Source organism: Pristiophorus japonicus, chromosome 18, assembly GCF_044704955.1.
Source record: "Pristiophorus japonicus isolate sPriJap1 chromosome 18, sPriJap1.hap1, whole genome shotgun sequence".
Taxonomy (NCBI): domain Eukaryota; kingdom Metazoa; phylum Chordata; class Chondrichthyes; family Pristiophoridae; genus Pristiophorus; species Pristiophorus japonicus.
In genome coordinates, this window is record NC_091994.1 from 88955083 (window position 1) to 89195441 (window position 240359).

The 240359-nt window shown below is 44.9% G+C and overlaps 3 protein-coding genes across 8 annotated transcripts; all 3 read right to left on the reverse strand.

Annotated features, from left to right (window-relative positions):
- Nucleotides 1-14060: 14060 nt before the first annotated feature.
- ano11 (anoctamin 11) lies at nt 14061-113997 on the reverse strand. The gene is made up of 28 exons (XM_070860288.1): nt 113839-113997; nt 106036-106195; nt 105282-105434; nt 104007-104131; nt 98921-99057; nt 97994-98144; nt 77675-77771; nt 73167-73345; nt 67378-67485; nt 64939-65075; nt 63563-63620; nt 61152-61262; nt 60742-60907; nt 59824-59914; nt 57662-57758; nt 51340-51483; nt 48124-48261; nt 46445-46543; nt 40201-40303; nt 34521-34632; nt 32949-33003; nt 31985-32082; nt 27642-27778; nt 26425-26630; nt 24877-25019; nt 18166-18256; nt 17124-17258; nt 14061-14191 (listed from the first exon to the last, which is right to left on the reverse strand). The coding sequence occupies exons 2-28, from the start codon at nt 106145-106147 to the stop codon at nt 14165-14167; spliced, it is 3210 nt and encodes a 1069-aa protein (XP_070716389.1). The 5' UTR covers nt 106148-106195; nt 113839-113997; the 3' UTR covers nt 14061-14164.
- Nucleotides 113998-128432: 14435 nt separating this feature from the next.
- ddi2 (DNA-damage inducible protein 2) lies at nt 128433-207791 on the reverse strand. Of its 6 annotated transcripts, XM_070860289.1 has the most exons (17): nt 207425-207791; nt 198801-198939; nt 197363-197626; nt 195343-195469; nt 192925-193052; nt 191971-192099; nt 191207-191310; nt 189739-189928; nt 162071-162328; nt 160667-160783; nt 157177-157311; nt 145357-145510; nt 143472-143582; nt 142266-142362; nt 140283-140339; nt 138155-138271; nt 128435-136286 (listed from the first exon to the last, which is right to left on the reverse strand). In XM_070860289.1, the coding sequence occupies exons 1-17, from the start codon at nt 207560-207562 to the stop codon at nt 135150-135152; spliced, it is 3402 nt and encodes a 1133-aa protein (XP_070716390.1). In that variant the 5' UTR covers nt 207563-207791; the 3' UTR covers nt 128435-135149. The 6 variants fall into 6 exon arrangements, with proteins under 6 accessions (XP_070716393.1, XP_070716390.1, XP_070716391.1 ...); XM_070860290.1 differs by lacking the exon at nt 157177-157311; XM_070860292.1 differs by lacking the exons at nt 189739-189928; nt 191207-191310; nt 191971-192099; ... (3 more) ...; nt 198801-198939; nt 207425-207791 and adding an exon at nt 167021-167185 and having other exon boundaries at nt 128433-136286.
- A 1322-nt stretch (nt 207792-209113) lies between these two features.
- Nucleotides 209114-235655, reverse strand: ddost (dolichyl-diphosphooligosaccharide--protein glycosyltransferase subunit (non-catalytic)). The gene is made up of 11 exons (XM_070860295.1): nt 235320-235655; nt 234322-234432; nt 232717-232803; nt 224736-224839; nt 224246-224340; nt 222688-222781; nt 221598-221746; nt 219154-219301; nt 216728-216848; nt 211314-211420; nt 209114-209977 (listed from the first exon to the last, which is right to left on the reverse strand). Exons 1-11 carry the CDS (start codon nt 235489-235491, stop codon nt 209828-209830), a joined length of 1338 nt encoding a protein of 445 aa, XP_070716396.1. The 5' UTR covers nt 235492-235655; the 3' UTR covers nt 209114-209827.
- Nucleotides 235656-240359: the final 4704 nt, after the last annotated feature.

Genomic DNA, 240359 nt, shown 5'->3' on the forward strand with positions numbered 1-240359 from the left:
GTTGCCACTGCTGTGTATGCTGGGGGATCAAAAAAGGTAGGATCCAAGGTGGGTTGCTCAGGATAGTCCGTGAATCTGAGTTTGATTTGGTCCAAGTGTTTCGGGTGAATGAGTCCATTTGAAAGTTTGACCCAAAACACCCTGCTTCCCTCTTTGGCCACAACAGTGCCGGGAAGCCACTTGGGACCTTGTCCATAATTTAATACAAATACAGGATCATTGATTTCAATCTCGCGTGACACATTAGCGCTATTATGGTATGCACTTTGTTGAAGCTGCCTGCTCTCTACCTGTTCATGTAGATCAGGGTGAACTAACGAGAGCCTTGTCTTAAGTGCTCTTTTCATGAGCAGTTCAGCAGGTGGGATCCCAGTGAGTGAGTGGGGTCTCGTGCGGTAGCTAAGCAGGACTCGGGATAGGTGAATCTGTAGTTACCCTCTTCAAGCCTTGCTTGATGGTTTGCACTGCTCTCTCTGCCTGACCATTGGATGCTGGTTTAAATGGGGCAGGTGTGACATGTTTGATCCCGTTACAGGTCATGAATTCTTTGAACTCAGCACTGGTAAAACATGGTCCGTTATCGCTCACCAGGACATCGGGTAAGCCTTGTGTGGCAAACATGGCCCGCAGGCTTTCAGTAGTGGCAGCGGACGTGCTAGCTGACATTATCTCACACTCAATCCACTTGGAGTACGCGTCTACAATCACAAGGAACATTTTAACCAAGAACGGGCATAGTCGATGTGTACCCTAGACCACGGTTTGGAGAGCCAAGACCATAAACTTAGCGGCGCCTCCCTGGGTACATTGCTTAACTGCGAGAATGTATTATATCTGTGAATGCAGGACTCTTAAATCCGCATCGATACCGGGCCACTACACGTGGGATCTGGCTATCGCTTTCATCATTACGATGCCTGGGTGGGTACTGTAGAGATCATTGATGAAGGTGTCTCTGCCCTTCTTGGGGACCACTACTCGATTGCCCCACAGAAGGCAGTCTGCTTGTATAGACATTTCATCTTTGTGCCGCTGGAACGGCTTTATCTCTTCCTGCATTTCCACTGGGACACTGGACCAGCTCCCGTGAAGCACACAGCTTTTGACTGGAGATAATAAGGGGTCCTGGCTTGTCCAGGTTTTGATCTGCCGAGCAGTGACAGGTGATTTCTCACTCTCAAATGCTTCCATAACCATGGCTAGATCTGCGGGCTGCGCCATTTCCTCCCCCGTGGTGAGCAATGGCAGCCTACTGAGAGCATCGGCGCAGTTTTCTGTGCCTGGCCTGTGGCGGATGGCATAGTTGTATCCGGACAACGTGAGCGCCCATCTCTGGATGCGGGCCGATGCATTGGTATTTATCCCTTTACTCTCGGAAAACAGGGATATAAGTGACTTATGGTCAGTTTCCAACTCGAATTTTAGCCCAAACAGGTATTGATGCATTTTCTTTACCCCATAGACACACACTAACGCCTCATTTTCAATCATGCTGTAAGCTCTCTCAACCTTAGACAGATTCCGAGATGCATAAGCAACCGGTTGCACAATCCCGAAATCATTAGCTTGTTGCAATACACACCCGACGCCATATGACGACGCATCACATGCTAGTACCAAACGTTTACATAAATCATACAACACAAGCAATTTGTTTGAGCATAAAAATGTTCTCACTTTTACAAAGGCATTTTCTTGGCTTTTGCCCCAAACCCATTCGCCCCCTTTTCATAGTAAGACAAGTAGTGGTTCTAGCAGGGTGCTGAGACTCGGTAAGAAGTTACCAAAGTAGTTCAAGAGTCCCAGAAACGACCGCAGCTCCGTCACGTTCTGTGGCCTCGGTGCATTCTCGATTGCCTCCGTCTTTGCATTGGTGGCTTGATGCCGTCCGCCGCAATCCTCCTTCCCAAGAACTCCACTTCAGGTGCCAGGAAAATGCACTTCGAGCGTTTTAACCTGAGCCCCATGTGGTTGAGTTGAAAGAGCCTCTTCCAGGTTCTGCAGATGCTCGACTGTGTTCTGACCTGTGACCAAGATGTCGTCCTGGAAGACCACGGTGTGCGGGACCGGCTTCAGTAAACTTTCCATGTTTCTCTGGAATATCGCCGCCGCTGATCGTATTCCAAATGGGCATCTGTTATAAACAAAAAGGCCTTTGTGCATGTTGATGCAGGTGAGGGCCTTCGATGATTCCTCCAGTTCCTGCGTCATGTAGGCTGGAGTCAGATCCAGCTTCGTTAACGTCTTTCCTCCCGCCAACGTTGCAAAGTGGTCGTCGGCTTTTGGCAGTGGGTATTGGTCCTGCAGGGAGAAATGATTGATAGTTACTTTGTAATCGCCACAGATTCTGTCGGTGCTGTCTCCCTTGAGGACTGGGACAATAGGACTGGCCCACTCGCTGAACTCGATCGGTGAAATGATGCCCTCTCTTTGCAGCCAGTCTAGCTCGATCTCTATCCTTTCTCTCATCATGTACAGTACTGCTCTCGCCTTGTGATGGATGGGTCGCGCCCCCGGAATTAGGTGGTTCTTTTACTCCTTGGAATTTCCCGATGCCTGGTTCGAACAGCGAAGGACATTTGTTTAAGACCGGGGCACACGAAGTGTCGTCAGTAGACGATAGCGCTCGGACGTCGTCCTAGTTCCAGCATATCTTTCCCAGGCAGCTCCTGCCAAGCAGCGTGGGACCATCGCCCGGTACCACCCAGAGTGGTAGCTTGTGCACTGATCTATCGTAGGAGACCTTTATGTTGGCACTGCCGATTACAGGAATCAGTTCTTTCATGTAAGTTCTTAGTTTTGTGCGAACTGGAGTTAAGACTGGCCTTGAGGCCTTGTTGCACCACAACCTTTCGAAAGTCTTTTTGCCCATGATGGACTGGCTCGCACCTGTGCCCCGCTCCATTGACACCGGGAGTCCATTTAGTTCACCATTCAGCATTATCGGGGGATAATTCGTGGTGAAAGTGTGCACCCCATGTATCTCTGCCTCCTCTATCTGAGGCTCTGGTTCATCGTGATCCTCCGAGGAACTGTCCTCCTCTGCAACATGGTGGTTTGCGGGTTTAATAGGCTTAGCAGCTCGCCTGCACACTCGTTGAAGGTGTCTCATTGTTCCACAGCCCTTGCAAACATACTCTTTGAATTGCATGAATGGAAACAATGATCACCCCCCGCAGCACCAACAAGGTGTTAATGGCCTTGCATTCATCACCCTTGATGGTGAACTCTGAGTCATCTGCGGACGTGCAGCTGCAGGTATGTGCACTTGTAGCAGCGCTCGTGTGCTGAGAGATTTGCTTCGTATTGTCACTGGTGGCAATGAACGCCTGGGCTATCGCTATGGCCTTACTCAAGGTTGGGGTCTCTACAGTCAAAAGTTTGCAAAGTATGGTTTCATGACTAATGCCAAGTACAAAAAAGTCTCTGAGCATGTGCTCCAAATGTCCTTCAAATTCACAATGTCCTGCAAGGCGTCTTAGCTCGGCGACATAACTCGCCACTTCCTGGCCTTCAGACCTTTTGTAAGCGTAGAACCGGTACCTCGCCATCAGAACGTTTTCCTTCGGGTTCAAATGCTCTCAGACCATTGTGCACAAATCGTCATATGACTTCTCCGTCAGTTTTGCTGGAGTGAGCAGATTCTTCATGAGACCATACGTTGGTGCCCCACAGACGGTGAGGAGGATCGCCCTTCGTTTGGCAGCGCTCTCTTCCCAGCTAGCTCGTTGGCCACGAAGTATTAGTCGAGTCGCTCCACAAAAGTTTCCCAATCATCTCCCTCCGAGAATTTCTCCAGGATGTTTCTGCATCTTTGGGTTCACTATCTGTATCTCATCGCCAGTTGTGTATGGAGAAAGAGTCAGACTGAACACCATGAGCTCAAAGTAAAATGCGACCGTAGTCTTTTATTGCAGGTCACCAGAGTGCCTCTCCAACCTGTGAAGCCTCCTTAAATACCTGTGCTCCCAAGGGATTATGGGATCCCTTGGGACTCCAGGGGATGAGCCCGTTGGTGGCTGTACAGAGTAAATACAAGTCCACATATATAACAGGACTGTTGCTTGCAACCCATTTCATCATCATAGGCAGTCCCTTGTATCGAGGATGACCTGCTTTCACGGCAAAAAGAGATGAGTTCACCCGATATTCCAGGTCCTGAACTCCATCCTGAAGGGTGGAAGATGCCTGTGCATGGATTTTTTTAATGTGTGATGGCCGTTGCACACCAGCCACGACACAGGCTTGCCAGAGCTAGGTCTTGGTCCAGTGGCAAGGATTAACCAAGACAACAGGAGACCAGCTCTGCTTCATGGGCCGAGTGCACACACATATCGCAGTGTGGGCTGACCCGTGCTGCCCCTGGGCCCTCGCCTCTTCTGGGCCCCGAACTCAAGCCTCTCCTGGGGCCCGATCACATCGCTCTGCAGTCTCTCGTCGCTCCTTCGCCCCGACCTCGCTGCTCTGGCTGTACCTGTGTTGCTCGTGGCACTTGCCTCCCAAAAACGTAGCCCATCGTTTGATTGTGCTGGGTCACATATCAACTAAGTGCCTGATCAGCATGGATCCAGAGAGGTTTATAGCATGGACCAAGGCGATTCGGCTGACTGTGTCCATACTGGATCTTTACTAAAGCAACTCAAACAGAATTCCACTGCGATGCCCTCTCCCCATAGGCCTAAATCTTTCTCTGCTTCAAATATTTATCTACTCATCGTTTAAATAAAGTAATGGCCTCTATCTCAATTACTTTCGCAGCAAGACATTTCCTGTACCAACTCACTATGCAAAACACTCTCTTCAACCCCTTATGACAATTTTAAATTGATAACCCCTCATCACTGACTCCCAGAGTAGGGAAATAGTCTTTCCTTCGACACCCTATCAAAACCCTGCATAATGTTAAAAAAAACCTCCACTAAATCTCCTCCTGGCATTCTCTGCTCCAGTGAAAATAGTTCCAGTCAATCAAGTCTCTCCTAATAACTATATCCCTGGGACCAACGAGTGAATGTGTGCTGCATGCACTCTCTGGCTCGAATGTTTTTTCTATAATGGGGATCCCCCGAGACCACACAAATTTATTATATCTCTTTGCTCTTGTACTCAAAGCTAAATATTTATAAAACTCAAAATGCTATGGGCCTTATTGAGGCTTCAGTTACCCACACTCGCTTTCAAGGAATTATGTTTTTGCTCCCCCATTTTTCTCTCTTCAACCACATCCTTCAGTGTAAGATCCCTTTCCCTGTGTTTCCTGCCAAAATGTGTCCCCTCACACTTTCCTGAATTAAATTACATCTTCCACCCATCTGCCCACTCTGGCACCTGGTCTATGTACTCCTGAAGTCTTCTACCGTCCTCCACCCTTTTTGCCCAAATCTTTACTTTTGCTGTGTCATCAGCAAGTTTCAGTATCTCGCTCCTTACGCTCAAGTCTAAATCATTGATATACATCAAGAACAAAAGTGGACCCAGGCCACATCCAGGGGGTACACCCCTCAAATCCATCTCCACTTTACAGAACATCCATTTATCCTAATTCTTCATTTTCTGTCCATCAACAAATTTTTGATCCATTCTGCTGCACCCCCTTGCATTATACACCTGAATTCATATAACGAGACATCCTATGAGACAACTTATTAGACACTTTCTGAAAATCCACATATATATCTATCGCGGTGCTTTTATCTGTACAATCAGTTGACTGTGTTAGCCTGTAATCTGTCACTTCCATCTGTTCAGATGTGTGCACTTTTGGCTTTCAAACTACTGAGTAAATGTTTTGGATTGGTTTGAGACACCACTGCTGCTTCAATGCTCGATGTAATCAAGTTGGGTCAGTGATACCATCTTCAAAGAAGAGGGAGAAAATGTCCGTATAACTTGACGTGCTCAGCAGTTCCTGTTCATTGCTACTGTTATAGATATGGACTGTGAGGTGGAGCATGGCGGCGAGAAAGATTGAGAAGAGGGTTGGGGCGATGACGCAGCCCTGTTTGACCCCGGTCCGGACGGACTTCCTCAACGACGATCTGTCCCACCTGCGACAGAGACTGTGGCTGTCGTATTGGACTGTTCAGCCACCAAAGAACTCACTTCAGGAGTGGAAGCAAGTCTTCCTCGATTCCGAGGGACTTCCTATGATGATGATGATATAGAAATGGAAGTTGGAAAGAGCCCTGTAAGCGGCACTTACATACTTACCAACAGAGACTATTGTCCACACTGATGGACAACAGGCTCGGTTGAAACATAGAAAATAGGTGCAGTAGGCCATTCGATCCTTCGAGCCTGCACCAACATTCAATAGATCATGGCTGATCATGCAACTTCAGTACCCCACTCCTGCTTTCTCTCCATACCCCATGATCCATTTAGAACAGCTAACACAACTGTACCTAGAGCAACTTACTGATTATGCTGCATTCTGTCCGCCCACAGTTTTGCTTCTGTGAATCATTTTATTTGTAAATACGAGATGCTGATGCCATTCTCCTCTCACCCCAGGAGACAGTTAGATCGTTGCATAACGTCTAAAACTACTTGTCCAGATAAAATAATATACAAAAGCAGAAAAATCTGCAAGTGCTACATAGTATAAAGCTTATTGAAGGAATTGGAGTCGATCTACAAGGGTTAATGTACCTTTTCAGAAAGTTGCTTCTTATAGTCACTTGGCAAGTAACAGCTCATTTGAATGAAAATGTCAGGTTTCTCTTTCCTTGCCTCTGGTATTTTGGGATGAACTGTTACACGTAGCACAGATGTGTCACGTGCACTCACAGAGCTGGGGTACCTACGGTAGTGCTAACAACCAACAGACACAAATGTGATACTTATCCCACCGAACTTCTTCCTTGAAAAACCAAATATAAACAGTTTTAATGGTAGTGGCTTGCAACTGCTGGCCTCTTTTGCATATTTTCTCCTCTGTCCCCTCCCCCCACTGATTCTCAACTCGATCAAAATGAGAAATTACAGCTTCATGTGTCAAACTGTAGACATTAATATTTCAAACATGCTCTACCAGCATCGAAGTCATTTTATCTCGATTGATTTCCGAATACATAGCTTGCCCCGTTACTTACTACCTGATACTCCCTGCCCTCTGAGCTGAATAAAGAGAAAGCAGCCTCTCTTTAAATACTAGTATGTTTAAGAAACATACAAAATAAAAGCAGAAATTCCCATGCTTATCACAATCATCTCATTGCACAGCTTGGTTTGCTATCTGTATTTCATCTTCTCTCTGTGAGTAAACCTAAATTATGCTTATTTAGTTCTTTGTATTGTGCTTGTCTTCATTCCAGTATTGAGCGTATTGCTGTATCTCACATATAAAACAGAAGATTTGGGACTGTCAATTATCAATGAATTTCTAATATCCATCAGGAGGGCTAGGAACCCCCTTCACTAATGAAGGTTTCACTGTAAAGATTAAGGAGTCGAAATTCGGTACTGCCATTTCTGAGACGGTGTCACCGTATGAGAGAAATCTTTGATGCCTCGCTTCAGGTGCGATGCCCAAACGCGAAATTCAGTGTTGACGCCTAAAGAATTGATTGCAGCATAAAATCATGGCATAGCACACTTACCTGGAGGCGCTACACTGTGCTAAGTGGGCCGTTAAGTGTGGGCTCAATATCCGGAGCTGTGGTACTGACATAGTGGCATTACCTGGATTGAATTGAGGCTTTGATTGGGAGCCTCAACGCCTCGTGGTTATATTCGCTTCCACGTACTCACTCAGACGGTGAGCATGACAGACCTAGCAGCAGCTCGTCAGCATGTCCATCGGTTCACGGACTCTGCACTGGATGCTCTCCTTGATGCCCTGGAGAGGCATGGGCAGGTGCTGAGGCCAGAGGCTGGGGGGAGGCCCCAACCCCAAACATATCAAATGCTGTGGAGGGAGATGTCTGTGAGTGACACGGTGCCAAGGACACAATGCCGTAAAAAGTGGAATGACCTGACGCGGGTAGTGAGGGTGAGCATCTTTAATTTCAAACGTCAACATGCTAAGCTCTGAGCTCAATGTGCATTCTCTGCTCAGAGTAGTGTTTCCGAATCCATGCTCCAAGTGGGCGAGGCCACAGTCAAGGTTCGCAGTGTGGGCTGGCCCATGCTGCTCCTGGGCCCTCGCCTCTTCTGGGCCCCATACCCTCATTTGCCGCACCTCCGCCACGATCTCTCGCCGCACTTCTGCACCAAACATTCACCGGACCTCTGCCACGAAGCATTATCAGACAAAACCACATAAGAAGATATTAGGACAGATGACCAAAAGCTTGGTCAAAGAGGTAGTCTTTAAAAAAAAAATCTGACGTGCCAACAGCAGTCCAGCGCCAACACCCTACCGTCTGTGCGAGCATCAAACACAGCACTGACCGAGACCTGAGCCCCGGCTGCAACTCCCTTTAAATAACGCCCCAGATTTGTTTCTCTGCCTTGTGCAGTCCAACTTTCTCAGGCGTCATCGACGCCAGCCATTAAGTGAAACGGCAAAAGTGAATGTAGTGAGAAGGGCGCCAAGGAGGCATTGCACACATGCTGACATCATGGTTTCCAAGGCATTAGTTGGCGGGATATAACGTTTTAACGCCCTTAAAAAATGACCACTGAATTTCGTGTCAAGCATGAACAGCACCCAGCGCCACTCCCAACCGCCTAATTCTCAGTTAACACCAGCGTTATCAGCAGGCATTAGCAACTGAATTTTGACCCCGAAGTGCTATAGCTCTGTCAACATGAATGTAATATTGCCTCAGTATTGCCTCAGTATTGCACATGACAAATATGCTGCAAAAAAAGGAAAAAAAATTAAGCATTTTTGTCTAAGATATAGGGCTCAATTTTCCCCAAAGCTGCTTTTTGGCGTGCTTGAAAAGTTACGCCTGTTTATTTTGGGCCCAACTACACCAAAAAAAAATCATCCAAGTTTCCCGGTTTGAAATGTTGATTTTGACGCCGCCTTTAGCTTTGGGGGTGGAGCCTAAGATCTGCACCAAAAAGATTGGTTTGTCACGGTAACCAGGGACACACTGCGGGCTGAGGGTGGAAAGTGACACATACAACAGCCATCTCACAGCAACCTGCACAAACACCTTACACATTGCAGCAACTTACCACCATTAAATTATTAAAGTGTAATGACAAAAGCCTATCTCCTATCCCAGGTTGAAGGGCCTCCCCCCTCCCAGTACCCGCTCCTAACTCTGGCCGAAAGGCCTCCCCTCCCCTCTCTCCCCCACTCTCCCTCCCTCTCTGCTGTTGCTGTCCGGGCCGTGGACCTCCATCTGCTGCGCTCATTTCCTTACCTGCGCCGATTTTCTTAACTGCCCAGAAGGTTTTTCCACAGAGGTCACACATACGCCGTCCTAAGAAAAATTGGAGCTGGCCAAACTCGCTTAAATGGCTAGAATTGGCACGGCTGGCAGGTTACGCCCCCAAAAAAACCAGTGCAAATAACTGGGAAACATTGAGCCCATAGCTTAGTATTGGATTTTTTAAAAGTTCTGTCATGGTGCATTAAGGTTAAAAACCAACTTTGCTCTCAGAAATCATTTACCAGCTTACCTCAATACAATATTGCAATTATTGTTCGGTTGGTTACCAAGCAGTTTGCTTCAAGGAGAAGCCGATTCACTCAATTCAAATACTTGTACAAACATGCCATGCTATTTGTTCCGATGAGTCTGACTGGCAGCATTTTGAATTGAACAGACACAAATTCTGCTTAGCTCTGAATACCGTTTCAGGGAGACTTATTAGCTGGCCTTTCTCAAATCACTGAGTTTTAACAGGAGACTACGAGGAAGCATTGTGGATAGGAATCACTGCTGAAAATAGGATAAGCCAGATAATTACCATAATTGGCGAGGATAGGAAATTAAAAATCTGCATAAATAAGTAAACAGTCATAGTTTTAGCACTAGGTGAACCATTTATTATTTTCAACTGTACAAGGAGTTTGAAAAAATGTAATAATTATTGTAAATATATATGTTGTCGCTATTATCCATTTATTCATATACCATTTAATAAACTTATTTGGCATTAAAAAATCCAAACAAGGTCTAGTGTAGTGTTATTCTGCAGCTTTTGAAGATGATGAGAATCCCATCGAGGTACGAGATAGATGCAGTAGCTGAAGGAATTTTTTTAAAGATTCATGCGAAGAATTCTACTGAGACATCAGGGCAAGTGAAATAGTCTCATGGATATAGGAAGTGCAGGTATCCTGACTCTGTGAGTGCATGTGTCCAATCTATACTACGTGTAACAGTTCAACCCAAAAGACCACAGGCAAGGAAAGAGAAAGCTGACTTTGTCATTCAAAAGAGCTGTTACTTATGAGAACAGAATGAAATACAGAAACCATAAATATCTCGAATAAAAAGGGCAAAACTAGTCAAAGATGTGAGAGTTATCTCAGAGCATCTGCACTGCTGCAGACTAGGCCAAGACGGGGAGAATTACAGAATAAAATGTGCTGTCCAATGATATATGAACATTGTTGGTCCTGTAATTCTTCTTGAAGATCCAAGGGACTTAGAGGTGCGAAATAAATAAGGCAACAAATCTCAAATAAATTAACTCAAGTGAACAAGACTTCAAACAAACTGTTGGTCTGAACCAGTTTATTCAACCAAAATAAATATACCCAGGTCAGTCTGCATCTGCAATGTAAACTCTTCTGGGAACCAAATATACGACAGAACCAAATATACGACAGATTCCGCTTAGCAGGAAGTGTTTTATGCAAAGTGTGATTTGTAGCAATTAGAACAAAAATTTAGAACAAAGTTTCAGAACAAAAGGCACCGACAACTGTGGCTACATTAAAGAGGCAAAAGAACCACATCTCAGCATTTTTGTGACTCTTTCTCAGGACTGTTGGAGGACAATTTACTCACACCTGGTTTAAGCAGGAGCTGTCCTTCGGCTTCTGTCCGAGTGGATCTGCAATAATAATTAGTTGCCTTTTTTCCTTAAAGGATCCATAAATCATGCAAAGCGGTCTGTTTTATCATGATCCTCAAGTTAGTGTTGGGCTTATATAATATATAAGTTAGTGTTGGGCTTATATAATATATAAGTTAGTGTTGGGCTTATATAATATATAAGTTAGTGTTGGGCTTATATAATATATAAGTTAGTGTTGGGCTTGGTGGAGCAGTGTTGAGGCCGAAGATGTGAAGGTCAGACCAGGAATGGGGAAGAAGGGGACTTGAAGTTAGGGGCTGCAAAGAGATCAAGATGATGCCTGTGGGCAGAACAGAGATGCTCGCAGCAGTGGTCACTCATTTTGTGTTTGCTTTCTCCAATGTAGTGCAGGCCCCACCACAAGCATTACACAGTATACTGGACTGGAGGAAGTATTTGTAAATCCCTGATTTACATCAAAGGTTAGGGGAATCTCAGCTCCCGACAGGGACATTTTTCAGTGGATACAACCATAATTTTCATTAGTTCAGTAACATCTCCTAAAATATGGGTGTACTATATTAATCTGTCTCTCTATTAGCAGTCGTAGGAACATAGGAACAGGAGCAGGCCACTGAGCCCCTCGAGCCTGCTCTGCCATTCAATGAGATCATGGCTGATCTGCGACCTAACTCCATATACCCACCCGTCTTTGTTTCATATTCCTTAATACCTTTTGTAATGTATGCACCTGTGAGTATGCTCACAGGTACAAACATTACACCTTTGGTTAACAAAAATCTATCAATCTCAGATTTAAAATTAACAATTGATCTCGCATCAGTCTCTCTTTCTCCCACTCATTGGACTGAGATTACAGAGAATGCGTCAGTTTAACTGTATTGGTAGCACTCTCAGCTCTGAGTCAGAAGATTGTGGTTCAAGCTCCATACCAGGACCTGCACACCTAAGCTAGCCCAACACTCCAGTGCAGTACCGATGGAGTGCTGCATTGCCAGAGGCTCCACCTTTTAGTTGAGGTATTAAACCAAAGTCCCAACTGCCAGTGGTTCGGGTGTAAAAGATCCCATAGCACTATTCAAAAAGTATAGGAAGTTCTCCGTATGTCCTAGTCAACATTCCTCCCTCAAGCAGCACCTAAACAGATTAGCTGGTCTTCATTTCATTTGCTATTTGTGGGACCCTGCTGTATGCAAATAAGCTGTTTCCTATATAACAATTAGTGACTGCACTTCAAAAATAATCAATTGGTTGTGAAGTGCACTGGGACATTGTGATGATGTGGTAAGACATACAAGCCTGCACACCATACAACAACAACTTATATAGTGCCTTTAAGGTGGCAAAACATCACAAGGCGCTTCACAGGAGCGTAATCAAACAAAATTTGACACCAAGCCACGAGATATTCGGACAGGTGACCAAAAGCTTGGTCAAAGAGGTAGGTTTTACGGAATGTCTTAAAGGAGGAGAGAGGTAGTGAGGCGGCGAGGTTTAGGGAGGGAATTCCAGGGCTTCGGGCCTAGGCAGCTGAAGACACAACCACCGATGGTGGAGCAATTGCGCAAAATATCAGCAAACTTATCATACGACAGACCTAAACGTAGAAATTCAATAATGCAGCATTGTGTGGATCCACATTCGTTATGGATCGATTCTTCAACGTTTGTGATTGATGTTCAGTAATGAGGCAAAGTAGCAGGGATACATATGTGCGAATGGTTTGATCTTCTTCCTGTTGTCATGTGTCCAACAGGGGCAGGGCTGTGCTGCTTTCTTGCCTGACTTGTAGATACCAGCCCAGCAAGGCTCAGACAAGGCTTACCGCTGAACAGAACGTCCCCAGCGCAGTTCAAGCAGTTGGCAGCACTTTCATTTACATCTGTGCACAGTCCAAGATTGTGATTAAGCCTGTTATGACTGCATCTGTCTATTCTGGGGTGGGGCATTTAGAAGAGGGAGTGGGAGTGAGAGTGTTTTGAACTGGAGTCTTTATTGTTGTTGGGATGGAGTCTGTGTCCTCATTGTGTCTGACCAGCTCGAAGACACAGCATGATTGCTCACCTTCCTGTTACTGTTTACATGGATCCCAAACTCAATAGACAAAAGACTTCAGTCAACAGCAAACAAGCCCTGCCCAATCCATTTCCTGTCAAATCAGGCCCTGGTCAAGGTTTCTATAAATGATGTTTGTTTATATCAGCAGCATCCTTGGCTATATTTTCTTTTCAGGTATTTTCACCTTATTTTTGTTAATGTGCTTTAAGTTCAGCGTGGACACAGGTAGATCCCTTGGAAAGAACTACGTAGTACAAGGTGGGGCTTTGAGGATCTCCCTCCTTCCTGGGATTCAATGACAAAGACTTGCTCAGGGCTCAGGGTTTAAAGATGTATTGGCAAAAAAATTGTATATATGAACATAAGAAATAGGAGCAGGAGTAGGCCATACGGCCTTTTGAGCCTGCTCCGGCATTCAATATCATGGCTGATCATCGACCTCAACTACACTTTCCCGCCCGACCTCCATATCCCTTGATTCCCCTAGACTCCAAAAATCTATCTCAGCCTTGAATATATTCAGAGACTCGGCATCCACAGCTCCCTGGGGTAGAGAATTCCAAAGATTCACAACCTTCTGAGTGAAGAAATTCCTCCTCACCTGTGTCTTAAATGGCCTACCTTTTCCATATATAAGAATATCTGATGGAACACTGTCCCTATGGAGGTAGCTAAGCCAGTTGGAGTTATCGCTGGTTGATAATTGTGGGTGGCGGCGTTGTTTACTCGTCAATGGATGACACAAAGGGAGAGCACCTCAGTCTGGTCTTGGGCACGTTCAGGACAGTAAAGAAAGAGAGCCACTGCGTCAGGGAAAGGGAAATCACACAACACAGCTTGCAGGTGAAAGAGAAGTATTTGCAATCTTTAGTGGGGCGAGGGGAGCGGGATCAAGCCTGCCCCTTTTATCCGTCGCTAATAGGGAGGCGCTGCACAGCCATGCACAGGCAGCTGGTTAGGGTACAACATGCTACATCTGCAGCAGACACCAAACCAAAAGCATTGACTGGTCGGCGCGAATCAACATCAGCGTCCTGCGACTTCATCTCCAGGCCTACCACAGTGGGAGCACTTCGGCGACTGGCTGTATAATCGGGGATTCAGCCGGTGAGCTCCTTCTTCCCGGGACAGGGCCAAGCTGCCACTTGCTGGCTTACGGTACTGCAGGATACATCACTTCCTGTGGAGATATAATCAGTGAAATTAGAGCAAGAACTAGAAAGAGTAAATCTGACAGGAGGTGTTATTCCTGTCTCTCTGTTTTAGCTATTAGCAATGTAGCCATTGTCCATCCAAATTTTCCTCTATTGTTCCTTAAGCTGTAATTATGCCCTCTTACACACTCTCCCTCTCCTCTCTGCATTCTCACCGTGTTGAAATTAAGACACATTACACCACCCCTTATGGTAACTCTGGACCTCCCTTAGCATTCCCCTCCTCCTACAACTACAGGCTTTTAAAACCCAAGATTGAGGTCAACCACTCACTATTTGCCGACTTTACCTCATCTCATCACCTACTGTTTTTAAGCTTGCTGGTGTCCAACACGATCGGCATTGGCCACTCATAAGAACATAATAGGAGCAGGAGTAGGCCCTAAGGCCCATCGAGCCTGCTCCGCCATTCAATAAGGTCATGGCTGATCTTATCTTGCTGAGGTTTCTCAACTGAGTCAATATGGAGGTTACACATGGAGATGGCAACAGCCTCCATCAGCAGTGACCAAAGCATTCAAGACGTCCACAATCAAACTATGCTAATCTCAGATTCAAAGGGCCCATTCCCTGTTCCAATCACTTCATTCCCATTAGTTATTGGAGTTGAATCCAGATTCAGTGCCGATTTCCATATATAAAAATGAAGTTTCATTATAGCTTTAATTTAACTGCAGCAACCAAACACTGTTACCCATTAGCTACATAATAGGACACGTACAGCTAGGGATGAGAACAGGAGCATCACCTTGCATTTAGAACTGAGAAATTTCTTCTCTCAGAGGGTTGTGAATCTGTGGAATTCACTGCCTCAGAGAGCTGTGGAGGCTGGGACATTAAATAAATTTAAGACAGAAATAGACAGTTTCTTAAACGATAAGGAGATAAGGGAGTATGGGGAGCGGGCAGGGAGGTGGAGCTGAATCCATGATCAGATCAGCCATAATCTTATTGAATGGTGGAGCAGGCTCGAGGGGCCGTATGGCCTATTCCTGCTCCTATTTCTTATGTTCTTATATAGCACCTTTAATGTAGAAAAATGTTCCACAGAGACTTAATCAAAACAATGAAGGAGGAGATATTAGGAGAGGTGACCAAATGCTCGGTGAAAGAGTTGGGTTATAAGGAGAGGTTTAGAGACACATGGGCAGCATGACACTGTCACTCTGTCACTCTCGCTTCAGAATTCATTAGAACAATTGTGGGACTCACTCTCCTCTGTGAGAGGCAGAACATTTAAAAATAAGACAGTAACTTGATCAGCATCTTAAACTTTCACTTTTATTGTTTATTTGCTTTCACCCATCTCGCGCTTTTCTTCCCGTTTTGTTGCTATTCTTCGGAAGGTGCCGACCCACACTGGAGAACTGTTCTGTGCACAGGCCAATTGGTCCCTCACTCTGAGCAGGATAGTAACACGGAAGAGGGGAGGGACTCGGGGACTGGCTTTGAGTCGGGAAACCCGGAAGAACGGGTTTCCCACAGGTCCTGTTGAATTTAACCGCAGCACCAGATTAGCATTTATTAATCTCCGCTTCCCGGCGCAGCCAGCCAGATTGAGGGGCGGGCTGGCTGTCGAGTGTGTAGGCCTTGGGATCAGAAGGGTCGGGGATTCCCCATCGTGGGGAAGGGGCGGGGAGAGGTGGTTGGTGATCCAGCCGACCTCGCCTCCCTTTAGCCGCGGGTTTCCCGAGTCCCGGAAAACCCGGTCAGCCAGGGTTAAATTTAAAATTGTGGTTAAATATCAGGCACGCAGCCTTAGTATAATATTCAAACTGCCTCCTGGGAATGTCCTGCCCTGTCGTTAAAACCGGAAGTGGGTGAGTTGGAACCAGGTTGGGATTCAGATTTCTTTTACATTTTAACATCCCACCCGACTCAAACCCGCCCAGTTTTGGGGGTTAAAATTGCCCCCATGTGTTAGACCGAGTCTGATCCTGTCCTCAACTGACATGCCACACGGGGGGGGTGATTTTTGTCTTTCTACCACCCGCTTTACACCATGAGCGGGGCAATAGCAAGACGAAAATAGTAAATATCAACTCTACTGGCCAGCTCCCTGCTCGAGGCCCACCAGGTGCCCCAATTTAGGTGGCCAGCGCTCCGAACTGGAAACACACAGGAGCCACAGTAGTCCATGTAAAGCGGGATTCTACGACATCGTTAGGACCCCAAAGCCATTTTCAACATCACCAGCAAGGCAGTAACCAGTGGTAATCCTGCTCATTATTCATGGGGGTTAAAGGGTAAGGAACGGCCAGGAAGCAGGGGTGGGGATATCATTGATTCAACAGTTTTGAGTCTTTGGGATTACCTGAATAGCCTCTATTTCCCTTTCTAAAAGCCCTCGGCCCCTTAAATTATGCCACCAGTCGCCCCTCCAGCCCCACCCATCCCATGGACCTATCCAGCTCTCCCCTGATCGAGACAGAAGATTGAAATCCTAGATCGACTCCAGGATCCACTGGTTGCAAACACACTTGTCGAGGGAGACACGGAATCCTTGCTTGCTTACTGTGGGAACCAGGATCACAACCTAATTATTAATATTTGTATATCGTGCACAATGTATATCATGCACACTACATACTGTGCACACTGTAATCGTGCACACTGTATATCGTGGACACTGTATACTGTGGATACTGTCTATCGTGGACCATGTATACCGTGCACACTGTCTACCATGCACACTGTCCACCGTGGACATGTGTCAATGAACACTCCTTCATGTGTGCATCATTTATAGGCTGTGTTGCTGTGCATCATATCAGATGGATTATTGACTTTTATTATGGCCTCTCACATAAGGTAAACACCCTTATTTGATTGTTTGCTGCCTCTAGCTGACACACAGCTACATCTACACTAACCTGGAGAAGCCGATTGCTGACTCACCGACAGATAAACATCCTGGTTATCTGCTAATGCCTGCTTTGCCAGATACCGCTCCCGCTTCATCTTCACCTCAAGGGATTCTGGGATATCCGGTACCATCCAGTCAATAGCACGGAGAATGAAAAACACCACATGCTGCAGAACCGAAACACAGCGATTCAGTCACATAAGCTACACCGATGCTGCAACAGAAACAATAGGATCCAGTAGGCTGAGGGGAGAGCTACCAGGAAGTGCTATCAATATACCATCCAGGACAAAGCAACCCGCTTGATTGGCACCCCATCCACCCCTTCAACATTCACTCCCTCCACCGGCGCACCGTGGCTGCAGTGTGTACCATCTACAAGATGCATTGCAGCAACTCGCCAAGGCTTCTTCGGCAGCACCTCCCAAACCCGCGACCTCTACCACCTAGAAGGACAAGGGCAGCAGGCGCTTGGGAACACCACCACTTGCAAGTTCCCCTCCAAGTCACACACCATCCTGACTTGGAAATATATCGCCGTTCCTTCATCATCGCTGGGTCAAAATCCTGGAACTCCCTCTCTAACAGCACTGTGGGAACACCTTCACCACATGGACTGCAGCGGTTCAAGAAGGCAGCTCAGCTTCTCAATGGCAATTAGGGATGGGCAATAAATGACACCCACATCGTGATGCCCACATCCCGGAATGATTTTAAAATAATACTGTGGAGGAATATGCGAGCAGAGCTGACAAGGGTAGGGCATCTGAGGAGTATCTACTGGGGAGGGGCATCAACAGAAAGGGATTAACAGAATATGATTCACACATACAACAATCAGAGGCATATTTCAGGTTTGCTAGGAACACTCTGAGTTCTAAGTAGAATTATCTTATGGAATATTTTCAAACCTTTGCATTTCAGAGCAGTGACTGAGGTGCACTGGTCTGACCGAGATCTACATAAAGGGACCCAACATTGGTCCATTGGGCAGCAAAAACAAGACGACTGCAGCTACTGAACACAACTAAATGTTTCTTTTACTGAAATGACTGCTTCTGGTTACTGTGTTACCTCAAAGATGATGATGAAGCCAAGTCGGACGGCCAGCAGTTTCCAGTAGAACAGTGTGAGATTCCCATCCAGATCACGGAATGCTTTGTACCTGTCATTACATAGCATCACATAGAAATTACAACATAGTAACAGGCCATTTGGCCCAAGCAGTCCATGGTGTTTATGCTCCACACGGGCAGTAGTCTTAATCTCATGTGCCCACTTGTTCCAACAACACCCCCCCCCCCTGTTGTGTATGTATAAGTATATACCCTGTACACTCAATGTACAGTTACATAAGACCACTGAATGTATCTTCACATTGTATATACTATGCCTGTACCACCAGAGGGTGCAACTGGTGGAGACGTAGGGGTCACCTGCACTCTGCAGGTAACCAAGTATAAAAGGGAGCTCACCATACTGTACCCTCATTCAGGAGCTGCAATAAATGGACTAAGGTCACAACAGTTCAAGTGTAATACCCTACCTCGTGGAGTCATTACTAGAGTGCTTATAGATACAATACCCCCTTTCCTTCAACCACCCATCTAACCTATTCTTGAATGTTAACATGGTCTGTGCTTCAATCACTAACTCTGATGCTGCATTCCACAGCTTCACAACCCTTCGTGTAAAAAGATTTCTCTTCCTCTTTGTCCTCCGAAATCTCTTACTTTTAATCTTATATTTCTGTCCCCATGTTCCAGACCCATCAATCATTGGAAGCAATCTATTTCTATCTACTCTGTCCTTTCACTTCAAAACTCTCCTCTGTTCTAATGAAAACAGTCTTTCTTCGTATTTATATTTCCAATCCTAGGCAACATGCTCAGAAATCTGTGCTGCATCCTCTCTATTTCTCCAGACTTCCTTCCCACATCATAGAGTCCACAAGTGTACACAGTAATCCAACTGTGGTCATACTAAAATTCACCATCACATTTGACTTGCATTCAATACCTCTTGCCATAAAACACAGTACACCATTAACTTTTTTTAATATGCTTTTTGACTTGAGTTGCTGCTTTTAATGTCTTGTAAACCTGAATCCCATAACATCAATCAATAACCTCTTAAATTGATTATTAGATCTTGGAATAATAATACTCAAAATGAAATCAGGGTGGGGAGAGAGGGAGCAACTTGCAATATGTTCCCCCTTTACCTACAGCCTTTGGGAGAATTGACCCTTATTGTGTGTCTAAGTCTCCAATCAGCTGTGGGATGTTGACCGAGCTGGATTCAGTGGTGTTTCCTGTCCTAATCTTGCTGCTTATTTACCAACTTCATGAGTCTTTAACTCTTAAACATAATCACACGAGGCACGTACTGCAGACACAGTCACTCTGTGACCTTCACCTTTATTACCTGGACCAAGGAGTGCTGGCCCTGCGAGGGACCTCCCCTTATATACCTGAATCTCCAGGTAAGGAGTGTCTCCCACAAGTACACCCCCTGTGGTCAAGGTGTGCATTTCTAGTAAGTATGTACAGTATGTAGTGGTTACCTGAGGGTTACAATTGTATAAGGGTTACAGTAGTATGCTGGTTACATACATGACATCACCTCCCCCCTCACGTCTTTTTGACTCAAAGGTTAAGTTTATCAGGTGGTCGATGCTCTCTCGTGGAGCGCCGCAGTTGAGGCTCTGGTGGCTGAGCCTTGGCATGCGTTTCTGTCACCTGAGGTGATTCCGGCCTGTCCGGGCTGGTCGCAGGGACTGTGCATGCTGATGATTGTCCTTGTTGCTCGTCCACTGGCAGTGATGTGGTTGACTTCTTATGCTCTTCTTCATGTTCATCGTTGTTTATGCTGAACCTTTTCTTTACTTGGTCCAAGTGTTTGCGGCATATCTGCCCATTATTGAGTCTGACCACTATGACCCTGTTTCTCTCTTTACCAATTACGGTGCTCTCCAGCCACTTGGGTCCCAATGCATGGTTAAGTACAAATACCGGATCATCCATTTCTATACACCCCTCCCTTGAGTTACGATCTTGGCACTCGGTTTGGGACTGGCGCTTGCCCTCAACAATGTCTGCCAGGATTGGGTGGATGAGGGACAGCCGCGTTTTGAGCGTACGTTTCATGAGGAGTTCCGCTTCGGAACTCCCACGAGCGAGTGCGACCGGGACCTATAGGCCAGCTGGAGGTGCGATAGGCGGTACTGTAGAGAGGGACCTTGGATGCGGAGTATGCCTTGCTTTATGACTTGGACCGCACATTCCACCTGGCCATTGGAAGCCGGCTGGAACGGCGCCATCCGGACTTGTTTGATGCAATTACCAGACATAAACTCCTGGAATTCATGGCTGGTGAAACACGAGCCATTGTCGCTGACCAGAGTGTCCGATAAGCCGTGGGTCGTGAAAACCGTGCGCAGGCTCTCCACGGTGATGGATGTCGTGCACGAGTTTAATATGATGCACTCGATCCATTTCGAGTATGCATCGACAATTATCAAGAAAATTTTTCCATGAACGGGCCCGCATAGTCCACGTGAATGTGTGACCAAGACTTGGTGGGCCAGGGCCACGAGCTGAGTGGGGCCTCCCTGGGGGCATTGCCCAGCTGGGCACACGTCGTGCACCTGCGAACCCAGTGTTCCAGGTCTGAGTCAATCCCCGGCCACCATACATGTGACCGGGCAATAGCCTTCGTTAACACGATGCCAGGGTGCTCGCTGTGAAGTTCCCTGATGAATGCTTCCCTCCCCTTCTGGGGCATGACTACCCAGCTGCCCCATAGCAGGCAGTCAGCTTGGATGGAGAGCTCATCCATCTGTCTCTGAAACGGTCAGACCTCCTCGGGCACACCCGTGCGTGGGCGCCCAATCCCCCGTCAGGACACGTTTATCATAGATAGGAGGGGGTCCCTGTTGGTCCAGTTTGATCTGGCGGGCTGTGATGGGGGAGCCTGCGGTGTCAAAAGCCTCAACGGCCATGACCATCTCAGCGCTTTGCTTCGCTGCCCCCTCGGTGGTGGCCAGTGGAAGCCTGCTGAGCGCGTCAGCGCAGTTTTCGGTGCCTGGCCGGTGCCGTATGGTATAGTCATACGCAGCCAGCATGGGAGCCCATCGCTGTATGCGAGCTGACGCATTTGCATTGACCACCTTGCTGTCAGATAACAGAGAAGTTAACGGCTTGTGGTCTGTTTCTAACTCGAACGGTCTGCCGAAAAGGTATTGGTGCATTTTTTTCACACCGTAAACGCGAGCGAGTGCTTCCTTTTCGACCATGCCGTACCCACGCTCTGCCTGGGAGAGCGACCTGGAGGCATAAGTCACCAGTTGGAGTTGTCCGTCTCCATTACCCTGCTGCAACACACACCCAACCCCGTATGATGATGCATCGCATGTTAAAACTAGTATTTTTTTTTTACAGGGGTCATACAACAGTTTGTTAGAACAAAACAGGTTCCGCGCCCTGTTGAAAGCCCGTTCTTGACAGTCCCCCCAAAACTATTCGCAACCCTTACGCAGGAGCACGTGTAACGACTCCAACAATGTGCTTAAATTCGGCAGGAAGTTCCAGAAATAGTTCAAAAGTCCCAGGAACAATCGCAACTCCGATGTGTTGCCGGGCCGGGGCGCTCGACGGATCGCCTCCGTTTTGGAATCGGTAGGCCGGATCCCGTCTGCGGCAGCCCTCCTGCCCAAAAACTCGACCTCTGGGGCCAAAAACACACACTTGGCCTTCTTCAGCTGCAGACCTACCCGGTCCAGTCGGCGTAGCACCTCCTCCAGGTTGTGGAGGTGTTCCTCGGTGTCTCGACCCGTTATTAGGATGGTGTCCTGGAATACGATTGTGCCGGGAATGGATTTCAGCAAGCTTTCCATGTTTCTCTGAAAGATGGTGGCCGCCGAACGGATGCCAAAAGGACACCTGTTGTAGATGAATAAACCCTTGTGCGTCGTGATGGTGGTCAGAAGCTTGGATTCTTCAGCCAGTTCCTGAGTCATGCAGGCCGAAGTGAGATCCAATTTACTGAACAGCTTGCCATCTGCCAACGTGACAAAAAGGTCCTCCGTCCTTGGGAGCGGGTATTGGTCCTGCAGGGACACCCGGTTGATGGTGGTTTTGTAGTCACCAGAGATCCTAACCGAGCCGTATGCTTGAAGGACAGGAACGATGGGACTTGCCCAGTTGCTGAATTCAACGGGCGAAATTATGCCCTCTCTGAGCAGCCTGTCCAGTTCACTTTCAATTTTCTCACGCATCACGTACGGCACCGCTCTGGCTTTGTGGTGCACTGGTCTGGCGTCCGGGGTGATGCGTATAACAACTTTTGTGCCCTTGAACGTTCCGACACCGGGTTGAAACAGTGACCCGAAATTTTGTAGTACCTGTGAGCATGAGTTTCCACAGATGAAATGGCGTGCACATCCCCCCCATTTCCAGTTCATCTCAGCTAGCCAGCTCCTTCCCAAAAGCGCAGAGCCATTTCCCAGAACAATCCAGAGTGGCAGCCGGTTCTGTGACCTATTGTGTGTTACCACCAAGTTTGCACTGCCTAGCACTGGAATGATCTCTTTCGTTCCAGTTTGGGCCTGCTAGCTCCGTGTGGCCATAGTTTCTCAAATTGTTGTGCACTCATGAGGGACTGGCTAGCTCCCGTGTCCAGCTCCATGTGCACCGGGATGCCATTCAATAAAACTTTCATCATCACGGGTGGCGTTTTGGTGTATGAGCTGTGGACGTCAGCCACATGAACCCGCTGAACTTCAGCATCCATGGCTTTACCCCAGACATTGTCCTGCACTGCAAGCCCCTCGCCTGATTCCTCTGTTTCATAGATTAGCCTCGCTACCGGCTGTTTGCAAACCCTAGCCAAATGTCCTCTGGCATTACAATTCCTACAGATGAACTGCTGAAATTTGCAGCTTTTCACATAATGTCTGCCCCCGCATCTCCAGCATTGGCTGAGATCGTTGTTCACAAAAGGACTGTTAGCAGGCATTCCTCTCTGATTGTTCCCTTGGTTGTTTCTAAACACACTGATGGTGGGTGTTAATGGTCCCCTTAATGGCGTGAATTGCCGCTCCCCTCTCCATTGTCCCTGTCGGGGGCCCACCTTAGAATCGGTTTCAGCTTGGGCAGTTACAAAATGCCTTTTGTCTGACTGCTGCAGTTTCAAAATGCCTTTGCCTGACTGCGAGATCTTGAGCCGCGTTTATCACATTAATTCCTTGGTCAGTTGCCACGTTGGACCCAGGACTACTCGCGTAAATTAGCTTGGTCTCTTCTTTGCCCGCTATGAAAGTTTGAGCTGTCAATGCTGCCCTTCTAGAGTTAAGTCCTTGGTCTCTATGAGCTTCCTGAAAATCCCAGCATGGCTAATGCCCTCAATGAAAAAATCCCTTAACATCTCCCCCCTGCAGGCGTCTGAGAACTTAGAGGCTGGCCAAGCGCCGCAAGTCTGCCACGAAGTCCGAGATGTTTTGCCCTTCCCGACGTCGGTGTGTGTAGAACCGGTGCCGGGCCATGTGTCTGCTGCTCGCCGGTTTTAAGTGTTCGCTGATCAGCTGGCTGAGCTCTTCAAAAGACTTGTCGGCCGGTTTGTGGGGTGCGAGCAGGTCCTTCATCAGCGCATACGTTTTTGTCCTGCAGCTTGTTAGTAGATGCACCCTCCTCTTGTCCGCCGCATCCTCTCCCAGCCAGTTCTTTGTGACAAAGGTCTGCTGGAGTCTCTCCACAAAATCGTCCCAGTCTTCACCCACACAGTAACGTTCCTCTGAGCTACCGGTGGCCATCCTCTGGGTTCGGTGATTCCCGTTTCCCGTCGCCAGGTGTTGAGTCCTTAACTCTTAAACATAATCACACGAGGCACGTACTGCAGACGCAGTCACTCTGTGACCTTCACCTTTATTACCTGGACCAAGGAGTGCTGGCCCTGCGAGGGAACTCCCCTTATATACCTGAATCTCCAGGTAAGGAGTGTCTCCCACAAGTACACTCCCTGTGGTCAAGGTGTGCATTTCTAGTAAGTATGTACAGTATGTAGTGGTTACCTGAGGGTTACAATTGTACAAGGGTTACAGTAGTATGCTGGTTACATACATGATACACCTCTCCCACAATTTCCTGGCCACTGCACTAAGACTATCAGGTCAAAGTCACCAGAGATATTCTCATCCGGGAGGGCGCTGAGCACCTCGAGTCTCATGGCCGAGAGCATGCAGAAATCAAGCGCAGGCAGTGGAAAGAGCGTGCGGCAAACCAGTCCCACCCACCCCTTCCCCCAACGACTATCTGTCCCACCTGTGACAGGGACTGTGGTTCTCGTATTGGACTGTTCAGCCACCTAAGGACTCATTTTAAGAGTGGCATCAAGTCTTCCTCGATTCCGAGGGACTGCCTATGATGATGATGACCTCCACGGTGCCGCCCGGACTTGGTTCCACTTCTACAGACCGAATGCAGCCAGCACATCTCCAGCCATGGCTTCTCCTCTTATGGATTGCGTTCAACTCCTCAATGCCCCAGGTTCCATCCTTGGCGCACCCCTGCTCCTCCTGGCATCACAGGAACTTGCCTCCAATCCAGGAAACGGACCTGTTGTGGCAATGGGCCGATGTCCTGGAGTGGCTTACATAGATAGATAGAGGCTGGAGGGAAATAAAGCCCCCAGTCTCCAACACTTCACCGTCCACTGGAAACTGCCCAAGCTCACACCCTGCTCACACTTACACATTCTGTCCTATCAGGTATCCCTGGTCAGTCTCACCTGCATATGGTGTAGTTGCTGCTCACATAGCTGTAGGGCGAGTACGCCAGCGTAAAGTTCACGTATCCATCCAGGTTACCGTTGTGCTCGTACTCATAGAGCAGGCGGGGCAGGAATTCAGATGTGAATGCAATCAGGAAAGCCTGGGGGAGAAAAGGAAACGAACACAGACAGAAATAAATAGTAGAAGGGCAGTATGCAGTAAAATGTCACACACTGAACTATACAGGGCGTATGTACAACCAAATACACAAACTGGGTATACAGAGTATGCACACAGCACGAGACAGATTCTTTCCAAAATATCTGAAATGATTTACTTTAAGTTGGCCGTCCCCAAGATCCTTTTACCTACAAGATAGACTCTAGCATTAATATTCGTACTCTCACTAATTCCACTAATCAGTCTCTAGCATTGGTACTTACAGTCTTACTAATGCTATCACTGAGCTCAGTCACATGAATGTTCCTCGCATCACTTGTGCTGCCAGTGCTTTTAGGAAGGTGATTTTCTCGGTTATCTTTAACACAATTGTAAATGTATTTGTTATAAACAAAATTAAGATCACACCACAAACTCTAGTGTTAAGGTTACTGGGTCTCATCAATGCGTCTAGCTTCACTTACAGTGCTCATGATGACCCACCTGCTAAGGCAGCGAGCCATACATGCTAGGAGGAACCCAGCATTGCTCCCTGGTCTGTGTGGAGTTACCTGATCTCATCCAGAGCAGCAGTGTTACAATTGGCCTCCGTGACCTAGTGTTGGGGAAGGGGCAAACACCAGCCACGGTTCCTGCTTCTGATTGCTATCAAGCCACAAGCTCAGTTTGTAGCCTCTGAGTCAGCAGGTTGTGGGTTCAGAAGTCCCACTTCAGAGACTTGAGCACAACATTTAAGCTAACACTCCAGTGCAATATTGAGGGAGTGCTGCATTGTCAGAGGTGCCACCTTTTGGATGAAATATTAAACTGAGGCCCCGTCTGCTCTCTCAGGTGGGCATAAAAGATCCTATGGCACCATTTCGAAGATGAGCAGAGGAGTTATCCCCGGTGTCCTGGCCAATATTTATCCCTCAACCAACATCACTAAAACAGATTATCTGATCATCATCACATTGCTGTTTGTGGGAGCTTGCTGTGCGCAAATTGTCTGGTGCCTTTCCTACATTACAACAGTGACCACATTTCAAAAGTACTTCATTGGCGGCAAAGCACTTTGTGATATCCGGAGGTCCTGAAAGGCGCTATAGAAATGTAAATTTTTCTTTTTAACTCTTGTTGAAAATACTTGTGTGTGCACACCATCGGAGGACAGGATTGGGCACATCCACAGTGAAATACCCTGCCAGCTCTCACTGTCTAAGGTGAATAGAATGGCCACTCAGATGAGATATCAGAGAGCAGTGAGTGCCCTTAGAACTGTACCCCAGCAACAGTCACACCTTCAGGAGCAAAGGGGAGAAAATGGGCAGATAAAGGGGAGGGGAAACACTGATACACACTGGGTTACCACTACAGACTGACTGATCCAGTTCTCTGTTACTCACATTAATAATGACCGAGAGCTGGGCCAGTGCTTCGAGGATGTTGAGCCAGACTCCAATGTTCTGAGCGCGTTCAGCCACTGGTCGTCGGTATTCACACACAAACTTCAGGGCATCCAGACGAATCTCCACCCAGTTGTTGAGCATAGCAAAGAGAGGGGCCAGTGGAAAGGCAGCCACGAAGATAGTGATGAACCCAAATTGTAGGACTGGCAAGAGGAAGAACGGTAGAGGATCAGGAACCTCAGATCTCTGAGTATTATTACGATCATCCCCTCTACCTTCCTGACATTCACTGTGCATCACTGAAGAGTTGTGCTTTATTTTTGCACGAGTTAGTAAAGTAAATTCTAGCGCCATTTTAATTTTAATCACATGGTATTCACCCATTGTTATCACCATGACAATCATAACATCACCTGTTTACAATGTGTCAGGCGCAGTAATATAACATACTTGGGGTTTGGATGATTATAACCTACGCAACATTCTCCCCAAAGTTGATGATGTCAGCCCAGCCCGTGTACGTGTGGCTTGCTTGTACTGCTCTCAGTGTTATTCTGCATGGTACAGCACATTATTGCATACCACTTGATATCAGGGAAACCCCACGAGACATCACTGGCTGTCATTGGTTATCACTGGTTATTATGGCAGTTGGTTTGATCCATTCAGAAAGTGACACTTTCATTCTCGCCAGGATCTTTTTATGCAATATTGTAATACTCAGTCGCACCTCATGGTGTAAGTGTAGAAATTTGCTGGATTGGTTACAGAATGTGATACTGCCCCAAATCCTACTGATAATCACTGGATATCCTATTATAAAGATCATTGGATATTAGCTATCACTGATTATCATTATTACTTAGTATTGTTGAATATCACTGGATGACTAGCTACCAGCAGATATCACTGGATATCACTATCTGTCACTATGACTGGATGTTACTGAATATCATTATCACTGGATATATCACTGGGAGAGACTGAATATCGCCATCATTGGACATCACGAGCTATCACTTTCACTATATATCACTCCTATGCTGTTTCAATGGTATTAACCAAATAATGTGCATCTGATTAAATTACATTTGCAGCTGCAATACTCTAGGTGAAAGAATGCGTGTAATTCTATTTATATTTACAGTTGTATTTATGAATTCCATGAAGATGTGGACACTCCAAGAGGTAAAAGGCTTGTTCCATTCACTCACCCATTTCCAGATACTCCTCAAACAGCCCCTCACAATCGATGAGTTCATAGTCGTCCTCCCATCGCTTGGGCTCCTGACAGATCTGGGAGCCCCTGATAATAGCCAGTTTCCGCTTCTGCCACCAGGACTTCAGCTTCCTGACAAATGTATGCAACAACAGAACTCAGAGTCACTTGCACTGCCCCTCCTAGCTGCATAAAGATGAGCTAAGATTGTGGGTTTCAGAATGTTGCATCACCAATCGGCTTGGATTGGCTGCAAAAGGCCCATGATCTCATCAGCAGACTGTCACAGCTCACTGCCTCCATGGGTAAGATGCGTCATTACCAGACCTCCACCAGCCCCTGTGACTAGGCTAGACAATGTTTCTTCCTGAAGACTAAGGGCCCGAATTTGGTCAAAGCCAAGGCCCGTCCAAGTGCCGCCCCAAAGGACCGGCGAGAGACTTGCCGGTACTTTGCCAGGGAGATTCCTCTAAATGAAAAGCCAGTACTGCCCAGCGGCAAAAAACCGAATTACGCCATGAATGTGGGCGCCGGCAGGCGGGAGCTCCCAACCTCGGCTGCAAATGCGATCCTCGCCAATGTGCCACCGAGGATTGAGTCGGGCACAGGGAGGGGGGGGGGGAACAGCTCAAAAGAAAAATGTTTTAAAAATTAACAATGGAAAAGCTTCAGGGGACCCCATCCACATAAATCATTGAAAAAAAATAAAATAAAAGAAGTTCACTAACCTTTTTTTGCAGGTCTTCTCACTTACCGTCGGGGTTAGGCCTGCCTTCAAACAACGGTCCTTCCCCCTGCTGCCACCGGCTCCCGCCCAGAGAAATATACCGGCTCGGCGGGCGGGAGGTCACTTACGCGACTTGCGCACTGGTGGCCGTCAGCGGGCGGTTCCTGGCAGTACTCTCTTCCCACCGGCGGCAGACCTGGAGCAATCTGTCACCGTAGGGAGACCGCTGAAAGAACTTGGCAGCAGTGGGCGGTAAGGCCAGCAAGTTCGGGCCCCAAGAAATATTTTAGAATACTTCCTGACCTGTCCCGACATTAGAAGTACAGTTTCAATGCACCCACTGTATGTTCTATAACCATAATTCCATGCTTAGAGTAGTCCCAAGGATTAAGCACCAGTCATGCTTTGAGGCCAATAACTATGCCAAGTACCAACCAATTTGGAACCTTAGCAATCCGTGCACAGCAAACATGAGTACTTAGAAATGCTCTGATCCTTCTAACTCTCTGTTTCATCTTAACTGAATTCTAAGCCTTCTCCTCATCCACCCCAACTACCCCATTCCACTGTGACTAGTTTTCCCTTTCTGTAATGGGTAACACTGCAGAGATCATTTGTCCATTTGTACGCAGGACACATAAAAAAATACATTGGGAAATTCTTAGTTCGTGGGATGTGGGCATCGCTGGCAAGGCCAGCATTTATTGCCCATCCCTAATTGCCCGTGAGAAGGTGGTGGTGAGCCGCCTTCTTGAACTGCTGCAGTCCCTGTGGTGAAGGTACTCCCATAGCGCTGCTAGGGAGGGAGTTCCAGGATTTTGAAGGAACAGAGATATATTTCCAAGTCAGGATGGTGTGTAACTTGGAGGGGAACTTGCAGGTGGTGGTGTTCCCATGTACCTACTGCCCTTGTACATGGTAGAGGTTGCGGGTTTTGGAAGTGCTGCCAAAGCCTTGGCAAAATTGCTATAGTGCATCTTGTAGACAGTGCACACTGCAGTCACAGTGCACTGGTGGTGAAGGGAGTGAATGTTTAATGTGGTGAACTTTTAAGGTGGTGGATGGGGTGCCGATCAAGTGGGCTGCTTTGTCCTGGATGGTGTCAAACTTCTTGAGTGTTGTTGGAGCTGCACTCATCCGACAAGTGGAGACTATTCCATCACACTCCTGACTTGTGCCTTGTAGATGGTGGAAAGGCTTTGGGGAGTCAGGAGGTGAGACACTCACCGCAGAATACCCAGCCTCTGACCCGCTCTTGTTGCCACAGTATTTATGTGGCTGGTCCTGTTAAGTTTCTGGTCAATGGTGACCCCCAGGATGTTGATGGTGAGGGATTTGGCGATGGTAATGCCATTGAATGTCAAAGGGAGGTGGTTCGACTCTCGATTGTTGGAGATAGTCATTGGCTGGCACTTGTGTGGCGTGAATGTTACTCGCCACGTACAAGTCCAAACCTGAATGTTGTCCAGGTCTTGCTGCATGCGGATATGGACTGCTTCATTATCAGAGGAGTTGTGAATGGAATGGAACACTGTGCAATCATCAGCGAACATCCCCACTTCTGAACCTATGATGGAGGAAAGGTCATTGATGAAGCAGCTGAAGATGGTTGGGCTTAGGACACTGCCCCGAGGAACCCCTGCAGTGATGTCCTGGGGCTGTGATGATTGACATCCAACAACCACAACCATATTCCTTTGTGCTAGGTATGACTCCAGCCAGTGGAGAGTTTTCCCCCTGATCCCCATTGACTTCAAATTTACTAGGGCTCCTTGATGCCACATTCAGTCAAATGCTGCCTTGATGTCAAGGGCAGTCACTCTCGTCACACCTCTTGAATTCAGCACTTTTGTCCATGTTTGGACCAAGGCTGTAATGAGGTCTAGAGCCAAGTGGTCCTGGTGGAACCCAAACTGGGCATCGGTGAGCAGGCTATTGGTGAATAAGTGCCGATTGATAGCACTGTCGACAACATCTTCCATCACTTTGCTGATGATTGAGAGTAGACTGATGGAGCGGTAATTGGCCAGATTTTAATTTGACTTGCTTTTTGCGAAAAGGACATACCTGGGCAATTTTCCACATTGCCGGATAGATGCCAGTGTTGTAGCTGTGCTAGAACAGCTTGGCTAGAGGCACGGCTAGTTCTGGAGCACAAGTCTTTAGCACGACAGCCAGGATGTTGTCGGGGCCCATAGCCTTTGCCATATCCAGTACACTCAGCTGTTTCTTGATAGCACGTGGAGTGAATCGAATTGGCTGAAAACTGGCTTCTGTGATGGTGGGGACCTCAGGAGGAGGCCGAGATGGATCATCCACTTGACACTTCTGGCTGAAGGAGTTGTAAACGCTTCAGCCTTATCTTTTGCACTCACATGCTGGGCTCCACCATCATTGAGGATGGGGATATTCATGGCGCTCCCTCCTCCCGTTAGTTGTTTAATTGTCCATTACCATTCATGACTGGATGTGGCAGAACTGCAGAGCTTTGATCTGATCCGTTGATTGTGGGATCGCTTAGTTCTGTGTGTAGCATGCATTTAGTCCTGTGTTGCAGCTTCCACAGGTTGGTACCTCAATTTTAGGTATACCTGGTGCTACTTCTGGCATGCTCTTCTACACTCCTCATTGAACCAGGGTTGGTCCCTTGGCTTGATGGTAATGGTAGAGTGAGGGATATGCCCGGCCAAGAGGTTCCAGATTGTGGTGGAATACAATTCTGCTCCGGCTGAAGGCCCATCTCACCTCATGGATGCCCAGTTTTGAGCGGCTAGATCTGTTCTGAATCTATCCCATTTAGCACGGTGGTAGTGCCACACAACATGATGGAAGGTGTCCTCAGTGTGAAGACAGAACCTTGTCTCCACAAGGACTGTGCGGTTGTCACTGATACCAATGCTGTCATGGACAGATGCATCTGCGACAGGTAGATTGGTGAAGACGAGGTCAAGTAGGTTTTTCCCTCGTGTTGGTTCTCTCACCACCTGCCACAGACCCAGTCTGGCAGCTATATCCTTCAGGACTCGGCCAGCTCGGTCAATAGTGGTACTACCGAGCCACTCTTGGTGATGGACATTGAAGTCCCCCACCCAGGGTACATTCTGTGCTACCCTCACTGCTTCTTCCAAGTACTGTTCAACATGGAGGAGTACGGAGTAATCAGCTGAGGATCAGCTGAGGGAAGGTGGAAAGTGGTAATCAGTAGGAGGTTTCCATGCCCACGCTTGACCTGAAGCCATGAGACTTCATGGGGTCCAGAATCAAAATTGAGGGCTCCCAGGGCCATCCCATCCCGACTGTATAACACTTTGCCATCACCTCTGGTGGGTCTGTCCTGCCGGTGGGACAGGACATACCCAGGGATGGTGATAGAGGAGTCTGGGACATTAGCTGAAAGGTATGATTCTGTGAGTATAACTGTGTCAGGCTATTACTTGATCAGTCTGTGGGAAAATTTAATTTATTTAATTAAATGAATTTAAATTCCCCAGCTGCCATTTGAACTCGGGTCTCTGGATCACTAGTCCATAAACACTATGCTACCATTCCTCTGCCTCTCAGGTTATTTCTGGCCAGGTATGTGTGACAAAGAATCAGAACTATCTACTCACGGGATGACAAACTCCTGAATGTTGCTGATGATCTGTTTTCCCACCATGATGATGAACAGTTGCTGAGCAAGTTCGATCAGACACCCTCCTGGGCCACACTGTCGGAATGAAACAGGGCAAGTCAATTCACACACACGACAGTCTCGGTCAGGATGAAATATTACAACAGGCAGCTGGGAGAGAGAGAGAGAAGTATGGAGCAAGCAGGACAGGTAAAATAATAATGAGCCAACTCCACAGTTATTTTCCCAATGAATAAATGGCAAAAACAAAAACAGCATAATCGTGAGGCTTCACTACATGTAGCCTAAAGACAGGGGACAGTGCTTGACCCTGGGGACACAATGTTCTGGGAAAAATAAGAATCTCCTCATACAGTGCTGCAATTCTACCCCCCACTCCCTCGCCCTCCCCCCCACCCCCGCTCCCCCTCACCCAACCCACAACCCACGCTCCCCCCACCCCCCCTCACCCAACCCACAACCCACAACCCTTTCTGCCTGCTTCAGAATTGGGTCAGTTTGAGATGCATTCATTGCTCAGCATTTCTCCCTGCTGTTCTCACCCTCACAGTACAGGAGATCCAGGGCGTGCTATTGGGAGACAGGGCTTTCCTCGCCTCCCTTACACATTCAAACTAGTCTTATCTACAAAAAGAAAAAGGGAGAAGAAATGCAAATGCTGCAATAAAAACAGAAAATGCTGGAAATATAGAAAAGGTCAGTCAGCCTTTGGTAAAGCAACGGCAACGTAATGTTTCAAGTGTGATTGCACATGAGTAAGATAAACAGTCTCTCATTTCAGTACATGGAGCACGGAGATGGTCACCCAAGATCTAGGAATGGGAGTGCGGTGGGGGGGGGGGGAGGGGAGGGTGTCGGGGGGTAATGGTCTGAATAGGGCAGTCCTGGAGGGGGAAATTTGGAGAAAAGAAATGGACCTTTCCAGACAGTCTGCTACTTACATCTTCGTTCCTCATCCCAAACAGCTTGCCATAATGTCCCGGGTAACCCACAAACCTTATGAAAAACAGACAAGAAATTTTTAGAAAGGAACTTTCCACTCTCAGTCTGGAGTAACAGCAACAACTTGCCTTTATAGAAAGCACCTTTAATATCGAAAAAGATCCCAAGGCGCTTCACAGAGACAGAGTTGTAGGGTTGGAAGCGGTGACAAAGAGCAGAGAGACCATGAAGGGATTTAAATACAAAGATGAGGATTTTAAATTGAAGGCTTAGGGGGACTGGGAGGCTGGCCAGGACAGAATTGGAATAGTTGAGCTTGGAGGAGACAAAGCACGAATGAGAGTTTCATCAGCAATTGGGCAGAGGCGGATAATGTGAAGGTAGGCGGTCTTTGTGATATGGGCTTGGTAGCTCTGCTTGGGTCGAATAGGATATTGCGGTTGTGAACAGTCTGTTTCAACCTAAGACAGCGGCTTGGAAGAGAAATGGAATCAGTGACAGGATTTAGAGTTTGTGGCAGGGGCCAAAGACGATTACTTTGGTCTTCCCAATGTTTGACGGGAGGAAATTGCATCTCACCCAAGACTGAATGTCAGACCAACAGTCTAACAGTGCAAAGACAATGAAGGAGTTGAGAGATAGAACTGAGTGTCGTCAGCATACCTGTGGAAGCTGACCTCATGTCTTCATTAAAGGGCATCATGTATATGAGGAAGAGGAAGGGAACAAGGAGAGGTTCTTAGGATCTCCAGAGGTATCAGTGTGGGGTGGGAAGAGAAGCCATTGCTGCAGATGCTCTGGCTACAATTTGATAGGTAAGAGAGGAACCAAATGAAGGTAATTCCATTGAGTTGGACAACGAAGGCGAGGGATGATTGTGGTTAACCATATCAAAGGCAGCAGAGAGCTCAAGGAGGAAAAATTCACCAGTCACACAGGATGTCATTTGTGACTTTGATTAGGGCTGTTTCAGTAGTTTAGCAGGAGTGGAAACCTGACTGGATAGATTCAAACACGGAGTTGCGGGAAAGATGTGATGTCATGTACACCAACACCCTTCTATAGGGTGGCTATAAAATTAGAACAGCAAATGTATTACTGAGTACTTTGGTGCTTTTTGTAATGAGAAACCAAGGTGAAGGGTGAGAGATATTTGGGTTTTAAACCATGTAGATTGTAGGAGGATGTGAAGACTGAGTGAGATAAGGATAACCATTTTCAGATACTGGGTTAGAGTGAATTATAGTCAGAAATAATGTGATGAGTCTTGATTTCAATACAGTGAGGATGGAGGAAAGACATATAGTAAATACCTTCATATTTGGAGCTTAGGATGAGCAGAATTATTGATCAATGCATCCCTACATTGCAATGGCGTTTTCACTCGGGGCTGGACCCTCAGATATTGATACACATAGCTAAACCTTTCTTTACTATCTATATCTTTCTGCTCTGCGAGTTCTTCCTTTTGTTTTTAATACGGAGCCGTGCTCAGGAAAAATCCCAGTGATTATCTCCAAGGATCAATAACCTTCTCGTTTGAACATGAAAACTACGTATTTTTGACTCACCTGCCTTTGACAAATGCCACGTAGAATGGGGAGGAGTAGAAGTTTACAAACTGGAACACAAACACTTTAAAGGTGAAAGCATCATCGAACTGCGTCTGTGTGCGGTGCATCTCTGCACAAGACAGAAAAGCAAGTATCAATGTGTAGGATCTGGGAGCAAGAATGAGCATGTGTGTAGGACTAGTGGATATAAATACACGCACAGACACACACAGCGTTATACACCCAGTGTGTACACAAACAGCCGACATACATTCTGACTCACGCTATCATACCCAGTTTATGCACCATATACATTCAGGCCTACAATCACAGAGTCTGACCACATTCTGGCATACCATGTAGCTACAATATAAATATGGTTTGCTACTATAATATAGCAGAGTGTGTGTAATTATACAGACTTCCTGTTTAATCGGCAGCAACGCTCAGTCATTTTCACGCCAGGGTCAGAGGGCATTTTGAGCAGCACGTAAGGTCATTGAGTTTGTTGTAGATTGGCTTCAACATGTTCATACTGGCCCTATGCAAACATGTTGGTGTTCTACTGTCATGTATTCAACTATCATTGTAACCCATGTATAAGCTGACCCAAGTTGTATACCTTGAGAACAATGACCACAAGGGGCGAACTTGTGGGAGACACTCCTAACCTGGACTTTCAGGTATAAAAGGGGAAGCTCCACCCACCTTCATCACTTGAGGTCTTGGTAATAAAGGTAATTGATCACAGACTGACCTTCTCTCAAGTATGGGCCTCGTGTGCATCTATACTGTATAGTAAGGACATATCATTGGCGACGAGAAACTGGGATTTAAATCACGCGAGCATGGCCACTAGCAGCACAGAAGAGAGGTACTGTGTTGGTGATGATTGGGACGACTTTATTGAGAGACTACAGCAAAGTTTTGTCACTAAGGAATGGTTGGGACAGGATTCGGCCGACAAACGCAGGACTCATCTCCTGACGGTTTGTGGATCCAGAACGTACTCCCTGATGAAGGACCTCCAAGCGCCAGAGAAGCCGGCGGACAAGACGTTCAAAGAGCTCAGTAAGTTGATCGGGGAACACCTTAAACCGGCGAGCAGCATGCACATGGTGAGACACCGGTTTTACATGCACCGGCGGCGAGAAGGGCAAAGCGTTCCAGACTTCGTGGCAGATCTCCGGCGACTGGCGAGCCTATGTAAGTTCCCAGATGCATGCAGAGCGGAGATGCTGTAAGACTTTTTTTATTGAGGGCATCGGGCACGCTGGGGTTTTCAGGAAACTGATTGAGACCAAAGACTTGACCTTGGAAGCGGTGGCTCTGGTAGCCCAGACATTTATCTCAGAGAGGAAGAGACTAGAATGATGTATGACAAAAATCTTGGCTCAAATGTGGCAAAAGACCAAGGAGTCAACATTGTTAACGCGGCACACAGTTCTCTAGGCAGCATGTAGTCGAACCCAAAGGGGGAATTCAACAGAGACAATGGCTAGCTGAACGGCGATTCACGCTATCGTAATGTACAATGCGGCCAGTAATGGGGCCATCAACACCCGTTAATGGCGCGCTTAAGGACAGTTACAGAGACAGTCAGAGACGATCGACTGGTAATGGACCTTTTGTTTCCAACAACGGGGCCTCCAGCTCATGCTGGAGGTGTGGAGGCAAACACCCAGACAGAGCTTGCAGGTATCAGCAATATACCTGCAGAAACTGCAACGTCAGCGGTCACTTGGCGCGTATGTGCAGGAAGCCTGCAGCCATGTTGATGTACGAGGAGGACGGGCCCGATGTAAGCCCTACGAGGCCAAATGAATACTGGGGGAAATCGCTGGAAGCTGAAGTTCAGCAAGTTCATGTGGAGCACATATACAGTTCATATACCAGGACGCCACCGATAATGATGAAAGTGCTCCTCAATGGCATCCCAGTATCAATGGAGCTAGACACGGGGGCCAGCCAGTCCCTGATGAGTATCAAACAGTTCAAAAGGTCCAAGACCAGGAGGCCAAAATTATTGCCGATTAACGCACAGTTACGGACATATACAAAGGAGATCATGGTAGCGCCATGGTAGTCGTGACCCACAAAGATTCGGAGAACAGGTTGCCACTCTGGATTGTCCCGGGGGATGGTCCCGCACTACTGGGGAGGAGTTGGCTTGCTGTCATGAACTGGAAATGGGGTGATGTCAATGCAATTTCTTCTGTGGAGCGAGCATCATGCTCACAGGTCCTGGACAAATTTGACTTATTATTTCAACCTGGCATCGGCACTTTCATGGGGACCAAGGTAGTGATTCACATAAAACCGGACGCCAGGCTAGTACACCACAAGGCCAGAACGGTGCCGTACGTGATGCGGGAAAAGATAGAATGCGAATTGGACCGCTTGTTGAGGGAAGGCATCATCTCGCCAGTCGAATTCACTGACTGGGCGAGCCCGATTGTGCCGGTGCTCAAGGCGGATGGGTCGGTTAGGATATGTGGCAATTACAAGGCCACCATCAATCGGGTGTCACTCCAAGACCAGTACTCGCTACCGAGAGCGGAGGATCTCTTTGCGGCGCTATCCGGTGGCAAACTTTTTTCAAAATTGGACCTGACCTCAGCTTACATGACCCAGGAGCTGGCGAGTGAGTCGAAGAAGCTGACCACCATCACGACACACAAGGGGTTGTTTGAGTACAACAGATGTCCGTTCGGGATTTGTCCGGCCGCAGCGATTTTTCACCGAAACATGGAAAGCCTCCTCAAGTCGATTCCAAGGACGGTGGTTTTTCAAGACGACATCCTCATCACGGGTTACGATACTGAAGAACACCTCCACAACCTGGAGGAGGTGCTACACAGACTGGACCGGGTAGGGCTGCGACTGAAAAAGGCGAAGTGCGTCTTCTTAGCTCCAGAGGTAGAATTCCTGGGGATGAGGGTAGCAGCAGACTGGATCAGCCCTACTGCGTCTAAAGCGGAAGTGATCCAGAGAGCACCCAGACCCTGTAACACGATGGAGCTGCGTTCGTTCCTGGGGCTCCTGAACTATTTTGGTAACTTTCTTCCCAAATTGAGCACGCTGTTAGAGCCGCTACACGTGCTCCTATGCAAAGGTCGCAATTGGGTCTGGGGGGACAGCCAGGAAAGGGCTTTTGATAGAGCACGCAATTTGTTATGCTCCAACAAACTGTTAACGTTATATGACCCGTGTAAGAAACTTGTTTTAACATGTGATGCGTCGTCCTATGGGGTCGGGTGTGTGTTGCAGCATGTGAATGCCAATGGTCAGTTACAGCCAGTAGCTTATGCCTCCAGAAGTCTGTCCCAGGCAGAAAGGAGCTACGGGATGGTAGAAAAGCAAGCGCTAGCATGTGTATATGCAGTAAAAAAAATGCACCAGTACCTGTTTGACAGGAAATTTGAGCTGGAGACAGATCACAAACTCCTAACGTCCCTTTTGGCCGACAACAAGGCCATAAATGCAAATGCGTCGGCCCGCATACAGAGGTGGGCACTCACGTTAGCCGCCTATGACTACACAATTTGGCACAGACCGGGCACTGAAAACTGCGCCGGTGCACTCAGCAGGCTCCCACTAGGCACAACTGAGGGGGCAACTGAGCATGATGCTGAGATGGTCATGGCTGTTGAAGCTTTCGAAAGCGAAGGCTCACCTGTGACAGCCCGTCAGATTAAAGTCTGGACAAATAAAGACCCGCCACTATCTTTAGTTAAGAAATGTGTCCTGAATGGGGACTGGGCAGCCACGTACGGGGCATGCCCCGAGAAATTTAAACCATTTCATAGGCGCAAGGATGAACTCTCGATTCAGGCTGATTGCGTACTGTGGGGAAACCGAGTAGTCATGCCCCAGATGGGCAGAGAGGTGTTTATCAGAGAACTTCACAATGAGCACCCTGGCATTGTCATGATGAAGGCAATTGCCAGGTCACACATTTGGTGACCAGGGATAGATGCAGACCTGGAACTTTGTGTTCGCAGGTGCAACACGTGTGCTCAGCTGGGCAACGCACCCAGGGAAGCCCCCCTTAGCCCCTGGTCCTAGCCCGCCAAGCCATGGTCATGCATCCATGTGGACTACGCAGGTCCTTTCATGGGAAAAATGTTTTTGGTTGTAGTAGACGCCTACTCCAAATGGATTGAGTGTGCCATTTTAAATTCAAGCACATCCTCTGCCACGGTAGAAAGTCTACGGGCAATGTTCGCCGCCCATGGTCTACCGGATGTCTTGGTCAGCGACAATGGCCCGTGCTTCACAAGCACTGAATTCCAGGACTTCATGGCAGGCAATGGAATCAACCATGTCAGAACGGCACCGTTCAAGCCGGCCTCAAACGGCCAGGCGGAACGAGCAGTGCAGATAATCAAACAGGGGATGCTCAGAATCCAAGGGGGTTCCCTACAAAGCCACTTATCACGCCTCCTGTTGGCCAATAGATCCCAACCACACTCGCTCACAGGGGTTCCACCCGCAGTGCTGCTAATGAAAAGGACGCTCAAAACCAGGTTATCCCTTATACACCCTACTATGAAAGAAATTGTTGAGAGCAGGCATCAGTCACAATGTGACTACCATGACAGGAATGCGAGGGCGCGATGTATTAATGTCAATGACCCTGTTTTTGTCCTTAATTACGCTGCAGAGCCCAAATGGCTTGCAGGCACTGTGATTGCCAAAGAGGGGAATAGGGTTTTGGTAGTTAAACTTATCAATGGACAAATCTGCCGCAAACACGTGGATCAAACTAAAAGGAGGTTCAGCAACCCCATAGAAGAAGCAGAGGAAGAACACGACGTAGAGTTTACGCCACCACAGGTGACCGAACACTGGAACCAAGTGAAGGAGAGCCCAGTCACTGTGGGCAGTCCGGACAGGCCTGAGGCACCGCAAACAGCAGACACTCAGGCCAGCGCCCAACAACCAGAGCCCCAACTCAAGCGCTCTACAAGGGAGCGTAAACCACCAGAGAGACTTAACCTGTGATCCCAATAAGACTTTGGGGGGGAGGTGATGTCATGTATTGAACTATTATTGTAACCCATGTAGAAGCTGACCTAAGTTGTACATCTTGAGAACATTGACCACAATGGTCGAACTTGTGGGAGACACTCCTAACCTGGACTTTCAGGTATAAAATGGGAAGCTCCACCCACCTTCATCACTTGAGGTCTTGGTAATAAAGGTAACTGGTCACAGAGTGACCTTCTCTCAAGTATGGGCCTCGTGTGCATCTATACTGTATAGTAAGGACATATCATCTACATTTGACACTTGTGCCATATCAATTACTCTTGTTGTGGTAAACTGACCTTTTCAGTCGCTTTTGACTTGTAAAAGCTCAATGTGTGCCAAATGATTCCACTTATGCAAATACACATGTTTCAAATCCATATGCTCCATCCTTGGGGCTTCCCAAAGATCAGGGCTGCGTTTACTGTTTTAGGGCACTTTAAACTATTAGTCTATTCCATTGGGAACTGCTTATAATCTAGATTAAAACTGGATAGAATGGGATCTATAATGGACATCAAAGGGGTCAAAAGCTTCTGTGTCTGGGTTGAATCTGACTTTGGTCTTCGAGCTGACAGTCAAGGGCAGAGGCATCACCTTATTTACACCAGGTGGGGACTGACTCCAGATTTAATGTGCTGGTGGCCTGTGATAGTTTCCTTACCCCATCTGGTGAGTTTTTCTGCCAGTGACGTGTAGATCTGACCCATCAGCAGGATGAGTACAAGGTTGACCATGGAGCTGCTGATGTTGGCGATGTTTCCAGCCTGCCGGGGATTAACGTAATGCACTGAGTACAGCCCCAACAATTGGAACATGTGTAACATAACAACTAGACAGGAGGAATGACCACTTGGATAAAGAACCAGAAGGCTGTCATCACTTGTGGAACAGTACCCCAACAACTGTTAGTGCCCACAGGAGAAGAGGAGAGAAAACTGGATCTTAATAATGTGTGCAAGGGTGGTCTAACCGGCACGTACTTGCTGCTGCAATATTTGAAGACCCTCCTTCCCCCCAACACCAAAGAATTAAGAAGATTCAGGATCTTCTGCATGGAAATGAAATCTGGATATCGTGAATCGAGAGCTGCCATCACTGGGGAAAGGTCAGAAGTGATATTTATCGTTAGCAATGCAACACAGATTGCAAACCAATTTACACAGATCAAAATATGCTACATACTTAAAACAAACTAAGTGAGTGACCACCTGACCTCAAGACTTTAATCTTCAACCAGTTCTTCACTACAGACCTGCACCTTTAATATTGAAGCCGTGTTTCACCCAAAGACAGGACATTTTCACTGACTAATCTACCACCTTGTGCTCATAGCTTTCTCACTCAAGTGGTACCTGCTCCCTGTTCCCCAACGCTTTCAATTCAGAATCCTTGTGTTCATTTATAAGATCCTTTCTTGGCCTGTCCCTTGCCTCATTTTATCACTGAAATCTCCTCCAGCCCTGTTACCTCCCTGAAGACTCTGTTCCTCTGACTCTGACTTTCTGTGCATCTTCCTTTCATTTGCTAAACCACCCGTAGTGGCATTCTTCAGCTGCCTCAGTCCTTCCTGTTAAGTATGGAAGAACTCCACAAGACTGAGTACTGTGAGCTTAAACTGATGTGACCTTAGTCTCTTTAATATAACTCCAGAATGTCGAGCCAGGATGGCAGACAACCTTTTATACTCCCTTTCACGAGGTGTGCAGGTGACCCTTGGGCCTCCAACAGTTGCGCCCTCTGGTGGCAAAACTTACACAGTTACAATGTTTACCTACATAACATTACTCCCCCCCCAAAGTCTTTGATACAAATTATTTACAAGTTGAGACAATCCGGGGCCCTATGCTCCCTGGTTGATCGTCTGAATTCAAACTCTGGCATGGATGAGTTGGTCGGACAATTGCTGCACTGCGGCGCGGCTGGTCTGACAGGACTGTTGGGAATGGTGGGTTCATCCTCTTGATTGACAGTGAGGTCGATTGCTGGTTGGGTGTGTGTTGGTGGATCGATGATGGTGATGTCCTCTTCAGGTTGTTCCTGGTTGTCGGTGAGCAGTTTGGTCTGATCCAAATGTTTTCTGCACGTTTGTCCATTCAATAGTTTGGATGGACAAACACTCTATTCCCCTCCTTGGCCAAGACAGTACCAGCAACCCATTTAGGACCATGACCATAATTCAGGGCCATCAAAGGGTCGTTAACATCAATGTCACGTGATACAGCCGCGCGATCGTAGTGCACATTTTGCTAGTGACGCCATGTTTCCTCATGATCATTTAGATCCGGGTGGACTAGGGAGAGCCTGGTTTTGAGTGCTCTCTTCATTAACAATTCTGCAGGGAGAGCCCTAGTGAGCGAGTGGGGTCGCGTCCAGTAGCTGAGCAGAACCCGAGATAAGCAGGTCTGCAAGGAGCCTTCCGTCACGCGTTTCAAGCTCTGCTTGATAGTTTGGACTGCCCGTTCCACTTGACCGTTGGATATATGCTTAAACGGGGCAGACCTGACATGCTTGATGCCATTGCGGGTCATAAACTCGTTGAATTCCGAGTTGGTGAAACACGATCCATTGTCACTGACAAAGATGTCAGGCAAGCCATGGGTGGCGAACATAGCCCGGAAGCTTTCAATGCTGCCAGTAGATGTGCTGGATGACATGATTACGCATTCAATCAATTTAGAGTAAGCGTCTACTACAACTAAAAACATCTTTCCGAGAAAGGGGCCAGCAAAATCTACGTGGATCCTGGAGCACGGTTTGGAGGGCCATGACCACAGACTCAATGGAGCCTCCCTTGGTGCATTGCTCAGTTGTGAGCACGCGTTGCACAGGTGTATGCATGACTCTAAGTCCGAGTCAATGCCGGGCCACCAAACATGCAACCTGGCTATAGCTTTCATCATGACTATGCCTGGGTGGGTGTTGTGTAGGTCGCGTATAAACGTTTTCCTGCCTTTTTTTGGCAAAACCATGCAATTACTCCATAAAATACAATTCGACTGGATGGACATTTCATCTTTGCGTCGGTGAAATGGCTTAATTTCATCTTGCATCTCCCCGGGAACATCTGACCACCTCTTTTTACAAGTGATAGCACAGGATCCTGGCTGGTCCAGGTCCTGATCTGGCGAGCAGTGACGGGTGACCCCTCGCTCTCAAAAGTATCCATGACCAGAAGCAAGTCTGCGGGCTGCGCCATTTCCACCCCGGCAGTGGGCAATGGTAGCCGACTGAGGGCATCAGCACAGTTCCCCGTGCCTGGTCTGTGGCGGATAACATAGTCATAGGCGGACAATGTTAGTGCCCATCTTTGGATGCGGGACGAAGCATTGGTGTTTATACCTTTGCTTTCTGAAAACAGCGAAATGAGCGGTTTGTGGTCGGTTTCAAGCACAAACCGAAGTCCAAGTAGGTATTGGTGCATTTTCTTAACCCCATATACACATGCTAACGCCTCTTTCTCGACCATACTGTAGATTCTTTCAGCCTTAGACAGACTTCTAGACGCGTATGCAACCGGTTGAAGTTTGCCCGATACATTGGTTTGCTGTAACACACAGACGACCCCGTACGAAGATGCAACACAAGCTAGCACTAATCATTTACACGGATCATACAGTACAAGTAACTTATTAGAACAAAGTAGGTTTCTGGCCTTCTCAAAGGCTGTCTCTTGAGATTTACCCCAAACCTAGTCGTCACCCTTACGTAGCAACATGTGCAATGGTTCCAGCAAAGTGCTTAACCCGGGTAGAAAGTTACCAAAATAGTTGAGGAGTCCCAGGAACGAACGCAGTTCCGTCACATTCTGTGGTCTGGGTGCATTCTTGATGGCTTCTGTCTTTGAGTCCGTGGGTCTGATGCCATCCGCCGCAATCTTTCTCCCCAAAAATTCGACCTCTGGCACCAGGAAAACACACTTGGAGCGTTTCAGCCTGAGTCCTACTCTGTCTAGTCGACTTAGAACCTCTTCCAGGTTGTGCAGGTGTTCGGTGGTGTCACGACCGGTGATCAGGATGTCGTGTTGAAACACCACGGTGCGCGGAACCGATTTCAGCAGACTCTCCATATTCCTCTGGAAGATGGCAGCAGCCAAGTGAATCCCAAAAGGGCACCTGTGGTATATAAACAGTCCTTTGCGCGTGTTGATGCACGTCAATCTTTTCGAAAATTCAGCCAACTCCTGTGTCATGTAGGCGGAGGTTAGGTCCAACTTGTTTAACGACTTCTCCCCTGCTAACGTTGCGAAAGTTATCCGCCTTGGGTAGCGGGTACTGGTCCTGTAACGAGACTCTGTTGATCGTTACCTTGTAGTCTCCGCAGATTCTGACCGTGCCATCGCTTTTCAACACCAGAACAATTGGACTGTCCCACCTCGTTGAACTCGACTGGCGATATAATTCCCTCTCGTTGAAGTTTGTCCAGTTCGATCTCGACTTTCTCCCTCATCATATATGGAACCGCTCGAGCCTTGTGATGAACGGACCTTGCAATGGGGACTAGGTGGATCTGCACCTTGGCGCCTGTTAAGTTGCTGATACCTGGTTCAAATAGCAACGGAAACTTGCTCAGCACTTGGGCGCATGAGGCATCATCCACTGAAGAAAGTGCTTTGATGTCGTCCCAGTTCCATCGAATCTTTCTCAGCCAGCTTCTGTCAAATAGCGTTGGGCCTTCGCCTGGTACAATCCACAGTGATAAATCATGCACAGCTCCATTGTACGATACCTTAACTGCCACACTGCCAATGACTGGTATGCAGCTTTGTCTGAATTGGGCTCAGTTTGGACCTTTGTGCCTTGTTGCCCCACAGTTTCTCAAAAGCCTTCTGGCTCATAATTGACTGACTCGCCCCCGTGTCCAACTCCATTGATACCGGAATGCCGTTCAATTTGACTTTCAGCATGATAGGAGGGCTCTTGGTGGTGAAGGTGTGTACCCCATACACTTCTTCCTCGGGTTGAGTTGCCTCTCTTGTTTGTTCTGCGTGATCCGCGCCGGATCGATCAATCATCCTCTGCCGACTCTGCCACGTGGTGAGTCGCAGCACTCTTGCACATTCGCTGGAGGTGCCCCATTGTTTCGCAGCCTTTGCACACGTAGTGCTTGAATCGACATTGATGGGTTCGATGATTACCCCCGCAGCACCAACATGGTGCTAATGGATTTGCATTCACGCCCGATGGCGGACTCTGAGTCATCTAGGTCTTGCAGCTGCAGGCGTGTAGAACCTGCCATATGCAGTTCTGCCTGCTAGCAACATTATTTTATGCATAATAGTTGCTGGTGAGCTTCGATGCTGCGAAGATATCTGTCTGGTATTATCGTTTGTGGATATGAATGCCTGGGCTGTCGTGATGGCCTTGCTTAGCTCTAGAGATTCAGCGGACAGCAGCTTGCGAAGAATGACCTCATGGCTGATGCCAAGCACAAAAAAGTCCCGCAGCATTTCCCCCCAAAATCCAGCAAATTCACAAGTTCCTGCAAGGCATCTCAGGTCAGCAACATAACTCGCCACGTTTTGGCCCTCGGAGCGGTGGTGCGTGTAGAAGCGATACCTGCCCATTAAGATGCTCTCCTTCGGCTTGAGGTGGTTCCGAACCAGCGTACACAACTCTGTATATGTCTTCTCCGCTGGTTTCTCCGGTGCTAGCAGATTCTTGATGAGGCTGTATATGTGGACCCACACACGATGAGGCGAATCGCCCTGCACTTGATCGCTTTATCGTCCCTATCCAGCTCGTTGGCCACGAAGTCATTGGTCGAGACGCTCAATGAAGACTTCCCAATCATCACCCTCTACAAATCCCTCTAAAATACCAATGGCAGCCATGACCGCGTGAAAGTTCGTTATCTGTTACCTGTCGCCAATTGTTAAGTATGGAAGAACTCCACAAGACTGAGTACTGTGAGCTAAAACTGATGTGACCTTAGTCTCTTTAATACAACTCCAGAGTGCCTAAGCAGCATGGCAGACAACCTTTTATACTCCCTTGCTCGAGGTGTGCAGGTGACCCTTGCGCCTCCAACAGTTGCGCCCTCTGGTGGCAAGTCTTACACAGTTACAGTGTTTACATACATAACACTTCCCTAATCTCTCGCTCCACATTTAAAAATCTCAAAATCCATCTCTTCAACCTAACCTTCAGTCATCCCTCCAAATTTCTTTCATCCTAATTCAGCAACTGTTTTCATATTATGCTTATTTGTGAGACATTGTTAACCTGAAAGGCACGCTATAAATGCAAGTTCTCACTGTTTTTAATGCTGGGGAATGTCGCATTTTCCATGACAAACACCCAGCGCCAACATCAGTCATTTTCAGATCAGATACAGAATGGATTAAATGCCCAACAGAGTTCCCTCTACACTGCCCCATCAAGCACATCATGGTCAGGTACAACATGTGATTGATACAAAGTAAAGCTCCTTCTATATTGCCCCATCAAACACTCCCAGTCAGGTTACAATGTAGATTAAAACTCCCTCTTGCTACATTACAACAGTGACTACACTCCAAAAGTACTTTAGTGGCTGTAAAGCACTTTGAGATGTCCGGTGGTCATAAAAGGCGCTATATAAATCCAAGTCTTTCTTTCTTTCTTCTTTCTCAACACTACCCCAACAATGTGCCTTTGCCTCAATGTTAGAAGAGCATTTACTATTACACTAGTGTGACGTTTTGCATTTCTCACATCCAATGTTCCCTGAGTGATATTGTAAATGAGTGCTGGTGGGAGCAGTGGCCACCAGGAACTTGATTTTAGGTTAAAGACAATACACTAAGGTAAGTTATTGTGCTTGGCTTCTGCAGCAGAGCTTCATGCACATGGGAACGCGAACATGCAAATTGTCCCTAATTATTTTAAACAGCAGTTTAACATTAGCAAGAGTTACCCTTGTCTCACCTGGGTCATTAGAATGGCGTTGCCTGTATGGTACATCATCATACTGATAATCCCACGGTACATGATCACTGTCACCAGAAAAATCATCACTACAAACAGCTGGGCAGGGCAGGGAATATGTGAAATGGAAAGAGTGATAGTCGAGGGCAGAATCAAGGGATAGGAAGAGAAAGAACGGGTTGCAGGAGAGAATGGTAACAAGAAGAGATATAAAATAAAGAGATTGAAAAATGGAAGAACAAGAAAGACAAAATGGAAGTTGCAAAAAAGAATGAGAGAGTGAATGAGAAGAGAGTGGAAAGGAGAAGCAAGAAGCCAAAAATGGAGGCGTAAAGGAGAGAATAGAAACTATTAGTATTTCATGGAAAGTATTAAAAACAATAAATTCCAGCTCAATTAAACCAGCAGAGCCCAACAAGCCTCCAACACTCCCCATTAAACCAATCTAGCTGAACACATCCACTATTCCCAATAATCCAGCACAACCCAATACCCCTCAGCATCCCCCATTTAACCAGCACAACCCAATACCCCTCAGCATCCCCCATTTAACCAGCACAACCCAGTACCCCTCAGCATCCCCCATTTAACCAGCACAGCCCAGTACCCCTCAGCATCCCCAATTTAACCAGCACAGCCCAGTACCCCTCAGCATCCCCCATTTAACCAGCACAGCCCAATACCCCTCAGCATCCCCCATTTAACCAGCACAACCCAATACCCCTCAGCATCCCCCATTAAACCAGCACAACCCAATACCCCTCAGCATCCCCCATTTAACCAGCACAGCCCAGTACTCGCCTTTAACCAGGAGTGTTCTTTCCCAACAGTGAAAACACAATGTGAAAACCTTCCTATGTCCAGCTCTGTCTTAACCTTACTGAGCAGCAAACAGGTCAGAGTACATATGTTTTGCATGGGACTCTGTGAGCTGGGCATTAGAATCTATCACAATTCAATTATCAAGAGCACGTGCAGCATAGAAGTGAATACGTAGCAAAAAAAGCAAGACAAGTAATTCAAACTCTTCCCTTACTGAAGCTCTACCTTCCAGTTTAACATTCCGAGCCTGGTATTATTAGTATTTTGGGCTGTCAGTTGAGGCATTTACTTGACGTACTGATGCTGTTGCAAGTCCCATCTTTGGTTGAGTGAGTTGGCTCTGCTGCCCACAGTTCAGGGATAATCCACCTCTGCTAGAACAACAATGGAAATATGTGTGGCAGACAGCATGGACCGCCACTGTTGTATCTCTGTGCAAGCGGGCTGCTTGCTTGGCCTGCCCTTGTTTTCACAAGGTTTCACAGTGCAGACTTTACCCAGCAATTGGAGAAGTACTGTAGTCAGAAATGAAAGTCACAATGTGTTATGTATTAATGCTTGGGGGTCACCAGACACCAGAGGGCGCCGCAGTCGGAGGTCATCGGGCTGTACGCATGTGGCATGAGTGCTTGTTCACCTGTATGTAAGCTGGGTATCTTTGTCAGGCTGGCACTCTTAGGCTGGAATAAAGATGGATCAGGTTGCACCTGAGTGAGTTTACAGTAACCAGACTCTTGAGTCATTACACAATTCTTGGCTTTGAAACAACTGCCCATGAATCTTTGTCTTGACCACAGGTGCTAACAGGCAGGAGCACCCAAAGGCCCAATTCTTTCTAATAAAATTTGTCCTCTCACCATAACTATAATAACCATGGACCCTGTGATGATCCGGGATAAGCGGTCTTTCTCGGGGAAATACGGCTCCTTGACCCCAGTGATTGGATTCTGTTCCATTGTTGGTGCCATTGCTGCAAACTCAGGTCTGGGACGTTCCTGCAGGAAAAGAGCTTCTGTTAGAGAGCAGATTTGAGTGCTGGTCTTAACTCTCTAACATCTGCTCATGTCGTCCTTCAATTCACCCTGCTGTTAACACCCAGCACCATTACTGTATACAAGCATTACAAGCATTGAAAGGAATGCTACAACAATTGGTTTACGGGATCACTTGAGAGGTGATCCAAAACTCGGCTGCCCGTGTCCTAACTCGGACCAAGTCCCGTTCACCCATCACCCCTGTGCTCGCTGACCTACATTGGCTTCCGGTTAAGCAAAGCCTGGATTTCAAAATTCTCATCCTTATTTTCAAATCACTTCATGGCCTCACCCCTCCCGATCTCTGTAATCTCCTCCAGCCCCACAACAGCCCCCGCCCCCAGATGTCTGCGTTCCTCTAATTCTGCCCTGTTGAGCATCCCTGATTATAATCGCTCAACCATTGGTGGCCGTGCCTTCTGTTGCTTGGGCCCCAAGCTCTGGAACTCCCTGCCTAAACCTGTCTACCTCTCTTTCCTCCCTCAAGACACTCCTTGTAACCTATCTCTTTGACCAAGCTTTTGGTCATCTGCGCTAATTTCTATTTATGTAGCTCAGTGCCAGATTGTTTTATCTCATAATACTCCTGTAAAGCGCCATTGGAACGTTTCGCTACGTTAAAGACGCTATATAAATACAAGTTGTTGTTGTTGTTGTTGAGTGTTAACAGTGGCCCAATCCGTGACATTTTTTTAAGCAGTAACTTTGCCGCCAAACAGAACAAAGCCAAACAGCATCTATTCAAAGTCAAGCATCTATCGGGACCACATGGGAACGATGCCTCGAACACCCAGCTCTTCTTTCTTACATTGAAAGCAGTAGTGGAGACAGTCACTCACACAAACATTCTTTCCTCATCCCTCAACATTTCAGTATCACAGCTTCTGGATCTGGTTGAATCCTTTTCTGTCCTTGCAAGTTTTATTGTAAATTAACAAAAATCAGAAATTATGCCATTTTGTCCCCATTGCCTTCTTGGTATCATTCAGCACCTTCCATTTAGATGGGCTAGAAATGCTCTGAGTATCTGGGGATCATGTTTATACTTGCAGAGGTTGGTTGGGTCAGTATCTCCAGGATGCAATGCTCAATGTAGATTTGTGACAGTGCACTGTCCCAGAGTACATCAGTTGACCATAACTGCTCAGAAAATCAACTATTTCATTAACACGATACTGTTGTCCTCCCCTTCTTCTTATTATGAGATTACTTAACATTTTTATTTTATTTCATAAATTCTATGAAATAACATAAAAACATTAAGTAATATCATAATAAGCAGACAGGGAGGCTAACGGTATAATTTAAAACATTAAGTATCATTATTTAGAGTGATTTTATTTAGAATGGGACTGTAACAGTACCAGAGACATAATGCCTACCCAACCCATTATCCACAAGCCACGGCCACCTACCTTCCACTGGGATTATGTTTGGGTCAGCTCCACATTATTCAAATCATTTCAGAAGATATGAAAAATTATCTGAGATTTGACTATCAATGGAAATGTTGAAATTTCATGTGATTTGCCTTTAACAGGACGGGAGAGTGGAGAGCACCAGTTCAAACTGTCACAGGACGGGAGAGTGGAGAGCACCAGTTCCAACTATCACAGGACGGGAGAGTGGAGAGCACCAGTTCAAACTGTCACAGGACGGGAGAGTGGAGAGCACCAGTTCCAACTATCACAGGACAGGAGAGTGGAGAGCACCAGTTCCAACTATCACAGGACGGGAGAGTGGAGAGCACCAGTTCCAACTATCACAGGACAGGAGAGTGGAGAGCACCAGTTCAAACTGTCACAGGACGGGAGAGTGGAGAGCACTAGTTCCAACTATCACAGGACGGGAGAGTGGAGAGCACCAGTTCAAACTGTCTCAGGACGGGAGAGTGGAGAGCACCAGTTCAAACTATCACAGGACGGGAGAGTGGAGAGCACCAGTTCAAACTGTCACAGGACGGGAGAGTGGAGAGCACCAGTTCAAACTGTCACAGGACGGGAGAGTGGAGAGCACCAGTTCAAACTGTCACAGGACGGGAGAGTGGAGAGCACCAGTTCAAACTGCCACAGGAGCATCCAGTTGTGCCCCGGTAACTGCCCCCAAAGGAAGTGGAGTGTGGGAAATTGCACTCCGCTTCCATTGAGGGGTGGTAAGGCCAATTCTGCGGCGGGAGCAGTGCTTCCACACTGGGGGCTAAAATTCCCGGCCCCAGAAGGTTACCGCCCCCAAGATGGGAGCCTGTGCGGGGAGGCAGAGGGAAGTGGAGGGGAGATGGGGGCGGGGGATGGAGGGGAGAGTGGTGGAGGTGGGGGGCGGAGAAACCCAGGGCGGGGGACAGGAGGGGCCACATTGCAGCGAAGGTCTGGGGGGGGGGGCGATGTGTGTTGGAGGGGCGGGCCTGGGGGCTCTGTGCCTCGGTGCGGGGAGTGTTCAGAGTGGGGTGGACGGGTTGACTGGTGGATGTGGTGTGGTTGGCATCGCGGGGGCATGGCTCCGGGGTGGTTGGGGCTGGGGGCTCGACATCCGTGGGTGTTCGGCATTTGGGAAGGATTCTGACGGGACGGGGCGGGTTGGGTGCGGGGGGAGTGTTCCCAGTGTTGGGTGGGTCCGGGGGCCGGGAGGGGGGGGCAGGGTCTTGGGATGGGGGGGTGGGCTGTTTGGGGCTGGGATGGGGGGAGACTTCTTCACTCGGGGAGTTGTTGGCCTGTGGGATTCCCTGCCGCGGAGAGTTGTTGATGCCAGTTCATTGGATGTGTTCGGGAGGGAGTTGGATGTGGTCCTTGAGGCTGGGGGGGGTCGGGGGTGTGGAGGGGGCGTGGGGGGGAGGTGCTGGGGTGGGTGATCAGCCATGATCTTGTTGAATGGCGGTGCAGGCTCGAAGGGCCGAATGGCCTACTCCTGCACCTATTTTCTATGTTTCTATGTTTCTAAAAGGAAGTATTAAGCTTTCAAGGATCTTAACATCAACAAGACAGGACTGGACTAGACTGACAGGATGACTCAGTTGGCATCTCATACCTAATTTTTTACTCTTACCTCCTCCTCCTCAAAGTTCATGCAGTCCCAGTGATGTGCCAGAGTGGCATTCTTACGCTTCCAGTACTCTAGGAAGGTCACCGCCCAGAATGACATGAAGATGCTGAAGAAGACTGTGCCAGGATGGTCAAAGAGGTAACCCAGCTACAGAGCACAGAGGCAATGATACAACAACAGACAAGTCAGAGCTGTGGTATGTCCCACCAGGGAATGTAAGTCTTTAAGAAATGGATCTTGCGGTCATCACTGAATTATGTTCTACTAATTAATAAACAGGTCAGAACAATTAGGAAAGACTGAACGGACTTCTCTAGAAAAGAGGCTGAGGGGTGACCTAATTGGGGTGTTTAAAATTAAAGGGGCAGGATAGGGTAAACATGTAGGGAAGCATAAAACTAGGGGTATTAAATATAAGATAGTTATTGCAAAAGTTTCTATAGATATGTAAAGAGAAAAAGGTTAGTAAAGACAAAGTAGGTCCCCTGCAGTCAGAATCAGGGGAAGTCATAACGGGGAACAAAGAAATGGCAGACCAATTGAACAAGTACTTTGGTTCGGTATTCACTAAGGAGGACACTAACAACATTCCGGATATAAGAAGGGTCAGAGGGTCTAGTAAGGAGGAGGAACTGAGGGAAATCCTTATTAGCCGGGAAATTGTGTTGGGGAAATTGATGGGATTGAAGGCCGATAAATCTCGAGGGCCTGATGGATTGCATCCCAGAGTACTTAAGGAGGTAGCCTTGGAAATAGCGGATGCATTGACAGTCATTTTCCAACATTCCATAGACTCTGGATCAGTTCCTATCAAGTGGAGGGTAGCCAATGTAAGCCCACTTTTTAAAAAAGGAGGGAGAGAGAAAACAGGGAATTATAGACCGGTCAGCCTGACATCGGTAGTGGGTAAGATGATGGAATCAATTATTAAGGATGTCATAGCAGCGCATTTGGAAAGAGGTGACATGATAGGTCCAAGTCAGCATGGATTTGTGAAAGGGAAATCATGCTTGACAAATCTTCTGGAATTTTTTGAGGATGTTTCCAGTAGAGTGGACAAGGGAGAACCATTTGATGTGGTATATTTGGACTTTCAGAAGGCTTTCAACAAGGTTCCACACAAGAGATTAATGTGCAAAGTTAAAGCACATGGGATTGGGGGTAGTGTGCTGACATGGATTGAGAAATGGTTGTCAGACAGGAAGCAAAGAGTAGGAGTAAATGGGTACTTTTCAGAATGGCAGGCAGTGACTAGTGGGGTACCGCAAGGTTCTGTGCTGGGGCCCCAGCTGTTTACACTGTATATTAATGATTTAGACGAGGGGATTAAATGTAGTATCTCCAAATTTGCAGATGACACTAAGTTAGGTGGCAGTGTGAGCTGCGAGGAGGATGCTATGAGGCTGCAGAGCGACTTGGATAGGTTAGGTGAGTGGGCAAATGCATGGCAGATGAAGTATAATGTGGATAAATGTGAGGTTGTCCACTTTGGTGGTAAAAACAGAGAGACAGACTATTATCTGAATGGTGACAGATTAGGAAAAGGGGAGGTGCAACGAGACCTGGGTGTCATGGTACATCAGTCATTGAAGGTTGGCATGCAGGTACAGCAGGCGGTTAAGAAAGCAAATGGCATGTTGGCCTTCATAGCGAGGGGATTTGAGTACAGGGGCAGGGAGGTGTTGCTACAGTTGTACAGGGCCTTGGTGAGGCCACACCTGGAGTATTGTGTACAGTTTTGGTCTCCTAACCTGAGGAAGGACATTCTTGTTATTGAGGGAGTGCAGCGAAGGTTCACCAGACTGATTCCCGGGATGGCGGGACTGACCTATCAAGAAAGACTAAATCAACTGGGCTTGTATTCACTGGAATTCAGAAGAATGAGAGGGGACCTTATAGAAACGTTTAAAATTCTGATGGGTTTAGACAGGTTAGATGCAGGAAGAATGTTCACAATGTTGGGGAAGTCCAGAACCAGGGGTCACAGTCTAAGGATAAGGGGTAAGCCATTTAGGACCGAGATGAGGAGAAACTTCTTCACCCAGAGAGTGGTGAACCTGTGGAATTCTCTACCACAGAAAGTTGTTGAGGCCAATTCACTAAATATATTCAAAAAGTAGTTAGATGTAGTCCTTACTACTAGGGGGATCAAGGGGTATGGCAAGAAAGCAGGAATGGGGTACTGAAGTTGCATGTTCAGCCATGAACTCATTGAATGGCGGTGCAGGCTAGAAGGGCCGAATGGCCTACTCCTGCACCTATTTTCTATGTTTCTATGTTTCTATTAATAAAGTCAATACGAAGTTCAGGAGAAACTTCTTTACCCAGAATCAGGTTAGAATGTTGGACTTGCTAACACAGGGAGTAATTGAGGCAAATAACATAGATGCCTTTAAGGGAAAGCTGGATAAGTACATGAGGGAGAAAGGAATAGAAGGTTATGTTGATAGGGTGAGATGAAGCAGGATGGGAGGAGGCTCGTGAGGAGCATAAACACTGGCATAGACCTGTTGGGCCAAATGACCTGTTCCTGTGCAGTAATTTTTATGTCATTATATGTAAGAATGGGTATGAAGACCTGCCAATTTCTAATGGGTTCACAATCTGCATTGGTGAAACAAAGGGGCTGTAATGAGCGAGTGAGAAACTTCCTTCACGTTTGCTTTTTTCTGTCCTTTCTCCTCCCGAGTATGGAGTGAGAGAGAACTCCAGGCAACAGCCAGCACTTCCACGAAGCAATGGGGAGTCCAGAAAATGGCTTCAGTTTTCCTAATATTTCATTGGAGGAAACTTCTGCTCACTGGGCTGAATTTTCACCACCATTCTGCGCCATTCTTTTGGCCTACGCTGTTTTTTTCGGAGCAGACTAAAACCTGCAAGTTTCGTCAAAGTTTCTGCACCATTCTAAAGTAGGTACACCCGATTCTTTTTAGTTCCTGATTTTGCTACTTCACTGGGGGTGGGACCTGCCAGGTGCGCCATGTCTGGCCATTTAAGTGAGTTTGGCCAAGTATAATTTTTTTCTAAAACAGCACACTGCACCCTTTTGAAAACCTTACCTACACTTAAGGAAATCGGCAGAGAGAAGACACCATTGTTTCAGCAGAGCTGAAGACACTGCACTGGCAGGGGGGGGGGCGGGGGCAGGGGGGCCTTTTGGCCCAGGATAGAAGCGGGCCGGTGCAAGGTGAAGGGGGCTTTCGGCCCGGGATTGCAGCAGCACCAGCTCTGTAGAAGTGGAAAAAAATCTATAAATGTTAAAAAGGAATAAAGGAATTTCATATGGTTTCATATATTGAGATTTCAGTCTGTTGTCCCAAGTATCATTGATCTATTTTACAAAGGGGAAATGCTTGATTTGTGCCTCAGCCCTTCAGTGTGTCCCTCGTTACCCTGGCAACCTCAGTTTTTGGGCGCAGACCTTAAGCTCCACCCACCGAGCTAAAGGACATCTGCACCGCTCCAAAATGAAAAGTTATGCCAGCAAAACTTGGAACTTTTTTTTTGGTGCAGTCGGCCCACTAAAACATCGGACATACCTCTACAACTGCGCTAAAAAAAGTCCACGTGGAATTTTGGGTCCAGAGTAGCAATATTGGATAGGATAAACATAGATAAACAGTAGTGTGTTAATTAAGGTAGTGCGGTTGATGTGTATATGGACTTTCAAAAGGCATTTGACAAAGCTCCACATTATAGACTTGTTTGCAAAATTAAAGCCCAAGGGATTAAAAGAGACAGCAGTGGCATTGGTACAAAATTGACAGAAAGCAAAGAGTAGTGGTGAATGGTTATTTTTCAGACTGGACAGAAGTATACAGTGGTGTTCCCCAGGGGTCAGTATTAGAAACATAGAAAATAGGTGCAGGAGTAGGCCATTTGGCCCTTCGAGCCTGCACTGCCATCCAGTAAGTTCATGGCTGATCATTCACCTCAATACCCCTTTCCTGTTTTCTCTCCATACCCCTTGATCCCTTTAACCATAAGGGCCATATCTAACTCCCTCTTAAATATATGCAATGAACTGGCATCAACAACTCTCTGCGGCAGGGAATTCCACAGGTTAACAACTCTCTGAGTGACGGAGTTTCTCCTCATCTCAGTCCTAAATGGCCTACCCCTTATCCTTAGACTGTGTTCCTGGTTCTGGACTTCCCCAACATCGGGAACATTCGTCCTGCATCTAAACTGTCCAGTCCCGTCAGAATTCTATATGTTTCTATGAGGTCCCCTCTCATCCTTCTAAACTCCAGTGAATAAAGGCCCAGTCTATCCAATGTCTCCTCATATGTCAATCCTGCCATCCCGGGAATCAGTCTGGTGAACCTTCGCTGCACTCCCTCAATAGCAAGAACGTCCTTCCTAAGATTAGGAGACCAAAACTGAACACAATATTCCAGGTGAGGTCTCACCAATGCCCTGTACAACTGCAGTAAGACCTCCCTGCTTCTATACTCAAATCCTCTCGCTATGAAGGCCAACATACCATTTGCCTTCTTCACCGCCTGCTGTACCTGCATCCCAACTTTCAATGACTGATGTACCATGACACCCAAGTCTCGTTGCACCTCTCATTTTCCTAATCTGCCGCCATTCAGATAATATTCTGCCTTCGTGTTTTTGCCCCAAAGTGGATAACCTCACATTTATTGACATTATACTGCATCTGCCATGCATTTGTCCACTCACCTAACCTGTCCAAGTCAACCTGCAGCCTCTTAGCGTCCTCCTCACAGCTCACACCGCCACCCAGTTTAGTGTCATCTGCAAACTTGGCGATATTACACTCAATTTCTTCATCTAAATCATTAATGTATATTGTAAAGAACTGGGGTCCCCAGCACTGAACCCTGCAGCACCCCACTAGTCACTGCCTGCCATTCTGAAAAGGACCCGTTTATCCCGACTCTCTGCTTCCTGTCTGCCAACCAGTTCTCTATCCACGCCAGTACATTACCCCCAATACCATGTGCTTTGATTTTGCACACCAATCTCTTGTGTGGGACCTTGTCAAAAGTCTTTTGAAAGTCCAAATACACCACATCCACTGATTCTTCCTTGTCCACTCTACTAGTTACATCCTCAAAAAATTTCAGAAGATTTGTCAAGCATGATTTCCCTTTCATAAATCCACGTTGACTTGGACCGATCCTGTCACTGCTTTCCAAATGCACTGTTATTTCATCTTTAATAATTGATTCCAACATTTTCCCTACTACTGATGTCAGGCTAACCGGTCTATAATTACCCGTTTTCTCTCTCCCTCTTTTTTTTTAAAGTGGTATTACATTAGCTACCCTCCAGTCCGTAGGAACTGATCCAGAGTCGATAGACTGTTGGAAAATGATCACCAATGCATCCACTATTTCTAGGGCCACTTCCTTAAGTACTCTGGGATGCAGACTATCGGCCTTCAATCCCATCAATTTTCCTAACACAATTTCCCGCCTAATAAGGATATCCTTCAGTTCCTCTTTCTCACTAATCCCTCGGTCCCCTAGTACTTCCGGAAGGTTATTTGTGTCTTCCTTCGTGAAGTATTTGTTCAACTGGTCTGCCATTTCTTTGTTCCCCATTATAAATTCACCTGAATCTGACTGAAAGGGACCTACATTTGTCTTCATTAATCTTTTTCTCTTCACATATCTATAGAAGCTGTTTGATATTTCTTGATTCAAAGGGTTGTGAATCTTTGGAATTCTCTATCCCAGATGGCTGTGGATGACCAGTCATTGAGTATATTCAAAACAGAAATCAACAGAGTTTTGATACTAAGTGAACCAAGGGATATGGGGATGGTACGGGAAGGTGGAGTTGAGGTAAATGATCAGCCACGATCTTACTGAATGATGGAGCAGACTCGAGGGGCCAAATGGCCTACTCCTGCTCCTGCTCCTATTTCTTATGTTCGTATTCCTGTTGTGAGAGGGCATCTGTACTGTTACACAGATAGGGTAGTCCTATTTGGAGTTAGGTCACAGATCAGTCAAGATCTCATTGAATGGCGGAACAGACTCGAGGGGCTATACGGCCAACTCCTGTTCCTGTGTGGATAAGTAAGTTGCTATTTATTCATCACCAGACTGTCCTCAGGCAGCAATTTGTAATATCTCCAAAATGCAGATACTCCATGGACACAGATGTGAAAAGCTGTGGGATCCACGTCATCAATAATATATTAAGGAATGTTGGAACCAAAGGACTATGTACAGTTGACCTAATGTAGATGCAAAAACAAGTAATTACACAACCACATTGGCACCAATTATATAAACATATACACGCAAATAGACACAAATAATAACCACAGTTTTCAAAGACTTACTTCAGCCATGGAACAGATCTCTGAAATATTCCAAGTGTCACAGGTGTCACAGAGAGGACACATGAGGTACTGGCTGCTGATATTACAAATCTCTTTTCTGCAAGAAGTAAAACACATGGTCAATGTACAGGTTTGTGTGCACAGTCTCTCTGTCACACTACACATATATTCTGCACCGGTCTCAATCAACAAGGTTGGTAATTGGTTACATGGGCTGAATGCCTTCTCTCTTCCCCCACATTAATTGCTCCCCCCAAGATTTATTCCAACCTTTCCTGAAGACAATGAATCATTCTGGGGTAGAGTTTCACAGCAGTCATCCTTGGGTACCTCACTCAAATGGCCAATCTCCATGCACAAGGTTAAATAGTGAGAGTGGGTTACTTGACCTCGGTTGACATTCAGTCACATCCAAAGCTAACCTCGCCCGTTATGTACACACACACGTGCACACACTTTCCACCTGGGGTTGCCAAATAGTGATCAGGAGCAAGAACCGGGCCTGATATTCATCTCTCTAGTCCAGGAGCATTGAGGCCAATTGTAACATCCTCTTTGCTGCCCTTAATGAGGTCAGCTAACTCAGTGCAACCTGGCGATCGGATCCTGGAGCCTTCCTGGTCTGTTTCGACTTTGTTCTATTCTAGATGGTGCACGTGTCCACTGAGTGGCCAGCATTGCTCTCTTAGATTCTTATTCAATTTGCCCAATGTTGTCCCAAAGTTTTCAGTGTCTGGTAATCTAGCACACCTGAACCTTGTCTCTGATACTCTATATCTAATTATATAACCTTGACGGCATTATTTCAATTTCAAAATTCTCATCCTTGTTTTCATTCCCTCCATGGCCTCGTCCCTCCCTATCTCTGTAATCTCCTCCAGCCCCACAACCCCCCCCCTCCCCCCGAGATGTCTGCGCTCCTCTAATACTGCCCTCTTGAGCATCCCTGATTATAATCGCTCAACCATCGGTGGCCTGTTGCCTAGGCCCCAAGCTCTGGAACTCCCTGCCTAAACCTCTCCGCCTCTCTTTCCTCCTTCAAGACTCTCCTTAAAACCTATCCCTAATTTCTACTTATGCGGCTCGATATCAAATTTTTTATTCATAATACTCCTATGAAGTGCCTTGGCACGTTTCACTATGTTAAAGGTGCTATATAAATACAAGTTGTTGTTGTTGTCATATTTGCTAATGTTACAAGCCAATATATGCTGGCTTCCATTGCTCAATAGTAAGTGCTGTTTGCATTCATCTGTTCAGTTAAGCTCTTTAATTACTAACAACATTTACAACATCTAATAACACAATTCACTACATCCTCCTCGATTCCATGAGATTGCATTTCAAGTCTTGAGGAATTTTATCAAAGCTTTCTAAAAACATTAATATCCAAATTCCGCCACACTACCATCATCCATCAACACAAATCACATATTTAAACTATTTAAATAAATTTCTTGCAGTGACCTGCCTTTATTCACACTAAATGTCTTTAAATGGCTCTTCCATCAGAATAACTCTATTATTGATCGAATTAAAGATGCTACGTTGCAAGTTATGGAGCTGTGCGTTTGACCTCCTTAGAGTTTGCGTCACACTGGCTATCGTCTGCTGCTTTTGTACTAAATCTGATAAAGCTTCACCACACTTACATCTCACCACCATCTCTACTTCACATTTCCGTTAGTATCGCGGATGCTTCTACGCCAGTGTTTTATCTACTGCTATTCACTAAACATCACTCTCATGATTTCACACAGACTCCAAAGACTCCGGGTATCAGAGTACAAAAAGTACTGAAATCTTATGCCACAGAAATAATTGCGACAAAAATCATTTAAAAATTCCCCCAGCCTGACAGCCTTCTAACTATCTCACCTCTCGTATACTTAAGGGATTCTACATGTCCCTTCACGCGACATGTACTATGAACACACCCAAATACCCAGGTGCTCTACCAGAATGGTGATACCTGGGATGTCTTGGTTTAATTCAAGGCTCCCGTAGTCCAAAGCCCTAGCATGTTACAAGTTACGTTATATCAGGGGTGATATAGAATCAGTGCTTGTGAGAGTTGTCCTTTGCAGTAAAGGTGTGGCTGTTTTGTCTGGTAACTACATGGAGTTTGGTAGTTGTGTAGCTCCTGCAGCTCATTGACTTACGCTGGCTTGTTCGTATTCATTGACATCAGTCCAGAGATGAAAACAAACGTCCCAACTAGAGCAGCAGGGAGAAGCCAAGCGGTGTAAAAACCTGCGGAGAAAGAGGTCAAAAGTTCCACGTGCATTCTAAAATGAGACAGACTTCCCGAGCGCTCCGCTCATCAGTTGGATCATTGTGTGTCATGCCATGGCTGGGCGCTGGTGGCCAATATAACCAGAGGAAATCTGCCCAGTTACCGACGGTGCACCGTCTTCCCCACAATTTCAACACATGAAGTCTGCCAATGCTTTCAGGAAAAGGGAAAGACTACCGAGGCTCCAGTGACTAAAATAATCCACGTGGTCTCTGGGATACAAGAATCACAAGGCAGGCGCATATGGTAGGCCTTATCCCTCATCTCACCAAATCTCCCAATCTCTTGTCACCATATCCGTCGATTTCTTCTCCCTCTATCCCTTCTCTCCTGTCTTCCATCCACTCCAATGGCCTTCCCCTTGGTTGAACAGGTTCCACCTGCCTTCCCGTCTTAATTTTACTTTCTTAATTTTCAACCTCTCTCTCTCTGCGGTTGATGCAAATATTAACTGAACTGAAGGGCAGATCTATGCAAATGTGCATTGATGACAGGTTCGGTAATACTTAGCTTCCATAACAAAGTAGCAATACCTGGCAGCAGTTTGCTGTGTATGGTTACAGAAGAATTACCTTGATTCAAATTGCCTTGCTTAACTCTATATAAAGTGAAGCCTGCTGAACCAGGCCCGATTACATTTATGGTTGCAATTGCACCCAGCACATTTCTGGCCCAGATGAGAACACAGAGGAAAAGCAGTATTAGACCCATTGTTATATATGTATAACTCTTGACTGTTTCTTAGTCATTCCTTACCACAAGAAACTATAAACAAGGAACTCACCCAGCCAAGCAAAGTAAATGGCAATCTTTTCTCCAAAGTACTCTCGGATATGATCAAGTGGTTGATATTTATACCATTTGGACCAACGAGCCCAATACTTATACAGACTTTGCCTTGGATTCAGATCTTCTGGAGGTATGTCATACTCTGGCAACTCATATGGGCCCTACAGACAGCACAAGATACACCAACAGGTGTCAGTACAAAAAGAGGTCATGAGTATTGAGAGAGATCATCAAAGCACAATCACACAGAGGCTATCAGTACAGCAGGTGACAAAGAGAGAGAGAGCAAGAACTGGCTGTGGAAGAAACAACCAGACTTAGATCCAGCTACAGTTGACATAGTCCATACTCTGTCACTCAAAATACATTTGAAATATATATTTCCATTATCCCAGTGCCTCGTACCTCATGGAGCGGGAAGGCAGAAGCAAAGATTCTTTCGTTTAGCAAGCGATCAATCCCAATTTCTGCTCTTTTCCTTTTACCGTACACTGTTTTGGCTAGAATTTCATACACCTGAAATACAGAAAGGTCCAGTGACTCACAAAACCTACATTCACATCACACCCCAGAACAAAACCCTTACCCCATGCGCATCCGACATCTCAATGCAACCCTCGCAAATAATCCCACCAAATGTCCACAGTCATATTACTTCCCTTCCTAACACTCCACCCAATGGCCCTAAACTCCATCCTATCCAATACCCCATTAAACATCTCCAAAAAACATCTTACCCAGGAGTACCACCCAATCACAATCAGCACACCCACCCAATACTCATACCACACCCACCCAATACTCATACCACACGCACCCAATAACCATACCACACCCACCCAATAACCTTATCACACCCACCCAATAACCATACCACACCCACCCAATAACCATACCACACCCACCCAATAACCATACCACATCTACCCAATACTCATACCACACCCAACACTTATACCACACCCACCCAATACTCATACCACACCCACCCAATAACCATACCACACCCACCCAATAACCATACCACACCCACCCAATAACCATACCACACCCACCTAATACTCATACCACACCCACCCAATAACCATACCACACCCGCCCAATAACCATACCACACCCACCCAATAACCATACCACACCACCCAATACTCATACCACACCCACCCAATAACCATACCACACCCGCCCAAGACCACCAAACACCTGCAGCCCATACTCACATTACCCAACTGCTCAGCACCTGACCATTCCCTTTCACATCCCCTCACTGTTTCATTCATATGCCACATGCCTCCTTACCTGCACACATCCAGCCCCTCAATTCCTCACTCTCCTTTATCACCTCCTCCAACCAACTCACTAATGCATTACCATATCCCATTCGTTGTCTGACCTCTGCTCTGTCAGACCTACTTACCCTCAGTTATTCTGTCTCAAGCTGAAACGAATTTCAGAGAGAAATACTGTAGAATCATGTGCTTGTGCACACACTGCGTACACAAAAATGACAACACAAGAGTTTCCAGGAACAGAAGGCCAGTGGGTTCATCCTTTTTAAAAGATCAACTCTAATTACCCACTTTCTCATCATCCCTCAGTTCTTTTCCTCTCCACAAGCATATCTCTTGAACCCATTCACGCTGTCCACTTCAATGTCCCTGGCAACTTACTACACAACTCAATTCCCCTTCTGCACAGTGCAGACTGTCAGACTCCACATACTATATAGGTTGTTATGGCCTTAAGAGGGTAAAGAAGAAAGTAACAAAGACAATTCTAGTTAACCGGAATTTATCGGAACATGTGAAGTAAGTTGGGAATAAAAACAGAAATGCTGGAAGTATGTAGAAGTTCAGTCAGTTATTATTTAAATGGAGAAAAATTGCAAAGTGCTGCAGTACAGCGGGACCTGGGGGTCCTGGTGCATGAAACACAAAAGGTTAATATGCAGGTACAGCAAGGCCATCAGGAAGGTCAATGGAATTGTGGCCTTTATTGCAAAAGCGATGGAGCAGGGAAGCAGGGAAGTCTTGCTACAGTTATACAGGGTATTGGTGAGGCCACACCTAGAATACTGCGTGCAGTTTTAGTTTCCATATTTACAAAAGGATATACTTGCTTTGGAGGCAGTTCAGAGAAGGTTCACTAGGTTGATTCCGGAGATGAGGGGGTTGACTTATGAGGAAAGGTTGAGGAGGTTGGGCCTCTACTCATTGGAATTCAGAAGAATGAGAGGTGATCTTATCGAAATGTATAAGATTATGAGGGGGCTTGACAAGGTGGATGCAGAGAGGATGTTTCGACTGATAGGGGAGACTAGAACTAGGGGGCATAATATTAGAATAAGGGGCCGCCCATTTAAAACTGAGATGAGGAGGAATTTCTTCTCTTAGAGGGTTGTAAATCTGTGGCAGCAGTCTGAAGGTATGGGGGGGGGGGGGGCACAGAGTGACAATGGAGGAGGAGGAGGTTGGGAGAACTGTAGAATTGGGGAACCATTCTTGCTCCTCCTTGCTCCACAACAACGATTTTTAAATTTATTTTTAACAAAAAAAACATAGCAGCCACTGAAGATGCCTGATTGGCTCGGCGCTATCCTATTTCGGCACGGGAGGAGACATTTTGAGGTGGCCTCAATAAAGACGACCGACAAACTTGCAGCAGGCAATGAAACAAAATAAATAAGTTCCCAGGGAAGATGAATACAGATGGGTACCTGAGACAACTGATGTATTTCTGGATAATCTAATAATCTGTTAGATTATTGGGGCTAAGATTTGCACATTTACATTCACGTATTTCAAAATGAGACTTACAATCCTGTGCCGCTGCGTGTTAGTAAAGTACTCCTCGTGATTATTGCTTCCCAAAAACCTAGAACAACAAAAAGAAAACGTAATGATGTCTTGAACAGGAGTGCTATCTATTATCAAAGTCCCAGCAAGAACATTGTGTACACAACACTGACATCACCACATCGGGAAACCACCAATTCAAATTGGTTTTCATGACACGCTCTACTTCACCGGCCCCAACTTGTGGCAACACTCGGGGAGCAGGGTTGAGGTGCAGCCCTTATGAACAAGCCAAGTCGTTGGCTGAGAGCAGCTGTCCGCTTGCGATCTTTAACCAGTACCCTTCCTAAAACACAGTGGAGAACAGTCGTAAACGGCCTCAAAGCTGGAGCATCCGAAGATCGTCCTCCTCAGACTGGGCTGTCTCCAAACATCCACCACCATCTCAGTGTCAGACCTGCTTCTCTCGATCTCAATCTCTTGCTTCAGGAGAAACGGGTTAATGCTCCACTTGGATTCGTTCCATGATTGCACAACTGAGATTGTCAACTCATTCCAAGCACAAGTTTCTTGTCCAAGTGTTAATTCTATGGCTCTTTACACTACCCCTTGGTGACCACATGCACAGTATGAAGAGGAACCCATCATTATACCAATTGTCAGCTGTGGTTCAGTGGGTAGTGCACTCGTCTCTGCGTCAAGAAGGTTGTGCGTTCAAATCCCACTCCAGGGTCCAGCACATAAATCCAGACTGACACTCCAGTGCAGAACTGAGGGAGTGCTGCACTGTTGGTGGTGCCGTCTTTCGGATGAGACAAACTGAAGCCCTGTCTGCTCTCTCAGGTGGATGTAAAAGATCCCATGGCACTATTTCGAATAAGACCAAGGGAGTTATTCCCAGTGTCCCAGCCAATATTTATCCCTCAATCAACATAACAAAAACAGATTATCTGGTCATTATCACATTGCTGTTTGTGGGAGCTTGCTGTGCCAATTGGCTGCTGTATTTCCTACCTTCCAACAGCGAGCAAAGTACAAAAGTACTTCATTGGCTGTAAAGCACTTCGAGACGTGCGGTAGTCATGAAAGGCGCTATATAAATGTAAGTCTTTTTTTCTTTTTCAAGGACCCACTCCCCCTAAAATGATATCACACACGCCCACTGGAAGTGGAGCTATACTGACAAATCCTTGACTGATGAGAAACCTCTTGGCAACCACCGATCCTGCTGCAAGTAAATAAATCGATTCCACTTCCTGGTGGTCATTGCCAACATCCCTCACGGTCGCCCCTCCTCCGGCTTCCCTAGTCAGCTCTGTTACAGGCTCCATAGTGCACAGAGAGAACAATGTGTCAGTGATTCCCTCGAGAGAAGGTGCATTCCCCCGATTACTTACTTGTCGAGCTTGGATTTGCGGAAGGCACAGGTGTAGTAATCCACTGGCCTGTTGGGGACATGCTCGGACAGAATGTTCGGGATACTGAGTTTCCTCAGGATTTCCGCAGACGAATTCATGCAGGGATTGGGCTGTGCCTGTGGATTAAATGGAAAATGCTGAGCTAGTGACTCGGCCAAGATGCACAGAAAACAAACATAAAAAAGCGGCTGGATAATCACGCGAGTCAGTGCCCAACAAATGGCGGAGGGATGGTGGGGTGATGTGGATGAAAGAGGCCGCAGAAGCTGCCGACTCGGAGAGTAACCAGATAGTTTGGGAACACCACCATTTATTTTATGGGGAGGAGGGGAGCAGGGGAAAAGAGATAAATGAAGCAACTAACGGATTTAAACACCCAATATGCTGTTTTTAAGCATACTTCCTATATTGGCCCCCAGTTAAGCAATGCCTCAGTTTCAAAATTCTCATCCTAGTTTTCAATTCCCTCTATGTCCTCGCCCCTCCCTATCTCTGTAATCTCCTCCAGAGCAGTAGTGATACCCACCCTCCTATATGCTTCAGAGACATGGACAATGTGCAGCAGGCATCTCAAAGCACTAGAGAAGTACCCCCAATACTGCAATCCATTGGCAGGATAGACGCACGAACATCCGTGTTCTCGCTCAGGCCAACATCCCCAGCATCGAAGCATTGACCACGCTCGATCAGCTCCGATGGACGGGCCACGTCGTCATCACGCCCGATACGCGACTCCCAAAACAAGCGCTCTACTCAGAGCTCCGACACGGCAAGCGAGCCCCAGGTGGGCAGAGGAAACGCTTCAAGGACACCCTCAAAGCCGCCTTGAAAAAGTGCAACATCCCCACCGACACCTGGGAATCCCAGGCCCAAGACTGCTCAAAGTGGAGGAGAAGCATCCGGGAAAGTTGCCGAACATCTCGCGTCTCTTCACTGGGAGCACGTGGAGGCCAAGCGCAAACAGAGAAAGGAGCGCACGACAACCCAAGCACCCCACACACCCGTCCCTCCAACCACCGTCTGCCCCACCTGTGACAGAGACTGTAGATACTGCATTGGTCTCATCAGTCACCTGAGAACTCATATTAGTGTGGAAGAAATCATCCTCGACTCCGAGGGTCTGCCTAAGAGAAGAATCCCCTCCAGCTCCACAACCCCCGAGATGTCTGCGCTCCTCTAATTCTGCCCTCTTGAGCATCCTTGATTATAAATCGCTCAACCATTGGTGGCCATGCCTTCTGTTGCCTCGGCCCCAAGCTCTAGAACTCCCTGCCTAAACCTCTCCGCCTCTACCTCTCTTTCCTCCTTTAAGACGCTCCTTAAAACCTACCCCTTTGAACAAGCTTTTGGTCACCTGCCCTAATTTCTCCTTATGTGGCTCGGTGTCAAATATTGCTGTGAAGCGCCTTGGGACATTTGACTACGTTAAATACGTTCTACAAGTACAAGTTGTTGTTTTTGCTTGTTAATGAGTTTGCATAAATTGCTCTCTATTGCAAGTTGAGAAAACTCAATTTCATCATCATCCTAGGCAGTCCCTCGAAATCAAGGAAGACGTGTTTCCACTCTAAAAATGAGCCATTAGGTGACTGAACAGTCCAATACAAGAACCACAGTCCCCGTCACAGGTGGGACAGATAGTCGTTGAGGGAAAGGGAGGGTGGGACAGGTTTGCCGCACGCTCTTTCCGCTGCCTGCGCTTGATTTCTGCATGCTCTCGGCGATGAGACTCGAGGTGCTCAGCGCCCTCCCGGATGAACTTCCTCCGCTTACGCCGGTCTTTGGCCCGGGACTCCCAGGTGTCAGTGGGGATGTTGCACTTTATCAGGGAGGCTTTGAGGGTGTCCTTGTAACGTTTCCTCTGCCCACCTTTGGCTCGTTTGCCATGAAGGAGTTCCGAGTAGAGCGCTTGCTTTGGGAGTCTCGTGTCTGGCCTGTGAACAATGTGGCCTGCCCAGCGGAGCTGATCAAGTGTGGTCAGTGCTTCAATGCTGGGGATGTTGGTCTGGTCGAGGACGCTAACGTTGGTGCGTCTGTCCTCCCAGGGGATTTGTAGGATCTTGTGGAGGCATCGTTGGTGGTATTTCTCCAGAGACTTGAGGCGTCTACTGTACATGGTCCATGTCTCTGAGCCATACAGGAGGGCGGGTATTACTACAGCCCTGTAGACCATGAGCTTAGTGGCTGATTTGAGGGCCTGGTCTTCAAACACACTTTTCCTCAGGCGCCGAAGGCTGCACTGGCGCACTGGAGGCGGTGTTGAATCTTGTCGTCAATGTTAGACTATAGGTGAAAGCTGCCACCTCCCAGATCTGTGTGGCTCATTTTGAGATCCCATTGAGTTTTTATAAACCGTGTCTGTGAAATGTTGGTGATTGAAAGTGTTTTTGTGATATGAATGTAAAGACCCATACTGACCTGCAGAGGAGCCCTCATACACAACTCTTCTGCATAATACACCAGCACATCCCAGGGGGCGCTCAGCTTCAAGTAATGGATGCTCTTCTTCTCACTGACGGTCTCATCCTAGGAGACAATTACATGAAATACCAATAGGTTATTGTAATGTATTTGCTTCATGGGTTCTTTGCTTAGCATTCATGGCAACACATTGCTATTAAGAACTAGTTGGTTTATTAACAAAGGTTTAACAATCACACTACACATTACCAGTTATGGACATGGACCATATACAGTGGACACCTCAAAGCACTGGAGAAGTACCACCAACACTGCCTCCGCAAGATCCTGCAAATCCATTGGCAGGATAGGCGCACCAACATCAGTGCTCTCGCTCAGGCCAACATCTCCAGCATCGAAGCATTGACCACGCTTGATCAGCTCCACTGGACGGGCCACATTGTCCGCATGCCCGATACTAGACTCCCAAAACAAGTGCTCTACTCAGAGCTCCGACACGGCAAGCAAATCCCAGGTGGGCAGAGGAAATGCTTCAAGGAAACCCTCAAAGCCTCGTTGAAAAAGTGCAACATCCCCACTGACACCTGGGAATCCCTGGCCCAAGACGCTCAAAGTGGAGGAGAAGCATCCGGGAAGGCACCGAACAACTTCGAGTCTCTTCGCCGGGAGCACGCAGAAGGCAACCGCAAACAGCGGAAGGAGCGCACGACAACCCAAGCACCCCACCCGGCATCGGCACTTTCATGGGGGCCAAGGTAGTGATTCACACAAACTTTTTTCAAAATTGGACCGGACCTCAGCTTACATGACCCAGGAGCTGGCGAGTGAGTCGAAGAAGCTGACCACCATCATGACACACAAGGGGTTGTTTGAGTACAACAGATGTCCGTTCGGGATTCGCTCGGCCGCCGCGATCTTCCAACGAAATATGGAAAGCCTCCTCAAGTCGATTCCAGGGATGGTGGTTTTTCAGGACGACATCCTCATCACGGGTTACAATACTGAAGAACACCTCCACAACCTGGAGGAGGTGCTACGCAGACTGGACCGGGTAGGTCTGCGACTGAAAAAGGCGAAGTGCGTCTTCCTAGCTCCAGAGGTAGAATTCCTGGGGATGAGGGTAGCAGCAGACTGGATCAGCCCTACTGCATCCAAGACGGAAGCGATCCAGAGAGCACCCAGACCCCGTAACACGACGGAGCTGCATTCGTTCCTGGGGCTTCTGAACTATTTTGGTAACTTTCTTCCCAAATTGAGCACGCTGCTAGAGCCGCTACACGTGCTCCTAAGCAAAGGTCGCGAATGAGTCTGGGGGGACAGCCAGGAAAGGGCTTTTAATAGAGCACGCAATTTGTTACGTTCCAACACTCTGTTAACACTATACGACCCATGTAAGAAACTTGTGTTAACGTGCGATGCGTCATCCTATGGGGTCGGGTGTGTGTTGCAGCATGTCAATGGTCAAGGGTCAGTTACAGCCGGTAGCTTATGCCTCCAGGAGTCTGTCCCAGGCAGAAAGGAGTTACGGGATGGGAGAAAAGGAGGCGCTCGCATGTGTATATGCTGTAAAGAAAATGCACCAGTACCTGTTTGGCAGGAAATCTGAGCTGGAGACAGATCACAAACCCCTAATGTCCCTTTTGGCCGACAACAAGGCCATAAATGTAAATGCATCGGCCCGCATACAGAGGTGGGCACTCACGTTAGCCGCTTATGACTATACAATTCGGCACAGACCGGGCGCCGAAAACTACGCCGATGCACTCAGCAGGCTCCCACTAGCCACCACTGAAGGGGCTACCGAGCATGATGCTGAGATGGTCATGGCTGTTGAAGCGTTCGGAAGCGAAGGCTCACCTGTGACAGCCCGTCAGATTAAAGTCTGGACAAATAGATACCCGCTATTGTCTCCATTCAAGAAATGTGTCCTGAATGGGGACTGGGCAGCCACGTACAGGGCATGCCCTGAGGAATTTAAACCATTTCACAGGCGCAAGGATGAACTCTCGATTCAGGCCGATTGCCTACTGTGGGGAAAACGCGTAGTCATGCCCCAGATGGGCAGAGAGGTGTTCATCAGAGAACTCCACAATGAGCACCCGGGCATTGTCATGATGAAGGCAATTGCCAGGTCACACGTTTGGTGGCCAGGGATAGACGCAGATCTGGAACTTTGTGTTCCCAGGTGCAATACGTGTGCCCAGCTGGACAATGCACCCAGGGAAGCCCCCCTTAGCCCCTGGCCATGGCCCGCCAAGCCTTGGTCATGCATCCATGTGGACTATGCAGGTCCTTTCATGGGAAAAATGTTTTTGGTTGTAGTAGACGCCTACTCCAAATGAATCGAGTGTGACATTTTAAATTCAAGCACATCCTCTGCCATGGTAGAAAGTCTACGGGCAATGTTCGCGGCCCACGGTCTACCGGACGTCTTGGTCAGCGACAATGGCCCGTGCTTCACAAGCACTGAATTCCAGGACTTCATGGCAGGCAATGGAATTAACCATGTCAGAACGGCACCGTTCAAGCCGGCCTCAAACGGCCAGGCAGAACGAGCAGTGCAGATAATCAAACAGGGGATGCTCAGAATCCAAGGGGGTTCCCTACAAAGATACTTATCACGCCTCCTGTTGGCCTATAGATCCCGACCACACTCGCTCACAGGGGTTCCACCCGCAGAGCTGCTAATGAAAAGGACGCTCAAAACCCGATTATCCCTTATACACCCCACCATGAAAGAAATTGTCGAGAGCAGGCGCCAGCCACAATATGACTACCATGACAGGAATGCGAGGGCGCGATGTATTGATGTAAATGATCCTGTTTTTGTCCTCAACTACGCTGCAGGGCCCAAATGGCTCACAGGCACTGTGATTGCCAAAGAGGGAAATAGGATTCTGGTAGATAAACTTACCAATGGACAAATCTGCCGCAAACACATGGATCAAACAAAAAGGAGGTTCAGCAACCCCATAGAAAAAGCAGAGGAAGAACACGATGTAGAGTTCATTCCACCACAGGTGACCGAACACAGGAACCAAAGGGAGGAGAGCCCAGTCACTGTGGGCAGTCCGGACAGGCCTGAGGCACCGCAAACAGCAGACACTCAGGCCAGCGCCCAACAACCAGAGCCCCAACTCAAGCGCTCTATAAGAGAGCGTAAACCACCAGAGAGACTTAACCAGTGATCCCAATAAGACTTTGGGGGGGGAGGTGATGTCATGTATTCAACCAGCAATGTAACCCATGTATAATCTGATCTAAGTTGTACACTGTGAGAACAATGACCACTCGGTGGGAGACACTCCTAACCTGGGCCTTCAGGTACAAAAGGGGAAGCTCCACCCACCTTCATCACTTGGAGTGCTAAGGAATAAAGGACAGGTCACAGACTGACCTTCTCTCAAGCATGGGCCTCGTGTGCATTTATACTGTATAGTAAGGACGTATCATAGTCATTTTGTAATAATAGCAACGCTCCATATAGACTATCTAGATACGTACTTAAAAAGAATCCACCAACAGAAACTCATGTGCATCAAATCATAAATGGGGTGGATTATCGGGTCTTTTGCGCTCCATTCTTCGCCCCGGAGTGGCAGCAATGTCGGTGGTGAGGTTTTCTGGGCGGGTGGTCAGCCTCCAGCGCCCCGCGGGGATTTTCGGGGCTGGTTTTGTGGCGTGGAGCAGCATCGCCCAGAAGAGTTGCGCCGGTGTGCAACGCCCCTGGTTGCGACACCGGCGCATTTTTCGGCTCCCGGCCGACCCGACCGCCCCGCAGCGCCCCCTGCTGAGACCGCCTGGGAAAACAGGTGGTCCAACCTATACCGACTGCAGAGAGGTAAGTAATGTCATCATCATCATAGGCGGTCCCTCGAAACGAGGATGACTTGCTTCCACGCCGAAAAAGGATGAGTTCACAGGTGTTTCAATGAAGGACCTAATATTCCAGGTCCCGAACTACATGTTGAAGGGTGGAAGATGCCTATGCGTGGATTTTTTTAAGGTGTGGTGGCCGTTGCACACCAGCCACCACATGGGCTTGACAGTGCTAGGTCTTGGTCCAGTGGCAAGGTTTAACCAGGACGACTGGAGACCTGCTCTGCTGCACGGACCTAGTGCACGCACATATCGCAGTGTGGGCTGGTCTGTGCTGCCCCTGGGCCCTCGCCTCTTCTGGGCCCCGATCACATCCCTCTACGAACTCTTGCCGCTCCTTCGCCCCGACCTCACCGCTCCTGCTGTACCTGCCCCGCACTGCAGTCAGCCGTCGCCCTCCTGCAGCAGCACGCGCTGGCCCCAGACTGCTGATGGTCTTGCAGGCCAGGACCGCGCCAATTTCCAGGCCGAGCCGTCGCACGCTGCTCCCTCTAAAGGCCCCGGCCTGCTGGTAACTAATGTAGTCCTAAGGTAAGTGTGATCGTTTTTTCTTTTAATTTTTTCTGCGATTTATGTTGTGGTGACGTGTGCAATGTATTGGGAATGTTTTTGTGGGGGGGTTTTTTCAGGTTTTTTTTTCTCCCCGGGCGTCTCTTGGAGCGCTCCCAGGCTCGGCTCTTTAGCTCGGGATTCTCCCATGCTAACGCCCCAAGAGAGGTGTACAACGCCTCCCTTAGTGCTGCACCTTCTGACTTAGGGCCCAGCTGCCCAATTTTGCTGAGTGAGGCGCAAACTGTTCCCAGGCGCAAACTTTACCGCCCCAACGCCATTACCGCACCGAAATCATCAAAGCCCAAAAGCCACCCCGCCACCATTTACAGCCAAATTTTTGGAGGGATCAGTGTATTTTGGAACTAACTTAATTTTGCAAGTATCGGCACGGGTACAACGCCGTCCTCAACAGGTAATGGACGATTTTTTTTTTAAAGTTAACCTTTTCACTCGGGGTCAAACCCACCTGTAATATAATGTTTGCCCCTTTTTGCAAGTTTTGCGAATAAAGATTTTTTTCAAAAACGGCACGGGGGACCACTTTGAAAAACCTTACCTTACCAAACCAGAGTCTGACAGAAATCGGTGCTACAGACGCCACGTTGTTTATTGGAGCCGAGCTCTAGGTTTTGGAGGGAACAAGACATATTATATCCAAACTAACTAAAAATGTTAGTTTGGGCGGAGGGAAAAGAGAAACCTTATTTATTGCAGCCAATTGCGAGTTGAAGTTCCACCACCGAACCGCTGCTCACAGGACTCGAGGCATACAGAGCCGTAGTGCCAGCCGGCAGGATCGCACCCTCGGCCGGACACAGGAGCACGGCCCTCGGCATCCAAAGAAGCGGGGGTGGAGGCGGGGAGGTGGAAGCCAAGCCTTGGACAGGGACGGCAATGGGGGGGGGGCATTCGGCCAGGGATAGGGGTGGCCGTGGCGGGGGGCCATTTGTGAGCCGCGGGCTGGGACGGGGAGTTTCAGCATCAAAACACTCCCAGGGCAGGTACAGCACGGATACAAAAGCCAAATACTGGATGCTGGAAATCTCAGCACAGGTTAATTACAGAATAAAATGGTACAATTACACGTTACCCTGGAACGCTTGGGCATGCGCAGTTTTTCGGCGCTATCAATTAGCTCCACCCACAGAAGCTCAGGTTGTTTTGCGCCAAATTCAAACAGAAAAATGGCGAAACTTCGGATTTTTTTGAGGGGGGAAGCTACTTCGGCTTAAAAAAAAAATCGTCTGTTAATCTTAAATAGTGCCAAAAAAAAAGGCAATGTAGAATTTTGGGCCCGCTGTACTATGCACTCATGTGGGAACAGGATGTTACTGCCAGTTGGGGAATTCCCTCACCTTCTCCATCAAGAGCCCCACATTCTGCAAATTCTTCACAAATTTGTTCCTCCATTTCTCATGTTTGTTGAACACATTCATTTTTGCCGTGTCTTTCTCGTCTTTCTCCATTTCCTGATATGTGCACCTGACCTGCTTTTTTGCCTTTGCTTTTTTCACCTCCCATATCAACACAAAATCTGAAATGAAGAAAATCACATGTTAAACACATGCTCCTCACCAGCCGATGAATGCAGACCATGAACTGGGCTCCTGTCGCCAGACCACTCTGCTCTGATCCGCCTCATGACCGTGGTAAGCAATCCCTGGCAATGACTTTACAGCTCTTGCTTTTACTGCCATCAGTACCTGCGAAGATCTACTGATAATGTTCCTGGGGATTTACCCACAGCATCCCTGGGGAATTATTGGCAGTATCCCATCGGCTTTACTGACAGTATCCCATGGGATTTACTAAGAGTATCCTATCGGCTTTACAGACAGTAATCCATGGGATTTACTGATCGTATCCCTGGGCATTTACTGACTGTATCCTCAGAGGTTTACTGAATCTGGCCTGTGGAATTTTGGGACACTTTGCTTAGACCCCAAATCCAGTCCCTCACAACACGTTCTACTTCCACTTCCGCCCATCTCGTGCCCCAACGTACCCAAACCCTCATTCATGCCTTTGTCATCTGCAGATTCAACTCTGCCAATACCCTCCTTGCCAGCCTCCCAGGCTCCACCCTCCATACACTCTAATTGATCAAGCACACCACTTCCGCACAAAGTCCCTCTCTTCTACCAACTCTGCCCTGGCCAATCTCCATGCCCCAGCACATTGACTTCAAAATCCTCATCTTCAAATCCCTCCGTAACCTCACCCCCTTCCAGCTTTGCAACATTCTCGAGCACTACAACCTGACCTGCACCCTCCACTCCTGCATCTCTGGCTTACCGTGCAGTCAGCCCTCCCTCAGCTGTATCATCAGTGCTATAACCTTCAGCCATCTCTCCCCTACACTCTGGAACTCTCCCTAAACCCATCCCCTTTGCTACATCTATCCACATCTTCAAAATCCTCCTTATAACCGACCTCTTTCACCGCATCGTTGGTTCGCTCCCCATTTCCTGTCCTACATCTGCTTGGGTCTGGCCCCCAATTTTGACGCACCTCGAGATGTTTTGCTTTGTGATATAAAAATACATGTTGCTGTTGTTGAAGAACCCCCAAGAGCTGCAATTTGACTTTCTGTGTCAAACCGGAAAAGTCTTCACAGAACACCCGCTCTGAATCCCGTCAAACTGGATCAAGCTCTTCGCCAGTGCGGCTCGTTCCCTCAAGTGTATCACATCTTTCAGAAACATTTCAAAAGTGCTTCACAGACAATGAATTACTTTCAAGTGTAGTGTTATATAGATTAAAATGGCAGTCATTTTGTACAATGGCACAATCCCACAAAGAGAAATGAGATGAAAATGAATTTGGTGGTGTTTGTTTGAGGGGGGAATGGTAGCTAGGACACTAGAAGATCTTCCGACTCACCATTGAACAGTGCCATTTGAACCACTGGAACTGTCACATTCAAAGCGACAATGCAGCACTCCCTCAGTACAACACATTAGATTATGGAGTCAAGTCTTAGAGTGGGACATCAATGCACACCCTCCAGAATGAAAGGTGCTCCCAACTGAGCCATGCTGACAGTGCAGTGTAGGCACAGATAAAGAACTCTCATCATCATAGGCAGTCCCTCGGAATCGAGGAAGACTTGCTTCCACTCTAAAAATGAGTCCTTAGGTGACTGTACAGTCCAATACGAGAACCACAGTCCCTGTCACAGGTGGGACAGGTAGTCGTTGAGGGAAAAAGGGTGGATGGGACTGGTTTGCCGCACGCTCCTTCCGCTGCCTACGCTTGATTTCTGCATGCTCTCGGCATTGATTCTCGAGGTGCTCAGCGCCCTCCACTTTGGGCGATCTTTGGCCAGGGACTCCCAGGTGTCAGTGGGGATGTTGCACTTTATCAGGGAGGCTTTGAGAGTGTCCTTGTAACGTTTCTGCTGCCCACCTTTGGCTCGTTTGCCGTGAAGGAGTTCCGAGTAATGCACTATGACATTCACATTGCTATCTGCTGTTTTATTCTGAAATGTGCTTCTTGAGCAACTAAAGAGGTTTTCTCATCTATATAACAGCAGTTACTGCATGCTCTTAGTAAACCACTGCATATGATACACTTTGAGTTGTTTCGGAGATGTGATGATCAATGCAAGTCTTTTTTTAAACATGGTGAATTTCCACGGGATTCTCCCGCTTGTCCGCTATTTTTTTACGGCTCTTCCCCCGAATTTACAGCGGACAAGCACGAGAACACAAGCAGATAGAAATTAATAGGTCGGATCTAGTGACGACATTCCAAAAGTACTTCATTGGCGGTACAGCGCTCGGAGACGCCCGGCGGTTGTGAAAGGCGCTATATAAATCTAAGTCTTTTTTTTTCTTTAGTAAAGAAACGCTACTGTAGAAATTAATGGGATTGAAAGCAGATAGATCCCCTGGACCTTGATGGTGTACATTCTGGGGCTTTGAAAGAGGTGGCTTTAGTGATAGTGGATGCATTGGTTGTCATCTTCCAAAATTCCATAGATTCTAGAACGGTTCCTGTGGATTGGAAGGTAGCAAATGTAATCCCGCTATTTAAGAAAGGAGGGAGAGAGAAAATGGGGAACTACAGACCCAGCCTGACATCAGTAGTATGGAAAATGTTAGAATCTATTATTAAGGACGTGGTAACAGGGCACGTAGAAAATAATAATACGACTGGGCAGAGTCAACACGGATTTATGAAAGGGAAATCATGTTAGACAAATCTGTTTTTTGAGGTTGTAACTAGTAGAATAGATAAGAGGGAACCAGTGGATGTAGTGTATTTGGATTTTCAGAAGGCATTTGATAAGGTGCCACATAAGAGATTATTAAACAAAATTAGGGCTCATGGGATTGGGGTAACATACTAGTATGGATTGAGGATTGGTTAATGGACAGAAAACAGAGAGTAGGAATAAACGGGTTATTTTCAAGTTGGCAGTCTATAACTAGGGGGTACCGCAAGGATCGGTGCTTGGGCCCCAGCTATTCACAATCTATATCAATGATTTGGATGAGGGGACCAAATGTAACAAAATCCAAGTTTGCTGATGATACAAAGCTAGGTGGGAATGTAAGTTATAAGGAGGATGCAAAGAGACTTCAAGGGGATTTGACAGGATAAGTAAGTGGGCAAGAACATGGCAAATGGAATATAATGTGGAGAAATGTGAAGTTACCATTTGGTAGGAAAAATAGAAAAGCAGAGTATTTTTTAAATGGTTAGAGATTGGGAAATGTTGGTGTTCAGAGGGACCTGGGTGTCCTTGTACACAAATCACTGAATGTTAACATGCAGGTACAGCAAGCAATTAACAAAGCAAATAGTATGTTGGCCTTTATTACAAGAGGATTTGAGTACATCTTACTGCAATTATATAGGGCCCCGGTGAGATCACACCTGGAGTATTGTGTACAGTTCTGGTCTCGTTTCCTAAGGAAGGATATACTTGCCATAGAGGGAGTGCAACGAAAGTTCACCAGACTGATTCCTGGGATGGTGGGGATTGTCCTATGAGGAGAGATTGAATAGACTAGGCCTATGTTCTGTAGAGTTTAGAAGAATGAGAGGTGATCTCATTGAAACATACAACATTCTTACAGGGCTTGACTGGGTAGATGCAGGGAGGATGTTTCCCCTGGCTGGGGAGTCTAGAACCAGGGGTCACAGTCTCAGAATAAGGGGTTGGCCATTTAAGACTAAGATGAGGAGAAATTTCTTCATTCAAAGGGTTGTGAATCTTTAAAATTCTTTACCCCAGACGAGGGCTGTGAAGGCTCAGTCGTTGAATAGATTGAAGACAGAGATCGATAGACTTTTGGATATTAAGGGAATCAAGGGATATGGGGATAGTGCAGGCAAGTGAAGTTGAGGTAGAAGATCAGCCATAACCTCATTGAATGACCGAGCTGGCTCGAGGGGCCAAATGGCCTACTCCTGCTCTTTTTTCTTATATTCTTAGCTCTTGCGAAAATACAGCTGCCTGACATAACCAATTGTGTGTTAGCACACCCTGCTGGTCACAGAGAGTGTGGTTTCTTGGCAAGCTCCATTTCCCTGCTAAAACTAGCTGCCAGGTACCAGGGTCATTGGCATAAATTTCCATCAGTTTCAGGTGTGCCCACTGACCTGAGGCAGGGCAACCTGTACTTGAATCTATAGCAAGCCCACACCAACAATGTATTCTACCCAGAGATATAAATTGCACATATTCAACCACCATGTGTATTGTTTCCATGATGGTAATTCAAACAATTAGGGCATTTAAAAAAACCACGGAGACTGAAGACAGGGGTTGCAGTGGGGGCAAACAGCGAAATGCATGAATCCAGACACAGTGACAAACAGGACAGCACTGAGACAGAATTGAAGTTTTTACCAATTTTCGTTGTCCCATCCCTGAAATAGTTCCCTCTGAAGTCAGGGCTGTAACCACGATTGGAATTAATATACAAGTCGTCATCATGCACATCACCCTGCAACACAACAGCACAGATGTGATTAACCATTTAACACAGCAACCAACATGGACACAAACCGGCAAGAACAGGTATTAAGCAAACAAGCACTGGTGCTAACAAGCCAGCACAGGTATTAACGAGCAAGATCTTGCACTAAGCAGTGAGCGTTGGCATTTACCAGTGAACACAGGTATTAGCCAGCGAGGATGGGAATCAGCCAGTTAGAATGGCATTAACCAGTGAACATGAGCAGTAACCAGCAGGCAGAGGCATTTATGTAGCAAGCACCAGCAATAATCAGCAAACTTCTACACTAATCAGTGAACAATCGCATTAACCAGTGAGCATGGCATTAACCAGTGAGCGTGGGCATTAACCAGTGAACCAGTGAGCATGGGCATTAACCAGTAAGCATGGCATTAACCAGTGAGTCTGGGCATTAACCAGTGAGCATGGCATTAACCAGTGAGTGTGAGTATTAACCAGTGAGTGTGGGCATTAACCAGTGAGCGTGGGCATTAACCAGTGAGCGGGGACATTAACCAGTGAACGTGGGCATTAATCAGCGAGCATGGCATTAACCAGCGAGCGTGGGCATTAACCAGTGAGTGGGGACATTAACCAGTGAACGTGGGCATTAACCAGTGAGCATGGCATTAACCAGCGAGTGTGGGCATTAACCAGTGAATGTGGGCATTAACCAGTGAGTAGGAACATTAACCAGTGAACGTGGGCATTAACCAGTGACTGTGGGCATTAGCCAGTGAACACAGATATTAATCATCTTAGTCATAAAAGCCAATACGCAATTTCAGAAAGAACAACGGCATCTAAAATACTCACTTTACAAACGTACCACAAACCCAGCGCAACACAATTATTGTGGCCACAGATTTAGTGGCACTGGGCAGTTGTAGAGTTTTACAACAACAACTTGTATTTATATAGTGCCTTTAACATAGTAAAATGTCCCAAGGCGCTTCACAGGAGTGTTATAAGACAGAAATTTGACACCGAGCCACATAAGAAGAAATTACAGCAGATGACCAAAAGCTTGGTCAAAGAGGTAGGTTTAAGGAGCCTCTTAAAGGAGGAAAGAGAAGTAGAGAAGCAGAAAGGTTTATGCAGGGAGTTCCAGAGTTTAGGGCCCAGGCAGCTGAAGACACGGCCACCAAAGGTTGAGCGATTATAATCAGGGCTGCTCAAGAGGGCAGAATTAGAGGAGCGCAGACATCTCAGGGTTGTTGTGAGGCTGAAGGAGATTACAGAGATAGGGAGGGGCGAGGCCATGAAGGGATTTGTAAACACGGATAAGAAGTTTGAAATCAAGGCGTTGCATAACTGGGAGCCAATGTAGGTCAGCGAGCACAGGGGTAATGGATGAGCGGGACTTGGTTGGAGTTAGTACATGGGCAGCCGAGTTTTGGATGACCTCAAATTTACGTAGGGTAGAATGTGGGAGGCCAGCCAGGAGTGTGTTGGAGTGAGGTTTAATTACTCTGAGAGACAGGATGGGCAGTGGGCACCCTAATTCAGATATTCAGATAGGCTAGATGCCTCAATCACACAAGAACAGAGGGTCCAGGTGCCCCAGCTCTCACAGAACATGCAAACATACTAAACTGATGGACAGGTAAAGAGCAGCTGGTCCACTGAGCCTGCCTCACACAGTTATGATACTTTTAGCTTCATGATTCACAATACCACTCCCTGCCCTCCACCCACACAACAGCAGCTTTGTAATCTCCTGAGCGGGGCAAAAACCCAGATTTAAAAGCCAATTTGGAGGAAGACTTATAGAGAATTCAAGCTCTGCAGCCTGGCTGCAGTTTTGAGAAAACACAAACCACATTGCATTAAGTCATCAATCAACTTGACATTTTAGGACCTTGGGTAGCGAGCCAATTAAAGATGAACAGACTATCAATTGAGCCAATAAGGTCAAAGAAGGCGAGTTCTTTTCTGTAAATTGAACCAGGTATAAGTACAGCCATTTTGGCCATGTGGTCTCAGAAGTACAAAGGCCAGGCTTAAAGCCAGAAGCTTGTTGCTGCTGCCAGAATAAAGTTATATTAAAACTACAACCGGAGTTCGTATTTCAATTGGGAATTCAGAGATCTAATAATTTTGGCGTCACGAACAGGTTCGCTGAGGGAAGAAACTGAATTTTGGACATCGGACCTACATACTGAGATAAGGACTCCTCTTTATAAAAGTCCTCGGTCAAAAGTCTAAATTCGCCTCTCCTTCTACGCGATTCCGAAAGCCTCCGGTTTGCGAACCCTCCGGTTGGTAGTCGGCTCGAGGTCCCATAGATGTCTAACTTTGGCGGTGTGTTAGTTAATTAATCACCGACCCACTGATCGGCTGGAAAGCCTACGACTCGAGACCCCAGTAAAGAAATCAGTATTATGGCAGCAGGAGATAAGAGCAAAGAATTGCCTACAACAGTTAAAGGCGGACGGGCACCATGTGAGGTTTCGATAGATGAAATCCTCGAACAGTTGAAAGAATACATAGAGCAATAATTCAACTTATCTAAAACCTGTATTAAGATCAAACAAAAGTACAGAACCTCCAAAGGACAATGGTCCTTGGACGAGATTAAAAGGGTCTGGGAAAAAACGACCCGCATGAAAAATAAAGAGCGAACTAGATGGTCCCTAGCCGTTATGGGACAGATCCGAAAGCAGAATGAAATTCTAATGCGTTCCCAACATGATCAAGAACTGACCAGTACAAAGGACCAATTGCAAGCTGTTTGTGCACAGCTGCGACAGAAAAGACTTGAACTTGAAAAATCGGAAGCGGAAGTTAAAGATCTTAAAGATGAAATTAAAGAATGGAAAAAATCATTAGGTCAAGAGACAGTAATAGGAAAAGGAAAATGTATCGGTCAATTCCCAGGGTACTCATGTTTGGATAAATTAAAAGCGCAAACCCGAAGACATGACCAAGGAATAGATACGGATTCTGAATCCTCCGACGATACAGGGTCAGAGGATGATGAATTAGGGGTGCGCTTTGCCCCATTTAAAAAAAGACGAGTTGTAGTCAAATCAGAAGAGTCTGTGGATGAGGGCGGAACCAAAAAAATGAGGAAAAGGGTGTATGCAGAATACTTAGTTCATGATCCGGCAGACCCAGAGAAAATTGATAAATGGTCCAAGGAATTGCCCAATCCAGAGAAAGGGGGAGTAAAAATGTGGGACCAATTGGACCGCTTAAGAAATATATATCAACTTCATCCCTGGGATGGAGTGCAAATTTTGACCATAATGGTGCCAAAAACACAAGGAAGAAAATTGCATGACAAAGTAGAAGGAGCTTTGGGACAGGATGAGCAAGAATTAGACGCGGGATGGGAGGCGATTAAACACTGGCTGCAAGCCTTCAGTCCAGCTAAGACAGACAGGGGAAAAATTGCAGCCTGCCAACGGAAAGGAACAGAGGAGGTCCTGGAGTATGACGAGCGGTTTAGATGCACGTGGCTAGAACATTCGGGTATGAATAATACGGATGAGGAAATGGATGAACAAGTGTTTGGACCCCTGAAAGCAGCTTTCGTGGCAGGTCTAAAGCCAGAACTGTCCAAAATGCTTAAGGTAGTGTTACCGGACTGGGAAGGTAGAGGAACTACCTTTGCAGCATTGGTGGATCGATGTAACCAATTAGATCGGGATATGGGAGCTAAAGTCCGAGCTCTGCAGGCTGTGGGATGGAAATCCCAGGATTCCGATAAACAGTTATTAGGAATATTACCCGGAAAATGTCATTATTGTGGGAAAGAAGGTCACTGGGCCAAGACGTGCAGGGCAAAACAGCAAGGTCATGGCCGGGTAAGAGGACGCAGCCAGGGATACAATTCAGCCAACAAACCAGGCTTGTCACAAGATACCGACCTCATAGAATCATTTAAGCGACTGATAATACAACAACAGAAGGAGTTACTTGGGATAGCAAAAAACGATCAGAGCCCAACCTGGCCCCCCTCCTCGCACTAATACAACAAAGGGGAGATGGGCTATATATAACTATGAGGATGGGCGATAAGGATGTGGACTGTCTTTTAGACACAGGGACGGAATTAACATGCTTACCCCTACAATATGGAGACTTTTTGCTGTTGGATGGTAGGGCACGTACAGCCTATGGAGTTGGGGGCCATAAAATGGAAATTAAAAGGACAACACCGGTACTTATAGGGCTGGGTCCACATGAACTAACCACGCCGGTCTGGATAGGCCCAGTAGATCAACCCCTTTTGGGAATGGACGTTCTAATCCAAGTAGGTTCATGGTTGCATTTCGAGGATGGTCGGGTGATATGGTCAATTAGAACTTTGAAGAAAGAAGAATTGAAGGAACACCCGATATGAGCTAAAGATAAGAACGATTGTGGCCTACTCCAGATGGAGCCTGCGTCATTTACAGGGACCAAGCCTCCATGCACTAAACAGTATCCCATCAGTCCAACTGCCATCGCGGGAATCTTACCAGTTATTCAGCAATTGGAGAAACAAGGGGTGCTTATTAAAACGCATAGCTCCTCCAATAGCCCCGTGTGACCGGTACAGAAATCTAATGAGACTTGCCGTTTGACTGTCGATTATAGGAAAGCTAACCAGTGTATTGATCAAAAAACTCCTTTGGTCACAGATCCCTCCACCATTTTTAATGCCCTCAAACCGGAACATAAATATTTCTCGGTTATAGATATGGCCAACGGATTTTGGTCGGTGCCTCTGGCACCGGAGGTTCGACAGTGGTTTGCTTTCACGGTCCAAGGACAACAGTATACTTGGACCCGGTTACCGCAGGGTTTCCACAACAGCCCTACGGTATTCCACATGGCTTTACAAAGTCATTTGGGAGAATTACCTCCCCTGTCATCCACAGTCATCCAATATGTAGACGATATCCTGCTAGCTTCAAACACAGAAGAACAGCATGAACAAGATTTACGAGCTTTGCTGGACCACCTTTGGCTGAAAGGACATAAAGCCAGCGTTGACAAAGCACAAATATCCCAAGAAGAGCTTGTATACCTGGGACAAAAGATTTCACAAGGAAAGAGAGAACTTACCCAGGATAGAACTGCAGCCATTCGGGCTGCTAAAAACCCACCACTATTCAGGAACTAAGGTATTTTTGGGGATTGTGTAACTTTAATAGAAATTGAATTGACTCCTTCACACAGCTTGCTCAGCCATTGAATGATATTTTAAAGGGGAAACGTGCCTCTAAAGAAGCCATCACCCTCACTAAGGAACAGCAAGAGGCCTTCCTGAGTTTGAAAAAGGCTTTGTGTTCGGCACCGGCTCTGGGAATCTCCGACAGTGGTAAGCCATTTACCCTGTTTGTCCATGAGAAAGAAGGATATATGACAGCTATACTGACACAAGAACATGGGGATCGGCAAAGACCTATTGGGTATTATTCAGCAAAACTGGATGCGGTAGCCCTCAGATGGGTAAGTTGCCTAAGGGCCATGGAAGCTACATGTCGAGCGGTAATGATCACTGCGGGTCTAGTCCTCGACCAAAAGCTGATTGTCAAGTGTCCCCACACCATACACGCTTTGCTGTCTATGAATAGAATGCCTCAGGTGACAGCAGCTAGATGGACCCACTGGACAGCAGTTTCGGAAGCTCCTAATCTCCATATCGTCCGGGCCAGCCGTTTAATCCCGCAACTATGCTCCCGATGTCAGAATCGAGGGAGCAAGAGGGGGGAGAATGTGAAGAGCATGACTGCGTGGAGATTTTAAAAGAAACAGAAGAAGCAGCCTTAGCAGCAGAGGAGCCTCTGCACAACCCAGACCTCATCCTGTTTACAGATGGTTCCTCCTTTGTTGACAATGGTACCAGAAAAGCAGGATGGGAACCTTATATGAGGTAGTGGCAAAAGGATGTTTACCCTCAGGAACGTCAGCACAACAGGCCGAGTTACGGGCCCTGTCAGAAGCATGTCGAATAGCAGAAGGACAGACAGCTAATGTCTACACAGATTCGCGTTATGCTTTTGGACTCGCTCACGACTTTGGTCTGTTATGGCGGAAAAGGGGATTCCTCACTGCTGCTGGTGCACCTATCCGAAATGGAAAAGAAGTCCGAGACTTACTAGAGGCCATACAATTACCTCAGGAAGTGTCCATCCTGAAGTGTAAGGCCCATTCCAAGGAAAATACCACAGAAGCACAGGGAAATGCCCTTGCCGACCAGGCAGCTAAAGATGCCGCCTCACAGGGCGTTCCCCCAGAAGAACCAACACAGATGTGCAGATTGAAAGCACTCAGGACTCTGACACGAGACCTTCAAACAATGCAAGGCGAGTGCTCCCAAGAGGAAAAATGGACATGGATTGAGGCAGGAATTAAGCTATGTGAAGCTGGTGTCTGGAGACAAAGAGTTACCGACAAGCCAATCGCGCCACAAGTACTTATGCCTTTTTTAGCCCAACAGATCCACTCATGGGGACACTTGGCCTCACAACAGATAACGGCACGGTTCCAGAAAAGCTGGTGGGGTCGGGGATTTAAAAAACATGCCCAGCTGGTAGCAGACTGCTGTGTGGTCTGCCAGAAAAATAATTCTGGACCCATCACGGTAATGCCCCAACTGAGGCCCCCTGCCCCTGTCGGACCATTCCAGCATCTGCAGGTTGATTATATATCTCTTCCTTCATGCCAAGGATACACTAACATTCTTGTCATGGTCGACAGATTCTCTAGATGGGTAGAAGCTGTCCCAACTAAAAGAGCCACAGCCAATCACATTGCAAAGGTCTTGTGCAAGGATTACATTCCCCGATGGGGAGTCCCGAGTAGCATTGACTCAGATCAGGAAACACACTTCACAGGTGCTGTCTGCCAAGAAGTCTGTAGGTTACTGAACATTACGTGGGATTTACACTGTCCTTATCATCCACAATCATCAGGACAAGTAGAGCGAATGAATTGAACTCTGAAACAACAGCTTGCCAAATATCACCAAGAAGGAACACCATGGCCCCAGGCACTACCAATAGTGCTATGTAGCATTAGGGCAACCCCGAACAGAACTACAGGTCTAAGCCCATTTGAAATTATAACAGGAAGACCCATGTCGCTGCCAGGAACTATCGATTTAAGGAAAGCTGATGTTCACTTAATGAGTGACACTTTGTTATCATACTGTCAGAACCTAACCAATGCTATTAGTTCTGTTTCCCGACAGGTATCGGCAGCTTGGGGTAATCCACCCGAAGGAGGACACGACATCATCCCGGGAGTCTGGGTGTATGTGAAAAAGTTGCATAAAGAACCTTTGGGTGCCAAGTGGGAGGGAACTTATCAAGTGTTATTGACCACCCAGGCAGCTGTTAAAGTCCAAGGAAAGAAAGCCTGGATCCACGCTTCACACGTTAAACGAGCACCCGTAACTGAAGCTGAAATCTAATAAGGACAATTACTTTTTGCCAAAATGTATAAATTTACTGTATTACTGATTGTAGGTATTCTAGGCATAGGCCTACTTCTTACTAGCCGACCCTCTGCACCAAAGGGAAATAGTAGAGTACCAAGGGAATTACATGCAAATACCTTTTTATATATGTCATACATTTATGCCAAACAAGGTAACATTTCCAGTTGTTGGGTGTGTGCGCATATTCCTATTCACTCAAAGAGAGGGATTCCCTTGAGGCCAGTTCCCTTGAATATCTCGGAAATGGCTGAGTGGATAATTAATCAAAACAAAACAGGCAAGGCGTTTCAGGATACGGAAAACTGGGCATGTAAATGGACGTCAGCAGGTTACAATCTGACTACCTTTGAAGGGGGATACCAACCATGCTACAATAATTCCAAACGGCCCCCATTTTTTGTTATCACTAATACAACAGGAATAGGAAGACTGGGGGAATCAGTCTGTCTAATTAGAAACATCAAAGGAGGCCAAAATATGGGGTATAATAACTGCTCCCGAAATTATAATATAATCAAGCAACGGAACCGTCCAAACTGGGCCGATGTGGGAGTTTTTAACGTAACGGGGATTCTGAATAAAACAGATGGAAAAGCCTGGACAGGCCCCCGGAGTGTTGCTGACAAAGAAACAGCTAACATTCATTGCCTATAATGGCACCTATTGGGTGTGTGGCCACTAGGCCTATCCTTGGCTGCCCCAGAATTGGACAGGATCCTGCTATTAGCCTACATTGTGCCTTATATGTATCATATAAAGTCACTGTCGGAACATTTACACCATCCTAAGAGAGCTATCACAGAAACAGAGAGGCTCTTTGCCATTCTGATCCCCAGGTATGGGACCGCCAAACTGGCAAGGGAATCCATTAACGTGGCATCCGTTGTGGAACGGGTAGCCAATGATACCTCAGAGGCCCTAGTTAAAATCAATGCAGAAATGGTAGCAATCCGCACAGTAGCCCTACAGAATAGACTGGCCCTTGATTACATCCTGGCTGAAAAGGGAGGTACTTGCGCCCTACTCGGAACTGAGTGTTGCACATATATCCCAGATAGCTCTGAAGAAATTACCTGCTTAGCGGAGCATATCCAAAAGGAGGTAGAAAAACTTAAGCAACCCCCATCATTCACTTTGTGGAGCGGAGCCACTGAATGGCTAGGTTCAATAGGAACTTCATTGGTGGAAGGTTTAATTCTATTTGTTGTAATTGTTTTACTTTTATATTGTTTGTTTATGTTGATTAAATGTTGTTGCAACCAGGCGGCTGTAGCTGCTGTCCCGCAGGTGAGACGCCTAGCAGGTCCCAGTAGACCGTCTGTAGTGGCACTGGGTATGTTATGCTTAAGGGAAGGTTGTTTACTGGTTGAATTAAGATATTGATTTGGATTAAATTTGAATAAGGTTAATTAACCTACTAAAACCAGACTTCCATTGTGGCCACGATGGAATTTGGGTTGGTGTAAATTTGCGTGGAAGCTACTGGTCCGGACATGTGGCGAAACACATCAACAAATTTTAGAAGGAAACTCTATTAACATGTATGAAATTATTTTGTAGAATGTTTAACCAGTGATAGCTGATGTTTTATGATTCAGTTTGTGAAAGAATCAAAGGGGGGATTGATAGAGAATTCAAGCTCTGCAGCCTTGCTGCAATTTTGAGAAAACACACAGACCACATTGCATTAAGTCATCAATCAACTTGACATTTTAGGACCTTGGGTAGCGAGCCAATTAAAGGTTAACAGACTATCAATTGAGCCAATAAGGTCAAAGAAGGCGAGTTCTTTTCTGTAAATTGAACCAGGTATAAGTACAGCCATTTTGGCCATGTGGTCTCAGAAGGACAAAGGCCTGGCTTAAAGCCAGAAGTTTGTTGCTGCTGCCAGAATAAAGTTACATTAAAACTACAACCGGAGTTCATATTTCATTGGGATTAAGAGATCTAACAAAGACAATCTGGAAAATTGTTCTCCAAGCCAGAGATGATCAAAACTAGCACATTGACCATAATTAATATCACCATCATCATAGGCAGTCCCTTGAAATCGAGGAAGACTTGCTTCCATCCTAAAAGTGAGTTCTCAGGTGACTGAACAGTCCAATACAGACTCGGTCACAGGTGGGACAGACAGCGGTTGAAGGAAAGGATGGGTGGGGAGTCTGGTTTGCCGCATGCTCCTTCCGCTGCCTGCATTTGTTTTCTCGGCGATGAGACTCAAGATGCTCCGCGCCCTCCCGGATGCTCTTCCTCCACTTAGGATGGTCTTTGGCCAGGGACTCCCAGGTGTCGGTGGGGATGCTGCACTTTATCAAGGAGGCTTGAATTGATATCGCTTCACAGTCCACCTACCTTTTGTGTGCTGTGATCTCTGACTCCCGCCAGGAACCGGTCCAGCTCACTTTTGAAGGAGCTGGTGCCCACCTACAGCTTTTACCTTTTCCCAGAGTCTTAAGCAGCAGATTCAGATTTTACAATAAAATGCACCGCCCCAACCAGAAAGATCTGCGTTGTTAGCTAATCAGCCAGGGTGGTTATGAGGACAGTGTCATTAGCCTCAGTGTCCCAAGGTTAGAGGAAGGGAGGAGGAAAACAAGCCCAGGTTCCTGATCGCTAATCAATGATGCATGCTGGAAAATCCATGTTATTGTCGGGTGAAGACACGATTGGGCTCGGCCGTGATATTCTCCAGCCTCGTGTCTACTTGGTCAAGTTGCAGGGCTGGGAGGGGGCTGTGGGCTGGTACCTGTGGAAGTATACCCCGACAGGTGCCAATGCCTACAGGAGAGGAGTGAGGGGAAAAAAAACAGCAGGTTGATCGGCCCCAGAGATTTCTCCACAATGACCATAAATGTTGCCCATCTCCCGTCAGATGAGACACACACACACACATTGAAGATCGCTCAGCAGTTCAGCCAATCAAAGTAACTGACCTGGAGAAGAACCTTTGGGCAGAAGAAGACAGAAGAAGAAGTAATGAAGCCTTTGGACAGAGGCTGAGAGAGCTGGAATGATGAGGTATTAGGACAGGGACAGAAAGAGTTAGAGTGGTGAGGGCTAGGACAGAGGCAAGGGGAATTGAACATTAAAAAAAGCTCAAATAAATAATACAGGTTGAACCTACCATATCTGGAACTCCCTTATCCAGAACCACCCCTCGTCCGGAACCATTCCTGGACACCGGGTGGCGCATGCGCAGAACTCCGACATGAACAAATAGAAGTTCCTCCTCGCTGTGACTCCCGTAATCACTGGCCTGACCCCGCGATCCCCCCTCCCCCATGATCTCTCTGCCGCACTCCCAGCCCCAAGCCAGCTAGCCCCGATATCCCCTTGCTTAGTACCTGTACCATCCAATTTAACATGACCACCCCTCATCCGGAAAAATCCCTTATCTGAAACAGGCCAGGTCCCGAGGGCCCCAGATAAAAGAAGTTCAACCTGAATATGCCTTTCATGACCACCGGATGTCCCAAAGTGCTTTACAGCCAGTTAAGTACTTTTGAATTGTAGTCACAGCTGTAGTGTAGGGAAACGCAGCAGCCAATTTACCCACAGCAATGTGATAATGACCAGATAATCTGTTTTTGTAATGTTGGTTGAAGGATAAATATTGGCCAGGACACTGGGGAGAAATCCCCTGCTCTTCTTCTAAATAGTGCCATGCGATCTTTTATATCCACCTGGTTTAACATCTCAACTGAAAGACCGCACCTCTGACAGTGCACTCCCTCAGTACTGCACTGGAGTCTCAGCTAGGTTTTGTGCTCAAGTCTCTGGAGTGGGACTTGAACCCACAACCTTCTGACTCAGAGACAAGAGACCTACCACTAGGCCATGGCTAGAGGGCTCGGACAGTCTTGTGATGAGGAACAATTTAAAAGGTCTCTACAGCACTTATGTTGGTGTCAAGCAGGATGGGCTAATACCCTGGGTCTGCGAATGAGATGCTGACAGAGGTCAAAGAGGGAGAACCAGGTCATGTATGGAACAATGGAAAAATGTTGACTGCATAGAGTGCAAACTGGTGAATTTTATTCCAGGAAATCTGGGAGGGGGGGCGGGGAGGGGGGATAGGTATCTTGTAAATTAACTGCAATTTTCAAAAAAGATTTTTTTTTTTACAAACGTATAATCTCAAGGGAGCGTTACATGCAAATAAGAGGAATGTTTAAAATTATTAATATTTTAAATGTTTTTCCTGAGCTGTGTTAAACATTACTGAAACAGCAGCACTAAAGGGGATCTGCTATTTCTCCTCTATAGAATCAAAGTTATTGCATTCAAATCAATTACTTTTCACAAATGTACAGTTAATTAGCTCTGATTTTTTAGAAGGTAAAGCAACCTCTTTCGATCCGAAAGTTGTGTGCGCAGAAGGTGCATTCGTAAGGCCGAGAAACAGAACACTGTTAGCACAATCATAAATAGTACCGGAATAAACAAGATAACTTACATAGACAGTAGAGCGGTAGCCCCCATTCTGAACACTTCCGTATGTGTCCATCAAAACCCGGGATGCATCCTTCTCTAAATACATTAACACATTCCGATCCTCCCGAGTGTCAAAGCTCTCGCTCTGTAGCATCTTCCAGTCTCAAAGCACATCAAATATGGCCGTGGGAGCAAAACTGTGAAACACGCAGACCCTTTCTAATGCCTCCAGTCAATGAGAACTTCAGCTCCTTTATTGAAATGAGGCCTCAGCATTTTACAGCCACAAATCTGAGGATGAGGATCAATGCAACAGTCAATTCCTTTGCTGCTGTTACAGATGTACTGTGCACAGGCGCAATGAACTGCATTAAATCTTCAGCACTCCAATTTATATTGGTTACGAAAAGCAGCCCTCTGGGACTCTCAGCACCTTCAGATTCTGATGCAGTTCTGTCTTTAAAATTCAGCCTTCGTAATGCTGCTCTCCCTTCCCAATCTACGCAAATACAAACTACTCTAGGACAGTCGTTTTGTGGGCACTAATTAAATATTAATAACATAATGTAAATATGCAGCACAGAATGGAGGAGGAGACACAATAGAGCTAAGGAAAAGGCTGCCTTCTGCAAAGAGTCAACACGAGGCAGATGCAATATTGTATTTCCCTTTATCGTGTGTGACTGACATCCCTAATACTGCATATCTGCCATTTCAACCTGATTAAAAAAAACTATTCACATTTTACTTCTTGGTGCCAAATAGACATTGCCTGAAACAGAAAGACACTTCTATAGACATGCACAATTTAACAGAAACACAGACATACATAAAAATACACATACTCAGTCACTCCCAGGCATCCATACTCACTGTAATTCGCTCTCAGGTATCTGTTACTCCATGTTTAACTTACTCGCATGGTTCATTAATCTCTGTGTAATGCACACCCAAGTGTGTATAACTTGTCTTGGGTGTCTATTCCTCGCTGTGTAATTCACCCCTGGATGTTCATCATTTGCCATGTAACTTACCCCTGGATGTCCATCGCTTGCTCTGTAACTTACCCCTGGATGTCCATCGCTTGCTCTGTAACTTACCCCTGGATGTCCATCGATCGCTTGCTCTGTAACTTACCCCTGGATGTCCATCGCTTGCTCTGTAACTTACCCCTGGATGTCCATTATTTGCTGTGTAACTTACCCCTGGATGTCCATTATTTGCTGTGTAATTAACCCCTGGATGTCCATCACTGGCTCTGTAACTTACCCCTGGATGTCCATCGCTTGCTCTGTAACTTACCCCTGGATGTCCATTATTTGCTGTGTAACTTACCCCTGGATGTCCATTATTTGCTGTGTAATTAACCCCTGGATGTCCATCACTGGCTCTGTAACTTACCCCTGGATGTCCATCACTTGCTGTGTAACTTACCCTTGGATGTCCATCACTTGCTCTGTAACTTACCCCTGGATGTCCATCACTTGCCATGGAGCTTACCTCTGTGTATCTATCATTTTCTGTGTGACAATTTTTGTGCATGCCCGATAATTAATAAATGTATTTTTTGATTATATTCATATAAAGCCACAAATGTGAAAGGACTCTCATATGTTTCATCAATCAATTTTCTATTCATATGATCAGTTTGTGTTTATATATTTATATAAAATCTATAGAACATTACACAAGCTTGAGTCAGTACCTTCAGAAAAAGTGAAAGTTGGTGCCAAAGGTTACTAATGTTTTCTGCAAAGGCGATGTAGCTTTTTGCATGCTAGTGATTGCTGTGTAAGCATTGCTATCTAAGTGTGTATAATTTCGAACAAGGTCCCCTCAGTATTGCGCTGGAGTGTCAGCCTAGATTTCGTGCTCAAGTCCCCGGAGTGGGACTTGAACCCACAACCTTCTGGCTGTAGGAAATCAAATCAAAATTACCCAAAATTCTAAAGTAGTGATATTCACATTCATATGAATTTGACCACCTCCAATTGTGTCCCCTTCTCTCCTGAAGGTGCTGACTGTTCTTAGAGACAGTTCCATGGATGCTAGACAGTATCTCAGTCAAGTGGCTATTCTTCATCTGTGAGCCTTATTTGACACTAGGAGCGGGGCACATCACAGCTGAGCCTGGTCTTATCCTCAACCAACATCCACACATATTTAATTTCCATCAAGAGCCACCTTGGTGTCATATTTGACCCTGAAACGAGCTTTCGACTACATTTCTGCAGCATAACTAAGACCGCCTATTTCCACCTTTGTAACATTGCCCTTTTCTGCCCCTGCCTCAGCTCATCCACTGCTGAAACCCTCATCCATGATTTTGTTACCTCTAGACTTGACTATTCCAACGCACTGCTGGCTGGCCTCCAACATTCTACCCTACATAAACTGATGATCATCCAAAACTCAGCTGTCGTGTCCTAACTCGCACCCAGACCCGTTCACCCATTAATCCTGTGCTCGCTGACCTACATTGGCTCCCAGTTAAGCAATACCTCGATTTCAAAATTTGCATCCTTGTTTTCAAATCCCTCCATGGCCTCGCCCCTCCCTATCTCTGTAATTTCCTTCAGCCACAAAAACCCCCCACCATCCCTGCTCCCTCTCCCTGGAGATATCTGCGTTCCTCTAATTCTGCTCTGATATAATCGCTCAAACATTGGTGGTCGTGCTTCTGTTGCCTCGGCCCTAAGCTCTGGAATTCCCTACCTGAACCTCTCCTCCTCTCTACATCTTCTTCCTCCTTCAAGACACTACCTCTTTGACCAAGCTTTTGGTCACCTGCCCTAATTTTCCCTTAGGTAGATGGGTGCCAAATTTGTTTTATCTCATAATGCTCTTGTGAAGCGCCTTGGAACGTTTTACCCTGTTAAAGGCGCTATATAAATACAAGTTGTGGGATAGGAAAAACTGGCTTATTTTTCCTGGGAACACGAAGATCAATTGAATCACTTAGCAGCTGCCCCGATTGAGAGACGTTGAGTCAGTCGCCTGTGGGATAGAATCTGGGACCCTCCTGGTCTGTGTGACTCAATATCTCCTGGAGCACAACTGCCCTTTGAGCCACAGCCTCTATATTTAATTATGTATTTTAGGCTGATGCTATTAAGATTTTCATTATTAAGAGAATTAATCCATGTAAAGAGAATGAGAGTTAGGCTCCACTGAGGCGATGCGGAGCAAAGGCAAGATATATGGTGATATATTAAAAGCAGCTCTCCTCCACTGAGAAAAGATTAAAAACTCCATCTACTCCTGATGGCTTGGAGATAAGTCGGTCTCTCTATTTCTTGAACTATAGAGACTAGGAAGGTCCTTGAATGGTGGATGAGGATGAGATTGGGTTCAGTTTTGATGAGGCTCACATGAAAAATGGCCACTTGGCTGCAAACAACCATTGCCGATGGAACGGTATCCCAACAAGGAAAGAAAGGGGAAGAAAACTCTTAGTGTTAATTATAAAATGAGAAACATTTGGTTTTGCTGGGATAGCACATTTAGTAGAAATCTCCTGCATTTAATCTTCTTTTCATGAGATTCTTTGCCTCAAGATTGCACAAGTGAAATACTGAGGTTGTGTTTGTCAACTTATATATTCCTCCCTTCATTTCCCATGTGGACAGGTACAGAATTGGAATTGAAAGTATTTGGAATTCAGAGGGTGAAGCAAGAGCCCATTTAAATAAATACTTGTTAACCAAAATGTTTCCTTAAGCAAATTAAATCAGTACACGAGTCCTTTAATTCTGACCGAGGCCCCGATATTCAAATAGCTTAAATAGGGAGGGGGAGGGGAAGAGACAGGACAACTGTCCTGTCCAGTTGATGCCATGAGTAGTAGAGCAAATCAATTTTCATGGCTGAGTGTCATTGAATAGGTGCGGCGATCGCACGGATTATAGGCAGCTCGTCTGTTTGGGAGGGCAAACACTAAGCATGGGCTGGGGTGCAAAGGGTGACGGGCTGGGGAAAGGGCAATGGAGTAGCTTATTTCAGCATTAAGAGACATTTAATTAGCAAACCCAGTAGCAAGGAATTGAAGTCAAGAAATCCGTAAGGCTCAAAATTTCCAAAAGTATCAATGAAAAATGAGAGACTTGCTTCTAGCAGCAAATTCTGATCCCTTTTAAGGGGCAGTGCCACCTCCTGACCTATACAGTCCATAATGTGTGGGCAGGTTGAGGACGTAGTGGTGGCAGTGCTGAGTGACAGAACATTGCATTAGGTCTTAACCGTCATCTGATCCCTTTTTAAATATAATCATTTGATCCCTGACTGCAGCTCCACAGCACTAGAAACTGTTTGCTACATGTGACTTGCACATTGATCCTTTCTCAAATATTGGTAAAGCAAATTAAATTGAATTGTAAAGCTCCAGCTAGAAAGTATAATGAGATTTTAAATAACATGTAACATATGCCACTCTCTGCAGTGTTCATTTAAAGCTATCTGTTGTATTATGCAGTGCGGGCACTAACCATTGGATCGGAGGCTGCAAAGCAGCTGTTGGGTGATAAAATACTAATATGAAAATCTATTACAATAAGGACAACTAACTCCTGTGCTGCGGGGAATGAAAGCCTTTAATGCGCTGTTCATGCTCGTTCCATTGACTCAGAGCCCAAGCAGATTGTCCCACTAACATCCTGCACTTGGCTCCATGTCATTTCCATGCACAGATGTGACCAGAAGCCCTCGATGTGTTTTCACCACACAACCGCAATACTTTTCCATTGTCTAGCATGTGTTGTTGTCCTTGGAACTCACCGTCAAATCTTTTGGTTAAAATCAGTAATATTTCAAGCATCCTGACTGTCTAATGGGTAAGTGAAACATTGGTGCAATACTGACCGATACAGACCAGGAACAGCCCAGGTTTGATTCTGGTCTGCGTTGTTAGCTGATCTGAGCCTGGGCACAATTGGCCCTTGTTGCTGGGCAAGGGAGTGGGGAAAGATCAAATCAGCCAATAAAATGGCTCTTCATAGAATCTTTACAGCACGAAAGGAGGCCATTTTGGCCTATCGTGTCCACGCCGGCCGACCAAGAGCTATCCAGCCTAATCCCACTTTCCAGCTCTTGGTCCGTAGCCCTGTAGATTACGGCACTTCAAGTGCACATCCAAGTACTTTTAAAATGTGGTGAGGGTTTCTGCCTCTACCACCCTTTCAGGCAGTGAGTTTCAGACCCCCACTACCCTCTGGGTGAAGACAATTCCCCTCATATCTCCTCCAAACCTTCTCCCAATTACTTTAAATCTATGTCCCCTGGTTGTTGACCCCTCTGCCAAGGGAACCAGATCCTTCCTATCCACTCTATCCAGGTCCCTCATAATTTTATGCACCTCAATCACGTCTCCCCTCAGCCTCCTCGGTTCCAAAGAAAGCAGACCCAGCATCTCCAATCTTTCCTCATAGCCAAAGTTCTCCAGTCCAGGCAACATTCTTGTAAATCTCCTCTGTACCCTTTCCAGTGCAATCATATCTTTCTTGTAATGTGGTGACCAGAAATGCACAGAGTACTCCAGCTGCGGCTTAACCAGTGTTTTATACATTCAAGCATAACCTCCATGCTCTTGTATTCCATGCATCGACTAATAAAGGCAAGTATTCCATATGCTTTCTTAACCACCTTATCGACCTGTTCTGCTGTCTTTAGGGATCTGTGGACCTTTACTCCAATGTCCCTTTGTTCCTCTACACTTTTCAGTGTCATACCATTTAATGTGTATTCCCTTACCTTGACAGACCTCCCCAAATGCATTATCTCACACTTATCCGGATTAAATTCCATTTGCTATTGTTCTGCCCACCTGACCAGTACATTGCTATCTTCCTGCAATCCGCAGCGATCTTCTTCATTATCAACCACACAGCCTATTTTAGTGTCATCTGCAAACATCTTAATCATACTCCCAACATTCAAGTCTAAGTCATTGATATATACCATAAAAAGCAAGGGACGCAGCACCGAGCCCTCCGAACCCCACTGGATACAGCCTTCCAGTCACAAAAACACCCATCAACCATTACCCTTTGCTTCCTGCCTCTGAGCCAATTTTGGATCCAATGTGCCACTTTGCCCTGGATCCCATCGGCTTTTACTTTCATGTCTGCCATGTAGGACCTTATCAAAAGCTTTGCTAAAATCCATATACACTACATCATATGCACTGCCCTCATCGACCCTCCTGGTTACCTTCTCGAAAAATTCAATCAAGTTAGTCAGACACGACTTTCCCTTAACAAATCCATGCTGACTGTCCTTGATTAATCCATGTCTTTCCAAATGAAGATTTATCCTGTCCCTCAGGATTTTTTCCAATAATCTTCCCACCATTGAGGTTAGGCTGACTGGTCTGTAATTACTCGGTCTATCCCTTTCTCCTTTTTTAAACAAAGGTACAACATTAGCAGTCCTCCAGTCCTCTGGCACCACACTTGTAGCCAGAGAGGACTGGAAAATGATGGTCAGAGCCTCTGCTATTGACTCTTTTGCTTCTCTTAACAGCCTGGGATACATTTCATCCGGGTCTGGGGATTTATCCACTCTCAAAGCTGCTAAGCCCCTTAATAGTTCTTCTCTCACTATGTTTGTTTCATCTAATATTTCACACTCCTCCTCCCTCATTGCAAAGTCTGCATCGTCCCTCTCGTGAAAACAAATGCAAAGTATTCATTAAGAATCATACCCACATCTTCTGCCTCCACACACAGATTTCCTTTATGGTCTCTAGTGGCCCCACTCTCTCTAGTTATCCTCTTGCTCTTAATGTATTTATAAAACATCTTTGGGTTTCCCCTGATTTTACTTACCAACATTCTTTCATGCTCTCTTTGCTTTCCTGATATCTTTTTGAATTGCACTCCTGCACTTCTTATACTCCTCTAGAGTCTCTGCAGTTCTCTGAATCGGTCATAAGCTTCCCTTTTTTTTCTTTATCTTGCCCTGTATGTCCCTCGACATCCAGGGGGCTCTAGATTTGTTAACCCCACCTTTTATTTTTTAAGGGAACATACTTGCTCTGTACCCTCAGGATTTCCTCCTTGAATGCCTCCCACTGCTCTGACACTGATTTACCATCAAGTAGCCATTTCCAGTCCACTTTGGCCAAATACCATCTCAGCTCAGCAAAACTGGCTTTACCCCAATTGAGAACCTTTTTTTTTTCCTGGTCCAGCTTTGTCCTTTTCCATAACTACCCTAAATCTTACCGCTATGAAGTGATATCAATGTATAGACATTGGGCAAGTACAAGATCAGGTTTTACTGTGATGGCCTTCATAGTTGAACACCCTGCCAACACTCAGTAGTCAGGCTCCCACAGGAAGAAGACCCTCTTGGGTGAGTTGTTGCTGCTGTGGCACCATTTCCTGACAAGAGTCAGTGCCCTCAGGAGTAAAGGGGGGAAATGGAAGCAAAATAAAAATTAAGCTAGGATCTAAAGATCCTTATCCTTGAAAAGCATTCTCTCTTTCACCAAATCTATTTCACTTTATTTGTATTTTGGTAGTGATCTGTGCACTCAGATAATTGCTTTGCACCTCTGGGTTATGCTAATCACTGATCTGGAAATCAGGAATAAAGTCCAGAGGACAATACAGTGGGAATACATAGCTTGGGACACCCATCTCACTCGCCATTATAAAAATGTTGCGTTTCCATGCAGATGGTGTGAGGATTGACAGATTTTCCAGAGACTGCAACCTTTACTCCAGGCTGGCTGATTCTTAAATTACAGCGCCCCCGTCAAACCCTGCACTTTTAAACTGGGCTTCACAGGTCTGTAGCTTGCCAAACGCAGGTACCAAACTGCATATGAACTCAACCCATCCAAAAATGTGACTTGGTAGGAAATTGAACAGAAATGGAGCGCACCCCTCTTCTAGTCATGGCAGTTCACTCTGTAATTAGCAGCTGGCTGTGTGTTGTAGACTGACTAAGACTGCTCAGAGTGGCAACATTCATCCATGCTGAACAGATTTCAAGTCATGTTGTTGCCTTGAGGTGAAACACTTCTCTTCCCCACACTTCTGAGAGAGTGGAGGAAACTTTCACACATTTGATCACTGGCTGCCAATCGTGGAACTGCAGGTGTAGGAGCACGGCACTGGCTGTGGTACCAACCAAACACATTTAGCCCAGTGTTTGCAGGCCACCACCTTCAAGGAGACATAGATGAAGAAGAATGTGCTCCAGGGGAAAGGCTGTAGCCACCTTGGCAAGGGCTGAAAGGCTCTCAACGGTGGTGTGGTGCAGGGACAAGTCCTGCTGTCACTTGATCTTGGTACCAGAGCTGCTCAGCCATTCCATTCAGTATGTACTCTACTTCCAGCAGCCCTGCTTTGCCATCAAGAGTCCTTCCATCCGACAACCGTGGTCCATTCACGCTCTTTATTTTGAAGACAGGCAGATGCCATGACTGCTGGAAATCACGAAGTTCCCTCTCGGTGACATCCGTGTGCATGTATTGGTCAAATCTGTTCACATTCAGTTAGAGAAAATGAGTAGATATTAAGTGATATTCTCATACATCAACAGAAACTATCAAAAAGCTATATTTACTTTTCCCTACGATTCTGTGGGACACAGTGTCGTTACAGTCCAACAGTCCAGAAGCCATTCAAAACCATAATGAAATAGTGTGTTACCTTCAAGAAGAAAAAGAACAGAAAAGGCATTGTAATCCTACAGCAATGGCAGTGGGGGTGTTACAATTGGCTCCAGTACACCCAGACTAAGGGAAGAAAAAAGCCAGGGTTCCTATCCCTGATTGCTATCCAGTGTCCCTTGCTGGAAAAAAACAAGTGTGTGGGCATTGGATTAGTTATGATGCCTCCAGTCAAGTAACCTGCTGAGTGCTGACACTCTAAGCTCGCATTTGAGGAATGGCTATTTAGGTGAGCAAGGCTGCTGGTTCCCAGCAAGTGTTGGTGTTTTTAGAACCGGGCCAGGAAGAGGGGGGGCAAGAAAAGAACTGGAAAATAAAACCTTTATTTTAATGTGCAACTGTTCTGTCATAGTACACAGATTTGCAATTTAGTAAAATATATATTTTTTTAAAACCTTCAACGACTGATTAGAGGACATACAGGAAACACAAGTTAGGTTAAAAACTTGGAAATTAAAATCAATAAAACATTTGAAAAATAATAATTGCAACTTGCTACATAATCTGAGACACGTCAAGGTTTTTCGAATATTAGCAGTCAGCGGAAGGAGTTAAATCTGAAATGCTTTGATAATTAAAGGATACTTTGTGCCAATAACAATTTTAACAATCTTCTCAGAATCATTCATGATGCGTGACATTTGGCTGGGTAAATCGTCGAATGATGACCGATCAGTGAAGGAGAAAAGGAACAAGATGGCATCAGCCTTGTCCTTGCAGGCCTGAGGGGAATAAAATAAATGATTCAAGGACTGCTCACAACAGTACATGTGATGGTCTATTCAATCTCAGCCAATACCTTGATATTCCACTTTTATGACTGTATAAGGGCTGCAACATTATAATTAAAACAAAATGCGCAGTGACTTCTGTTCAAGTGCACAAAGGAGGGAGTCAACTTTGTTGTTTAAACTAGGCAACCCAGGTGAAGAGTCAAGGTCCATAGGTTGAAAAGATTAGGAGGGAAGTTGAGGTGCTGTAGCCTCACCGCTGATGGAAGGATGTAGTTACTTAGGAACAGGAGTCGGCCATTGAGTGCCTCGAGCCTGTTCCGATGGCATATCAAGCTTACATAGGTCGTTTCCATTATAAAAAGTGGGCATAGGAATTTATAATGCATTTATAAAAATAAGGACAGAATTTGTGACTTTAAAATGAGGATTAAATTACATTAGTATGCCTGGTCCAATTATCTCCCAGCCTCTAACTCCACTTCACCTGAAAACTACATTTGGTCTCGATTCCTTGTGTGCAGCACTACGGAGGTCAGTTAGTAAATTATTAAAAAATCTTGCACAGGGTACAACCTCCCTGTTCATAAAAAAATTTTCTGTTGCCACAATTTTTGGTCATGCTTTTCCATCAATTTTTATTATAAATTGCATAAGTTCTTTTAAGCTGCATACAGGGAGTTAAAGGTTAGACTTTGAGGTACAAATTGGATACACATTTAATTAGGGAAAAGAAAGAGCTGAATTCGGAATGGATTATTCAAATCAGCCTTTAAATATGAAGACATTGGAAACATTGTGAGTCAGTCAAACTGCCTCATATGCCAAAGTCATCAAACTGTGTGCTATGAAGAAGCTCAGTGCACAAATGTGCACCAGCTAAGCTCAGTTAGTAGCACTCCTGCCTCCAAGTTAAAAGATTATAGGTTCAAGTACCACTCACAGGACTTTCAGCAGACAATCAAGGCCAACACTCCAGCAGATTACTGAGGGAGATACAATACGTTAAATGGAGGCCCCTTCTGCCTGTTCAATGGTTCAGTTGAACGTTGAAGATTCCATGCAATGGCCAACATTACTTCCTCATCCAATACCAAACAGATTAACTGGTTATTCATCCTATTGCTGTTTGTGTGTCTACAGGCACCATGTAATACAGAATGTGGTTAGCGGAGTCTCATTCAAATTTTTATCTCCATAAATACAGCTCAATCCAAGGTGTCTTTGAGGAATTTACTAAACTAACACAAGGGCTAAACAATGGGTATAAATATTTCACTTGGATTTTCAGAAAGCACTTGTTAAAGTTCCATATACAAGGCTTTTAAAGATTTAATGATGCATGGAAATTATGGCTAATTAGCTGGCATTCAGAATGAGATGATTTTTCTTGTTCTGTTTGGGACACCAATGATTATGGAAGCTCTGTACAGGTGTGTTGTTTGTCCCCTGCTGTTTACACAATCCATAGATTATATGGAGCAGGTTGCTGCTTGTAGTACAGTATTACAAAAGTTGCTGATGGCACAAGCTTGATGGATGGAGTAAGAAATGCCAAATGGGTTTTTATGAGGTTCTTCAATGAAATAATAGAGATTTGATGAAGGTAGTGCAGTTAATGTTGTGTATATGGATTTTCAGAAGGAGTTTGATAAAGTGCTACATAACAGACGCATTAGCAAAATTGAAGCCCATGGGAATAAAGGGACAGTGACAGCGTGGATACAAAATTGTCTAAGAGACAGAAAGCAGACTGGAAGGAAGTATACAATAGTGTCCTCCAGGGGTTGGTATTAGAACCACTGCTCTTCTATATATGTTGGTGACCTGGACTGGGTATATGGGCATCATTTCAACGTTTATAGCTAACACAAAGCTTGGAAATGTAGTAAACAGTAAGGAGTATAGTAGCAGATTTCAGGAGGACATAGACAGACAGGTGAAATGGGCGGAAACATGGCAGATGAAATTTAATGCAGAGAAGTGTGGAGTGATGCGTTTTAGAAAGGAAACAGAGGGGCAATATAAACTAAATGGTGCAATTTTAAAGGAGATGCAGGAACAAAGATTCCTGGGGGGTTCACATACACAAATTTTGAAGGTGTCAGGACAAGTGGATAGGCTGTTAAAAACATACAGGATCATTGGCTTTATAAATAGAGGCATAGAGTATTAAACAACAAGGAGTATTTATAATAGAGCCTTTACTGTAGTGAAATGTCACAAGGCGCTTCATAGGAGTATTATGAGACCAAAAATTTGACACCAAGCTACATAAAGAGAAATGAGGGCAGGTGATCAAAAGCTTGGTCAAAGAGGTAGGTTTTAAGGAGCGTCTTGAAGAAGGAAAGAGGGGTAGAGAGGCGGAGAGGTTTAGGCAGAGAGTTCCAGATCAGGGGAAGTATTAGAGGTGTGCAGACATCTGGGGGGGGGGGGGGGGGGGGGAGGGGTTATGGGGCTGGAGGAGATTACAGAGATAGGGAGGGGCATTTGAAAACAAGGATGAGCATCTTGAAATCGAGGTGTTGCTTAACCGGGAGACAATGTAGGTCAACGAGCACAGGGGTGATGGGTGAGTGGGACTTGGTGCGAGTTAGGACACAGGCAGCCGAGTTTTGGATCATCTTTAGTTTACGTAGGGTAGAATGTGGGAGGCCAGCTAAGAGTGCGTTGGAATAGTCAAGTCTAGAGGTAACAAAGGCATGGATGAGGGTTTCAGCAACGGATGAGCTGAGGCAAGGGCGGAGACAGGCGATGTTAAAGGTGGAAATAGACGGTCTTAGTTATGCTGCGGATATGTGGTCAAAAGCTCATTTTAGGGTCAAATTTGACACCAACATTGTGAACAGCCTAGTTCAGCCTCAGGCAGAAGTTGGGAAGAGGGATGGAGTCAGTGGCTAGGGAATGGAGTTTGTGGTTGGGACTGAAAACAATGGCTTCGGTCTTACCAATATTCAATTAGAGAAAATTTCTGCTCATCCAGAACTGGATGTCTGACAATGCTAAAATCGATAATTGGTAAAAGAAAACACCAAGGGGGAAATTAGGAGAATTTTTTTTACTCTGTGAGTTGTTAGGATCTGGAATGCACTGCCTGAAAGGGCGATGGAAGCAGATTCAATAGTAACTTTCAAAAGGGAATTGGATATATACTTGAAAAGAAGAAATGTGCAGGGGTATGGTGAAAGAGTGGGGGAGTGGGACTAATTGGATAGTTTTTTTAAAAAAAATAGCTGGTAGACACAATGGACTAAATGGCCACCTTCTGTGCTGCACGATTCACTGAATAGATCATCATCATCATCATCATAGGCAGTCCCTCGAGTCGAGGAAGACTTGCTTTCACTCTAAAAGTGAGTTCTCAGGTAACTGAAGAGTCCAATGTGGGACCTATAGTCTCTGTCACAGGTGGGGCAGACAGTGGTTGAAGGAAAGGGTGGGTGGGGAGCCTGGGTTGACACACGCTCCTTCCACTGTCTATGCTTGATTTCTGCATGCTCTTGGTGAGGAGACTCAAGGTGCTCAGCGCCTTCCCGGATACTCTTCCTCTACTGGGCGGGCGTGGGCCAGGGATTCGCAGGTGTCGATGGGGCTGTTGCACTTTATCAAGGCGGCTTTGAGGGTGTCCTTGAACGTTTTCTCTGCCCATCTGGGGCTCGCTTGCCGTGTTGAAGCTGCGAGTAGAGTGCTAGCTTTGGGAGTCTTGTGTCGGGCATGCGGATGATGTGGCCCACCCAACAGAGCTGATAGAGCGTGGTCAATGCTTCGATACTGGGGATGTTGGCCTGAGTGAGAACACTGACATTGGTGCATCTATCCTGCCAATGGATTGGCAGGATCTTGCGGAGGCAGTGATGGTGGTACTTCTCCAACGAGGTGACTGCTGTATATGGTCCAAGTCTCTGAGCCATATAGGAGGGCAGATATCACTACTACCCTGTAGACCATAAGCTTGGCGCCAGATTTGAGGTCCTGGTCTTCAAACACTCTCTTCCTCAGGAGTATATAACGAGCCAACAAAAGGCTGGTGAAGCAATCTGGGCTGACTCTCCTTATAATTTCACCTCCTCCTCATTTAAAGGAGAGGCAACTGGCCCTACCAGGTACCTCCACACAGCTGGAATTGGTATGTTAGATCAGTAAATGTGAGAAATGGTAGGCACAAACCCATGTTCTGAAACAATGAGTTATGGTTACAAGATATTATGCCTTTAAAACATTTAATTCTCCCTTTCAAAGCTACTGACCCCTGGTAGGTTATGGGTTCCATGGGCATCAAATACCTTCAAGACACATCCAATATCTTGACCGAAAGCCAAGCTTCATACGTGAATCTATACTGCGAATGTTGGGAGGCTTTTCAACTATGTGAGGCAGTCATGGCCACGTCTGATCCTGTTCTTATCTATCACTACACATATGCACTTTTCAGTAGGGGTCACTGAATTGCAATTAGCAGTGAGAAACTAATTAAACCTCTTCCTGGACCCGCAATGTTCTGACCAATGTGGAGTCCCAACTGCGGAGTTCAGCTGATTCAACACAAACCAGGAATCAAACCTGGGATCACATCAGGAGATGCCTTTATCCACCAAGCCTTTGGGGACCATATTACAATTCTGATTAGTACAACGGCACCCAAAGAGGATGTCTGTGCTGGTGGGTTTCGGAAGCCAACCACTGAAAGAGAAAATTATGCAGACTGGGTGGGAGAGTGAAAGAGATGAGCACCTCACAATAGAACTCAGACCCATAAAACTAGACAATTATTTACTGACATGGGGAAGGAAGGGGACCTCAGAATACATTTCCAGTTGCTGAGTTATTTCTTTGATGTTGTTGTTTAGCAATCGCTTGTCTTTTTGTGCAGGAAATGAGGAATGCCTATACAGCATTTGATCTATACACTTCTGTATACAATGCCTTTGATGCTTTCTTACAGCAAGAATGTGGTCAAACTTCTTCAGTGAGGCCTCACCGCAGTCCCAGAACTGAAAGCGAAACATGATCACTCGGCCGCTCTCCACCAGCTTTCCTGGCCAATAAACTGTCCTGGTCTGTATTCCTGCATTTAATACAATCATTAGAGTTTATCTTCAAAAAAAGCACAGATACGAGCTTTCATAGAAACATAGAAAATAGGTGCAGGAGTAGGCCATTCGGCCCTTCGAGCCTGCACCGCCATTCAATGAGTTCATGGCTGAACATGCAACTTCAGTACCCCATTCCTGCTTTCTCGCCATACCCCTTGATCCCCCTAGTAGTAAGGACTACATCTAACTCCTTTTTGAATATATTTAGTGAATTGGCCTCAACATCTTTCTGTGGTAGAGAATTCCACAGGTTCACCACTCTCTGGGTGAAGAAGTTTCTCCTCATCTCGGTCCTAAATGGCTGACCCCTTATCCTTAGACTGTGACCCCTGGTTCTGGACTTCCCCAACATTAATAAGAACATAATAATTAGGAACAGGGGTAGGCCATCTAGCCCCTTGAGCCTGCTCCGCCACCCAACAAGATCATGGCTGATCTGGCCGTGGACTCAGCTCCACTTACCCGCCCGCTCCCCATAACCCTTAATTCCCTTATTGGTTAAAAATCTATCTGTGATTTGAATGTATTCAATGAGCTAGCCTCGACTGCTTCCTTAGGCAGAGAATTCCACAGATTCACAACCGTCTGGGAGAAGAAATTCCTTCTCAACTCGGTTTTAAATTGGCTCCCCCGTATTTTGAGGCTGTGCCCCCTAGTTCTAGTCTCCCCGACCAGTGGAAACAACCTCTCTGCCTCTATCCTGTCTATCCCCTTCATTATTTTAAATGTTTCTATAAGATCACCCCTTATCCTTCTGAACTCCAACAAGTAAAGATCCAGTCTACTCAATCTATCATCATAAGGTAACCCCCTCATCTCTGGAATCAGCCTAGTGAATCGTCTCTGTACCCCCTCCAAATCCCAAATATTGTGCTGCTTTATTGATTTTATAAAGTCTCATAAAAAATTCCAGGGCACAGCACTGTGTAGATACATCAATACGGCCGGTTCAACAGAGTCAATACAATGCTGTGCACACATACATGTACAACACAATACTGCATCCACACACACAGCCAGTACAGACACCATCATCATCAGTGCTATGTATACACATATATAGCCAATGTGGACACTATAGTATACATACACACATATAGCCGATATAGGCTGTAGCTTCACCTGTGGTCTCATGATGAACGCTGGAGATTTCTAAACCGGCAAACTTGGCAATTGCTGCTGTCTTTCCTACCCCACTCTTCCCAGACAGAAAGATCTTGTAACTGGCAGTGTCAGGAGCAGCCTGTGGGGGGAGCACCGGCCGTTCAAGCAATCCTGGAGGCAAACGCATTTATATCACAGTGTTACCAGGTTGACATGAACTGAACGGATTCCTCGACCTGACAACAGATGATTCTAGCCTGGGTCACGTCAATCCACACTTTTGAAAATTAAACTTTCATTAATTACTCAAAACTTGGACCATCATAAGGACACCAGTTCCTAGAGATGTGTTCAACCAATACAAACAGAAATGACTCAGTTAATGAACTGAAGAGCCTGTGTCAATTCCAGAATAAACACACCAACAGGATCTGATGGATAGATGCAGCGTGCCTACAACACAGTAGACTGTTTGTGTACTATACTGTGCTCAAACCCACTGCATATTGTGTGTGTCAGCTTCTCCTCTTGCCTAAGAAAATACAGTGAGGATATGAAAGTATGTTAGGCAGCAAACATCACCCTCCCTAGGTAAAGGAAGCTGCGGAAAGGAATTAAACAGACCAAATTCCTGGTCTTGATGGACCAGCTAGTCTTTTCCTGCCATTTTTTCACATGTTTGTATGAAGAGAAATAGTGGTTACGAATACATCTCTGCTCTGTGATCCCACCCCACTCCTTTCAGGTTTCAGGATGATAAATCTTCACTTACCAAACACTTTCCTCTTGTTTCTGCGCAAGATGCTGGCCAGATATTCCCGGCCCTCCACAGAGTTGAGCCAATCGACAGTTACGAGAGACCCTGATTTCACAAGAACTGCCATTTCTTGAGCATGGAGCTCATGAAGAGCCAATTCCCATCAGTCAGCAAGCTGTGAAAAATTAAACTCCTGTTTTTAAAATTACATTTCTGGATGTCTGCAACTCAAAACTGTAAACCCCAAGGACTGGATGGAGCAGTGGGCTGGATGCTGATCGGTTACATCTTGGACCAGAGTTTAAGTCTAAACTAATGTGATGGAAGTCTGTTCCACGTGCTGGCTGTAAGAGTCCTGCGTGAAATGAGTTTGGGCAGTTCCTTATGGGCACGAGTCCAAAGCTGCCCATCGCTCAGCACCAAATGGCAATCCCAGAGTGTCCGCAGGGACTGTAACATATTCAGCTCTCTGAATTTTAGCCCTGTCCTAAATACCTTCGACACTGTTCTTTTACTATTGTCAAGAATGTTTAATGTGAGATGTGAAGTTAGCCACTTTAGTAGGAAAAATAGAACAGAGTATTTTTGAAACGGTGAGAGATTGGGAAATGTTGGTGTTCAGAGAGACCTGGGTGTCCTTGTACACAAATCACTGAAAGTTAACATGCAGGTACAGCAAGCAGTTAAGAAAGCAAATGGTATGCTGGCCTTTATTGCAAGAGGATTTGAGCAGGAGTAAAGATGTCTTACTGCAATTATGTATGGCCCTGGTGAGACCATGCCTGGAGTATTGTATACAGTTTGGTCTCCCTACCTCAGGAAGGATATACTTGCCATAGAGGGAGTGCAACAAAGGTTCACCAGACTGATTCCTGGGATGGGGAGTTTGTCATAGGAGGTGAGATTGAGTAGACTGGGCCTATATTCTCTAGAGTTTAGAAGAATGAGAGATGATCTCATTGAAACATACAAAATTCTTACAGGACTTGACAGGGTAGATATAGGGAGGATGTTTCATAAGAACATAAGAATTAGGAACAGGAGTAGGCCATCTAGCCCCTCGAGCCTGCTCCGCCATTCAATAAGATCATGGCTGATCTGGTCGTGGACTCAGCTCCACTTACCCGCCCTCTCCCCGTAACCCTTAATTCCCTTATTGGTTAAAAATCTATCTATCTTTGACTTGAAAACATTAAATGAGCTAGCCTCAACTGCTTCCTTGGGCAGAGAATTCCAGATTCACAACCCTCTGGGAAAAGAAATTCTTTCTCAACTCGGTTTTAAATTGGCTCCTCTGTATTTTGAGGCTGTGCCCCCTAGTTCTAGTCTCCCCTACCAATGGAAACAACCTCTCTGCCTCTATCTTGTCTATCCCTTTCATGATTTTAAATGTTTCTATAAGATTACCCCTCATCCTTCTGAACTCCAACGAATAAAGACCCAGTCTACTCAATCTATCATCATAAGGTAACCCCCTCATTTCTGGAATCAGCCTAGTGAATCGTCTCTGTACCCCTTCCAAAAGCTAGTATATCCTTCCTTAAGTAAGGTGACCAAAACTGCACGCAGTACTCCAGGTGCGGCCTTACCAATACCTTATACAGTTGCAGCAAGACCTCCCTGCTTTTGTACTCCATCCCTCTCGCAATGAAGGCCAACATTCCATTTGCCTTCCTGATTACCTGCTGCACTTGCAAACTAACCTTTTGGGATTCATGCACAAGGAGCCCCAGGTCCCTCTGCACCGCAGCATGTTGTAATTTCTCCCCATTCAAATAGTATTCCCTTTTACTGTTTTTTTTTCCCCCCCCCCAAGGTGGATGACCTCACACTTTCTGACATTGTATTCCATCTGCCAAACCTTAGCCCATTCGCTTAACCTATCCAAATCTCCTTGCAGCCTCTCTGAATCCTCTACACAACCCGCTTTCCCACTAATCTTAGTGTCATCTGCAAATTTTGTTGCACTACATTCTGTCCCCTCCTCCAGGTCATCTATGTATATTGTAAACAGTTGTGGTCCCAGCACCGATCCCTGTGGCACACCACTAACCACTGATTTCCAACCGGAAAAGGACCCATTTATCCCGACTCTCTGCTTTCTGTTCGCCAGCCAATTCTCTATCCATGCTAATACATTTCCTCTGATTCTGCGTACCTTTATCTTCTGCAGTAACCTTTTGTTTCCTCTGGCTGGGGAGTCTAGAGCCAGGGGTTATAGTCTAAGAATAAGGGGTTGGCCTTTTAGGACTGAGAATGGGAGAAATTTCTTCATTCAGAGGGTGATGAATCTTTGAAATTCTCTACCCCAGAGGGCTGTGAATGCTCAGTCAGTCATTGAATATATTCAAGACAGAGATCGATAGATTTTTGAATATTAAGGGAATCAAGGGATATGGGGATAGTGCAGGAAAGTGGAGTTGAGGTAGAAGATCAGCCATGATCTTACTGAATGGCTGAGCAGGCTTGAGGGGCCGAATGACCTACTCCTGCTCCTAATTCTTATGTTCTTAAGTTTAGAAATAGTGAACAGAGGTCCTAGTCCCAATTGCTCGGGCCTCCACTGGTCACAGAAGTCCTACTGGAACTGCCACTGATCATTATCCTTTGTTCCAGATGTGACGATTTATTATCCAATCTGTAAATTACATTTTTACCCGCTAAAGCTTTCCCTTTCGGCACAAATCACAAGTAAGGCACCTTACCAAGATCTCTGACATCTACCACATTTAATTATGTTACACCCTACTGGATCTTCATGTCGGCTCTGTGTTTTGGGCTCCTCTGATGGCTTTGTAGGTAAATGTACCAGCTGATGGAACAATGAACCAGAAAGCCCCGGGTTTGATCCCTGGTGTATGACAATCACAGGATGAGCAGCAACTGGAATGATAACATTTGCTCTGTGTCCCTGGGCTCAGGGATGGGGAGAAGGGGAATCAGTCTGGGTTTCTTCTCCTAATCTCGATTCAGTGACCCTTGTTGGAAAGTGCACGGACATCAGCTGAGGATAGAGTCAGCCAAAGCTGTCCTCCACTGTACAATTGCCTGCTGATATACTGTTCAGGCATACACATGAAGGATTGATACTTGGTGCCTCGGCAAGCGTCAGTGTCTTCAGGAGAGGAGAAAAGAAAATTTGGCTAAAAAAAATACAGCATGGTCCTTTAATTTCCTCCCTCCATCCCATCGTGCAGTGGAACATTAGGCTGGCAGTGAGACAGACACAATAAACTCTGCAAGGTGTTGGAAGACACTGGGTGAAGCAAAAGTAGAACAACTTGCAATTATATAGCGCCTTTAACATAGGAAAACATCCCAAAGGGCTCCACAGAAGAGTAATCAAACAAAAATTGGCACTGAGCCAAAGAAGGAGATATTAGGTGGGTGGGGGGATCTAAAATCTTGTTTAGTGGTGGTTTTAAAGGAGGGTCTTAAAAGGAAGATACACAAAGAGGTTTAGGGAGGGAAACACAGAGCTTAGGGCCTAGCCAGTTGATAGGGCAAAGGGAGGGGGAAAAGAGGCTAGAGTTGCAGGAATGCAAATTCGTGGTGGTTACAGAGATAGGGAGGGTGCGAGGCCATGAAAGGATTTAAACATGAGGATGAACTTTAAAATGGTGGCATTGTTGACCAGGAGCCAATACAGGTCAGTGAGCACAGGGGTGGTTGGGTTAGAATATAGACAGCCGAGTTTTGGGTGAGCTCAAGTTTATACTGGGTAGCCAATGAAAGGCCGGTCTGGAGAACACTGAAATAGTGCAGTCTGTAGGTAACAAAAGCGTGGATGAGGGTTTCAGTAGCAGATGGGCTGAGGCAGGGGCAAAGATGGAAGTAGGTGACCTTTGTGATGGAGAAGATAAGAGGTCAGAAGCTTAGCTTGGGTCGTCAAATAGGATATCGAGGTTGCGAACATTCTGGTTCAACCCGAGACAATAGGCGGGGAGGGGAATGGAATACAAAATTGAAAAATAGCAGTGCACACAGCGAGGAGGAAGATAAACTCAATGAATGGACAATGCAAGAGGGAATGTAAATATAAGATAGAAATGTAATCAAGACAAACAATCAAGATGATGTGAACTAAACAATAAATGCCACACAAAAACAAGCACTTAGTGGTTCCAGCAGTGGCACCAATTATACAAAGTGAATGCATACAAACACTGGTGTGAGCTACCTAGTGCCACCACTTCCTTTCAATCCTCAGTGCCAGCTCCTTTACACTGCTACCCATTTACCCTCTGCCCCAGCACCCTTACTCTCTAGCCCCTCAGTGCCAGCCCTTTTACACTCTATTCATGTGCCAGTCCCTACCCTCTGCCTGAGCACCAGCTCCCTTAGCCTCTATCCCCACACCATTATCCTCTGCCCCACAGCCCCATTACCCTCTGTCCCCAGCACCGATCCCAGTACCCTGCCCACAGCATTAGTCCAATTACCCTCGGCCCCATTACATTATCATCATAGGCAGTCCCTCGGTATCGAGGAAGACTTGTTTCCACTATTAACATGAGTTCTTAGGTGGCTGTACAATCCAATACGAGAACCAGTCTCTGTCACAGATGGGGCAGATAGTCGTCGAGGGAAGGGGTATGTGGGACTGGTTTGCCGCACGCTCTTTCCACTGATGTTGCCCAGAGCGTGCGGAAATCAAGCACAAGACTCGAGGTGCTCAGTGCCCTCCCGGATGCACTTCCTCCACTTAGGGCGGCCTTTGGCCAGGGACTCCTAGGTGTCAGTGGGGATGTTGCACTTTATCAGGGAGGCTTTGAGGATGTCCTTGTAACGTTTCCGCTGCCCACCTTTGGCTCGTTTGCCGTGAAGGAGTTCCAAGTAGAGCGCTTGCTTTGGGAGTCTCGTGTCTGGCATGCGAACTATGTGGCCTGCCCAGCAGAGCTGAAGAAGTGTGGTCAGTGCTTCAATGCTGGGGATGTTAGCCTGGTCGAGGACGCTAATGTTGGTGCGTCTGTCCTCCCAGGGGATTTGCAGGATCTTGCGGAGACACCATTGGTGGTATTTCTCCAGCGACTTGAAGTGTCTCCTGTACATGGTCCATGTTTCTGAGCTATACAGGAGGGCGGGTATCACTACAGCCCTGTAGACCATGAGCTTGGTGGCAGTTTTGAGGGTCCGGTCTTCAAACACTCTTTTCCTCAGGCGGCTGAAGGCTGCACTGGCGCACTGGAGGCGGTGTTGGATCTCGGCATCAATGCCTGCTCTTGTTGATAGGAGGCTCCTGAGAGATGGGAAGTGGTCCACGTTGTCCAGGGCTGCGTCGTGGATCTTGATGACTGGAGGACAGTGCTGTGCGGCAAGGACAAGTTGGTGGAGGACCTTTGTCTTGCTGATGTTTAGCGTAAGGCCCATGCTTTCGTACGCCTCAGTAAATACGTCAACTATGTCCTGGAGTTCAGCCACTGTATGTGCGCAGACGCAGGCGTCATCCGCGTACTGTAGCTCAATGACAGAGGTTTGGGTGGTCTTGGACCTGGCCTGGAGACGGCGAAGGTTGAACAGCTTCCCACTGGTTCTGTAGTTTAGTCCCACTCCAGCGGGGAGCTTGTCGGCTGTGAGGTGGAGCTTGGCAGCGACGAAGATTGAGAAGAGGGTTGGGGTGATGACACAGCCCTGTTTGACCCTGGTCCAGATATGGATTGGGTCTGTAATGGATCTGTTGGTAAGGATCATGGCCTGCATGTCGACGTGGAGCAGGCGGAGGATGGTGCCGAACTTTTGGGGGCATCCGAAACGGAGGGCGACGCTCCATAGACCCTCGCGGTTGATGGTGTCAAAGGCCTTTGTAAGGTCGAAGGAGGCCATGTAGAAGGGCTGGTGCTGTTCCCTGCATTTTTCCTGCAGCTGTCACGCTGCAAAAATCATGTCCGTTGTGCCCCGAAGGGGATGAAATCCACACTGTGACTCTGGAAGGAGCTCCTCGGCCACAGGGAGAAGACGGTTGAGGAGGATTCTAGCGACAACTTTCCCAGTGGCTGATAACAGGAAGATTCCTCTGTAGTTGCTGCAATCGGACTTATCCCCTTTTTAAAGATGGTCACGATCAGTGCATCTCTGAGATCCCCAGATGAGAGAGATGAGGTCATGTATTCGCACCAGCAGTGCCCCTTCGCCATACTTCAGTGCCTCGGCAGAGATTCCATCCGCTCCCGAAGCCTTGTTGTTCTTAAGCTGTCTTATGGCTTTTTCTACCTCATGCAGTGTTGGGGTTTTACTGAGTTGGTGGCAAGTAGCATGCTGTGGGATGGAATCGAGAACACTCGAGTCAAAGGCAGAGTCTCGGTTGTGGAGATCACCGGAGTGCTCCTTCCAGCGGGCCCTTACTGCCTCGGTGTCTTTGATGAGTGTTTCCCCGTTCTTGGCCAGCAGTGGGGTGGGGCCTTGGGTGTTTGGACCGTAGCCTTGACTGCGATGAAGAATCCTCACACATCGTGGCCGTCGGCCAGCTGCTGTATCACCTGTGCTTTCTCCATCCACCACCTGTTCTTTAGGTCCTGGGTTTTTTGTTGGACCTCAGTCTTGAGGCGTCTGTAATGCTGCTTTGCTGCTCCAGAGTTGGGTTGTTGGGGCGATGACGCAGCCCTGTTTGACTCTGGTCTGTACATGGATTGGGTCTGTAATGGATCTGTTGGTAAGGATCACGGCCTGCATGTCGTCGTGGAGCAGGCAGAGGATGGCACTAATCCCATTACCTTGCCCACAGCACCAGTCCAATTACCCTCTGTCCCACAGCACCAGCCCCATTACCCCCTGTCCCACAGCACCGGCCCCATTACCCCCTGTCCCACAACACCGGCCCCATTACCCCCTGTCCCACAGCACCAGTCCAATTACCCTCTGTCCCACAGCACCGGCCCCATTACCCCCTGTCCCACAGCACCAGTCCAATTACCCTCTGTCCCACAGCACCGGCCCCATTACCCCCTGTCCCACAACACCGGCCCCATTACCCCCTGTCCCACAGCACCGGCCCCATTACCCCCTGTCCCACAGCACCGGCCCCATTACCCCCTGTCCCACAACACCGGCCCCATTACCCCCTGTCCCACAGCACCGGCCCCATTACCCCCTGTCCCACAACACCAGCCCCATTACCCCCGGTCCCACAGCACCGGCCCCATTACCCCCGGTCCCACAGCACCGGCCCCATTACCCCCTGTCCCACAGCACCGGCCCCATTACCCCCGGTCCCACAGCACCAGTCCAATTACCCCCTGTCCCCAGCACCGGCTCCATGACCCCCTGTCCCCAGCACCGGCTCCATTACCCCCTGTCCCCAGCACCGGCTCCATTACCCCCTGTCCCACAGCACCGGCCCCATTACCCCCTGTCCCACAGCACCGGCTCCATTACCCCCTGTCCCACAGCACCGGCTCCATTACCCCCTGTCCCCAGCACCGGCCCCATTACCCCCTGTCCCACAGCACCAGTCCAATTACCCCCTGTCCCACAGCACCGGCTCCATTACCCCCTGTCCCCAGCACCGGCTCCATTACCCCCTGTCCCACAGCACCAGTCCAATTACCCCCTGTCCCACAGCACCGGCTCCATTACCCCCTGTCCCACAGCACCGGCCCCATTACCCCCTATCCCACAGCACCGGCCCCATTACCCCCTGCTCCACAGCACCAGTCCAATTACCCCCTGTCCCACAGCACCGGCCCCATTACCCTCTGTCCCACAGCATCGGCCCCATTACCCACAGCCCCATAAACCCCTACCCCATTACCCTCTGCCACCAGCCTCCTCTCCAGCCCGGATCCCAGATATAACCCTGTTGATAAATTGAGTGAGACTCACAGTTTCCGGGCCGCGGGCCGGTTGAGGCAGTGTGTGTCCGCGGGGGATGGTGTTGCGTGTGCCGGATCGGTGCTCCTCTCACTGCCCAGCCAGTGTGAGCCGAAAGCCCAGGCCTGCCCACCGCATCTCCATGGCAGCGCCTCGCGCCCAACGTCAATACCTCCGGTGACGTCACGGCGCAGAGCGGTTCCCGCGAACGTGCGCGGTTTCCATGGAAACCCAAGCAACCTGTACCTCGGCCTGTTATCTTGGTCTATAAAATGGTATTTAAAGCGAATTATTTCCCCTGACATCTCCTGCATGACAATTCAGCCAAACCAGAGCTCTTTATTTTTTTCAAGACAAATCTCTCTCAGAATAAAAACAGCAAGAAAAAAAGAAACTTGTGTTTAGACAGCGCCTCTCCGATCCTCAGAACGAAGACACACCAATGGATTGCCTTGGAAGTGTGGTTGTTCTGTTGGCAAACGTGGCAGCCGTGGTCCCACAAACAGCAATGAGTTAAATGACCAATTTATTATTCTATTGGTTGCGAAATAAATATTGGTCATCACCAGGACCAGGAAACCCCACTGGGACTTTTTACATCTACATGAACAGATGAACAGTGCCTCTGGTTAATATATCACCTCCATCAATGCAGTACACTTCTTCAATTGAAGTGTCAGCCTCAATGTTCTGCTCAAATCCTAGAGTGGGTCTTTAACCCATGACCTTCTAACTCACAGCTACCACTGAAAGCAGCTGACGAGAATAAAGAGATATAGAAACATTTTCTAAATCTAGTTCCAGTTTTGGAGAGTCGAAGCTCAAGCTGTTGGTTTACAGTTACAGACAGCTTATTTAAGCATTAACCCATGGTTTCCTCAATGCCTTTGTTGGTATGTGCACAGGTTCTCAGCTGGGTGAGCAGTTTGAGCACCACAATTGGCTTTAGTTAGGGAGGGGGAAATTAATTAATTAATTGCTCAAAAAGATACATGTGTGGGGCATCAGATGTATAGGATCGGGCTCATCTAGGTTCCCCATGCCCCCAATCGAATACTCAATACAGGGTATATGAGTGTTATAGTGAGGGATGAGATGTATATCACATTGTTATAATAAGGAATGCAGGGTATATCAGAAACTATCTCCATACCCTGATCATCAATTCCATTCCCCTTCCCAATCGCTGTTTGAGACGGAACCTGTCTGTTTGCAACCTCAGAGTCCTCCTCGACCCTGAGTTGAGTTTCCCTCAGGTGGAGAGGTTTAGGGAAGGAATTTCAGAGTTTGGGGCCTAGGCAGCTGAAGGCACAGTCGCAATGGTGGAGAGATTAAAATCGGGGATATGTAAGAGGCCAGAATTGGAGGTGTGCAGAGATCTCGGAGGGGTGTGGGGCTGGAGAAGGTTATAGAGATAGGGAGCGGCGAGGCTCTGGAGAGATTTGAAAACAAGGATGAGAATTTTTTAATTGAAATGTTGCCGGACTGGGAGCTAATGTACAGGGGTGATGGGCGAAGGGAACTTGGTGCAAGTTAGCATCGGGACAGCAAAGTTTTGGATTAACTCAAGTTTATGTAGGATAAAGCTGGGAGGCCAGCCAAGAGAGCATTGGCATAGTCAAGTTTAGAGGTAACAAAGGCATGGATGAGGGTTTCAACAGCAGATGAGCTGAAGCAGGGGCAGAGTTGGGTGGTGTCATGGAGGTGATCTTGGTAATGAAGCAGATATGTGGTTGAAAGCTCATCTCAGGGTCAAATACGACACTAAGGTTGCGAAGTCTGGTTCATCCTCCGACAGTTGCCAGGGAGAGGGATGGAGTCGGTGGCTAGGGAATGAAGTTCGTGGCAGGGACCGAAGACAATGGCTTTGGTTTTACCAATATTTAGTTGGAGGACATTTCTGCTCATCCAGTACTGGATGTCGGACAAGCAGCACAGCAAATTAGAGACTGTAGAGGGGTCGAGAGAGGTGGTGGTGAGGTAGAGCTGGGTGTTGTCAGTGTACATGTGGAACATGACACATGTACATGTGGATGATGTCACCAACAGGCAGCATGTAGATGAGAAATAGGATGAGGCCAAGGATAGATCCTTCGGAGACTCCAGAAGTAACGGTGCGGGAGCGGGTAGAGAAGCCATTTCAGGTGATTCTCTGGCAACAACTGGATAGATAAGAATGAAACCAGGCGAGTGCAGTCCCACCCAGCTGGATGATGGAGAGGTGTTGGAGGAGGATGATGTGGTCAACCATGTCAAAGGCTGAAGACAGGTCAGGAAGGACAAGGAGGGTTAGCTTACCTTCGTCACAGTCACATAGGATGTAATTTGTGACTTTGATAACGGCCATTCCAATACTGTGGCAGGGACAGAAACCTGATTTGAGGGATTCAAACATGGAGTTATGGGAAAGATGGGCACGGATTTGGGAGGTGACAGCACGTTCAAGAGAGGAAGGGGAGGTTGGAGTTTTTTTTTTTTAAGGACAGAGGGGTCAAAGGCGGGTTTCTTGAGGAGAGGAGTGATGACGGCAGATTTGAAGGGGAGGCAGACAATACCTGAGGAGTTGGAACTGTAAACAATATCAGTTAACATGGAGGTCAGGAAGGGAAGTTGGGTGGTCAGCAGTTTGGTGGGAATAGGATCGAGGGAGCAGGAGGTGGGTTTCATGGACAAGATGAGCTCAGAAAGGACATAAGGGGAGACAGGAGAGAAACTAGAGAAGATGTGAGTTCAGGGCTAAGGCGGGGGGCAGGGGAGGAGAACCTTAGAAGAAAGGAGCCTGGTTGGGCTAGTAGAAGGGAGGGAACCAGCAGAGACAGCTGAACGGATGATCTCAATCTTAGTGGCAAAAAAGTCCATGAGCTTCTCGCACGTCGTTGGAAGTGAGGGTGGAGGAGGCAGGGGTGAGGGGTTTAAGAAGACGGTTTGTAGTGGGGAAGAGAAGCCATGGATTATCTTTGGCCAGGACACCGGGGATAACTCTCCTGCTCTTCTTCGAAACAGTGCCATGGGATCTTTTACGTCCACCTAAGAGAGCAGACGAGGCCTCTGTTTAACATCTCATCTGAAAGACAGCACCTCCGACAGTGCCGCACTCCCTCAGCATTGCACTGGAGTGTCGGCCTAGATTTATGTGCTGAAGCCCCTGGAGTGGGACCTGAACCTTCTGACTCAGAGGCGAGTGTGCTACCTACTGAGCCAGAGCTGACTGCAGAGCAGAGCAGAACCCGATAGGGCTTTATGTGGTCCATCCAGATCTGGTGATGAATGGCTAAACCAGTTATTCCCCATAAACATTCAAGTCTGCCTCCCTTGGACTTAAGGGAGCAGAGATGAGGGACCTTACCGGATGAACGACTAGCGTGAGGGAGAGTAATGATTTTAATGGGACTAGGGTATCAAAGGCGGATGTGAGGGTGTGATTGAACAGATTGGAAGCTGCAGAAATATAATGGAAGGCCAAAGGCTAGACAGTGGGAATTTGAAAGTGCAGTTTTAAGTGACTTGGGAGAAGAGTTATTTCCAGAGGTAGACACAGAAGGAAGAGAGCTTGGGAGAGCGAAGGTGGAATGTGTGTCGACAGCGATACAAGGAAGTGATCAGAGATGGCTTTATCTGTGATTGACTCGTGTGTGTAGCGATGCTACGTGAGGTGACAAGGTCAAGCGGGTGGTCGTGAATATGGGTAGGGGAATTTATATGGAGGGAGGATAGAGGGCAGTGAACTAAGAGGAGAACATGATGAGTTGAGATAAAGGTTGAAATCACCATGGATGGGATGTTACTCAGTGCAGAATCTGAGGAGGAAAGCAGTGAAGATATCTGTGAGAACTTTGGAGAGGTACATGGGTGGGCAGTAGAGAACGAGGATTTTAAATGAGAGGCGAGAGGGGTGGAACAATCCCTTGGCCATGCCTTCATCATTTCGACTCGACAATTCCAATGTTCTCTATCTCAATAAATTTCAGCTCATCCAAAACTCTGCCTGTGTCCTATCCTGCACCATCCCACTCACCCATCACCCGTCCTCAATGGCCTACATTGCCTTCCGTACCCAAAGCCTCAAATTTTAAATTCTCAACTTTGTTTAAATCCCTTCATGGCCTCGCCGCTCTCAATCTCTATAACCTCTACCGGCTCTACCCCACCTGAACTCACTGTGCCTCTGAATCTGGCCTCTTGTGTATTCCCTGTCCCTCTATCCCACCACTGGCAACCGTACCGTCAACCGCTCTGAAGTTCCCTCCCTAAACCCTTTCTTTAAGACCCACCTCATTTGGTCGCCTCTCCTGATATCTCCTTTGGCTTGGCACTCATTTTTTTCTTATGCCTCTGAAGTACCTTGAGGCGTTTCCACGCATTATATAAATGCAAGTGTTTTTTGTTGTCACAGTGAGTGGTGTGGGTATATTAGAAAGTGTTACAGTGAGGAGTGTAGGGTACATCAAAGGGTGTGTAGTCAGAGTATTTTTCATTTCAAGTTTGCAGCAGTAAAGCATCAGACTTCGAAAACATGTTTCATAACTTCATCATCTCCTCTCACTAGTGATTTAGTCAGCATTTGACAACCAGCTTTAGAGCCAACTACTCCAATACAATCGAGGTGACATTCTGGGTTTCCTACGGGTTAAATGCTCTGAATTTGACCACATCACATGAATTATTGGGTAAGACCTGGCATTTATCTGAAGTTTGACAATCTGTGTCTGCTCTTCCTACATGCTGCTATTCTAGATTCTGTCTTACTCTTGGCAAACAAGTTGTTCAGCAGCTTTTAATGTTGAATTGTTAGGGTGTATTACAGTAAGGGCTGCATAGTGTATTTAAGTATCATTGTGAGAGGCAAGGGAATATTGGACATTGTCACACTGAAAGATCAAGGCAATTTTTTAAAGAAAAAGTACAAATAACACAAGCAGCTGATGTAAGAAAAATGAAAAGATTTTAATGAAAGAAACATCTCTGTACCAAGATCTGCTCAGCAATTTACAGACACTGTAACACAGGACTGATACAAACTGAAGTCTCAACACTGGTCACATTGACTCCACTCATGACGTAGGTAACAAACACCTAATCGCAAAAACTTCAAGTAAGTTCGGAATGGCCTTTTTTTCCCCCCAAAATAGAAAAAAAATGCTTAGTGCACATTTAAATACAAACCTTACAAAGCCTTGGAGTCTATCACTACTTGGTCAAGTCAAATAAAAAAAGAATTAAGATCCCAACAATTTCTGACCTTTGTATTTGGATGTTTAAACAATTTTCAATACTTGGAACAAAATAAATCTGAATTTCTGTGCATATTTAGGCTCCGTGTACCTAATATGAGAGGACAAAGACAGATAGGAAGTATCCTTCAAGGTACCCACTATCAAATATTAAATTTATACGGCAAATCAGGGCACATTGATCCTTATAATATCTGACATTTGGGAACATCGGTGGAGACAAAGAATTTGAACAGTGTGTTTGCCTGAATTGAAGTATCTTATTCTAGTGCTAATTCAAGTGGCATCAAGTACATACAAGCACAGCAGGTCAAGTATGGGTTTGACTGTTCTAATCATATCAAATCTATCATTTGAGGTATTTATTTATAAGGTATTGACGTTAGGAATTGAGTTGAAACAAAGTAATGTTTTTGCATATTTTATAATCAAGGCTGTGATCTCAATCTGCGATCTGTTCTGTACAGTGTGCAGGATATAGTCAGTCTGAGTTTATGAAAAATGTCACCAGACACCCAGATTATCACCAAAGGCACTCGATCACTCGTTGGTCTTGATTTTACAGGCTTGTGGAGTCTGGATACAGTAAGATGATTTGTTTAACAGCAGTGCCTGTCCTGGTGAGCAAACCACCATCACTAATGTTTAGTAATAAACTTCAGCTTGGATTTACTTCTGTCTAGATTCACAGCACTGTTTGCTCCAGAATTTCCGGCTGACACACCAGTGCCAAACTGGGGGAGTACTACATTGCCAGTGGTACTGTCCTTCAGATGAAACATTAAACCAAAGCCCCATCTGCTTGGCACAATGGTTTAGACACAAAAAGATCGCATAACACTATTCAAAGGGCAGGGAATTTCCTGCAGTATCCTAAGCAACATTTATCCCGCAGCCAACATACCAAAATCAGATGAACTGGTTATTCATCTCTGTTGTTTGAGAACAGGCTGTGTTCAAAACGGCTGCCATATTTGCCAACATAAGTCATTGCACTTGAAAGTAGTTTATTGTATGTGAAGCATTTTGAAATGTTGGTGAGATGTGATAGAGCGCTATGTAAATAGTGTTCAGTCCACAAGTTTAATCATGAGCTTTGAGTTGCTGCCACTTTAATTCGCCATCCCATTCAGACCTCTCTGTCCTTGGCCTCCTAACATTGTTCCATGAAGCTCAATGTGAGCTCGGGGAAAGGCAATTCAACTTTCTACTTGGCACTTTACAGCCTTCCGGACTTAACATTGAGATGAACAACTTTAGATCTTGACCACAGCTCCCATTTTCTCTCAGCTAGTAGCTGCTGGTAATGGAGGCTGGGTACACTAGAACCGCTGGGAGTGGAGGTGTTGTGGGCTGGTCATTGGGGTAGGGATAGCCTATTGGTACTCGGCCAGCGGGGTGGTCCGCACCCCTGGGGTCCACCTGCCTTTCTTCCACCATATTCCTAGGCCATGGCAACCTTCTTTGCTGTGTCAGATTTTCCATGCTTTCCTCCCCCTCTGTTATTCTGCTGTAACACTTTACACCTCCTCTGGACCCATCTTTTGTTTCTACACTTGTCCCATTATCATCTCCTTTTGCCTTTCACCATCATGTCACTTAATCACTCATGTTTTATCACAGACCTTTCCCCTTTGTTCGTTCCCTGTCTCCTTTTCCCCTGGCTCTGTACTTGCTTAAAAGCTGTTCACCTCTACATCTTCCAGTTCTATTGAAAGGGCATCGACCAGAAAATCTGTTCCTCTCTCCACAGATGCTGAGTGTTTCCAGTATTTTCTGCTTTTTTTTCAGATTTCCACCATCTGCAGTGTTTTGCTTTTGTATTATTTAAATACAAATGTCTTTCTTTCTCACTTCACAATAGACCTAGTAATGGAAATACACTCATCTTCCCCCAATTCACTCAGCTGGAGTGAGATTCACTTACTCTGGATACATTCTTATGTATCTCACTCTTGAAAATAAACCCAGATATGTCTTACCATCAATTTGTGATCTGTCTCACTCTTTTTGATCATGACCTGGCCGATATTTATCCCTCAATCAAGATAACAAAAACAGATTATCTGGTTATTATCACATTGCTGTTTGTGGGAGCTTGCTGTGCACAATTTGGCTGCTGCGTTTCCTACATTACAACAGTGACTACACTTCAAAAAGTACTTCATTGGCTGTAAAGTGCTTTGGGACGTCCGGTGGTCGTGAAAAGTGCTATATAAATGCAAGTATGTCTGTCTGTCTTTCTTTCCTTATGGGGCAGGGACTCTCCTACTGTAACAGAGGCATTTCCTGGGATGGGCACAAACCGTGTCAGAAACGTGCAGCATAAACTGAATCCTGCTATTAAATTCCAAAATCTTTTGATGCTCATTAGGGAAGATACATCAGAAATAGTCATGTAATAGAAACTGAGTTCTGCCGAAGGGTCATCGACCTGAAACGTTAACTATTTTTCTCTCCACAAATGCTGCCTGACCCGCTGAGGTTTCCAGCATTTTCTGTTTTTATTTCAGATTCCAGCACCCGCAGTATTTTGCTTTTGAGTTGTGATGTAATAGGAAGTGAGAGCGGTGACCAATGAGCATCAATCTCCAATTGTATGATCATAGAATGTTCCAGCACAGAAACAGGCCACATGGCCCATCAAGTCTCCACTGGACATTCTTTTGCACAAGTCACCTAGTCTAACCCATCTCTTGCTTGATTCCCATACATTTAATATTCATTTTTCAAGCAACACGTTTATGGATTCTGCTTCAACAACAGTTTATGGCAGAGAATCCCAGATTCTGTAATTGTGTAAAGGACATTTTCTAAGCTCCCTTTTCATTCATTTTGTAATTATTTTACATTTTTTGCCTCTTGTTACTATCTCACTGACCAGTGAAAACCTGATAACCTGCCCGCCGATATCGCACCCAACTCATGTGTGAAGCTCAGCAGTGAGTGTTGACAGGTTATTTAGGCTAAGAGGAGGATCACAGCTGAGCTCCACACACACTTCCCAGTAGAGGGCATTGCCCCCCTCCTTACACCAGGAACACTGTCAATTGTAGGATCTCAGGCTGCTACAGCCCCACCACTGATTGGTGAACCCAGCAGAGAGTAGGTATTGAACCCAGCAGAGAGTAGGTATTGAACCCAGCAGAGAGTAGGTATTGAACCCAGCAGAGAGTAGGTATTGAACCCAGCAGAGAGTAGGTATTGAACCAGTGACCTGATTGGTGTGGTATTGTGCTATAGTGGGTGGTGCCTTTAACCAGCAGGCCACTGGGTAAGCTTTCTGTTTGACAGAATTTCTTGTGCAGATATATATATATGCGACATGAGTTACTTCTGGAAACACTCAACAGGTCAGCCTGAGGAGGGTACAAACACTGTTTTTTATTGTTTTTGACAGATGCTGTTATCTATTTCCAAAATTTTCTGTTGTTTTGATTTTTAGCATTTGCAGCCATTTCTTTTTAATTTTTTGAATTATTCTGTAATTTTTCTATCATGTCCTTCAGCGTCAGCGACACACCTTTTGATGTTGAGATTTTTAAACAATGTAATTAATTGTCCAAGAGGTTTAATAATTAGGGCAGAGAGTATGAAAGCAGAGAAAAAGCTAAACCCATACAAATCACTAATTAGGCTAGTTAGAATAGTGTGTCTAGTTTTGGGCATGGAGAGAGTACAGAAGATATTTATTATGATACAAGGGATTAGAGGTTTTAGTTATGAGGAGAGACTAGAGAAACTATGGATCTTTTCACTAGAACAGTGAGGTTAAGAGATCTGATAGGTGTTCAAAATTAAGTGGTTTCGCTAAGGTAAATCGGACAAACCTATTTCCACTGGTCAGTGAGTCAGTAACTAAAGGGTGTGAATTTAAGATTAGCACTAAAAGAACAAACAGGTTAGAATGATTTATTTTGGAGTTATCAGGACATAGATATCCTACTAGAAATTTAAATGGACCAGCCACAACTTTGTCTTGATGTAAATAAAAATCTTCTTTTATCTAAAAAAAAAACACGAGTGCTATAAATTCAAAATAAAACCACGAAATGTTAGACACACACAGCGGGTCAATCAGCGTCTGAAAAGGTCAAGTTTTGGAGGTCTGTGGCTACAAGAGCAGGGCGGAGATTTGGTCTGCAATTAGTGGCTCACCTCCTGACTTTTCAAAGCCTCTCCACCGTCTGCAGGGCTCAAATCAGGAGTGCGATGGAATACTCTTCATTGACCTGGATGGGTGCAGCTGCAACACTCAAGAAGCTCAACACCATCCAGGAAAAAACTGTTTACTTGATTGGTGACCGTCACTGGACACAACACCCACCACTGGTGCTACAGTATGTACCGTCTACAGCATGCACTACAGCAACTCACTAAGCTTACTTGGCTTAGCTCCTCCCAGCCTGTGACCTCCACCATCAGAAAGGATAATAGCAGCAATATCATGGGAGCAGCATCACCCTAAGGACTCCAGTGATTCAAGATGGTGGCCTATGAACACTGTCGCTGGGCAACTAGGGAAGGATAATAAATGTGATTTTGCCAGAACCACTCACATGCCACGAACAAATAAAATTAAAACATATAAGATTCTGAGGGAGCTTGACAGGATAGATGCAGAGAGGATGTTTCTCCTCGTGAAGGAATCTAGAACTAGGGGGCATAGTTTCGGAATAAGGAATCACCCATTTAAAACAGAAATGAGGAGGAATTTGTTCTCTCTCAGGGTCATGAATCTTTGGAATTCTCTACTCTGGAGAGCTGTAGAGGCGGAGTCATTGAATATATTTAAGGTGGAGATAGACAGATTTTTGAATGATAAGGGAGTCAAGGGTTATGGGGAGTGGGCGGGGAAGTGGAGTTGAAGCCAAGATCAGACCAGCCATGATCTTATTGAATGGTGGAGCAGGCTAGAGGGGCCAAAAGGCCTATTTCCTGCTCGTATTTCTTTTGTTCTTATGTAAATCCAGCATGGTAGAAACAGACCCCATAATAAATATTTTAAGAGAAGTGCATAAATACTTCCAAAAGAAAAATTGAAAAGAGTATGGGGAAAGGACAGCAGAATGGGACTAAGTTCTTTCAGAGAGCTGGCACAGGTGTGATGGACTGAACACCCTCTGTATTGCAAAATGTTGTGGTTCTAGATTAGGAACTAATCAATAGCACCAATATAAAGCATTTTAGAAGAATCAATTACTCTTAAGAGTGACCACATTGGGGGTCCCAGAATATTTCAATTCAATGTTTCACAAATTAGATCACTCTAATGTGGGCAACTTGTTTCTTACACCTCACACATCTGGCTTTTTAAGTGTATGTAAGTAACAGTGAAAAGTAAGCAAGGCACCTCATGTCAGCTTTTCCTCTATTCATCAATGAGTCTGATGAGCGTGGTACTTAAACTGTATAAATTGTTAGTTAGAAGAGTACATCCATCACATTTGGCAAACTTTGTTTCATCTTTACGAGGAGGTAGTATTAGGAGAGAATCTCAAAACTATATTAAAGTATTCTATAAATTTATCAGTGAAATGGGCAAAGAAATAGCAGAGGTCTTAGGGTTCTATTGAAAGGGCATGTGTGCTGGAGACTGGCAAATATAATACCCGTTTTCAAAAAGAGACAGAACTAACCCAGGCAATTAAAGGCTAGTTAATTTATCAGTGGAAGGAAACAATATGGAAGCTTTAATAAAGATGACATTACTAAATACTGCCCCTGCTATTTCTTTGTCCCTTTCCCTCAGGATTCGTAGATATGTCCAGTCCAGTTACAGCACCTTGTTTAGATGAACTAACTTCTCTAATACTTTGCTTTTATTTTTGATAATGTCACTCATCTTGCTTTTAACAAATTCAAGGTGTATCTCTTCCCCAATAAGCGCCTTGGGACATTTTACTACATTAAAAGCGCTATGTAAATAAAAGTTATTATTAATATTCTTTTGTAAATACTGAAGCAAAGTACTTGTTAAGTATACCTACCAATCTCAACTTGTTCTCTACTAACAATATCCTCTCCCCTCAGGAGATTTAATTATTCTCAAGAAAATAGTCAATGGCTGTGCCGAGACAAAATTAACAGAAAAAGATGATACACTGATGACACAACTGTAAATCTGACGAGAATTTGTTTGATGTCAAATTTTGTATCACAGCTTCACGGACTCCTTTCCTTTCTCAAACTAACCATGTTTCACCAACAGAGCCTTTTAATGAATGTCATTTTCATAATACATCTTCAATCACCAAACTCTATTCACTCCCTGTAATCCACCTGTGTCAGGTCTAGTTGAGCCTCAACTCAATTACCTGAGCCGAAGCTGCATCAGACTTTCAAGCTTCTTCGAACAATCATTTTTTGATAGAAATTTTGTAAAATCACAGCTGTACACAATATTTGATTTACAACCTAATTCATACACCTACTTTGTCCATATAATTATTGAACAGTGAACTCAAGATTTCTAAAACCAATATTTAAAGCTGCAAATTCCATTTTTACATGGTTAGAGCTAAGGAAGTCAACCCATCAAGAGAACAAGTTGAGATTGGTAGGTATACTTAACAAGTACTTTGTGCCATTCATTACAAAGATATTCACAAAGAAAGTCGCCTTTAGGAAGATGCTGGGTTTGTGAATTCCCATCCTTAACCTCTGCTCTTCTGGTGGTTTCTGATTTTGTGATGGCAGGAATGGAAGATCAGCCCCTTCACCTTCTACATATGCAGCAGCAAAGAGAATGTAGTGACAAACACTGGACCTGGACCTTTGGCAGTACAGCAGATAGTTGCTGCATGGGACCAGCTCATGCTTGTGATTCACATTCTCAGTTCTTTTTTAGTCAGGTCAGGCTCAGAGCAGGTGCCTTGTTATACGGAGGGAGGAATAATCTGATGTAGCATCCCCCCCCGCCCCTGACGCCCCCACCAATGAGATTTGGCATACCTCACCATGGGCAATGTCCAAGAGTGTGTTACATGCAGTCTCCTCAGCTGGGGAACAGTGTGGTACACGGAATTTGGTGAAAGTTAAAGTGGAGCTTCAGCTGTGTATTATTTCCTTGGTGTCATTATTAACAAATTAAACCAAAATACTCATCAATAATGTTGAGGTTTTATGTAGAATGCAAAATTGTTTAACTTGCTGCAACAAGGTTAATCCCATATGATGCACTAATGCCTGCTAAGTTTAGAGGTCCAACGCTAGTGCAAGATCAAGCAAGCCAGAAGAGTTGACTTTATTTAAAGTTTTTAAGCACCTTTGAGATCAGAAAGGATGTTGGTGAGGCAGCGAGGAATGAGTCCTACTATGATATTAACAGACTTTCTAAGGAGATTGTCTTCGTTCCATCAGCTGAACATGAAGTTACCAGTTTTCAGAGGTTGCTTATTTGTGTCTAGCTAATCCCATTTGAGGGGAAAGGTTCCTACTACTCAACATGCAGTCAGGTGGGTACATTTTCATTATATTCTAAGTCCACACTATGGGATAGAGTGATTGAGTACAGGCTGTCGCTGTGGCATATTTATGAACGTGCACAAATGGCTTAGCCTGAACACATCTGCTCCGGAATCATTCTAGTTAGGGATATGTTACTCATCAGTGTCTTGCTGTAAGGTTTGGTATGACTAGCCCCCAAGTGTGACATGAGCTCCCATGATTACCAGATAGCTGGAGCAGAGATTTTCTCATTTGTTAGAATAGATGAAGAATCTGCTCAAAAACAAGATATTTAGATAGCTAGATTTAGGTTGGTTTCAAAGACCTAAAGTTGTTAATGCCAGGCAGTTAAAATGGAAACTTCTGGAACATAAGTATCCAAAAAATACCATGTATGCATAGCTTCTGATGTATATGGAACGGTAGTAACTTGCCATGGCTTCCCTTTATTGCATTCTTGATGTGTACGGCTTCCAGCCAATCTACCAGGCACACTGCTTGCTTGTATGTATGTTCTGCAATATCATAAGGTTCTCGGTCAGTCTGTAACCTCTAAAATAGTGGTACTAATAGCCAGCTTTGCAGCCTGAGAAAGAAGCAAAACATGTGATGCTAGAGTATCAAGTCAATTCTGGACACTAACTGATCTTATGGTTTGAGGGAATCGTCCACTAAACAATCCAACTGCACGATCTCTTCGACAAGGACATCAACTGCGATGCAGTCTGCTGATTGCAGGACATGGTACTTCTTAAAAATCTCATTGTGTCTTAACAAGGAAGAATTTTCCAGCACTGAAGAACTTCTTTAATTGAGTCTATACATCTACAGGGAGATCAGCGATTCAATGAAGATAACTCAACTGGTTACTTAAATGGACAAACTAAGTTGTCTGTAGAGTTTGTGGCTGACAGATTTGCTTTCCTCAAAATTAGATTCATGATCTGGATCTTGCATTAACTCTCAAACAAGCCTCCCTTCAGAGATGGCTTTGACATAGGCTGAAGATTCAGGACAAACTGCTTAGATTGAGATCAATGATGAAATGCCAAACAATTACCGATGCAACTGAAGAAATCTCAGATCAAAACGATCAAAATCACTGGCTTGTATAAAGCTTTGGCTGGGATTGATCCTCTGGAAAAAGCATCAACTCAAGAGAAGCAAAACCTGACCTGGGAAAAGGCTCTATTGTTTCAGTCCTGGGCATCAGGAACCATCATGATTGTACTCTGCCAATTACAGTATGTCATCTGCCCACTGGTGTAGAATAAGGCAGCTTCTCAAACTTTCCTCAACATGAAAGATCATCAAGCCCCTAGAGGTTGAGCAAAGTCAATTTACTATTCCACTCAACTTTCAACAAGCAGCGAAAGATTACTCGATAATTGGGAAAAAATGGAGTAGCTCAGAGCGGATATAAACATTGCGGGAGGTGAAGGGTCACATCCAAAATTAAGTATCAATGTGTCAGTCGCCATGATAGCCACCTATCTATCACATCATCTGTGGCGGGTAATCATAGGACACACATTCATCTGTTAAATATCACCCTGATGCTTTATTTCCTCCCCTCCTCATCTCGGTGATGACCCTTGTTGGGTTGCAGGTTCCACAAGGGCTAGCCATTCTCCAGTAACTTACCCAAATATACGAGCCTAGATATGTGTTGGCAAGCTATTTAATCATGAAGGGTATCCCAACTTCCACACACATGCACTTCCCATCAGAGGTCACTGCATAGTAACAGAAACAAGAATCCTGGTTGCTTGGCCCTCTAGGTTCGTGCTGGCATTCCTATTGCTAATCTGGCTGAAATCAGTTAACCCAGAACAGACGAGGAATTGAACGTGGGACCTTCCTGGCTGTGTGGCTCAGATGCGCGTAGTATTACGACTATCCAATCAGGTCAGTACTCTGCTCAGCAGCAATAATAATTCCATTCTTTCTTTAAACAATGTCTTTTTAATTAAAGGTTGGTTCAAACAGTTTTACAAAACACCTCCATTACACTCTAAATCATGGACTCAGGCAACACACCTGCTCAGCCCATAACACAAGCGACTGTTGCATCTGTGTAGGAATGCTGTGCAGATTTCACACAAGACCACTGCATTAGAGAGGAAAGCTTCTGATATAAACAGAAGTTATTCTGATGGGGAGAAACCTGGTTTAAGTACAGCTTCCCAAAGCTAATTCAATCATCTGTATCCCACACAACAGTAATTTCAGCACAAAAGCAAGTTTTACAAAATTCTACTGACTTTCACGTTAAATTAACTGTTGTCGGAATTTGTCCAGATCATTTTTAAACTTTCTCCTTCCACTGAAAAACCTTGGATTTCAAATTTAGAATCTTAATACAAGAGTGCAGAATGCCAATTGTGTTTTAAACACCAACACCATTTTGTAAAAATATAAATGTGTCGAGTTTGTAACCTAAGCATTGCTCTAGTGCCTGGAAGGGGGTAGGGGAGAGAGGAGGGCATCTCAATTCTAACTGCAGCACCAGCTTCAGCTATTTAATCAAAGCACTGGAGAAAGCTAGATAGAATTAAGGAGGTTGCTGCAAATTATTTTGGTTACTTTGGAAAGAATTGATGATAAATCAAACAGATGCTTTAGAACCAGATGCAAGAGACATAGCCAGGAAAACACAGAGTCAGAGAGATCTAGAACAATTTGTAACAGTACTGCAGCTATAATGTCCCAGTATAAAACCCTCCACAGCTACCCAAAAGAGCTTGTCTCTTTATATTTCAGCAGGTGGCAGCAGAAGACCCCCTAGTGTGTCAGTGCCTGATGACCTGGCTGTTGCTGTTAGGAAATCTGCTCTGCCTCACTTGCCCAGCAGCTCTGCTGAAATCTCAGGGATTCCCTCCTTTCTAATTAATTTTACAATTCATATTTACCCAAACATTCTGCATGGAAAATAGAGCAGTGGTTTGTCCACTGCAAGTCCAGAATTACTGCTCTCTGCAAACTGCCAGTTGCAGCTCAGAGGGAAAAAAATCATTACTATAGAGGCAGAGAGCAGTGACAACTCCCAGGATAAGACCGAGGTTGTGCAGAGAACTGAATCCAAAAGGAGTCCCCTCTGTTTATACAGAAAAGTTAAAAATAACAGATGTTGCTACCAGAGACCACCCTGCTGTTTGACAAGCCCAGAGTTAAATACAAACAGTAAAAAGGAACATTATGAAATTAAATTCCCAATAATTTTTTACGGAACTTAATCCGTTCCAACACTGCATAAACTCCTCTGAACCACGCAAATGGTAACAAGCGTTAAAAATACAGCTGGCCCAACCCTTAACATTGAACATTTTAAACTTGTCACTAAAAGTTAATCTGGTCATGAGCACACCATAATCTAGGTTGACCTTTCGATGCAGTATTGAGGGAACCTGCTCTATCAGTGTTGCTGGCTTTCACATGAGACATTAAATCCAGGCCAGGTCTGCCTTTTTAGGTGTATGTTAACAATTCCATAGCACTACTCAAAGAGCAGGAAGTTTTCTCAGTGTCAAGACCAACATTCATCCCTCAACCATCACCACAAACAAAGTACCTAGTCATGTGTCTCATTGACAAAATTGTGCAATTTTGTTGTGTGCAAATTATCTTTGCCTACATAACAAGTGACTGAATTTCAAAATAATTTTTTTTTAAAAACAAAGTGTTTTGGGACATCCTGAGGACATTAAAATGTGTTATTTTAATGCAAACCTTACACTTTGCAAAAAAAATTAGGTGGTGCACCTGGGCTAATGGAATAAATCTCCCATATCTGTTGGCTGTACACGTTTGGCCATTCCAAGTGGACATTGGTCCACAGTAAAATAAACTGCCAATTGGCAGTAAGCTGACAATCTCATTCAGAGGCCAAAAGATCCTGATTAGTGTAAAAGGGGGTGCTCTTCTGAGATTGAGATAATGTAGAGGGAACAAACCTGTGCTGTCCCTGATCTACGAACTAGGTGTCCAAAATGGAAAGTGGTCCATTCTTTCATCTTAACGTGCACAAAATTAAGGAAAAAAATTAAAAACTGCAGCAAAAATTATATTAAGCAAAGCCGTGAAGCCAAAAGTGGCACAGCAATCTAATTTAAATCAAATTTAAATAGTTGACAGATAAACCCATACCTAGCGAAAATAATTCCCGTTTGCAAACATGATAGAAATTGGCAGAGGAAAAAGAAACCAATGTGGCCTTTAACTGCTCTGCTTAGTACATCGATAGATAGAACAGTTGGAGGGGATTATAGTCACTGAACAAAGAGCTCGCAGACTTCAAGTAGCATCACGAGTTTCCTCCATTTTGCGTTTGGAATTGTTCGGACAAATTTGTACTGATGTTCACTTTCACAACAGCTGAATATATGAAATCATCAGATCTAATGGTAGCAGCTATAGGCAAGGAGAAGGGAGAGCCAAAACTTCGGTAGTCTCTGAATACAACTGGCTAAATGTTTTTTACCATACTGAAATCAGGCCACCCGAACAGGTCAGGACATGCAAAGGGGAAAGGCTATGTACCAAAAGTGTCTGTCACAGGGAAACCCATCACTATATTGGAGTCTCTGAACCCAGCTACATCTGTAGTGTCTGTGTTTGTCCAAAATGGTGTGGACATACTCTCCCCATAGAAACATACTCATTTACTCAAGTCATGAGAACTTAGGCACAGGTTGGCAGAGCAAAGAATTAAGGACCCTGAAGTGTACACAGGGATACTTGCTGGTGCGTAACAAGCTAAAACTGCACAACTTACATGGAGTACTGGTGAAGATTCTCACTGTTTGTGCAGGACCACCTTGCCCATTAGGGCTTTCTGACAGTCAGTGGGAAAAATCCCAACCCCCAAAGATCTACCCCCTCAGGTCCCATTAGTGAGATTGGCTGGTCAATGTCCTGGAGCAGTGTGGACCTGTCTGCTTTAGTTATCAGATTACCAAGTGTGCTATAGAGGGTTTACTGGTTCAAAACATCCATCACCAGGCACATCATCTTGGAGCCACCTCAACTGCAAAGAGACCGTGCTTACCTTCTCCCTCAGGAAGATAGATGCACAAATGAGAGTGATTGCATAACACGGGGTGAATACTAAACAAAGTCTGAGAATCAGTGGAAGGATAAGCTGGAATCAGATTTGAATAGCTCAGTTTGGGGGATGAAAGTATTGCATAGAATTTAATGTCACTGATTTTGTGAATCAATATGATTAGGTGATTAGGAAAGAGGCCGACATAAATAACACCACAGCTGTGGTTTTACTTGGGGGAGGGGGGGAAATCACAAATACAAAATACATCTGCACCACAAACCTCATCAAACCGGGGCATGAATTCAATGAATTGAGGCATGAAAAGGATTCACCAGATATGTATACCCACATACCCAACAGTCTTGTCATATACCTGGAGCACATCAAAAAGTGAAAGGTTTTTCACCAGCTACATTTACTTGATTCGGAGTTTGAGCAGCATTTTAGTTCATCCTTACATTAACTAAAACCTGCAGAAAATAGATCAAAGCAGCAGGTCTGGCAAAGGGACCATATCTGTGCATTTTAAAGCCTGGTTACTGCCTTCAACACATTTGTAGCCTTGGACAGCAGTGCACCACTGCATACACTCACTGCAGCCGATAGCTTCCAGCAAATCACAGCATTGAGAGCCTGTGATAAGCTCCCTTCTCTCCAGTGACTTCACTATGTGCTCAGACACTGCACAGGATTCTCTAGTTTTAGGGGCAACTGTCAACACTTCAAATTACTACGCTGTATTTTTTAAGGATCTGGCATCCGGAGAGAAACCAAATCACCATAAAAATCAGCCTGGGTCTCTAGACTGTGTCACATTATATAAAATGTCACGCATTATAAAGACACACCGGTTGCAGCAGACTCCAAACCATCACATGCACAAGGACAGCTGAGGGGGCAGGTTTACAGTATGAACTGATGTATCCATTAGCTGCCATGTACATCCATCTATATTGTGTGCGTGCACAGGGTTGGAAGTAGTTCCTCTATATTCTGGAGTCTAGATAAACTTTAGGTGGCCACGCAAATACATTAGTAAATCAAAGGTTCGCCCGCCCAACAGAATTCAAGATGACCTCGTGAGTTCTAATTTGAAAGCTACCATCTTGGGTGACTGGCCCTCTGTAGACTGAAGCAGCTCCTTTATTTGATGTATTTACTGCCATCTGGACTTGAAAGTAATCCTTCCTTTCTACTGCACTTGGACTTAATCTTACACAAGTTCTTTCAGCCTTTGTGATCAGCATTTTGTTAGATTTGAACAGTTGATGAAGTTATTGGTGCAAGAACAGCACATTACACCACAAATTGACCCACTTTCCAGGGCACTGACACTCATAATACTGTGGGGTCTGCTCACGCCTGCCTCACTTTCACCGTTAGCCCTAGATACAGCTCCTGTTGCGTGTGTCCATGGGCCTGAATGATAGCCTGTCTGTTGTGGGATGTTGCCAGAGCTGGTATTCAGTGTTGTTACCTCTCCTCTTACTGTCAAGAGAGAGGGAGAGCAAAGAAACATTAGGAGGCAAGGTTATCCTAGCATCCACAAAGTAACTGAAAAGACTCTACAAAAACTACAGGACAGGTAGGTTAACTCTCTGTCCTGTGCTTTTGTTCTTCCTTTCGCAGTCTCCCCAGGGAATGCAGGGTACCTCATTTGAAACAGGGATCAGAGAGTGTGGGGACTTGCAGGTACAGCTCACCACTCCTTGGCGCAACACACTGGAGCAATCGCAAAAGCAATGCTGCCGGGAACCGTGGCTTGCAACAAAATGTCAGCAAATTATACTGTCCTGGAGTCTGTGCAAGACTAAAAAAAATCAGCACAAAAATAATGGCGAAACAAGGCAAATAGTTCAGGAAAATTCACCAAGTTTGCAGCTCAGTACCCATGTTCCCCGGCAACTTCATCTGATCTTCGCCTTTGAAACATAGTTAGATAAATTGGCAGTAAACTCTTAACTTGATTGATAATGGAATTACTCATTAGATGATAAGTAAAAAAAAAAGGCCAATGCAATCTCATTAAAACAGGGCGCTGTTTATGGCTCAAGTGGACACCCATATAGAACTGATGACCAAAGGCATCATGTGCCGTCAGTTAAATGGCCAGAACAGGCGGAAAAATAAAACGCCAGCTTTACGAAATAAAAATATTCCAGAAAAGAAATGGAAATCCTGCAAACGCCTCCTAGTAAGTTCCTTTTGTCACTGAAAAGGCTAATTGAAGCCAGTGGGTTATGTGAGGCTCTCAATTAAACCAAGACAGCTGTACCAACCAGCTCCCTGATATAGCATTAAAAGATACAGAAACACCAGCTCCTGTTGTGCCCGGACTGAAATGAGGCAGACAGCTTTCCAAGTCAGACAACAGGCAGACTTTAATGCAGCAAAGTTTCTGCAACGCAATCCAACTGATTACCACCAGACTCACCAGTCTTCAGCAACGTAAAAGGCCACTTTTCCTTTGGATTGATTCTATCCTATGTTACCATCTGGGTGACAAAAGACTTGATAGTTGTGGGGCTTACATCTTTCAAGCATCTCTACATCAAGTCATTAGGACAACTCCAGAAACACCAACATTCCTTGGTTCCTCCCCCCGCCCCCCTCCCTTCCCAACAATGGGACCGGGACACTAACAACTCAGTGCCCCCTTCTGCAATGGGACAGGTACAATGACGACTTAGTGCCCTCTTCTGCAATGGGATAGATACGAGAGCTTAGTGCTCTCTCCCTCAGTTGGACAAGTACAATGAGGGCTTAGTGCTCCCAGCCCCACTCCCGTTGGACAAGTGCAGTAAGGGCTGAGTGCCCCGTTCCCTAGTTGGACAGGTATACCCCAGGCTTAATGCCCCCCTCCCGCTGTGGGGAGATACTATGACAAGTACCAATTCCGTCCATGCCTAAATTTCTCTTTCACAATACATTAGCTACACTGTTTCTCTTTAAAAAATAAATTAGTTTATAAACTGCAGTAAAGAAAAAGTTTAAATTCTATACGGCACCTTTCATTGACCAGAATGTACGTGTCAACTCAACTGGCTTTGGAGTCAGCATGTGCAATTTTTGGAGTGTTTGGTTTATGACAATTAGCTGATCTGTTAAAGAATCATCACTGAGCAAATTGAAGGTTGCGACCAAAATACTGAATCGCAAAATGACCCATCTCAAAGAAGTGGGCATGAGCTCCTATGGATAAGCTGCAACTTCAAACCAGGCATTGCAGACTCCTGCAGACCCATTGTGCCACTATCAATGCAGCTGCATTTGTTTATAGTAAGATCTCACCTAGCTAAAGCACGTTTGCTAACCTGTAGCATACCACTCACGGGTTACTGCAATGGGGGGAAATATTCACGCGCTATTTCCTCATCCAGTCAGTATTGAAGGCAGCAGAAGCTTTTGAGAACATAGCAAGAATCAAATTAAGACAGATCAATCCGAATGTAACAAACTCACTGGAATGGAGTAAAATTTGTGTTTTAACAAGCAAACTTTAAACCATTTCCAGAGTAGTTTTACAGATAAATGTTTTTTGAATTCACAGCTTATGGGTGTGCATCAGGTAATGTGAAATACCTTGAGGCGGTGCATTATCTCTTAGCTCGCACAAAATACAACGCATTGGTTTTTGGATAGTACTTCACATTCTGTTTCTTGTCCATCAGCCCCCCAAAAATGATCAACTCGCCCCGGCCTTGCACCACTGTGTGGAGGCTGGTTTCTGGCGGGCCTACAACTGAGCCGCTGTTGAATATTTTCCAACTGACTTTGCCCTTCTCTTTTGCATCTTTTATATCCAACACATACATTTGCATTGGCTTGCAGTTCATGCTCTGGTACAAGGGCTTCCCTACATTTAGGGACTGAGGTGGGTGGTGGCCTAACCGGCGTGCAATTGGTGGCAGAGCATGTCCATCTGCCTGGGCGGGCGCTGGGCGTAGTGCTGCATCAGTACTGTTTGAACTTTGACCGTGGCTTCCTGGCAACACAGATAAAGGAGCTGAACCCGAGCTAGCCGGCACAACGGACGTTGAACTTTCTGGTAAGAAATCCTTCACGGCCTCCAGTCCTCTTCGGAGTGCTCCTGGTGAGACTGGGCCTGAAGAAGCACTTGCAATGTGAGGTGGTGTGTGAATTCCATTTGTCTGCTCCGGAGCATTCCCAACACTAATCTCAGTTCCGGGACTTGTCCCACTCCCCTCTTCTCCATGGTTACTGCTGGAAGAGGGTTTTGAGTCCCAGTTTACTGAGTCTGGAGACCTACATGGATCTAATCCTGAATCTACCTTCTGCTCCATTGGTGCGCTTTGCCTAGAGACATGCGGAAGTCCTCCAACAGAACCTCGAAGATCGTAACCCTCCACCACAGCCGGCGTGACAGGGGATTCTGGCTGCACTGGACTGTCCAAAGAACCAGCTAAGGATCCTGGGGATAATGTCCCACCATTTAAAACTGGTGACCTTTCCCCTTTGGCTGGAGAAAGGCTGCCTTCCCGAGAACCAGATGTTGTTGGCCTGTGCGTCCTTGGCCTCAATGTACCCCAGCGTCCATTCACACAAGGTACTTCATCAGTACTCCGTACCGGCGACTGTGATCGATGTTCTCTCATTTCTGCACCAAGGGCTGGTGGTGTGGCACTGATAGGAGATGGGCGAGAATGCAAGCTGGGACTGAGGGGGGCTCGACCACTGGGTGCCTGGCTGAACACTACCACACACTGACCAACCTAGAAATTAAATGAGAAAGATTAGTCAACTTTGTTCATATTTACCATTAACATTTTGAAATAATCAGAACAAATTCCATTCAATTTTTTAATATATATATGAACACAATTATCTCCTCTGCCTCCCCCAACCGAAGGACTGCGGAGAGGGAGAAAGGCCATATTTTCTATGTTTCTATGTTTCTTCCGACGATTAGTTCAAAGTACAGAAAATTATTTTCATCTCCTTCTTGCCTCAGCAGCAAGATTACTCTCCTGCCCCCAACCTCTCTGTCAATCTGCAAATAGCCTGGTGCTGGGTGGCAGTTTATTCAATCAAGTTCAGTCACTATGCTGGATGGCAGTCGTCCCTCTCTTGAAGGCACCGATTTCTCTCTGGGACAGGGTTTCGCAGGTGCCGGCAGCCTTTAGTGGCCATCGTTCATGTGTGGGCTTTGCCAGCGAGTGACATTTGCAAAGAAGGATGAAGACATTACAAGGTAGGCAAGTTAATTCCTTCCTGATTCAGCTTTCTTTTATGTATCGCAGGATTCTAACCTGACAAAACCTCAAGAGGACCTCTAGGTTTGGATGAGATACCAGATCTAGTGAGTTGTTAGTCCATTTTGCTGCTATATCTAAACTTTATTTGGTGAAAGTGTGAGGATTGTTCTATTTGGAAGCTTTGCAGGAATATTTGAGAGATTTTCTTGGAAAGTATCCATATCTAGAATGATCCTGAAGGCTTTTCTCATGCAGCATCAATGCAGAACACTTTCATCAGCTGTTTGCTAACCTTGGCTTCATGATGATATTCCAAAAGTAAGTGCCCCATGGTGTACAAATAACGATCATAAGATATGACTTTGTTCTATGTAGCAAGACAAGGCTTTAACTTTCACACTCCAGAACTGTCAATAAAAGCTGTTTCCAGCACACTGGTACAACAATGGCAGAGACTGAGGTCTTGCCCTTAAAGTGAAAATCATGGATCAAGCTTTAAGGATTGTTCTATTTCTACAGCTTGTGGAAAAGGACAAAAAAAAGGAAAAGTGCAAGAGAAAACAAATTACTTTTAGAAAATGAAAAAAAAAATGGGGCTGTGGTTTTACTAGAACCTGGTTTAATGGATAATGAGAAGTAACTGATCAACCAACTTCTCTCCCACCCTAAAGCTATCAGGATAACTATTGTTCAATTATGATTTCAAACATAGGGTGCAACAGTTTGTATATATAGAGACTGACCCCTGTCAGATGTGGAAGTTTTTTGCCATGATTAGATTGTCATACCCTCTCAATGAGGAATAAATCAAAGAGTGATCTCCTGCAAAGCAACCATGACAGGAGGGTGAACGGCTGCAATAAAATTTGCTTTCATACCAGAAGCCACAAAGCATTGTAAAACACTCCAAAAGTGGTCCAGTCACTAATCCTTGTGATTCTGTTTAGCTTTTTTTTTAATACCGATCTCTTCCCTCCGCTCCTGAAGGTGCTGACTCCTGGCTGGGGTACCTCTCCACAGGTGCCAGTCATTCTTCAGTACATTACCCAAGAGGTAATTCTTCACGTGTGAGCCAAGAGAGTGAGTGTTGGCAGGCTATTCAACTACAGCCGTAACCTATATCCTGACCATTGATGCTGAAGTATGTGCACTTCTAGCAGGGATTACTGAATAATAAACAAAGGCAAAGAACCCTGGATAATTTGCCCTTCTTTAACCCAGAAGTGCTGTCAGCTGTACTGACCTACCAAACCCAGCTGAAATCAGCCAACTCGGCATAGATCAAACCCCAAGCGTTTCTGGTCTGTTCACAGTTACTCATGGGGTTAACTAGCTAAGCCATCTAATCTCCATGTTTAACACATGAACTTATTGTGAAGTCTTACCCTACAGGCTGGGTGACACCATAGCTCTGGTGCCCCATGCTCCTCATTCTCCACTTTTAGCTGTTGCCATGTCCAAGGGGTCCTGTTCATGTGTAGTAGCCAGGCATCCTTAAACAGCTGTTTCGGAACAGCAATTCAACAAGTTAATGTGTACACTAAAAGCATGCTGACTTGGCCATGTAGTAGTGTGGACACAATCAGCCATTAATTAACATACTGCCCTCAACCCCAAACATCATGGCTGGGGGAAGTCGGCCAAGGTCAACACCAAACACAGGATTATATTCATAAAGTACTGAAGTGTAGCCGATTAAATAGGGTGCAGTTCCTCCATGTTACAGAGATACACCCCTTACATGTGTACAACTTGAACATGCAGAATTCTACGCATATGTCTTATTTACGGGACAACACTACAGAAATTTATTTAAAATCTGTGAATTCACCAGCTTCCTACAAATCCCAATAGAATTTGAAATCAAATGCATCTTTTCATGGCTGTTTCTAGTGCCATCAAATAGGACTTATGCTGTCACGCATGGAAAGCCAGGAAAATAGAACTGTAAACTATCTTTAAGTGTAATGCTGTAGCCCACAGATCTATAAAGCAGCCAATATATGCTTACATCAAGATTAGGGCTCTTGCCTCCATTCCACTCCCTATAATTTTTAGTGTTATTTTTGGGCATTCATTTTTAAGCAATTTTTTAAAAAATGGTTTCAATATTGTTGTCCTCAAAACTGAACAAAAAATCAGAATTAGCAACATGACTTGAGATTACGCAGTTATAGTCGGAGTGTCTGCTCTGGTCTAAAATGTTAAAATACTAACATTAGTAAAAGCAGAGCCATTCAGCCTACGGCGCCTGCTCTACCTTTTCGTTAGCCGTAGCAGTTCTTGATGTTTTTAATCCCAATTTGCTGTCCTCGCTCCAAAACCCTTAATATTTTTACTTCCCAAGTATCTACCTTGCTTTTAAACATAGAAAATATAGAAACAAAATAGGAGTAGTAGGCCATATGGCCACTCGAGTCTGCACCACCATTCAATATGATCATGGCTGATCCTCTATCTCAACACCATATTCCTGCTTTTTCCCCATACCCCTTGATGCCTTTTGTGTCTAGAAATCTATCTATCTCCCTCTTAAATATATTCAGTGACTTGGTAGAGAATTCCACAAGTTCACCACCCTCCGAGAAAACATTTCTCCTCATCTCGGTCCTAAATTTCTTACCCCGTAACCTGAGACTGTGACCTAGAATTCCCAACCAGGGAACTCAATCAATTCTCAGTTCAGTTCAGCAAAGGTTCACCAGACTGATTCCTGGGATGGCAGGACTGACTTATGAGGAGAGACTGGATCGACTGGGCCTGTATTCATTGAAGTTTAGAAGGATGAGAGGGGATCTCATAGAAGCATATAAAATTCTGACGGGATTGGACAGGTTTGATGCAGGAAGAATGTTCCCGATGATGGGGAAGGCCAGAACCAGGGGACACAGTTTAAGGATAATGGGTAAGCCATTTAGGACCGAGATGAGGAGAAACTTCTTCACCTAGAGTTGTTAACCTCTTTAATTCTCTACCACAGAGAGTTGTTGATGCCAGTTCATTAGATATATTAAAGAGGGAGTTAGATATGGCCCTTACGGCTAAAGGGATCAAGGGGTATGGCGAGAAAGCAGGAAAGGGGTACTGATATGAATGATCAGCCATGATCTTATTGAATGGTGGTGCAGACTCAAAGGGCCGAATGGCCTACTCCTGCACCTATTTTTTATGTTTCTAATTTTGCATCTAAGGCCTTCTGCAACAGTGTGCTCTGCATTCTCACACCCCTATGTGTTAAGAATTTTTTTTTTCTAGATTCACTTTTAACTGCATTATTGACCTATTCAGAATTTGCTCATTTCATTTGCTAATTCACTAATGTACAGAAAGCTTGAAACTGTTAAGAGGATTAAGTAATCGTTCTTAAAGGCTGTTTTTCCTAGTTACTGCATAGCAAGCTTTGTTGCTTGCAATCCTCATCGCAGTGCTACTGCACTAGTTGTAACTAGCCCAAACTCAAGGAGCGATAGATGGGGAACAAATGCCCCAGTATAGGAAGATGATGATACTCACCGCATTGGGTCCTCCGCAGCCTCCCAGGATCAGGATAGTTTCATGATCAATAATAATCTAAAATAAAAGTTAGAACATTTTTTTTGTTAAATTCAGGTCATTGTCCATCTGTAAATACCTCACAGAGGTTACATTACTCATGTTCTCTTGACAGCTCCTTTCCGATGCTTCTTTTAAAATATAGGGCATATTCTTTTGTGCGTACGAGCTGACCCATTTAAATCAAAGACAGAAGTGTTTTACTGTACGACCACACACTAATATTGCAAACCAGAACTCGTACGGTACCCAGGGCGTTGAAATTCTCTTACTTTAGAGATCAACGCACGGAAGTGATGTATTCAGCATACGTAATTAAACTAGAAAGAAAGAACTTGCAATTAAATAGCTCCTTTCACATCCTCAGGACATGTCAAAGTGCTTTAAAGCCAATGAAGTCCTTTTGAAGTGTCATCTTAGGCAGTCCCTCAAAGCAAGGATGACTTCCTTCCACGCCAAAAAGGAATGAGTTGACAGGTTTTTCAATGAAGGACCTAATATTCCAGATCCCAAACTACATGTTGAAGGGTGGAAGATACCTGTGTGTGGATTTTTTTAACGGGTGGTGGCCGTTGCACACCAGCCACCACACGGGCTTGACAGAGCGAGGTCTTGGTCCAGTGGCAAAGATTAACCAAGACGACTGGAGACCAGCTCTGCTGCATGGACGGAGCATGCACACATTGTCATTGTTGTAATCTAGGAAAAGCAACAACATATTGCACACAGCAAGGTCCCACAGATCCCATGAGATAATGACCAGATAATCAGTTTTTGTGATTTTAGTTGAGCGATAAATGTTGGCCAGGACACTGGGAGAACTTCTCTGCTCTTCTCTGAATACTGTGATGGGATCTTTTATGTCCTCCTGAGAGGGCAGGCATGGCCACGGTTTAACATCTCACTTGAAAGACAGCATCTCTGACAGTGTGGTGCTCCCTCAGTATTACACTGAAGCGTCAGCTTAGATTTTGTACTCAAGTCTCTGGAGTGGGACTAGAATCCATGACCTTTGATTCAGAGGCGAGAATGATACCACTGAGCCAAAGCTGACACCTTCATACATTATAGTTGCTCTATTGAGATGGAGAACAGGGCAAGGAGAAAGCACAGACAACAATCTGTTTAGCGGTAACATCTCAAAATAATGGCAATTTGTACCCATAAGTTTTTAGCAGCAATAAGACAGCACGTGCTAAACCTGAGTGATTTCACCTTTACTTACACATACGGATCAGAAAACAAGAGGCATGAAAGAATAAGAGAAACAAGAGCGCGAAGGTGAAAAGTAGAGAAAAGGCAAAAATAGAAAAGTAAATATAAGGGGCACACATTGTTGAGAATAAAACAGTAAAAGGAAACAAATTAAAGAAATTAAGTCTCACAAAGAATAATAAGAAAACCATTCCTGGCATTCTTATTGAAATGGAATGAAGTGAAACTAGGCTAAGATGGGGTCATGGTCAGGTCATTTGAGAACCCATTACATCGGCACTATCCAACTGAATGTAGGCTTTTAATTACCATCCAGTATAATGTAAATTCACAATGCCATCTCATGTCAAACACATATATTTATACTTTATATCTTCTGCCAGTTCATCACGGGTAATAAAAAATCTTCTAGTTTGCATGAGAAAAAGTCAGGAGAATAGCTTACAAGTTAACTAGGACAGCACTTTGTATCGGGGGCGGGGGAAGACAAATCCTAAATATTCCACACCCAGGTTGAATCATTTCTGCAGTTGAGTAAATATTTAACCCCAGACAGGCTTCTGATAGGCCACCAACTCTATCCACCCGTGATAAATCAGCACCACGAGCTTGGCTGACAATGGCACCAATATAAACACATCCTAAATGCATATTCCCCATTGCAACAAGAAAAAAGCAGCACAAACTGATCAACAAGCAAGGTCATCGACAGGCCTCTCTCTATCTCACCTGGGACTGCCCACCCCTTGGATGGGGCATGCTACCCGCTGTTGCCGGTTTGGACCAGGTCCATTGCTCCATATCCAGGATCCACACCTCATTGCTCCTGAATGAAAGTTAAAACAGCACAGGTCAGGACAGAAATAACTAACAAAACTTCCAAGTTCTTAAACTTTGGCACTATAAAATGCTCAACCAGACACCGTAAAATTTAAAGTACAAACAGCAAAGAAGTATATAATACGTAAAATTTAAAGTACAAACAGCAAAGAAGTATATAATACAAAGGTCACAAAAGGAAGAAGACATGGGTAAATCAGAAGAAGTGAAGGAGAAACAAAGTAATATTGGAGCAAAGTAAGTCAGGAGGATAACACTATCAACAGAATGGGATTCTGCTTAGCAAAACAAAAAGGGACTGCATTTAGAGCAATGCAACAATATCAGAGTGACAAGATCACTGGATGTCAATGGTGACAGAATGTGCACAATGTATAATGTTTGGGTGACCTGTAGTGCATCTGAATACTTACTGCACAACTTCAAGAGAATGCATCAATGCATTCAGAGTGTGGATTAGGGTTGAATCGAGGGCATTGCATCTGATCAAAAAGGTACTGAGAGGCAGCACATGCCTTTAACCTTAACCGTGATTCTGCCTACTGCCACGTTTTCTAGCTGAGATGAGGCAGCTGATCACTCAAGAGTTACATTGGTTTAAGCTGTATTCAAATATCCACTCCCTGCACAGATCTCCCAGCACAAAGTAGCCTTGAAAAGTATACCAGAAATCCTGGTATCTGTTAAAAGATTTTTAACAGCTGACATATGGATGATCTAACGCACCACCTGAAGCTGCCGGATGCAGGTTATACCTGCGATTCCTCACAAAGCAACCTCCCAATCTCAGTGGTGCCACTGGGAGCAAAGCCTAGCCATTCCACAAAGGAGAGCGATCAAAGATCAGGCCTGTCATGTCAAGCAGCTCTTGGGAACCTCTGGGAGTCAGCTCAAGAGCGGAACTGCTTATCTTTATAAACCAGAGAACAGTGCGCGCACAGCATATTTTGAGAAGGAAGCAAAATAAATACAAAATGAGGGCGGGGCATAATCTGAAGGGTGGGGACAAGCTAAATACAGGATCTCATTGTAAAAACTCAGCACTGAACGGTTTCTGCGTAAATTACCAGTAAATTCTTTAAGATATATACATACATTTGTCGAGAGCCTAGCGACCCTCCAAATACAATCATTTTGTCTCCTATTACAGAGGATGAATGGCCGGCCATCGGAGGGGGTCCATGAGTTGTTACAATACAGTTCCACCTTCAGAGAGAGAGGGAGCGAGAGAGAGAGAAGACAACATTTACACAAACGAATACGCTCATAATCCAATCCCATGTTCAGGCATACCCAAAACCACAGCAAAGGGATATTAAAAGCAATTTTCTCCAGTTGATCTCAACCGGGTCTGCAGCTAGGGTATTACAATGGTACTCAGTGTACCTAGGCTAGGAAGAGAATCAGCTCGAGTTCCAGATACTATTAAGTGAACCCTGCTGCAAATTGTGAGTTAAGACAGGTTTGGGCTCAGGTGCTCGCCATAGTTCACTGCCTGACAACACTTGCTGTTCAGCCTCACACATGAAGAATGGCCACTTAATGAGGAACTGGAAGGTGGCTGACATCCCTGGAATAAGACACAGAGCTGCCCCAACTCAAGAAGCGCTCCATTGACTGAAGATGCAGCACTTAGCTGGTACGCTATATTGTGTATCTATTACTTACACTGATCTCCTGCCAGATTAAAATCTAACTTTCTCCTCCAGTGAAGAGGTGCACAAGAAGCACCTTGGTCCCCCAGATCAGTCCGTGGTCACTAGAAGTACAAGTCCCTAAAAGAAACCAAACTGTGACAAAGTCACTCCCTGATAGACACGCTATCTCTATATATGACTGCCTGGGTTCCACACTCTATAACTGATTTTACTGTTGTGCTTAAATAAAATAATCCGGTAACTAAAAACCTCCATCCACTTATCTAATCACTGATTTGCTGAATTCCTTCAAGCGAGAGCTGGACCTGGGACAGTCATCACCTCTTAGAGGAAGGTACTGTAGGGAATTCAGGGCCAGAGAGAACTCCTGGACTAGTTTCATTTGGCTAGCTGGATGGGAGAGGAATTTCCCAGATTCTATCCCCTAAATTGGTCTGTTTTTTAAAATCTGGTTTACGCTCTCCAGAAGATCACATGGTTTTGGGTGGGATGGAGAGTATATATTGTGTCACAATTGGGTGGGACAGGGTCAATGAACCAGAGGGTCTTTATCTATCAGTCACTGTTTGTGCATGACTCCCTGATAAGACACGCCATCTCTATATATGACTTCCTGGGTTCCCTGACTCTTATAATTTATTTTCCTGTTGTGCTTAAATTAATTCGGTAACTACAGTGAAAACCTCCATCTACTTACCTAATCATGTGGGATGCTCTGTACATGACAGCACTGATTCTTTTGGCTCCAGAAAGATTCCTTGGATGCATTGCAACAGAAAAGCAAAATACTGCGGATGCTGGAAATTTGAACTAAAAACAGAAAATGGTGGCAATACTCAGGTGGTCAGGCAGCATCTGTGGCGAGAGAAACAGAGTCAGACAAACGAAAGGTCGTCGACCTGAAACGTTAACTCTGTTTCTCACTCCACAGGTGCTGCCTGGTCTGCAGAGTATTTCCAGCATTTTCTGTTAGTATCACTGGATTATTGCTGTGTAACAATTTCTTTTTACTCCAGGAAACAGCATGAAGTGGTGTTTAATGCTACACTTCCCTCAGTTTGAGTTTGTGCTTGAACACTTTTGTTAAATACATTTTTAAGCACAAAACAGGAAAAAGGAATTTGCCAAGTAAGCCAACTTGTAATTAGGCAGGCAGGATGGAGGGTTTTGCTATAGTTACTTGATTACTAGATTTATCTAAACCAGGGAAACTAGTACATGCTCTTAAATTGAATGATGTTTGGTGCAGTTCTTTCATTAAGTTCCAGCTTTAAGATGTCTCAGAAATATAGCAGTACATTAAACAATGATGAATTCTTTACCAGTTTTTGGAGGGTGAGTAGGTATGTATTTCATCAAAAAACCTCTCGGGTTGATGCAGAGGGTAGGGGCTTGGTCTGGTCCAGCCTCCAAACAACACCAGGAGGTCCTTGTACACAACTAATGTGGCTCCAGCCTTTGGAGAGGGATAGGAACCTAAAAAATGGAGGGGGGAGGGGGGAAAAAAAAAATCATGTTTCTGTGTAAAGCATCTGAACAAGCCTACAAAAAAACTCATCTAATGTACCGTGTGCTGTGAAATTACAGGTTCAATGTCTGGCCTGCGCTGAGTTTGCTGATTTCAGGGCCAGCAGTGGGGTGCTACAACTAGCATGAGCATCCCTGAACTTTTGGGAGGAGAAAGCAAGGAAAATAAAACAAAACAAAATCAGCCATGGTCCCTCTGCTCTTGGTCACTCTTCAGTGAGACCTGCTGGAAAATGTATGTGCAAACATTGAACAAGAACAGGATCCGGCGAGGCCGTGATGCTCTCCATAGTAAAATAACCTGCCCACACTCACTGTCTAGGCTGATTTAGGAAGGATAACCATCTGGGTGAGGCACAAGAGGAGACCTGTGCAACTGAACTCCAGCAAGAATCAGATCCTACAGAAGTGGAGGGGAGCAGAGAAAAGGTAAGCACATCAAGAGGAAGGGAAACAATTTCAAAAATAGAAAGAAGCGCTTTTCTATTGTACATGATTACTGCAACTCTATTTCTGTACTTGAAGCAAATCTGAGATATAACTCAGATTATTATATTTTTTTATTCATTCCCAGGGAGATGATGCCGGCAAAACTGTATTGTGTATCCAGCCTTAGCTGTCCTGAGAAGGTGGTTGTGGGATTGAACTGCTGCAGTCCTTGCGGTGATCCGTGATGGTATTACGGAACAGTGTGCGACTTGGAGGGGACGGTGTTCCCATTATAGTGTAGCTTTTGCCCTTCTTGGTGGTAGTGGGTGCGGGGCTGAGAGGTGTTATTAAAGTAGCTTTGATGAATTACTGCAGAGCATTCTGTAGATAGTACAGTGTTGGAGGGGTAGACTTTGAGCAGCAATCTAGCTGATACCTCTGTCCTGGCTGCACCCATCCAGGCCGTTGTGGTATTTAAAAGAGCCACGCTGCGCTAAAAAATATTAGAGGGAATACTGGTCAGGAGATGAGCCACTTGTTGCAAACTACCCAACCTCTTCCCTGCTCTTATGGTCACAGTATTGATATGACTAGTCTAACTAAGCTTCTGGTCAACAATAACCTCCCAAGATATTGGTGGGTGCTTCAGCAATGATGATGCCTTTGAAGGGGAGAGGGAGGTAGTTGGGCCTTTTCTTTTTTGGTATGGTCACTGTCTAGCATTTAAGTGACACAAATGTTACCTGCCACTTGACATCCCAAGGTTGGAAATTGTGCAAGTCCTATTGTAAACTGGCATGTGCTGCCCCATATTGGAGGAAGTTCTGATAAGAAACATACAGTATATTGATCATGAACAAATAACCCATTGAAGCTGTCGACAAGATGACAAGCTGGATGATTCCTGGGTAGACCAATTCAAAATTGGATTGAAAAGCTATTTACTACCTTGCGCCTTCTAAGCCATGTCACAGCCTCATTATGAAAACAGATAGACAAAAAGATGTACGTATGGCATTTCCAGAAAAGAGACAGCAGATAACATTGGTATAAAGAACCGACAGTATAACAGCCAGAGTGTCTCAATCATACTTGTAGTATTCACAGATAACACAGCCCAATCACTCATTGGCTAGTTAAAATGTATTGCATCTCTGCATCACATTACATAATTTTGCAACATAAAGAGCAATTATGATAAGGAATTTCGGTATGTACATTTTCTTTTAAATGAGTTACAGAAAAATCCTACCCCCTCCCCAATGCATACAATTAACTGATGTTTTCAGGACACCGGGAGTTTGAGATCAGGCCTACACGAGCATATTGGCAATAAGTATAAGACAGTATGCAAACTTTTGTCTATAAGACAAAATGATTGCCTGTAACATTAACTCACTCCTGGCTGGCCTTCCACATTCTACAGTACGTAAACTTGAGGTCATCCAAAGCTCAACAGCCCGTGTCCTAACTCGCACCAAGTCACGATCACCCATCACCCCTGTGCTTTCTGACCTACATTGGCCCCCGGTTAAACAACGCCTCGATTTCAAAATTCTTATCATGGTTTACAAATCATTCTATGGCCTTGCCCCTCCATATCTCTAATCTTTTTCAACCTCACAAACCCGATGTCTGCGCTCCTCAAATTCTGCCCTCTTAAACATTCCTCATTATAACTGCTCAACCATTGGTGGTCGAGCTTACAACAGTTTGGGCCCTAAGCTCTGGAACTCCCTCCCTAAACCGCTCTACCTCTCTTTCCTCCTTTAAGACGCTCCTTAAAACCAACCTCTTCAACCAAGCTTTTGGTCACCTGCCTCAATTTCTTCTTTTGTGGCTCGCTGTCAGATTTATCTGTTTTGTCCTGTAACACTGCTGTGAAGCGCTTTGGGACGTTTTACTACGTTAAAGGCGCTATATAAATAAAAGTTATTATAAAGAAGTCCTTGCATTTGTCTGTACCCATATTAAACAGCATTTGAAATAAGGTTTCTGTTAAAGAATTGTGGAAGCTGAGCTAATACAGCACTTTCACACACAATATTCACCACTCCCAATGCTCATGCATGGCAATTTCTGGTGAAACATTTGTTTGGTGCTCCCTCTCTTTTCAGATCCAAATGGATTGAAGACTGGCGCCTTACCGACACAGAGAGTACAAAATCAAACATTAGATTATTTCCAGTAACACGAGAAACAATGATGTCACTGCGTGGCTTGAGACTGCAGCAAGAGGTCCATGGACATCAATGAGAAGCACACAAAACTTACCAACCCGTGGTGAAAACGGAGTAAACTGCTGAGATCAGATAGATAAACAGCATGTAACAACTGAACATCAAGATGTTCAAATAAAAAGCTTCACTGGCTATCTGGAAAGCAAGAACATGCATGAGCTCAGCACCACTACACAGATGTTCTGCCTACGACGACCGAAACACACCTCTAAATTATATCCTAGAGACAGCAGGAAACCCCACACAGAAGGCTAATGTAGCTCACTGTTGTAGTGTGGGATTCTTTTAATCAAGCATAGGCAGCCATGACAACAGACTGGAGCTCAGTTGCCCTTTCGTGAACAAATCAAGGTCCAGTGATTGACAGCAGAGTGCCCTCATCTGCATTCTCCTTTGAGGCAAGAAACTCCTCTCAGGGTACAGAACTCTTGGTTTGTGGAAGAGCTTTTTCTTGTGATATTTATTAAACAGGTAGATAAGGGAATCCCTGAAAAATTGAAGTAATTTTTAAAATGGCATAAACTCTCCCATCAGGCATTCCCTCAACTTTAAAACTCGAAGCCTTTTCATAAATGTAACATGTGATTAGCAAGAGAATCATCTTCCGATTTCAGGTCACACTTGCACACTAATTCATTCTCAACAGATTTTTTTGGGTGGTCGGGTTGGGATGGGGTAAGGAAGAGAACTGAGGTCACACTTTTAATGCAGAAAACTCTGCTTGGGGAAGCAACAAGATGCAAAAATATGGCTTCAATTCTTTGTGGATGGAGGAAAATTGCTCTGCCATGACACAATGGCATGATTCTTCAGGGAAGAAGCCTAGCCTTATTGTTCTCCTGCTGGAATTAAAGATCTCAGTTCTGAATGACCAGAATAACTACTAACCATACAAAAGAAAAATTGATATAGTGATAATATAGAGCGCGCAAGTATGAGAATGAAAGCAAGTAAGGAGGAACCAGAATGAGTTGTGGATTGATATTCGGCTCTCCAATGGTCTGTTACTGAGAGATTTAGGGGTCCAAGTACAGAAATCACTAAAAGTTAGCGGACAGGTACAAAAAAAAGGCTTTTATCGCAAGAGGGCTGGAATACAATGGGATGGAAGTTATGTTACAGTTGTACAGAGCTTTGGTTAGACCCCATCTGGAGTCCTGCATTCAGTTCTGGTCACCACATCTCAGGAACGATATATTGGCCTCGGAGCGGGTGCAGTGCAGATTTACCAAAATGATACCAGGGTTAAAAGGGTTAAATTATGAGGGCAGGTTGCTTGGCTAGGCTTGTATTCCCTCGAGTATGAAAGATTATGGGGTGATTTAAAGTGTTTAAGATGATTAAAGGATTTAGTAAGGTAGATAGACAGAAACTATTTCCTCTGATGAAAGGGCGCATAATCTTAAAATTAGAACTAGGCCATTCAAGGGAGTTGTCAAAAAGCACTTCACAGAAAGAGTCGTCGAAATCTGGAACTCTCTCCCACAAAAAGCTGCTGAGCCTGGGGATCAACTGAAAATGTCAAAATTGAGATCAATAGATTTTGCTGCAGATACAAAGATAGGAGGAAAAGCAATGTGTGAGGAGGACACAAAAAATCTGCAAAAGGACATAGACAGGCTAAGTGAGTGGGCAAAAATTTGGCAGATGGAGTACAATGTTGGATAGTGTGAGGTTATGCACTTTGGCAGAAAAAAAAAATCGAAGAGCAAGTTATTATGTAAATGGAGAAAAATTGCAAAGTGCTGCAGTACAGCAGGACCTGGGAGTACTTCTGCATGAGATACAAAAGGTTAGTATGCAGGTACAGCAAATGATCAGGAAGGCCAATGGAATCTTGGCCTTTATTGCAAAGGGAATGGAGTATAAAAGCAGGGAAGTCTTGCTACAGTTATACAGGGTATTGATGAGGCCACACCTGGAATACTGCGTGCAGTTTTGGTTTCCATATTTACGAAAGGATATACTTGCTTTGGAGGCAGTTCAGAGAAGGTTCACTAAGTTGATTCCGGAGATGAGGGGGTTGACTTATGAGGAAAGTTTGAGGAGGTTGGGCCTATACTCATTGGAATTCAGAAGAATGAGAAGTGATCTTATCGAAACGTGTAAGATTATGAGGGGGCTTGACAAGGTGGATGCAGAGGGGATGTTTCCACTGATGGGGGAGACTAGAACTAGGGGGCATAATCTTAGAATAAGGGGCCGCCTATTTAAAACTGAGATGAGGAGGAATTTCTTCTCTCAGAGGGTTGTAAATCTGTGGAATTCGATGCCTCCGAGAGCTGCGGAAGCTGGGATATTGAATAAATTTAAGGCAGGGATAGACAGTTTCTTAACTGTAAGGGATTAAGGGGTTATGGGGAGCGGGCAGGGAAGTGGACCCGAGTCCATGATCGGATCAGCCATGATCATATTAAATGGCGGAGCAGACTCAAGGGGCCGTATGGCCTACTCCTGCTCCTATTTCTTATGTTCTTATTTTTGTTAGGCAAGGGTACTAAGGGTTATGGAACCACGGTGGGCAGATGGAGCAAGATACAGATCAGCTATGATCTAATTGAATGGCGAACAGGCTTGACGACCTTAATGGCCGCCTCCTGTTCCTATGATCCTAATAAGACAAGATCAAGTTTGATTGGCGGTTTCAGACTGAGGCCCGTCTGCTCTCTCAGATGGGCATAAAAGATCTCATGGCACTATTTCGAAGAAGAACAGGGGAGTTATCCTCGGTGGCCGGGCCAATATTTATCCTTCAATCAACATAACAAAAACAGATTATCTGGTTATCACATTGCTGTTTGTGGGAGCTTGCTGTGCACAAATTGTCTGCTGCGTTTCCTACATTACAACAGTGGCTACACTTCAAAAAGTACTTCATTGGCTGTAAAGCACGTTGGGACCTCTGATGGTTGTGAAAGGTGCTATATAAATGCAGGTCTTTTTTTAATGGTTGAATAACCTGCCGACACCCACTGTCTCGAGTCAAACCTAAAATATCTTTACTTCGGCAAGATACTGGACAGCTGCTGGCAAGTCACAACCATACTCAGGCAACAAGTGAACATCTTCAGAAAAGGGGAGAAAGTATTTAATTCCCATTGATACCGAGGTCCTAGTCCCTAAGAAATCAGATTGTGATCCTCAAAGAACCTGGAGGTAAATCAAGCAGCTGTATCACACCAGTCAGAGAAATTAGTTTCTCTTTATCTACCATATCGAGTCCCTGAATAATTTTAAATACCTCAACTAGATCACCCCCTTAACTTTCTAAACTCAAGGGAATACAAGTCAAGTATCTTCTTTGGCAGCACCTCCTAAACCCGCAACCTCTACAACCTAGAAGGACAAGGGCAGCAGGCGCATGGGAACACCACCACCTCCAAGCCACATACCATCCTGCCTTGGAAGTATATTGCCGTTCCTTCATCGCCACTGGGTCTAAATCTTGGAACTCCCTCCTTAAAAGCACTGTGGGAGTACCTTCACCACATGAACTGCAGCGGTTTAAGAGGCAGCTCACCACCACCTTCTCGAGGGCAATTAGGGATGGACAATAAATGTTGGCCTTGAATGAATAATAAAAAATTCTGGTGAATCTGCACTGTATCCCTTCCAAGGCTATTATATCTTTCCTGGGGCTCATTGCTGAAATTTGAATGCGGTACTCCAGATGGGATCTGACTAAGGCTCTGTACAACTGATGCATTACATCCTCACTTTTGAATTCCAATCCCCTGGAGATAAATACGAGAACTTCTTCCAAAAGCAGCACTTTCCACTCCTCTCTGTGCCAAGTGTATACCAGTAAATACACTAATTTCTTATCACGCTTTTCATGCATTTTAGTAACAATGTTGAGCGAATCCAGTGATCCTCGGACAGCGTCCTGGTTCAGAGGTCAGAACGTCACCTCATTCTTATTTCAAGAATTTCAAACCGATCTACATTAACGTCTGAATTGGCAACTTACCACCTCAGCCTGTGGGCACCACACATACCAACAATGTGTAAACAACAATAAATACTAACTAATTAGAAATTATTTTTTTTTTTTTTTAAATTGAGTACTGCTAAACATTTTGCACTCAGATTGCTGAACAAGACGAGTTTATGGCAACAAGTATTCTCCACATTATTTTCCTCACAATCTTCCAGATGAAGACTTTCCATCTGTTAAAATATGATGCAATACAGGTTGTATCTCTCCAGTCCGGGACTGTTTAATCTGGAATCATTCCCATCGGGGGTCATGTCCCACGTTGTTCATGGAGGTAAACAGGCCAGACAACGAAAGGGAAGGGAAGGGCAGGCGAGGATTTAGGTGCCGAGGATTGAAAAAAAAACGGAGAAATTCTGAGCGGCGAAATGCTGCGCAATAGACTTCTGTGCAGCGTATGCACAGAACGCGGCAGGGTCGTTGTGATTCCGGACTAAATGCTGCACAGTAGCCTTCTGCGTAGCAAATGCGCAAATCCAGCTTCGGGATCGGGACTCCATCTTGTCTGGAAAAGGTCAGCAAACCAGTGCGGCGAGGGAATGAGGTCGGAGTTTTGCTGCCGGAGCGTGACGGAGGCATTCAGGGGCCCCGTGCGCTGTCACCAGGACCTGGTACGTCTAGGGTCAGCGTGACCTCCCGTGGTCTGGAAAATTCTCTGATCCGGCACCGGTCAGTCCCAAGGGTTCTGGACCCGAGAGGTACAACCTGTACAATTAACTGACAAAAGACTTTTGAAAAGCCCAAATTATTTAACCTCCACTTTACAAAATTCAAAACCCATCTAGAGAATATGCAACAGCAAGTCAACATAAAATCAATACAGCATAGCATAACAACCCAATGCACCATAAAATGTGCAGCGCATCGTAAAATAAATCAATGCAGCATAAAACCCAACAGAACATGGCATAAAAACCCAATGTAGTGCAAAGTAAAACCCAACACAAAGTTTAAAACCTCAACCTAAAGTAACGCAACGTAAAACCCAAAACAGAAAATAAAAAGCAAGTTGCCGTTAAAACTCAGCCTAACAGTTAAAACCTTCATTGTAAAACCCACCACAACTGGGTATAAAAACTCAGTACAATTCAGCCGAACACCCAAAGCAAGAGGGTAAAACCCAACACAACACTCAACAGCAGCATAAAAGTAAACACGATGTTCAGAAAACCCAACACAAATTGGCATAGAAACTCAACCCAACAAAGCGCGAAAGCCAACACAGCGCAACTAAAATCTAATGCAAGGTAAAACCAAACACAGCACAACATAAAAACTCAACCTATTGCAACGTAGAACCTAGTGCAAGATAGTATAAAACGCAACACAAATCCATTGCAGCACACTGTAAAATCCAATCCAGAATAAAATACGAGAAAGCACTGTATAGAAACAACTTAATGCATTAGAAACCCTATTGCAACACAGCATAAAAACACAAGAAATTATGAAAGGGTCGTTGGGCGCCCGCCTTCCAACAGACCACATACAATTTGCACTTCAGGAACTCTTCAATTTAAGTCCAGCAGCTGGTAAGCCTTTGAAATAAAACTCAAATTCCTCTCAGAACTCCAGGATGACAATGCAATACTACAATCTACATTGCTCAAATGCTGACCAGCTACATTCCAGATGAAATCCCCATGGTCTCAAGAGGACTGGAATTATTGGATTCCCTGCAGTATGTGACTTTCCAGGCCTATACTTACTCTTAGAACCATCATTCCATCCTCAACCAGATATTCATCCAGCTCCGTTTAAGTATTTAGCATTTTCTGTTTTTGATCAGTCTGTTCCACATTAGATACAACTCTGCAGTGGGGAAAAGTCGGTCTAATGTCTAGTTTCACTTCAGAATTTTGTATTTCTGTCCTGTCGTTCCGTAATCACAATTTAAATTAAATTAACCTGATTACATCATTCGTCTTTCAGCATTTTAAAAAGACTTGTGCACATTGAAGAAAAGGTGGTTTCAGGAGAAATACAACAAGGTCAATACTGCAACTCTCCAACACGTCTACCTAAAGACGATACTCATCGTTAGTTACGGGGTTCAGTGAATACTGTACCATACAGACAAGGATGGTCCCAGGTTCAATTCCTACTCTGTGCTGAGTTAGCTGACTTTGTGCCAGCTTGGCTCAATAGTAAAAGAAAAGAGGACAACTTGCATTTATATAGTGCCTTTAGCGACCACAGGATGTCCCAAAGCACTTTACAATCAAGAAACATTTCTGAAGTGTTGGCACTGCTGTAATGTAGGAAACACGGCAGCCAATTTGCGCACAGCAAGCTCCCACAAACAGCAATGTGATAATGACCAAGTAATCTGTTTTTTAGTGATGTTGATAGAGGGCTAAATATTGGCCAGGCCACAGAGGATAACTCCCCGGCTCTTCTTCAAAATAGTGTCATGGTTTCTTTTACGTCCACCTGAGGGAGCAGATGGGGCCTCAGTTTAACATCTCATCCGAAAGCCAGCACCTTCGACAGTGCAGCACTCCCTCAGCACTGCACTGGAGTGTCAGCCTAGATTTTTGAGCTCAAATCTCTAGAGCGGGACTTCAACCCACAATCTTTGACTTAAAGGTGAGAGTGATACCCACTGAGCCACGGCTAACACAATAGCACTCTCACCTACTGAATCTGGGCCTCGAGGCCCACTAAAGGACCCAAAAATATAATCTAGGCTGACACTCAAGTGCAGCACTAAGTGAATGCTGGATTGTCGGAGTTGCCGTCTTATGGATGTGATGTTAAACGAGGGCCCAACCATCTGTTCAGGTGGATGCAACAGAACTTTTTCGAAGAGGGAGTTGTCCTGGTGGCCTGGTCAACATTCCTCCAACATACAGCACCCAAACAGATTTAACTAGTTATCTATCTCATTGCTATTCGTGGGATCTTGTTGTGTGAAACTGACTGCTGTATTTGCCTACAAAACAGTGACAATACTTCAAAAATAATTCAATAGTAGTAAAGCATTTTGCTTGAGGACATGACGGGCACTATCTAAATACAAGTGTTTTCTTCTTCCTTTGTACCACTCCTAATCGCTCTCCAGTGAACCCTGCTAGTGTGTGTGGATATCAGGCGACGACAGGAATGTCCCACACGGTTGAATATCTTGCCGTGCATGAAGAATGGCCTTGCGCAAGGTATAAGGCGGCACAGAACCATAAGCAAAAAGAATCATTGTTGCAGGGAGAGGAGGGAAGAAAACTGTCAAAAACATTTTTAAAATCAGCTACAAAGCATTATGATTAACACCCTTCTGCAATGTTCTTTCCAATGTGGTTGATTTTGCAGATATTTTTAAACTGTGAATACACACAGCATTACCAGAACTTGCTTCAAATGTTTTCAAAAATCTATCAACTGCCTAATGTTATAAAAATCCTCATTCATGCATAAAATGTTTTGAGTTATAGAATTCAACCACACAAGAGTCAGTTCAATTCTGTTCTAACTGTCCCCGATGTAAATGAAATAAAGCCCATTCCTTCTACACATTCGGGAAATACTCAGTAGGTTCGGCTGTGCTTCTGAAATTCAGGACACAGCTGGAAACCTTCACATGGATGAGATGCAGTTTTTTCTAGAATTCATCATCTCAGGTTAAGAGCTCCTCTGCGCTTTAATGTGGTTTGCGTCCCAATGAAGAACAAATATGTTATAACAAGGTGGTTTCATGTGGGGTTCTGGTTTTGCCAATTTTATTCTTTACTCTCCTGAACATGCCAATTCGTGTTGCAGAACAGGTTCCATGGGCTCCAGTGGGCCTTTGGGATGTCACCCAAGTGCCCAGTCTTCATGTTTGAGCTTAGTTGGCATGTTATTTAACTGTGAAAGGCATCATGGCCGACCCCAATCTGTCCTCACCTGGGGCCACACACTGGCAATTTTCAGCAAGAGTTGTTGGATAGTGATTAGCATCGGGAACTCTGGCTAATTTTCACTGCCCTAGCCCAAGGAGTGCTGAGACAGACAGTTGTACTCAAACTGCTGGCTGAGATCAGCTGCACTGAACCTTCCTGTCTGTATGGGCGAACAAGATCCAGTTTATTGCACTCCTCACTCAGCCATTGAGGAAGCTTGCTGTAACACTTTCAGTATACAGTGGAAGCTATTCTGCTTTGCTATTGCAGCACCATTAACAAACAGCTTTTGTTTGTTACTGATTGACATAGCCCAGTGGGGTATTAACTCTAAATTACAACCCATGCATTGACCAACAATCCATCAAGAAATGTATCCAATCCAGGCACTTCTGCTTTTAACATCTGTACAGGGCGTTGGTGAGACCACACCTAGAGTGCTGCGTACAGTTTTGGTCACCTTATTTAAGGAGGGATATAACTGAATTGGAGGCAGTTTAGAGAAGGTTGATTCTGGAGATGAAGGGGTTGTCTTATGAAGAAAGGTTGAGCAAGTTGGGCCTATACTCATTGCAGTTTAGAAGAATGAGAGGTGATCTTACTGAAACGTATAAGATTCTGATGGGGCTTGACAGGGTAGATGCAGAGAGGATGTTTCCCCTCGTGGGGGAATCTAGAACTAGGGGGCATAGTTTCAGAATCGCCCATTTAAAACGGAAATGAGGAGGAATTTCTTCTCTCAGAGGGTCATGAATCTATGGAATTCTCTACCCCAGAGAGCTGTGGAGGCTGGGTCATTGAATATATTTAAGGTGGAGATAAGACAGATTTCTGAATGATAAGAGCGTCAAGGATTATGGGGAGCGGGCAGGAAACTGGAGTTGAGGCCAAGATCAGATCAGCCATGATCATCTTACTGAATGTCGGAGCAGGCTCGAGGGGCCAAATGGCCTACTCCTATTTCTTATATTCTTATCTGACATCTCTAAGCAGACAGGCAGATTCAGTTATTTTGATCAATGTTACATTTCATTTAGATTGACACTCTTCACCACCTGTTCTAGGACATACCTGATGCCAGAGGTCGGATCCATTCTTTGCTGTTGAGGTCAAGCCGCCAGAGGTCATTGAATGCTGCATTACAACTGCTTTGAGTGCAACCCCCAAAGACGTACATGGACTGATTGGCATCATAGTAACAAGCACCTGGAATTAAAGACATGAACGGTGGGAGGCCTTGTTTCAGTGTGTGAGGGGGATAGAACGCCAACAGCTACACTGCAATAAATCTCAACTGCGACACTGATCTTATTTAACACTCTACACTATCAAATATATTGTATCCTCAAAATAGTAAATCCCATTAAACATGACTCCCAAGACACATGGTGAAAATTGTAGTGTGGGAATCAGAGATGGAAATGTGTTTACTGTTAATGATGCTGCTACCATTCCAAGTTTACAATTAACTGAGATATTAAAAATGTCTCATGTCTGCACACACTGTCAACATTTGCCATTATAAAGTTCATTGTTCACAATTATAATGGCAACTGCCTATGGAAACTGTAATTACATCCTCTTGTCAGTGGAGGCACTGCAGTGCCACCACTTGTGGAAGGGTGCAAGTACATGAGAAGTTTACAAAGGCAATTTCCAGTAAAATGTGGACAAAATCAAATTAGGACAGAATATATTATTTTTAAAAATAATTTTGTCTGCATACCCTGGTCTAACTATCTCTGCCATCTAACCTCACTTCACTTAAATACTACACTTGGTCTTGACTCTTCATAATGCAATTCCACATATTTTATATTTATATGTATTTTTTTTTAAGATGCAAAACAACCTTAAACTGGTTAATGCTTCCAAGCTACAGCCCGAAACTGACAACTCCATTGCAATCTGTAAAGTTATCTAACCGCACAATTAGCTTGGATTGATTTACTTAACAATAATTACTCTATGGTATTTAGACGGCATAACACACCTATCCTTGTAAAAGAAACTGCATAATCTTCTTAAAATAATCTGTAAAATAATTCACTAAAACTTCAGAAAATGAGTCTGTACTTATACAATTTTCACAAATAAAAATTGTGGACTAATTCTGGCTATGTCATTTCATCTTGGGATACTAAGACAAATATCTATCACTAAAGCATGTGTTATAAAAAAAAACACAAGGACTTAAATATAGGCATGTCACCTGGAGCAGGGGGCATACACTCTAGAATCCTCAAAAAAGTCAGAAATAAGTGAAGGTCTAGTTAATATTTTTTTTATAAGTTCCTTATTTTTTTTAGGAGTTTTATAACTACAGGAGCTGTACCTGAATATTGGATGAACTGAGTGGAACTCTGATTCTCAAAAAAGGAGTGCAGCATGAAAATCCAAACTAGCCAGCCCAACATTAGTGGGGGAAAATGCACGAGAGCATTTTGCGTGATGCTATCAATGTCTGTCCAAAGAAACAGTCAACATAAATTTAAAAGCAACAAAGCAATGTCTCAAATATACTGGAATTATTTTTTTGAGGAGGGAATTAAGTTGATCAATAAGGTGACTGCACTGGATGTGATCTACTCGGATTTTCAGGTAATATTTGATTAATATCCCATGTGCAAGGACCATTAAAAAAAAGTTGAGGCTCACCAATTGAGAACCGGCTCAGCAATAGGAAGTAATGATGAATGGAAAAGGCTCTGACTAGCTGGCCAGTAACTAATGGAGATCCACAGGGGATCTGTTCTAGTCCTTTCCTCTTCACACTATTCACAAACAACACAATAGAGTACTACTGATAAATAAAAGTTGATGAAGACATAGAGCTAGGTGGCCAAGTAATGAGTACGAGAAACTAATAGCATTGATCGCACCTTGGCATGAAAAAACTAACAAACGTGGCCCTGTTTAGAACAAATGTTGGTTGAGCAACCACAGCTTCCAGGTCTGAGGTTCATCTATCAGAACTACAAGTTGGAATCGACTAACTGGTTCCAGAACAGAAAAGGACCTGAAAATGTTTTCGTATTTGGAGAGCAGGGCAACAATTGAAGACAAGAGAACACACTGAGGACAGGCAGAGGCTTATGGGGCTCTCAAGACCACAAGAAGTCAAGGGTTATTGCCCCTGTAATTTCCCCTACTTGATGATATCTTGCTTTATACATAGGAAAAGTAATTAAATGGTTTTGGACCACTACAGAACAGCTCCTACCAATGCTCAGATGAGGCAAATGAACTATAATCAGGATTTGGACAGACTAAACCTAAATACTTTTTACAATGTGCAAGTTGGAATGGAGTTAGAAGCTTTCGGTTAACTGTATAAGGCTTCAGTTATCCCACTAAATAAACCAGTTGGGGCAAAAAAAATTAAAAATTGATTTGGGATGCCACATAAATTGGTTTGGCATTCCTAGTGCTGCAAATCAGAAAAATTAAAATTCCTCCTGTATAAGGATACTCAAATCTCATGTTGTAACTCTTGCTGGGGTTTGGTTCCAATAATATTGGTTACCCTCAAATGTCGCGCCCAACACTGACCATTTTCTCAGCTTTGAGATCACATGATGGTATTGGTGGGATATCAGGCAAGCCTCATCCTGTCCTTAGCTAACATCCACTTTCCAGCGGGAGTCACTGGATAGAGATCAGGAATGGCAACCCGGGCTGTTCTCCTCTCCTCGAGTCTAGGTTACTGCAGCCAATTGCAACAACCCAAATTATAGTTTGGCTGAGATCAGCTAACTCCAGCACAGACTGGGGATGGAACCTAGGATTAAAGATTTTAGAGCAAAGGCATACCTGTGCTGGCGCTAACTCTGTAATTGGAGCTATCTACTCCAATCTCATTTCTCTGCTCTTTCTACATATCTTTTTAATTTCTGTCTTTTTAAATGCTTATCCAATTCAAAGTTAAATTATGTTAAAGATTTCATGTGTGAAAACATTTCTTTTAACTTCCCTCTTCCTTCTACTGTGAAAATCCTGTCTATGTCCCACAGTTATCAATTTGCCAACCAGCGTAAACGATCATTCACTGTTTAGCCTCCTGGTTTGTGTTATGGATGGGGATCACAGGACTGGCAGCGATGTCCTGCACAGCTTGCTGACACTCACTCGCTATGCTCAAAAATCAGGTACAGTCATTACAGGAGAGGTACTGGGGGGGGGGGGGGGGGTGGCGGAATGCCATTGCCTTCAATCCATACGAGAATCAGCACCCACGGAACCCATACCCCAGCAATAGTCAGCACCTCGGGGACAAAAGGGGAGAAAAATGGAAGGAGAAGAAAGTGAGCGGCACTCAAGTACTCACCAAAATCAATGTTTCACTTTCTTCTTGGTAGATCCCCAAAAAACAATTATTAAAAATAGATTCTGACAGTGGCAAGCAAGGTAAATTAGCACAATCCCTGTGGGTTTTCTGCTTTAGCACAGTAAACTGCAGTTATAATTCATGCAGAGCAGCAATGCCAATACAGTAGCTGCTTTAATAAACACTCTCTAGTCCACCCAGCCCGAAACAATACCATCAGGAAACTCTACTTACTGTGTGAGAAGCGCTGGGTAATCGGCGTCCCAGGATATGGATAGGTCCGGCTCTCCCATTGAATATATCCTCCATGAACAGCTTTTATAAAACCATAGTAACACTGGTGAGCCACACCTGGGAGTCAAAGAGACATCGAAACTTAGAGCCATTTTTAAAAAGGGAAGAAGATCCCTCTATTTGCCCCGCCCTTTCTTCCTGTAGGGATTTCATGGAGTCAATTACCTCCTTGTGACATCTTACTCACAAACCACTAGCAATGGTACTTTTAGAAAGACTTACATTTATACAGCGCCTTTCACGACCACCGGATGTCCCAAAGCGCTTTACAGCCAATGATGTACTTTTTGAAGCGTAGGTACTGTTGTAATGTAGGAAATGCAGCAGCCAATTTTCACGCAGCAAGCTCCCCACAAACAGCCACGTGATAATGACCAGAGGATCTGCTTTGGGTGATGCCGATTGAGAGATAAATATTGGCCAAGACACTGGGGATAACTCCCCTGCTCTTCTTCAAAATAGTGCCATGGGATCTTTTACATCCACCCGAGAGCGCAGACGGGGCCTTGGTTTAACGTCTCATCTGAAAGTCAGCACCTCCGACAGTGCAGCACTCCCTCAGTACATTTTTGTGCTCAAGTCTCTGGAGTAGGACTTGAACCAATAACCTTCTGATTCAGAGGCGAGGGGGATACCAACTGAGCCACAGGTGACACTCCATTTTACCTAGTTATGTGGCTGCACGGACATGGCCCTTTTATTTTTGATTTCTTCCTCCCACCCCACCCCCAATAATGCATAAGGAAGGAACATAAACTGGTGCAGAGAGCCGAACATGGAGGATAAAAGTGTCAATACTGGAGGGTACTAAGAATCTTGGCTCCAATGAAGGAAACTAAATTCCGTGGATCAGTTGAAGAGGATGCACAAACACCCACAGCCTTGCATTCTTTACCTCATTAAAGTCTTCAAGATTGCGAAGGGATTTGATGAAGTAGAACCAGGTAAACAGTCCATTGTGGTGATGCGTTCAAATATCAGGAAGTTATAAATAGGAAGGGAAGACAGGTGAAAAGTTTTCACTCGGAGAAATTAAGTTGTGGAAAGTTACCAGAGAAGGATATAACTAGGACAATAAAAATGGGTTCAAGAGATGATCAGATGCATTTCACGAGACAGACTATAGTGAGCGGGTTGGGGTGATCTATCAAAAAGGGACCAATTTATTGGACCCAACACCCTTTTCCTATTCATAGAAATTCTATGTTCTTACTGCCAACTTAAGATAATCAATTTTTTCTTGCTATAGTATTCACATTATAGCCTGCAACAAAATAACTTTTTGGTCACAATTCCCGATCTCTATCCTACTCCAAACCTTTTACCCTGAACCACGTTCCATACCTTTAATGAGTCGATACCACTGTTTACAAACAAGAGCAGCTGTTTTGTGCTCCTGGTATGGAGACAAGAAAGACAAGATGTATTCCAGCACCTCCTCAGGCAACTCTAACATCGAGCGGTTATGTCTCATTTCCTCAACTTCCAATTCGACATGAGGCTCCTCGTCTTGCTCCATGGGCCCATCCAATACTTCTTCTGTGTCCATGGCAATAAAACTGTCATCCTCGCTGTCTGATGAGCTGGCCATTGCATGCCACTCTAGAATACAAACGAGAGAAAGATTTGTTCAAATGCAGGTTGAAAGTATGACAATTCTCAGATCCAGTATGTATCATAATACAAAGGACTAAAAACTGAACAACTCAATGTTCATATCAATAATATTAACTAGATGTTGGCAGTACTATAACTGCTGGGAGTTCTGTTGATAGTCTCCCCTCTTCATACAGCTTTGGACTCTACCAGTCATATCAAAATACATGCATCAGAATAAAATCTGTCCATGGTACAGGAGTCTAGAACTGAACATATATAGGAGACATATTTGCAAGGTTCTATACTTGATGTTTCTTGGATTAGAGCAGCAAAAAATTCCCAGTAGAAATCTGATGGGACTTTAAAGTTATCAGCACCCCACTATTTAATAGCTTCCATAATTACAATACACACTCATAATATATTGCCCTTGCAGGCCACACGATTTCCCCACTGGCTGGAATCGGGTAGAACAGCAATCACACCCAGATAGGGAGATATTTTTTCGATAAAATGAAAAAATAAAGGGAGTACAAAGGCAAAGACTGGAAGTCACGTCAAGTGTTTAGGGACCTTATCCATCCAGATGTCTCAATCAAATCGAGAATCCTCAGTTATCCGATCTGTTCTACACAGCCTTCAGCCATTTGAGAAACACCAAGTGGTTGTGAAATTTTGGAAGAGTTTTGCATTTAGTTCTGGACATTTATTATCCAGAACTTGATCAGTTCAATAAACTCAATAAGAAACAGATCGCATTCATATTGTCACAAGACATTTTGGGGGAGAAATTCAGGTCATTTGCGCTTCCTGTTAGCGTCCCCTAAATTGAGTATCTCTCCCTGAAGCTGCGCTGGACGATGACAGCGTCAGCCTCAGGGGACGTGTACCGGGCGGCCAGCCACAAGTGGGGCAAAATTTAAAGGGGTGGGGGACTGCTGCTCCGAAAAAATGGCCGATTTTCTTGTCCATGCCGTTGTTGCTTTGGATGCGGGGTCCGTGCTGCGATCGCTCAGTCCAGCATTCTGCTCGAGTGCCGGGCTGATTGCACGGAACCCCTGCACCCGATGGTCTCGGCAAGTGTGTTCACAATCTGCAGAGTATGCAGCTTGGGGCCTTTCCTTTAACTCAGTGAAGAGCCCCTCCTACACGGCAGCGCTACGCGGCCCGGTGCATAGCGCTGCTGAGCCGTGTGCCTTGCTCCCGCCCCAGAAAGGAAGGGAATTTAGCACTCCACTTCTTTTCGGGGGCAGTAATCCCAATTTATCGCGAGATGCAAGACTTCTGTGCCTGGCGCAAAGTCTCGCTTCTCGCGAGTTTTACTGCCTCCAAACTGGGCGCACCCAAATTTCTAGGCCTTTACATATTATCGATACAGTATAGTATAAACTGCACTTAAAATAACACTGTAAAGTTGTGATAAGCTACTTGTGTGATGCTCTTAACTCCATCTCAAATTGCTTCCATCACTAACACCAACCGCAGTGACATATCACCAGTACTTCACCCCAGTGTCATTCAACTCAAAATGCTCTCTCCGCACACAGCCGTGGTTTCGAAGGACAAAATCTATCACTCCACTGCTGGATGCTTTTCACATTTCAACATTGCTAACCCAGAATGGTTGGCGTTTGCCTACATAGTAAGCACTGCATCTTTAAGATCTACGTACAAGAATCAGCAACACATCCCAAATTTGTCAATACTGCTACAAATTTAGCATGGCCAAAACATTGGGTGTGAAATCTCTTAATTCCTATGACCCACTCCAGAAAGGCATGTCTGTTATCTTGTTTAAGAATGAAATGGTGTCAATAGTAAACTATATACAAACCAGATGGATTTCTAACCACTTTTAAAAGAACAGAATCTCCCCACTCTAATCACTGTGGCAGTATTGGGAGTTTTGTTATGTATCAGAACTAAACTACCTGCCCTGTCTCAGCAAAACACTCTGCTCCCAGGGATACAGGGAAGAAAGCACATATTTTGTTTTATGTAACGCTGTTAGTTGTTTCTGAATTTTAAAAAAAGTCACACTTAAAAAAAATCTGAATTTTCTGAATTTCAGTTGCATAAAGCAGCAAAGTAAATCCCACATTGCTCATTGCACATGCCATATCAAGCAAAACTCCAGAATTGTCATTTAATATCCCCACTAATCAACCCCAGCCTGCTCCACGAATGACATTTCTCCACCTAGAAACAGAGGGACCACTGCTTCCACAGATTATCTGATTACACCCTTTGCCTATCTCTCTGACCCCCAGCACTTTGTTGAAAGAGTTTTGACTGACTCAGTGTCAGCTGCCTTTGCTGTCAATAAACTTTGTTCCTCTGCTCGATCAGTTACTGAAGTTCTTTGGTGCAAGGCCCATTTCCCTTCAAATAAGCACAACAGCTAAAAACCATCACCAACTGCAACTTTTATAGCATACTAACTTTTCAACAACTCGATATAGGCTGTGTTTGGAGTCTGAATATAAATAGCAGCAAGTCACCAATGGAACATAGGAACAGGAGTAGGCAATTCAGCCCCTCGAGCTTGTTCCACCATTCAATTAGACTGTGGCTGATCTGAACCTCAATTACATTTACCCACTTTTGATCCATACCCCTTTATATTCTTACCTAACAAAAATCTATCTATCTCAGTCTTGAAAATATCAACTGACCCAATGTCCAGAGCCTTTGGGGAAGAGAATGTGTGTTCCAGATTTCCGCTACCCTGTGTGTAAAAAGGCACTTCCTGATTTCATCCCTAAATGGCCTAGCTCTAATTTGAAGATTGTGCCCTCTTATTCTGGATTCCTCCACCAGAGCAAATAGTTTCTCTGTATCTACCCTATTGAATCCCTTAATCTTTCTAAATACCTCAATTAGATCACCTTCAACTTTCTAAACTCAAGGGAATAGAAACCAAGTTTATATACAACATGTCTTCAGAAGTTAAGCCCTGGTATGATACTAGTGAATCTGCGCTGTACCCTTTCCAAGACCAATGTATCTTTCCTGAGGTTTGGTGCCCAAAATTGAAAGCAGTACTCCAGGTGGGGTCTGACCAAGGTTGTGTGCAACTGAAGCATCACTTCCTCATTTTTGAATTCCAATCTCCTTGAAATAGAGGCCAACATTCCAGTAGCCTTTTTGATTATTTTTGTACCTGTAGCTTTTAGGGCTGGAGCCGGCCAAAGAGTGTACGTGGTATAATACAACATACTTTAAAGTGGAAAGTGACAAGATGTACATGCAATACTCAATTTATCACAAATTATTTCCAGCACCAGGGGGAGACCTTTAATAACCAGATCACCCCCAGTGTTATACAGCTCAAACTGCACTTTCCAAATACAACCTACTTTGGTAAACCTAAATCTATAATTGAGCAAGATTTTTTTCACAGCTCAAATGAACACAATATGAAAATGTCACGTGCCCACTATGTGTTACCGAAGTCCTGTGTACAGTCACTTCAATAATTACACAATTCGAAATGTATACTTATTGTTCAGTCTCAGCTCCAATAACCACGCATTAAATGATGATAATTAAACATACTGGTTGATTCAAACAAACCAAGGTCCTTAATCTGCATCCCCAGTCAGCTAAGCACTTTTCTAACAGAACTGAAACAGGCAACCATGTGATTTTTTTTTTTGATTGAAAATTCAATTATTTCAAACTTTTTCTCAAGATCAATGAAGATGACTTTCACAGGGCAGTTTTTGCAAGACTCCAACCCCTATTTATTTGTAAATCAGTTTGCCAGGTTAGAAAATACATTTTTGTTGAACAGGACAAATTTAGTTTCATTGTTAAAAATCATTTGAGATTTGACCACTCACCTAGAACTATCCAGGTTACGCTGAAACAAAAACAATTCACTCCTCCCCATTCTGTATAACTCAAAAGACTAACAGAACCAAAATAAAGTCAAGGTCTGCTGGCTACCTGTCAGCTTCTCGTGTGTTAATCCTTTATACACACCTGAGGAGTATAGTGACCTCTCCACCCCTCCTTATCCACATTACGGGTAGTGACCATGGACCTCCTTACTCATATCATGGGGTACAGGGACCATACCATCACACTTAACTCATATTAGGTCCCTCCTTACCCACATTAGAGTGCAGGTGCCATGTTTCCCCTCTTCCTTACCCATATTATGGGGTCCAAAGATCATGCTGGCCCTCTTATTATGGGGATACAAAGGCCTTCTCATTATAGGATTCAACGATCTATGTTACCCCTCTTTACCCATAGACAGGATGCTCTCATTAATTCCCTGCCCAGTGGTCCTGGATTCAGTTCCACGTCTCGGTAATAGGGGCGGAGGGGCTCTCAATACAGGGTCAGTGTGTGAGTTTTACACCTGACCCTGGACCCAGGTACTTCAAGGCGACCACTGGCATGTGGCCAATTCTCCCTCACTGGGCTCCGGGGAGGCTCCCAGTACAAAGGGCCGGATCCCGGCCCAAAGCAGCCGGAACCCGCGGTGAGCAACCTGCTGAGCTGTGCTGCTTCCACACATTCTCGGCTTTGTCCCCGCTGGGCGCGCACAGCTCAGCCCGAGGTGGGCCCTGCCACCCTGCCCACAGCCCCCGGGGGGGGGGGGTATGCTGGCACCTAGTCCCGGGCCGAGATTTACCCCCAGCTTTGGGGGCTGCGGCCTCCCTCCGTCACTCACTCACTCACCGGCCCGACTCGCTTCGCTTCCCTTCCCTTGTGCCGGCTCGCTGCGTGCTCAAGGCCGCTGCTTGTGACCGAAGCCCCGGCTCTTGGCGCTTCCGTGTGTCCGCCGCTGGCCTCCCGGCGACTCCCGCTCTCAGTCGCTCAGATCCGCCATCGCCACCATCTTCCGCCAGAACCGACGGCGCGCACGCAAGCCTCCGGCGTCACAGCGGCGCGCCCACGTGTCCCACCTGGCGGCCACGCCGCGCCCACGTCACCGAGCCTGGGCCCAGCTCTGCCAACCTCACAGCAAGAACCAGTACCCCTCCTGGAGCCCCCAATGGCCCAGAATCACAGACATCCCATTTCGGTGTATGCACTTCATGTATATCATTACAACTGTGGCCCACTCGCCTCTGGGTCAGAAGGATTGTGGGCTCAAGTCCCACACCAGGGACTTTGAGCACATATTCTACACTGACACTCCAGTGCAGTGCTGAGGGAGCGCTGCACTGTCGGAGGTGCCGTCTTTCGGATGAGACGTTAAACCGAGGTCCTGTCTGCTCTCTCAGGTGGATGTAAAAGATCCCATGGCACCATTTCGCAGAAGAATCATCATACAAATTTCCAGCACAGAAGGAGGCCATTCGGCCCATTGGGTCCGTGCCGGCCGACAAAGATCTATCCAGCCTAATCCCACTTTCCAGCTCTTGGTCAGTAACCTTGTAGGTTACGGCACTTCAAGTGCATATCCAAGTGCTTTTTAAATGTGAGTGTTTCTGCCTTTACCACCCTTTCAGGCAGTGAGTTCCAGACCCCCACCACCATTTGGGTGAAAGATTTTCTCTTCAAATTCCCTCTAAACCTCCTACCAATTACTTTAAATCTATGCCCCCTAGTTATTGGCCCATCTGCTAAGGGAAATAGGTTCTTCCTATCCACTCTATCTAGGCACCTCATAATTTTATACACCTCAATTCGGTCTGCTTCAGCCTCCTCTGTTCCAATACAACAAGCCCAGCTTATCCAATCTTTTCTCACAGCAAAAATTTTCTAGTCCAGGCAACATCCTTGTAAATCTCCTCTGTACCCTCTCAATCACATCTTTCCTGTAATGTGGTAACCAGAACTGCCCGCAGTACTCTAGCTGTGGCCTAACTCGTGTTTTATACAGTTCAAGCATACCTCCCTGCTCTTATATTCTATGCCTCAGCTAATAAAGGTAAGCATCCCGTATGCCTTCTTAACCACCTTATTAACCTGTCCTGCTACCTTCAGGGATCTGTGGACATGCACTCCAAGGTCCCTCTGTTCCTTTACACTTCTCAGTGTCCTACCCTTGCCTTGTGGTCCTCCCCAAATCCATTACCTCACACTTCTCCAGATTAAATTCCATTTGCCACTGTTCTGCCCACCTGACCAGTCCATTGATATCTTCCTGTAGTCGACAGCTTTCTTCATTATTAACCATATGGTCAATGAAGTACTTTTGATCTATAGTCACTGTTGTAATGTAGGAAATATGGCAGAGTAGGGTAGTTATCCGGTGTCCAAGCCAATATTAAGGGAATCAAGGGATATGGGGATAGTGCAAGAAAGTGGAGTTGAGGTAGACGATCAGCCATGATCTCAGTGAATGGCGGAGCAGGCTCGAGGGGCTGAATGGCCTATGCCTGCTCCGAATTCTTATGTTCTTATGTAATCAACATCACTAAAAAGATTATCTGGTCATTATCACATTGCTGTTTGTTGGAGCTTGCTGTGCTGCCGTGTTTCCTACACTACAACGGTGATTATACTTCAAAAGTACTCCATTGGTTGTAAAGCATTTTAGGATGTCCAGTGGTCTTGAAAGGCGCTATACAAATACAAGTTTTTCTTTTACATGTTATCAATGTGTTATATATTATATCGAAGCGATGATATTTTCTTTTTTGGGCTCAGCAAGTGCAGACACCCATCACCATGTTAAAGGGTCTCCAAACCAAACTAATTTGGAATGCATACTCTCTCACACATCTCATATACCTAAGGCCCGAGAGCTTAACAACAATCTGCAGTTAATGTAGTAAAACGTTCAGTAAGGTGATTCACAAGATCATAGTCAGACAAAAATTGGCAGGAGACATTAGAAAAGCTTGGTCAGAGGTAGGTTTTAGGTTCCAGGTTTTAATGAGTGTCTTAAAGGAGAGGTGGAGGGGTTTAGGGGGTGTGGGGGTTCCAGAGTTTAGGGCCTAGGTGGTACTGCTAATCCTGGGCCGAATGAAGCGGGGGATGCACAAGAGGCCAGAGTTGGAAGAATGTTTTTGGAAGGTTGTGGGGCTGGAGGAGGTGACAAGAGATAGGAAGGAGCGAAGCCATGGAGGGATTTGAACAATAGGATGAGAATTGTAAAATTGAGGCATTGCTGGACCGGGAGCCAATGTACATCAGCGAGAACAGGGGAGTGCAGTTTGTCAGAGCCCAGACTTCAGGACTTATTGGAAAGCTTCTGGATTATCTGGCTAGCACTATGTTACCCTTTAAGGTATTGTCCAGCAGGGTCATCTGGAGCAGAGTGGGGAGAATCCCAGCTCCCCAGTGATAGGTGTACCTCTCCAGATTCCATTAATGAGCCAGGCTGGCTCGTAACTCATCAACCTTGCCCTTGAATATTTTGGATCGATCTGTTATCAAATTAACAACTATGCCACAGAGATACTTGACTTAACTGCAATTATCCTTTGCTTGGCATGTTATCTCGGAATTAACCTGGCTGCCCTTACCTTCTGCCCACCCTGCTCTCCCATTGAAAGTGATAGTCTCTTATATCAGTAAGATGAATCTCCTTAAGACTGATTCAGATCCGCCAAATCTCAATCTTTTAAAAAATACAATCTATTTTTATGTACCCTACTCTTTAAAAAAAAAACACGGTTCTTATCATTTCGCCAATGTTGACAATTCTGCTGTTTTTTTTTAGCAACCCCAATTGTATATCCTCTCAGGGCTCTTGGAAGAATCCTGGACCATCTGGGCTGGCACTTGAAGTTGCAGCAGACCTCCGTACTGCACTTCTTTCATTATAAAGGGCTGCAACTTGTCTTGCCTTGGATCAAACAGTCCACAAATGCCAAAAGCGAAAACTAGATACAAAATTCTGTGGGTATGAAATTCAACTACAGTGAGCGCAAATCAAGTGGTAGCGCATCGGCCATGCATTATACAGCCACACTCTTTTCCTGAAAAGGAAAATTGGGCGGGGTGTATATAAGGCGACCGATTCACTATCGCCCGTTTGTACATCGCCTAAGTTAAATTTCATCCCGTGTTTTTCATCCTATATGTGAAATAATTATTGCTGTTTCAATGAATTTTCATTAGCAGCAAAGTAAACCTGAGCAATGGAGCTACAATCACACTTTGCTTAAACTTTACATCTTAGACTTTAGCATTATGATTCATTGTCTGCTTTTCATTTGGCAAATGGCAGCTACCCCAAGTTGCTGTCCACCGCAATCCTTCACTTGAATGCACTACATGGATTATGTTGTGCTATAAGTAAATTTTATACAGTATCAATGATATATGTTATTTATTATCACTACAGTTCTCACTGATACATGGGACACGTTTGGTGTGGAGTTTCATGTTGTAACTATGTTTCCTAGCCGAATACAAAATGTTTGGAATTCAGCTCTCTTATCTCAATCCAGCACAGACAGAAATGTGGGTCTGATGTGGGCTGAGCTAAGGTTGGTTCACGGCAGCCAATAATCTAATTGAAGTATATTTTTAGACTTTATTTATCCAGGTGTCTGTGATGTTCCTAAGAGACTCAAGCTCACAGGAGTATGTGCTGAATAAATAGATCACAGAGAGGAATGAGTGATGGAGGCAAGGAAAGAGAAACAAAATGATGAGAAGGAAAAAACTCAAAGGACTGAGTGTCTACAAGATGCCAGATGGTGTACACCATGCTGGATTTCACACATATATTTAATTTATGACAGAATTTGCAATATAAAATTAGTATCTTAAACTTTAGCATTATGATTCATTATTTTGCAGCCTTCCTGTGTGGTTTTATAAGTACCGTTGTGAATGGGAACATAAGCAAAAGTTTACAATTGCAATACTTTTGTGAAGAAATTGAGGAGCCCCTCTGGGCCGGTGAATGAGTTTACTCTGTGGGTGTCGACAAGAGACAACGGGGTGGGGGGTCGGAGTACATAACTGTGAGCAGCAGTCAGGTGTTTTTTTTATGTGTTTTATATATTTTTTCTGTTTGGAGTTAGTATTACAATAATGCTGCTCCTGACATTTGAGTAGTTTTTATAAACTGCAATATTAATGTTTATTTCATTGTCACATTGAAAGATGAAAACTTAACATTTCTTTGGGTTTGCTGACAGTCTCCGGAGGGATTTAGATCAAATTTCAGTTGCTTTGTTCTCATCTATGTTCAGCATTCCATAAAATTCAACTGGGCGAAACTGGGATCTATGAGCTGTCCATCCCTATCTTATCCGCTTTTAATACATTTTTACATATTGGAGATTGAATTGGTTACTCCAGCTATGGCCTCTCTTCCCTACACTATCGCCTCCCGACTCCCCCCAGGATCTACCCTTGTCTGACATAGTCATAGATAATCACAACTTCCTCGGGAAGACCAAAGCTATTGTTTATGACCTTTGCCATAAATTCTGCTCTTCTGCCACTGACTCTATTGCTACCTCGACCACTTGTTTAAACTAAATCAGACTCTATGAACTCTTGATATCCCGTTCAACCAGAGCTAAGCTTCAAACCTTATCCATCACCAAGACTGTATCATTGCCTGCCAATACTCCTGCCACAGCTGCTCTGCCGCTAAAATCCTTATTCACGCCTGTCACTTCGAGACATGATTTCTTGTGTCATCCTGTTTGCCTTCATTAACTCTAACTTGTCCAAAACTCAGTTGCCCGTATCCTGTCCCACACAAAATCGTACTTGATCATCATCATTGCGAACCTACACTTTACTCCAATGCATTAAATTTCAAATCCCTCCATGGCCTTGCTACACCCTACCTCTGTAACCTTGTCCAGTCTTATATCCCCACTGTCTTCCAGTGCTGGTCTTTTGTGCATTCGCCCTCCCTTTGCCCCACCATTGGTGGCAGAGTCTTTAGTCACCTTCGCCATACTCTCTAGCACTCTTTCCCTAAAACCTTTGCCTCTCCTAAAACTTTCTCTAAATATCTATTTTTGGCCAAGCTTTCTGACATCCCTTCTAGTCTCTCTCTCTAATCTGGTTCAGTATCCACTGAGTCATCTATTTCTATTGATCTTTCTCCCCCCCCCCCCTCTGTAAATCCCCTTGGGACATTTTTTTGTTAAAGGCGCTCTATAAATGCAAGTCATTTGTGCATCAAACACAGATGAGATCAAACTCTTTTCACTTGGCATTATAAGCTTTCATGGGCATTCCTGAAAGGCAGCATTGTTATATCAGTTAAATACTGGGTCAACTGTCCAGGGCCACTGCATTCATTTGCAGCAGAACCTCAGCAACACCTTGTTCTGGAGCGTAGTCCAGGAGGTCCATCTCCATTTCTCAAAAACAGCAATTAGCACCTTTGAGTGAAGCTTCCATTTGTGAAACTAAACCTCGATACTGCTGGGATTGTCCACCAACTCACTCTATGATTCTGCTGGTTGACGAACTGAAATTCACAGAACTCAGTTTGCACCATTGCCATATCTGCATTTCATTGCGGCAGACAACAAAGCACCGAGTCCCACCCAGCTTTTCAATGCTGTAAACCACAATTGTACTGTCAATCTACACGTTCATAACTTTGCATAATGCCTGGCCTTGAAGAAATTCACGTCCAGCCAAACTACTCATAGTCTGCTTAAGTGTCATGAGTTCTACAGAAAGATGCCATATTCCTTGTGTCTTGGCTTCCCCCAGGGAGAGGCATCTATCACTCAGGATAATGATAATGCAGGGGGCTCCAACTGCTGTCTGGTTAGCTGCACATTGGTGCTTCATATCCACTGCTAGAGTGAGCAAGTGCCCTTTCATCTATATATGCAATGAAAGTAATCATAAAAAAATCTACTAATCTTCATATAAAATTTTACATTGGCCAATATATTGTGAAATAAGTGGACTTGTTACATAACTTCTTAAACGATTTTCTGTGTCTGCAGGGAAGAGAAGTAAAACACACAAATATTTATGGAGATACTCCTATTAGTTTGACTATTAGCATTTGACAAAGTACCACATAATACCTGTTAGCAAAATTAAAGACTGTGGGATTATAGGGCCCATGGCAGCATGGATACAAAATTGGCTAAAAACAGAAAGTAGTGGTAAATGAAAACAGAAAATACTCAGCAGGTCAGGCAGCATCTGTGGAGAGAGAAACAAAGCTAACGGTTCAGGTCGATGACCTTCCATCAGAACTGGAAAAACTGAGACGCAAGAGGTTTTAAGCAAGTACAGAGTCAGGGAAAAGGGAGAGAAGAGGAAAGATCAAAAGGGAAGGCCTATAATAGGGTGGAAGTCAGGAGAGATTAAATGATAAAAGGGAAGATAGTTCAAGGCAAAAAGGGATGGTAATTTTACAAAACACTGGTTAGGCCTCAGCTGGAATATTGTGCTCAATTCTGGGCACCACACTTTAGAAAGAACGTGAAGGCCTTGGAGAGGGTGCAGAGGAGATTGACTGGAATGGTACCAGGGATGAGGGACTTCATTATGTGGAGAAGCTGGGATTGTTCTTCTTGGGGCAAAGAATGTTAAGAGATTTGATAGAGGTGTTCAAAATCCTGAATGGTTTTGAAAGAGCAAATAAAGAGAAACTGTTTCCAGTGGTATAAGGGTTGGTAACCAGATTTAAGGTGATTGGTAAAAGAACCAGAGGCGACATGAGGAAACAATTTGTTACACAGCGAGTTGTTCTGATCTGGGTGGTGGAAGCAAATTCAATAGTAACATTCAAAAGGTAACATAGAAACATAGAAAATAGGTGCAGGAGTAGGCCATTCGGCCCTTCGAGTCTGCACCGCCATTCAATGAGTTCATGGCTGAACATGCAACTTCAGTACCCCATTCCTGCTTTCTCATCATACCCCTTGATCCCCCTAGTAGTAAGGACTACATCTAATTCCTTTTTGAATATATTTAGTGAATTGGCCTCAACAACTTTCTGTGGTAGAGAATTCCACAGGTTCACCACTTTCTGGGTGAAGAAGTTTCTCCTCATCTTGGTCCTAAATGGCTTACCCCTTATCCTTAGACTGTGACCCCTGGTTCTGGACTTCCCCAACATTGGGAACATTCTTCCTGCATCTAACCTGTCTAAACCCGTCAGGATTTTAAACGTTTCTATGAGATCCCCTCTCATTCTTCTGAACTCCAGTGAATACAAGCCTAGTCGATCCAGTCTTTCTTGATATGTCAGTCCCGCCATCCTGGGAATCAGTCTGGTGAACCTTCGCTGCACTCCCTCAAAAGCAAGAATGTCCTTCCTCAAGTTAGGAGACCAAAACTGTACACAATACTCCAGGTGTGGCCTCACCAAGGCCCTGTACAACTGTAGTAACACCTCCCTGCCCCTGTACTCAAATCCCCTCGCTATGAAGGCCAACATGCCATTTGCTTTCTTAACCGCCTGCTGTACCTGCATGCCAATCTTCAATGGCTGATGTACCATGACACCCAGGGTCTCATTGCACCTCCCCTTTTCCTAACCTGTCACCATTCAGATAATAGTCTGTCTCTGTTTTTACCACCAAAGTGGATAACCTCACATTTATCCACATTATACTTCATTTGCCCACTCACCTAACCTATCCAAGTCACTCTGCAGCCTCATAGCATCCTCCTCGCAGCTCACACTGCCACCCAACTTAGTGTCATCCGCAAATTTGGAGATACTACATGTAATCCCCTCATCTAAATCATTAATGTACAATGTCAACAGCTGGGGCCCCAGCACAGAACCTTGCGGTACGCCACTAGTCACTGCCTGCCATTCTGAAAAGTACCCATTTACTCCTACTCTTTGCTTCCTGTCTGCCAACCAGTTCGCAATCCACGTCAGCACACTACCCCCAATCCTATGTGCTTTAACTTTGCACACAGGATAAATATTTGAAGGGAAAAAAATTGCAGGGCTCTGGGTAAAGAGCAGACAAGGGGAACTAATTGGATAGCTCTACAACGAGCTGGCACAAGCACTGTGGGCTGAACGGCCTCCTTCTCTGCTGTGTCATTCTATGATTCTAGCTTTAAGGGAAGGCAGCCAGTTGTTTTGCTGGAGGGAAACACTTGCAGTACTCACAAATTAATTGAATCAGAAATTCGTGTCTTTGAAATGTTAAATGCATGCAAAACTTGTAGATGCCTGTTGAACCAATTTATTTGATATTCAAGTGCCAAAAGAAAACAAAATTGACAGACTGCCAAAGGGCTGGTGTTCACATTCTACTTAACCGATTGGTAAAATTGATTAATAACACGTTTGCATTCGTCTAAGGGTGGAAGGTAGCCAACACTTAAAAATAAACACTCAAGTACATCTGGACAGCAGTCTTACGATATCCGGTTTGCCTGTATATATGTACGTGTTAGTGGCAGTGGCTCCGAGGGGTTGAAGTACTCATATTACATCAAAGGCTCAGTCAAAAGATTCTGAAAAGGATATTGAGATTTTAGACTTTTTATTATTTGAGACATTTTAAATATAGTGCAAGTCAAGTATTGTATTGCTGAATATTTTCTGTATTATTTTGCTTTGGAGCAATTCAAATTCTTGAGTTTTTCAATATTAGTGTTCACCTGAATGGCATGACAGTGTGGTGTTTTCCATATTTCAGAGTGGGCAACCTGTGCAGTCAAATAGTGTGAATGATTGGGATAAAAGGGTAATTGTTAGTCCCAGAGCATGCAATTCCTTTCTTGTCTTGCATAAAGTTACAACTTTCTCATTGTAGGAGTCTGTTTATTGAAGCTGCCTTTTGCTGTGAATATGAGTGAAGGGGTTAGGAGCGCCAACTTATAACAATCATTGCTCAGGGCATCGGCGATTGACATTGTCAGTATGTAGGCGTCAGCATTTATTAACCATCCCTAATTGCCCTTGAGAAGGTGGTGGTGAGCCACCTTCTTGAACCACTGCAGTCCATGTGGTGAAGGTACTTTTACAATGCTGTTAGGGAGCAAGTTCCAGGATTTTGAACCAGCGACGATGAAGGAACAGCAATATATCTCCAAGTCGAGATGATGTGCGACTTGGGGGGGTGGGGTGGGGGCTTGGAGGTGATGGTATTTCCATGCACCTGCTGCCCATGTCCTTCTAGGTGGTGGAGGTCGTGGGTTTGGGAAGTACTGTCGAAGAAGCCTTGGCGAGTTATTGCAGTGTATCCTGTAGATAGTACATATTGCAACCATGGTGCACCAGTGGTAGAGGGAGTGAATGTTGAAGCCATGTAATCTGTCAAGAAACTGTACCCTGCTTAAATCAGAGCATTCCACCTGAATCTGGTGAGAAAGAGATTATGCACTCCCTAATTGGCTTTACAGTACTAACAGGTACAGATAAACATGCAGTTTTCTCTACAGATAAATTAAAAACTTGGTAAAGAGCCTGAATGGCAATTCTTTGCAAATGAGCAAGGATCCAATCAGACTCAGCTGTGTCCTTATTCCTTCTCCTACCTTTGAAGAGCACAGTTGCAGAAAAAGGGATAACATTAAAGAAAACGCAGGGGGAAAAGGTTTTTGATATCATGGAGTTCTGATGAAAGGTCAAATCTGAAACATTATTCTATCTTTCTCTTTCATATACTGACCAGCCTGCTGTTCATTTCCCATGTTTCTTTTTGTGTCTTTTAATTGCGGTCAGTCTCATATTGGCAATGTTCGAACAGAAACTGACCTGTCGACTGCAACCACCACTTTGGGAGTACCCAGTGACCAGATTTGTTTATTGAATAAAGTTGTAGACTTCACCAGGACAACCTGAAAACAAGGCCAAATGCAGTAACAGACAAGCCAAGTAATATCCTGATGCACAGTAACTATTATAATGCATCAATGACTGATCAAAAATTTGCATTAATGAATCAGTCAACCATCAGCATTGGTCAAGAAAGCCCATTGCCAAGGGTAGTAATAATTTGAGGACACTGAAGCCAACTGCCAATGGCATTCCATATTCATGACAACCTTCAATTCACAATAGTTAGTTGATACTGAGGAATTTGGGCCTTTGTGCCTGTAATGTATGCACCTGTGAATACGCTCACAGGCTGATGGAGCTGTTGAGTTGTGAGTGGCTTAGCCAGTCATGTGATGTTCACAAGGCTCAATAAAACCCCAGCCAGTTGGGTTCAGGGGGTTCACGATGAGTCAGGTGGTTGTGAGATTGGTGGATGAACTGGTAATGTGTAGTGTGATTGTTAAACCTTTGCTAATAAACCAACTAGTTCTTCATAGCAATGTGTTGCTATGAATTCTTAAGCAAAGAACCCATGAAGCAAATACATTACAGTGGCCTAGGGCTGTGTTCAGTAAAAACTGGTGCAAATAAATTGATGGTCTTTGATGCAGAAACTCACCTATGACCAATAAATGGAGGTAGAAAGCTGACATTTGGTAATGATGCCAGGCAATTGGTCCTGGAAGGAGCATGCCTTGTTCAACTTTAATATAGTAGGCCTTGTTCTGATTCACTGAATTCTCCCAGGCTGATCCCACCTTGTGCAATGATCTTTGAGGATCACTACCTCATACTACGTATAATCTTCCCATCCCTCAATGGAGGTTATGGCACATTAGATGTGTGTACTTACCATGACGTTTGGAACCATTATGGTTCTCTTCTGGATTGTGAATATTTATGTTCGCTTTAGAAACAAAAAAAAAATGGCAAGTTTCCAAAGTAATTCTCAGCAAAACCCAAAAATGGCTAGAATAATACAGCTCTCTGTTACTGATGAATACACCTTTAGGTATGTCATGCGAGAGGTCATAAGAAAAAAAATACTCAAGAATGACAAAAGACCATTTGGCCAAAGCTCACTCGTGCAGTCTTTAACTGTCCCAGCCTGGCAGCCAGCTATGTTTTTAACCACCTATAGTACATGTTACTCTTTCCTGGACTATCACAAACATAGAAACATAGAAAATAGGTGCAGGAGTAGGCCATTCGGCCCTTCGAGCCTGCACCACCATTCAATATGATCATGGCTGATCATGCAACTTCAGTACCCCATTCCTGCTTTCTCTCCATACACCTTGATCCCTTTAGCCGTAAGGGCCACATCTAACTCCCTTTTGAATATATCTAACGAACTGGCCTCAATAACTTTCTGTGGTAGAGGATTCCACAGATTCACAATTCTCTGAGGGAAAAAGTTTCTCCTCATCTCGGTCGTAAATGGCTTACCCCTTATTCTTAGACTGTGACCCCTGGTTCTGGAACTTCCCAACATCGGGAACATTCTTCCTGCATCTAATCTGTCCAATCCTGTCAGAATTTTATATGTTTCTATGGAGGCCCCTCTCATTCTTCTAAATTCCAGTGAATATAAACCTAGTCGATCCAGTCTTTCTTCATATGTCAGTCCTGCCATCCCGGGAATCAGTCTGGTGAACTTTCACTGCACTCCCTCAATAGCAAGAATGTCCTTCCTCAGATTAGGAGACCAAAACTGTACACAATATTCAAGGTGTGGCCTCACCAAGGCCCTGTACAACTGCAGTAAGACCTCCCTGCTCCTATACTCAAATCCTCTCGCTATGAAGACCAAGATGCCATTTGCCTTCTTCACCGCCTGCTGTACCTGCATGCAAACTTTCAATGACTGATCTACCATGACACCCAGGTCTCGTTGCACCTCCCCTTTTCCTAATCTGTCACCATTCAGACAATATTCTGCCTTCCTGTTTTTGCCACCAAAGTGGATAACCTCACATTTATCCACATTATACTGCATCTGTCACGCATTTTCCCACTCACCTAACCTGTCCAAGTCACCCTGCAGCCTTTTAGCATCCTCCTCACAGCTCACACTGCCACCCAGTTTAGTGTCATCTGCAAACTTGGAGATATTACATGCAATTCCTTCGTCCAAATCATTAATGTATATTGTAAATAGCTGGGGTCCCAGCACTGAACCTTGTGATACTCCACTAGTCACTGCCTGCCATTCTGAAAAGGACCCGTTTATTCCTACTCTTTGCTTCCTGTCTGCCAACCAATTCTCTATCCACGCCAATACATAACCCCCAATACCATGTGCTTTAATTTTGCACACTAATCTCTTGTATGGGACCTTGTCAAAAGCCTTTTGAAAGTCCAAATACACCACATCCACTGGTTCTCCCTTGTCCACTCTACTAGTTACATCCGCAAAAAACTCTAGAAGATTTGTCAAACATGATTTCCCTTTCATAAATCCATGCTGACTTGGACCGATCCTGTCATTGCTTTCCAAATGCGCTGCTATTACATCTTTAATAATTGAATCCAACATTTTCCCCACTACTGATGTGAGGCTAACCGGTCTATAATTCAGTTTTCTCTCTTCCTCCTTTTTAAAAAAAGTGGGGTTACATTTGCTACCCTCCAGTCCATAGGATCTGATCCAGAGTCTATAGAATGTTGGAAAATGACCACCAATGCATCCACTATTTCTAGGCCCACTTCCTTAAGTATTCTGGGATGCAGACTATCAGGCCCTGGGGATTTATCGGCCTTCAATCCTATCAATTTCCCTAACATAATTTCCTGACTAATAAGGATTTCCTTTAGTTCCTCCTTCTCGCTAGACCCTCGGTCCCCTAGTATTTCCGGAAGGTTATTTGTATCTTCCTTAGTGAAGACAGAATCAAAGTATTTGTTCAATTGGTCTGCCATTTCTTTGTTGCCCATTATAAATTCACCTGATTCTGACTGCAAGGGACCTACATTTGTCTTCACTAATCCTTTTCTCTTCACATATCTATAGAAGCTTTTGCAGTCAGTTTTTATGTTCCCTGCCAGCTTACTATCATACTTTATTTCCCACTCCTAATTAAACTCTTTGTCCTCCTTTGTTGAATTCTAAATTTCTGCCAGTCATCACGTCTGCTGCTTTTTCTGGCCAATTTATATACCTCTTCCTTGGATTTAACACTATCCCTAATTTCCCTGTTAGCCACGGTTGAGCCACCTTCCCCATTTTATTTTTACGCCAGAAAGGGATGTACAATTGTTGAAGTTCATCCATGTGATCTTTAAATGTCTGCCATTGCCTATCCACCATCAACCCTTTAAGTATCATTCGCCATTCTATCCTAGCCAATTCACGTCTCATACCATCGAAGTTACCTTTCTTTAAGTTCAGGACCCTAGTCTCTGAATTAATTGTGTCATTCTCCATCTTAATGAAGAATTCTACCATATTATGGTCACTCTTCCCCAAGGGGCCTCGCACAACAAGATTGCTAATTAATCCTCTCTCATTACACAACACCCAGTCTAGGATGGCCAGCTCTCTAGTTGGTTCCTCGACATATTGGTTTGGAAAACCATTCCTTATACATTCCAGGAAATCCTCCTCCACCATATTGCTACCAGTTTGGTTAGCCCAATCTATGTAGATTAAAGTCACCCATGATAACTGCTGTGCCTTTATTGTACATATCCCTAATTTCCTGTTTGATGCCATCCCCAACCTCACTACTACTGTTTGGTGGTCTGTACACAACTCCCACTGGCGTTTACTGCCCTTTGGTGTTCTGTAGCTCCACCCATACAGATTCTACATCATCCTAGCTAATATCCTTCCTTACTATTGTGTTAATCTCCTCTTTAACCAGCAGCGCTACCCCACCTCCTTTTCCTTTCTGTCTAACCTTCCTGAATATTGAATACCCCTGGATGTTGAATTCCCAGCCTTGGTCACCCTGGAGTCATGTCTCCGTAATCCCAGTTACATCATATCCGTTAACAGCTATCTGCGCAGTTAATTCATCCACCTTATTACGAATGCTCCTTGCATTGAAACACAGAGCCTTCAAACTTGTTTTTTTAACACTCGTTGTCCTTTTAGAATTATGTTGTGAACTTTTCCCCTGTGTGTGAAGTTCCTTGTTATTAGATTTACATTTTTTTTTAATTAATTTATGTGTGTGATTCTGGTCCCACTAAGCAGCATTATTTTAACCTTATCCAAGCCATTTAATATTTCTTGTACCTGCACTTCAAGAAGCTTCCCCAGTAACCATTTTCTCTCTAGGTTGTGGAGACTGAGCTGTCATAGGTTCTCCTTATAGCTCATCCCCTTACATTTGGAATCATCTTTGATGATGTCCCAGTAGCATAATCTATAATCAGAAAGGGCATGTGATCTTCCCTATTGGTAAGCCTGGCTTGTCCAAGTGAATATGAGGGCTGCAAATGAAGAGATACAACTCTTCGAAGGCACCATCTCTTGCTGGGGTACAGATCCAAGGGGGTAAGTGCTCTCTGGTGCCACACCCAAATGCCCATTCTTCATGTGGACAGTGATCTGGATGGACAGTGAGTTGTGGCAGGTTGCTGAACTGTAAAGACCATCAGAGACGAGGATGATCCTGTTTTGATGTCCACATACATACAAGGGTCCATGGACAGTGGCAAGGAGCAGCAACCTCAACCTTCCTAGTCTCAGGATCGCTGAAGCCAGTTTCAGTACCCCAACTGTTGTCCCAACTGAGATCAGCAATCTCGGCAGAAACCAGTGATTGAACCTGCAGCCCACTTGTCTGTAAGGCTTGGCACCCACTAGACTATCAAGGATGCCTGACAGACTCCGTGTCAAGAAACTTCGCATAAGAGAGCATCACTGATATGAGTCACCCACTCAGCAAGCTCAACCTATCCCAAACGGCATGTACGGAATCCAAATGAAAAACAATAGTTCTGTTTAACAGTTTCTGAAAATAAATTCTGACACCGAGAATCCAGACTATGACCTTGAATGGCCTCAGAGGCTTCCTTCTGACACTGTTCCCATCTGCCATCCTCCACATCATTAACTACTACTTCATCATTGCACCTTTGGCTGAAATCAGCTGTTTATAGGCAAGAAACTGAAACAGTTTAAATTTCCAGCTTTCTTCAGGCAGATAGCTTAAGTATCATCAGCTGACACAAAACCAATATTTTGTTTGGCAATAACTTTTTTTTATTATTTGGTTTTAAAAAAAAAGAGAAAAGCAAAGACCAGAGGTTGCACTAAGCAGCCATTGAAGATTAGGGCAACATCACTACTGTCGCTTCAGAAAAAAAATAGCACAAACACCTTCATAAAACAATTTTTGCCAACTGTAAATACTGAATGTGCCTCTATTTCAGAAGACAAATGTCCAGCAGAGGTGGTGTTGCTGTGTCAGATTTGAGAAAGGCTATAAAATAGTAAAAGAATTCTAAAAATTTGTGTACTCAGAAGGTGAGATACATGAACTCTTCTCTTTATGGAGGAAACATGATAGAGACTTTCCACTTTTCCCTATGGTTAAGCCAAACACCAAAGCAACCCTCCAAATCTAATGTAGACAATTACCGACCTCGCACAAATTTTAAATCTAACATGATTCCACCATGAATACTGTGCGTACACATAGATCATTTTCCAAGCATTCAAACCTGCCACTTTTGTCCTTCCTTCTCCTGCTGCTCCAAACCCAACTTTGAGAGTATTCAGTTAAAAATCATAGGCAGTTATAATTCTAAACAGCATTGGGGCCGATTTTTAAATAGACTTGTGTTGGTTGGGTTATGGGGTACTGGCGAATATTGTGAAGTGGATTAGTAACTCCAGAATGGCACTGAAAACACGAATACTAATGCTGCAGTAACTTGACCACAAGAACCAGTTTGCCGGTGACAGATGATATCAACAGTTAAAACAGGTTATTTCCAACACTATCCAAAAATAATGATTACGACTGAAACTTTCTTTCTTTTGACTAACCGATACACCCATTTGTAGACCCAGGTGTCTAAACAGTGCCAGCTCATTATTGTCCTACTGACTCTTATTGGACAACTTCAGCTAGGAACCACAATTCTTCTTGCAAGGAGAACCAGAAGAGCCAGGTCGGTATTGCCATGACAACGTTCAAGGGCCTCCACCGCTTCTTGCTGAGTAAATCCTGATCTTCTTATTCGTTCAACATTTGCAGCTGGGAAGATCTGGGTTGTTAAAGTTGGAGGACACAGTTCTAGAGGACTGTCCAAAGAATATCTATCAGGTTGATTCATGTTTGTTTCCACGGTCCCTTCCCAAGTCATCAGAGTAGCTGGGACCTCTGAAGAATAGGCTACATTATCTGTCGTCATCTGCAAATGTGTCTCAGTACTTTGAGACATCTGGCTGCTTTTAACTGCTGCAGTGTCAGGTGTATGCACCATACTCTTTGCTGATGATTCTTGGGTCTCCGATGATTCCTCAGCGGAAGAAACTTCCATTTCATTTGTTAGATCCTTCGACACAAGAATAAAAGCTGCAGCCTCATCCTTTGCTTCTTGTACAAAAATCTCCTCAGATCCGTCTCGTGTCACATCTGAAGTGAGTTTTTCTGTAAATATATCCACACAGTTGTCTCTTTTGGATGAAATTTTGGAATTAGCTGTTAAAGGTTCTTTATCCATTTCCACAATATCAGGTTGCAGCTCTGCACCAACACACATCCTGCTCAAGGTATCATTATCTGAACATTCTTCAGACACTTCCATTGGTTGAACACTGTCTTCCTGATATATTGTTTCTGACTGACAGTTGTCCTCTGAATTGGCTAATATATTCAAGGAAGCTTCCTGGCAAGAGGTGACTAACTCTCGATGCAGTTCAAATAAAGTAGCTACAGGGGAGAGGTGTGAATCGTACAGATCAGAGTCTGAACTCTGATCCTGCTGATAGGAAGACTGTTTAATCTCAGTAAACAAATGTACCTCTTCATGCTTTTTATCGGCATCAAGAGTAACTTCAGACTTTTCTCTCATGTAGCCGCTCGTAAACTCAAAAGGTCTATCCACCTGAGGAATGGAGGAGTTTGAATTTAAATGTTCATCCTCAAATTCCTGATCTGAAATATGGACTTTCCCCTCCTTGCGATTATTGCAATCTGTCTTTGTTGATGCTACATGGCTAATCTCCTCTACCTGCTGTTCAGTAGAGTTTACAATTTCAGCATCACAGAATTCAATGTTCCCAGTTAAAGAATCAGATGATGGTCTTTCACCAGCCTCAATTTTCTCTTGACAGCTACATAGATCCTTTTCATCTATTTCAAGGAGCATGTCTGATGGCTCTGTGACTTGCTGCAGATGGCTGTCTGGATCATCAATCCCTTTTCCAGTTGCAGTGGGCTGCTGCATTTCATCAACGTTAGATGAACCATCGTCAAAAGCCAGTTCATTTGAGGCTGCTTTGATTGATTTGTCAGCTACACCCAGATCAAACACAGATTCAGTATTTGGTTGTACAGTTGAAGGAAGCTCTCCAACTTTTCTTATTGGTGGCTCCTCCAAATCCAAATGTTCTTTGTTTAGGCTTTGCAGCTGGGTTTTTGTTCGTACATTTAGAAGAGAATGGTCTTCCTGTGTGACGTCACCCTTTTCCATGCCAACTTCATGTGGACTCACATCTGGCAAGACACGTTTTGGCAGAGACTCATTATCAGTATCTGAAGTTGGATGAATCAACGGGTTTTGTGTGCTGCTATGAATGCTTCCATACTGTGGTATGTGCTTTTTTCCTAATGATGCCTGAGAAGGAGCACACAGACTATCGGGAGACAGAGGAGTCAACAGATTGTCCAATGGTTCTGACGGGGCCTGTTTCTCTGCCTGTGTTTCCATGCGCTCAGGGATCTGAAGGCTTTTTGCACCTGTCAATTCAGATTTGTTCTGGTTTTGTGAAGGAAGGCTAGCAGGGACGGAAAGTGAACGGTCCAAATAACTTTGGGTTTGGGGGGCTTGAGATAGGTCACTTCTTGTAAGGGGAAGAGGGAGGTGAAGATGATGTGGTGCTGGTAATGAAGGGCTTTCCAATGAGGTAGTTTTGCCATTTTCTTTTCCTAAAACAAAAAAAAGAAATGGAATCCCAGATTACAGCTATGCATACATCTTATTCCATACCATTTTACAGCCAAATTGCCCAGCAGTTCCAATTCTATTTTCTGTCGTCCTATTGTTTCTATTCATTGTCAAACCAGCACCACACGTACAATGTTAATGTTTGAGGATAGCATTTTAATTCATTGGATAAACCTCAGTACAGACCATTCATTAAACAATAAAAGCTCAATTATAGTCACTGGAGAGCTTCGATCTCAAAAAAGATGACCCCCGCCCACTGCCCACTGCCCAGGACTTTATAATAGGAAAGTTCAAATGCATAGTGCTCAGTTGAATCGTAGCTGCATGTAGTTAGTGAGCAACACTACTCCAACTTACTCTAGGACATTACTTCCTGAAAGCTGACTGCATATGTGGTGCGTGCAAACTAAATATTTACTTAAAAGTCAGTTTGAAATATATATTACTAGATTATGGAACACTTATTATAGAATGCATTTTGTTATAGTATGCAAACTAATTATTAGTATGGTGACACATAGCAATCACTCCTTTGCAATGCTGCAAACAACATAAAACGTGTTCTAAAATGCTACAAGTGATTTGTATAATTTCTTGACCCATCATCATCATAGGCAATCCCTCGGAATCGAGGAAGACTTGCTTCCACTCTTAACATGAGTTCTTAGGTGGCTGTACAGTTCAGTAGTCCTTGACTAGTGAAAGAGCCACAAACCAGGCATTAAATTAGAGGTTTCAAAGTGTATTATCTTGATGTATCAGCTAACTTTATATAGGAACTCGTGAGCAGGGATTGTTCTCCTTAGACCAGAGAAGGTAAAGGGGAGATTTAATAGAGGTATTCAGAATTATGAAGGATTTTGATAGAGTAAATAAGGAGAAACTGTAAACTGTTTCCACTAGCAGGAGGGTCGGTAACCAGAGGACACAGATCAAAGATAATTGGTAAAAGAACCAGAAGGGAGATGAGCAACGTTCCGGTAATGTTTCGGGGTTGCCTCACGGCCCCTTTAACAGACTGCGCAACCCATTAAAAAGACAACGCGTGCATGGTTTTTTCAATTTAAAAGCTGGTTCATCGGCTGTGTGGGACAGCTTAAAGAGAACATTGAAGACGAGGAGAATTTATTTTATAATCTGGAATGCACTGCCTGAAAGGGTGGTGGAAGCAGATTCAATAGTAACTTTCAAAATGAAATTGCAGATATACTTGAAAAGGAAACATTTGCAGGAGAAAGTGCAGGGGAGTGGGACTAATTGGATAGCTCTTTCAAAGAGCCGGCACAGGCACGATGGGGTGAATGGCCTCCTTCTGTGCTATATGATTCTATGAAGACTGCAGAATGAGCAGGTGGGCTTATGGAATACCCAGTTTGTTTGAGTAAGGAATGCTCCTGTTGAGTTAGAAAGGTTAAAAAAATTGAAACAGTCACTGGGATCCAACTGATCCATCAAAAAAATTATGCAAATGAACAGACAGGAAGCCTAGTATTTTGCAGGCTTTGACTTAATTTTGTGGCTCCCTTCTACCACAGCTGGTCATGAGGGTCATCCAGTGCCCTAGGGCAGTGCAGTGAAGAACAAGCCGAAATCCCAGTGTCTCAGAGAAGAGCTATGTGAAATCCGGTGAGCTAGACCTTGTCCACCTCAAAACAAAATGGCTCAGAGAGGATCTTATATTTGTGTAAAAGATACATTAACGGGAAAAATTAAACTTAGAGCAGTAAACCAGGACAGTAGGAAAAGAGGGGACAGTGTCATGATTGTGAAGGATAAGTTATGGATCACTGCTGGGACATATTTCTTTATACAAAGGTGAATGGCAGCTAGAATGGGTTCCAGGAAGGATGGATGGTAGGGTTGGTAAAGGGTTCAAATGCCTTCTTCAGCCAAACCAATTTTCTGACCATATGATTTCCTCTCACCTTGAGTCACGAAGTCATGGGTTCAAGGTCCCACTCCAGGGACTTGGGCACATAACCTAGGCTGACATTCCAATGCAGTATTGAGGGAGTGCTGCACTATCAGAGTCTTTCGAGTGAGACCCTAAACCGCCCTCTCGGGTGGAAGTAGAAGATCCCATCGCACTATTCAAAGAAGAACAGGTTCGTTCTCCCCGGTGTCCTGGCCAATATATGTCCCTCAACAACCAACATTACTAAAAACATTATCTGGTCATTTGTCTTATTGCTGTTTGGGGACCCTGCTGTGCATAAATTGGCTGCCTCATTTCTCACATTACAACAGTGACTACACTTTAAAAGTACTTCATTGGCTGTAAAGTGCTTTGGGGTGTTGTTAGGTTGAGAAAGGCGCTATATAAACGCTCTTTCTTTCGCTATTGCTACCACCCCACCAATCTCCCCCGGAGGTTTTGCTGACATTCCAGCATTCCTTCAAGCTGCTCCATAGGAAGCTTTCCTTCCTCAAGCAGCCACTTTGCCATAAAATCCTCAGGAAGACTTGAGCTATGGATTGGACTCACACTTGCCGAACCGGATATTCTTGGGAGCTGTGCATCAATAGTGTGTTTTGCAGCATACAAAATGTCTAACCCAGTGAAATCTGTTGCACTTGTCCATAGTTTGGGCTATCCCAGAGATAGACTGCACCTGAGCCACCCACTGCTGTATATAAGCAACTTCTGATATTCATCCGTCCCCTGTTTGGTAAAATGTACTGAAAGATGCCAAAAGTCAGTGCTGACGCTGAACTTTCACAGGTTGGGAGCAGCCATTTCTAAAGCTGAAATGATTGACAACTTTCCCACTGTGAAAACAAAGCCTAGCTGCTATGGGGAAGAAAAAAAACAAACAGGACTGTCCCGTGGTCTGGGTTTTCACAAAGGATGAAAATGAGGGGGGAAAACCCAAGGGTCTATCCTAAGGTTTGTTTAGGATGAACAAATGAGCAAGAAACAACTGAGCCAAAATGACAAGGCTCTGCTACAGGCATCAAATGCCTGTAGTGGTGAGTGCAGGTCAGAGAAGTAGACTACAGTATTATATCCCTATCATCGTGTGGTGTTACTGCCCTATCAATAACCTAACCTCGAACAAGACTGCATTGTGAACTTAACCTCACAATTCTGGCCCTGATACGTACACTTTATAATGAAACATTGTATATTAACAAGAATTGTAGTAGTATCTAGATGTTATAGTGAACATATTCCTGACATGATACGGGAATTGGAGGATAAGAATGTTAAGTGATTTTTCACACTGTTGCTCAGGATAGCAAAACCCCACTTGCATTGATGTGGAGATGGCTGGGAACTCTTTAATTTGTTCGGTGGTTGAGATACAGGAACAGCTCACCTCGGTATTTTGTTTTCCATTGAAAGTAATGGGAAGTGCAACTCTGAAAGTGACTCCCCTACAGCCCAGTGCAAAAGGTATTATTCATCTTCAGTACATAAAGAGGAAAATACGAAGCTACATTATTGGAACAGAGCATGTAATTCAACGCAAATATCTCCTGTGTGAATGTTTGGCTGTTGTGTCGCACTCGAAGTTACTTAAAAATAAAAGAACATTAAATACCTGGACTGTGATCATCTTCAGGGGCAGCAAAAGTGCAACATGCATCAGTGATGCTGGCGTCCTATTAGGATAAAAGAAACCAAAACAAACCACAACAGCAAACAAGATTAGCCAACTGAGACATGCAGCATGCATATACTATTACAAATCACCATGGATATCAAACAGATTAACATTCCACACAAACATATCTCAGTGTAAGTATGAGCGATAATATTAGAGAGTATTCATTCTGTTAACACTCCCAGCTTTATGAGCTGCCATGGGGGTTGGATGGACCAAAAAAAGCAGTGGAGTGGAGATACTGATGTCTTGTTAATTATAAATACACTCATGATGTTATAGACACACTGAAGCGTACCAAAATGGAGTAAGGAAGAGAACAGGCCCACACTTCCACCAGTAGATAATGTGAATCCATGTGATTTTAACTGTAGAAAGCTAAAGGCTCTCCCTGACATAGCACTAAGTCACACACACACCAGAAGGTGCCAAGTTCAATCCCAATATGTGCTCAGTTAGTTGATCTCATCTGTAGTAGGCGCACTTAAATTGGCCTCTGAGGGGAAATTAGCCATGGGTGCTCTTGATCACTTATCCAGTAGCACCGGCTATGTCATACATGCAGACATTAGATGAGAGCAGGATTATACTCAGCTCTGATCCCCTCCATGGTCAAAGTGTCTTCTAATGTTTGTTATCTAGTCTCAGACAAAATGTTGCTATTTTTGAGAGATACCGGAGGCTGCCAGTGCCCATGGGGTGACACACAAGCAACAGCCTGCCACCTTCTTAAAGGCAAAGGAACAAGAATGGTACAAAATGTTTGTGTACAATGTGCAAAAGAGGCGCAAAAAGAGAAAGCTTCTACTTACCTTCCTGATACAAGACCAGGACATCACCAGAGTGTGAAACTTTTACTGTCGACTGTACATGAATTTGGGTGGCTAGGTCAGGAGACATGCTGCCTTAAATAATCGTGTGGTCCACTTGGGCACTAAATTTGAAATTACTTCATACCACGACTAAACTTACATTTACACAATTTTGTTAATAACAAAAGCCTTTTTGCAAGTTACCAGATTCCTCTGCCGATCTGTGTAGTGCCTCAGCCAGCTCCTCATCTGCCAGCTCTTCAGGGCGAAGATCATCTCGTGGTACACCATATGCCAACCTGGCACACTCTGGCAGCTCTGCTTCAGATAAAAAGCGGGTCTCTGTTCCTGTGGTGCCGATAACTACCACATTGCGCTTCAGGTCAATTGAACACTGCAAACAGACAGGATTAAAGAGCAACAGAATTTAAAACACTGGAAATTAAAATAATGAGTGAACCAAACAATAAACAGCTAGATCTTCAGAATGAGGTTAATTTTTCATAATTGAGACAAAAAGTTGTATTATTACACAAGAGCTTTTAATCGTTATCAGGTAGCGTTCGCTCCAGGTCTCTCTCCCGGAGTATTAATTTGTTTATCTCTGTCTTTGTTGGTTGGGACAATGGTTTGAGAGGCTTTCTCGACCAAATTTCTATTCTTTTTTGAAGGTGCTTGCTGGCCTTGAATTCGACAAGCGCAAGGCACCCTCCAGTACCTCACCTAAGTGCCATATCTTCATGTTAGCCTAGACACTAAAGCTCTGATTTTAACTAGTGTCGGCACTTGTGTGGATGGGTGCTGACTGCTGAAGTGGGTGGCAAGCCAGCATAAACTCAGCAGTGTGAGATTTTAACTCCTCGGCCTCATCTGCATAGGCCCAGTCAGGATCCTGCTCAAAACCGGCGGGAAGCACTGGATGGCCAGCGGGCAGGAGCATAATATCGAGTGGCAGGAGGCCGGCACCAGGGACCAAAGGAACGGTCCTCATGACTCAGGTAACTTACAGGGAGGGGGTCCAGGCGGGCCTCAGGATCAGGATTCGGGGTGCGAGGGAGGTGTGGCGTAGAGCTTGGGGCATGGGAGGCCTAAACGTTCTTTGTGGAACTCGGAGGAAAGTCAAAAGAAGTAATCAAACTGGTCCCCACTCCTCTCCCTGCTACGTTGGCCTAGTGGGGAATCCACAGCGGCTTGCCTCCGCAGGCCTCTGGTTAAAACAGTCAGGCCCTGATGATAACATGGGAGCCCAATCTGCATATTTAAAGGTGCCCGACGGTTTCCAGCGGGTGTTCTTCCCGCCTGCTCAGAACAGTAGGTTCAAATTGGAGCCCGTGTGGGGAGAGTGGGACCTTGGTGGGTAAGTCCCATGGGCAATTTTAACTGTCCTCCTGGTTTCTGCTGGGAAGCTCACAGCAGGAAATTGTTGTTGGCATTTACATCTGGAGCCATGAATTTTAAGTAAAATTTGTTCAACAATCGCTCCTGTGAAGCGCCTTGGGATGTTTTACTATGTTAAAGGCACGATATAAATGCAAGTTGTGGTTGTAATATGGCACAGTACAATCAGAAACAATGCTGACAGTTCATGCGATATCAGCTCCCAATTTTGAGCTGTGCTAGCCACCACCAGTGAGTTTGGCTCCCCTGCCTAGAACTGTCGCTTGCCTCTTACCTGGTGCCTTTTGAGCATGTCAAGTCCAAGCAACATGTCCATTGGCTGGTCTTCCAGGAGGGAGAAGGAGCAGGGGAGGAAGTCGCCTTCTATCTGAACCTGGGCTATACAACACAATACAATACATCAATTAAAGCCAGCTGAACAGACCAATAACAACTACTAAACACCATCATGATTTTGATCACACTTTTGTGCCTAAATACTTGGTTTGGCCCATGGACTTCTTTCTGTGACTACTGACAACAGAGCCCTTTCCTTGCTGATGACACTGCTCCGAAACTGTTGGGAGGTACTCCTGCTCTGTCACTAAAACTAAAGGAGCGGCTTCTAAATGGTACACATCCAGGGTCATGGGTCAAAATTATATTTTTGTCTCGGCCCAGTGTACTTTTTTCTCGCTATCTTTCGTTTCAGGTAGGTTCTGTTCTCTCCTCCCATTTTTGGTGTCAGTAATGGTGAGTGAAACACTTCACCACTCGAATGTTACATCAGATCACCACAGATAGTACGATAAATCCCCTCCACTAAGCATCTCCAGGACAGATGGAGAAAACTGGAAAACCCCACCACCGTATCACATCCACCACTGTTGGCTCTGAAGGAATGGTAGTTTATATTATACAGACAAATGCTTGTGTCCTCCTCAATCCAATTAAAATTTGTTTCACCAGAGATATTCTGCTTTACTTCCCAAAACAGTAGTAATGGAAGTCTGTTGGTCATTCTAAAAATCAGATAGGTGTCATGTTATAACTACTCACCCAAGTGAACTCTGCCAATGATTTTTTGTGTTCCAACACCTTTAGCGATCCCTGCCCACCGTCTATCCACCAAGCGCATGATGTTGCACCTCTCAGCACACGCCTGGCTCATGATTGTCATCTGTGCTCCTGTATCAGTGATAGTATAGACTTATCATCAACATTTAGGTCCACAATTTCACTGTTAGATCAGAAACCCAAATTAAAGAGGATCAGTAAAAAAGCAAAATACTGCGGTTACTGGAAATCTGAAATAAAAACAGAAAATGCTGGAAATACTCAGGCGGTCAGGCAGCATTTGTGGTGAGAGAAACAGAGTTAACATTTGGTCGATGAGTTAACTCTGTTTCTCTCTCCACAGATGCTATCTGACCTGTTGAGTATTTCCAGCATTTTCTGTTTTTATTACTAAAGAGGATCAGTCCTGTATGCTAATGTTCCTTAAAAGTAATTTGATCATTCCAATTTAAATATTTACTTCAACACCCTCGAGTGTTTTGTCTTAAGAGTAGTGATGGTGAAACTGATGTCTCCAGGATACACGGAAGGAAAAGCCGTGACATTAAGTAATAGACATTAATGATTGTGTACTAATGTGTATATGGAGAATATGTGGACAAAGCAGTAATTGTGTATTTAATGTCCTGTATAAAGGACACCTGTGGGTGGTCAGTGTATGTGTATAACAAATACAGCAACTACACATGGGATAATGATGCAGAAGTCTGTAGCTCCCTTATACTGTATATGTCAGACACGGGGATCTTGTACATCTGATATTATTCAATTATGTATTTCCCCTGCACTTTTGTCACCTTACCCAACCTGCCCCCCACCCCCCCCCCCGCCCCCAACCTGGCCTGCTCCACTGCCACCAAGGATTTTACAATTATTGTTTCAAATTAGTTCAGAATCCTATGAATAATTTAATCATATGAGCACATATGAACCCACCTGAATCCACAAATGCTTTGACTGGATTCCCATTAACTTTGCAATTGATGTAGAGCATTACCACCTGACCAAAGCTCTCTGGTGATTCTTCCATTGCAATTGTCATGTTCTCTTCAATGTTCTGCTGCCTACAATGCAGACATGTGTTAGTAGGACAACAGAATAAGGTAGCAGTGCAGCTAACACCACAACTACAGGCCAGACCTAGGTACTCATCAAGTAGTATTTGTCAGCAGGGGTCACATGAGGTATATAGAAACATAGAAAATAGGTGCAGGAGTAGGCCATTCGGCCCTTCGAGCCTGCACCGACATTCAATAAGATCATGGCTGATCATGCAACTTTAGTACCCCTTTCCTGCTTTCTCTCCATACCCCTTGATCCCTTTAGCCGTAAGGGCCATATCTAACTCTCTCTTGAATATATCCAATGAACTGGCATCAACAACTCTCTGCGGCAGGGAATTCCACAGATTAACAACTCTCTGAGTGAAAAAGTTTCTCCTCATCTCAGTCCTAAATGGCCTACCCCTTATCCTAAGACTATGTCCCCTGGTTCTGGACTTCCCCAACATCGGGAACATCCTTCCCGCATCTAACCTGTCCAGTCCCGTCAGAATCATATACGTTTCTGAGATCCCCTCTCCTCCTTCTAAACTCCAGTGAATAAACGCCCAGTTCATCCAGTCTCTCCTCATATGTCAGTCCAGCCATCCCTGGAATCAGTCTGGTGAACCTTCGCTGCACTCCCTCAATAGCAAGAATGTCCTTCTTCAGATTAGGAGACCAAAACTGAACACAATATTCCAGGTGAGGTCTCACCAAGGCCTCTGCAGTACAACTGCAGTAAGACCTCCCTGCTCCTATACTCAAATCCCCTAGCTATGAAGACCAACATACCATTTGCCTTCTTCACCGCCTGCTGTACCTGCATGCCAACTTTCAATGACTGATGAACCATGACACCCAGGTCTCGTTGCACCTCCCCTTTTCCTAATCTACCGCCATCCAGATAATATTCTGCCTTCGTGTTTTTGCCCCCAAAATGGATAACCTCACATTTATCCACATTATACTGCATCTGCCATGCATTTGTCCACTCAGCTAACCTGTCCAAGTCACCCTGCAGCCTCTTAGCGTCCTCCTCACAGCTCACACCGCCACCCAGTTTAGTGTCATCTGCAAACTTGGAGATAGTACACTCAATTCCTTCATCTAAATCGTTAATGTATATTGTAAAGAGCTGGAGTCCCAGCACTGAGCCCTGCGGCACTCCACTAGTCACTACCTGCCATTCTGAAAAGGACCCGTTTATCCCGACTCTCTGCTTCCTGTCTGCCAACCAGTTCTCCCTTGTCGACTGCTAGTTACATCCTCAAAAAATTCCAGAAGATTCGTCAAGCATGATTTCCCTTTCATAAACCCTTGCTGACTTGGACCGATCCGGTCACTGCTTTCCAAATGAGCTGCTATTTCATCCTTAATGATTGATTCCAACAAACTTCCGAGCTTCTCCTCGATGCTGGGCCTTTTGTAGGCTGCCTCGAATTCCCCACTCCGCCTCTCTGACTCACGAACTCCTGGCTAATATTAGCACTTCACTGGGGAGTGCTACTGAGAGGCTATAAAAACACCAGCACATGTGCTGTTAAACACATGGAGTGAATAGGAAAGCAGTGGTTGATGCATCCAAGAATTCTACATTCCCAAGTAAACTGATACCTACAAATGGTGGGTGCTGCCAAGTGGAGGGGTTGGGAAAATCTCACAGTGCAAGAACTCTCCAGCCATTTCTCAAGTGGAGCAGTAAAACTTGCACAAGATATTTAGGGCATAATTAATAAAAATGATTAGTGTCCTAGGACCGGCCTAACGTGGCAAACATGACCCCAACACTGTAAACACAAGTATACTTCAAAACTGTTTTTCTTTCTAATTTTCTTCCTATCTCATCTGAAAGCACTGGACTGCTTGCCAGCGTGTGATTCCATGGGCTCTGACCACTCGCTGGTACCTTGCTCTAGTAACCATGGTGCATATGTAAACCCAGAGTGTGTTGGCAAGCTATTCAACTGGAGAGTGCATCACAGCTCAATCTACTTCTGTCCTCACCCAACATTACACACTTTCCAGTAGGGGTACTCAGGATCAGGGATACTGGTCGATTTTCCCCTCCCTGATGTCGGGTGCCGAATTTTGAAGTGAAGGAATAAGCGGACAGAAGCCACTCAATGCAGACAATCTTAGGAATTCTAACTGTGAAGAAGATAGGAAGGAATGAATGAAGGTAAATCCCTGCAATTACAGAGCACCTTATCACCACCAAAATGTCTCAAAGTGCTTAACACAATGAATTAGTTTGGAGTGTGGCGCGCGTTAAGCAGGAAAACTCCGAGCTCAAACAGCAATGGTTCTGTACCTGATGTCTTCCTCAATTTTGGCTTGTGCCTCCAGGTCAAAGGGGTCGGCATTTAGAAGTCGGATCCTCTCCTGTTCGCGACGGGCTCGTTCCAACTGCTGCTCTCGTAGCACCTTTGTAAACTTATCTTATGGAGAAATAGCACAAACTGGAGTCAAAGGATTGCTTAACCATTGAGACAATGAACAATATACAACAGCAGTGTGGTGAGCAGTAATGAGCTGCGGTGTACACTGGTCACTTAGCTCAATACTAGTTAATAATACGAAGACTTCCTGCCTCTGAGATGTGAGGAGAGCACTCTGTTAATGCTATCAGTCATCATGACTGTATTGTTCAATTTTGCCTGACACTTCTTGGGTTTTGTGCAAATTCCCCCCATCTCTCTTTTGAAGGCACTGAGTCTTTGTTGGGGTACAATTCTCGAGGCACTGGCTGTTCTATGGCAACTCTTTCAAGTGGCCAATTGTGACCCATAATGAATTTCTCATGTCTGTCATGACCATTAAAGACAGAACAAACTTGTATTTATATAGCAGCTTTCACATCCTCGGGATGTTCCAAAGCGCTTTGCAGGCAATGAAGTACTTTTTGAAGTCTAGACACTATTGTAATATAGGGAAATATAGCGCACAGCAGAGTCCCACAAATAACAATGAGATAAGTAACCAGATAATCTGTTTTAGAGTTGTTGATTTAGAGATAATTGGCCAGGATACTTGGCGAACTGCCTGCTCTTCTTCGAATAGTGTCATGGGATCTTTTACGTTCACTAGAGAGGGACTCAGTTTAACGTCTCATCCGAAAGATGGCACCTCCGACAGTGCAGCACTGCACTGACAATTCAGCCTAGATTATATGCTCAAGTCTCTGGAGTGGGGCTTGAACCCACAACCTTCTGACCCAGAGACAAGCTTGTTGTCACTGAGCCACGGCTGACACCCGTTATGTCTCTGCCAATTTTCTTCCTCATTGGTTAAGCATATTTTTAATTGGTGAATAATGCAAGTAGAAAATAACCAAGTGTATTCGGCAAAACCTTTCTCCCCAATTTCCCATCACATTCTACAATAAAAATGGAGATGACAGTTCCTCACCCACCTCACCTCTTCACTAAATACCCACAAAAATATAATTTAGCATATAACACAAAAAAGATCACAAAGTCAACGCTCAGCTTGTCTTCAACAAGTCTCTCCCTCACCCCTGCTCCCACTTTCACAAGCTTCATGGCACATCCTGCTGAACCTCTAAACATCCTGCACCATGCCAGGCAAAACTTGTATTAAATGTGTCCATCAGCATCCACAGGTCTACAATTCTAAGGAGCCAAAACAAGCTGTCTGAAACGAATGCATATTACAATCCCAAGCGGTCCTCAAATCCCTTTTTCTAACTGGGTACATTTGTTAGTTCATTATATTAAATAAAATTATTGGATTCAATTTTCTTATATTTGAATTCATTAACAAAGGAATAGGAGTAGGCCATTTAGCCCCTCGGGCCTGTTTCGCCATTGAAAGAGATCATGGCTAATCTGCAACCCAACTGCACATACCCACCTCTGCCCCATATTCCCCAATACCCTTGGTTAACATAACTCCATTAACCTCAGACCTAAAATCAACAATTGACCCAGCATCAACTGCCATTTGCGGACAAAAGTTCCAAACCTACCACGTGTTGAAGTGCTTCCTAATCTCACTCCTGAAAAACCTGGCTCCAATTTTTATGCCATTTTCCCTAGTCCCAGATTCACCAACCAGCGGAAATACTCTCTCTTTCTATCTAGCAGTTCCCCTTAATATCTTGATATTAACACTATTTAATCAGCAAAAGCGCATAAGAATTCCATACACATACTCTACAAAAAATTCTGTGAGCAGTATTTTAACCCTCAAGAGTCAACGCAGAGAACAAGACAGTGCAAGTAAGTAACAGAATTGAGAAACAGGAGTGAGGCAGCACAAACAAGGAAGGGAGAACACCGTAAATAACAAGACAGAATTTCCATATTTACCAAGATCACCGCTAAGAAGCGCCTCAGCTAATGGAGGATTCCGCTCCTTCAACAGCGATAGCTCGTGTGGATTGGCCAGAAGCATGTCCCGCAGTAACGTGGGATTGTTTTCCAAACTATGCGGAGGTGGAACAGGGGGAGGAGAAACAGTAGAGCTACTGGGCATTGGCATTGATGGCTGCTGGCTCCCTGCTCCAGACACCTGATTTCCGGGACCCAGTGATCCAGGCACTGAGATACCCCTGAAATCAATCCTGGGAAGTCCTAAAGGAGGGGAAAAGACAGAAATATCGAGATAAAAAAGACAATGACCAATAGGTAAATACCTCACTATTGCCAGTGCCCGTACCACAGTGCTGAGAGACAGAGTGTACTAGTGAAAACTTACGAGCCACTCTGGAATTAATATTAAAACACATGTTTGTGAGCAAGCTACACCAATGCCATTTTGTAGAGAAGAGCATGTAGCACAGGCAGGAGCAATGAGTCAACACATGGAAGTTAGATTCCCCCTGGCAGGATCTTCATTCTTCAGCTAGTATCATCCTCCATGTATTGTACCATGGCAACAAACCCATTATTAAAGGCGGTATTTTCATATAGGCAACATTATAATAACGGGGCTCCACCCACTGCACTCTCCCTTCCCAACAAACGAATGCAAAAATATTTCCAACCCAGAAGTGATTAAGTGATACACAATATTTGAACTCTGGACAAAGAATAGGCTAATTCAGACACTGTGTTGATCATCGTCTCATTTGAAGAATGAAGAAAATGCTCCAATGGACTTTTTTTCTTAAAAAAAAAAAGATTGTTGCTAACCATCTCTCCTCTCCTGAAGGCATTGACTCGCTGCAGAGTACGGTTCCACGAGCGTTGAACACTCTCCAGTACTGCATCCAAGTGGCCTTTATATATTCGTGAGGCCAGACAATGAATGCCCACAAACTATTCCACCATGAAATGATTCACAGCAGAGCCCAATCCTATCCTCACCCATCGCGCGCCCCGATACTTTGCAGCATGACAGCGATCAGCAGCAAAAAACTTGGCTGATTTTCTCCTCCCTAATCCAGGATTGCTAAGGCCAATTGTAATGTCTCTAATGCTAACTCACTAGTCTTTCAGATAGGATGCAGGGAAGTGGTGACTAATATCCTGACACTATGCAGTCCCCTGTAATAAAACTCACTAGTCTTTCAGATAGGTTGCAGGAAAATGGTGACTAATATCCTGACACTATGCAGTCCCCTGTAATAAAACCAGCTTAAAAAAAAATAATCACCCATGTAATTCTCTTTGTTGTGTAACAGTGTTGGCAAGAATTCGAAGATGGACATTTACAAGTGTGTAGGGCCTGTAGGCAAGATGGGTAATTAAATCATGAATACTATTGCCAAAATTACGGGCAAACTATTCCTACAGGATCTCTCACCTGTTACACCTGGGAGTGGTAGACTAGACTGCACCGGTGGTCTATCCAACTGTCGCAACACCAGTACATCACCATCTTTCAGTCCGTATGCTGTCAGTGTCAGCCGATCATCGGTCAGTGGCCTCTCTGCAAAGATTATCTAACACAGAAACAACACTCAGATTTAACTAACATAGTGATTCTGCCATTGGTAGACCCCTCACCCAGACATGTCAGCCACAGTCACAACTACCCCATGGTGGAAATTGTTTAAGAGTCATAACATAGGAAGTATAAAGATCTGTGAATATGTTTAGAAATTCAGAGAAAGTTTTTTTTCATTTTCATGTTTTTCCTCCTCTCCTGGCTGCGGTATGAACCACAGGGGCAGATCACCCTCGAAGTGCCGTCCTTCATTTGTGAACATTAACCGTGAGTACTAGCACACTATTTGGACTGATTTCACAGGCGCAGCCTTTCAAGGAGGGAACAGAGGGGAGACACTAATCGAGGTACCAGTGGTAAAATTGATCTTTTAAAATTTCAAAAACATTTCAGGCAAGACCATTACTTTCTCAAAGGGAGGGTGCACTTTCAACCATTAGCACAGGTACTGGCGTTGGACTTTCCATCTCCTTTAATCAGCTGAGCCATACAGGAGGCCTGTGGTTGATTTTTTGCCATGTGCATTCTATACTGAATAGAGCATTTTAAGCAGCAATGGTGATTTGGTAGGTTTCGTAAGAATGTGCTCAAGTCTTTTCTTTGTCACGGTCACAAGCCAGAGTTTATGGAGGGGACATGGAGAGGGGAGAAAAAGTGCGTAGTGAACAGAAATACTGAGCAGTTCAATTTGAAGTGGAAACTGCACCACCAGTCACTGGAGTCCAAGACCTCTGGTATCACTTCAGTAAAATGATACATCAATTTGTTTCAGTGTGTAATTAAAACCAAGAATTTTAACTGATCAGGAGAAAACCCTGAGCAGGAAACAGGCACTATTCAATGGATTTGGGTGTGGAAAGTACAGCACGTGCATCCGTAGTGTACCGCCTAGCTTTCAGATGCACCCTCCGGCTTGCTAGGAGTGTGGATACATTCTAGGGTCTCATTGTTTCATTAAAAAAATAATGCTAATAAAGTGAAATACTGCAGTGATTATACAAATTAAATCATTTGTTGCATGTGAAACAAAGACAGTGTGTATAAAAGATCTGCCTACCTAATCTGATAACATAATAAAAATAGCATGTCTGGCACACATTTCCTGTCTGTCAGTCAAAATTCTGTGCTGTGCTTTAAAAAGTATTTTTAGAAAGCAGATATGAAGAAACAGCACGAACAATAGCGGAATGTCCACACCCTTTCAATTCATTTCTGTTTGAACTCTACCCAGTTTATTTAATAGAAATGAGACTTTCTGCTCTTAAAGCGACACAGCTTCATCTTAGAAACAACAAATTGCATTTGTATAGCACCTTTAACACAGATAAACATTCCAAGGTGCTTCACAAAGGTGTAGTCAAAAAAATGGACACTGAGGCAAATAGATGGGTTTAAGTTGGGCCTTAAAAGAGAAGAGGGAAGTGGAGGGGTTTAGGGTGGGAATTCCAGACCCCAGAGGCTAATGGCACAGCCGTCCCCACTGGGGTGAAGATAGAAAAGATGCACGAGGCCAGAGTCAGAGGAATGAAGAGTTCAGGAATGGTGGTTTTGGGCCAGCAAAGGTTCGAGATTGTGGGAGCAAGCCCATGAAGAAACTAGAAGTGTTGTGGACCAGGTGCCAAAGTAGTTCAGCGAGTACAGCGGTAATTGGTGAATGGGACTGGATACAGGCAGCAAAGCTTTGGATAAAATGAAGTTTATGGAGCGTGGAGAAAGTCCAGAAGTGCATTGGAATAGTCAAGTCTGGGGGGGGGTGACAAAGACATGGATGAAGGATTCAGCAGCGGATGGGCTGAGGAAAGAGATGTTACCGAGGTGGAAGTAGGCAGTCTTTGTGATGAAGAGGATCAGGGTCGAAGCTCAGCTCGGGGTCGAATAGGACGCCGAGGCTGCGAGCAGACCAGTTCAGCTTGAGGCAGTGGTTGGGGAAGGGTTGGAATCGGTGTACGGATAGTGTTTGTGATGGGGGCCGAAAATGCTACCTTTCGTCTTCCAAATGTTTAACTGGGGAAATTTCAGCTCACCCAAGATTGGATATTGGACAAGCAGCCTGACAAAACAGAGGGGTCGAGACATATAATGGAGAACTGGAGCTGAATGTCATCAGCGTACATGTGGAAGGTGACTCCATGTCTGCGGATAATGTCACCAAGGGACAGATGAAGAACAGGAGGGCTCTATGGACAGGTCTTTGGGGGATTCCAGAGGTAGCAGTGTGGGGAAGTGCTGGCATCAGAAAAAAAATGACCATTAAAGCTAACAGACTGTCATAAAACACAGCTTAATGTCCTTCAGGGAATGGAACCTGTCACATCTACCTAGTGTGGCCTACATGTGACTCCAGTCCCACACTAGGTGATTGATTTTTAATGCCCACGCAAGAAGTCGGCCCACCACGCTATTCTCAGGCAACCAGGGACAAGTAATAAATGCAGTCTTGTCAGTGTCATCCACATCCGGAGAACAAAAAGTCTGTGAAACTGGTGTTTTTCGATTGGTTCCTGGTAAAGTTTAATAAATAGATCTGTTTATATGGACAATTGTTGTTTTCAAGTTCCTAGTATTAAATACAATTTAGAACACATTAAAAAAAAGTATTCCATTGTTTGTCAGACATATAAAATGCTGCAAACAATTACTGAATTCAACAACGTGCATGGGATTTTCAAGTAAGCGACTCCAGAAAATGTTGCAGTTTATGCTTCACCTGAGGAAATTAAATGAGTGGAGGAACAGTAAATAAATTCACGGCTGCTTTAATAAACAAGCAACCCTTTGTATATAGCTATTTAAATAATTAATCTCAGGAAGAAGTCCAAACGTAAGTGGCTTCTGTTGTTTTCAGATCGTTATACAAAAAATGCAGTTCCCTGACAGGTTTCTAGGCTTTTCTACTGAACTAAGAGGGGGCTGGGTCCAAATAGCAAGTAGTTGCTTGCAGGCTGTGTGAATGTTAATGAGACTTATAAAGGAAGGATGCCTACATGCTTTTTTGGCAACAAAATGAAGAATCTCGCTGTGGTCGATATGACAGTACTCAAATCAGGAAGGACTGAGACATTTACATGATTCAGTTGCCAGCTTCTGTGCTGTGACTGACAGATGCTTATTGACTTTGGTGAATACAAGTAACATCGAGATGTACAGGAATAGGCAACGAGTGGTTAGGATCTGGAATGCACTGCCTGATTCTCCTCTTAGGCGTTCCCTCGTATCGAGGATGACTTGCTTCCACACCAAAAAGGGATGAGTTGGTAAGTGTTTCAATGAAGGACCTGATAGTCCAGGTCCCGAACTACATGTTGAAGATGCCTGTGCGTGGATTTTTTAACGTGGGGTGGACACTGCACACCAGCCACCACACGGGCTTGACAGAGCTAGGTCTTGGTCCAGTGGCAAGGATTAACCACGACGACTGGAGACCAGCTCTGCTGCACTGATCGAGTGTATTACCTGATAGGGTGGTGGAAACAGATTCAATAGTAGCTTTCAAAAGGGAATTGGCTAAATACTTGGAAGAGAAAAAATTGCAGGAATATGGGGAAAGAACGCGGGGATTGGGACTAACTGGATTGCTCTTCGAAAGACCCGCGCAGACTCGATGGGCCACATGGCCTCCTTCTGTGCTGTACTATTCTATGATTTTATGAAATCAGCAAAGCCCAACCCAGTAAGAGCAGAAATTTTCTCCAATTAAATATTGGGAAGACCGAAGCCACTGTCTTTGGTCCCCATCACAAACTGCGTTCCCTAGCCACTGACTCCATCCCTCTCCCTCGCATTTATCTGAGGCTAAACCAGACTGTTCGCAATCTAGGCGTCATATTTGAGAAATGAGCTTCCAGCCACCAATTCCCATCTCCGTAACATTGTCAACCTCCGCCACTGCCCCAGCTCTTCTGCTGCTGAAACCCTCATCCATGCCTTTGTTACCTCTAGACTTGACTACTCCAACACACTCCTGGCTGGCCTCCCACATTCTACATTATGTAAACTTGATGTTATTCAAAACTTGGCAGCCCGTGTCTTCACTGAACAGCCTCCATTGCAAGTATATCCTGTTCTGTGTGTATATCCTCCCTTAGTCCATCGTGGGCCACCCCGACCTGCGAGAGAACACCACCACAGGTCGGGATACAAAGAGCTGGATCATGCCACTGCAGCTTCCAGTGCGAGCTGATACAAGTGTGCGATGGCTTCGAGGTGTGCAACTGGGTGACATCACCAGGATCCAGGTTGCCGTTTGGAGCGTGGGCAGGAGCATCGGTGGGGCCGTGGTAAAGCAGAGGAGCGGAAGGTCGTGGCGGACTTGCGACGAGCGATCGGGGTGGAGGAGTGATGAGGGATCGTGGCTAAGATTTGGTGGGTGATCATGATGGAGGTTCGGCGAATGTTGATCATGGCAGAGGTGCAGCGAATGTTTTTGTGGTGGAGGGACGGTGGGGTATCGTGGCAGAGGTGTGGCGAGTGTTTGTGGCGGAGGAGCGGCGAGAGATCGTGGCGGAGATGTGGCAAATGAGGGTGTGGGGCCCAAAAGAGCCGAGGGCCCAGGGGCAGCAGTGTGCGCACTAGGTTCGTGCAGCAGCGCAGGTCTCCAGTCATCCTGGTTAACCCTTGCCACTGGATAAAGGCCTAGCTCTGTCAAGCCCGTGTGGTGGCTGATGTGCAACGGTCACCACACGTTAAAAAAATCCACGCACAGGCATCTTCCACCCCTTCAATTGGAGTTCAAGACTGGAACATCGGGTCCTTCATTGAAACATCTGTGAACTCATGTGGAAGCAAGTCATCCTCGTTCGAGGGGCCGCCTATGATGATGATAATGATGAACTTGCACCAGTCCCAATCACCCATCACCCCTGTGCTCGCTGACCTCCGGTTAAGCAACGCCTCGATTTCAAAATTCTTATCTTTGTTTACAAATCCCTCCATGACCTCGCCCTCCCTATCTCTGTAATCTCTTTCAGCTTCACAACCCCACGAGATGTCTGCACTCCTCAAATTCTGTCCTCTTGAACATCCCTGATTATAACTGCTTGTACCCTAAGCTCTGGAACTCCCTCCTCTCTTTCCTCCTTTAACACGCTCCTTAAAACCTACCTCTTTGACCAAGCTTTTGGTCATCTGCTGTAATTCCTTCTTATGTGGCTCGATGTCAAATTTATCTGTTTTGTCTTATAACACTGCCGTGGGACATTTTACTATGTTAAAGGTGCTATATAAATAAAAGTTGTTGTAGTTGTCTAACCAAGCACTCCACAAATTGAGCTTCTGGCTCACAACACAGGAGTAGGCCTTTCCAAGATGATGTTTTCCAAAGATTTATAGCACTGGACAGGCAACTCAATAAGACAGGTTTGTGTTGCTTTTAACTGTGAACTCTCAGCTGGGGGAATCAAACCAACTTCATAACACTTTTGGAGTATTTTGATTGGTTCAGCTTCTCTCTTTTTAGTAGTAGCTGTTTCAAGGAAAGTGGGTATGTATTGAAAGAAATATATAAAAAGATACAAGGGCATGGAAATGGAGTTAAGAGTACATAAATAGTACCAGTGTGATACTGCCCATTTTTGATCTGTAGTTTTTTTGAAATACCGATTGATAATTTTCATTCTTGCTTGGTAGTTGGTATGGGGCCTACATGTCCAGTTGTTACTCATTGCTGATTTCTGAATTTGACATGTCACCTAATGATGTGCAAATCGCTAGAATATATTAAAAGTCTTGCATATATCAACACTCTCCTATGTCGACCTAGTTCCTGTCACACTTCGTTGATTTCACAAGCAAGATTTCAATTATTCAGTCACCATATTTTAGTGATCCTAAAAATGCACTATACATTAAATGACGTAATATCTATCATTATAAAGTGTATTCCCCAACTCAAAGTGAGTGACACCACAAGAGATCTCCTAATATATATTTATTTATTAGCAGATATTCATTAAATTGCTCATGGCGGGCTGGACAATGCATTATTTTATACGGGAAGGAGTGTTATAATATGCAATGCACAATGGTATTCTGATGATACAGTGGAGCAGTGTCCCTTTAAGGTCATAAAGTCTCATCTTTAAGTCGACAATGTCGCAGGTCATTGCCTTTAATTGTTTGATCAAATAACTTTGCAAATTGGAATGTGGTGAGTTTCAGGCTCCATCTGAGGACAGTTGTTACAATTGTTTTGAAGCATTAAAAAAGTGTAACGTGTGTGTGTTGATTTCCTATTTTTACTATATTACTGGATTTCCTATAGTTCACAGTAAGTCGGAGGTTGATCTGCTTTCTAAGGTTAGGAGTGTTGAACTGTGGAACACACGGTATATTCTCCAGTGCGCCAGTGCAGCCTTCGGCCGCCTGAGGAAAAGAGTGTTTGAAGACCAGGCCCTCAAAACTGTCACCAAGCTCATGGTCTATAGGGCTGTAGTAATACCTGCCCTCCTGTATGGCTCAGAAACATGGACCATGTACAGTAGACACCTCAAGTCACTGGAGAAATACCACCAACGATGTCTCTGCATGATCCTACAAATCTCCTGGGAGGACAGACGCACCAATGTTAGCGTCCTCGTCCAGGCCAACATCCCCAGCATTGAAGCACTGACCACACTTGATCAGCTCCACTGGGCAGGCCACATAGTTCGATTGCCAGACACGAGACTCCCAAAGCAAGCGCTCTACTCTGAACTCCTTCACGGCAAACGAGCCAAAGGTGGGCAGCAGAAACGTTACAAGGTAACACCCTCAAAGCCTCCCTGATAAAGTGCAACATCCCCACTGACACCTGGGAGTCCCTGGCCAAAGACCGCCCTAAGTGGAGAAAGTGCATCCGGGAGGGCGCTGAGCTCGAGTCTCGTCGCCGAGAGCATGAAAACCAAGCGCAGGCTGCAGAAAGAGCATGCAGCAAACCAGTCCCACCTACCCCCTTCTCTCAATGACTATCTGTCCCACCTGTGACAGGGACTGTGGTTCTCGTATTGGACTGTACAGCCACCTAAGAACTCATGTTAAGAGTGGAAGTAAGTCTTCCTCGAATCTGAGGGACTGCCTATGATGATGATGATGATATTCTTGCTAAAGTAGAAGTGTAGATTATTTTAAGGCTACAAAGTAATTGCTCAGCATTCTTGCAATCACATGCTGATTACTCAGCAAATCTTCAGGTCAATTAGGAGTCAGACTGGCTTTCTTTCATCATCTTTTTTAAAAATGTGACAGACACATGTGGATGTATATACAGACAGGTGCAGTTATATCTGAGGCTGTATATAGCTCATTACTTATATCTGGGTACAACATCCATGCATCGAAATATATACAGCCAAGTGCAGGGATAGCTGAGGATATCGCTGTATATAGTTAGTTGCAGCTGAATATTTCTGGGTTGAAGGGTATATATTCATGTGTGAATGTAAATGTGGGCAGGTGCACGTATGACTACATATAGTGTTCATAACCTGTGTTTATGTACTCAACAACAATTTGTATTTATATAGCACCTTTAACGTAGTGTTACAAGTCAAAAATGTGACACCGAACCACACAAGAAATTTTGGCAGATGACCAAAAGCTTGGTTCAAAAAGGTAGGTTTTAAGGAGCATCTTAAAAGGAGGAAAGAGAGGTAGAGAGGTTTAGAGAGGGAGTTCCAGAGCTTAGGGCCTAGGTAGCTGAAGGCACGGCCACTGATGGCTGTTCGATTATAATCAGTGATGCTCAAGAGGGCAGAATTTGAGGAACGTAGATATCTCCAGGGGTTGTGAGGCTAAAGGAGATTACAGAGATAGGGAGGGGCAAGGCCATGGAGGGATTTGTAAACAAGGATGCTGGGAGCCAGCGTAGGTCAGCAAGCACAGGGGTGATGGGTGAATGGGACTTGGTGCAAGTTGGGATGTGGGCTGCCGAGTTTTGGATGACCTTAAATTTACGTAGGGTTAATGTGGGAAGCCAGCCAGGAGTGTGTTGGAGTAGTCAAGTCTAGAGGTAACAAAGGCATGGATGAGGGTTTCAGCAGTGGATAAGCTGAGGTAGGGGCGGAGATCAGGGGGGAGGGGGGAGGGAAAGAGATACGACCTCATGTTTATATACCTGTGTGGGTGTAGATATAGCCTGCTGATCTGCAGGAATATATATCCTGGTGTTTGTGTACCCAGAATCAGAGTGTATACTCTAGTGTACACCTCTAGGTGTGTAGCATGTACCTGTGTAGACGTATATTGAGTTGGGTCCAAGTGGGAACAGCCATATTGACAGATTCAGATGCGGGATTCATATCACAGTATCTTTATTTGGTATATACCGGTGTGTGGGTGTGGCTGCATTTAGAGTTGGGTCTGTGTGGGTATAAACCCAGGTCGGGTGTGATCGTGTATAATGCTAGGTTCTGGTGTGTGTTTTCTGGTGCGGTTACATGCCCGGGTGTGGCTGTCTTGAGGCGAGTCTGGCTGTTTAAGCCTGTACATGTCCCTCCGGCTCTCACCTGGCTCTCGGCCGCGGGGACGCCGCTCTCCATTTCGCACAGCGCCCGGAAAGTCTCCAGCTCCAGGCCGCCGTCCACCTGCAGAGTGAAGGTGATCTCACTCAAGTCGCGCCGCACGCAATAAACGGTGAGCAACATGGCGTCAACCGGCTGGCAGCACCAACACTCGGGGCCTTGAGCGACGTCCCGGACCGCGGCCCAGCACCGACTCCCGACCGGACCCAGCGCCGAAACCCGGACGCCGAGCGACTCCTGGACCGGGGCCCAGCAAGCAAACCCGGGCCGCGATCGCTGACTACACCGAAACCGGTGATTTGAGCTGGCAGCCGGCGCGCACACACACAGACCAACAGCGCGCTTCACAACCCGCCCAGCCGCACCGCCGCAAACCGCCTTGGCCACTGTCGAAAAACAAGGCTGCAAATGCCGCACACCGCCGCAAAGCAGCGCCACGTGACATGTCGCCATAACACCGCCATCTTGGTGAGGTATAATAGAACGGAAATAAATTCAGTTCCACATTATATAATCACCTCCCCAACTCCTTACATGCTTCTGCTGTATTCAGTATTGTTAACGCCTAACAGTCGATGTTCAATGATGGTGACTTTATGAAAATGCATCCTCCCCAGTGCAGAAGTAAGTCTAAACAGAAAAAGACTTCCATTTGTATTGCGCCTTTCACGACCACCTGACGTCTCAAAGTGCTTACAGCCAATGAAGTAGTTTTGGGAGTGTAGTCACTGTTGTAATGTGGGAAATCTACCAGTATCCTGAAAGTAAACCACTTGTTTCGTCTCAACTTGGTACTTACACATTAACTTTTTTTTAAATTCCCAAATGTTTGGTCAACTGCCCCTCATTTTGGGTAGACAGGATTCTCTCTCCCCCAGTTAATTAAATCCGTAATGAAATGCAGCCTCTTGGTACTCACTCAATTTAGGAATTACTCCCTTGTGTCTAATATTTATTTCAAGAAGCATTTTGACAACTTTTCCCTGAAGATCTGTGTCCAGAAATTGAATTACTTTTGAAACTGCAGCTAAAGACACCACAACCTAGAAAGCTAGGTTTGAATCACATATTATTTGCGAATAATAAATCTTTTCAAGTGACAGCTATATCATCCTGCCTTAACAGCAGTTTGCTTGAGCAAATTACACTTTTCATGCATCTGTATGACATTTTGAAAGCTTTTGTCAACATGGAAATGTGAAAGAAAATATACATTTTTCTATTTTAACTTACTTTGGACCAGTGTACTGAGCCCTACATAGCAGACGAACGTTCCAGGGTCGATTCCTCACTAGTGTTCTCAGCCAAGATAGCAGTAAAGTATTTAAATTGGTCTCAGCACATCCAGGGCTAGGAAAGGAAAGAACAAAAACAGGCGGGGCTATGATGTTCTTCTCCCCATGGTCAAAAAGCCTGCTGACAACTGTCCAGCTGATATTTGACAAATGGTCACATGCGTGAAGTACGAGGCCTGCACTCCAGCAAAAGGGAGTGCAAAAATAAAAATAGTTACCATCATATTTATGCATCCAAACACCCCAGTAGCAACAACAGAAGGCAGGGTAATTTTGCTGGACACCAAGATGCCACTTCATGAGTGGCAAGTGAGACAACATTTATACAAGTGGTGCTGACCATACAACATATTGAGAGTTAAAAGAAACGGAAACAATAAATGGAATGTTAAACTTTATTTCCGATGGTCTGGAAAATAAATTTCAAGCAGAAGTTACATCAATGTGGGTGCAGAGACCAGGGGGGAGAAATTATAAATTAAAAAAGTCATTAGATAAATCTGAAAAGAAATTTCTCTCAGCTCATTTTAATCTCTTGTTGGCCAAAGGGCAAGATCCCTCCGAAGAGAGACCGAGTGGTTAAATTAATTCACAGACTCTTTTGATCTGAACTGGTGATAGGCGAATACAAAAACTTGCAGCTTTTCTTGTTCCTGTGTTTATGGAGCTCTCACTGCAATTGGTGAAGAACCATCAGAAGAGCTAATATTTTCCCATCATCTGACCCAGACATGGAAACAATCGACTTTATCCTCTGAACAGAAGATAAAAACCTGGTTCTCAGGCAATTTTTTAAGATTTTTTTTTACAAAGTATATATATCCTCCAGAGCAAAATAAAAATCAATACATTGATTAAACAATCAGCACCAGAAGGAGAATTCATACACTCACTTTCAGTAACCTGCAGTACACGGCTAACCTCTGATCAACGGAGGGATCAACAGTTGCACCCGAGATGGTATGGGCACCAGGAAATTACCGTGGCCAGTACAAAAGGTTAGAATTTGCACCCATCTATCACCAATTTAAACCAACTTAAATTCTCAGCAATGGAAATGCCAAGAACACAGCACACACTGCGATCCCCCAGCTCACTCCGCCTTCTCTTTTTCTTTCATGTGCAAGAAGACCACCGAGAACAAGAAGAGTCCGACCATCATGGAGAAGGTGCTGGCGTAGTACGGGTAGGCAGAGGGGATAAAACGCTCATACTGAGTGTGCTGGAGGGGACGAACAGACACCTTGGAACAAAAAGAAACAGCTTTGGTTAGATTCACGGTAAGAATACAGTCATTTCTCTACTCGTTTCCAAACTGTCCGGTGAAAATAAAATCTGACAACTCAAAGATTTTACGTCGCACATACCACACAAGCTCCATATAGTCCATCCCTCCACTACAGATGACTGCTGGAGAGGCCGTGGCCAGAACGGCACCAGAATGGCTGACGGCAGAGGAGTAACAAAAAAAAATGGCGACATTGCCCCCGCTAGGAAATGCAGCCCTCCTTACAAGAAACATGTGGTTGAAACATGTGTGAAACAGACGATAATCAGAACAAATGATATTCCGCCTTTGCCTGGAAATGGAAAAATCTGTTCAGGGCCTTTTCTTGGTGGTTCACTCAGCACAACTCGCCCCCCCCCCCCCCCCCATTGAAAGCCACCAACTGGCATGACCACGAGTATGCAGACCTTCCCAAAACCAAGAACAAACAAGATGCTTCAATCCCTTGACTCACACTACTCCTAGCACATGCTAAGAAGCCTGGATTCATCAATGTACTATTCCCACAAGCACCAGGCCATCAAAATGTACAATGATTTCATAAAGCCTAGGTAAATATGTCCTTCCTGAGGTGCGGTACCCAAAGCTCGACCCAGTACTCTAGATGGGGTGTGACCAAGGCTCCAATGCAACCGAAGCATAACTTCCTCCCCTTTGGTATTCCAGTCCCCTTGAGATAAAGGCCAACATTCCATTAGCCTTTCTGATTGCTTTTTGGACCCGTCGACTAGCTTTTAATGTGTTTACTTGCACTCTCAAATCTTTTTGCTCCTCTTTTCTCACCATTTAGAAAATACTATGATTTATCTTTCTGGGGTCCAAAGTGGATGACCTCACACTTGTCCATATTGAAGTCCATTTGGCATGGTTTTTCCCACTCACTTAATCTGCCTATGTCCCTTTGTAACTTTCTGCACCGATCTGTCCCCCGAACTCAATGTCATTCTCATAACTTTGTGTTATTTCTCCCGCTGTAATTGCAAGCTGCCTCTCATAGGAATGATCAGCAGTTGCACAAGCAGCAGAGGAATAATTCACATCCTAGAGTCGGAATGATACCTAGGGAAATCTTTTCCAACTTAGATGGAATAGAGCAGTGAGAGGAAGATGATTTTGTTCAAGGAAGACCCTACAAGGTAAATAACTGATTTCCCCTGCAGCTTCCATATGTCACCAGGATTGATCAGATGAATATTTTCGATCCTTGCAAGCCATTTACTCAACTAATACACAATAAAGAAAGTTACATTTCAGGCAACATTGCTGGTCAAGTGCACAGCCTGATGCATACCTGAGTGGAAGAGTAAAGATGGGTGTATCCAAGCCTGTTGTAATCTACTTTAAACTGGAACACGCCGTAAACATCAGGCAGTTTGAACTGCACGCTGTATTTACCACCTGGGAAAACAAGACATAGATTACAGAACACTTTCACTCTCGCTGAGTTGTATGGCAGGCTCTATATCTACTATGAATTTCATTCTCAAGCTGTAGAGGTAAGCGAGACAGAGATAAGGTAAACAAAAGTTGGCAGGAACCAAGGGATATGAGGATAGTTTGGGAAGGTAGGGTTGAGGTAGAAGATCCGCAATTATCTTATTGAATGGTGGAGCAGGCTCCAGGGGCCGAATGGCCAAATTTTTGCTGCCATGCCTTATGTTCTTAAATAAAAGTAGGAGAGAAACAAAGTACTTTACATGGCAGGTGCTGACTCCCAGCGTGCATTTCCTGTCTTTGTCGTTGCATTACTCTATCTATTGTGGAATCAGGTCATTTATTCACTAGCCTTTCAACTAGTCTAGGCTGATGGGAAAAAAGTCTCCTGTCTGAAAGGGTCCTTTGTGAACTGAGCCTGGAGTTTGAATCCAGTCCCATGGAAGCATGCACCAAAAGTATAAACCAGACCCTAATTCAAAACTAACTGGCAATCTCACTCATAGGCCACAGGGTGATTGGTGTGGAAAGTGGAAGAAATGTCACACTGATCCAGTAATAGGATGCCCTTTGAGGTTGTTGGACAGATAGTGAGTTTTTGCTCTGCATAGGGCTGTGCAATATCTGACTTGGGGATGCTTGATGCTGACATAGGTGCCTGAAATGGAAAGAGTTCCATTTCAACACCGACCCTTCCCCCCGACCTAGGAGGGAACACCGGAGGAGCAGCGGGGATAAAAGCACAGCGCCCAAGGGCACAGAACGGCAGTCCCGACCTGACCTGGGTGGGAACAGAGGAGGAGCAGCAGCCACCGCAGGGAGCAGCGCGAGCAGGTAAAAGAGGGCGACAAAGGAGAACAGGGTGACTACAGGTATGATTAAATATCTCCTTAAATGTCTGCCCCCGTCATCAACTGTCCCATACTTTAATCTATTTTCCCAGTCCACTTTCGCTAACTCTGCCTTCATGCCTTTGTAGTCATCTTTATTTAAGCTTAAGACACTGGTTTGAGAACTAACTTTCTCACCCTCCAACTGAATTTGAAATTCAACCATGCTATGGTCATTCATTCCCTGTAAGAAAAGGGATAACCATCCGTGGCTAACTAAGGAAATAAGGGATAGTATCAAATTGAAAATAAGGGCAATGTGGCCAAGACTATTGGAGGCCAGAGGAATGGGAAACTTTTAGAAGCCAGCAAAGAATAACTAAAAAAAATGATAGAGAGGTAAGATAGATTATGAAAGTAAACTAGCTCGAAAGATAAAAACAGATAGTAAGAGTTTCTACAGGCACATAAAAAGGAAAAGAGTGGCTAAAGTAAATGTTGGTCCCCGAGAGAATGAGACTGGGGAATTAATAATGGAGAACAGGGAAATGGCAGACGTTGAACAAATATTTTGTAACGGTTTTCGCGGTAGAAGACACTAAAAACATCCCAATAGTAGATAATATAGGGAGGGAGGAACTGAATACAATCACCATCACTAATGAAGTAGTACTCGGTAAAATAATGGGACTAAAGGCAGACAAGTTCTCTGCACCTGATAGCTTACATCCTAGGGTATTAAATGAAGTGGCTGTGGAGATAGTGGATGCATTGGTTATAATCTATCAAAATTCCCTGGATTCTGGGGAGGTCCCAGCAGATTGGAAAACCGCAAATGTAACGCCCCTATTTAAAAAAAGGAGGCAGACAAAAAGCAGGAAACTATAGACCAGTTAGCCTAACATCTGTCATTGGGAAAATGCTGGAGTCCATTATTAAGGAAGCAGTAATGGGACATTTGGAAAATCATAATTCAATCAAGCAGAATGAGCATGATTTATGAAAGAGAAATCACGTTTGACAAATTTGCTGGAGTTCTTTGAGGATGTAACGAGCAGGGTGGATAAGAGGGAACCAGTGCATGTAGTGTATTTGGATTTCCAGAAGGCATTCGATAAGGTGCCACATAAAAGGTTACTGCATAAGATAAAAGCTCACGGGGTTGGGGGTAATATATTAGCATGGATAGAGGATTGGCTAACTAACAGAAATCAGAGTCGGGATAAATGGGTCATTTTCCGGTTGGCAAACAATGACTAGTGGGGGTGCCACAGGGACTGGTGCTGGGGCCTCAACTATTTACAATCTATATTAATGACCTGGATGAAGGGACCGAGTGTAATGTAGCCAAGTTTGTTGATGATACAATGATGGGTGGGAAAGCAAATTGTGAGGAAATAAAAAATCTGCAAAGGGATATAGACAGGCTAAGTGAGTGGGCAAAAATTTGGCAGATGGAGTATAATGTTGGAAAGTGTGAGGTCATGCACTTTGGCAGAAATAATAGAAAAGCAAATTATAATTTAAATGGAGAAAAATTGCAAAGTGCTGTAGTAGAGAGAGACCTGGGGGTCCTTGTGCATGAAACACAAAGTTAGTATGCACGTAGAGCAAGTAATCGGGAAGGCAAATGGAATGTTGGCCTTTATTGCAAGGGGGATATAGAGTATAAAAGCAGAGAAGTCCTGCTACAACTGAACAGGGTATTGGTGAGGCCATACATGGAGTACTGCGTATAGTTTTGGTCTCTGTATTTAAGGAAGGATATACTTGCATTGGAGGCTGTTCAGAGAAGGTTCACTAGGTTGATTCCAGAGATGAGGGGGTTGACTTATGAAGATAGGTTGAGTAGGTTGTGCCTATATTCATTGGAGTTCAGAAGAATGAGAAGTGATCTTAATGAAGGGGCTCGACAAGGTGGATGCAGAGAGGATATTTCCACCCATAGGGGAAACTAAAACTAGGTGACAGTCTCAGAATAAGGGGCCACCCATTTAAAACTGAGATGAAGAGGAATTTCTTCTCTCAGAGGGTTGTAAATCTATGGAATTCTCTGCTACAGAGAGCTGTAGAGGCTGGGTCATTGAATATATTGAAGGCGGAGATAGACAGATTTTGAGCAGTAAGAGAATAAAGGGTTATGGGGAGCGGGAAAGAAAGTGGAGCTGAGTCCATGATCAGATCAGCCATAATCTTACTAAATGGCGGAGCAGGCTCGAGGGGTCAAATGGCCTACTCCTGCTCCTATTTCTTGTGTTCCCAGCACTAACATCGCTCACCTTGAGCACAAAATAAAATTAAAACTGTTCCTTCACTTTCAAATTTTTTTTCTCCATAGTTTGAAGAACTCCTCACTTATAATAATCCAGCTTTCAATCTCCTTCACTGCTTGTCCCCAGATTATGAGACTTTTAACTTTTCATAGAATCATAGAAATTTACTGCATGGAAGGAAGCCATTTCGGCCCATCACGTGTCTGCGCCGGGTGACAGAGCTTTCCAGCCTAATCCCACTTTTCAACTCTTGGTCCGTAGCCTTATTGGTTACGGCATTTCAAGTGCATATCCAAATACTTTTTAAATGTGGTGAGGGTTTCTACCTCTACCACCCTTTCAGGCAGTGAGTTCCAGACCCCCACCATTCTCTGGGTGAAAAAAATTCCCCTCTAATCCCCTTGCCAATTACTTTAAATCTATGCCCCATTGGTTGTTGACCCCTCTGCTAAGTGAAATAGGTCCGTCCTATCCATTCTATCTAGGTCCCTCATAATTTTATACACCTCAATAAAGTCTTCCCTCAGCCTCCTTTGTTCCAAAGAAAACAAACCCAGCCTATCTAATCTTTCCTCATAGCTAAAATTCTCCAGTCCTGGCAACATCCTCGTAAATCTCCTCTGTACCCTCTCTAGTGCAATCACATCTTTCCTGTAATGTGGTGACCAGAACTGCACGCAGTACTCTAGCCACGGCCTTTTGTCACCAGTATCTTCAAGGTAATTCATGACATCTCTTTTCCCACATCAGATCTATTTAATCTAGTTCCAAAAGTGCCATAAACATGTTTAATCCGCAATGTGTCTGTGGGCATTTATTGGGGGGGGGGGGGGGGGGGAGCGGTGGAGAGGGGAGGACGGGTAGGAACCCAGTCTATTTCTATTTATGCCGTGGTCTAAGCAAAGCTCAATAAAGGTCTTACACTTCAGGATTTTCTGTTTTGAGGGAATGCAATCTATATAAGTGGAAACTCAGTCAGCACTTTACACTTACAGCTTAAATAACATATTCTCAACAGCCAGTGCTCTCCATCCCCACCAAATCCTCTGAACAGTCAGCTCGTCAAGAGAGCAGCACTAACAACAGAATGCTTTCAGAATTGGTGAAACACTAGATATTGAATACACGTCGCACAGTCAAACTTTGTGTTGCAGCCAATAATATCCTATTACAGACTGAACCTGCCTTATCCTGGTCCCTCTGAGCCTAGCCTGTGCCGGATAAGGGATTTTGCTGGATGAGGGGAGGTCACATGTTCTACCGTCTTTTACAACTGCCAGCCCCCAGCCAGCCCGCCCCGATAGATACCCCCGATACAGATACCCCCGATACAGATACCCCCGACCCCACGATCCACTGCCGCCTCCCCCCACGATCTCCAAGACTCATTCAAGGTAATGAAGAGGTCTTTTCTTTGGCAGAGTGCCGACAGCAGCGGAAAGGGGAGGTGCGGCTAGCCCAGGTCGCAGCCCGCCGGCCCGACCCCAGAGGAAGCGTTGACGGCAGCGGGGAGGGAAGGAGCGGCCGGCCGGCCTCAGGTTGTGGCGCGCCGGCCCGACCCCGGCACGGGAGCCAGGTCGATAGGACTCGGTGCAATCCGTGTGCTGAGCCGGGATCGCGTTAAGAGCAAGCCCGGCCAGTGTAAGCCTCTGTGGTTGCAGGAGTTCCCGGCATCAAGGAGAAAGATAGCGGCCAAGCTCGGCAAAGCGGAAAAACTAGCCGGGGTGGGGGGGTTTAAACACATATATACATTTTTTTTAATAACTTTTATCAAGCTTTTATTTATAATTTAATTGAAAATATAATTATTAGTAGTACAAGTTGAACCTCTTTCCCTCTCCCTCCCCCTCCCCCCCACCCACCCTCAAGGCCACTTAGGCAATCAGTATCTTCAGATCCGGACCAGAAGAAGGAGTCTCCCTCTTCAGGAGAGCAGATAATTTTGGGCAGTACGGAAAAAATTTATCTGGGCATACGCCATCCGGCGGCCGGGAATGGTGCCGGACGAGGGTGGTGTCGGATAACTGAGTCCCGGATAAGAGAGGTTCAACCTGTATAATATAAAAACATGTTCTAGGAATACCCTATTATACTTCTGCTCTATAGATCAAATGCAGCTAAACGTCATAATGTTTCCCCATCACCAGGGCCGTACAGATTCTACTCACCATTTTTCTTCAGATAAGTTCTAACAAAGGGGTCGATGCGGACAAACTCCAGCTGAATGTCATCTCCATCAAATGGGACCCATTGCCCATTGGAGAGCTTCTCAATAACCACGCTGTACTCCTGCACCAAGATACAACATTACAAACATCACAAATCAACCCTCCACCTCTCAACATTACACCTGGTTAGTATTGAGAAATGTGTGACCAGACCTTAAAGAATCAGACTTGGATACTTTACATTTAAAGAATAAAGTACACAGACAGGAAGTCAATAAAAGGTTAGTATCAGAGTTTGAGAATGATTCCCCTTTACATTCCATCACTTAGTATTGCTTCATAGTGGAGTGCAAAGGGCCCATCTCTCACTCCACTCTGACCAGTAATTTAAATCACTTTAGACCTGTTGAAAAATTTAAATGATCTACTTCATAGGGTCCAACTAGATACACAATTTGATTCTGAACCAATGGAGGCAGAGTTTACCCTTAGTGGCAATGATATCGCTCTGTAGCCACTACAGGTCACAGAGCAGTTTTATTGTCAAAGAGTATAAATAAGATGAGTCCATTAGTATGAAACTGACTCTCTTCAGTCTGTGAAGGGAGCAAGAAAATGAACAAAACAAGCAAGGCCACAATATCCTAAACCCCTCCACCTCGAGGACGTGCAACAGAAAAGGTCAAAAGTACCAGTCACAGTTCATAGGTTAAAAGCTAAATTTGCAGTGAAATTAATCAGACCTAACACAACCTGGTCAACAAGTAACCAATAAACATCTTGCTGCAAAAATGCTGCAGGAAGTTGGTAGGCTGCTAGCGTGTCACCTCATAAAGCAAACTACACCAACAGAACACACAATGCAAGAATAAAAGGAAATAGTGATGAAAGGTTTTTCTCAAACAGATTATAAAATACACAAAGCAACATTTTAAACGCCCCACCCACCCCACAAGTAAACACACAGGTAAAGGCACTAACTGTCCTCCCCCAACACACACACACCAGGGAAGCCACACCTTTTATGGTACTGAATAGTCAGTATTTGCATTCCCGGCCTGCAAGACCATCAGCAGGCCAGGGCCATTAGAGGGAGCAGCGTGCGGCGGCATACCACTTCAGGGAACAGCGCGTGCTGCTGCAGAGGGCGACGGCTGACTGCAGTGCGGGGCAGGTACAGCAGGAGCGGCGAGATCGGGGCGAAGGAGCGGCAAGAGTTCGTAGCGGGGATGTGATCGGGGCCCAGGAGAGGCCAGAGTTCGGGGCCCAGAAGAGGCGAGGGCCCAGGGGCAGCACGGACCAGCCCACACTGTGATATGTGTGCGCACTAGGTCCGTGCAGCAGAGCAGGTCTCCAATCGTCCTGGTTAACCCTTGCCACTGGACCAAGACCTAGCTCTGTCAAGCCCGTGTGGTGGCTGGTGTGCAACGGCCACCACATGTTAAAAAATCCACGCACAGGCATCTTCCACCCTTCAAGATGTAGCACGGGATCTGGAATATTAGGTTCTTCATTGAAACACCTGTGAACTCATCCCTTTTCTGTGTGGAAGCAAGTCATCCTCACTTCAAGGGACCGCCTATGATGATAATTTGCAGTAGATATGATTACTGAGAGAGAGTAGACAGACTGGTTTAACTAACGTATATTCTGACTGCAACGGTTTATCATGAAAAATAGGTCAGGTAAATAACTTGGGAAAAAAAAAAGGAATACTGGAAACGAAGCAAAAAAATAAAATGCTGGGATGAGTTGCGCCACTGGCTCAGTGAACTGCCCACACCAGGGCAAGGGGAAGGGAAGAGTCAACCATAGCCGATCATTATCTAATGACCCCGTAAAGTGACTTGAAGGGGGCTGGTAAACAGAGACACTGAACGAGTTATGCCCAGTTTTTAAACATCACTCCTCTTGCATATTGAATTTACAACAGCCCCGAATCCTCAAGTTTCCCTACAGCAAAAAGTCCATTTTCAGGTGAGCGACTTTATGTCCACAATGAGAGAACTCGGTGCAGATCTACCACCCAGTCTACAAAATCACTTCATGCCTCACTCCACTCTCCCTCTGCACCTCCTTCAGCCAACATGCCGCCTCACCTCCTCTATTCATCCGAGTCTGCTGTACTGTGCAGCCTCCTTGTCATAGGTGGCAGGCCTTCAGACAGAATTCTCTTCCCAAACTCCTCTGCCTTGCGACGTCTCTCCCTACTTTTACAAGCCTTCCCCAAGCCTAATTCTTCAAACACACTTTCAGCAGTCACCTCTGCAAACTCTTTTCCCAATTCATGCTCGATAGCCAAATTCACACTCACTCCCCTTTTAAGCATCTTGGGGTGTTCAAAATCCCCACCACACATTCATAATATCTCCTAAAATAATTCTGTAACAAGTTTAACAATTAGTATCAGTTTCATTGGTACTTACCACCAGATCAGTTATGGTGTAGGCATTTGGTGGCTTGGTTTCTCCAACAGGGTGGTGCGACACCTTTCCAACACGGAGAACTCCTTCCTCTTTGAATACCCAGCGGGTCAGTGCCACTGCCAGTTCATAGTTCCCAGTTTTTGAGAATCTAAATTCAAGAAAGGGTTGATAATATCACACCAAGTTCTTTGGCACAATTTTGTACCAGTGTCAAATTCACAAAAAGCACCTTGTAAAACAAAACATAGGAAAATATTTACATTTTGGCAGTAGATAAATAAATGAATTTGTAAATCTTTGGAATTCTCAACCCCAGAGGGCTGTGGATGCTCAGTTGTTGAGAATATTCAAGCCTGACATTGATAGATTTTTGGACTCAAAAGGAATCAAGAGATGTGGGGATAAGATCAAAGATCAGCCATGATCTTATTGAATAGCAGAGCAGGTTTGAGGGGCCGTATGGCCTACTCCTGCTCCTAATTCTTACGTTCTTATGGGAGTGCAGCAAAGGTTCACCAGACTGATTCCCGGGATGGCAGGATTGACATACGAGGAGAGACTGGATCGACTGGGCCTGTATTCACTGGAGTTTAGAAGGATGAGGGGGGATCTCAGAGAAACATTTAAAATTCTGACAGGTTAGATGCAGGAAGAATGTTCCCGATGTTGGGGAAGTCCAGAACCAGGGATCACAGTCTAAGGATAAGGGGTAAGCCATTTAGGACTGACTTCTTCACCCAGAGAGTTGTTAACCTGTGGAATTCTCTACCTCAGAGTTGTTGATGCCAGTTCATTGGATATATTCAAGAGGGAGTTAGATATGGCCCTTACAGCTAAAGCGATCAAGGGGTATGGAGAGAAAGCAGGAAAGGGGTACTGAGGCGAATGATCAGCCATGATCTTATTGAATGGTGGTGCAGGCTCGAAGGGCCGAATGGCCTACTCCTGCACCTTTTTTCTGTGTTTCTATCTATTATATATGTCACCGAGGGAGGAGGAATTCTAGAACGTTTATTGCAGTGACCCGCACTCCTTGGTCCAAATTCTACGTGCCATAATTGTGAGAGCTAGATCTAAAGAGGGCTAGTCAATGTTATAACCATCACATTTTACATTCCCAATTCTCAGTCTCAATGCCAGAACGTCAAGGACCATGGCTACTCCCAGGAGTGCTATTTATTGCTGTTGAATGACAGAATCCCATGAGACTGATCATACAGCGCACCAGATACACAACTGCTTCTGTTCGAATAAACCCTTGAGTTGAAAGATTTTACATTTTAAAAATTTCACATTCCCACCATCAGCCTTTAGCTGAATAAAGTGGTGATTGGATGTCTCTGGCTATGCACCACCCACCAAAGGGCAGATGTTCCATCACATAGCAGAATCAGCTGCAGTCTGAAAATGAGATTAGAAACCATCCTGATGCCAAAACATACTCACCAAGATTAAGATATCATCTGCATAATTTCCACAATCTCATATTTTAAAAATTCATTATCAATTATCACTGACCAAGTTGGAGGTAATAGTTTCCTATTGCAGATTAATTGCTAATTAATTAGCTTGCCAAAACCACAATATATTGCTTTAAAAAACTCACAACTCCTCTAATAATTAAGCAGCACATGCCACCGAGACTTGCCTGACAAGTGCCAGGTGATGACCATTCAACAGAGGCCCAGCCACCTCCATGACCTTTAATGGCACCACCATCACCGAGACCCTTGCCATCAACATCCTGGGGTTTACCACGAACCAGAAGCTCAACTAGACCAGCCAGATCAACAACGTGGCTACAAGAGCAGGCTTGGTACTCTGCAGCAAGTGGCTCACAACTCCTGACCCCTCAAAGTCTCTTCACCATCTCCAAGACTCAAGTCAGGAATGTGATGGAATATACAGCACTCGCCTGGTTGGGTGCAGCCACAGCAATACACAAGCTCAGCACCATCCAAGTCCCTGCCACCACACTCAATATTCACCCCCTCCACCACTAGTGCAATATATGTCTGCAGTAGGTACTATCGACAGGGTCCAGTGCAGTAACTAACCAAGCTTGCTTCAACTGCACCTCACTCCTCTGTGGCCTCTACCACCAAGAAAACAAGAGCAGCAATATTGTGGGAATGCCCCAGTGGACTTGGACATAAATCGCCATTCTTTCATCGTCAATGAGTCAGAATTCTGGTATTCCCTACCTAACACCATTGCAAGAGTACCATCATCATAAGGTTCAAGGGGAAGGGCCACCAGCACTGCCTTAGGGGTGGACAATAAATGGGGTCTTGCCGGTGTTGCCCACATCCCAAGAAAATATATTTTAAATGACAAGTTTTCCTTTTGCAAAGAAGTGACAATGAGCAGGTTGGAGTGTGAGGTATTGATGAAAAATCTTATACTTGTCAAAGTAACTTTGTCTTTTTGACATCTGGTCTTACCTCTCGGCTCCTGGAGCAACCTTTTGTACAGGAGAGTTAAAGAAGGCATCGCTGAAGAAATCAATGGAGCCGCTGAAGACTACACGAGCGTTGTTCCGGGCCTGGAGTCCAGCAATCAGCAAGGTGTTCTTCCCCACAGCATGAGGATACTAGTACCATGAGGAAAATCAAGATGTTTGTCACAACCAGGCTGTTGATTCCCTTTCTATTTTACACACACATTTAGCTACCTGTTACTATGAGTGTGCTTTTGGCTGTCAATGCATTGTGTGCACTAACACTTGAGGCATGTTCAGCTCCAACACATTCTACAACTTCTTTGAATTGAAAAAGAACTCAAAAGGAAGAGCAACTGGGCTATGTACATGCATATGTAGAGCATCCAGTATATGCGCTGCAGAACACACAGTTTACATACAAGAGTGCCCAACGTATACAGCGAGTGTCCAGTATCGACAGCTAATGTGCATCCCATAAGTACCCAGTATCTACACGACAGAACATGTTGCACAAAGCATGCTCATCACTTTCACTCCTCGAGCTCAATGTCAAGTACGTAGCTGTGCAATTAACACAGTACACACAAATGCAGATACAAGTGCAGTATACAGTGGATTCAACACTGCAGAAATTACACAGGAAAATGAAACAGAACTGAACTGCCTTCGGGCTCTCTCGATTGCTCAATTGGCAAAGACCAACATCGCACTAAGCCAGAAAGCCCAATTCGATCTGCAGTCTGTGCTGAATTAGCTAATCTCAGACAGGGCAGCAGTTGTGGCACCAGAATTCCCCTCGGTGCCCTAGAGCTGGGAAAGGGATGAATATAACAACCTGCTCCCTACCTCTATCCACTGATCCCTTTTAGAATGTCCCAGAGTGTGTACACATCAGGTGATGCTAGGATTGAGCTAGGTTGTGGTCCCATGGTCAAATAACCTGCTGACATCCACTGTCAAGGCTCATGCATGAAAAATGGTCACTTGAATGTGGAGCCAGAGGGTGCCCGTGGAACTGTACCCCAGCACGAGTCAGGACCATCAGAAGAGGAGGATCATTCCATAACCTGGAGATTATACACGAGAGTTACCTGTGTTACAGGCTTGTCTGGGAAGAAGGAATAAGAGCTGGAGGATCCAGTCAGAATATCCAGGACAAGAGGGTTATCAGGATCTGCCACCATACTAGAAAGGAAAAAAAAAATCATCAAGGTCTTGAGCAATGGACTCAAAGATAAATCAAATAAGTTGCTCCCATTGCAGTTTTTAAACCAACTAAGAGTTGGTCTGCCGAAACACATGATGCTCATGCACACACAAGTGTTAACCGCAGCATTCAAGCTTGTTTCTCGAACTGACCGCTGCACTTCTCCTTCCCTGGTGTTCTTGTTTGCTTACTTCCTCGGTTCCCGTACGATATTTCCTCCAGCTCCAACACCCTATAGGTACCCTCCACTCTCCCACCTCTGGTCCAACACAGTCCGCACCTCCCATTCTATCATCGCAGGCAGATTCTTCAGTCATTTCTCCTCCACACTCTGGAACTCTCCCTAAATTCCCCATCCTGCATTGTTACATCTCCTCTCCCCACTTCAAAAGTTTCCTCAATACCCCTCTCTCCTCCATGCCTCGGGCACCTTCCCCAATGTCTTCACTGCTCCTGCCTGACCCTCAACTGTGAAGCACCTTGGAATCTTTGCTGTGTTAAAAGCTCTAAATGAACAGTCTTTCCATAGTTGCTATCCAATATAAAGAAGTATCAAATGAAAAAAGTCCATTCTGTCAAACTAATTTCTTCCATAGGCCACATATAAAATATCCCATTCTTGACTAATCGCCTTCATTGACATGGCTTCACTAATGAGCTATACAAGGGTACAGCAACATGTTTCAACTTATAGTTAAACCCCCTTCAGATGTGCCCTATTAACTGATCAACTTTGTAGATATGTTTCACATGACTAAATAGTGTGTGGCTGGTCAAATCACACCTAAATTGCTTTCTTTTCCACCGTGACTCATGGACACTCCTGACTCTTACACTCCAAATTCCAACATGTCGAACCGTAAAATCATCTACACTAACACTTGGTCGAGTTCATCCAGTTAATTGGAATAAATCCATCTGAGTGCTGCTAATCCCCCCTTCTACTTGTCATTTGCAAATATGGTTGCTCTGATTTCAACCTCTTTCTCCATCACTACTTGTTCTTGTCTTCATCCTAAATGCCATCAAGACCTTATCACAAACCCTCAACAACTAACGTCTGCCACTGCAAAGCCATTGGTGCGCCTCACAAATTCAGCAGCGTCAAAATTTAATGAAAAACAAAATTGAAAGTAAAGAACGCAAAAGCTTTAGGGAACAAAATGCAAATCTCAATACACCGCATGGTATCATCGGCATCGCATTGCTCGTGCCTGCGGTTATCAGGCAGTGAAACCACTTTGTTTCTCAGTCATTTTTACTTAAATTGCCAAATTTAGATTGACGTCATATGTACTCTAAAGCACTAGCATTGCAAGTCACAATTGGGCAGTGTTTGATGGCCAAGTTTGTGACCAATTATTGTAAAGGTGAATATTGTTCTGCTACAAGTTTGCTGTACAGAAAAGAGCAAGAAATCATTGGAATACTTTAACACTTACCCAACTCCCTGAAATAAAAGGGGATTCTTTGGTTGTTTCCCCACAATAGTGGGAGCCTTTAACAGTTGTTCGTTGTCAGCGATGATCAGAGTGTGCTTTGGAAACAAAGAGGCATTTATTTACAGTCAATTTTTCTTTCTCCTCATGAATCAACTAGAATGTTTAACAGTTCTTTATGAAGCCACTTTATGGCACCTTTCTTGGTTGCTTTACAAATATATTGTAATTTATTAGCATTTATTAAATATATACCCCATAACTGATCTAGGAGCTAGATGCTCACACAGATCCCAAAAGTGGAAATATATTCCATTCCTCATTTTAACTGAGATGAAATTCATCAAATGTAAACTAAAAATCTCTAAGATCTATGGGGTCCAGATGGGGGGGGTTGGGAAAAAAAAGAAATGTAACAAGAATGCTTAAATTCAATTGCTCTTAGTTTCGCTATTATTAGATAAAGTGTTACTTCTTTCCCCAAAGTGCTTACCTGGCCAGGATCAGAAACATCGTAGTTGTGATGGTCAATAACAGCAGTTTTCTCCTCATCAAATTCGATCCCGCACTCGCTACCCAGCTCTCGTAAAGGGTCCCCTTTAAATAAGCACAAGCAAAATTAAACTCATCACGGATACTGGAAAATTCTAGCTGCATTAACCCTCCTCCCCTCACATCACCTACCCAAGAGCCTGCAATAATTGTCCTCCCCCCCCACCCCTATCCTTCTGTAAACATCATCCTCCTCCTCCACTTGTCCCTCACTCCTGCTCCCGGCTCCTAATTGTGGAGCAAAGCGGCAGCATCCGTTAACTCCAGAGAGTGCTGTTGGTAGGTGGGGGTGAAAGAGGGGGATCCTTTATAATTTTGCCAGATTAAGAATTCTTTAGGCCAAATGGTTTGAAGTCTAAAAAAAAATGAACCACCTTTTGAGTTTCTGAGGAGCACTAATTGGTTTTACAGTGGCAGACATACTGATTGCCAAGGGTTTGTGATACGGTTATGGTGGCATATGGAATGCAGACAAGCACCAATAGTGATGGGGAATAAAGTTGAAATCAGAGCAACTATATGGGAAAATGACAAGTACGAGGGCGATTGAATGCATTCAGACAGATATACACCAATTGAGTGGATAAACTAAAGCAGGTGGATTTCAATGTACAGGCAACTCGCAATTATCCGCACACGGATCCAACAGGAAACCGCTGTAACGGTATTTAAAATTTCAGCCCGGAAAGGCATCGGGCCGCTGACGTCGGAGGCCTTTTGGCCCGGGAAGGCATCAGGTTTTAACTTTATAATGTTAATCGCTCTAACGGAGAAATCATTTACCCGGCATAGCCCAATCCCCGAAGGACCCGGATAATCAAGAGTTGCCTGTAGATAAATTCAAGTTTATTTTAAGCCCGAGGCCAACACAAGCAATGAAATGCCCAGTTCCTTATTGGTACCATGTACTTTCTGTCACAGGAAGGTGCACTTTAATAAAACACACATCTACGAATTACAGACCAGGTGAAAGACCAGCACAGATCGGCTACTCACAGGGCCAGATTTCCCATTACTGGTGGTGCAATAATAAATGCAGGATATGCCCTTCTCATTAAGGAAGCCTGGAAAGCTGGTAAATGCCAACATTGCTGTCCAAACAGCGGATTAGAGTTATCCCACAAAGATTTCTCCCTATTGAGTCCTGATTTCAATAGGCCAGTAAAGGCCACCAAAAGCAGGGGTGGCAAGGTATCTGCTCACATGAAGAGAAGGATTGCCTCGTATTGTTAATTGCTTCCCTTCGTATTTAGAGTAGAAGCATAGAAAATAGGTGCAGGAGTAGGCCATTCGGCCCTTCGAGCCTGCACCACCATTCAATATGATCATGCAACCTCAGTACCCCATTCATGCTTTCTCTCCATACCCCTTGATCTCTTTAGTCGTAAGGGCCACACCTAACTCCCTTTTGAATATATCTAACGAACTGGCCTCAACAACTTTTTGTAGAGAATTCCACAGATTCACAATTCTCTGAGTGAAGAAGTTTCTCCTCATCTTGGTCCTAAATGGCTTACCCCTTATCCTTAGACTGTGACCCCGGTTCTGGATTTCCCCAACATCGGGAACATTCTTCCTGCATCTAACCTGTCCAATCCCGTCAGAATTTTATATGTTTCCATGAGATCCCCTCTCATTCTTCTAAATTCCAGTGAATATCAGCCTAGTCGATTCATATGTCAGTCCTGCCATCCCGGGAATCAGATTGGTGAAACTTCGCTGCACGCCCTCAATAGCAAGAATGTCCTGCCTCAGATTAGGAGACCAAAACTGTACACAATATTCAAGGTATGGCCTCACCAAGGCCCTGTAAAAACTGCAGTAAGACCTCCCTGCCCCTGAACTCAAATCTTCTCGCTATGAAGGCCAACATGTCATTTGCCTTCTTCACCGCCTGCTGTACCTGCATGCCAACTTTCAATGACTGATGTACCATGACACCCAGGTCTCATTGCACCTCCCCTTTTCCTAAACTGTCACCATTCAGATAATATTCTGCCTTCCTGTTTTTGCCACCAAAGTGAATAACCTCACATTTATCTACATTATATCTGCCATGCATTTGCCCACTCAGCTAACCTGTCCAAGTCACCCTGTACCCTCTTAGCATCCTCCTCACAGCTTGCACTGCCACCCAGCTTAGTGTCATCTGCAAACTTGGAGATATTACATTCAATTCCTTCGTCTAAATCATTAATGTATATTGTAAATAGCTGGGGTCCCAGCACTGAACCTTGCGGCACCCCACTAGTCACTGCCTGCCATTCTGAAAAGGACCTGTTTATCCCGACTCTCTGCTTCCTGTCTGCCAACCAGTTCTCTATCCATGTCAATACATTACCCCTAATACGATATGCTTTAATTTTGCACACTAATCTCTTGTGTGGGACCTTGTTAAAAGCCTTTTGAAAGTCCAAATACACCACATCCACTGGTTCTCCCTTGTCCATTCTACTAGTTACATCCTCAAAAAATCCTAGAAGATTTGTCAAGCATGATTTCCCTTTCATAAATCTATGGTGACTTGGACCGATCCTATCACTGCTTTCCAAATGCGCTGCTATTACATCTTTAATAATTGATTCCAACATTTTCTCCACTACCGATGTCAGGTTAACCGGTCTATAATTCACTGTTTTCTCTCTCCCTCCTTTTTTAATAAGTGGGGTTACATTTGCTACCCTCCAGTCCATAGGAACTGATCCAGAGTCTATAGAATGTTGGAAAATGACCGCCAATGCATCCACTATTTCTAGGGACACTTCCTTAAGTACTCTGGGATGCAGACTATCAGGCCCTGGGGATTTATCGGCTTCAATCCCATCAATTTTCCTAACACAATTTCCTGACTAATAAGGATTTCCTTCAGTTCCTAATTCTCGCTAGACCCTCGGTCCTCTAGTATTTCCGGAATGTTATTTGTGTCTTCCTTAGTGAAGACAGAACCAAAGTATTTGTTCAATTGGTCTGCCATTTCTTTGTTCCCCATTATAAATTCACCTGATTCTGACTGCAAGGGACCTACATTTGTCTTCATAGAAACATAGAAAATAGGTGCAGGAGTAGGCCATTCAGCCCTTCGAGCCTGCACCGCCATTTAATAAGATCATGGCTGATCATTCCCTCAGTACCCCTTTCCTGCTTTCTCTCCATACCCCTTGATACCCTTAGCCGTAAAGGCCATATCTAACTCCCTCTTGAATATATCCAATGAACTGGCATGAACAACTCTCTGTGGCAGGGAATTCCATAGGTTAACAACTCTCTGAGTGAAGAAGTTTCTCCTCATCTCAGTCCTAAATAGCCTAGCCCTTATCCTAAGACTATGTCCCCTGGTTCTGGACTTCCCCAATATCGGGAACATTCTTCCCGCATCTAATCTGTCCAGTCCTGTCAGAATCTTATACGTTTCTATGAGATCCCTCTCATCCTTCTAAACTCCAGTGAGTAAAGGCCCAGTTGTTCCAGTCTCTCCTCATATGACAGCCCAGCCAACCCTGGAATCAGTCTGGTGAACCTTCGCTGCACTCCCTCAATAGCAAGAACGTCCTTCCTCAGATTAGGAGACCAAAACTGAATACAATATTCCAGGTGAGGCCTCACTAAGGCCCTGTACAACTGCAGTAAGACCTCCCTGCTTTTATACTCAAATCCCCTAGCAATGAAAGCCAACATACCATTTGCCTTCTTCACCGCCTGCTGTACCTGCATGCCCACTTTCAGTGACTGATGTACCATGACACCCAGGTCTCGTTGCACCTCCCCTTTTCCTAATCTGCCGCCATCCAGATAATATTCTGCCCTTGTGTTTTTGCCCCCAAAATGGATAACCGCACATTTATCCACATTATACTGCATCTGTCAGGCATTTGCCCACTCACCTAACCTGTCCAAGTCACCCTGCAGCCTCTTAGCATCCTCCTCACAGCTCACACCGCCACCCAGTTTAGTGTCATCCGCAAACTTGGAGATATTACATTCAATTCCTTCATCTAAATCGTTAATGTATATTGTAAAGAGCTGAGGTCCCAGCACTGAGCCCTGCGGCACTCCACTTGTCATTGTCTGCCATTCTGAAAAGGACCAGTTTATCCCGACTCTCTGCTTCTTGTCTGCCAACCAGTTCTCTATCCACTTCAGTACATTACCCCAATACCATGCGCTTTGATTTTGCACACCAATCTCTTGTGCGGGACCTTGTCAAAAGCCTTTTGAAAGTCCAAATACACCACCACCCACTGGTTCTCCCTTGTCCACTCTGCTAGTTACATCCTCAAAAAATTCCAGAAGGTTCGTCAAGCATGATTTCCCTTTCATAAATCCATGCTGACTTGGTCCAATCCTGTCACTGCTGTCCAAATGCACTGCTATTTCATCCTTAATGGTTGACGCCAACATTTTCCCCACTACTAATCTTTTTCTCTTCACACATCTATAGAAGCTTTTGCAGTCAGTTTTTATGTTCCCTGCAAGCTTACTCTCATACTTTATTTTCCCCCTCCTAATTAAAGCCTTTGTCCTCCTCTGCTAAATTCTAAATTTCTCCCCAGTCCTCAGGTTTGCTGCTTTTTCTGGCCAATTTATATGCCTCTTCCTTGGATTTAACACTAACCCTAATTTCCCTTGTTAGCCACAGTTGAGCCACCTTCCCCGTTTTATTTTTATGCCAGACGGGCAGTAGGTAGGCAAAGACCTGGCTCTAGATCAGCAGCCTACTCTCAGATGCCAGTGAACCTAAAGAGGAAGGGAGTAACAGATCGAAGAATTATGTCGTAAGTATTTTCCTTCTTTACTGTGGCCATATAGCTGTGCTCTCTGGAAGAGGAAAAATATGCCCAGGAAGGACCCAGGAAATGGATATGGTTTGCAGCTGGTTTGGTAAGCTTGTTCCCCAGTTCAAGAGAACAAGTTTATAACACCAATTTATGGCATATTTATTCTGAGAAATCACAACTTATAAATTTGTAAAAGGAAGATTTTGATTGGGGGGCGGGGGGTGAAATGGAACTAAAAATGGATATACAGATATCCCCATGACTTCTGTACAATGTGTCAGTTTTGACGGAGTCAGAAGGTATTGGGTTCAAGCCCCACTACAGAGACTTGAGCACATAATCTAGGTTAACATTTAAATACAGGTCTGAGAGTACTGCACTGTTGGCGATACTTTCTTTTGGATGTGACATAAGAATTAGAAACAGGAGTAGGCCATCTAGCCCCTCGAGCCTGCTCCGCCATTCAATAAGATCATGGCTGATCTGGCCGTGGACTCAGCTCCACTTACCCGCCCGCTCCCCATAACCCTTAATTCCCTTATTGGTTAAAAATGTATCTATCTGTGACTTGAATACATTCAATGAGCTAGCCTCAACTGCTTCCTTGGGCAGAGAATTCCACAGATTCACAACCCTCTGGGAGAAGAAATTCCTCTCAACTCGGTTTTTTAAATTGGCTACCCCGTATTTTGAGGCTGTGCCCCCTAGTTCTAGTCTCCCCGACCAGTGGAAACAACCTCTCCGCCTCTATCTTGTTGATCCCTTTCATATTTTTTTGAATGTTTCTATAAGATCATCCCTCATCCTTCTGAACTCCAACGAGTAAAGACCCAGTCTACTCAATCTATCATCATAAGGTAACCCCCTCATCTCCGGAATCAGCCTAATGAATCGTCTCTGTACCCCTTCCAAAGCCGGTATATCCTTCCTTAAGTAAGGTGACCAAAACTGCACGCAGTACTCCAGGTGCGGCCTTACCAACACTCTATACAGTTGCAGCAGGACCTCCCTGCTTTTGTACTCCATCCCTCTCGCAATGAAGGCCAACATTCCATTCGACTTCCTGATTACCTGCTGCACCTGCAAACTAACTTTTTGGGATTCATGCACAAGGATTGGAAAAAAGGAAAAATTTGATTTTAGTGCCCAAAAAAAAACCACAAAAAAACCCCCCAAAAAACAAAAAAGGGCCTTGTAAATGTCTTGTGTGTGTCATCCAGGTCGGGTGGCACGGATACATGTTTTATGTTTTCGCAGGTAAACTCAAAAGAGTTTCATGCACAAGGACAACCTGACTGCCTGCCTCTCTTCCGCTCTTACATCCGGTCCAGGGTGTCCTTGGAGATGGAGCACGCGGTGTCCACCGGTACGCTCGCGGCCTTCCGCGAGAGGTGGGCACCGGAGGGACTGGAGTGCATCATCACGCTCGCCAACCAAATTTTAATTTGATTTTACGTTTTAAAGCTTAATTTGTTTTAATTGCCGGTGCTTTTAGTGTCCCCCTCCCCTTTTATAGGGGGCACTGGAGAAAAAATTTGATTTTAGTGCCCAAAAAAAAACAGAAAAAAGAAAAAAAAAGGGGCCTTGTAAATGTCTGGTGTGTCATCCAGGTCGGGTGGCACCGATTAATGTTTTATGTTTTCCAGATAAACTCCAAAAAGAGTTTCATGCACAAGGACCCCCAGGTTCCTCTGCACCTCAGCATGTTGTAATTTCTCCCCATTCAAATAATATTCCCTTTTATTGTTTCCCTTCCCCCCTCCCCCCCCAAGGTGGATGACCTCACACTTTCCGACATTGTATTCCATCTGCCAAACCTTAGCCCATTCGCTTAACCTTTCTAAATCTCTTTGCAGCCTCTCTGTGTCCTCCACACAACCCGCTTTCCCACTAATCTTTGTGTCATCTGCAAATTTTGTTACACTACACTCTGTCCCCTCTTCCAGGTCATTTATGTATAAAGTAAACAGTTGTGGTCCCAGCACCGATCCCTGTGGCACACCACTAACCACCGATTTCCAACGCAAAAAGGACCCATTTATCCCGACTCTCTGCTTTCTGTTAGCCAGCTAATTCTCTATCTATGCTAATACATTTCCTCTGACTCCACGTACCTTTATCTTCTGCAGTAACCTTTTGTGTGGTACCTTATCGAATGCCTTTTGGAAATCTAAATACACCACATCCATCGGTATACCTCTATCCACCATGCTCGTTATATCCTCAAAGAATTCCAGTAAATTAGTTAAACATGATTTCCCCTTCATGAATCCATGCTGCGTCTGCTTGATTGCACTATTCCTATCTAGATGTCCCGCTATTTCTTCCTTAATGATAGTTTCAAGCATTTTCCCCACTACAGATGTTAAACTAACCGGCCTATAGTTACCTGCCTTTTGTCTGCCCCCTTTTTTAAACAGAGGCGTTACATTAGCTGCTTTCCAATCCGCTGGTACCTCCCCAGAGTCCAGAGAATTTTGGTAGATTATAACCAATGCATCGGCTATAACTTCCGCCATCTCTTTTAATACCCTGGGATGCATTTCATCAGGACCAAGGGACTTGTCTACCTTGAGTCCCATTAGCCTGTCCAGCACTACCCCCCCTAGTGATAGTGATTGTCTCAAGGTCCTCCCTTCCCACATTCCTGTGACCAGCAATTTTTGGCATGGTTTTTGTGTCTTCCACTGTGAAGACCGAAGCAAAATAATTGTTTAAAGTCTCAGCCATTTCCACATTTCTCATTATTAATTATTAAACTGAAGCCCTGCCTGCCCCCTTAAGTGAATGTAAAAGATCTCATGGCACTATATGAAGAAGCGCAGCAGAGTTCGCTGGCATCAGGGCCAACATTTATCCCTCAACCAACATGACTAAAATAGATTGTCTGGTCATTTATTTAATTACTGTTTGTGGGACCTTGCTGCCACATTAGCACAGTGAGTACACTTCAAAAGTACTTCACTAGCCGTGAATCACTTTGAAGCATCCTGAGGTACTGATAGGCGCTATATAAATGCAAGCTTATTCTTTCTTTACTAATATTAAAATGTGCACAAAATAATACTTTTTTTTAATTACTTAATATGTTGTTCACATTCCAAAGCCACTACCATTTCAGAAGTAATATTTATTCCTTATCTTTACCAATGTCTGAGCTTGCAGCAACCAATACGTTTCCACCTCCATCGATGAATGTCGCAATCGTGTCAACGTTGATGTTGCCTCCAAAATCTGAAACCCAAAGCAAGTTTTCATTAATCCCAGCTGTGTATCCTTTCTAGCTCCTCTATCCCCTCAGGCAGAGCAGCTGCTGGTTTGAGGGAGAGCACTACTCCAATCCCTATCAGCCCAAGTGAGTCAGGGTCTTAATTGCAGCGTGTGGTTTTGACAGGGTAGATGCAGAGAGGATGTTTCCTCTTGCTAGGGAGTCTAGAACCAAGACCAGAGTCTAGACTGTCTGTCTGAAAATAAGGGGTCGGCCATTTAGGACTGAGATGAGGAGAAACTTCTTCACCCAGGAGGTGGTGAAACTTTGGAATTCTCTACCCTAGAGGGCTGTGGAGGCTCAGTCTTTGAGTATATTCAAGACAGAGATTGATAGATTTTTGGCTATTAAGGGAATCAAGGGATATGAGGATAGTGCAGGAAAGTGGAGTTGAGGTAGATCAGCCATGATCTTATTGAATGGCGGAGCAGGCTCGAGGGGCCGAATGGCCTACTCCTGCTCCTAATTCTTATATTCTTATGGAAGTTCTCACACATTGCCTGACGCAGCACTATATGCACTCGCGATAAGTGTCGTGTCCACTCCATAATCCTTCCTTATTAGCCAAACAGCATTACTGATAGTGGGAAGCAATCTCTAACAAAAAAAATAATAAATTTGAGTGAACATACTGAACTAACTAAAGTAACTTCCATTTCTGTGACTTGGTTTTAATGGCTCCTGTCCTTTGCTATTCTCCCTTTATTCAAATTGCTTATCTCATTCACACACTATTTTATATAACCTCTGGCTTTTCAATTGGGAGAGGGGAAGGGGATGGGGATGGGGAAATGCTCGACCTGCTCTCAAGGCTAACAGGCAGCATGGACTGATATTTGTTATTTTTCCATTCTTCAACCTGGAAGGGGCTTATCCTCTGCTCGATGCCTCTCCAACTGTACAGTCAAAAATTAGACAAGAAATTCTAAGATATCAGAGCTCCTTCAATGCCAACTAAGCCAATACAAATAGAGATGGTTCTAGATCGAAGCCCCAGTCAATATTGAATTCGCTGATCTCAACTGGACCAGTATGGGATTTTTAACTGGTCTCAGTACCCCAACTTGTCATACAAGGATCAGATTGTTCTCGGTTGTGATGACACCATAAATAGCCTGCTGACAATCTGCCTAAGCTCATAAGTGAATAACAGCCACTTTGGCAAGGTATTGGAACGCAACCAGTGCTTGTGGAACAAAAAAGCAGTTAATGTCTTTAAAAGAGGGGAGAAAATTGGTTAAGAAATAAGTATATTTCCTGACACTGAAGGATAGCCAACTACCATGTTGACTTTAAAGTACATAAAAAGCCCTCCAAGCTCCTTTGCCGATACAGTGCACTACATTGACGGCTCCACTCCAAACAGGTCTCTGCAAACAATCTACTAGTTAATCGTCTTTAATCAGGAAAGTTCAAGAAGCCTTTAAAAACAAATTGCAATTTCCAAGTGAAAAAACTATTACAGGAAAATCAGACACCTTTACCTTCTACCGATGGAGAAAAAATGACGAGGTGATCATACAGAAATTCTCCATGTTTAATCAGAGACAAACCAGGATCATCCGAAATCTTGAATGTCAAGTTAAATCCAAGATCTATTTGGAGATTTCAAACAAAGGCATCAGATTAGTAAATTTTAATAACTTGAGAATATTCAGAAATACACAAGTACAGTGATATTTATAGCAAGACTTAGCACAAGCTGGTATGAATCATCCCCACCTTGAAGGTACGGTAACCAACAGATGACTGTTTCTTTTAGGTCACTTGTTGCCTTAATTCTCACCATTACAACCTCCCTCCATTCCGTTTAACATTTGCTACTGACATTGGGCTGTATCCCCACCAGATCTGTCCAAACTACGCTCTCTGGACTCAAGACCTCAGGTGCTGATGGTAACCAACCATCATCCACATTGCCGGCTGATGGGGTGAGTGCTGACTTTCTGCATGCCTTCAAGAGGGAGCTGGACCAGTTCCTGAGTGGGGCAGTGGTCATATCAGATAGAGGGCAAGTGTCTTTAATGGTAATAATTGGTCCGTGTGATCTCCTGAGCTGGTTTCCATCGCCTGAGGGGGTCACGGAGTAATTATGTAGAGTGTTTTCCTCCCCTTATTGGCACTGGGATTTTTCTCTTGGTTTTTTTGGCCTCTCCCAAGAGATTACATGGCTGCGGGGACTCGAAAGGGAAGTGTTTAGCCATAAATAAAAACATGAAATACTCAGATCAGGCAGCATTGTGTAGATAAAATCAGAGTTAATGTTTCAGGTCGATGACCCTTCCTCAGTGTTTAGCCATGATGATCCGGCCATCATGGTGTGGGGCAGGCTTGATGGACCAGAAGGTCTTTACCTGACCATTAATTTCGTGTGTTCCTACGTGTCTCCCCCGCCCCCGGACATCCTCATCTCCTTTTCCATCTCTTGCACTCCACCCCCCACTTGGCACCTGGAAAAGTTGCCCTCTCCCCCGGCTCCCACCTGTCAGGCTGCTGAAGAACATGGAGTGCGTCTCCTTCATGTTGATGTTCTCCAGGAGCACCAGCGTGCGCCCGGTCGCCTCCCCCACAGAGAGGAGAGCGAGGAGCAGGAGAGCCACGGCCGCCGAGGCCCGGTGCACAGCCATTCGCCTCTCTCTCCGTCCCACCGCCATCTCCCGCACAGACCCAGGCCGGAACCGGAAGCGGTTCCCCGAGCAACCGCGGGCCCGTCGCTCCGCTCGCCCTCGCCCTCCCCGTTGTTATTGCGATTGAATTTAGGATGTGTTTTTAGTTTTCGGGCCCCACTATTTTTACTTGTGAATTTCCATTCAGTTTATAAAGAAACCGCCGCCACTTCTCAAAGCCAACCAATCAGCAGCAGCCAACTTGTCACTACGGCCTGCTGCATCAGTGAAAAGGTTCCCCGGAGACCGTGAGCATGGTCTAGAGTTCCCAGTCCTTCCTGCCAATACCAAACACAAAGCAGAATAGAGGCTGGGTCGTGGCTTAATTTGTGATATTTTCCAGACTGATGTGAAACTATAATAATCCTGATAACTAAAGTTTCCATATCAAAAGAAAATATCCAAATATAATTTTATAAAAATATTTTATAACATCCCATCCAAAAGACAGCACCTCTGACATGCATTGCACTGGAGTGTTAGCCTCGATATTTTTGTGTTTAAGTCCCTAGAATGGGACTTGCACCCACAACCTTCTGACTCAGAGGCGACAGTGCCACCCACTGAGTCACGGCTGACATTTCATTTTAAAAGACTTCATTCCAAGAGATGGGAGAAGAATTAAAATAAGTGGATTGGAGGATGATGTTTGTCAACATTTCAATAAAAGAAAGAAAGACTTGGATTTATATAGAGCCTTTCACAACCACTGAACGTCTCAAAGTGCTTTACAGCCAATTAAGTACTTTTGGAGTGTCATCATCATAGACAGTCCCTCGAAATCGAGGAAGACTTGCTTCCACTCTAAAAGTGAGTTCTCAGGTGACTGTACAGTCCAATACGGGAATTACAGTCTCTGTCACAGGTGGGACAGACAATGGTTGAAGGAAAGGGTGGGTGGGACTGGTTTGCCGCACGCTCCTTCCACTGTCTGTGCTTGATTTCTGCATGCTCTCGGCGACGAGACTCGAGGTGCTCAGCGCCCTCCCGGATGCTCTTTCTCCACAGGGTGGTCTTGGGCCAGGGATTTCCAGGTGCCAGTGGGGATGTGAGGGTGTCCTTGAAATGTTTCCTCTGCCCACCTGGGGCTCGCTTGCCGTGTAGGAGTTCCGAGTAGAGCGCTTGCTCTGGGAGTCTCGTGTCGGGCATGTGAACAATGTGGCCCGCCCAACGGAGCTGGTCGAGTGTGGTTAGTGCTTCGATGCTGGGGATGTTGGCCTGAGCGGGAACACTGACATTGGTGCGTCTATCCTCCCAGTGGATTTGCAGGACCTTATGGAGGCAGCGCTGGTGGTACTTCTCCAGCACTTTGAGGTGTCTACTGTATATAGTCCATGTCTCTGAGCCATATCGGAGGGCGGGTATCACTACTGCCCTGTAGATCATAAGCTTGGTGCCAGATTTGAGGTCCTGGTCTTCAAACACTCCCTTCCTTAGATGACCGAAGGCTGCGCTGGCGCACCGGAGGCGGTGTTGGAGCTCGGCGTCGATGTCTGCCCTTGCTGATAGTAGGCTCGTGAGGTATGGAAAATGGTCCACGTTGTCCAAGGCCGCACCGTGGATTTTGTGGGGATCAGGTGAAGCAGCTGCCCTTGCAGCATGGGTTTTAGGGGTAAGGGATATACTTTCGGGATAGGAAATGCACAAATTATTAGGGCCTGGGGGAGGGGGGTGGGGAAGATTGGGGGAGAGAAGAGCGTTTTGGGGTGTAGTCACTGTTGTAGTCACTGTTGTAATGTAGGAAACGTGGCAGCCAATTTGCGCACTAGCAAGCTTCCACAAACAGCAATCTGATAATGACCAGATATTCTGTTTTTTTGTTAAGTTGAATGAGGGATAAATATTGGCCAGGACACCGGGGATAACTCCCCTACTCTTCTTCGAAATATTGCCATGGGATCTTTTACGTCCATTTGAGAGAGCAGACGGGGCCTCGGTTTAACGTCTCATCCGAAAGACGGCACCTCCGACAGTGCGGCACTCCCTCAGCACTGCACTGAAGTGTCTGCCTAGATTTTTTTTGTGCTCAGAAGACAATTGAAAGAAAGAAAGAAAATGGAACACTTTTAAAAGAATGATGCGAGACATGCAGGACAAGTAGGATTAGCTAGCTCAAACTAAACAAGTGTGACCCTAAATAGATTAATAAACAGATTGAAAATTAAATAAAGAGAGCAAATGGCCTCGACAAATCTTGTAGCGAGAAAGAAGATTGGACTTGCGACGGTAAATATAAGGTCACACAAAAATAAGTTAAAAGGATTATCAGAGGGTCTAAAAGGGACCAAAAAAAAACATAACTAGAGAGCCAAAATATAACTATAAAAATATTCTTCCCTTACTGCAATAGCAAGACTGTTAGAGGAGAGGTGAGAACACTAAAATATGCAAATTGGCTTGAAATTGAGGATAAGCACAAGATATTGGCCCGGATCATGTGGTGGTAATGATGGCGAATTGTCAGCATTCACCATCATTACCCCTCTTAAACTGACCGTAACTTCAGGTTTAGCACGTACAAAGATAAACGTGTTAATCCTAAAGTTGCGGTCAGTCACTCCCTGCTCCGCCACAGGCTGCGTTGTGGAACTCCCCATAGCCAGCAATCCGTGAAATCAGTTGAACTGACTAAATTTTAAGCTTTTTCCATCTAATTACGCTGTTAAACACCCCATTAAAAGTGAAGTTTTGTTGGAAGAGGTGTAACTGGTGTTTTAACGGCATATTGACTGCTGAACAACTGTGCTGGCCCTGAAAACTGAATTTTATATTTATGGAATGTCAAATTTCTCTATTATGATAGAAAATTACTCTTTATTAAAAATAATATATATTTTTAAAGTTTGTTTATGATATTTCAGCTTCTACCTTAACCCCATGTGTATGTCCCAATCTTTATTTTGCTTTCTGTAAAATGTTTAAAAAGTGAATTGAATCAGTGCTTTTTATTTCCTGGTTTGCTGTCTGTGAGAATTCTTCATTGTGATTGGTTACTTAAACAGCTTGATGATGTTACTGATGCATCGTGCTGGGGATACCCTTTTGACAGTGCTATAATTCATTTAGCGTAGGAAAACCTAAAGTTTTCGCCACAGAGATTGCAAGAGCTTTGTGGCCAGCTATCTTCATGGTCAGCAGCGATCATTGCTTCTTTGCCGCTGACCGCAAATTTCAGACCATTAAATATTCTAAGTGATTACTTCCTCAAAACATTTACAAGGGAAGACATGAACAACATGCCCTCCCAAAAAGAGAGTACAAAGGCCTAATTCGAGTGCTTCAATATAAATGAGAAGGAGATCCTAAAGAAGCCCTAAAACAAATAAACTCTCAGATCTAGATGTTATTTAGTGTTGAGAGAGACAAATGAAGAGATTCTCAAGACACCAACAATCATTATGAGGAAGTCAATGCACGATGGAGAGGTACCAGTAGATTTTAAACAAGCTAATGTGGTGCCCATGTTCAAAAAAGGTGACAGAAGTAACGACAGACTTATTAGTCTACAATTACATAATTGATTATTAAGAGTAAACGTGAGGATTATTTGTTAACAACCTAGTTATCAGCAGTTGCCGTGGCTTTAGATGGGGAAGATCCTGAATGACCAATTTCCTTGATTTCTTTGAGAAAGTGACAATTCTATTCGATTGTGGCAAACACTACAACTTTGTGTACTTCCAACTTCCAAAAGGTATTTGATAAAGTTCCACACAAAAGATTACTAATCCCCAAAGTTCTGGGGATTCAGGACAAAACTTGGCTAAGAATAAGAAATTGGTTGAGGGTGGTAATGTCTGGGGGAGGGAGTGTCAGAGTGAGGTGCGCGGGTAAGTACTGACGAGGTGCCCTCGAGCTCCAAGCTTGCTCCACTGGTGTTTCTAAGCTACATCAATGACTTGGATTCAGAACTTCAACGTAAATTGTTTAAAAGGAACAGTGTATTCACATCAGGCAGCTCAGAAACTAGGGAATGAGCTAAACAAAATGTGTGAGTTGGCCAACAAAAGGTAGATACAATTAAGCAGGCAAGAGTAAAGTACTGCAAAGAGAAGGGAAAAATGGGCAACATGCAGCTTTAGTAAACAAAGTGATTATCTGCACAGGCATTTTTGTGTCCTTCTGCACATGCGCACAGTCGGCCCCGCCCCATTTTGTGCATCTAATTACACATTCTCGAGAAACTGCTGGGTGTGAATTATCCTCTAAAGGGGACCAGTGAGCAGCCAGGACTTGTCATTAAGGGGGCCCAATCAGAGCTTTTAGGTGTTGCAAATTGACACATCCTTCAGTAAACTCAACATGTCCAGCCAGTGCAGAGTTACAATCAATAAAGCCAATAGAATTTTGAAACACATAAATAACCAAAACAATAGAATACAAGTCAGAGGAAGTCATGATTAAACTGTAAAGTGCTCTGGTCAGACTATACCTTGAGTAGTGTTCAGTTCTGGTCACTGAGTGCTGGAGGCAGTGCAGAGAAGCGCCAGGAGGCTGATCTCTAGTTTCAGGGGTCTGAGTTATGAAGAAGGACTGGAGAGACTTGGGCTTTCAGCTTGTAAAAGAGACATCTGAGACGTAACCTTTTAGAGGTATACAAGAACATAAGAAATAGGAGCAGGAATAGGCCATTTGGTCCTTTGAGTCATTCAATAAAATGTGGCTGATCTACCTCAACTCCACTTTCCTGCCCTATCCCCATTAGATAGTAAATGATATGAAAAAGGTTAATGCAGAATATTATTTTAAACTATAGGAAGAGGGCAAGGTGACAGACACAGGTTGAAATGAGAAAAAAGTAACGTTAGGACTGATATCAGAAAGTAGTTCTTCATGCATCGTGCGATCAACACTCG

Coding starts and splice junctions, on each gene's coding strand:
- ano11 (XM_070860288.1), bottom strand. CDS start 106,147: ATGGCAGTTCTTGTGAAATCAGGGTCTCTCGTAACTGTCGATTGGCTC. Junction 73,346..77,674: donor GGATGGGACAACGAAAATTG/GTAAAAACTTCA, acceptor TCTTCATTTCAG/ATTTTGTGTTGATATGGGAG. Junction 67,486..73,166: donor TGGGGCTCTTGATGGAGAAG/GTGAGGGAATTC, acceptor ATTGTCTCCTAG/GATGAGACCGTCAGTGAGAA.
- ddi2 (XM_070860289.1), bottom strand. CDS start 207,562: ATGTTGCTCACCGTTTATTGCGTGCGGCGCGACTTGAGTGAGATCACC. Junction 160,784..162,070: donor GTGGTATCGACTCATTAAAG/GTATGGAACGTG, acceptor TTTGACTCCCAG/GTGTGGCTCACCAGTGTTAC. Junction 143,583..145,356: donor TACTCACCCTCCAAAAACTG/GTAAAGAATTCA, acceptor CTCTCTCTGAAG/GTGGAACTGTATTGTAACAA.
- ddost (XM_070860295.1), bottom strand. CDS start 235,491: ATGGCGGTGGGACGGAGAGAGAGGCGAATGGCTGTGCACCGGGCCTCG. Junction 219,302..221,597: donor GTTGCTCCAGGAGCCGAGAG/GTAAGACCAGAT, acceptor TCTTGAATTTAG/ATTCTCAAAAACTGGGAACT. Junction 216,849..219,153: donor ACACCATAACTGATCTGGTG/GTAAGTACCAAT, acceptor ATCTTGGTGCAG/GAGTACAGCGTGGTTATTGA.